This window comes from Emys orbicularis, chromosome 6, assembly GCF_028017835.1.
Source record: "Emys orbicularis isolate rEmyOrb1 chromosome 6, rEmyOrb1.hap1, whole genome shotgun sequence".
Lineage (NCBI taxonomy): Eukaryota > Metazoa > Chordata > Testudines > Emydidae > Emys > Emys orbicularis.
In genome coordinates this window covers 3,114,729-3,396,758 of record NC_088688.1, presented here as the reverse complement: position 1 = coordinate 3,396,758, position 282,030 = coordinate 3,114,729, and the positions used below count along the sequence as shown (strand labels likewise).

The window sequence follows — 282,030 nt, the reverse complement described above, 5'->3', positions numbered from 1 at the left end:
AACTTTTACGTGTAGACCAGACCTTAGGTTCCTCCAAATCTATTTGTTGGGGTTTGCAAGTCCCTGGAGTTTGCGGCCCTTTCTGTCTTTTCCCCTTCTGTAATTTAACGCGCGGTGCTCTCAGTGTAAATCCAGCCAGGAGTCACTCTGGCTTGTTGCCTGTGTAACTGTGAGAAGACATTGATCCATTTGGGGCAAATGTAAATGGCTTCACAAGGTGCAAGGCAATGGAGAATCAGACCCGCAGGTTTGCCTCAATGCCCAGCTAAACTGGCAAGTGTGTATATGCACCACTGCCCTCCACGGGATGGACTCAGAACTGCTCACCTATAAGTCATAGGCCCTATACTGCTAGTGTGATTCTCCTTTAGGTGGGGCTTGCACAGTTAACAATAGTAGCTCTTCTTTACATTCCTCCATTCCAGCCTGGCCAATTGTTTGCATTTCCTCCCCTGCTGCCACAACCCCATTGCATCATGGCATCGGTTCCCCTCCTCCCATGGCATGTAGCGCCTTCCTCCCCCTCGCTCACGCTGGCTCCAGCTCCCTCAACTGCTTTTGCAAAATGTGAGACAATCCCAAGCCAACTCCATCCCTATGAGCTAACGCTAGCTGTCTGATCATTGGCTGAGTTGCTTGTGATGTCACTGACTCACCTTCTAGCTGGTCTTAGCCATTTTGAAATTGACCTGTTGTGACGTTATTGACACGAACTGTGACCGTATAGACCATGGTTGCAACCGTGGTGATATAGTGGCACCAAATCTTGTACAGGGGAGGTCAAGTGAGGTGTCTATGAGGAGGTTATGATTTGCTGGTTATGATTATGCTGTCTATATTCATGTATCGTTTTTGTATTTAAAGTTACAAGGATTGGCTCTATACTGTCTGTATTTCAAACTTGTGCTCTGCTTCTGGGTGACAACCCAGACAAGTTGGTGTCAGATCTGCCTAGCCTGCTTGATGGCCCGTTAAGGACCATCAGCTATACAATTAACCCATTGAGAGAAGGCAGATACGCCTTGTAACTCAGCAAGGCAGGGACATGCCTATGGACAGAACTCTAAGGCTTTCAAGGCATGGCTGGGCAGCTTGTATTTGAGACAAAGGACACACAAGCCACATGGCAGAGGATATAAAAGGCCCTGGAAACCCCTCCATTTTGTCTTCAATCCTGCTTCTTACCTCTGGAGGGACTTTGCTACAACCAGAAGCTCTGAACAAAGGACTGATGACCCATCCCAGCTGGGGATGTTCCAGAGACTTGATTTGAACCTGCAGTTTATTCTTTCACTGCTACAAGCCTGAACCAAGAATTTTGCCATTACTGTAGGTAATTGATTCCATTTAACCAATTCTAGCTTTCATCTCTATCTTTTTCCTTTTATGACTAAACCTTTAGATTCTAAAGGGTTGGCAACAGCGTGATTTGTGGGTAAGATCTGATTTGTATATTGCCCTGGGTCTGGGGCTTGGCCTTTTGGGATCGGGAGAACCTTTTTTCTTTTACTGGGGTATTGGTTTTCATAACCATTTGTCCACATAACGAGTGGCACTGGTGGTGATACTAGGAAACTGGAGTGTCTAACGGAATTGCTTGTGTGACTTGTGGTTAGCCAGTAGGGTAAAACCGAAGACCTCTCTGTCTGGCTGGTTTGGTGCCTTAGGCCTGGTCTACACTACGAGTTTAGGTCGAATTTAGCAGCGTTAAACCGAATTAACCCTGCAACCGTCCACACAACGAAGCCATTTACTTCGACATAAAGGGCTCTTAAAATCGATTTCTGTACTCCTCCCCGACGAGGGGAGTAGCGCCGAAATCGACATTGCCGTTTCAAATTAGGGTTACTGTGGCCGCAATTCGACGGTATTGGCCTCCGGGAGCTATCTCACAGTGCACCATTGTGACCGCTCTGGACAGCAATCTGAACTCGGATGCACTGGCCAGGTAGACAGAAAATGCCCCGCGAACTTTTGAATTTCATTTCCTGTTTGCCCAGTGTGGAGAGCTCATCAGCACAGGTGACCATGCAGAGCTCATCAGCACAGGTAACCATGCAGTCCGAGAATCGAAAAAGAGCACCAGCATGGACCGTACGGGAGGTACTGGATCTGATCGCTATATGGGGAGAGGATTCCGTGCTAGCAGAACTACGTTCCAAAAGATGAAATGCCAAAACATTTGAAAAAATCTCCAAGGGCATGATGGAGAGAGGCCACAATAGGGACTCAGTACAGTGCCGCATGAAAGTTAAGGAGCTCAGACAAGCCTACCAGAAAACCAAAGAAGCAAACGGAAGGTCCGGGGCAGAGCCGCAGACATGCCGCTTCTACACTGAGCTGCATGCAATTCTAGGGGGGGCCGCCACCACTACCCCACCTCTGACCGTGGATTCCGAGGAGGGGGTACTCTCAGCCATGCCTGAGGATTCTGCGGACGGGGAAGATGAGGAGGAGGAGGAGGACGACGAGCTTGCAGAGAGCACACAGCACTCCATTCTCCCCAACAGCCAGGATCTTTTTCTCAGCCTGACTGAACTAGCCTCCCAACCCTCCCAAGGCATTATCCCAGACCAAAAAGCCATAGAAGGGACCTCTGGTGAGTTACCTTTGTAAATATAAAACATGGTTTAAAAGCAAGCGTTTTTTATTGATTAATTTGCCCTGAGGACTTGGGATGCATTCGCGGCCAGTACAGCTACTGGAAAAGTCTGTTAACGTGTCTGGGGATGGAGCGGAAATCCTCCAGGGATATCTCCATGAAGCTCTCCTGGAGGTACTCCAAAAGCCTTTCCACAAGGTTTCTGGGCAGTGCAGCCTTATTCTGTCCTCCATGGTAGGACACTTTACCATGCCATGCTAATAGCAAGTAATCTGGTATCATTGAATGACAAAGCCTGGCAGCGTATGGTCCCGGTGTTTGCTGGCATTCAAGCAACATCCGTTCTTTATCTCACTGTGTTATCCTCAGGAGAGTGATATCGCTCATGGTAACCTGGTTGAAATACGGGAATTTAATCAAGGGGACAGAGATGGCCATTCTTACTGGGCTGTTTGCCTGTGGCTGAAAAGAAATCCTTCCCTGCAGTTAGCCAAGCCGGGGGGGGGGGGGGGGAGGGGCATTGGCGCTGAGCTTTTTGCGTTTGGCTAGCAGGGATCTTCCCTGATACCAGCCAAGCGGTGGGGGGAGGGGTAAAGCGATCATCCCAGAGAATTGGATGGGGGGGGGGGTTAGTTTGGTTTCTGCTGCTGCACGTTAACAGGAAAACCACAGCATTCAACGGGCTTTGCTTGGTATGGGAAAGGAGGGCGCTGCTTTTAGGAAGGTTGCAGTAGCCGAAAGACAATGGCTTACCATGGCCGCATGCAAGCCGAATTCTGTTGCCCAGACCTGCGTCTGTGATCTCTAACACTAAAGCCGCAGGCACTCAATATTAAGATGCAAAATGCGACCTTGTACCGAAATGTGAATAGTGTTGTTCACCGTGAAAGAGTAAAAGCATTGTTCTGTAAAATGTATCTTTTTAAATACTTCTCTCCCTTTTTTCCCTCCTGCAGCTGCAAATTTTTCAAGCCTCCCTCATCCGTCCCGAAGGCTATCTCAGATAAGGCGGCGAAAAAAACGGATGTGAGACAAAATGTTCTCTGAAATCATGGAATCGACCCGCGATGAAAGAGCTCATCTGAATGAGTTGAAGGACTCGGTATCAAAGTACAGGAAAGATGCCAGTGAACGTGAGGACAGGAGGGACCAATGTGAGGACATGAGGGACCAACGTGAGGACAGAAGGGACCAACGTGAGGAGAGGAGAGATGCTCGAGATGAGAGGTGGTGGCAGGAAGATCAGAGGAGGCAGGATGCAACGCTGGGGCTGCTGCGTGAGCAAACGGACATGCTCCGGCGTCTGGTGGAGCTTCAGGAATGGCAGCAGGATCACAGAGTGCCGCTACAGCCCCTGTATAACCCCCCTCCCCCCTCACCATGTTCCACAGCATCCTCACCCAGACGTGTAAGAACGCGGGGGGGAGGCTCCGTGCACCCTGCCACTCCACCCCAGCGGACAGCCCAAGCAAAAGATTGTCATTCAACAAGTTTTGAAGTGGCCTTTTCCTTCCCTCCTCCCCTCCTCCCACACCCCAGCCGGGCTACCTTGTCAGTTCTCTCCCTATTTTTATAATCAATTAATAAAGAATACATGATTTTTAAATGATAGTGACTTTATTTCCTTTGAAAGCAAGCTATGATCAAAGGGGGGAGGGTGGGTTACTTACAGGGAATGAGTCAATCAAGGGGGCGGGTTTTCATCAAGGAGAAACAAACAGAAGTTTCACACTGTAGCCTGGCCAGTCATGAAACTGGTTTTCAAAGCTTCTCTGATGCGCAGCGCTTCCTGGTATGCTCTTCTAATCGCCCTGGTGTCTGGCTGCACGTAATCAGCGGCCAGGCGATTTGCCTCAACCTCCCACCCCGCCATAAACGTCTTCCCCTTACTCTCACAGAGATTGTGGAGCGCACAGCAAGCAGCAATAACAATGGGAATATTGGTTTGGCTGAGGTCTGAGCGAGTTGGTAAAGTGCACCAGCGCACTTTTAAACGTCCAAATGCACATTCTACCACCATTCTGCACTTGCTCAGCCTATAGTTGAACAGCTCCTGACTACTGTCCAGGCTGCCTGTGTATGGCTTCATGAGCTATGGCATTAAGGGGTAGGCTGGGTCCCCAAGGATAACTATAGGCATTTCAACATCCCCAACGGTTATTTTCTGGTCTGGGAAGTAAGTCCCTTGCTGCAGCCCTTTGAACAGAGTAGTGTTCCTGAAGATGCGAGCATCATGAACCCTTCCCGGCCAGCCCACGTTGATGTTGGTGAAACGTCCCTTGTGATCCACCAGTGCTTGCAGCACCATTGAAAAGTACCCCTTGCGGTTTATGTACTGGCTGCCCTGGTGCTCCGGTGCCAAGATAGGGATATGGGTTCCATCTATCGCCCCACCACAGTTAGGGAATTCCATTGCAGCAAAGCCATCTACTATGAACTGCACATTTCCCAGAGTCACTACCTTTGGTAGCAGCAGCTCAGCGATTGCTTTGGCTACTTGCATCACAGCAGCCCCCACAGTAGATTTGCCCACTCCAAATTGATTCCCGACTGACCGGTAGCTGTCTGGCGTTGCAAGCTTCCACAGGGCTATCGCCACTCGCTTCTCAACTGTGAGGGCTGCTCTCATCTTGGTATTCTGGTGCTTCGGGGCAGGGGAAAGCAAGTCACAACGTTCCATGAAAGTGCCCTTACACATGCCAAAATTTCGCAGCCACTGGGACTCGTCCCACACCTGCAACACTATGCGGTCCCACCAGTCTGTGCTTGTTTCCCGGGCCCAGAATTGGCGTTCCACGGCTATAACCTGCCCCATTAACAACATGATCTCCAAAGCGCCAGGGCCCGCGGTTTGAGAGAATTCTGTGTCCATGTTCTCATCACTCTCGTCGCCGCGCTGCCGTCGCCGCCTCCTCACCTGGTTTTGCAGGTTCTGGTTCAGCATAAACTGTACGATAACGCGCAAAGTGTTTACAATGTTCATGACTGCTGTCTTGAGCTGAGCGGGCTCCATGCTTGCCGTGGTATGGCGTCTGCACTGTTCACCCAGGAAAAAAGGCATGAAACAGTTGTCTGCTGCTGCTTTCACGGAGGGAGGGGGAGGATGTACCCAGAACCACCCGCGACAATGTTTTTGGCCCCATCAGGCATTGGGATCTCAACCCAGAGTTCCAATGGGCAGGGGAGACTGCGGGAACTATGGGATAGTTATGGGATAGCTACCCACAATGCAACGCTCTGGAATTCGATGCTAGCCTCGGTACATGGACGCACACCGCCGAATTAATGTGCTTAGTGTGGCTGCATGCACTCGACTTTATACAATCGGTTGCCCAAAATCGAATTCTGTAAATTCGGAGTAATCCCATAGTGTAGACATGCCCTTAGAAGTGGAGAAACCCCAGCCTTGGGCTGTAACTGCCCTGCTCTAAGCAATTTGTCCTGAATTGGCACTCTCAGAAGTGTCTCGCCAGAGGCAGCATTGTTACACCTGTGTAGCCAGCTGTCCGTCCCAGGGGCTCTATCGAGGTGCCCCGCTCTTGGATTGAACCGCTCAGATTGGCAGGTGGACAGATAATGCCCATCTGGTGTCGCAGCGCGATGCCATGGGCAGCCTGGGGTGGCCCAGGGACGTTACATTCAAGCCCTGGGTTTGTCAGAGTGGCCCTGTCAGTTTATGGCAAGATCTAAAGCATTTTTTCTCCTTCCATAACAAATCTCGAGTAAATGAAATGTTACCGCGCCACAGAGCAGTTTGCTGCAGGGCAGAGGGGCGTTTAACATCTGCTTTTCATTTGACATTGTTTTTCTTCTGTAAGCGCCTTTTGATGATATCTTTCATATATAAGATGGAGCAGCTCAGAGAGCTGAGAAATGGGAAACACACAGAAATCACATATGTGTACTCCCCCCACATACATGTAACACACTTTTCCATGTACTTGTACACACAGAAACACATACATAACACACACAAATTAATGCGTGCACAGACACACAATATGTATCCCCATCAACAAATGCTCATGCACACACTCATAATACACATCATCACACACGACTCACAAACGTGTGCAACCACAGAGGTCTCAGCTCTTCTCAGATACACAGTAGCATTCTACACCAACACACTTGTGAGCATTAGCATTTTGGTCCATTCCTGTAGAACACTGTTGTCGTTTTATTTCCATAATGAGAAATGATCATCTGGCACCATCACCTCCCATATGCTGAAAATCACAGGTAAATGAGAAACTAGTTTGTTCTTATCATTTAATGTCCTGTCTTCTTCAAAATATATACCCCAAAAAGTCACCTTTGCAATTGTACCCTTAATTTCTCGGTATCTTCCATGCACTGTGATATTTCAAGCTTTACCCACATTCACCAATCAAAAGCTCTCCGAAATTAGTTTCCTAGGTAATCATCACAAAAACACCATTTTAAACCAGCTGCAGGGAGCTGCAAGGAATAAAACAAATGAATGCACATTATCCCCTATATATCAGACACAGACAATTCATAATGCGCCCTCAGAAGGAGTTGGAGCCCTTACTAAAGAATAGTTGAGTAGCATTCTAGATCAATGCCCATGACACTGGTACAGCAGGGGTCCTGCCATGCATAGGGCACGTACTGTAGGTGCATTGCGTTTTTCCTGCTAGGGGATAAACTCAAGCAGGGATGAGCTGGGTGGCTTCACAGATGCAGAGAGGCTGTTGGAAGGAGACAGCTTTGCTCACTTTCATACCAGCTCTAGAAGGACAGGTGACGGCAGACAGAGATTGTACCAGGACAGGAGCGTCTCCACGTAAGCTGTAAGGAGGCAGGGCTCTGTCGAGCCACCCTCTTAGCAAGAGTTAGAGCCCTGCATAAAGATGCCAAGTGAGTGTTCCCAATTCATTACAGCGAGCACAGCTGGTCACCACCCCAGCCCCTCCCGGATATAAGAAAGGAGCGTAACCCTCTGGTCAGAGGGACCTAAGGGCAGAGATAGAGAGATTCTGCAGGGACCCCTGACAACAACCTGTCATGTTCAATGGCAAGGAACTGCAAAAAGCAGCACTTTCCTCCAGCACTGAACAAGGAACTTTATTAGAGCATAGAAAACAGCGAATCTCGCTCTGTTTCTGGCCAGAGTCTTCCCCAGCCCAGCTCCTGCTTGGCTTCCTGCTACATAAACAGCACACACACAGCCCGGCTTGGAGAGAACACTCAGACTTGGATTTACTATCACTGTACAGGAGCAGTGCCCAAGAACCCCAGTCCTGGAGCAGGATGGTGACCTGCATTGCACCGAGTGCTGTACAAAGACAGAGCCAAGAGCTTACACAAGATAACACATGAGACAACAGATGGCTAAAGAGAGAAAGAAGAACACAAGGAAGCAAGGAAACAATACTTCACACAACGCACAGTCTACCTGTGGAATTCGCTGCCTGCGGATGTTGTGAAGGACACAACTGGCCACTGTCGGCAGACAGGATACTGGGCTAAATGGACCTTTGGTCTTACCCAGTGTGGCCATTCTCATGACAGGCAGCAGGCCCAGCGCAAGAGCAGCCTAATCATTGTCAAGTGTTTTAGAGGCCTGGCAGCAAAGTGAGCGTTGCAAGGAGGGATCTGAAGATGGACCACGAGGTAGCGCTGTGGATGTTCACGAGGAGCCCATCCCAAGCAGGCGGGGCAGCCTGGGAGGAAACAGACAGGGGCTTGTTTGAAAATGTGGGCGATGGAGGCTGGCCTCATGAGGAGGTGGGAGCGGGTGTCTCGGCAGTGACTGAGACGCTTGGTGGGTGAGGACAGGCCAGGGAGGGCTTTGAGTGTGAAGACACGTACATTGTGTTTGATCTGGGGAGTGGGGGGGGGCAGTGGAGGGACGCAGAGAGGGGTGCTATGATGGGACTGATGAGCCAATAGGATGATCTAGGGAGCAGCACTTTGAATGGATGTAAGTGGGACAGGGCTGGGTTTGTCTTGACTGAAACCATTCCAGCCAGGCCTATGCCTGCTTTGTGCTAGCCCATGTGGGGCCCTAAGCATGGGGCGGTGGCAAGCAAATGGGTCCAAGGACCTGGTCCATGGCCTCCCTATGCCGTGGCCTGAAGACCTCTCCCCTCCTGGCTGAGCAGTTGGCAGGCCAGCCTGGGGTTAGCGGGGAAACAGCTTTCAGCACCATGGAAAGCAAAAGCCTCCTGCAGCCTGGACTCGCTCACTCATTCCCTCCCAGCTGGGATTTCCTCTAGTTTCATCAGCACTTGGATCCTGTGACGACGGGAACCCTGGAAAAAAAACCCAAGAGGGCTGGTGATGCGAGACGCCCATCTGATTTCACAGGCTTCGGGGGGAAGGGGCTGGGCTGGGGGCTGGCGGGGCCGAGGGGTCTTTTACTACCTGCCTGTTAGCTAGTGGCTAGTTATTAATGTGGCAGGTCGGGCAGCCCCTTATGGTACGTGGTGTATTTATGGGACACGCTGAGTTTCCAGGTACAGCGCGAGAGCTGGACAGCCTATTTTCTGCAGGATGCAGTGAGAAGAGCAATATTGTTTGTGTGATTGGGGCGGGGGGGGGGGGGGATTGCTGGGAGCTGTGGGCTAGGAAGGCAGAGGAGAGATCAGCGGACGGATGCTTTGCCCTGTCAGCAAAACCGCCTGTTCTCTCCCGGCACATTCTGGTAAATAACTCTTAGTGCTCCTGCCTATACATTGCCCAGGCCAAATGACAACCGGTGCTGGGGGGTAGAATCGGTGATGTGTATTGGAAGGGTGCGAGGATCTCTCGACGGCTGGGCCCGGCGCGTTGTAACTAGGGGTAATGGGAGCACACTGAGCAAAGGGGGATTTCGGCTGGATCTCCAGGGAAGCTTTGGGAAGATTTGTGCCAGTGCTGGGCAGCCTGCCAAGAGAGTCCTAGGTCCCAAGGTCGGAAGGGACCACTGCGATCATCTCGCCTGACTCCCTGCAGAAAAGACGTGGGTCTCTGCTGTGGCTGAGACGTTCACCCGAGCTCTCTGACGCCAGGCCAGAAGGAATCATAGAATCATAGAACTGGAAGGGACCTCGAGAGGTCATCTAGTCCAGTCCCCTGCACTCAGGGCAGGACTAAGTACTAAGACAGGTGTTTGTCTAACCTGCTCTTAAAAATCCCCAATGATGGAGATTCCACAACCTCCCTGGGCAATTGATTCCAGTGCTTAACCATCCTGACAGTTAGGAACTTTTTCCTAATGTCCAACCTAAATCTCCCTTGCTGCAATTTAAGCCCATTGTGTCTTGCCATCTCCTCAGAGGTTAAGAAGAACAATTTTTCTCCCTCCTCCTTGTAACAATCTTTTATTTACTTGAAACCTGTTACCAAGGCCGAGGCTGTTTCGAAGGTCCGTGTCTGTGTACGTGCCACCCGCTTTCCTCCCACCTCCGCTCAGGAGGCATCTGGCTCTAGTGAGGATCAGAGCACCTGGAGTATGAAATGTTGCATCCAGGCCTGACCTCATTTTGCCAGGCAGTGGGACTCCCTAGGCTGGCAGTACCAGGGAGGGAGGGCAAGGGGGGGCAGGAAGCTTTGCTGGGATGGTTCTGTAGCCAGGCCAATGATGCCCGGCTCGCTGGAGGGCACAGTGGGCCTGGGTGCAGACACGTTGCAGAAAGTGAACTCGCCGGGCCCCCAGGCAGCTCCTGCCGCTTCGTTCCAGCCCCCACCCCTTCCCTGGCGCACAGCCGGGCTGACCGCCGCTGAGCCGAGAAGAGGTCAGACAGAGCAGCACCTGATGGCGAGCCCTCTGCCCGGCGCGGGGAGCTGTTCTTCACTGTCCGAGCCCCTTTGCACGGCCCAGCGTGGCTCTGGGGGGCACTGCACCGACAACAGGCAGCTCGTACATTTCACTCCACAGGGATCCCACCCGATCCGCGTTCGTTGTAAGCAGGCATCAGTGCACCAGGCAGGGCTCAGCTAGCCGCGCCCTCCAGCGCAGGGCCAGCAACAGCCCCAGAGCTGCCTCCAGCCCCAGCCCCAGCCCCACGCAGCTGTCTCCCCTCGGAGCCACCTGCAGACACAACTCCTTAGGGACCTGCCCTGCTGCAGGGCTGGGCCAGGCCCACGGCTGACCCAGCTGGCCAGAGCTCCCATCCCCAGAACAAGAGTTGGGAGCGCTCCCCAAGACCCTCTCTGGCCCAGGAGAAGTCCTGGTAGAGAAACACTCATGCACCAAGTCCTGTCCCCCGTCAGTGAGTCCTGGCTGAGACAGGGTCTAGCTCCCCAACTCCCACCCGTCTTGCGTCCGATGGCACTGCCTTCCCAGGGCCTGTGCAAAGGGAAGCACCTTGCACCGCTGCACAAGGGAGGCTATCCCCGATCTCCACCAGTGGGCTTTTCCCCAAGCATACCTGGGTCCTAGGCACTGTCAGCCAATGCAGCACCCTCCGCTGGGCATAGAGGGAATAGCTCATCGCAGGGGAGGGTGTAAGCTCACTCCTGCTCCTACCAAAGCCAGGGGGAGTCCTGCTGTTGATTTGGGTGGGGCCAGGAGGGGGCGCTACCAGGCTGGCAGAGTTCACCTGAAGCACCCTGCCCCGTCACAGCAGAAGCTTGTTCTGCTGGCAAACAGTTGAGTGGGTCCTGCTGACACCAGGCTAGCTCATTAATCATCTGGAGAGAAGAGAGGTTGGACTAGATACCTCCTGAGGTCCCTTCCAACCCTGATAGTCTATTCTATGAGGTAGGAGTGGCTCTCTGGGGGACAGAGGATCTAGTGTGTGGGCTGAGCTGGCCAGAAGGAGGAGCCCTAAGGGCAGCCCAGCCTGAGGAGAAATCCTGAGCTGGATTTTGTGATGTATTATTGTCAATGGTGTCTCAGCGGAGCCAGGCAGGGGCTGATTGTGACTGCACAGTGTGTGGTCTGGATCTGAGAAAAGCACATGCTGAGAAAGAGCCTTTATTTGTTATTAATTACAATGATTACTGGGGGAAGGCATAATTCAACCCCACCTCGTTTTTGAAAGCCAGGTGTCTTGGACCTGGTTCGAAGCCCTTTACCTACCAGATGCCATAGTGATGGAGGGTTTGGAATTATGCACTGGGCACTTGTTTGAACCCAGCAGAGCTGCAGCTATCCTGGTCTGCGAGGGATGGATGCAGGCAGCTCCATCCACTGAGTGCGGAGTGCGGTTTGAAATGCCCTTGTGCCGGTTAATTTAGCATACAATTACTCCCATAATCACTGACATGTCTCTGGCAGTTTTCATCCCCAAGAGATCCCAAAGTCCTTTGCAATAGCAATGAGTCCAGTCCTGCTCCCATTGAAATCGGTGAGGTCAGAAGTGGGCACAAAATATGTCTAGCCCCATGGAAATGCACCCCCTCTGGGGTGAATGGTGTCAGCTAACTAAGGATACTCCTAGATGTAGGAAGAGCATAAGGGGACCTTTATTATCCATGCAGAATGGACAGGGGGTTAACTAATGTGACTTATTATGAGTTATATTCCAGTGTGCTAGGGGCTGTACACACACAAAATCAGAGATGGCTTAACCAGGCTTCCTATGTGATACTGGACAGAATGCACATGCACAAGGGGGCCAAATTCAGATTGCATGGACGTTGTCTAGCATTTGAGCTTTCAACTTTACATCTTTAGTGGCCTTTGAATGTCGTTTTTTGTACGTCATTTTCTATAGTCAAGGGACCTGCACACAAATCCGGGAGTCTGATTTCCAGGCGTGTCTCTCACTCCTGGGGTGACCTTGCCCATGTCATTTCCCCAGTCGGTGCCTGGGTTTCCCCATGTGTAAACTGGGGATAATGAACTTACACTATTAAAAAGTCTGCCTTTAAGACAGCAGTATCTGAGGCGCCACCGACCTTCCCCCGGAGGCCGTGGCTGGGTGGTATCTGAGGGCAGAGGCTGGTTAGTTGTTGTTTAATGGTGACCACTGTGCTTCATGGGGAGATGGGAGGGTTAATTAGCTAATGTCTGTATTGTACTTTGAAAGCCCAAAGCACCGTGCATTAAGCGCTGAGCACGGTTATTACCGGCTCCATTCTTTGTCGTGCTGAGCGTGGCAAACCCCACGCAGCGTCTGCGGGGTCGGCCCAGAAAGCGGGTCCTTCACTCAGTTGCCTGTCACTCAAGGCTCTCTTCCGCTTCTTCGCTGGCGGAACCGCAGGCTTGCTTGCCACTGGAGCTAATTGTACGAATGAGCCCACCCTCGCTGTCTGGGCAGGACCATCGCTGTCTCCGCTGTATAATTAGGACCTCAGCGAGACAGGCACCATTTATCTGGGTCGTGCGTATGTACTGCCTGACAGCTCACACAAAGGAGGCGCGTCTGGTGGCAGGACTCACTCTGACAAGTGACAGTCGCCTCTTGGAGTGCGCAGGTCCCTTCCCAGCTCGGGCCCTCCCTGCCTCTGGCAGGTGGGAATAGGGTGACCAGATGTACCGATTTTATAGGGACAGTCCCGATTTTTGGGTCTTTTTCTTATATAGGCTCCTATTACCCCCCACCCCCTGTCCCGGTTTCTCACCCTTGCTGTCTGGTCACCCTAGGTGGGAATGCTCTGGCTTTGCTATCTGCTGGTGCGCACCCAAGAGGTTAGCAAAGGGCAGCTGGCCTAGTCTGACGTGAGGCTCGCTAGCTGGGTCATAGCTGGTGTTTCGCATTCTGCGCTCCGTAGTCTTGTGGCCTCATTTTGCGTTTCTTTGGCCAAGCCAGTGATTCTACCCAGGAGTCCCGGACACTCGGTGACGCCCATCTGTCCTCCGCCGTATTCTGCGCTGCGTCCCAGCGTGGCCTGAACGTGACCCTCTGCCGGAGGTCTAGTGAAGACACTCCATCTTTCTTGCTGGGTGATCCACTGCTGTAAGCGCATCACTCAGTGGCCGGCTCCCTAGCAGCTTGGTCTGATGGACAGAGCAATGTGCGAGAAGCCAGAAACACGCGACATGAGCCAGGCCTCTGCCAATAGCTCGCTGTGCAAGTCAGCGCCCCTCGCAGCGCCCAGCCAGCTATCCCAGCACGTGAGCTATCCCCACGCCACGCACAGCGTTCCCCGAAAGCACAGGGCCACGCGGTGGGAGCTGATTGCCGTGGGAGTCGCAGATGAGTCCCATCACAGCGTGTCGAGAGGAGCAGCTTCCGTTCCAGCTGGCCAGCGGAGTGCAGAAAGTAGACCAGACAGGCCATTTGGCCAGTGACCGGTGCACTGTGGGCTAGCACTTGGAGGACTGCTTGAGTGGTTGGCCTAATCCCCATTCACACAGTCACCAGGAGGGTGCAGAGTTACTCAGTTAATTTCTACCTGTCCATAAACCCGCCGCCAGGGTTCTCTGTGCTAACCAGTCATAAAGCCGCTAGGGTGTGGAGACAAAGTGCTCTACGGACACTTGTAGGCTGTTAGCCAGGTCCATGAATGCCCCATTTCTCTAGTATGGTCACCCCTAGGGGCCTCCTAGATCATCCCTGCGCCTTTGCGTTGGGTCCAGACGAGAAGAGGCAGCAGTGCCCAGGGCCCTGGGATGATGTGCTCCCATCAGCTGCTCTGAGCTGTCTGTGCGTCCCCCACCGTCAGCCCCAGGCAGAGAGAGTGGCTGTAGTCTGACCTGGAGGCAAGGAGCGCATGGAGCGTGGTGGTTGGGAGGAAGGGATGCAGGCTCTCGGGGAGCAGAGGGGAGCAGAGTTCCCCCTGGCTGCTGAAAGCTGCATCTCCATGACTTGCGTGACCCCAGGGCTCTGCACTGCCTTGACAATGAGGGGTCCTTGCACCCTTAGTCTGGGGGGATATCAGCATCTGGCAAGCTCCTGTTTTGCCTGTGTTAGGTTGCATCCCACAGTATATATAGGTGAGGTCCTTGCCATTCACCCCCAACGTCAACACGGTGTGCAAACCTGTAGTGAGAAACAGTCGCGGCCACAAAGAGCTGCCAGACAGCCTCAATGCACAGGGCTGACAAAGGGTGGGAGGGGAAATAGAGGCACAGAGAGGGTAAGGGACTGGCCCAAGGTCAGTGGAAGAGCTGGTAGTCTCCTGAGCCCTACTCCACTGCTCTGCTCACTAGGCCACACTGCCTAAAACAACTCCATGAGCCTGCAGCAGTACTAAGCCGTTATCTCTGAGTGACCCAGCCGCTAGAGGGAGACATGACGCCCCTTTTGTCACTGAGTTATACCAGCACCCCTTGCAGCCAAAGAGACATGATACGCCAACCCACCCCACCCAACGACAAATATCAATTCACCCAGTGCCAGACTTCTGAGCTCTAGCCCGTGGGAGGACACGCCAGGACACCCGGCTTCTCTCTCCTATGGGCAGTGTCTCAATCCACGTCTCTGGGGGAGCCGGTTAGGCCAACAGGTAGCAATCCCAGTTCAGAGAGAGCCAGTTGAGCTGTAACCCAAGATCTTCGATCTAGCTGCTATTACTAGGAAAAGCCCCTGTTTTTTCGCTTACCCACATTGCAAATGTCTGGATTGCCTGGAGTTTTTCCCCAGCAGAGCTTAGAATCGCATAGACAAAAGAGCAACTTAGCCATTCGGTAAAAAGAAACAGATTTCCCTCTGCCTTTGATTTTGTTTTCCACTAGGATGGGGGGTGGGGGGAGAGAAGGGAAGGAGAGGAGGGGGAGGGGAGATCTGAAGACTGCAGGGCATGGGTGGAGGATTCTAGTAAAGCTGGTAAAAAAAAAAACATAACACGACAGTTTTCCATCCAAAAAATGCAGTTGGATCAAAATTAACCATTTTGTGGGAGCATTGTGATTTCAGCGACTAGTTCGCTGGGGAAAAAGTCAAACTGTCGTGTTTGGAGAGTGTCCTTTTGACTTTTATATGACATTAAAATCTTAATTTTAATACCATCTTACATCGTAGCCCCTTTTGGACCCAAGCGGCTAGCCACATTTCGGGGTCCTAGGGAAAGTTCGACTTGGGAGCAGAAATCAGTCCTGTGTCTGAATGCGGAAGGAACCAAGGCCAAAAGGAGCAGTTTGTGGGCTCACAGCCCCGGTCCTCACTAGCCAGCAGGCCCAAAAATTCTCACTGTGCTCCCTGGCTCCTGTTTGGCTTCCTTGCTTTTCTGCCTCTGCCTCTCACTCTGTTTTCGTCTGCTCTCCGTTTCTGTGTGTTCTCTCTCACACACCCACACACCTGTCACAATACCCAGCTGAACCTTGGTCTGCATGACACCAGTTTCTGGGCAGAGTCTCCTAGGTTTTGTTTTAGGAGTGGTCCCTTACAAGTATCTTAAATAGTCTTGCAATATTCACACATTGGTTTGAATGAGGTTTTATCTCAACTCACCACAAGGTTTCACCCAACTTAGGACAGTATTTATGTATATTTCCTAGTTAATATTACATATATATTATATTTAATATTTTAGGATAATATAAAAGTCAGAACAAAGTTAATTGAAGCGACACTATTGAAATGAAATGTTTGCTGGTCCTGAATCAATATTTTGGGGAATTTTTGTTTCATGGGAAATTTCAGCTTTTTGATCTGGATCAGGCCGGGGGGGGGGGGGTGTCAAAATGTCAGGATTTCCCACAGAACAGCTATTCCGGCTGCTGGCTACTGCTTGCCTCAAGCCTCTTGCCCAAAACTACAGCACGAGAGAAAAGTTTGGCCTGGTATTTCTTTGTCAATACACAGCTTTCTTGTTCTCCATGGCATGAGACACTGGACTTTCACTCCCTTCTGTGCTATCCCTTCCTCCACCACCACTAGAGGCAGAGCGATTTGGTTTCATCTCTGCTTGAGCCAGAGGCAAATGGCCCAAATAATTCCGAGGAAGCTAAATATATCCCCTTGTCCCCACAGAGGTCCCCAGACTGCCCAAGCAAGGATGGACTTGTGGATCAGAGCTCTCAGTTCTAATCTCACCTCTGCCACCAACTTGCCATGTGACCCCGCATAAGTCACTGTCGGTGCCTCAGTTTCCCTCGTGGGGCTAACAGTAGTGCCTTAGCCTCCCTGAAGAAGGCAGTTCTATTCTGTTCAGGTTCTTATACTGTGCCCATTGCCATGGTTTCTGAGTGTGCCGTAAGCAACATGACTATTGTCTGTGATGCCAGGTTCACTTTCTCTCCTGTGAGACTTTCAATTTCGTCTCATTTCATTTTATTTCATGTGTATTTCTTTAATGCTCTGCCAGACGCGTTAGCTGTGTCGCTGTGCCCGGTGTGCTGCACTGGGGGCTTACATCCCTACCCCTACAAGCTGAGGTCACAGCCCATCAGGCGGGTTCTCTGGTGCCCTGCCATCACACTCAGCCCTCGGAGACATTAAAGGGCAAGTCTACAATTAAAAAGCTGCAACGGTTCTAGCGCTTTAACGAAGATGCTCTGAGCTGACGGGGGAGAGCGTCTCCCATGGGGGTAGTTAATCCACCTCCCTGAGAGACGATCACTGTGTGGGTGGGAGAAGCTGTCCCGCCAACCCAGCGATGTCTACATGAGGGTTTGGGGCGGTATAACTACATGGTTCAGGGGGGTGGATTTTTCACGCCCCCGAGTGACATGGTGATACTGATATAAGTCTGTCCTGTAGACCAGCCCTACTAAACATCTGCTCCCCTCAGCGAGATCATCATCCCCTGTTCCATGTTGGAGAACGGTGACTCTGAGCAGCCCTGTATTCACACCCTCCACACCATTGTCATCATCTTTGTACAAAACCCGCCTTGCGAGGTATGATTTGAAAAGTAAGAACGCACTGATCATTGATATTCTTGTGCGCTGCATGTACGCAATGGGTCTGAAGAGCTAGGAGGCATATATGTTGGAATTATAACAAAAATGTGCCGGGGGGAGTCATTAAACACGTCCGCCCTAAACAAAGGAATATGGGTTTATCTCAATTGCCATATAAGCAGTAAACGGCCCCCTCCAGGGGCGGAGGAAACCTCACACTACCAAGTAGGGGAGAAGACAGCCTCATGTCCACACTCATCAGGCGAGAGAAGTGTGGCCTTGGTTTACATTTCAGAAGACTTCATTTCAAAGGTTCGCTGGCCTATAAGGACAGGGGGAGCTGAACCTCAAGTGATAAGCAACTGATCGGACACCATGTTACTATACGAGCAAAGTGTAGCGAGTGAGGTCTCTTCTGCAAGCTGATGACACCCTGGTGATTAATACCATTGGGAAATGACGATGATGATGGATACACACGAATATCGGGCTGTACAGTCTGGCCAGACAGGAGGGGATGTCTGAGATATCTACCTGAGAGACAAAGGGGGGGAGGGAGGGAATATATTTTTGGACCAACGTCTGTTGATGAGCGAGAGAAGCTTTTGAGTTTACACAGAGCTCTTCGCACCTGGGACAAGTGCTCAGAGCGCCACCGCTAAATACGAGGTCGAACGGATCGTCTAGCATAAGTAGCAGCACATCTTGTAAGGGACCATTGGAAGTGAAGGGGCCTGTGGTCACAGGACGAAAAGTGGGTTAGTGGGTTACAGATTGTTGTAACCAGCCGTAAATCCCGGGTCTTCATTAAGACCATGATTTCAGTGTCTAGCGAAGCTATGAATGTAAGGTGCCCGGCTCGTCCTTTGATCCTCCTGTGCTCTCCTCTCTGATCTGCGGATGATGGGATATTCCCCTCCTCGAATCCGGCACCTGTCTGTGCTGCCCGTCTCTGACTTTCCCTTAGGTGACTGAAGTCCAACGTGCGAACCTCAGCGCTTGCCAACAGTAGCGTGGTGCTGCCCCCGAGGTGGGAGCAGAGCCCAGCAGTGATCCCCGGTGACACTGGTTCTGCTCTCGGGTACGATCATGCAACTCCCGATCCCTCCGCTGGTGTAAAACCGCCAGTTCCATTGGAACCCATCGACACCAGCCGGGGATCTGAGCCATGCACTTCAGTGGAGTTACTCTGCATTCACTGGTATGACTGCCCTCAGTCTGGCCCTGATACTCCAGTAATAGTCCTAGGAGACTCTACAAGGTATTACTCTTGGGTTTGCCCCTTCAGCCTGGGGAATAGGAAGCACTGCTATTGGGTGAGCTGAAGGGGAAGGACACAAAGGAGCCGTGATCACCTTGCAAGGCGCTTTTAGAAACATTGGCTTTGACTGGGACTGAGGGAGCGCAGGAAAGGTTCCCCTGAGGAATCCAAGTTAATACAGAGGATGCTACTAAGAATAGGGGATTTCAACTATCCCCACAGTGACTGGGCACACGTCACCCCCGATGGGAGGCAAAGGTAACATTTCTAAACACCATCAATGACTGCTTCTTGGAGCAGCTAGTCCTGGAACCCACAAGGCGGAGGCAATTCTTGATGTAGTCCTAAACAGAGCTCAGGATCTGGTCTAGGAGGTGAATAGAGCTGAACTGTTCAGTAATAGTGACCATAACATAATTAAATTGAACATCTGTCTAGGGGGGGAAATATCAAAGCAACCCACCACCGTAGCATTTAACTTCAAAAAGGGGAACTACACAAAAATGAGGAAGCTCGTTAAATGGCAATGAAAACGAACAGTCACGAGAGTGAAATGCCTGCAAGCTGCATGGAAACTTTTTTAAAACGCCATAATAGAGGCTTGAATTAAATATATACCCCAAATTAAAAAATAATAGAAAGAGGACCAAAAAAATGCATCCATGACTAAACAACAGAGTCAAAGAGGCGGTTAGAGGCTAAAAGGCATCCTTTACAAAGTGGAAGTCAGATCGTACCGAGGAAGATAGAAAGGAGCATAAACTCTGGCAAGTCAAGTGTAGAAGTATAATTAGGCAGGACAAAAAAGAATTCAAAGAGCAACTAGCAAAAGACACACCCACTAACAGCACATATTTTTTAAGTGCATCAGAAGCAGGAAGCCTGCCAAACCATCAGTCGAGCCAGTGGATGGTTGAAGGGCTAAAGGAGCATTCAAGGAAGACAAGGCCATTGCGGAGAAGCTAAATGAATTTTTTTGCATTGTTTTCACTGCACAGGATGTGAGGAAATTTCCCACCCCTGAGCCATTCTTTTTTAGGTGACAAATCTGAGGAACTGTCCCAAATTGAGGTGTCAATAAAGAAGTTTTAGAACAAATTGATAAACAATAATAAGTCACCAAGACCTGATGATATTCACTCAAGGGTTCTGAAGGAACTCTTAATATGAAATTTCAGAACTACTAACTGTGGGTATGTAACCTCTTGCTTAAATCAGCCTCTCTACCAGACGACTTGCCGATAGCTAATGTAATACTGATTTTTCAAAAAGGCAATCCTGGCAATTACAGGCCAGTAAACCTAACTTCAGTCCCAGGCAAACTATAGTAAAGAACAGAATTATCAGACACAGAGATGAACACGATATGTTGGGGAAGAGTCAACACTGTTTTGTAAAGGGAAATCATGCCTCAGCAATCTATTAGAAGTCTTTGAGGGAGTGAACAAACACGTGGACAAGGGGGATCCGGTGGATATAGTGTATTTGGACTTTCAGAAATCCTTTGACAGGGTCCCTCACCAAAGGCTCTTAAGCAAAGTAAGCTGCCACAGGATAAGAGGGAAGGTCCCCTCATGGATTGGTAACTGGTTAAAAGACAGGAAACAAAAGGATAGGAACAAATGGTCAGTTTTCAGGATGGAGAGCAGCATATAGTGGTGTTCCCCAAGGATCTGTCCTAGGCCAAGTGCTGTTCAACACATTCATAAATGATCTGCAAAAGGGAGTAAACAGTGAGGTGGCAAATTACTCAAGATAGCTAAATCCAAAGCAGACTGCAAGGAGTTACACAAGGGTCTCACAAAACTGGGTGACTAGGCAACAAAATGGCAGATGAAATTCAATGTCAATAAATGCAAAGTAATGCATACTGGAAAACATAATCCCAACTATACATACAAAAATGATGGATCTAAATGAACTGTTACCACTCAAGAAAGAGATCTTGGAGTTATTGTGGAGAAAGTAAATAAGGAAGTGTTATTTACCCCTTCACATAACACAAGAACCAGAAATCACTCCGTGAAATTAATAGGCAGCAGGTTTAAACAAACATAAGGAAGTACTTCTTCCCACAATGCACTGCCAACATGTGGAATTCATTGCCAGGGGATGTTGTGAAGGCCAAAACTATAACTGGGTTCAAAAACGAACTGGATAAGTCCCTGTAGGACAGGTCCATCTATTAGCCAAGATGGTCAGGATGCAACACCATTCTCTGGATGTCCCTAAACCTTTAACTGCCAGAAGCTGGGACTGGACAATGGGAGATGGATCATTCGATAATTGCCCTGGTCTGTTCATTCCCTCGGAAGCATCTGACACCAGCCACTGTCAGAAGACAGAATATTGGGCTAGATGAACCATTGGACTGGCCCAATAAGGCCGTTCTTCTGTTCTTACTTTTCTCTGTGCTGCTCACAGGCCTGAAACAAATCCAAGCCTCATCTGAACAGCCTCCAAATTGCCTGGGGCTGCAGATGAGATCTGCCCTGTGCGGCCAGTCCTCTCTTTCGCAGGAATGCACGTGGTAGTTCTCCTACAGGCTCCACCTCCTGTTGTGTACCTGGGAGAGGAGTTTTGCTCATCTTCCCTTGGAGACTCCTGCAGTCTCAGAGCGTGGTGGATTCCCCTGTTCTGAGGCTCTTGAGACACGGGGCCTGGTTCAGAGGAACTTATTAGAAGGGAAACTGAATCTTGTTATACATCAAAGGAGCCTTCTCCTGTGCCCTCCTCCAATCCCAGGGCTTTCCCGACCTCCCCATTAACCTTGTCCCCAGTTTGGGTGGGAAAATGTTGGCATGGGGATGCGTCCTAAGACATGGCATGGAGCCGGCGACCTTCACACGCTCCACACAGCTCCGCTGGTGGTACCTCTGCTTGGATAGGAAGCAGAGCCAAACCCTTTCTCAAGGGATCATGGGAGAGAGCTGTCTCTCCACCGCTCTGGGGCCTAGCTGCAGAGGGCAGATTGTGCTGTAGAAGGGAAGAAGGATGAGGGGAAATTGGGGTGAGGAGGGTATCACAAAGGGCACTAGGGGAGAGGACTGCCAGGGGCTATGGGAAAGCGGAAACTTCCGATGAGAATGAGACATCTGCATCCAACTAGCCGCTCACCGAGAGGGGCGCACAAATCCTGTGTTGTTGTGAAAAGACGCCTCCCGTCCCAGTGGCCAGAGAGTCCCGGGAATGTTCTCGATTGACCTGACGTTCCCTTTGTGGTCTCATGGAAACCAGCTCTCGCTCGGCTCGGTGGGTGGGGGAGGGGGCCGGGCTCAGGGAGGTGAACTGCAGACAGAAAATCATCAGTTCGCCCCGTCCTCTGGGGCTCTGAAGTCAGACACTCCTTCAACCGCGTAATGTGAATCAACAGATCTCGGCTACTGCCGGCAACGCTTTAATCCACCATGTAATTATTTTAGCTTCACGGTAGCTATGGAGCAGGGAGAACACACCCCACAGACAGCTGAAGTCCTGGGAAGCATTACAGGGTATCGGCTGCTGTGTTCCTTTCCTTCCCAGGGGCCGGAGACCCACTGCAGGAGACGAGAGCACTGGTGCACTTCTGTCATTCCTATCCTCTGCCTCTGGCACATCATAGTCTAGTGTCCTGGGGGTCTCATCTACTTTGGTCTCGTTTGGGCTGTTGGGTTTAGTGTGTGGGTGCTGGGTGGTGGTGGTGGCCTGTGATAAACAAAAGATCAGACCAAGGGGTCCTTCTGGCCTTAAACTCTAGGACTCTATGCCTATAACTGTGGTCAGATCAGTCACCAGTGGAGCACGAGGTGGGTCCATGGAGTTATGGCTTGAGCACACGGTGCTGGCTCATTGCTGGACAGATGGAAGAGGGCGAGGAGATGCAGTGCAAAGGGAGACGGCAGCAGCATTGCCAGCCCCACGCCTGGAAAAATCATGTGACTGGTGTAAAAAATCATGAGATTTTTTCACAACAATGAATTTGGAGGTTTGGCTCATCTCTTGGTTTCTGTGCCTTTAGGAGTCACATTCTCAAGCTTTTCTCTGCAGCCACAAGGGCCAAAAAGGTACCTTTTTTAAGAATGAAAGCTGAAAGTCTCACACCATCACATGACTCCAGCAGCTGGAGCTTTAAGTAAAACACCAAATAGCCTGACACTCGCAATTTAATTCCAAGTGTTGGCCATACTGCCGTATGACTGACCTCCTGCAGAAAGGGCCAAATCCCCAGCATGCTGGAGAGGCTAAAAATACATCCGGATTTTCCAAATGTTACTCTCCTGTAGGACTGGGAGCAATTGGGATTGTTGTCACAAGGACCCTAGGGGAGGGAGGATGGGCAGAGAGGCAGGTCTGGGTGGTGGGAGATGGCTGAAGAGATGGGTCTGAAGGGTAGGTAGACATGTGGGTATAGGGCAGGGGTGTGCAAACTATGCCCCACAGGCCGGATACGGCCTGCCAGCCATTTTAATCCCGCCCTCAAGCTCCTGCTGGGGAGTGGGGTCTGGGGCTTGCCACGCTCCGGCGCTCCAGTCGGGGAGCAGGGTCAGGGGCCGCTCTGCCTGGCTACCGGAGCCATGGCATGTCCCCCCTCCAGCTCCTACGCGTAGGGGCAGCCAGGGGACTCCACTCCGCATGCTGCCCCCGCCCCAAGCACCGCCCCCACAGCTCCCATTGGTTGGGAACCACAGCCAATGGGCGCTGCAGGGGCACCGCCTGCGGACGGGGCAGTGTAAAAGCCGAAGGGGGGATATGCTGCTGCTTCCAGGAGCCACTAGAGGTAAGCACCACCCAAAGCCTGCACCCCTGCCCCATCCCCCCATGCCTCAACCCCCTGCCCCAGCCCTGATCCCCCTCCCACCCTCTGAACCCCGTGGTCCCAGCCCAGAGCATCCTCCTGCACCCCAAACTCCTCATCCCCAGCCCCACCCGAGAGCCCGCACCCCCCAGCTGGAGCCCTCACCCCTTCCACACACCCACACACCCTACCCCAGCCCTGAGCCCCCTCCCGCACCCTGAGCTCCTCATTTCTGGCCCCACCCCAGAGCCCGCACCCCCAGCCAGACCCCGCACTCCCTCCCATACCCCAACCCCAATTTCGTGAGCAATCATGGCCCTCCATACAATTTCTATACCCAGATGTCGCCCTCAGGCCAAAAAGTTTGCCCACCCCCGGTCTAGGGGAATGGGTGCTGAGGTAGATGGGGGCAGGGTGGAAAGGTGGATCTGGGGGATGGGCAGGAAGGTGGGGTTGGAGAGTCTGTATATTTCCTTCCCATCCTCTCTAGGAGCCTCCCCAGCCTTGTCAGACCTCAAAGCCAGACCAACCCTCTTCCCCAACCAACAGGAATGTGTTGGTTCTCAAGAGAGATAGTGTCACCTACTGGTTAGAGCACAAGACTGACACACAGGAGAGCTGGCTTCTCTTCCCAGTGCTGCCACTGACTCACCTGTGATCTGGAGCAAGTTACTTCCCTCACCCACCCCACCCCACACACACACACACACACTCCGTGCCTCAGTTTCCCCCTCTGTACAATGGGGGAAATCTCTCTCTTGGGGCACTTCCTGTGTGTCCCTAGTACTTAGAAGATTTCTGCAGTGGCAGATGACCGGCCAAGCAGCACTAAACCCATAAGAACGGAAGAGCAACGATAGTGGGTCAGACCAAAGGTCCATCTAGCCCAGTATTCTGGCTTCTGACAGTGGCCAGTGCCAGCGAATGAACAGAACAGGGAATCACCAAGTGATCCACTAAGACTAACCTCAGGGTCCCCAGCATCCTTCATCCCTAAGATAGAATCTCATTTGGCTCAATGCAGGGAGGGATAGCTCAGTGGTTTGAGCATTGGCCTGCTAAACCTAGGGTTGTGAGTTCAATCCTTGAGGGGGCCACTTAGGGATCTGGGGCAAAATCAGTACTTGGTCCTGCTAGTGAAGGCAGGGGGCTGGACTCCATGACCTTTTGGGGTCCCTTCCAGTTCTATGAGATAGGTATATCTCCATATATTAATGTTCCTTCCCCTGGCCTGCTCTCCCAAAGGGGCAGGATTTGGGGGGAAGTCCCCATTGATTTTGCCTGCAGCAACCACATCTGCTGCCATGCCTGTTGCCCAGGACACAGAGTCCCCTCCATGCCAACCTGCCTCCCTTTGCTGAGTTTGCTCAGACCGGGTAGATATGGTAAGTGCAGAAAGGAGGCGGCCCTATCGCGCTGAGCCGGGAGCAGAGAACCACACCGCTGGTGGCGGGGAGAAGCCCCAGGAGTTCCGTCTGAAGGGCTCGTAGATATGTAGATTCCAAGGCCACAAGGGACCATTGTGATCATCTCGTCTGACCTCCCGTATCCACAGAAATAGTTCCTAGGGCAGATCTGTTAGTAACACATCCAACCTCGATTTAAAACTTGCCAGGGATGGAGAATCCACCACGCCCCTGGGTAAATTGTACCAACGGTTAATTACTCTCACTGTTTAAAATGTGCTCCTAATTTCCAGTCTGCATTTGTCTGGCTTCAACTTCCAGCCATTGGACCATGTTAGACTTTCTCTGCTAGACAGTAGAGCTCATTATTAAACGTCTGTTCCCCATGTAGGTACTTCTGGACTGTGATCAGGTCACCCCGTAACCTTCTCTTTGTTATGCTAAATCAGCGGTTCTCAAGCTGTGGGTCGGGACCCCAAAGTGGGTCGCGACTCTGTTTTAATGGGGTCTCCAGGGCTGCAGTTAGACTTGCTGGGGCCCAGGGCCGAAGCCACTGCCTGGGGCCAAAGCCCGAGCCCGAAAGCTTCAACCCTGGGTGGCAGGGCTCAGATTACAGGCCCCCCGCCTGGAGGTGAAGCCCTTGGACTTTGGCTTTGCTCTCCCTCCCCCCACAGCAGTGTGGCTCAGGCTTTGGCCCTCCCCCCAGGGTGGCAGAGCTCAGGCGGGCTCAGGATTTGGTCCCCCTCCTGGGGTCGTGTAGTAATTTTTGTTGTCCAGAGGGGTCGCAGTGCAAGGAACTTTGAGAACCCCTGAGCTAAATAGATGAGCTCCTTGAGTCTATCATTATAAGGCAGGTTTCTAATCCTTTCCTCGTTCTCATGGCTATTGTCTCAGCCCTCTCTGATTTATCAACATCCTTCTTTAACAATGGGCAACAGAATGGGACCCAGGATTCCAGCAACGCTCGCACCAGTGCCAAACACAGCGGTAAAATAACCGCTCTGCTCCTACTCGAGATTCCCCTGTTGATGCGTCCCAGGATCGTGTTAGCCCTTTTGGCCATGGCGTCGCACTGGGAGCTCATATTCCGCTGATTATCCACCCCCCCCCCCCAAATCTTTTCCAGAGTCCCGGCTTCCCAGGGTAGAGTCCCCCATCCTGCAAGTAGGGCCGACATTCCTTGTTCCTAGATGCAGACATTTATATTTAGCAGTATTAAGACATATATTGTTTGCTTGCACCCAGTTTACCAAGCGATCTCTCTCACCAGCAGAAGCTGGGCTACCTCACCCACCTGGTCTCGCTAATATCCTGGGACCGACCCGACTACAACAACACTGCATACATTTTGAGACCTGTCAGTTAGCCAGCTTTTAATCCATTTAATGTGTGCCATGTTAATTTGATGTTAATGTTAATTTTATATCGTTCTAGTTTTTTAATCAAAATGTCATGCCGTGCGAAGTCAAAGTATATTATAGCAACACTATTACCTTATGAATCAAACTTGTAATCTCATCAAAGATGTCAAATTAGTCTGACAGGATCTATTTTCCATAAACCCCTGTTGATTGGCATTAATTATGTTATCATTCTTTATTAATCGAGTCCCATGTCAGCTGCTCCATTATCTTGCCCAGGATAAGTGTCAGACTGATGGGCCTATAATTATCCAGGTCATCCCATTTAACCTGTTTAAATATTGGTACAACATTCGCTTTCTTGCAGTCTTCTGGAACTTCCCCAGCATTCCAAGCATTATTGAAAATCAACATTAATGATCCAGCAAGCTCCTCGGCCAGCTCTTTTAAAACACTTTGGATGCAAGTTATCCAGATCTGCTGATTTTAAAATGTCTAACTTTAGTAGGATGTTTAACATCCTCCAGAGATCCTAGTGGAATGGAAAGAGTTTCATCATAGTATGCTGAGACTACATCATCTTTTCCCCCACATATGGAACAGAAATATTTATTGACCCAACCAATATACTTTAAAAACTCCTTATTTTCCTTAACTCTGCTGGCCATAGATTTCTCCTTGTGTCCCTTGGCTTCACTTATCAGTTTTCTACAATTCCTAGCTTCTGATTTATATTCATTACTATCAAATTATCCTTTCTTCCATCTGTTATATGCTTGTTTATTTTATTTATTTATTTATTATAGCTGCCCTCAGTTCCGCTCTAAACCAGGTCAGTTTTTTAACCAATATGACCTTCTTTCTTGATTGTGGCTTTTTCAGCATCTAGTGAAGTGCTCTTAAACAATTCCCACTTATCATTCATATTTATGTAACTAAATTCTTCCTCCCAGATGGTTTGGCTCATAATTGTTTTCAGTTTTGTGACACTAGCCCTTTTAAAGCAACAGATTAGATTGATAGATAGATAGATAGATCAATAGATAGATAGATAGAGGGGGTGTATGGAGGATAGATAGATAGATAGATAGATAGATAGATAGATAGATAGATAGATAGATAGATAGATAGATAGATAGATAGATGGGGTGTATGGGGATAGATAGATAGATAGATAGATAGATAGATAGATAGATAGATAGATAGAGGGGGTGGATGGGGATAGATAGATAGATAGATAGATAGAGGGGGTGTATGGAGGATAGATAGATAGATAGATAGATAGATAGATAGATAGATAGATAGATAGAGGGGGTGTATGGGGATAGATAGATAGAGAGATAGAGGGGGTGGATGGGGATAGATAGATAGATAGATAGATAGATAGATAGATAGATAGATAGATAGATAGATAGATAGAGGGGGTGTATGGAGGATAGATAGATAGATAGATAGATAGATAGATAGATAGATAGATAGATAGATAGATAGATAGATAGATAGATAGATAGAGGGGGTGTATGGAGGATAGATAGATAGATACATAGAACTGGTTTAGACCCCCATAAAGCACTGCCTCCAGTAAAGTCTTGTAAAGGACCATGTGAGTTATTATTTCTGGATACCTTGGCAGCGTGTTGCCATCTTGAATGTGCATCACCTTGTAACATACGACTGTCTCTGTGTGGAGGGGTGAGGTATCATGGCACACTCTAGTGGCCACAGCCCACAGTGGGGCAGCTAAGGGACCTACCCCCGTTGCCAACTCAGCTGCCTGTGCCGGAAGAGACCATGGAGAAGGTGGTGGGAACTGAGGTTTGTCAGTCTGTCCTTAGGCCTGGGTTTGGCGAGGAGCCTGGTCTGGTCTCTTCACACTCCCGCAGCTGTTCACACAGACCGAGAGGTCTGTGGGCAGGACATCCTGGGTGGCTGCCTCAGGTAGATTTGTTTTTTCTTTTGAACGTTTCAGCTAACACGGTTCTGCTGTTTCCAAGGCTCAGACCAGAGGAAAAGATGCTGGTTTGCCAGTGTTAAAAAAAAATTCTTCTGACCGTACCGCTAGGGCCTCCACACTTTGGAGCAGGGCCTGGAAATTGGCAGGGTGGGTCGCCCTAGTTGCAGGGAGATGCTTTTTTCTGTTCCCAGGAAAAAAACACCCACATTTGGCCAAGCTAGAAGCCTTTCAGAAATGTCAGGTTGCACGTGCTCAGTGGAGATGTGTTAGATTTTCGCAGCTAAAACCTCCAAAGATTCCCTTTCCACTGGGCATGCTCCATCCCCGCAGAGCGCCTAGCTCTGGCTGGACTGAGCATGCACCATCCCCTCTGAGCGACCGGGCATGCTACAGCCCAAGGTTGCAGGGGCTGAGCAGGGGCTCTCCAGTGCTCTCAGTGACGCACACACACCCGTGCTGCTACCCAGGCTGCATGGAGGAGGAAGCTGCCTGATTCAGATGCAGAGGGAACAAGAACTGGACTATGGTGGAGGGTTGGAGGTAGCAAAGGAGAAGGAGTCTGGGGAGGAGACTAGGAGCTGGGGAGGGAGACTGGGACCGGCTGGGCAAAGAGACTGGGCCTGGGAACCAGGGGAGACAGTTGCAGAGGGGACTGGGAACCATATGGGGGAAGACTGGGATCGGACCAGGGGGCTGAGGTGGGGAGAAAGTGGGGCAGGCTAGGTAGGAGGCTTCTGCGTCTTTTGCACAGGCAGTCTTAACTCTGGCCTTTCCTCACTTTTCAGCGCTTGGCTTTGCAACTTAGTAATGGAGTTTTAATGTGTTTTTTTCAGATGTCTTAATATTTATCTTAGTAACAATCCAGGATACCACCACCCACCCAGTCTGGGCCCAGAGACCTCCTGACTTTTTCAAGAAGTGCCCTGGATGTTTCGTGCTCCCTGTCCCAAAGACCAGGACCTCTCCAGGATGGAGCTGGCTTCAATCCTGACTCCGAAGGCAGAGAAACCCCGCAGCACAGTGCCCGTTAACCCAGGGTGATGCCACCCAAAAAAGCCACAAGCCAAGAAATGTACCAGCGAGGGGGAGACAGGGAAAGGGGAAGTCTGGCCGTGACCTGATCCAAACACCCCAGCCTTTGTTATCCCTGGAAAGAAAGGGGACCAATCAGCAGCAGGGTGAAGGACTGGGGTCCTGTGGGCAGCTGATCTCAGTGGGAGGCTGGGGGAGGCTGTGTCGTGCTTGGCGAGACCATAAATATTCAGAAGGGATGTACACGGCGAGGCTGTGGCGGGAACACGGCGGGCGCAGAGAGAACACATCTTATCTGTGACCGGCATGTTGGAAAGGCCTGGCTGCAGGATAATTCAGTGCTCCTGTCACGAAAAGTTCCATTAAATCAAAGGCAGCGAGAGCCAGAAAGAAGCTGGGAGATAAGGGCAAAAACAACAGTAAAACTGGAACAAAATGACAGCAATAAACTCCACGCCGGGAGGGACATTAAAACTGCAGCTTGGCAGAAGCCAACAGGCCTTCGCTGATTTCCTCTTTCTTTATTAAAACACTCCGGATACAGATTCGCTTTCTTTGCTCAATATTTATCGCGTCACCTGCTTCCAAATGGGATCTGCAGGCGCTTTGAAACATGGATTGAGAGGTTCATCTGTTTCACTGCAGCCCCGGGCCATGCTGGTTAAAATGCCAGCGTTTAACAGGAGCGGGAGTTATTGTGATTCTAACCAATGACGGGTCTGAGGTTCAAGGTTATGTTACAGCCCCAGGCCCCCCCAGAGAGCCCGGCTGTTGGGTCTGGGACTCGGCCTATTATTACCAAGTTAGCAGCCAGACTCAGAGCTATGTGTGCCCCCAGATGGGTTGTGGGTCTGGCCCAACTCCACCATCCCAAGAGCAAGAGAGGTTGGGGTGTAGAGGACAACTCAGCCTTGTAGCTGAGAGCACAAGAGACCCAAGCGCCAGCCGTGGTCCTGCCCACTCCCCGGGAGGGCTCGGGCAGGTTGTTTAGGCTATGCCTGCACTGGGATAAAAGGTGTGCGCTCAAAATGTGTCAGCGAACGTGTTCTAACCGGCGTGTAGGCAGGGCAAGCTGTATTTTAACACATGTTAGTGGCTGAGGTGAACTGTAGGCTCTGCCTTCCACCTCCCAGTGCCTCAGTTTCCTACCTGGGGATAATAATCCTTTCCTTCTCCCCGCTACCTCTGTGCCTGTCTTGTCTCTGTAGCGTGTGAGCTCCTCCGGGAACGGACAGTCTCTCACTACAGGTGTGAGAGAATGGGGAGAGCATATAAACAACCAGAGAGTCATCGAAATGGGAGGCTGGGAGGGACCTCAAGAGCTGTGCTGAGGCAGGACCAAATATACCGCGATCCCGGACAGGTGTGTGTCCAACCTGTTCTGCAAATCTCCAGTGGTGGGGATTCTGGAGCTTAACTCCCCTTAGTTAGAAAACATTTCCTGTTATCGAACCAAAATCTCCAGTGCTGCAGAGTAAGCCCATTGCTTCTTGTCCTGCCTTCGGTGGACACGGAGAACAATTGATCACTGTCCTCTTTAATTACAGTCCTCGACATATCTGAAGACTGTTATCAGGTCCCCCCTCAACTCTTCTTTTCTCAAGACTAAACGTGCCCAATTTATTCAACCTTTCCTCACAGGTCAGGTCTTCTAAACCTTTGATCATTTTTGTTGCTCTCCTCTGGCCTCTCTCCAATTTCACCACATCTTTCTTAAAGTGCGGTGCCCAGAACTGGACACAGCACTCCAGCTGGGGCCTCACCGGTGCCGAGCAGAGTGGGACAATTACCTTCCGGGTCTTACATACGACATTATTGTTAATACACCCCAGAATGAGATTAGCCTGTTTTGCAGCTGCATCACTGTGCTGGCTTATGTTCAATTTGTGATCAACTATAACCCTCAGATCCTTTTCAGCAGTACGACCCCCTGGCTGGTTATTCTAGCCCCTAGCTGTAGTTGGGGAGTTGGTTTTTCCTTCCTCAGTGAAGCACTTTGCACTTGTCTTTATTGAATTTCCTTTTGTTGCTTTCAGTCCAATTCTCCAATTTGTCAAGAGCCTTTTGAATTCTTATCCTGTCCTCCATGGTGTTTGCAAAAAGAACAGGAGTCCTTGTGGCACTTAGAGACTAACACATTTATTTGAGCATAAGCTTTCGTGGGCTACAGCCCACTTCATTGGATGCATAGAATGAAACATATAGTGAGGAGATATATATACATACAGAACATGAAAAGGGGGGGGTTCTCTGTATGTATATATATCTCCTCACTATATGTTTCATTCTATGCATCCAATGAAGTGGGCTGTAGCCCACGAAAGCTTATGCTCAAATAAATTTATTAGTCTCTAAGGTGCCACAAGGACTCCTCGTTCTTTTTGCGGATACAGACTAGCACAGCTGCTACTCTGAAACCTGTCATTATCCATGGTGTTTGCAACCCCTCCCAGCTCGGTGTCCGCAAATATTATAAACATACTCTTCTCTCCATTATCCAAGTCATTACTGAAAATATTGACTAGTACCGGACTCAGGACTGATGCCTGTGGGTCCTCACTTGATATGCCCTCACAATTTGACAGCAAATCATTGATAACTTTCATGATTTAGTTGGGGTTGGTCCTGCTTTGAGCAGGGGGTTGGACTAGATGACCTCCTGAGGTCTCTTCCAACCCTAATCTTCTATGATTCTATGAATACACTTTTGCAACCAGTTGTGCATCCACCTCAGAGTTATTTCCTCTAGATCACATTTCCCTAGTTTGCTTATGAGAATGTCATGTGGGACTGTGTGAAAAGCCTTACTAAAATCCACTAGGTCAGTAACCCTGTTAAAGAAGGAAATTATGTTGGTTTGGCATGATTTGTTCTTAACAAATCCGCGTTGGCTATTCCTTATAACCTTATTATGCTCTATGTACTTACAAATTGATTGTTTAATAATTTGTGCCAGTATCTTTCCAGGTATTGAAGTTACTCTGACTGATCTATAATTAACCAGGTCCTCTGTGTTTCCCTTTTTAAAGATAGGTTCTGTTTGCCCTTCTCCAGTGCTCTGAGATCTCACCCGTCCTCGAAGATCATTGCTAATGGTGCCCTATTCGTCAGGCCCTGCTGACTTGAATACATCTAACTTAACTAAATATTCTTTAAATTGTTCTTCCCTATTCTGGCTTGAGTTCCTTCCCTTAATATTAATTGCGTTAAGCATCTGCTCACAAGTAACCTTTTTCGTGAAGAGTGACGCAAAATAGGCATTGAACACCTCGGCCTTCTTGATGTCGTCCACCTTCCCTGCAAAGTAGAGGACCTACACTTTCCTTCAGCTTTCTCTTGCTCCTAATGTACTTACAGAATCTCTTCTCATTGCCTTTCCTGTCCCTTACGAGGTGTCACTCATTTTGTGCCTTTGCCTTTTTGATTGTTTTCCTACATGCTTGCGCTGGTCTTTTGTATTCATCTGTAGTAATTTGTCCATGTTGCCCCATGTAATAATACCACATCATTCTTATTACTCTCTACCTAGCGAGCCCACGGCTGCGGGAGCTGAGTGCCAATATGGTGTGTTACAGCCATAGGTCTATCAAGCCCTGTACACATATTATCATTTCCATTTACAGCTGGGGAAACTGAGACAGGGAGCGACTCACCCAAGGCCACAGAGAGAGTCAGTGTCAGCTGAGACTAGATCCCAGGCCTCCGTCGTGGATCAACTCACCCCTCCGCCAGGAAAGGGGGATGGGGCATTGGCAGAAGGTCGAGAAAGGAGGGTCTGCAAAGCATGGTAAGGGCAGCACGCTAGCCCTGAGGGGGAGCAAGGCAGGGAGCAGGTGAGGAGGAAAGGGTCGGGCAGGCTGTGTCCAGGGACGGGAAAGTGAGTTGAAGGGGAAAAGAGGGGGATGAAGCAAAAGAAGAAACTAACAGGTAAGAGAGGCTGATATCCAACCCTTTGGCAAAGCTGAGGGAGCTGCCCCCTTTCTTGGCAGGGGGCGGCAAGGGCCAGAACCTCTGTCTGATCTCGACGTCTTTGGCCCTAAAGCAACAGTTAGTTGTAGCTAGGGTGTAGCAGGGTGGTCACCCCGCTCATGCCCTGAAGGGCTTAAAACAGCCCTGGGAGAGGGCTGGGGCGGGGGAAAAGCCAGGCTGATTGGGGGAAAGCAGACACAGGTGGGGCCACGCCCCAATCAGGCCACGGCTGGCCCTATAAGAGGGCTGAGGGCCAGAGACTGGAAGACACTCTCTCTCTGGTTTCAGAGAGAGAAGGATCTGGCTGCCTGGGAGCTGAGGAGGGTACCTAGAGTGGAGCAGGGCTGGGGAAGGGCAGAGGGAGCTGGGGAGCTCCAGCCTAGCAAAACCCCAGGCTGCAGGCCTAGTTAAAGGCCTACAAATAGGTACTGGGGTCGCAGAGAGCAGCCCAAGGCTAGGCCGAGGCAGCAGGCCCTAACCCCCCCTTGCTGGTGATGAGTGGCTTACACTGCAGTCGGCCCCAGGGAGCGGGGCCTAGATGGTGACTGGCAGTAGCCACTGAGGCAAGGTGGGGATGGGGGTTGGGGGTTCCCCTGGGTGGAGAGACCCAGATTGTGGGTTACTGCTGGGGGCAGAACCCTGATGTAGTGGGGCACCAGGGTCCGGGAGGGACACAGGGGCAGTGGCGGGCGAGCCACCGGCCTGCAGAGGGCGCTCCGGGCTGGAAAGAGCTAATTCCCGAGACGATCAGCAGGAAGCGCCACGCTGGTGAGTCGTCGCCCCGCCACACAGGGTAAATGAGCTCAAGGGACAATGTTACTAGCCCTAAGGGGTTTAAACAATGTAGGTTGTATAATATAATTGGGATCCACCAGATGGTGCTGTTGCTGACTATGTTACAAATTCTCTTTATCTGAATGAATAGGAGTTAGATCTTGGAGAGATGCTTAAAGTCAGCTGTGGTACAGTTCATTTTAGATGCTCAGCAAATCACCAGTAAAGTCTCTTCCGCCAGAGCCTCTCTCCCTGAGTGAATCAGTTTTTTAGGAGCAACTGCTGCCTACGGGTTATACCAGTGCAGACAAACAAGACGTCCATTTCTTTATACTCACGCCTTGTGCCTGACTAACCTAATTGCCTTCTATGAGGAGATAACTGACTCCTTGGATGAGGGGAAAGCAGTGGATGTGTTATTCCTTGACTTTAGCAAAACTTTTGATACGGTCTCCCACAGTATTCTTGCCGCCAAGTTAAAGAAGTATGGGCTGGATGAATGGACTGTAAGGTGGATAGAAAGCTGGCTAGATCGTCGGGCTCAACGGGTAGTGATCAATGGCTCCATGTCTAGTTGGCAGCCGGTTTCAAGCGGAGTGCCCCAAGGGTCGGTCCTGGGGCCGGTTTTGTTTAATATCTTTATTAATGATCTGGAGGACGGTGTGGACTGCACTCTCAGCAAGTTTGCAGATGACACTAAACTGGGAGGCGTGGTAGATACGCTGGAGGGTAGGGATCAGATACGGAGGGACCTAGACAAATTGGAGGATTGGGCCAAAAGAAACCTGATGACGTTCAACAAGGACAAGTGCAGAGTCCTGCACTTAGGACGGAAGAATCCCATGCGCTGTTACAGACTAGGGACCGAATGGCTAGGCAGCAGTTCTGCAGAAAAGGACCTAGGGGTCACAGTGGATGAGAAGCTGGATATGAGTCAACAGTGTGCTCTTGTTGCCAAGAAGGCTAACGGCATTTTGGGCTGTATAAGTAGGAGCATTGCCAGCAGATCGAGGGACGTGATCGTTCCCCTTTATGCGACATTGGTGAGGCCTCATCTGGAGTACTGTGTCCAGTTTTGGGCCCCACACTACAAGAAGGATGTGGAAATATTGGAAAGAGTCCAGCGGAGGGCAACAAAAATGATTAGGGGTCTGGAGCACATGACTTATGAGGAGAGGCTGAGGGAACTGGGATTGTTTAGTCTCCAGAAGAGAAGAATGAGGGGGGATTTGATAGCTGCTTTCAACTACCTGAAGGGGGGTTCCAAAGAGGATGGAGCTCAGCTGTTCTCAATGGTGGCAGTTGACAGAACAAGGAGCAATGGTCTCAAGTTGCAGTGGGGGAGGTCTAGGTTGGATATTAGGAAACACTATTTCACTAGGAGGGTGGTGAAGCACTGGAATGCTTTACCTAGGGAGGTGGTGGAATCTCCTTCCTTGGAGGTTTTTAAGGCCCGGCTTGACAAAGCCCTGGCTGGGATGATTTAGTTGGGAATTGGTCCTGCTTTGAGCAGGGGGTTGGACTAGATGACCTCCTGAGGTCCCTTCCAACCCTGATATTCTATGATTCTTGAGTGCACTTAGTCCTGGCAGCATTTCGCTTCATTCTACAGATAGGGAAACTGAGGTACAGAAATGGGAAATGGCTTGGCCAAACTCACATACCCCATCAGTGACAGAGCCAGGCTTAGAACCCATGAAACTACCATCTCTTGGCCCACTCCATTATAATCCACAAAGAGCATACTACATGCTCTCCCTTTATTAAGGGGACTCAGGGCCACAGCAATATAAAGAAATGCACTAAAAATATTCTATAACCATTCCAAGCTTCCCAGACATTACTTCCCCTACATAAAGGAACAGGCTGGGTTTTATAGTGGCTTTGATGTAGAAATATACTGTGAAAAGGGTGCAAGATATGGAGATGAATCATATATACGAGACCTTTAACAAGAAACCGCATAAACTTTAAAACCTCCACCTCCTTTTTACCGTAACGCATTCTCTAATAAACGTGAAAACTCTGATCCGCAGAACAGAGCCAGCTCTGTACATGCAAAAAAAACCTAGGCACAAGCCACCCTGTACCCAGTTGGTCTGGTGCCTCAGGCTAGGAGTGTGTCTGGCTGTGCCTGGCTGGTGTTTGGCTGGGAAACGTCCCCGGAACGCTGATGAAGGCTCATTCTCCCCCAGCTGGTGTCTTGTCACTTACAATGGTTGTAAAATGCCACCCTGGGTACGAGCAATGCGCTCTGCGCAGGTGGGATTTCACATCCCATTTTGAACAGGTGCAAACAGGGGGTAGCTCAGGGGTTTAAGCATTGGCCTCCTAAACCCAGGGTTGTGAGCTCAATCCTTGAGGAGACCATTTAGGGATTTGGGGAAAAAATCTGTTTGGGGATTGGTCCTGCTTTGAGCAGGGGGTGGGACTAGATACCTTCTGAGGTCTCTTCCAACCCTGATATTCTATGAAATGAGGGCCAGCTCCGGCTTTCTTGCCACCGCAAAGGGGAAAGAAAGAAACGGGGGAAAAAGCCGCGATCGGCAGCAGTTCAACCGCGCCGCTTCATTCCTCGGCGGCAATTCGGCAGCGGGTCCGAGAGGGACTGAGGGACCCGCCGCCGAAGACCCGGATGTGCCGCCCCTTCCCATTGGCCGCCCCAAGCACCTGCTTCGTTTGCTGGTGCCTGGAGCCGGCCCTGCCTGGGGAGCGGCAGGAAGTCAGGAAGCGGCACCGCTCCCTCTGAGTCCATCTATGGAGGCAATGCCCCAGCAGGGGGCTGAGGGGTGCTACAAAGGGCTGGTGCGTGGCCCATGTGAACCTGATTGCAGGACTGGGGCCACGGATGTGCTGCCTCCAGCAGGAGGCATTCTAAGGATTGCTTTCGCCCACATGTCTGGGTCCCAGCCCCCTCTGGAGCGCCTCCTGTGGGACAGCCCCGGACCCAGCCCCCCGTGGAGGAATGGAGGGCTCTTTCTTGCAAATGAAGCGCTCTTAACCAGCTAGCAATAAAGTGACTCCTCCAACCCTCCTCCAGTTCCTGCCCCTCTGACTCGCACTTCCATGCCCAACCCCAGCGCTGCCCCCACAGGCTCTCCCTGTGGCCTGGCTGGGGGGGGAGGGGGATGAACCCAGCCCCCTCTGGATGCTGATGCTGCCACATCAGCATTTCGGCCTCGCACTTGGCGTTCTAGCCGTGGATGCTCCATGCCCTACGTCGCGGGGCTCTGTCGCTCACTGGTCCGTCTGTGGCACGCCCTCCTCTGAGCCTGATGCATGGATGGTGCCAGTCTGTGGCAGCCCCAGCTGCAGAGCCGGGAGCCCACAGCCAGCCCCGCTCCCTGCATGCAGCCCCCGGCCCTGCTCCTCACTGCTGCTGGACACACCGAGAGCCACGGCTGCGGAGCGGCCCCTTTCCTGCTGATTGCTGGCGACCACGCCACAGCCCGGCTGCTGGTTCGGGCCACGCAGTCGTGAGCCGCCGGAGTGGCTGCTGCAATTCTGTGCCATGCCACTGACGCCTCGGCCCTGGCTCCCCAGGCCCGGTTCAAGGCTTTGGTCTTGGCTTCCGAGCCCTCCATAGCCTGGCCCTGGGCGGCATGACCGTGAGTTCACATGGCTGCTGCCTTCCACCCGCCAGGCAGGTGTGCACAGGAGACGGAGCTCGCTGGGAAGCTGCCCGGGGCCCCTGCCCTCCGAAGAGATGAGAATGAGCGTGAACCTCGATGGCTCCGGAGCCCAACGCTTGGACCCAGCCACGCCACCGAGAAAAGCAGCAAACGCCCTGCAGGATGGAGGGGAGAGGGATAAAGAGGCCAGATCCTCAGCTGGTGTAAATCGGCATAGCTCCAAGTTCCAGCCCTGCAGGGTTATATCCACAATGTACAATTGTGGCAGGCACGCCAATCCCAGGCGAGGGGCTCGGCCCGAGGACCGAGACAGCCCTGAGAAAGCAAACTCCCTTTAGGGCCAACTCCCTTCAGATGCAACCCGCAGGCTGTGTTAATGGCGCAAGAAAACAAACAGATGAAAATTAGACTCTGTCGCTAACCTCCCCGCCCGCAAATGTCTTCTAATCTCACTGCCCCCTGGTGTGCTAATAGCTCGGCGCGGAGGCCTATGTGCTGACCCAGCAATGCAATCCACCGCCAAAGCACCACACCCCTCCTAAAAGCTCCCCGGGTTATTAACGCACCGTGGCGAGAGCAAACACATCGATGAGATTTTAATGGGTTTTTAATGTGTCGGCGCCACGGCTGAGTGCAGCCACTAGGAACCATCTCCCTCGCCCTTCCGCCAGATTCCCCTTCCCTCTGTCTCCTCCCGTCCCCCCAACCTTCCTTCCCCGTTAAAACGATTCCATGGCAACTTTCCCGACTAGAAGAGCAGGTTGGACAGACACCTGTCAGGGACGGTCTAGATAATACTTAGTCCTGCCTTGAGTGCGGGGGACTGGACTAGACGACCTCGCGAGGTCCCTTCCAGTTCTATGATTCTATAACAATAGGGCCTCACCTTTCCATTGTGCCATTCAGCCCAAAGCCTTGTAGGTCATTAACATTTCACTAGGGTGACCAGATGTCCCGATTTTATAGAGACAGTCCCGATATTTGGGGCTTTTTTTATATGGGCTCCTATTACCTCCCACCCCTGTCCCGATTTTTCACACTTGCTGTCTGCTCACCCTACATTTCACCCACCACTCAAATGCAGCCAGCTCTGGGATGGGACATGGCAGCTTCTTAACAGAGTCCAGCAACGCTGCCTGCAAATAGTCTCTAGTCGAGGTGCCCTGGGTAATTTTAGCTGCACAGAATGCAATTAGCAAAGCCAGGACCCTAACGATGCACAGCATGGGGATCTTAAAGCAGGGTCTCAGCTCTGAAATGCCGCGTATGCTGGATGAGACCCCCTAAGCACGGCCCTTGGCGCAGGCACAGATTTCACCCATTGAGTAGAATCTTACTCACGCAACGTGAGCGCTGGATTTCCGCGGGGCTACTCGCCCGAGTCCGACGCTGCAGCAGAGCAAGAGGCGCAGAATCAGGCCGCTGGCTTGCGAAGCACTTTGTAAATTAGTGGCAAGTTCCAGCATCCCCTGCACCGGCTCAGCTGCGCTGGCAAGTCCATTGGTGGGAGAGATGCAGCCAGGGGTCCGTGCTTTCCGGGGTCTGAGCCTCTGGCTCCTGGACCCAAGGCCTTGGTAGCCTACACAAGGATATAACTGGCCTCCTTACTCCCCTGCAAGGGCCCAGAGGTCAAGTCACAAGCTCTCGCTCTGTGCCTCAGTTTCCCCATCAGTAAATAAACCTTCCCTATCAATGCTCGGTGGGGCAGGGGGTGCTCAGATACTGCAATGCCTGGGCCTGCAGGAACACCTAGAGGGAAGGGTGGGTTTTGCCCCCTTCATACCCTGGCAGGCTGTCCCTGCATCCCCCCGGAGCCGTCGCCCAGCCAGCTCTAATTAGCTCTTTGCATCCCTCCCGGAAATCGCTTTCCCAAATACAACGGCACTTTAACTACTGAACTTTAACAGGGATCCGGGGGCTTTATAGTGAGCCCATGACAGGTCCGAGGGGTCGAACTGCATCAGCCACTCAGTTCCCCAGGTGGCCGGCTCTGCTGGACATTTCGCTGATCAAAATACGAACCGGTGAAAAGACAAAATCCACCCTCGGCTGCTGCTGTCAAGAGGGGAAGTTCCTCCCGCTCACTCCCTTATTTAGTCTTTTCGTGCAGCGACTGGAAGAACTTGCCAAAGAAGAGGAGGGTTTTTACACACGGGGGGCCGCAGAGGAGGTGGAAGTAACGGACACCTGCTGTTTCATAGGTTACTCTGGTGGTCAGGGCCTGGGACTAGGAGCCAGGACTCCTGGGTTCTGATCCCCACTCCTGCCATCAACTTCCTGTGTGGTCTTGAGCAAGTCACTTAACCTCTCCCTGAAGTAGTTTACAACTAATAAACGCTGGGCTCTCACCAGCTGGTGCCGTGTCATTATGTATCTTACACTGGCCCCAACAGGGATACGTGCCAAAGGGAATGCATGTGTGCATGGCTGTGTACTTGGATGTTTACTAACTTGGATGACAGCAAGCTGGGAGGGGTTGCAAGCACTTGGAGGACAGGATCAGAATCCAAAAGGACCTTGACAAGTTGGAGAATTGGTCTGAAATCAAGATGACATTCAGTAAAGACAAGTGCAAAGTACTTCATTTAGGAAGGAAAAATCAAACACACAACTACAGATAGGGGGACTAACTGGCTAGGTCGTCGGACTGCTGAGAAAGAGTCGACAATGTGCTGCACTGGCGAAAAAGGCTGATCTCATTCTGGGGTGTGTTGCTGGAGTGGCGTGTGTAAGACACGGGCAATAATTGTCCTGCTCTGCTCAGCCCTGGTGAGGCTGCAGCTGGAGGCCTGGCTCCAGTTCTGGGTGCCGCACTTCCCGAATGACGCGCACAAAATGAAGAGGCCAGAGAAGAGCAACAAAGACGATCAAAGGTTTAGAAAACCTGACTGTGAGAAAAAGCTCAACCAGCCGCCGTCCGGTATCAGCGAGCTCACGCTCCAGCGGAGCCCAGCAGTGCAGCGTTCCAGCCCTGACTCCGTCTGGATGCCACGCGGCCCAGCCCTGGGGCTGACAGTCACAGCCATGGGGCCTATCAGGACGTGCTCAGCCAGGAAGAAAAAGCCTTTGGCTTAGATTTCCAAAGCTGCCTGAAGGGACCTGGATTCACAATCCCCAACACGAACCAGACGCCCTCTCTCCCCGGCCCCTCCGAACCTGCCCCACGGTGGGGGACAAGGGAGCACTTGGTGAAATTCAAAGGCAGCACATTTCTGTAAAGGGAAACCTACGTACTACTCACCTGTGGGGCTGGCTGCCACCGGACGCCCCAGGGGCAAAGAGGAGAGGGGTGAGAACATTGCTGGGACCTAGGAGAGCACCTGCAACGACAGGGTAACCTCATGAGCCCCAGCTGGGCTTGGGAGGAACGGGACAGAAGTGCACTAAGGTTTGAAACCCTCCTCGGAAGCGTCTGCCAAAGGACGCTGCCCGAGGTGGGACTCCCAGCCACCGTTCCAGAGGACATGCTTCCATGCCGATGATGCTCGTTACAAAAATAATGTGTTAATCACATTTGTGACTGAACTCCTTGGGGGAGAATTGTATGTCTCCTGCTGTGTGGTTTTACCCGCATTCTGCCATATATTTCATGTTATGGCAGCCTCGGATGACAACCCAGCACATGTTGTTTGATTTAAGGACACTTTCACTGCAGATTTGACAAAACACAAAGAAGGTACCGATGTGAGATTTCTAAAGATAGCTACAGCACTCGACCCAAGGTTTAAGACTCTGAAGTGCCTTCCAAAATCTGAGAGGGACAAGGTGTGGAGCATGCTTTCAGAAGTCTTAAAAGAGCAAAACTCCGATGCAGAAACTACAGAACCTGAACCACCAAAAAGGAAAATCAACCCTCTCCGGATGGCATCTGAGTAAGATGATGAAAATGAACATGCATCGGTCCACACTACTTTGGATCATTATAGAGCAGAATCAGTCATCAGCATGGACGCATGTCCTCTGGAATGGTGGCCGAAGGGACATACAAATGTTTAGCATATGTGGCACATAAATACCTTGCAACGCCGGCTACAACAGTGCCATGTGAATGTCTGGTCTCACTTTCAGGTGACATTGTAAACAAGAAGCAGGCAGCATTATCTCCTGCAAATGTAAACAAACTTGTTTGGCTGAGTGATTGGCTGACTGATAGCTCAGTGGTTTGAGCATTGGCTTACTAAACCCAGGGTTATGAGCTCAATCCTTGAGGGGACCACTTAGGGATCTGGGGCAAAAAAATCAGTACTTGGTCCTGCTAGTGAAGGCAGGGGGCTGGACTCAATGACCTTTTGGGATCCCTTCCAGCTCTATGAGATAGGTATATCTCCATATATAAGTAGGACTGAGTGGACTTGTAGGCTCTAAAGTTTTACATTGGTTTTTTTTTGAGTGCAGTTATGTCAAAAAATGCTACATTTGTAAGTTGCATTTTCATGATAAAGAGATTGCACGACGGTACTGTACTTGTATGAGGTGAATTGAAAAATACTAGTTCTTTTGTTTATCTTTTTTACAGTGCAAATATTTGTAATCAAAAATAAATATAAAGTGAGCACTGTACACTCTGTATTCTGTGTTGTCATTGAAATCAATATATTTGAAAATGTAGAAAACACCCAAAATAGTTAAATAAATGGTATTCTAGTCTTGTTTAACAGTGCGATTAAAACAGCGATTAATTTGTTTAATCGTTTGGCAGCCCTCTGGCTTCAACTCTGCACCTCTGGCTTCAACAAAGCCGCCAGGGGAAACTGCTGGGACTAGGAGCTCGCCGAGCCTGGGACGCAGGCACCCACCCAGTGCAGGCTGCTTGGCCGGATGCAGAGGTGGGCTGGCTGCATGGGGAAGCACTGGGCCTGCTGCTCCCCTCACCTCTCCTTGGGTGGGGTGGGGCGCAAAGCTCCTAGCCCACTGCTTTGTCTCGGGGCTGAGCCTGCCACGCCGCACCCTTCCTCCAGCAGGGCCGTCTTATTTCTGAACCATTGCCCGCTGCAGCCGGGACCCACAAACCCTAGTCTGAGTGTCCAGGCCTGCCGTTGGACTGTGGTCTATCTAAGGGACTTATCTGGCTCCATCACCCCAGTGCCACACAGCCCTTAATGCATTTATCCCCACAAGGCAGGGCTGTTAGCCCCATGAGACACATGGAGAAACTGAGGCACGGTGTGGTTAAGTGACTTGCCCAAGGTCAGATGGGGCATCTGTGGCAGAGAAGGGAATTGAACCTGGGTCTCTCAAATCCTAGGTGAGCCCTCAGCCATCCTCCCTCTCCTGAGCTGTCTGTGCAGCCAGCGCCCCCTAGGAGGCGCCGTGTGTACTGCGGCCATGATTCTGACAGACTCAGCTCCCCATGCCTGGTGCTCCAGCTGCACAGGGGCCAGCCAGCCTTTCCCCAATGGGTACGGGAGCTGTTCGGTGGGGACACGGGGGATTCCCCTCCTGTTTAAAGGTGACCACCAGCCAGCCCAGCCGAGGCCAGACCTGCTGAGATGCCCCTCACTCTGATGCCAGGCGGGGGCAGCTCTAGGGCACTACTCCCGCAGGAGGCAGCCGGGCACAGCTCTATGCTCACAGCTCTACGCTCGCCCAACAGATCACGGGGCTAATTCTGCTTCCTTGCTCTGCTGATTGGGTGACTTCAATAGCAGTGCCCGACCTGAGCCCCAAACGGCTCGAATGCCCCGTGGACGGGGGCCTGCACTGGCCCCACAGCATCTGAGCCATTTCACCAGCAGCCCCTTTGCCATGGCCTAGAGACCCTTTTTAACATATTCTCTCAGCCCCCTGGTCTCTAAATTGTCAGGCACGGTCTGTCTCCTTAGATCTCATCCTAAATCACAATGCAACAAACAGGATGTTCATTAGGCCCGGTTTAATTAAGCAATATGGATCCTGCCTCGATATTTACAATCCCACTTGCTCTGATTTATTAGGGAAAGTGTCTCGTTTTTAAATACAGCGACTGTAAAGTTTAATACTGCTTGACTTATTGCAGGTTTCATGTACAGCTCTGGGCTGATGCAATCCAGGCTGGGCACGGAGCCGGTGGCCCAGTAAATCAAAGCTAACTATGCATGCCGAAAAAGATGACAAGCTTCGTTACATCCGGACAATTATTCCGACCTGGATTTACACACTCATGCAAATGCGTCAGCCCTTCCCTTGACGCTGCGCGTGCAGGAGAGAGAAAGAATTTGAGGCTGGGTTGTAATAAACCCACTTGTTGCAAACAACAGATACAATTACAGCTGAACTCACCCGCTCAACTGGGGAGCCGGGAGCTGAACCCTGGTTCTCTAAGCTCCAAAGTGACAAGCCGCTGCCACTGGAGCTAAAGGAGAGCGCTCCTGGCCGGCACTAGTAGTAAGGCTTTTATCCTGAGAGCTATAAAACAAAGCAGCAGAGCGAGAACATTGAACAGCCCCATGTCAAAAGGAAACAGCAGCTAGGCTTAGCATGTGTGTGTCACAGCCAACCTGAGGGAGCCAACACCCCACAGACCCACCCAGGACTCCTGCTCAACAGCCTGCTGTCCACTGAGGCAAAGCAGAGGGTGACTGCAGGGCCAGGCAGCCGCTGTCCTGCACTCTGTTCTGGTCGGGTTCTCATGCCAGGCAAGGTGCCTGAGCGCTCAGAGAGGGAGAATTAGCAACTGTGCTTGTCCTCGGTAACACATCCTGGGATCTTTAACTCCCCGTGGCCAGAGCCACCAGAGAGACGAGAAGGCAGCTCCTTTGAAGGGCAAGGGGGCCCTGATCCAGCCACCTGGAGCAGGGCAAGGTGAGAAATGGGGCACTAGGAGGCACATCATGCTGAGCAGAGATGAGGTCCACCTAGCAAGGAAGGGGAAGAGGATCTTCGGATAGAGACTGGCTAACCTAGGTTCGACAGGGGCAGGAGACAAAAGCCCACAGGTGAGTCCAAACCATGGAGACCTGGGTGAAGGGTCGGAACCTGGGGGGAACATGGTTCCATCACAGCAGGGACAAAGGAGAGACCAGAGGGAATAGAGAGAGAAATCTAACGAACATCTTAGATCTCGGTACACTAATGCGAGAAGTATGGGAATACACAGGAAGAAGTCAAAATACTAGTGAATAATCTCAATTACAACATAACTGGCATCACAGTATTGGTACAGAAGGGTACAGCTTGCTCAGGAAGGACAGGCGGGGAAAAAAGGGAGGAGGTGTTGCCTTGTATCTCGAAGATGTCTACACCTGCACTGGGGTTGAGGTGGAAGGGGGAGGCAGACCTGCTGAAGGTCTCTGGGTAAGGATAAAAGGGGTAAAACAAAGGTGATGTCATAGTAGGTGTCTACTCTCGACCACCTAACAAGGAAGAAGAAGTGGATGAGGCTTTTTTAAAACAACTAACAAGATCGTCCAAAGCACAGAACTGGGAGGTGATGGGGCACGTCAACTACCCGGACTTCTGTTGGGAAAATAACACAGCAGGGCACAGATTATCCAGCCAGCTCTTCGAATGCATTGGAGACAACTTCTTGTTGCAGAAGGTGGAGAAAGTGGCTAGGGGAGAGGCTATTATAGATTTGATCCTGACAAAGAGGGAGGAACTGGTTGAGAATTTGAAGGCAGAAAGCAGCTTGGGTGAAAGTGATCAGGAAATGATCAAGTTCATGATTCTAAGGAATGACAGGAGGGGAAACAGCAGAATAAAGACAATGATTTCAAGAAGGCGGACCTTAAACTCTGAGAATTGATAGGTAAGATCCTGTGGGAAGCAAGTCTAAGGGAAAAAGAATTCAGGAGAGCTGGCAATTTTTTATAGAGACATTATTAAGCATGTAAGAGCAAATTATCCCACTGCATAGGAAAGACAGGAAGAGACCACACCTGGCCTAACCAGAAGATCTTCAGTGACCAGAAACTCAAAAAAGAATCATACAAAAAGTGGAAACTAGGTCAAATTACGAAGGCTAAATATAAAAAAACCAACACAAGCAGGTAGGGACAAAAGTGGAAAGGCCAAAGCACAAAATGAGATTAAACTAGCTAGGCACATAAAGGATAACAGGAAAACATTCTACAAATACTTTAGAAGCAACAGACAGATCAAGGACAGGGCAGGCCCATTACTCAGTGAGGAGGGAAAGACAATAACAGAAAATGCAGCAATGGCCGAAGTGTTAAATGTCTTTTTTGTTTCCGTTTTCACCAAAAAGGTTAGCAATGATCAGATGACCAACATAGTGAACATCAGTGTACTTGGGGTAAAATCTGTGGCTAAAAGAGGGAAAGAACACGTTAAGAATTACTTGGAGAAATTAAAAGAACGAGAAGTACTTGTGGCACCTTAGAGACTAACAAATTTATTTGGGCATAAGCTTTCATGGGCTAAAACCAAGTCAGCAGGGCCTGATGAAATACATCCTAGAATACTTAAGGAACTGGCTGAAGAGATCTCTGAGCCATTAGCGACTATCTTTGAGAACTCCTGGAGGACAGGTGAGACCCCAGAGGACTGGGAAAGGGAAATATAATACCTATCTATAAAAAGGAGACTAAGGATAATCCAGGGAATTAAAGACCAGTCAGCTTAACTTCGGTAACTGGAAAGATAATGCAGCAAATAATAACACAATCGGTTTGTAAGCACCTAGAAGATAAGGTGATAAGTAACAGTCAACATGGATTTGTCAAGAAAAAATCATGTCAAAGCAACCTAATATCCTTCTTTGACAGTGTAACAAGCCTTGTGGATAGGGGGGAAGTAATAGATGTGATATATCTCCACTTTAGTAAGGCCATGTCTACACTACTACTTATGTTGACAAAATTTATGTCGCCCAGGGGTGTGAAGAAACACACCCGAGCGACATACGTTTCACCAGCATAAGTGGTAGTGTGCACAGCACTACGTCGGCAGGAGAGCTTCATAAACAAACTAGAGCAATACATCCTAGACAAGCCTACCTTAAGGAGGGGGCACAACTAGTTGGAAAACCGTAGTCAGAGAGTAGTTATCAATGGTTCACAGTCAAGATGGGAGGGCATACCGAGTGGGGTCCCGCAGGCTCCAGGTCTCTTCAATAACTTCATGAATGATTTGGATAACAGCATAGAGAGTACACTTAGAAAGTCTGCAGATGATACCAAGCTGGGAGGGGTTGCAAGTGCTTTGGAGGATAGGATTAAAATTCAAAATGATCTTGACAAACTGGAGAAATGGTCTGAAGTAAATAGGATGAAATTTAATAAGGACAAATGCAAAGTACTCCACTTAGGAAGGAACAATCAGTTGCACACGTACAAAGTGGGAACTGACTGCCTAGGAAGGAGTACTGCGGAAAGGGATCTGGGGGTCATAGTGGATCACAAGCTAAATATGAGTCAACAGTGTAACGCTGTTGCAAAAAAAGCAAACATCATTCTGGGATGTGTTGTAAGCAAGGAGGAGTGTTGTAAGCAAGACACAAGGGGTAATTCTTCCGTTCTACTCCGTGCTGATAAGGCCACAACTGGAGTCTTGTGTCCAGTTCTAGGGTCCACATTTCAGGAAGGATGTGGACAAATTGGACAAAGTCCAGAGAAGAGCAACAAAAAATGATGAAAGGTCTAGAAAACAGGAGCTATGAGGGAAGATTGAAGAAATTGGATTTGTTTGGTCTGGAGAAGAGAAGACTGAGAGGGGACATGGGAATATAATTACATAAAAGGTTGTTATAAAGAGGAGGGTGATAAATTGTTCTCCTTAACCACTGAGGACAGAACAAGAAGCAATGGGCTTAAATTGCAGCAAGGGCGGGTTAGGTCGGACATTAGGAAAAGCTTCCTGTCAGGGTAGTTAAGCACTGGAATAAACTGCCCAAGGAGGCTGTGGAATTTCCGACATTGAAGATTGTTAAGAGCAGGTTAGACAAACACCTGCCAGGGACTGTCTAGTTCAGGGGTGGCCAACCTGAGCCTGAGAAGGAGCCAGAATTTACCAATGTACATTGCCAAAGAGCCACAGTAATACGTCAGCAGCCCCCATCAGTTCCCCCACCCTGCTCCCAGCGCCTCCCACCGACCAGCAGCTTCACCGATCAGCGCCTCCCGCTCCCTTCCTGTGCTTCCCAATCAGCTGTTTTGTGGCGTACAGGAGGCTCTGAGGGGAAGAGGAGAGGAGCGAGGGCATGGCAGGCTCAGGGGAGGGGGCGGGAAGGGATGGAGTGGGGGCAGGGCCTGTGGCAGAGCCAGGGGTTGAGCAGTGAGCACCCCCCGGCACATTGGAAAGTTGGCGCCTGTAGCTCCAACCCCGGAGTCGGTGCCTATACAAGGAGCTGCATATTAACTTCTGAAGAGCCGCATGTGGCTCCGGAGCCCCTTGTTGGCCACCCTGGTCTAAATAATACTGAGTCCTGCCTCAATGCAAGAGGCTACACTGGGTGACCTATCGAGTCCTGTCCAGTCCTACATTTCTATGGATCTATCTCTGGGCCTGCAGGTGCAACCCATAAAGCCACTGCCTTGTCTTCCATCCGATTCCTTCTCAGCAGCGACCTCTGCGGAGACGCCTCCCAGAGCAGCCTGCGTGTAAGGGCCAAGCGGCAGAGCCCCGGGGCAGGCAGGAGTGGTGCATGTATGTACAGAACTGATTCATCCCTCTACAGCTGGCTCATCGTCACAGGCCTCGTTTGCGCACCGAGCTCCTGGCAGACACAGCCCCCCCTGGAGTCCATAAGGGTCCAGCAACACAAGGTGCAGTGCAGGATTGGGCCCTTCAGTTGGGAGCGCTTCAGGGCAGGGACCACCTCTGCTTCTGGGTCTGCAGCACCCAACAGAACGGGGCCCTGATCCTGCCGGGGGCATCAAGGCTTTGTGTTCTACAAACAATAGTCAATGCTGTCATCCCTCGAGCCATAGCCCATGTCAGGGCCTAGCCGGTCAGTTCCCCACAGGAATGTGGGTCTAACTGCTTTATGTGCACTGCATCCCCCAGTCCTGGAACAGAGGTGGGCACCAACAGCACACAGACAACCCCCTCATCCAGCATTCTCAACCCAAACACTCGTCCCCAGTTCCCACAGAACTCTGCCCTAAGACGTGACAATCGTCTGAGAGACGAAAGCAGAGCAAACTCCCTTGCTGTTTGCAACAGCTCCCCCATGTAAGAGACTACATCCCAACTCAACAATGCAGCATTTCCTCCTGCTAGGGAAAGGAGCTTGTAATAAGACTCTGTAACGGTGCCACCTGGTGATGCCTGCTGTAAAAAGAGCACACTCATTATCATGCAATAGTGTACACGCTGACAGCGAATAATTGTTTTACAGTGAATAATCTAAACCCTGAAGGCAACACATGCAAAAATGGGTTAGGACTTCAAGCTAGGGGGAGGTTTTCCAAGGGCTGTGCTGGATTCACCATCAGTAGCTACTTAGAAATCAAGATTGGATGTTTTTCTAGAAGATCTGCTCGAGTTCAAACAGGAATCGTTGTGGGGAAGCTCTGTGGCCTGGACTATGCAGGAGGCCAGGCTAGATGATCACCATGGCCCCTTCTGGCTTTAGAATCTATGCACAGCTCAGCGTGAAAACATTAGGAAATGCCATGACAGGGGTGTGCCCCTGCAACCTTAACTCTGCCCCACTGGGCACTTGCATCACAAAATGATAAGAACATAAGAACGCCATATAGGGTCAGACCGATGGTCCATCTAGCCCAGTGTCCTGTCTTCCAACAGTGGCCAATGCCAGGTGCCCCAGAGGGAATGAACAGAACAGGAAATCATCAAGTGATCCATCCCCTGTCGCCCATTCCCAGCCTCTGGCAGTCAGAGGCTAGGGACACTCAGAGCGTGGGGTTGTATCTCTGACTGTCTTGGTGAATAGCTATTGATGGACCTAAACTCCAGGAACTTACCTAGGTGTTTTGTTTTTTTAACCCTTGATCTTCCATTACATGCTGTTACTCAAATACCATACACAGATTTTTTCAAACACCTATAGATAAACCCATCGCATTTTGTAAGTAACCTTGAGAAAGAGACTGAGACTGGAAATTTTCAGCCCAAAAGAGGAAGGTTTCAGCAGATCTCGAAACAGAACCTGTCAAAAAACAAAAAATCAAATTATTTTCATTTTAAAATGAAATTCAAAGTTTTGAAATGTTTTTTGTTGTTGTTCTGGTTTGGATTTGGTTTGTTTGTCTTCAAGTGTCCAAATAAGCTGTTTTTCATTTTATCACCATTTTATTTTTTAAAATATTTTTATTAAATTAGAAGCATTCTGGAAAGGATTATGGGCATTTGTCTTTTACCAAAAATCTGATTTCCAAAAAATGAAACATTTCGATAACTATTTATTTTTAAAACGTTTTAAAAAGCACTAGGTTTTTAATGAAAAAAAAAACATTTTTGATATTTGTTGATATATTTTTGTGAAAAATTTGGTTTAAAAAAAAAAGCCCATTTTTCTAGTAACAAACTTCCCCTTCGATAAATGCCGACCGGCTCTAGCTATGCATGACTGGAAGCGTGACTGGAAAGGGGCTGAGAATGGAAAACATTACAGAACCTTAACTCTAGCAGGCTCTGCTGCTGTGGCTGTAATGACAGGGGCCATCAGCTGAGCCGTCCTGATCTCTGAGATGCGCAAAGCCCCCTGAACATGCCAAATGCCAACACCCTCTTGCAACAAAAAGCAGGCGCTGGTCACAGAGGGGACCCTGGGGCCTGGGATTCATTCAGGCCGAGAGCAATGCTGAGCTGCCAAAACAGCTGGCTCTTCCCGGTTATCAGCGAAGCCAGCGCCGAAGCCCCGTGGCTCACATCAGCAGCTGATGTTCCCCTCAGACATGCAGCCCAGCGCCGCCACGTTAAGATGTCGCCCCTTCCTCATCTCTGCACGAGAAACACCAGCATCCCAGCCAGGGGCCACTGTCCAGCTCCCCAGCTATTGATGGTGAATTAGCAGCTGGGGGCTCCTTTGGGGAGCCTGCTAGTGGGTCAAGTATCAGAGGGGTAGCCGTGTTAGTCTGAATCTGTAAAAAGCAACAGAGGGTCCTGTGGCACCTTTAAGACTAACAGAAGTATTGGGAGCATAAACATCTGAAGAAGTGAGGTTCTTGCATCTGAAGAAGTGAGGTTCTTACCCACGCAAGCTTATGCTCCCAATACTTCTGTTAGTCTTAAAGGTGCCACAGGACCCTCTGTTGCTAGTGGGTCGTTTACCCCATTCCTGAGGGGAATGCCTGGCCCCAGGGCCTGGAGCGCGACCCGCTGCCCTGCCTCATCCAGGCTCGGGGGGAAGATCTGGCAGGGGCACTGAGGTGCTGTGGCGAGCGAGGCCGGTGAATCAGGAGGTGGCTGGTGAACCAGGGCTCCGTCAGGCTTACAGACGGGATCCCAGGCCCTGGCGCTCAGATACCACGGTGCAGAGGGTAGGGACGTAAAACAGTAACCGGTTCGCCGGTAAGCGTTAGTCTTACCATTAACCCAGCTTAACCGTTAACCCCCAGCCCCAGCCCCGCCAGCCAGCCGACCCCAGCCCCGCGGGCTGCGCCAGCCGACCTCAGCCGCAGCCCTGCACCTGCTGGTCGGGGCAGCCCCAGCCCCTCTCCCTTTAATCGGTTATCCGGTTAAATGATACAATACTTTTAAATGATATTTACAGCCCTCGCTCAGGCCCGCGGTAGCACCCCGATAGCTGGGTGGTACCAGGGCTTGGGACACCAGTGCGATGGAAGCAGCACCCGGCCACACGCGGATGGGCTGGGCGAGCGGGCGGAAGGGAGCCGGAGCCGGGGCCGGGGGAGGATAGAGGAGAGGTGGAGGCTGCACACCCAGGAACTCCCAGGTGTGGCTTTTCCTGCTTCACTCCCGTCAGCACACAGGGCAGGGGGGCCAGGTGCTGGGGAGGAGAGATTCCACAGCCCTGAGGACTGCCAGGCTGGGGCGGGGAGCGTGGCCTGGGAAAAGGGCGTGGGGACGACCTGCCCCTGCCTCTGGCTGATCGGCTGGGCCCTGGGCTGGGCCGCTCTGTGCCAGGGGGCTGGAGCGCTCCTAAGTGCAGGCTCCATCCCGGCCCCGGAGCAGAGGGAATTCTGGCCACGGGTCAGATCTAAAGGGGGCCAGGTGACCCCAGGGGTGCCCCGCCAGGCAGCCGCTGAGCGTTACGGCCGGCCCCGGAGCAGTGATACGAACGAGGCGCTGATGAACACGGCCAGCGTGCGCAGGCGGAGCGGCTGATGGGCTCATCCCTTCTGCCGGGGAGAGAAACCAGCCTGCGGGGAGGTGCCCTGGGCCTGGGCCAACCCACGGGCTTGTTTCTCGTCCTCAGGGCGCAGGAGAACAGCAGGATTCGCCTGGCAGCCCCAAGGAGCAGCCCTCTCCAAACCCTGCCCCCGCCCGCAGAGCAGAGGGGGTTCCTTGTACAGCACCAATCACGGCTAGAGCCCCCCAGGACCAACACAGTGGGGGTGGCTGTGGGTCAGCATCACGGGGGGGGGGGGAGCCCAGAACTGGACTGGCATCGGCTCAGCTGGAGGGGGAAGCCCAGGGCTGGACTAGCTGGAGAGCTATGGGTCAGAGTGAGGGGCATCGGCAGAGCTGGGTGGGGGAGCCCGGGGCTGGGATAACGAGGGGGCTGCGGGGCAGAATTGAGAGGTGTTGGCAGAGCTGCCTGGGGGAAGCTGGCCCAAGCCTTGCTCAGCCTGTCTGGCTCCCTGAGGCCCTCCCTTTGAGGAGCGCTGCAGTTGGTCACCAGCTTTAAAGAGACTCAGAAGATTCCCCAGAACTCAGGGCCACAGGGCAGGGCGGGTTTCACTGCCGGAGCAGCTCGGGAACACGGGCGGACTCGCGCGGCGAAGGAGATTCCAGGTCACGCTGCTAAGGTCCCAAAACGGCCTGAAGCCGGCGCCCAGCACTAGCCCCTTCCAGGGAGCATCTCGCAGCATCTTCCACCGCCGCGAGGGCAGAGCTGGGAGAGCTCAGGCCTGGGGAAGAGGAGCTGGAGGCAGAGAAGGAGTCTGGCTCTGCAAGGCAGGGAGCACCCACCGTTCCCACACCGGCAGACCAGGGAGGGTGTCACCTCCCGAGAGAAATCGGCGGCTGGCTAAATCTCCGGCAGAGGCAGCAGACGAGGCCTGATTCTCCCGCAGGCGATGAGGAGCCAGCTCTGGGTTCCAAGCCTGCGGGCAGGAGACGGGCTCCGTGTATTAATGCACGTCTCCCTTTTGAGCTGGGAAGGGGGCAATTTCCACAACTCTGAAATCTCATCCACCGCGCCCGCGTATCAAGCAGTCGGGCAGGACATTTCGGAGAGTTTAACCACCCCGCCTGCACCAAGGCCGATCTTTCGCCAGGCCCTCTCCGCGCACGTTGCAGCCGTGACACATGGACCTGGGGACGTGCAGGGGGGGAAAACAGCACCCACAAATCAGTTATTGGTAGGTAGCAAATTACTCCTGGCAGGGAGAACATTTACCCGCTTGGAGGCTCCGTCCAGCCCCCACGAGACCAATTACATACCTGACAATAACACAGGTCTCATTAGAGTTGCAGGAAGTTTCTCTTGTGATAATTACAGAACTCACGAGAAAAAGCCATGGCACCACCTTCCACCGGCGGCTGTCACAGCCCTGGGCGGCCCGAAGGAGCCGGACTCACCGCGTTATTGCCATCACAGCTGGCGTCCGAAGTGCCAGAGCCCACGGGGATCCCGACTCTGCACCAGGTGCAAGACACCCCCCTTCCCCAGCCCCTTCTGGGATAAGCCGGCCCCAGGGGGATTCTCCTCCAACCCTATTAGAGGCTGGGTCATGCCCTGAGATAGGAACATTCAGCTCCATTGCAAACGCTATTGGGATTTGTGTTTGTTTTTAAATCCTCAGGGTCCTCGCTCCAGCCATGTAAACGCCTCCTCAGCCCTCGGCCGCAGTGATAGCTAGTGGCAGTGAGTCCCACAAGCTACCCCTGCATTGTGCTGCTTTGCAGTTCATTGGCCAGCCCCTGCTCCGGCTGCTCTGGGGTCGAGCCGGGCCTCCCGTCTCTCTCCCAGGCCTTACTTTGTATCCCTGTCCCATCCTCTCTTACTTACCCCCTCTCTAAAGTACCTGATCCCAGGCTGTCCAGGCTCCCTTCATCCTGAAGCCTCCCCAGGCCCTTAATCATTCTCATCCCCTGCCTGTGACCCTATGAGCTGGGGTGCCCAGACTGGCACAGCTTCTCAGCGGAGGCCGCCCCATTGATTTCTAGAACGACACAGCTGCATTTCCGTACCAATCTTCACCCCCCCCCCCCCCGCACTCAAACATCTTTGCATTCTTGACCACGCTAAGCAAATTAGGCCACCCAGAACGATGCATCGGACTTTTCCAAGGTCACGCGGTGAGTCAGCAGCAGAGCTGGGGACACAATGCAAGGGCCGGGACTCCTGGGAGTGAACACAGACCGTCTTTCTTCCCTGGAGTGTCTCATCCCGAGGGAGCTGCTCCTGCCACACACAGCAGGGCAGCTCAGGGGCCTTAGCAGCACGCCCATTCATTGGGGCTGGGCCTTGAGAAATAAACGTGCCGATTTCGATGCAGGAAGAGAAATAAAAGTGCCATTGCAGCAGGAACAAGCTGACTTCCAATGACACACGGTGAACAGCACTCAGCCCCGCCAGGGCCGGGCACGGCCGCCGGCCCAGCCGTTCCAGGCAGGGACTGAAGAAAAATGTTGTAGCCAAGCAGAGTGGAAGGAGACCTGGGGCTCAGCCGAGCGGGTGTAGTGGGAGTGGAGGGTGGGCCAGATGTGGGAGCCAACAAGCATCTCTCCCCTCTGGAAGACGTCCCTTCTGTAGTGTAGCACCGGGGCACGGGCCGTACAGTGCCCCCTACCACGCCTGGGGTATCAGCAGTGCATGGCTGGGGCGGGGGGGTCAGCATAGCGCCTCCTATCAGCGCTGGGGCATCAGCAGTACAGTGCCCTTAGCAGTGCTGGGGAGACTGTCAGCGCAGCGCTCCAGAGTGCGTGGGATCATCAGTGCAGCACCCCCTAGCGCCGCGGGGGGGAAGGTCAGCGCACCCCTCCATAGTGTGCAGGATCGTCAGCACAGCACCCCCTACTGCCACTGGAGGGGAAGGTCAGCGCAGCACCCCCTAGCGCCGCTGGAGGAGAAGGTCAGCGCAGCGCCCCCTAGTGCTGCTGGAGGGGAAGGAGATTAGCACAGTGCCCCCTAGCGCCCCCGGGGGGGGGGGGATAGAAGGGGTGGCGAGCGTCAGTGCAGCACACAAACGCTGCCAGCAGCAGCAGGACAGAGAACGTGACAGGTCGCGAGGAGGTGGCTCCTGGAACTCCTGGAGGGGCTGGTACCTGCTGCATCCTCACCCACAGCCGCCATGGTGCTGGGGAGGGCGTCACCCCCATGGCATCGTCTCCACCCCGCCCCCACTTCTTCAAAGGCTGCAGCTGGCCCCCAGGCCCGGTGACAGTTCAGGGAAGGGACAGAGGCTGGTCCGGCGTTCAGCGTGCAGGCCTCAGGGAAGGAGACTAGGGTTTACACCTCACTCACCCTGGGACACGGGTCAGTCACTGCAGACATTCTGTGCCTCAGTATACCCATCTGCAAAATAGGGATCGGCTCGCTGGAAGGGTGGGGGATGGGGAAGGTTTAACGCATGGATGGCGCTGGAGGGAGACCCATCGGCAGCAGTAATGGGGGGGGCATGATCTGAGCAGCAGGGGCCGCCGATACACCCAGCCGGGCTGAGCCTTGGCCATGTGGGCTCAGCCAGACAGGCCCTGCAGGATTCCCTGACTGCACCTCCCACGAGGGGCTGGGTCCTGGAAGCAGTGCCGGGGACGCAGCGCGAGAGCAATCAAACTAGAGCGCTCTTCGGACACCCCAGAGGGAGACGGCTCCGGGGGGCGCCGCGCCTGCTGGCTGCCTTCCCCCAAGCGGAGAGACAAGTACAGACCGCACCCCGCAGGCCCAGACGCTCCGGGCCAGAGCCTCGGCTGGCATAGATCCACGGAGACCTCTGGGGAGTTGCAGCGGCTGAAATCTGGCCCCACAGCTCCAAACCAGCATGAGGCAGCATTGCTTCGGTTTTCGGTTTTATTGAAGCGAGTGAAAAGCCAAGCGTCCACAGGCGGCACCGCGGAGAGCAGCCACAGGCCATGGCACACGACAGCAGGTGGGCGGCAGGGGCAAAGGGTGGGAGTGAGGGGCCAAACCCCATCATACATGAGGCTCTCTGAGCCCAGCAGTGGGGCAGGTGCTGGCACTGGGATTGGCATGTGTGGGACTGGAACTGTGGGCATCAAAGGCTTAAAAAAGCTACAGAGAATTTGTTCCTCTGCAGCAGTCACAGGGACTCACAGGGCCAGGGACTCTGGACCGCTCCCCGCCACTCCCCTGCCTCCCACAAGCCAGAACCGGGCCCCTTGCTGACGCCCATGGAAGCCAGGAGCCCACGGGGGTTACTGGGTGACACACGTCACTCCCTGACCACCTCCGGAGCACCCTTTCAATGTATGCCACAGCCCCCCCCGCCTCCCCCCGCTGCTGACACAGGCAGCTGACACTGGCTCTCCACCCGCTGCAGCCCGGGAGCTCCCATGGGGTGACAGCCCCCAGAGACCCAGCTCTGAGGCTGTGGGGAGCTCACCCAGCCAGTCGCCCACCCCAGGAGCCAGGGCCCTGGGCTCCAAAATGCTGCCTCCAGCGAGTGCACGGGGGATGGGACGGGAAGGGAAGCCAGTGGGACCTGTACTAGTTGCTACTCTACAGGGGGCAGACTCGGATGCCGTCTGAGACCGGCAGGACTTTCCAAGTGGCTCACAAGTGACACGAGTTTGCCGGTCTCAGCCTCGCCCTGAGTGCTGACTATTGCCCCCAAAGCGGCCTGTCCAAGAGACTCCACCGTGCTGTGCCCACCAGCCCCCCAGCTGCAGAGGAGAGCCCCCCAGCTCAATTCCCACTGGTCAGCAAAACAAAGGAACGGAGTCCCGCATGCGGCCGGTGGCCCCTCTGCAATGTGCCAGCTCCCCTCCTCGGCCGACGCCGCTCGTCACGCCGCCTCCCGCGGCCTCACCCTGTAATGCTCCTCGGACAGAGTCCTCAGGCGCTCGGCGGCCTGCGGGGAAAGAGAGAGCATGGGTGAGACTCTGCACAGAGCGCCAGGGCACCAGAGCCAGCACCGAGACCCCAGGCGGCCGATTCCTGCAGTTCAGGAGCGTGGCCTCTTGGGGGCACCAAACCCCTACGCCACAGCCCAACCTTCAGGGGGGTGAACTCCCAGCCTGCAGCCCTGCCCCCGCCCCCGGGAGCCCGGCCTAGGCCACTCCCAACAGAGCCCGCTCCTGAGATCACCCCACCCTGGGTGCCCAGCCCAGCCCCATGGAGCCTGCTCCTGAGAACACCCCACCCCCGGTGCCCAGCCCAGCCCATTCCCACGGAGCCCGCTCCTGAGAACACCCCGCCCCCGGTGCCCAGCCCAGCCCATTGCCCACGGAGCCCGCTCCTGAGAACACCCCGCCCCCGGTGCCCAGCCCATTGCCCACGGAGCCCGTTCCTGAGATCACCCCGCCCCCGGTGCCCAGCCCAGCCCATTGCCCACGGAGCCCGCTCCTGAGATCACCCCACCCCCAGTGCCCGGCCCAGCCCATTGCCCACGGAGCCCGCTCCTGAGATCACCCTGCCCCCGGTGCCCAGCCCAGCCCCACGGAGCCCGCTCCTGAGAACACCCCCGCCCCCGGTGCCCAGCCCAGCCCATTGCCCACGGAGCCCGCTCCTGAGAACACCCCGCCCCCGGTGCCCAGCCCATTGCCCACGGAGCCCGCTCCTGAGAACACCCCGCCCCCGGTGCCCAGCCCAGCCCATTGCCCACGGAGCCCGTTCCTGAGATCACCCCGCCCCCGGTGCCCAGCCCAGCCCATTGCCCACGGAGCCCGCTCCTGAGATCACCCCACCCCCAGTGCCCGGCCCAGCCCATTGCCCACAGAGCCCGCTCCTGAGATCACCCTGCCCCCGGTGCCCAGCCCAGCCCCACGGAGCCCGCTCCTGAGAACACCCCGCCCCCGGTGCCCAGCCCAGCCCATTGCCCACGGAGCCCGCTCCTGAGAACACCCCGCCCCCGGTGCCCAGCCCAGCCCATTGCCCACGGAGCCCGCTCCTGAGAACACCCCACCCCCAGTGCCCAGCCCAGCCCATTCCCACGGAGCCCGCTCCTGAGAACACCCCGCCCCCGGTGCCCAGCCCAGCCCCACAGAGCCCGCTCCTGAGATCACCCTGCCCCCGGTGCCCAGCCCAGCCCCACAGAGCCCGCTCCTGAGAACACCCCGCCCCCGGTGCCCAGCCCAGCCCATTGCCCACGGAGCCCGCTCCTGAGAACACCCCGCCCCCGGTGCCCAGCCCAGCCCATTGCCCACGGAGCCCGCTCCTGAGAACACCCCACCCCCGGTGCCCAGCCCAGCCCCACGGAGCCCGCTCCTGAGAACACCCCGCCCCCGGTGCCCAGCCCAGCCCATTGCCCACGGAGCCCGATCCTGAGATCACCCCGCCCCCGGTGCCCAGCCCAGCCCATTGCCCACGGAGCCCGCTCCTGAGATCACCCCACCCCCAGTGCCCGGCCCAGCCCATTGCCCACGGAGCCCGCTCCTGAGATCACCCTGCCCCCGGTGCCCAGCCCAGCCCCACGGAGCCCGCTCCTGAGAACACCCCGCCCCCGGTGCCCAGCCCAGCCCATTGCCCACGGAGCCCGCTCCTGAGATCACCCCACCCCCGGTGCCCAGCCCAGCCCATTCCCACGGAGCCCGCTCCTGAGAACACCCCGCCCCCGGTGCCCAGCCCAGCCCCACAGAGCCCGCTCCTGAGATCACCCCACCCCCAGTGCCCGGCCCAGCCCATTGCCCACGGAGCCCGCTCCTGAGATCACCCTGCCCCCGGTGCCCAGCCCAGCCCCACGGAGCCCGCTCCTGAGATCACCCCGCCCCCAGTGCCCAGCCCAGCCCATTGCCCACGGAGCCCGCTCCTGAGATCACCCTTCCCCCGGTGCCCAGCCCAGCCCCACAGAGCCCGCTCCTGAGATCACCCCGCACCCGATGCCCAGCCCAGCCCCACGGAGCCCGCTCCTGAGATCACCTCACCCCCGGTGCCCAGCCCAGCCCCACGGAGCCCGCTCCTGAGATCACCCTGCCCCCGGTGCCCAGCCCAGCCCCACGGAGCCCGCTCCTGAGATCACCCTGCCCCCGGTGCCCAGCCCAGCCCCACGGAGCCCGCTCCTGAGAACACCCCGCCCCCGGTGCCCAGCCCAGCCCATTGCCCACGGAGCCCGCTCCTGAGAACACCCCGCCCCCGGTGCCCAGCCCAGCCCATTGCCCACGGAGCCCGTTCCTGAGATCACCCCGCCCCCGGTGCCCAGCCCAGCCCATTGCCCACGGAGCCCGCTCCTGAGATCACCCCACCCCCAGTGCCCGGCCCAGCCCATTGCCCACAGAGCCCGCTCCTGAGATCACCCTGCCCCCGGTGCCCAGCCCAGCCCCACGGAGCCCGCTCCTGAGAACACCCCGCCCCCGGTGCCCAGCCCAGCCCATTGCCCATGGAGCCCGCTCCTGAGATCACCCCACCCCCAGTGCCCAGCCCAGCCCATTCCCACGGAGCCCGCTCCTGAGAACACCCCGCCCCCGGTGCCCAGCCCAGCCCCACAGAGCCCGCTCCTGAGATCACCCCACCCCCGGTGCCCAGCCCAGCCCCACGGAGCCCGCTCCTGAGAACACCCCGCCCCCGGTGCCCAGCCCAGCCCATTGCCCACGGAGCCCGTTCCTGAGATCACCCCGCCCCCGGTGCCCAGCCCAGCCCATTGCCCACGGAGCCCGCTCCTGAGATCACCCCGCCCCCAGTGCCCGGCCCAGCCCATTGCCCACGGAGCCCGCTCCTGAGATCACCCTGCCCCCGGTGCCCAGCCCAGCCCCACGGAGCCCGCTCCTGAGAACACCCCGCCCCCGGTGCCCAGCCCAGCCCATTGCCCACGGAGCCCGCTCCTGAGATCACCCCACCCCCGGTGCCCAGCCCAGCCCATTCCCACGGAGCCCGCTCCTGAGAACACCCCGCCCCCGGTGCCCAGCCCAGCCCCACAGAGCCCGCTCCTGAGATCACCCCACCCCCAGTGCCCGGCCCAGCCCATTGCCCACGGAGCCCGCTCCTGAGATCACCCTGCCCCCGGTGCCCAGCCCAGCCCCACGGAGCCCGCTCCTGAGATCACCCCGCCCCCAGTGCCCAGCCCAGCCCATTGCCCACGGAGCCCGCTCCTGAGATCACCCTTCCCCCGGTGCCCAGCCCAGCCCCACAGAGCCCGCTCCTGAGATCACCCCGCACCCGATGCCCAGCCCAGCCCCACGGAGCCCGCTCCTGAGATCACCTCACCCCCGGTGCCCAGCCCAGCCCCACGGAGCCCGCTCCTGAGATCACCCTGCCCCCGGTGCCCAGCCCAGCCCCACGGAGCCCGCTCCTGAGATCACCCTGCCCCCGGTGCCCAGCCCAGCCCCACGGAGCCCGCTCCTGAGAACACCCCACCCCCGGTGCCCAGCCCAGCCCATTGCCCACGGAGCCCGCTCCTGACAACACCCCGCCCCCAGTGCCCAGCCCATCCCATTGCCCACGGAGCCCGCTCCTGAGATCACCCCACCCCCGGTGCCCAGCGCAGCCCAGCCCCACGGACCCTGCTCCTGAGAACACCCCGCCCCCGGTGCCCAGCGCAGCCCAGCCCCACGGATCCCGCCCCCGGTGCCCAGCCCCATGGAGCCCGCTCCTGAGAACACCCCGCCCCCGGTGCCCAGCCCCATGGAGCCTGCTCCTGAGAACACCCCGCCCCCAATCCAGGGCTCCTGCGCTCACCTGCTCTGGCGTCAGGTCCCGCTGAGCCTGCGCCAGCATCTCGTAGCCCACCATGAACTTGCGGACAGCGGCCGAGCGGAGGAGAGGCGGGTAGTAGTGGGCGTGAAGCTGCCAGTGCCCACAGTCTGCTCCCAAGTGAGGCCCCGTGGGGGCGCCTGCCAGATACAAGCCCACCAATGATTCCAGGTACCGGTCACAGGACAGACTCCGCTCACGTGGCCTCCAAGCGGGCACCATGACCGGCTGGGGTTGGATTTGAACCGACAACCCCACATGCCAGTCCCCTGAGCCACCCGGTGCCCCGACTTGCCCCGCACTCACCTCCCCATGCCCCCCCAGCCACGTACCATGCCAGTCCCCTGAGCCACCTGGTGCCCTGACTCGCCCCGCACTCGCCTCCCCGTGCCTCCCCAGCCACGTACCATGCCAGCCCATCGAGTAGGGGAAGGAAACCTCAAAGAGGTTGTCGTACTTGGTGAGGAGCCTTTTCATGATGGAGGCCAGACCTGCAACACAAGAACAGCGAGTGGTCAGTCACCAGCCCTAACTCAACCCGCTCCCAAGCCCTCGGCCCACCTGGGGGCACAGATAACAGGAGGGTCCTTGGCGCGGACGGAGGGAAAAGCACAAAAACTCTTCCCTGGATCGCAGCTGGGCTTGCTCTCCAGAGCTCACGTTCCAAGCCAGAGCTCACATCAGTCCAACCCCTCAGCCTGGGCGCCCACCCCAGGGCAGGGTCAGTTTGGGTCGCAGCTCTGAAGGCAGCTACTATGGAAACAAGAACTAGGGGCCTTGCCCTTATGGATCACAGTGGGTGTTGACTCTGGAACCTAATGACAACGCAAACACCAATGCCATTAACTACTTCACTGCGGGTCAGAGCTTGCAAGGGAGAAGAGGGATTGTGTCACTGATTGGTTGGATACAGAGGGCGCCTCATTCTGGCACTGCTTGAGAAGGGAACGCTGCTCATCCTCCCTTCCCACCCACCAACCTAACCCCTGGTTCAAACTGCTCCAGCGCCTCTGGGGTGGAGGCCACACCACCCCCCTACTCTGCACAGCCACTCCTTCCCAAGTGCCTCTGGGACAGGGGAAGCTGCCCTGAGGTTAACCCCTTGTTCACCGGGGGCCAGGCAGTGCCCCTGCCCCAGCCCAGGGTTTGCCCAGATTCCAAGGCCAGATTGTGCTCATCTAGTCTGCCCTCCTGTGGAACACAAGCCTGGAACTGCCCCATAGTAATCCCTAGAGCAGATATTTTGGAAAAATACCCAGTTTCAATTTTAAAATGGTCAGTGATGGAGACTACCACAACCCTGGGTAAATTGTTCCAGTGGTTAATTGCGCTCACTCTTAAAAATGCATGCCTTGATTTCCAGTCTGAATTTGTCTGGCTTCAGCTTCCAGCCATTGGATCGTGTTCAACCTGCCTCTGCTGGACTGAAGAGCCCATTGTTAAATATTTGCTCCCCATGTAGGTACCTAGAGACTATAATCAAGTCACCCCATAACCTTCTCCGTGAGTCTCTCACTGTAAGGCCGGTTTTCCAATCCTGTAATCTTTCTCATGGCTCTTCTCTGAACCCTCTGCAATTTATCACCATCCTTCTTGGATTGTGGGCTCCAGACCTGGGCACAGGATTCCCGCAGCGGTGGCACCAGTGCCAAATACAGATGTAAAATTACTTCTCTGTTCCTACCTGAGATTCCCATTCATGCCTCCCGGGATCGTGTTAGCTCGTTTGGCCACAGCATCGCGCTGGGAGCTCATAGTCACCTGATTATCCACCATCAACCCCCAATCTTTTTTAGCATCACTGCTTCCTGGGATAGAGTCCCATATCCTGTAAGCACGGCCGACATTCTTTGTTCCCCGGTGGATTCATTTCTATTTAGCCATATTAAAACGGAAGCATATTGTTTGCTCGATCCAGATGGCTCTGTACCAGCGACCTGCGCGCTTCGTTATTCACCTCTCCCCCAGTCTGACACACGTCTGCAAACTTCCCAGAGCCACGGGACCTGGCACACTGAGCCACCTGCCCTCAGCACAGCATCGGCCCCCCCACCTCCGGGTCTAGTGGGCTGAACATCGGCGTCCTACCTGCCTGCCCTACGTTCTATTCCTCACGGTCAGCGAGTTGGGACATACACCAAGCACCAGCCCAAGCCTGGCTCTGGAAGCTTCCCGTGAGTGTCATGGCACCACGCAGGGACAAGCATGGGGCACTCAGCCGCCCAGCAGCCCCACATCCTGAGCCCGGCTCCGCACAGAGCACCTGGGGAACTGAGTAACAAAGAGCTGCCCTCTGATCCCTCGTGGTGGGCACACTGCCGGAGCTGCTCTGCCACGCTCCAGAACCCCCACTTCTGATTTCATGCCTTGCAAGAGAAGGAAATGAGAACGGGGGCGGGGGTGAGAGCAGCTGGGGGGAGGGGCCAAAGGACATTCTACCCCCGCTCCAGGCTCCTCCCCATGGTGCATGGAGCAGGGGTGGGTGCATGTGGCAGTCGGCCCCAGAGCAGAGCATGCAGTGGGGGCGGAGGGGGGGCATTTCCGCCCGGGGCCAGGACGGGGCAGCCACTTACTGTCTCTCTCGCCATCGCTGAGCTCCTGGAGGCAGCAGACGTGACGGCGGGGCAGGAGCAGGGTCTGGAAAGGCCACACGGCCCAATAGGGGACCACCACCAGCCAGTCCGCGTTCTCCACCACCAGCCGCTCCTGCGGGGCACAGCGCACTGTGCTGAGGGGCTGCAAAGCTAGTACCACCAGCCCTGCCCAGGCACAGTGAAGCCAGGGGCACCGGGGGCAGGACCCAGGGGCGCTCTCAGGCCTCTGCCCCGTGAGATAGGGCAGATCTCCCTTGCTGGCAGCAGTGGCAGGCGCTTTGAGCTCCCTGCGCACCCCGCTGCAAGAGGGGCTCACACACACACCGAGCTCTCTGAGCCCCACCACAGGGGGAAGCTAATCTTAGGAGAAGGGGCCTTGCTTAAAAGGAGTCCAGACCTGGTCCCAGCAGGATCTGGAGCTGCTCCCCTCCCCGCTGCCTCTTGGGTGAGCCATGACCACCCCCAAACGGAGCCAACGCCCCCGCCCGCAGGCCGCTACCTTCCTCTGGGCCTCCAGCCGGGCGTACTCCAGCAGCAAGGGCACGCCGCGCTCCTGGAGGTGCTGCCGCTGCGTCCGGTCCTCCAGCCGGGCTTCGTTGGGGAGGAAGTTACTGGCCCAGACCTGGCGGGGGGGGGGGGGGAAGAGTCGGTGAAGGGGAGCAGCTGAGGCACAGCGTGAAGCAATGGGGTGGCTCTGCAGGGTGCAGTGGGGCTCCACGCAGCGGGCGCCAGTGGGGACAGCAGAGACCCCCAGCTGTGGTGCCAGAGCGCCACCTGCCTGCAAGAACAGGGCTGAGCACCTGGTGCCCTGCTACTTCCCTACTCCCTCCCCGTGCCCGGCAGAGTCCCCGCCCTGCCTCTCATGGGCCGACAGGCAGGGACGGGCGCGTCTCAGCAGGGAACCGAGCCCAGCTCTTCCCCCACCACCCAGCTGCCCCATCTCCAGGGCCCAGCCCCTCCCTGGCCTCACGGCCACCGAGGGGGCCAGTCAGCGCGTGCCCTGATGGTGGGTTCTGCAAGGTGGAGACCCACCAACCCCTGCCATAGCCATCGGGTGGGACTGACAACATCCCCATGGCACAGCTGGGGGTGGGGGAAACAGCTGGGTGGTCTCAGAACAGCCCCTCCCCCAGGGCTTCAATCCATCTAGTTTAGATGCCTCCAGTGATGACGCTCCCGCCCAGCAGGCAGGACAGGGACCATTCCTCAGCCTGACCCCGCTCACCGCAGGGATGTTTTCCTGTGAACAGCCTCAACTTCCTCCCTCTAAATCTCAGCCGGTCCCTCTGCGCTGCCCCCTAGGATCCCCCAGAAACTAGAGTCAGATGATGGGGCCACAGCGACCGCTGGGATCTGTTCAGTCCTCCTGCATAACCCGGGCCGGAGAGCCCCGCCCAGAGATCCCCACGTCCAGCCCAACAGCATGTGATGAGCTGGAGTGGAAATCTGAGAGGGAGACCCCAACTCTCCATTGGAAGCACCCCCCCCCCCCCCCGTCTGTAGAGCCACTGGCCCCATGGCTCATCACCCACTCCTCGAGACTGGTGCCTTGTTTGGCCTCAGCTTCCAGCCCCTGGAACTTGTTCTGCCTTTGACTCAGATAAAAGAGGCTCTCCCGCGTAGGCACTCGCAGCCCACGAGCCAGCCAGCCCGTATCCTTCCCTTCGATAAGATTGAGCTCTGCAGGTGTCTGTCTGGCACCTTTCCGTGACCGTGACAGGCCCCACACTCTGCCATTCCTGGAGGTCTGTGTGACTGATGCTCCCCGAGCTGTCACGCGGCCAAGCCTGGCACATTCCCTCTGCTCGTCTCCTCCCGACCCCCTTGATCAATGGCTCTTCCCTGGCCTCCCTCCAGCTCATCACCAGGTAAGAAGAAGCCAAGCCCTGAACAAACTCCGCAGCCCCAGCCCTACCCTGAGGCCCTCCTCACACAGTGCCCCTCTCAGCGTTTCACCTGAGTCACTGGACTCAGCCCATCTGACGACGGGAGATCTGAGAGCCGGGGCCAGCCCCTCGGGACTGGGTGGCTCCTGCACCAGAGACAGAAAAGCTGCCCCCATTCCGTGACCCTTTCTACACGGGGTGCCTGTTGCCGTAGCCTCCAGGGGTGCCCGACACCCACCTGTGCTGAACTGCGGCCGGCCAGAGCTGCAGGGAGCATCTCAGCAGCCCGGCATGAACCCTGCTTGGGGGCTGTAACCAGGGAGATTTCTATGCGCACAGAGGGGCTCGAGGTGGGATCTTTAGATGCCATTTGCCAGGCAGGGCTGCAGTGGACACCTCACCAGCAACAGGGCCCCAAGGCATCCTGCCCATGGAGGACTGAGGGTACCAGGAGCAGATGACAGCAGACCCTACAGTGGTTAAGGTGTTTCCCTGGGCACTCTCCCCCCTCTAGGGAGCTGGCATCACCACTCCTCATGGGGGGACTCCACTGGCTCCCTGGGCAGGTGCAAATGGCACATCCCTCACCCCCGGTGGAGCTCCAGAAGTCTCTCCCCACACAGCTAGCGTGGGGCTGGGTTCCCAGTCCACAGGGAGGGCCGAGGCAGAAGGTGCTAGCAGTGGGCCCCCAGGGAGGTGTGGGGGGCAGGGAAGCCCACTCTGCCCCTGCAATAGCCGGCAGGGCTACACTAAGGGCTGATGCTAGCCAGAGCCGGAGGGACAGCTTTGGAAGCTAAAGGGTCTCTCGCTCCCAGCTGTATCCTAAGGGCAGAGGCGTCAGCAGCTCTCTGGGAGCGCCAGGCAGGATTGCTTCACATGCTCCCAAGTGGACGGTACAATCCCCCCCTCAAACCGCTCTAGATTCGGCAGCGGCCTCCCAGCACCCTGTGGTGGCACAAGGTTAGGAGAGGGATGGATTGGGGAGGTGGCTCAGAGAAAGAGCCTGGAATGGCCAGGAGAAGCAGCCATTTGCAGGTTTATGCTGCCACCTGATGGTGAAATTGTGATCTACAGCCACAGGGGGCAGCTCCCGTATTAACAAGGGAAGGTTGAGACTAAACAGCCAAAAATATATAACGAGCATCATGGTGCTGTGTAAATGCATCTGTAATGTTTCCCAGACTAGAAAAGGCTGGGGTCCGGGGGAGGAGGGAAGGGAAGGGAGTTGCTCTCAATGAGAAAAGTATTTTTTGAAGATGGACAGCAAAGAGGTTTCAGATTTTTACAAGGTATCTGGTTTCCCCTCAGTTTGCTTTCAACCAGCAATCGTGCGCACTTCCAGGGTTTCGTCATTGTAGGGTCCCTCGCAGTGGCTATGAAGTTCTATTAACTCCTTTCTAGTTACTGCTACAGCTGCGCCCCCTCCCCCCACCAAACAAAACAAAACAGGAAGAATCGGGAGTGTTTTGTGGGAGGGGAACACAACACGTGGCCCACAAACAAGGCCAGATCTTCAGCTGGCATGAAGAGGCACGCCCCTTTGAAGTCAAGGTAGGTAAGTCAAGATCTACACCGGGTAGGGATCAACCCACAAAAAGTTACCTGGGCATCCAGACAGTTTAGGAGGAGCAAATGGGAAGGTGCATTTATGGGCCACCCAATCTTAGTGGACCCCCATTGGGTCAGGGTTAAACAGCTCCAATATCGGAAGGAACAGAGAGGATTGTACTTGTGAGATTAGGGCAGTCCCTCGGCTGGGCAGTCAGTGCCCGGGACCAAGGAGGTTGAGGGAATCCCGAGTTCGGTTCACTTTGCACTGGTGACACTGGCCCTTTTCTTTTCGCCCTGCCCTGGATTTGGACAGGGAGACGGCACTGGTCAGTTTCACTTGGCAGCTAGTCAGTTTCACCGCCCCCAGGCTGCACTGAACTAGCTCGGTGCTGTCACCTCTGGCTCTCAGCGGGAGCGAGAGGCTGAACCAAAACCTGGTCAGGAAAGTGACCGTGCAAAACGGCACCACCTGACACAATGCTCAGCCCATCGCCCCAGGCAGGTCCCTGGGCAGAGGCGCTTGCAATCAGGTCAAACCTCTACCAGCCCAATTGCAGGATCGGGGCCCTAGACGATGGACTAGATGCCAAGTGAGAACAGACCCGACACAAGGAAATGGGAAGCATTGGGGAGGAGGCAGACATGGGTTAGGAATCAGACTCCGTGGCTAGACCTGCGTTGCTGTCTGGGCAGCTCAGATGTCGGAGGGAGAAGTTTTAAACACTCATTTGATGAAGGAGACGCTACAAGAGTGATCTGAACATTGCAAAGCTGGGGGCTCTGCCCGCAGGGCTCACAAGAGTCGCTTTTCAGAGAAGATCACGGGAGGAGCAGGAGGGTGCTGGGACGCCCCTTCCCCTCCCCATAACACAACCCACCCATGGCACAGTCCCCAGGGCGCGAGCAGCCGGCTCCCTTACCTGGCAGTGAGGGTGAGGGTTGGAGCAGCCCATCATGGCCCCTTTGTTCTCAAATATCTGCAGAGAGAAGGGAAAAGAAGCTCTCGGGACTATTCTAACGTCAGCTGGCGGCAGCTGCTGGCAAGGAAGCACAGCCTAGCAGTTGGAGCACTGCCCTGAGAATCTGGACTCCATGGTTCTATTCCCTCCTCTGCCACTGAACGGCCTTTGCAAGTCACTCAGCCGCTCGGTGCCTCAGTTTCCCTATCAACCACTTGGGGGGTGATACTGACTGGCCTCTGGGCGGAGCGGTTCAACGCACAGATGTAGCGAGATTCTGAGACCCCGGGGGGATAGGGAGGGAGGCCGGCCAAGCTCAGTGGGGGCACTGCAGAATCCCTTTGCAGCTCTAGGGCAGACTCTTCCACCCGGGCAGAGGAAGGTTCTCTCTCCTTAGACCCTGGAAGTGCACATGGCCAATGGAGAGGGGAGCCCTGAGTGCGTCTCTGAGCCAAAGGCAGTGGTCTCGCAGCACGGGGAAAGCCTCAGGCTGTGAGCGAGGGGGCGCAGGGACCCGGGCACCAGTGAATCAGTGAGGACCCGGAGGAAGGCGGGTCTGGCTTTCTAAACAATTAGGCACAACGGCCAGACGGCAGCACCACTCTGGCTGGGATACAAAGCTGGTGATGTCGCAAACACTTTGCCCAGCGCAGACCATCGGGGGCAGGTGGGGAACGGCAGGGGCAGGAGAGGGTCACAACACGCCCGCTACCATTTTGCACTTCTAGAGGCTCTCAGCAGCACCTGGCGCTGCACCAGCATTAATGGATTTGGCCTCACAACCACGCCCTGGCAAGGTGGGGGTTATTCTCCCAATTTTACAGGTCTGGAAACTGAGGCACAGAGCCGTCACACAGGTGAGCCAATGGACTAGAACCCAGGAATCCTGGCTCCCAAGTGCTCTGCGCTCACTGCTAGAGCCCACGTAACGGCAACAGCGCCCCCTGGCTACGCAGAGCCTCACCCCAAGTCATTCAGAAACTAACTCCCTGCCACAGGTGGAGAGCACTGAATGTCACTCAGAGACACACATATCCGGGCACATCACAGCCTGCAGCATGGTGTGAGGAGCTGCCAGCCGTCTGATCCCGCCACGCCTGTGTGCACGTGCCTGGAGCCTGCGCTCCCCTCACCCACCCCTAGAGGGTGCAATGCATCTATGGGGGGGGTGGCCTGCCGCTGCCCACGGTGCACCCCTACAGGGCCTTTGCCCACCACTGCACTGGGGGTGTGGGTGTGAGGCACTGACCTGTACCCAGGGATAAGAAGCACCCAGCTCCACCGTGAGCTCCGCCCACTTGTCAATCACTGCCCGGATCTCTGCCAGCGACATGAGCGGCAGTGTCAGGTCAGACCAAGGATGGAAGCACATGACCTTGCTGCGAGATGGGAGGGAGGGAGAGACGGCTGTGAGTGCATGAGCCCTGGGGGTGGGGGGGAAGGTGTCTCCCCCTCACTACCACCACCCCCCAGCTTCCCAGACCCTCCCAGGAGGGCTGCAGGGCATTGACCTTTGCAGTGCCAGCAACCCAGTCCCACAACAAGCGGTCACTGCAGCTGGCACTCAGCCCCCTGCCCCACCCCAGGCAGACTCAGCAGAGAGGCCGTGGTCTGAACAGACCACGGAGACTGAGCTCCCCAACCATCGCCACCCGGGATGGCCCCAACACTGCCCAGCACGAAGACAGGTCTCCAGCCCCTTTCACAGCGCCCCCAAGTTCCTACGCACCCAGAACAGCGGGTCTGACCCCAAGCGATGGAGACGCTGGGTTGTTTGCCAGCGTTTCTATGGGGCCCCTGTCTTCAGCAACCATGAATGCGCTCAGCCTCGCAAGCCCACGTCCCCCCGCACCCTGGGAGCGGCGGGTAGGGCAGTGGCACTGCCCCTATTTAACAGGGCCCAGAGAGGGCAGGTGACTTGCTCAGGGTCACCAGCAGGTCGGTGGCAGAGCCAGGGCTAGAACCTGGGAGCCAGAAAGGGGCTGCAGGGTGAAGGAAACAGCTTCCAAATGCCCCGCAGTGTTAACCCCCCGGGGACGGCGCCGCCGTGTGCTTCTCCTGCCAGGACCCAGCTGGAGGCGACAGGGGACAGGAGACGTGCTCGGGAGGGGAACCAAAGCCAAAGGCAAGAAAAGCGTCCATACAGAACGCCCCCCTCCGCAAGTGTCCCAAGGACGCGTGCCGTGTGCCACCCCTTCCAATCCGAAGCCGGGAACCAGGCAGGTTGGGGGCCGGGGCCAGCTAGAAACCCTACCGAGCTGCAGGGCCCCAGAGCAGCCGCAGGGATAACACTGCTCCCTCATTCTGCTCGAGCACCGCATCTGACATTAGATCCCTAAGTGATGAATGGCCCCAGCCGAGGCCTCTAGGCTTCATTTACCAAACTCCTCGGGCAGATGCAGCTCGGAACAAGGGGTGGTTGCAGGCATCTGGAGAAGGAGAGAGAGGAATGAGCCAGAGATGGGAACAGCGAGGGGAAGGGATGAGCAGCACCAGCCCTACACTAGCGCAGCGCCAGCATTACCTGCCCAGCTCCGCTGACGCCCCTCAGTCCCGACCCGCAGCCTCTCCTGCTACGCCAGCTCAGAACTCCCCCTGCACACGTAGCCCCACCGCTGCCCCTCGGTCCCAACCACAGCTCCAGCCCCAGGCCCCGACTGAGACAACACACACAATCACACCAGCAACGAGCCCCGCAGGGGGCGTTCCCGGGTTCCGGGGCTGGCTGCAGGGGCCGGGCTCTCGGGGCAGGTGAGCACTGCAGGGGGTGGTACTGGATTCCGGGGCTGGCCGCAGGGGCCGGGCTCTCGGGGCAGGTGAGCACCACAGGGGGTGGTACCGGATTTCGGGGCTGGCCGCAGGGGCCGGGCTCTCGGGGCAGGTGAGCACTGCAGGGGGTGGTACCGGGTTCCAGGGCTGGCCGCAGGGGCCGGGCTCTCGGGGCAGGTGAGCACCACAGGGGGTGGTACCGGATTTCGGGGCTGGCTGCAGGGGCCGGGCTCTCGGGGCAGGTGAGCCCTGCAGGGGTCATTACCAGGTTCCGGGGCATCCGGCTGCAGTGCTGGGAAGTCATTGTCGAAGACAAATGTGCTCGTGTACTGCGGATTCGCCTTTACCAAGAGAACGAGAGGCAGGTTATAAGGACAGGGGCCCCAGGGCTCATGAAAGAAGGCAGCCAGGAGCCCCCAAGTCCGCACGCCACCGGAGCTGTGAATATCCTAACCCACAACCCTGGCACACCCACAGCTCATAGGCATGGAGCCCCTTCCTGCCATGGCCCACTGTCCATCAGAGCCATGCGTGGGGGGAGGGGGAAGAGAAGGGTGCCCAGAATGCACTGCAGCGAGGCACGCCCCTCCAGAGGGGATTGTTCCTGCTGCATCAGGGGACTCCCTCCTTTGCTCCCCATAGGCGCTTGGGGGCAGGGAGAGGGATCCCATGGAAGTCGGGGGTGGGGGGGGAGGGACTGCACCCTTCCCTCTGCACACGGGACCTGTTTCCCCCACCCCCTCAGTGAATCCAGGAGCAGGGGAGCTGAGCTCAGGACTGGGCCTGGCGCTTGGGCTTTCCTGTCTCCCCGGCGCCGCTCACTGCGGCCCAGAGGCCCCCAGAGATGAGCACGGAGGGTCCCGGGCCAGCAAGGGGCAACTAGAGAAAGAGGTGCCCGCTAGACCCTCTGACCAACCCCTGGGAGGCCTTGCAGGGCTCCACAGAGGGCATGGTGGGCTAGGACCACACCCACCCACACCCACACACAGCAATCTATGGGCCCCACACCACCCAAGCCCTGCTGGCCTTGACAAGGGGCTCCCAGCAGGGGCCTGAGGGCAGCGCTCTCCACAGGAATCCCTGGCTCTCGGGAGATGGTGGCGTGGGGAGGAGGAGAGATGACCAGCCACAAACCACTGGGAAATGCAGAGAGCTGGAGGGGATGGGTAAACTGGGCACCAGCCTTCCCCAGATTGGTGCCGCCAGCCCATTTCCAGGGCTTCGGCTGAGCAACGGGGCTTCCCTTGGGAAGGAAAGGCTCCATGTCCCAGCTCCATCCCCCCGAGCCACCTGGCCCAGGACGTGCCAGTCTCCACAGGTGGGGATTTACGCACACCGAGATTCCAACACGCTTGACGGGGATTCGTCAGCAGCCTAACGAGCTCTCTTCTGGGGGTCAGACACCGCAACGGCGACGCTACTGCACATCGACACTCACGGCTCTCCCACTGAGAAGATGCCAGGTGTGGAGTCTAGTAGGTCAGGGCTGGGAGCCAGGACTCCTGGGTTCTATTCCCAGCCTTGGGAGCAGAGTGGGGTTTAGTGGGTTACAGCGGGGCAGGGGCTAGGAGCCAGGACTCCTGGGTTCTATTCCAGGCTCTGCCACAGATTTTCTGCATGACCCAGGACGAGTCACTCCCACTCTCTGCCCCCAGCTGTTAACCCGGCTAGCGATACCCTTCTCCCGCACACAGGCACAGCTCCATTCATTGGTGTTCACTTCCTGGGAGGTCCCCAAGGGCCCTGACCCTCCGGGCGCAGTACCTCCCCATTGGCTCGTGCTGCTCCAGGGCACAGCGGGTTGGACAGGTCACAGCGAGGGACATCCTCTTGCGGGGGTTTCTCCACCTGCCCCTGCCAGGGACGCCTCATCCGGTGGGCGGACACCAGCACCCAGTCATCCCGCAGGGGGTTGTAGCGGACATGCTGGTGCTCTGGGGAGAGGAAGGGAACAGAGACGTGACTGCGGCGGAACCTGCTGGGCTGGGAAATGCTCTTCTAAGGGGCCAACGCCTCCACTCAGAAACACCTGCAGCTAAAGTAACTGATCCGAATACGTCTGTGCTGATCATCCCCACGGCCCAGACACCGCTCCAACCTGCACAGGCAGACGGGGAGGGTGTCTAGGTAACACCTGCCAGAGAAGCAAAGCAGCCTGCTACCTCCAGCTGCTGAGAAGAGGGAATGCACTGGGATTTGTGACCCCGGGCCCTGCTCTGGGACTCCATCTTTCACAGCCCCTGGCTAGTAGACGTCAGATCAGTCCAAAGCCACCACAGCCCCACCCACGACTACCCCACCCTCATTCTCCTGAAAAGCGGGTGGGGGCAAAAGCTGGGTGCTCACGGGTTTGTTTCCAGATCTTGCTCCCAGCACGGCTGCTGCTCAGAGCTCTCTCCAGCAGCCCTGGGCAGGATGTAATTCCTGGCATCACCACGGCCCACAGGGCTCTGAACTGTTTTATTACCAGTAGGGACCTACCAAATTCACCGCCATGAAAAACGCGTGAAAGCTGGTCTTTTGTAGGCTTTTACCCTATACTATACAGATTGCACAGGGGAGACCAGCATTTCTCAAATTGGGGGCCCTGACCCAAATGAGAGTTGCAGGGGGGGGGTCACAAGGTTATTTTAGGGGGGTTGCGGTATTGCCACCCTTACTTCTGCGCTGACTTCAGAGCTGGGCGGCTGGAGAGCGACGGCTGTTGGTTGGGCGCACAGCTCTGAAGCAGCAGAAGTAAAGGGGACAATACCAAACCATGAGTCATTACAAAACCTAATTTCCCCCTACTGTTACTCACACCTTCTTGTCAATAGTCGAAATGGGCCACCCTCATTACCACTACAAAAGTGATTTTTCCTCCCTTGGTGTTCTACTGTTCATTGAATTGTCTCATTAGACTGATCCCCCCACCTGGTAAGGCAACTCCCATCTTTTCATGTGCTGTGTATATATACACACCTGCTCCTGTATTGTCCACGCCATGCATCTGATGAAATGGGTTCTAGCCCACGAAAGCTTATGTCCAAATACATTTGTTAGTCTCTAAGGTGCCACAAGGACTCCTCGTTGTTTTTGCTGATACAGATTAACACGGCTACCACTCTGAAACCTAGTACCATACCTGCCATCCTTAGCTGCTGCCTTCAGAGCTGGGCTCCCAGCCAGCAGCCACTGCTCTCCAGCTGCCCAGCTCAGAAGGCAGAGCCGCTGCCAGCAGCAGCTCAGAAGTAAGGGTAGCAGTACCGCAACCCCCCCACAATAACCTTGTGGGCCCCCTGCCCCACAACTTCTTTTTGGGTCAAGACCCCTACAATTACAACACCGTGAAATTTCAGATTTAAATAGCTGAAATCTTGAAATTATGTTTAAAAACTTATGACCGTGAAATGGACCATGAATAGGGTAGGGCCCTAATTGTCGCCAGCAATTTCCTTCCAAGCCTAGCCATGTTTGGCTCTAAAAGCCCCAGCTTCCGGAATCAGGTGAGAATATGAGACCCTCAGCTTTCATTTAAGAAAAACGAGAACATAAGAACGGCCGTACCGGGTCAGACCAAAGGTCCATCCAGCCCAGTATCCTGTCTACCGACAGTGGCCAATGCCAGGTGCCCCAGAGGGAGTGGACCAACAGGTAATGATCAAGTGATCTCTCTCCTACCATCCATCTCCATCCTCTGACAAACAGAGGCTAGGGACACCATTCCTTTCCCATCCTGGCTAAGGTTTCAGTCCTCCCAGCTGCGGAGAAAAGCTGGCTATGTGACACCGCCCCAGCTCAAAATCCAGAAAGAACCTACAATTTATTATTTTTACTATCTCATGATTTTAGGGGCCTGATTCATGAAGGTCTGGGGCTAGCGATGCAGCGAACAATTGCAGTGGAAATAGCCAGAGCCTGGCTAATTTCACTCTACTGCTGCAGACAGTGGGGTGCCTGAGGGATATGGCTGGTCCACCGAGGGTCCCATGTGAGGAGGAAGAGGGAGGTCTCTTGACAAGCCCTGAAGCAGTCTGCCCCTTTGGAGGGGCCTCACTCCTGTTAGTCCCACAGCCCCTCCGCTCCACACAAAGGACCTCATGTTTTAATGGGGGAATAAAATCCTTCCCCATTGCTGTTCAGTGAGCTATGTTGGAAAAACAGACCGGGCGGCAGGGCGGGGCTGGGTATTGTGGGGCAATGGGCTGGGGGTGCCAGGAGGCATCGCTGGGGAGATGGGCTGGGGGTGTCATCATTGGGGGGCATGTTGGTGCTGGGGGAGTGAAGGGGAATGGGTTGGGGGCAGGTACTTGGGGGATGGGGCCCCAGGCACTAGGGGGGCAATGTGTGGGTGGGCCGGGGGGCCAGGCACTGGGGGGGCGGACACTGGGGGAAGGAGCAATGGGGGCGGGGCACTGGGGGAGCACGAGGGGTGCAATAGGGGACCAGGCACTAAGGGGGGGAGCACCGGGGGCGATGGGGGAACAGGCAGTAGGGGGAGGGGCACGGGGGGGGGCGAGCCGAGCTCCCTCCTACCGCTGGGCTGGAAGGACCCGACCGCCGGCCCCGTCCCGCCGGGCCCCGAACTCTCGGACTCCGAAGGCGCCTCCATCCCGCCCGCCACCGGCCACCGCTTCCCCGTCACGTGACTCTCCAGCCCCGTCACGTGACCGCGCAGTTAAAGGACGGCTCCAGAAAGGGGACACCCTCCCTCCCGGACATGCGGCGAGCGAGCCCCGCCCCTTCTATGGGCCTGTTACCGCCCCCCCAGCCTGTCACTCCGGGACAGCGCCCGCTCGGCCCCGCCCCCACCTGTCACTGCGGGACAGCGCCCGCTCGGCCCCGCTCCCACCTGTCACTGCGGGACAGCGCCCGCTCGGCCCCGCCCCCACCTGCCCTCTCGGCCCCGCCCCCACCTGTCACTCCGGGACAGCGCCCGCTCGGCCCCGCCCCCACCTGTCACTGCGGGACAGCGCCCGCTCGGCCCCGCCCCCACCTGCCCTCTCGGCCCCGCCCCCACCTGTCACTCCGGGACGGCGCCTGCTCGGCCCCGCCCCATTCTGTAGCGCTGCGAGCTGCGATTGGCTGGCTCGCTGAGCGCCGACCGCTCCCATTGGCCGGCGCGGAGCGGGCGGTCCCATCCCCCGGCCAGGCTCGGCGCGCGCCGCGGCGCCCCGCGTAGAGGCGGTTTGTGGTGCGGGGCGGCCGGGCGGGATGTGGGCGCTGGGGCCGCGCGCGCTGCGGGCCGGGCTGGCGCTGCTGGCCCTGGCGCTGCTGGCCCAGGGGCTGCGGAGCTGGGTCGCCTCCCGCCCCTTCGAGTTCCGGCCCGAGGAGATCGCGGAGCTCGGCCGGCACCACGCGGGTGAGTCCGGGCGGCGGGGCCCTGCCCGGGGCGGGACCTGGGCAACAGCCTGTCCCGGGGGACGGGGCGGGCTCGGGGGGATGTGTGGTTCTGAGGGGATGAGACCCATGGGACGGGGGAGTAACATGGGGGGGCTCGGGGATGGGGGATACAAGGGGGACCCATGGGGCGAGGGGCTGGGGGGTAACACGATGGGGGCTCCGGGGGGGATGTGTGGTTCTGAGGGGATGGGACCCATGGGATGTGGGAGTAACATGGGGGGGCTCGGGGATGGGGGATGTAAGGGGGACCCATGGGGCGAGGGGCTGGGGGGTAACGCGATGGGGGCTCCGGGGGGGATTTTTGGTTCTGAGGGGATGGGACCCATGGGATGTGGGGGTAATGCGAGGGGGGCCCTAGGGGGATGTGTGGTTCTGAGGGGATGGGACCCATGGGACGGGGGAGTAACATGGGGGGCACGGGGATGGGGGATACAAGGGGGACCTGTGGGGTAACATAAGAGGGGGACTCATGGGGGGTGGCCTGGCTGGCAGAGCCAAGTGTGAGTTGTTGGTCAAGCCCAGGGCAGGCCACTGGGTCCTTGCCAGCTCTTGGGGCGCAGCTGCACCAATTCGTAACAGGTGCCCACGTGCCTGGTGGGTGTGACGCTGGGACCCAGCCCATCAGGAGGTAGGAGGCTGCCTGCCTGGGGGACGTGGCCATCTCTAATGTCTTCTTCCCTGAATGAAGCCAGGCTCCCCATTCTAAGCTCAGTGTCTTGTGTTGATGGGAGCCAGGGATGTGGCGGGGCCGTGGACCTCCTGCGCGGGGCTGACTTTGCCTGGGTTTGTTGGTGCTGCAGGCTTGGACCATGAGCAGGCCTTCTCCAAGATCATCGTGGAGCTGCGGAAGAAGCACCCAGGCCACATCCTGCCGGACGAGGACCTGCAGTGGGTGTTTGTCAACGCGGGCGGGTGGATGGGCTCCATGTGCCTGCTCCACGCCTCGCTCACCGAGTACGTGTTGCTCTTCGGGACGGCCATCGACACTGGGGGGCACTCGGGTAAGCAGGGCTCGGCTACATTCAAGCAGAGAGGCTCGGGTTGAGGGGTTGCTATTGGGTAGCCAGTGCTTGGAGCGCACTTTGATCTCCAACTCGAGCGTCTTGCACCCCAACCTCTAGTGCTGCAGGCACGACCCTAGCTCTGCAGTCTCTGGGCTCATGCTCGCTGAGGATGGAGGCAGAACCTTTCCCCCAGGGCTCAGCCTGTAGAGGGCTGGAAAATCTCATCCCACCTTGTAAGCCGCGGGGTGGGAGGGAGATTCAGACTTCATAGTCCTTTGCTTTCCAGGGCAGAGGCTGAGCCACTTTCGCAATGTGTGCAGATCACACATGCTTCCAGCCCCCAGGAACTGGGCTGTGGGTCAGGGACTCCATTGTTCCCTGCATTCAGGTCCTGAGCTCATAGCTTTACCTTCAGTCGGAGAACTGTCCCAGATTTAGAAGCAACCCTCTTCCCTCCACTCCCGTTGCCCCCACTAGGCATGAAAGCCACCTGTTTGGAAGGGGTTAAAAGAACTGACCTAAATGTGTACTTGGTCCAAACACCCTGCACAGTCCTTATAGGGCGGTACACCTAGGGAGCCATTGGGGATCTTGGCCTCAGTGCAGTGATGTGGGGGAAGGGGGACTTGTCCTGTGTTTCTCTGCCTTTTAACACCTTTTACACTAAAACAAACAACCGTGGTGTTTCCTCAACTGTGTTGCCCAAACACAGCTCAGCACCCTTGCCCTCTGGCCTGCCTGGCCAGAGGAATCCCAGAGAGATCCCCACGCTCCAGAGCCAAGGCAGGATTGTTCCCTGCAGTGCATCCCCTTGAGCTTTTTCTAGTCTAATAAGTGACTGAAGCAAACGGCTTCATCCCATTCCTTTTAGACCTTTGTCCTACCCCTGATAACTCTGCTCCCTCCATGGGACTCTTCCCCATCAGGCCCTTGTACATGCCTGTGGTACCTTCTCTTCTCTCCACTGCCCCCTGCCAGCTGTGGTTGGGCTGAGCTGAAAAAAATTAGCACTTCCAATCATCCCTCTTATGTCCGTAGCTCCCCAGCATGGTCTGTCTGATAAGAGGAGTGTCTCTGCCTTGTGATCCCTCTTCGTTGCATCTTCAGTGGGGTGGCTGGGCATCCAGGATCCCCCAGCCCAGGAATGCTGTGTAAACACACTTGCAGAAAGAAACCATGTTGAGGCCCAAAAAGGGAGCCTGTCTTGTGTCTGATTTCTCTTCTCCCCATGGGTAGTTGACTCCAGCACATGTTGTTAGCTGCTGAGCAGTGAAGCCAAGACTAGTGAGAAAAGCCCAGGCCCCAGAGACCACTGGCCCAGGATGTCTGACTGCCTGTCCCTCAGATGGTCCATGCTGGGGGTGTGCTGATCAGCAGAGCCCTCCTGCCTCCAAGAGCCAAAATGAGGGGGAACGCAGCTGGATCCCCAGAGAATGGAGGAGGCAGAAGCAACTCGAGACCCTTTCCCTTTAGCCTGCAGCCAGCATCTCAAGGTTGCCTTCGAGCTCCTGTTCCCTTTGATTCCCTGTGGCAAACGATCATAGAGAGGAAAGTGGCAGCATGCGGTTGGGTGGGCTCCTGTCCTTGGCAGAGCCCCTGGGGACACAACAAGCAGCCAGATCCAAGCTGTGGGTGGAAGGGATTTGTTCCATGAGCTTTTGGAGACCTGGATATTAAGGCCCCACCTTCCCCCATAACAGTGCTGAGATTTCACGCTGTGTGCCTCTCTTGCAGGTCGGTACTGGGCTGACATCTCTGACACCATCATCTCGGGGACCTTCAGGCAGTGGAAGGAGGGGATGACCAGAAGTGAAATCTATTACCCAGGTGCTGTTACCCAGGGTTCTTTCAATCCAAAGCTCTTGGTAACCTTATTCTGGGCAAGGTGGTGTCAGGAAATAAATCGGTGGGGACATGGCCATCCGACCGATAGGTGGCTGGCACAAACAGGACAATACAAGAGTGTTCATACTTTAAGACTAAGTAAAGTATAGCTTTAGCACTTGCACACGTCTGCAACAGGTTGGTAAAACACCCCAAAAAATTTCAGATGCATATTTACCCAGGGTCTTGAGGCGGTGTCAAGCTGATAACTGCAACCATCCAGTGGCCAGCCGGATGTCTGCAGGGAAGCTTGAGAGGTGTCCAGGCATTGAAGTGTCCATTGAGCTCAGATTTCTTCCTCTTTTTATATCCAACTTGTTAACATTACATAGCTTGTTCATTAACAAAACTGTTGAGCAGAAGCCAAGATCAGGGTGGAGATTTCCACCCTGTCAGGTGGACAATTTTCCATCAGTCAAGCAGGAAAACTTTCCATCAGTTAACTAGCTGTATAGCAATAGTTAACTACTGCCAGACTTTCCATCTTGCAAAATGGCATGCTTCGGAAAAGCAGCTCAAGTGAGGAGGGCAGAGGGTCATGTTTACTCCTTTGAGGTCACTCACTCTACCCTCCCCTCCTGGTCTGTTAGTTGTGCTAGGGTTTCAGAAAGGCCTCCTTTTAGCTGCTTTCAGCAATAAGTGTAGCAATTGGTATTCCAGCTGCTCGCAGTGGTTTACACATGTTACTGGGCTCTGGGCTATCAAAAATCTGCTCCTACAGTCCATGTGGCACTGTCAGCGCCAGCCCCACCCACTCGCATTTGAAGGTCTCCCCTGGGTGGCTGCCTTTGCAGGGCTGGTTGCCGTGGGCTTTTCATGTAGTGATTTGAATGGATAAGGCTAGAGCTTTGTTAGCCCCACAGGATAGAGGGAAACGTATAGGGCACAGCAGATTAGCCTGTAGAACACCACACCTCTAGTTCTCATGGAGGCCACGAGTAGAGCAGGATTGAAGGAAAGCGTACACGCTGTTGGGTAACGAGCACATCTCCATCAGGTGGGATTAAAAAAAACATGGGGAGGGTTATAAAGCCGCCTGGTTCAGAGCAGGAGCCAGCCACTGAGTGTCAGGAGAAAACTGCCCCTTTGGGAAGGCTGTTCCTTGATTCTACACCAGGGGGCATCCTTGCAACCTTCCTTGGAAGCAGCTGGTACTGGGGGAACAGGCTTCTGGATTAGCTCCCCCTCCGGCAGTTCTCCAGCAGGGCGCTGAGCACCCCCCTTGTCCCGGGCTAGGAGTGGAGGTTCATCAGGCCCACAAAGAGCTCTGTGTGCTGTCTCTGGAGACATACTGGGAGCAGCATGTTGGAACCAGTATTTTTCAGAATAACGGCCAGTGCTCTGTCTGTCTATCTGCCTGCAGGGGACACCATAGTGCACCAATCCGGAGAGGCCACGGCTGTCCAGTGGAGCGCCGGCACCTGGATGGTGGAGTACGGCCGTGGCTTCATCCCCTCCACGCTCACGTTCGCCTTGGCCGACACCATCTTCAGCACTCAGGACTTCGGCACCCTCTTCTGCACCCTCCGGGTTTATGCCAAAGCCTTGCTCCTGGAAGCAGGTGCCTACTTCAGCCATCTGGCCCAGTGAGACCACCCTCCCCACACACCAGCACGGCCTCACAGGAAGGGCGCCCTTTTCCCATCCCCCACCATCATGCAGATTGTACCAGAAAGGCAATGGGCAAGAGCACCTCTGCCCCTTTCCCCACGCAGGTGTGCCAGGTAGGCTGACCGTTAGCTGTGTCATCCGCCTGCCGCAGCGAGCACTCAGCCGGGGGAGAAACAGGCAATAACACATAATGGATAAACCTAGATCACTATTTTTTTAATATCCAAATGTTCCTCTATATTTCTGTAACGAGACTGCAGCGACTGTTGAGCTGCCACCCACGTCTGTGTGTGTCCTTGCCTTCTGTCTGCAGCTGTCTCTCGTGCTCTCTCAAAATGGCAAATGAAATTTAATATGGATAAATGTAAAGTAATGCACATTGGAAAAAATAACCCCAACTATACATACAATATGATGGGTGCTAATTTAGCTACAGCTAATCAGGAAAGCGATCTTGGAGTCATCGTGGATAGTTCTCTAAAGACGTCCACGCAGTGTGCAGCGGCAGTCAAAAAAGCAAACAGGATGTTAGGAATCATTCAAAAAGGGATAGAGAATAAGACGGAGAATATCTTATTGCCCTTATATAAATCCATGGTACGCCCACATCTTGAATACTGCGTACAGATGTGGTCTCATCTCAAAAAAGATATACTGGCATTAGAAAAGGCTCAGAGAAGGGCAACTAAAATGATTAGGGATTTGGAACGGGTCCCATATGAGGAGAGTTTAAAGAGGCTAGGACTTTTCAGCTTGGAAAAGAGGAGACTAAGGGGGGATATGATAGAGGTATATAAAATCATGAATGGTGTGGAGAAAGTGAAGAAGGAAAAGTTAACCTGTGGAACTCCTTGCCTGAGGAGGTTCTGAAGGCTAGGACTATAAGAGGGTTTAAAAGAGAACTAGATAAATTCATGGAGGTTAAGTCCATTAATGGCTATTAGCCAGGATGGGTAAGGAATGGTGTCCCTAGCCTCTGTCAGAAGGTGGAGATGGATGGCAGGAGAGAGATCACTTGATCATTACCTGTTAGGTTCACTCCCTCTGGGACACCTGGCATTGGTCACTGTCGGTGGACAGGATACTGGGCTGGATGGACCTTTGGTCTGACCCAGTGTGGCCATTCTTATGTTCTTATGTTCTCTGAAAACCGGGGGCCTGTGAAAAACCAATTGTGGGGGTGTGTGTGACATGGATCATCCTGTGCATACACACTCTGGACATGAGAGAAACCATGCCCAGCACATGTCTGCATAGCACAGGGCCAATTCACTTGTCCCCAGCTGAACCTAGAGTAACTGCAGTGGAGTAAATGGGGGTCAGCTGGTGTGAATCTGGTGTCTAGCCTTGGAAGTGACATACAGCAGGGTGGGTCTAACTTCCAAACGGACAGATGCACTCTGTATAGATTACATAAGATACCGGTGTGTATCCTGTAATCTGTACCTAGTCTTCTATTTACTGTTTCTAATATAGAATCTGTCTGATTTAGAGTTTGCTCCAATACCCAGTGTCACTAGATGGCGTGTTCCGTTAGACGCTAGCATCAAGTACCATCTGCAGTAACATGCTGTGCTACTTGTTGAAAGGCCTGTGGTTTGTGCGTGTGTGAGAGATGTGCCCATGCAGTCTGTGTCACCCTGCCCTTGTGTCATGTTTTGTGTGTACAATCTGCCTCCTTTGCAAGGCTCTGATGAGGGGAGATGAGGGAAGAAGTCCAGAGGCTGGGGCAGGGGCCCTTTCCCTGGTGCACATTCTCCAGAGGCCTTGTTATTGTTTGTTCCCGTGATGGGGAGAGCCACCATCCATCGCCTTAACAGACAGCCTTATTGCGGTGGCCTCCTGGGCTATGCACGTGTCTGTACCTCCTGGTGCTGGTGCCTCAGCTGCTGGGCACTCTGTGCCCCTAAAGGGCTCTGTGTGGGCTGAGCCCCAGGGCTGGGGAGCACATGGTAGAGCTCAAGTGGAGCCAGCCTGCCCTGTGGACTGTCTCTTATAACCGACCTCTGATGGTTATGGGGTTTGCCCCCATAGCTGTTCCCCAGTCTGAGATACCTCATTCCTCTGTCCCGCGTGGCCCTGGCTCTCTCCCTAGTTAACGTACTGACATTTGAGAAGTGGACGTTACTGAAGACTGTGGGGCAGGAAAGCAGCTGTTCCAAACCTGTGGGCTACTTTCCCCATAGGGCCTCACAGCTGTTACTCCTGGGGGAATTCTGCGCCACTGCGCGCATGGAGAAACATGTCCCCCTGCAGACTTTTTGCTCTCCCGCGGAAAAATGGCTTCTGTGGGGAAGCAAAGAGAAGCTGCACCAGCGCTCGCTCACCACTCCCTGGCAGTGCAGGCCTTCTAGTCCGCCCAGAGGAAGAGGTAAGTCACTGCAGGGGGGAAGGGAAAGAGGGAGGGTCTGGTGATGCCTTAGCTGCCCAGGGACATAGGTGGGGGGGGGGGGAGGAGGAGGAGGAGGAAGGACGGAGACAGAGTTTCTCTCTCTCCCTTCCCTGGACGGAGCAGCTGGGGCTGGGTCAGATCAAGGCCCAGACACCTCCCCTAGCTGCAGGAAGCTTAGATCGGCAAGGGCTTTGGCGGGGGGGGGGCGGGACTGAGTGCAGGGGGTGAGGCTCAGCGGGGTGGGAGTCCCAGATGCAGTGGGGGGGGTGAGGCTCAGCGGGGGGGTTGAGTGCGGGGGCTCCAGATGTATGGCGGTTGAGTGGAACTCCTTGTATAGTGACCCCTCCACCCACTTCCTGGCCCCATCCCTTCTCAGCCACAGTGGGAGGGGTCACTGTACGGTGAGCTGCTCCCCCATCCGCCCAACCTCCATGCATCTGGATCTCCCCCGTCAAACCTCACCCCCAACACACACCCATACCTGGAGTCCCCCCGTATCTGGAGCCCACATACCCCGAGGACCCCCCCCACTGAGTGCCCCACACCCAAACCCCCATCTTCTTAAGCCTCACCCCCTACATCAGGTGCACCCCCACCCCACCAAACCCCACTCCCCTGCACCCCGATGCCCCACTGAGTCCCACCCCAGACACTCGCCCCCTGCTGAGCCCTAACCACCTTCACCTGGCCTCCCCTGCAGAGTTCCATTGACCCGGCACCCAAAAACCCCAAATGAGCTCCCGCACATTCAGATCCCCTCCCTAAACCAAGCTGCCCACACCAAGATTGCACCATACCCAACCTTGGTATTCTTGAAGGAATTTTGCACCAAAAATTAAAAATTCTGTGCCTACAAATTTTAAAATTCTGCAAAATGCTGCACATTTTATTTGTCAAAATAACACAATATAATCACACCATTTTCAATTATTTTAGTAATTTATTTCCAAATATTTGTCAGCAAATAATTGAAAATGGTGTGATTATATTGTGTTATTTTGAGAAATGAAATATGCAGAATTTTAAATTATTGTGTGCAGAATTTTTTGGCACAGAATTCCCTCAGGAGTATTTTACAAATCTTTGGTCTCTTACTACAAAGGGGAAACTACAGGTCCCAGCATGCAATGCAAGCAATCTAAGATGCCGTGTTATATGCTGGGGCCTGCAGATTGCCTAGGGATGGGCTACCTGCCTGGCTACATCTGAAACGGCTTCCCCCCCGTTAAATTGTCCAGGGGCCAAATGCTGGTCACTTGCTTTTGGCAGCCAAGTTTACAGCCTCGTAATGTCAAACGAGCATCACCACGAGAGCCAGCCGGCTCCAGAGCATACGTCTCGTTCCTGGTCCTTGGACAGTCATCGCAGCTCGGTACGTGTACGGCCTGGAATCGGTCACTCTTATCAGTGTCAAGAATAAACATGCTCATCTGGCTTAATTTTGTTATTTATTTTGTTTTGAGAGAGAGAGAGAGAATAGATGGCCCATGCAGACCTTTCCTGCATGCTTCGGGGACGGTGGGAGGGAGAGATTGTTTTGTTGGTGGTCAGTAATGAATCCAAGGCTTGTTTCGTTTCTGCCAGAGATGCTGAATTGATCCTAAATAAGGCTATGATTTTGTCATGGAGGTAGTGGAGGCCCCAAAGCTCCAGGTCGCTGTGGGGGCCCACCGCCGCAGGCAGCATCAGGTACCCTGCAGCTCCCAGCTGCCACAGGTGGCAGGGGATATCCCGCAGCTCCAAGTCATGGGTGGTGGGGGCCCCTGGAGCTCCCAGCCAGCCCCTGCAGCTGCCCAGAGGCTTCCCATTTTGTCATGGATATTTTTAGTAAAAGTCAGGGACAGGTCATGGGCTTCTGTGAATTTTTCTTTATTGCCGGTGACCTGTCTCTGACTTTTACTAAGCCTTAATCCTAAATCAGGGGTCGGCAACCTTTCAGAAGTGGTGTGCCGAGTCTTCATTTATTCACTCTAATTTAAGGTTTCGCGTGCCAGTAATACATTTTAACATTTTTAGAAGGTCTCTTTCTATAGGTCTATAATATATAACTAAACGATTGTTGTATGTAAAGTAAATAAGGTTTTTAAAATGTTTAAGAAGCTTCATTTAAAATTAAATTAAACGCAGAGCCCCCCGGACCGGTGGCCAGAACCCGGGCAGTGTGAGTACCGCCTTTGGCACCCGTGCCATATGTTGCCTACCCCTGTCCTAAATGATCAACTCCAGGCTACAAAGGGGGAGGGGCAGCCAACACCTCGTAATGTGCAGCCCTGCTCTCTAGGAGTAGCCAGGGGCCTGTCTCCTGAGGGAACTGCCACAAAGGCATGGTCTACACAGGAAGGTTTTAGCAGCATAGCTATCGCTGGGAGGAGTGTGTGTGTGGGGGGGAAATGATCCTTTCAAGACATTAGCGTCACTCAGCTGTGAATGAGTCTGCTTGTGGTGCATAAGGGAAGACAAACCAGTGACACCTTCCACGTGCTCCTCTGTGTACGGTCAAAGCACCCAGTGCCAGCCTTCCCCTCCCAAGGACTCCCTCCCTCATTGGCCTGCCAGTAATGGGCTCCAGCGGTCCATGAGCCCCTTCCCCGGCTCTCCAGACGCATCTGGAACTTTCCGTGTCTCTTTGAGAGTTTAAACTCCTTGAGGCAGGGACCGGCTCTAGAGCTGGGCCCTGTAGAGCACTGGGCCCCGCTCTGGATCAGTGACTGGATGCTGGTGCTTTCTCGTTCCTTCTCAAGAGCCCAGTCACTGAGTTCCCAAGGAGACTTTTGCTGCTCTTTTAACATCCAGGCCGCCCCTTCCTGCTGGCCCCTCGCTGCATTAGGTGGGGAGATTCTGCAGCCAGAGCCCTGTTGCCGTGTGAATCCAGGAGAGAAGCCGGCTCTGGCCATAGCTAGGTCCTCTCAGGCAGGCGTAATGGGAGTTAACGTGGCCGGTAAAGTCAACAGTGGGGGCTGAGGTGCACAGGGAGGAGCTGTTTTTCTGTGTCCACTTTTCCCTCTCTGCTCTCACATGGCTTTATCTGCACCCCCCACACCTGCATTTTTCACCTATATACAGATCCTAGCACCAGCTGGGGACAGGAGCCCTCCCACATCCAGACTGTCCCTCACACCTCCAGTGGGTCATTTCTGGGCCACGGGTGACCCCTGTTCCCTTTGGTCAGGAAGCCTCAATTACTCGGGTCAGAGTTAACCCCCACTGCTCTCCGGGGAGCTGAAGGGAGGTGGCCTGTTCCCTCGGAAAGGGGTTTTCCAGACAGTTGAAATAAGGGGCCATATCCTCATGGAGCTGTGAAGATTTACACCCTCTGAGGAGCTGAGCCAAGGGCTTTCATGTCACCTTTGATTTCCCAATCCCGAGACAACAGCGATTCCCCCAGGCAACGGCGAGAGCTGGATCGTTCAGCCCTCCGACAGGGAAAACTCACAATGCTTTTTTTCCAGTAGATTTGTTATCATTACTAATTTACATAGAGACTGAATTAATAGAGCTCGTTATCCTCCTCCATTGTAGCCGTGTTCTGCCACCCCCAGTTCTCTTCCTGAATGCCAGCCTTGCTAACCTGGGCACTACCGAAACACGCCGGCCAGTAACTCCTCCACGGGCAGGGGGCTCGCCGAGCCGCAGCTGCTCTCCACGGAGGTCTATTTTGATGCTTGTAGGCGTTGATGCAGGGGGCTGACGTTTCCCAGCGGGCACGAGATTTAGAGCGAACTTTTTGACGCCCAGCCTGTGGGCCTAAATATCGCTTTCCTCACGGACACTGCCTGGGTGGGAAGTAGCTTTTTGTGAAGGGGGACAGGCTGTCTTCACGGCTCCCTCTCCCGCAGAGGTGACTCTTACTCAGCTGAACAAATCTATTGAAACGCCCTCAGGGAAAGAAAAAGCCTGCACTGGAACCCTTCTCTAGGACCTACACAAAAACACATCATTGTGGCCAAGCCCCCCACAATTGGCTTGAAATGGGGGGAGGATCATCTGCGTTGGGCTCCACTCGTTCTCCGGGCCGGCAGGGTGGGTTGCCCTGATCTTTTTGCCATATTCTGCGTGGGGCGGACTGTGTCGCAAGGCAGGCGGGGATGTGTCCTGGGGCTGTCACTGCTCTGAGCCTGCTTCTACCTCACGACAGCGTGGGGTCCTTGAACACTCCACAGGGCTTTGCTGCAGAGCCGGCCATGCTGTTGCTGGAGCCTGATCTTCGAAAAGGGAGCTGCCAGGCTGTTTGTGGGCACAGCAGTTAGGGATGGGAGCAGCCCCTGTCCTACGTCTAGGGCCCTACCAAATTCTTGGCCATGAAAAACGCATCACAGACAGTGAATTCTGGTCTTTTGTGGGCTTTTACCCTATATTATACAGTTTTCGGGGGGGAGACCAGCATTTCTCAAACTGGGGGTCCTGGCCCAAAAGGGAATTGCAGGTGGGTCATGGTATTGCCACCCTTACTTCTGTGCTGCCTTCACAGCTGTGTTGACTGGGCACCCAGTTCTGAAGGCAGCACTCTCCCAGCAACAGTGCAAAAGTAAGGGTGGCCATACCATTCCATAGCACCCTTACTTCTATGCTGCTGCCTTCAGAGCTGGGCGGCTGGAGAGTAACGGCTGCTCACTGAGGGCCCCGCTGTGCAGGCAGCAGCGCAGAAGTAAGGGTGTCACTCCAGGCCAGTGCCCGCTCCAGCCCTCCCCCTGGTCTGTTACTCCAGGTCAGTGCCCACTCTGCACCTCCCCCCATCTGTCACTCCAGGCCAGTGCCTGCTCTGCCCCTCCCCCCCGTCTGTCACTCCAGGCCAGTGCCCACTCAGCCCCTCCCCCATCTGGCACTCCAGGCCAGTGCCTGCTCAGCCCCTCCCCTGGTCTGGCACTCCAGGCCAGTGCCCGCTCCGCCCCTCCCCCTGGTCTGTCACTCCAGGCCAGTGCCCGCTCAGCCCCTCCGCCTGGTCGGTCACTCCAGGCCAGTTCCGGCTCTGCCCCGCCCCCTGTCTGTCACTCCAGGCCAGTGCCCGCTCCTCCCCTCCCCCTGGTCTGTCACTCCAGGCCAGTTCCGGCTCTGCCCCGCCCCCTGTCTGTCACTCCAGGCCAGTGCCCGCTCTGCACCTCCACCCGTCTGTCACTCCAGGCCAGTGCCCGCTCAGCCCCTCCCCCTGGTCTGTCACTCCAGGCCAGTGCCCGCTCAGCCCCTCCCCCCATCTGTCACTCCAGGCCACTGCCTGCTCAGCCCCTCCCCCTGGTCTGTCACTCCAGGCCAGTGCCCGCTCAGCCCCTCCCCCCGTCTGGCACTCCAGGCCAGTGCCCGCTCAGCCCCTCCCCCTGGTCTGTCACTCCAGGCCAGTGCCAGCTCAGCCCCTCCCCCTGGTCTGTCACTCCAGGCCAGTGTCCGCTCAGCCCCTCCCCCCGTCTATCACTCCAGGCTAGTGCCCGCTCAGCCCCTCCGCCTGGTCGGCCCCGCCCCCTGTCTGTCACTCCAGGCCAGTGCTGGCTCGGCCCCGCCCTCTGTCTGTCACTCCAGGCCAACTCCCGCATGGCCCCGCCCCATTCTGTAGCGCTGCGGGCTGCGATTTGCTGGCTCGCTGAGCGCCGACCGCTCCCATTGGCCGGCGCGGACCGGGCGGTCCCACCCCCCGGCCAGGCTCGGCGCGCGCCGCGGCGCCCTGCGGAGCGGCGGGTTGTGGTGCGGGGCGGGCGGGATGTGGGCGCTGGGGCCGCGCGCGCTGCGGGCCGGGCTGGCGCTGCTGGGCCTGGCGCTGCTGGCCCAGGGGCTGCGGAGCTGGGTCGCCTCCCGCCCCTTCGAGTTCCGGCCCGAGGAGATCGCGGAGCTCGGCCGGCTCCAGGCGGGTGAGTCCGGGCACAGCCACCGCCTGGGGCGGACGCGGGACGTGGGTTTCCTGGGCGGTGGGGCCCACGGGGCAGGGACTTGGGGAGTCTGGGGGGGACCCATGGGGCAGGAGCTCGGGTGCGGGGAATGGGGGGACCCATGGGGCGGGAGCTCGGGTGCGGGGAATGGGGGGACCCATGGGGCAGGCGGGTGGGGAGTCTGGGGGGGGACCCATGGGGCAGGAGCTCAGGTGCGGGGAATGGGGGGACCCATGGGGCAGGGACTTGGGGAGTCTGGGGGGGACCCATGGGGCAGGGACTTGGGGAGTCTGGGGGGGACCCATGGGGCAGGAGGGCGGGGAGTCGGGGGGGGACCCATGGGGCAGGAGCTTGGGTGCGGGCGATGGGGGGACCCATGGGGCAGGATCTTGGGTGCGGGCGATGGGGGGACCCATGGGGCAGGATCTTGGGTGCGGGCGATGGGGGGACCCATGGGGCAGGCACTTGGAGGGTCTCAGGGGACCCATGGAGCAGGAGCTGGGGGGGGGAAGTAGCAGAGAATAGCTGGGGTGGAGGGGGGGCATGTTAGATCCTGTCTCTAATGTCTGATTCCCTGAATGAAGCCGTGGTCCCATTCTGGGTTCGGTGGCTTGCAGGGCTTTGGAGCTGTGCTCCAGCTCTAGGCAAAAACCTGCAGCTCCACTGCTCCGGAGCTGCTCCACGCTCCAGCTCCGGGCTCCGCTCCAAAGCCCTGGTGGCTTGTATTGGTGGGAGCCAGGGAGGTGGCAGGTTTATGGGCAGGCCTGTGGGCGTCCTGCGCGGTGCTGACTTTGCCTGGGTTTGTTGGTGCTGCAGGCTTGGACCATGAGCAGGCCTTCTCCAAGATCATCGTGGAGCTGCGGAAGAAGCACCCAGGCCACATCCTGCCGGACGAGGACCTGCAGTGGGTGTTTGTCAACGCGGGCGGGTGGATGGGCTCCATGTGCCTGCTCCACGCCTCGCTCACTGAGTACGTGTTGCTCTTCGGGACGGCCGTCGACACCGGGGGGCACTCGGGTAAGCAGGGCTCAGCTACATTCAAGCAGAGAGGCTCGGGTTGGGGGGGGGCTGCTGCCTTTGATTTCCTGTGGTAAACCATCGGGGGACAGCAGGTGTCTGGGGCAGGGGAGCTGCAAGTCCCAGCCAGGTAGCGCCGAGATGCACTTTGATCCTTCGCCAGAGCAGAAGCAGAGGCTGGACACATCAATGTGGTCAGCAGCACTATCCCTCCACCTTGTACTGCCCATTAGCTGTTGCTAGTCTTGATGGTCTGGGGACCATGAGTCAGTCTGGCCGCACCTGCTCAAGCTAGTGCCCACGGAGGTATGCTGTTGTGTGTGCACAGCTCTGTACCTTAACAATGACATGCTAGTTAATTGAGAGGGGAGGAGATGCCACTAGCCAAATGCAGAGAGCTGGAAGGTCTTGGAGAACCAGGAGAGCAGAAGTATCAGGAACTTTATTCCCTGGAGCTAAGAGCTAGTCTCTCCGGATGTCGCTTTCTGTCTGTGCAGTCCTGGCCCTGTCTCCCACTGGGCATTGCAAGCAGTGGAGAGAAGCAGCCAAGGATAAGACAAGGAGGTGGTTATCCTTGTGCTTGTGTGTCCTGTCCAGATGGCTGTATTTACTATAGGTCCCTCCGAGGTGGGCTCAGGGTTTTATGACCATTTAATAGTCCCGTGAGTGGTCTTTGGTAGCTGCCCGTGTTTAAGCCCCTGTGTCCTGTTGACGGACTCGGGTCACAGCAGCCTCTCCCAAAAGGCAGAGAGGGCAACAAACCAGGGTAACTGGCTAGCAGGATTAAAAGGGGCTAAATCCTCCACTGTATGATGTATCAGTACAACAGAAGCATCTTCTCTCCCGGGGGTGGTGGTAATGTCTAGCTCTGGTCACGCACTCTCCATCCACACACTTTACAAGGAGGGGAGGGTCCATGTTGCTCTGCCCAATGTACAGATGGGGAAACAAGCACAGAGAGGGGCAGCTAGCAGGTCCATGGCAGAGGTGAGAATGGACCCCAGGTCTCCCGAGTACCAGCCCAGTGCCTGGTCCCTTAGGCCAGTACATCTCTCAGTGGGTGGTTCCAGGAGCAGGCTTGGTGTAGCGCCTGCCGGTGTAGTTTCATACACATTAATAGTCAGCAGCCACAAACCAGCTTCACCTGCTCAGCAAGTAGAAGCGTTTCCCTGTGGGTGCAGCTTGTTTTCCCCCCCATGTTAGCGTGAGAACAGGGAGGTGGGATGGGGGAGCGGGAGGCCTTAATATCCAGGTCTCCAAGACCTTGTGCAACAATCCCTTCCACCCACAGCTTGGATCTGGCTGCTTGTTGTGTCCCCATGGGCCCTGCCAAGGACAGGAGCCTGCCCACCCGTGTGCTGCCACTTCCCGCTCCCCTCTCCATGCTGCCCCCTATGCGTAGAACTTCCCAGTGCCTTGCCCACAAGAGTGGCTGGGTCGGGGGTGGAGGGTTGCCAAATCGCTGCTTGTGGAAGCCGAGCCAAGCCTGCCTTCTCCTCTTCTAGCCTCAGCACCACAGGGCGTACAAGCACGGGTGGCCTTGGCTGCACCATCCACAAACCCTTGCAGAGTCTGGCGATGTGGGTTAACCAATGTGATTCAGCCCCAAGCCATGGGGAGTCTTTCCATTGACTTCAAAGGGCGCTGAACCAGGCCCGCAAAATTGTGGGCAGGCATCTTGTCTCAGAGTAGCCCAGCAAAACCTGTACTGCTCCCCTCGAGGCTTCTAGCCCAAACAGGTCCCGAGCAACAGGACTTCAAAGTGACAATGTTGGGGTTCCCATCTCGCTTGGCTTTTCCCCTGGGTTTCAGAGGGGTTTACGCAGCTGGCCTCTCAGCAGCAGCTGCAGCCAGAAACCCAGCACACTGTTTTTTACAGCCCAGCCTCCCAGCTTCCAAACAGCGAGTGGTGGGTCTCCCCTCTGGTGGCTAGCGAGGGCTTGGCTGCCAAGCTCTGAAATTGAGGGTGGAGCTCCAGCGGTGAGAAATGCCTGGTGTGGGAATGATGTGGCTTGAGATCTCTGGGCTGCCAGGGATAGGAGCACCCCAACTCCACTGAGAACCAGCAAGCTGGGATGTGTTGCAAGGTCCTGGACTTGGCCCAGGGCCCTGTCAGGGCTCTTTGACATTGGTCCAAGACTGAAACTAGCAACTCCAGGCACTTGGAATAGCGTAAACCACCACTCCCTACCCATATGAGTGTTGAAGCCTGCTGATGTTTTAGGTTTGTTCTGTGACAGCTGAGCCAACGCACAGCGCAGCCCTCGGGGCTCGTCGGGCACTAGCAGTGGGCTGTGTTGCCCCATTGCTCGAATTTCACGTGTGTGCCTCTCTCGCAGGTCGGTACTGGGCTGACATTGACTACGCCATCATCTCAGGGACCTTCAGGCAGTGGAAGGAGGGGACGACCAGAAGTGAAATCTATTACCCAGGTGCGTGTGGCACTGTCGGCGTCAGCCCCACACACTCGCGCTCGGAGGCCTCCCCTGGGTGGCTGCCTTTGCAGGGCTGGTTGCCTTGGGCTTTTCACGTAGCGATTTGAACAGGTAACACTAGAGCCTCGTTAGCTCTAGCCCCGGGACACAGGGAAACATACAGGGGACAGCAGATTAGCCTGCAGAACACCACACCTCTAGATCTCATGGAGGCCAAGAGGCGAGCAGGATTCAAGGAAAGCGTACACGCTGACAGGTAACGAGCACATCTCCACTCCCAGCAGGTGATTAAAAGAAAATGGAGAGGGTTATAAAGCCCCCTGGTTCAGAGCAGGAGCTGTGTGTCAGGAGGAAACTGCCCCTGTGGGAAGGCTGTTCCATTATTTTCCACTAGGGGACATCCTTGCATCTTCCTTGGAAGCAGCTGGTACTGGGCACTGTCAGGGACAGCCTTCTGGATTAGCTGCCCTGCTCTTGGACTGGCAGTGAGCGCCTCCCATGCCCCTTGTCCTGGGCTGCTCACTGGAGGGCGCTCAGCACCCTGCAGGATCAGGCCCACAAAGAGCTCTGTGTGCTGTCTCTGGAGACCTACTGGGAGAGGCGCTCTGGGACCGATGTTGTTCTGGCATTCAAAATAACGGCCAGTGCTCTGTTTGTCTGCCTGCCTGCAGGGGACACCATAGTGCAGAAATCCGGAGAGGCCACGGCTGTCCAGTGGAGCGCCGGCACCTGGATGGTGGAGTACGGCCGTGGCTTCATCCCCCCCTCGCTCGTGTTTGTGTTGGCCGACACCATCTTCAGCACTCAGGACGTTGTCACTTTCTTCTGCACCCTCCGGGTTTGTGCCAAAGCCTTGCTCCTGGAAGCCGGTACCTACTTCAGCCAGCTGGCCCAGTGAGACCACCCTCCGCAAGCACCAACACAACCTCAAAGGAAGGGATTCCCCTTTCCCATCCCCCACCACCTCCTGCAGATTGTACCAGAAAGGCAGTGGGCAAGAGCACCTCTGTCCCCATGTGCAGGCGTGCCAGGTAGGCTGAACGTTCGCCGTATCCACCTGCCGCAGCGAGCACTCAGCTGGAGGAGAAACAGGCAATAACGGATAATGGATAAACCTAGATCACTATTTTTTTAATATCCAAATGTTCCTCTACATTTCTGTAACTAGACTGCAGCGATTGAGCTGCCACGCGTGTGTGTGTGTGTGTGTCCCCGTGCCCTCGGTCGGCAGCAGGCAACGCTAGCCTGCGTGTGCGTGAGAGAGACCCGTGGCTCTGCAGCCAGCTGCCCTCTGTTGCCTTTTGTTGCTGTTTCTCGTGTTCTCTGAAAGTCGGGGGCCTATGAAAAACCAATCGGGGGGAGGGGGATGTGCGATATGGATTGTTGTGTGCATACACACTCTGCACATGATCGAAACCATTCCCAGCAGGGGTATACCTAGCATAGGACCAACTGCTGAGCTCACGCGTCCCCAGATGAACCTGGAGTAACTGTAGTGGAGTAAGTGGGGTTCAGCTAGTTACTGAAGACTGTGGGGCAGGAAAGCAGCTGTTCCAAACCTGTGGGCTGCTTTCCCCGTAGGGCCTCACAGCTGATACTCCTGGGGAAATTTTGTGCCACTGCGTGTGCGCAGAAACATGTCCCCCCGCAGCTTCTCTTTGCTTTGCCGCAGAAAAATGGTTTTTGTGGGGAAGCAAAAAGAAGCTGCACCAGCGCTCACTCCCCACTAGCGTGGGTGCATGTGTTCAGGCACCCAGAGCAGCCGGGAGAGAGGTAAGTCACCGTGGGGCAAGGGCAAGGGGCAGTCTGGGGATTCCCTGGCCACCCAGGGACATTAGTCCTGTCTGGGGGGGATGGGAGGGAGGAGGAAAAATCAAACTGAAAGCAGCCTTTTAAGCTTTTTTTAGCAGTGTGCTCATGCACAGAGAAGAGGATTGGATGACCAAAAGTCAATCATGCTCTCTGTCGGAAAATTTAAAAACAAAAAAAAGAGGGAGCCCCGCCCCCGGAAAGCCCCCAAACAAGCAGCAAGCAAAATATAGACACAATAGCGTAATAGAACAATTACACAAAGAAAGAAGCCAAAATGTGCTTACTGTAAGCGGGCTTGGCAACTGGAGGTGAGGCTTTGTGGGAGCTGGGCAGATGGGGAGCAGCTCCCTATACAGGGACCCCTCCCCCCACTTACTGGCCCCATCGCTCCTCAGCCACGGGGAGAGGGGTCACTATAGGGGGAGCTCCTCTCTCTGTCTGCCCAACACCCTGTGTATCTGGACCCCCTGCCAAGCCTTACCCACGCTGCACCTGGAAACCCCTCCTGCATCAGGAGCCCACCCACTCCCCCAGAGCCTCACCCCCTGCATCAGGAGCTCCGCACAGCTAGACCTCCACCCCACTGATCTCAACCAGCTGCATCCTGACCCACACATTCCCCCAGCACCCAGGTTCCCCTCTCCTGCTGAGCCCTAACCACCTGGAGAGTGCTATTCCCCCTGCACCCAGAACCCCACAGTGACTTGCTGTGTATCCAGATCCTTCCCCCCCCCCGCACCGAGCTGTCCGCACCGAGATTGCACCACACAGAACCTTGGTGGGGAAATTCTGCACCAAAAAAATTCTGCATATTTTAGTTGTCAAAATAACTACTGCTGGGGGAATTGCGCACCACTGTGCCTGCGCAGAGCCATCCCCTGGCAGAGTCTCTCTGCTTCCTGCAAACACATGGTTTCTGTGGGGAAGCAAAAAGCAGCTGCACCAGCGCTCACTCACCCCTCCCCAGCAATGTAGGCGCCTCTGTTCGGGTAGCCGGGGGAGAGGTAAGTCACCCTGGGAGAGGTGGTCTGGGGATGTCCTGGCTGCCTAGGGCCGTTAGTCCTGGGTGGGCAGGGGAGAGGAGGACCATGACAACAGAATCAGAGCTCCCCCTTCCTCTCCCCTGCACGAAGCAACCAGAGCTGGGTCAGAAACCCCGCAGCTGCAGGAAGCTCTGCACCGTGGGGGGAGGAGGTGTCTGGGTGCAGGGGGTGAGGCTCAGTGCTTTGGGAGTTCCAGGTGCAGGGGGGGTGAGGCTCGGGGGGGTGTTTGAGTGCAGGGGGGTCCAGACATAGGTGCTGACTTTTATCTGCCCTCGATCTGCCTCTTTCTGCCCCACTCCATCCCATCCCCAAGGCCCCCACCCACCCAGCTCTCACTGCACTCCCTGAGCCACCAATCAGTGGTGTGGTGGCGCTGCCAATCTAGTGGGTGCTGAGCACCCACTGTAACTTTTCTGTGGGTGCTCCACAGAATCAGTGCCTATGCATCTGGATACATAAGTGTTGGGAGGACATGGGGAGCAGCTCCCCGGACAGTGACCTCCTCCCCCCACTTCCTGACCCCATTGCTCCTCAGCCACAGGGGAAGGGGTCACTGTACGGCAAGCTGCTCCCCCTGTCCGCCCAATTCCTGTGCACCTGGACACCTTCCCCCACCGAACCTCACCCTCCCTGCTCCCAGAAACCCCCCACCAAGCTGAGCTTCATCCCCTCCATCAGGAGCCCCCTGATACCCAAATCCACACACCCCTGAGCTTCAGCCCCTGCATCGGCAGCCCCCCCCACCCCACTGACCCCAAAAAGCTGCACCCTGACCCCAACCCCACCAAGCCCCACTTCCCTAGCATCCAGTCCCCGCTGAGCCCCCCCACACTCCCCCACTGAGCTCTAACCACCTTCACCTGGACTCGCCTGCAGAGTCCCATTCCCCCTGCACTCAGAACCCCCCAATGAGCCCCTGTGCATCCAGATCCTCGCCAGGCCTCCCACCGAGCTGTCCACACCCAGATTGTACCCCACAGAACCCTGGTGCTCTTGAGAGAATTCTGCACCAAAAATAAAAAATTCTGTGCCTACAAATGTTAAAATTCTGCATATTTTATTTGTGAAAATAACACAGTAACAGTATAATCACACCAATACTTGCTGACAAGTATTTTGAAATAAATTATCAAAACAATTGAAAATGGTGTGATTATATTGTGTTATTTTGACAAATAAAATATGCAGAGTTTTGCAGAATTTTTAATTTTTTGGCGCAGAATTCCCTCAGGAGTATTCTACAAACCTTTGGTCTCTTACTACCAAGGGGTGGCCCCTGGAAACTACAGGTCCCAGCATGCAATGCAAGCAATCTAAGAGGCCGTGTTATATGCTGGGGCCTGCAGGTTGCCTAGGGATGGGCTACCTGCCTGGCTACATCTGAAATGGCTTCCCCCCGTTAAATTGTCCAGGGGCCAAATGCTGGTCACTTGCTTTTGGCAGCCAAGTTTACAGCCTCGTAATGTCAAACGAGCATCGCCACGAGAGCCAGCCGGCTCCAGAGCATGCGTCTCGTTCCTGGTCCTTGGACAGTCATCGCAGCTCGGTACGTGTACGGCCTGGAATCGGTCACTCTTATCAGTGTCAAGAATAAACACGCTCATCTGGCTTAATTTTGTTATTTATTTTGTTTTGAGAGAGAGCGAGCGAGAATAGATGGCCAGTGCAGACCTTTCCTGCATGCTTCGGGGACGGTGGGAGCGAGAGATTGTTTTGTTGGTGGTCAGTAATGAAAGCTGTGCTGTGAATCCAAGGCTTGTAACATTTCTGCCAGAGAAGCCAAATTGATCCCAAATGATCAACTCCAGACTGCAAAGAGAGTGGGTGGAGCTAACGCCTCCTAATATGCAGCCCTGCTCGCTAGGAGTAGCCAGGGGCCTGTCTCCTGAGGGAACCCAGGTCTACACGGGAAGGTTTTAGCAGCATAGCTATCGCTGGGAGGCGTGGGGGGGATCACCCCTTCAAGCTGCTACTGTTACTCAGCACAAGCCAAGACTGACCCCTGACACCTTCCACGCTGTCATTGGGGTATGGTCAAAGCACCCAGTGCCAGCCTTCCCCTCCCAAGGACTCCCTCCCTCATTGGCCTGCCACTAATAGGCTCCAGTGGTCCGTGAGCCCCTTCCCCGGCTCGGCAGATGCATCTGGAACTTTCCGTGTCTCTTTGAGAGTTTAAACTCCTTGAGGCAGGGACCGGCTCTAGAGCTGGGCCCTGTAGAGCTCTGGGCCCCGCTCTGGATCAGTGACTGGATGCTGGTGCTTTCTCGTTCCTTCTCAAGAGCCCAGTCACTGAGTTCCCAAGGAGACTTTTGCTGCTCTTCTAACATCCAGGCCGCCCCTTCCTGCTGGCCCCTCGCTGCATTAGGTGGGGAGATTCTGCAGCCAGAGCCCTGTTGCCGTGTGAATCCAGGAGAGAAGCCTGCTCTGGCCATAGCTAGGTCCTCTCAGGCAGGCGTAATGGGAGTTAACGTGGCCGGTAAAGTCAACAGTGGGGGCTGAGGTGCACAGGGAGGAGCTGTTTTTCTGTGTCCACTTTTCCCTCTCTGCTCTCACACGGCTTTATCTGCACCCCCCACACCTGCATTTTTCACCTATATACAGATCCTAGCACCAGCTGGGGACAGGAGCCCTCCCACATCCAGACTGTCCCTCACACCTCCAGTGGGTCATTTCTGGGCCACGGGTGACCCCTGTTCCCTTTGGTCAGGAAGCCTCAATTACTCGGGTCAGAGTTAACCCCCACTGCTCTCCGGGGAGCTGACGGGAGGTGGCCTGTTCCCTCGGAAAGGGGTTTTCCAGACAGTTGAAATAAGGGGCCATATCCTCATGGAGCTGTGAAGATTTACACCCTCTGAGGAGCTGAGCCAAGGGCTTTCATGTCACCTTTGATTTCCCAATCCCGAGACAACAGCGATTCCCCCAGGCAACGGCGAGAGCTGGATCGTTCAGCCCTCCGACAGGGAAAACTCACAATGCTTTTTTTCCAGTAGATTTGTTATCATTACTAATTTACATAGAGACTGAATTAATAGAGCTCGTTCTCCTCCTCCATTGTAGCCGTGTTCTGCCACCCACAGTTCTCTTCCTGAATGCCAGCCTTGCTAACCTGGGCACTACCGAAACACGCCGGCCAGTAACTCCTCCACGGGCAGGGGGCTCGCCGAGCCGCAGCTGCTCTCCACAGAGGTCTATTTTGATGCTTGTAGGCGTTGATGCAGGGGGCTGACGTTTCCCAGCGGGCACGAGATTTAGAGCGAACTTTTTGACGCCCAGCCTGTGGGGCTAAATATCCCTTTCCTCACGGACGCTGCCTGGGTGGGAAGTAGCTTTTTGTGAAGGGGGACAGGCTGTCTTCACGGCTCCCTCTCCCGCAGAGGTGACTCTTACTCAGCTGAACAAATCTATTGAAATGCCCTCAGGGAAAGAAAAAGCCTGCACTGGAACCCTTCTCTAGGACCTATACAAAAACATGTAATCGCCCTGCCCCATATTGGCTTGAAGAGTGGGGAGAGTCATCTGTGTTGGACTCCACTGCTTGTTCCCCAGGCCAGTGGGGAGGGTCGCCCCGATCTTTTTGCCATTTGCCTTGTGGGACAGACCGTGTCACAAGGCAGGCGGGGAGGTGTCCTGGGCCTGTCCCTGATCTGGGACCCCTGCTACATCCAGTGCATGCTTCCTTTCCCTCAGCCCAGACGGGGCGCTTCCCGTGTGGGCCGTCTGGCCCATTGCAATGCCTCTTCGGGCAGGACGATGGTTATGGGCCCCATCCTGGAAGTCACAGCAACAAGTCGTGCTGTTTGGTGCAAGGAGCCCAGCTGCACTGTCAGGATCCGTGCGGGAGCTAGGGCCGCAGAAGCGGACGTTAGGAACCTGGCGTCAGGTGCGACGTAGGCTCCGTAGACAAGGATCAGAGCCATCAAACCGGCTCGTCCTGCCGCCTGGAGCCAGGGCAGCGCGTCACCCCGAAGGGAGGGGAACTAGTGATGCTGGTGGAGCCAGCGAGGAGCAGTCAGAGTGAGAGGCAGCTTAGCCTTCTCCTATCGGTCACATCCCCCTGTGCCTGGCAGGGGAGAGAGCGAGGGTGCCTCTCCTCCCCACCCCCCACTGCCCCCTTCTGGATTGTATGGGGGGTGCCAATAGGGTCCAAAAAAGAGACCTGTGCTACAGAGATGCTGGCAGGGAGGGGGGACTTCAGCAGGGGGATGTGAGAGGGGAGAACAGTCCCATGGGAGCGAGGTGCATTGACTCACCTCCTCTGCATTAGCCCGTCTGGATCTGGCTGAAGGCTGGGGAATAAGGACAGGAGTCCTGGCGCGGCATCCGGTGGGGAACCAGGCTGCTCTTATGTGGCACAGTTGATTACAGCAGAAGGACACAGCCTCAAAGATATCCCACCATGGGGGTATCGCTAGGGTCCTCTCCAGGATTTCAACCTATGGTGAAATCCCAACCCAGCAGGATCCCGCCCCCTGCCCAGCCTCTGCGCTGATCCCCCGGCCTGGCCAAGATCCCGCCCCCTGCCCAGCGTCTGCGCTGATCCCCCGGCCTGGCCAGGATCCCGCCCCCTGCCCAGCGTCTGCGCTGATCCCCCGGCCTGGCCAGGATCCCGCCCCCTGCCCAGTGTCTGCGCTGATCCCCCGGCCTGACCGGGATCCCACTCCCTTACCTTTCCGATCCCCAATTCTCTTTGCCCACGTGACAGTACAGCCAAGGCAGCAAGCCAGGGGGTGATTTTTACCCAGCAAATCTCTCCCCGGATGTGAGCAGCCTGTCCCAGGGTCCCAGCTGTGGAGGAGATGACAGGAGGCAGTGCCCAGGGCAGGGCGGCCCTGGCAGTTTTGTGGTGGAGGGATGGGAGGGTCTGGAGGAATTTGGGGCTCAGCGGACCTGGGCCAAAGGGTCAGACCCTGTTCTCTGTGGCCCAGAGCAGTGCTCTCGGTTATGCCCACGTACTCTTACTCGCCGGGCTAGGGCCTGGGCAGAACTGCCTGGCAGGGCCGCCGTTCTGTCACTTGGCACATCGGCCCCATGGCACCATTTTCCTGCTTGCCCCTGGTCGATGGACAATGTGGGAGCCCATCCTAGGCAAGCTCCACAGGTGGCAAGCCTGGGGTGGGGGTGGGGGTGAAGGAAATCTGGAGGAAGTGAGTCTGCCCAGCCCAGGGTCCTTGTGCTGATCGAGGGGCTGCAGGGAGCAGAGACTGCCCTGCCCGGGCAGTGGAGAAAATTCTCCAGCGGCAGAACCAGCTGGGGGGACGCATGTGCTGAGAAGCTCCGTGGTGAGCATGGGGACGGGGCTTGGAGAGAGGCGCTGGGACACTGGGGAGAGGCAGCCAGGGGTCTGTGCAGTCAGGCCTGGGCTGCTCATTAAGGGGGCCCTTGGACCAGACTGCAGAGGAGAGGGACAGCCAGGGCCCCCCCGCTCACCCACCCAGGAAAGTGGAGTAAAAGCCCCCCGGTGCCAGGGGGTGAGGGTTAGTGAGTCCAGAGTTGGACTGAAGGCCCACCATGAGGTCTGAGGACTATTACGTGTTGGGCCCCGGAAGACGTGGGCTGTGGGTGACCTGCCCGGGGGGTCGAGTCACAAGAAGACCAGGGCTCGGCAGACCATTGTTTATAGCTAACGGATCTGGAGCAAACCCCGATCTCCAGCAGGAGCTGCAGCAGGATCGGGCCCAGACTCGGACCTTGCTGTCTGTGCACCTGACCAGCAGGTGGCAGCGTCGCCATTCCCTGAGCCCACGTCCACGTTAACCTTCCAGCGGGTCCCGGTTCCCTCTGTAGGAGCTGGGCACAGAGCCCAGCGCTGGGCACGCGTGATGGTTCTGAATTGCGCGGCCGGGACCCCCGAGGCTCTGTCCAGGCCGCCAGGGGCTCTGGAAGTGGGTCGGAAATCAGAGTCAGCAGAGCGGAGGCTGCCCGCGTTGGCCTATCAAGTTGTCCTTTTGCCATGTGGCTGGGACGTCACCCCTCCATCCTCGTCGCCCCTCCATCCTCCACCCCTCCATCCTCCATCCTTGTCACCCCTCCATCCTCCATCCTAATCACCCCTCCATCCTCCCAGCCTCCAGTGTGGCAGGAGGACCCGGGATGCCCTGCTGGTGCTGCTCTGTGCCCGTGCCCGACGGGAGATACGCCCAGCTGTGTTTGGCACACCCAGCTCCAGGCATTGTTCCGGTCTCAGCTGGAAGCCCGCCAGAGCAGAGCTTCGGGCACGAACCCACCTCCAAGGGCAACCACTGCCCCCAATTCCCAGGGAGGGCGGGGGATCCTTCACCTGCAGCTCCGGGGAAGCAGTGTCTCAACCAGGCTGTTGGGGCTGGGCTTGGCAGGCTCCGCCCCCCAGCCCTGGACCCTGCACCTCTGCCCCCTGTCTGGCTGATTTCCCCCACATTCAGGCTGAGGCTGGCCTCCTCTTCCTCCAGAATGGTGCTTGGATCCACCTTTGCTTTCTGCCCAAGCCACTCTCCAGGCCCAGACCCCCTCTCATCTCCCGAACACCCGCCTTGTCCCACGCTGACGGGCTTCATCTCTCTGGCGAGGAGTTTGCACCCCATCACCCCCCGGCCTTGACTTCATTCCCCAGCTCGTCTTCCAGAGGCCCATGTGCAGGAATCTACAGCTTCTCGAGCTAATGAGCCTCTGTAGATGGGGCCCAGAGGAGGACACGGCACATGCTGACCAGTGGGTTCCACTAACTTCTCTTCCCCCCGTCTCCTTGCCCTTCACAGCTCCGGCTCTTCTCACATGAGCCCCAGAGGTGCCAACCTCAACCGCCTGCTTGTCCGTTTCTCCTCCCACCATCACACAGCCCCTCTGCCACGACACCAACGGGAGCTGAGCTGTAGCTAATTAAGGTGTCGTTAATGATGTAATATCCTTAGACTTCTGTAAGACATTTGACTTGGTACCACATGACATTTTGATTAAAAAAAACTAGAAAGATAGAAAATCAACATGACATACGTTAAATGAGTTAAAAGCTGGCTAACTGTTAGCTCCCAAGATGTAAATGGGGAATCCACATCAAACGGGTGTGTGTCTAGTGAGGTCCCACAGGGCTCGGTTCTTGGCCCTACGCTATTGGACACTTTTATTAATGACCTGGATGTAAACATAAAATCATCACTGATAAAGTTTGCAGATACCAAACTTACTGATACTGAGCAATTTGGATCACTGGGTAAACTGGGTGCAAACAAGCAATATGTGTTTTAATACTGCTAAATGTAAGTATATGCATCTAAGAGCAAAGATTGTAGGCCACACTTACAGGATGGGGGATTCTATCCTGGGAAGCCGGGACTCTGAAAATAATTTGGGGGGGTGGATAAACAGCTGACCATTGTAACCTCAGAATTTGAGGTTACTGCAGCGAGCTATTGTGTGTGTCCAGTCATTGCTAGCTGAAAGTCAAATGCCACATAGCTAGAAATAATGTTACGCTCTGAGAGGCAAGGCCAAACAGCTGCATGTTTGCAGTTCTGCTCATTAAAATTTAAAAATGGAACAAAAAATTAATGTACCATAAAAATAAAAAAAATGTTTAAACAATCAACCTTGGTTAAATGGCACTAGCATATAATTTTTATTGTTATAATTAAAAATACTAACAATTCTTTAATAATAAATAATCAATAGTTTGCTAAAACTGAAAAAATTGGTGACCCATTAGGAGTCACTATAAGCTACGTGCTTTGTTGAAGTTAGCTATAAAAAATTAAGCCAAAAATATACTTTGAAGCAGTTCAAGGAAGCTTTTCGTTGGACAAGGAGCTGGCACCTAAGCTCCCCAGTAGCTGGGTGGAAGGAGGGCCCCCTGGAAGGCTGGTTGCTGATTCCTCAATACTATTTCAAACTTTGGGTATATATAAATGTTTGGAATTCTCTCAACCTACTGCGACAGCATATATGTGTGTGTGTGTGCTTAAGACCTAATAAAAAGTAGTTTTAGGTAAAAGCACTCTTGTTTGTACCAATCATGTCTCAGTTGAAGGAGCTGTGTCCCCATTGATTTATTCCTGACTGCAGAAAAAGAAACAGTTCAGTTACCACTGCTTTGGGTTCTGAAAACCCTGGGTAACGCCACGAGCTCCCAGTGTGATGCTGTGGCCAAAAGGTCTATGCAATGCTGGGATGCATCAACAGGGAAATCTCGATTTTATCTCTGTACCTGGCACTGATGCGACCACTGCTGGAATCCTGTGTCCAGTTCTGGTGCCCACAATTCCAGAAGGATGTTGATAAGTTGGAGAGAGGTCAGAGAAGAGCCATGAGAACGACTAGAGAATTGCAACGCACACCTTGCAGTGATAGACTCAAGGATCTCAATCGATTAACAAAGAGAAGGTCAACGGGTGACTTAATTACAGCGTGTAAGTATCTACATGGGGAATAAATATTTAATCATGTGTAAGCAGGGTCAGGATGAGCTCTACCCTGACATCTGGTGGTGAATTATGGCGAGGGTGGAAAATAACTTCAGGGGCTGAACTTGTTTGCATAGGCACACCCACCCCACCTAGCATGAGCCCACAGCAGCCCAAAATGGTCACTTTGGCTGCTGTGGGATCCCCAGTTTCTCTGTTATTGGGGCAGAAGGAATAAAGTGTTGTCACCCTGATTATGTGAATCAAGGACAATGAAACTGTTTTATGACAGAGGGTCTCACCATCACCTAAGTAGCACTCACTAAACAAGGTACATGTGTTCCAAAACCCAATGAGTTGAGAGAGGTTGGTGGTAGGTATCTGTACCTGGTGGTGTGGGCTCCTTTGTGAGCCTGAAACACCAATTTCTCCTTCTCTCTCCACTGTTGAATGTCAGAGCTAACTTTGATTCTATTAGGAGTCTAGTTACAGGTTGCTGAGCTGAATTCACATTGGGCCAATGGTGCACCAACATTGGGGCTCCCCTACTACTAGCTGAAATCACAAAAGAGCTGAGATCACTGAGAGCTGTGTTAACTAGTGGGGGAGCCTGAAGCTATATTGCTAAGTGGCTGGCAGAGCAGTTTGCGGGGACGGCTGGAGGAGCCGCTAGCAGAGTGGAGCCTTGCGGGGATGGTTGGAGTGGCCCGTGGAGCAGAGCTGTTTGCGGGGATGGCTGGAGCAGCTCATGGGTCAGGGAGCGGAGCGGAGCAGAGCAGCTGGTAGAGCAGAGCAGTTTGTGGGACGGCAGGAGCGGCTCACGGGACGGCTGGTGGAAGTGGACTGGCTTGTGGTGAAGGCCGCGACGGAACCCCATGGAGAGGCGGCTGGTCAGCCCTGGATCACGTAAGGTGCCCCTTAACACCCTGCACGCCCCTCCTTTGAACTCTGGGGCTGCACTGACCAGGGACAGAGACTTTGGGGGTTGTTGGACTTTTGGGACTTTGGTGATTCTTGGGTTGCTGGACCCAAGAGACTTTGGGGGTGTTGGACTTTGGGTGGTTTTTGGGTTGCTGGTTTCAAGAACCAACGGGAAAGGACACGGCCCAATTTGCTGGGGTGGGTCTTTGCTCAGGGTTTGGTCTATGAACTCTAGTTGTGGTGTTTTCCCAATTTAACGCCATGTCGTTTACCTCATGTTATTAAACATTTTCTGCTACCCCGAGGCTCTGTGCTTGCGAGAGGGGAAGTATTGCCTCTTCGAGGTGCCCAGGGGTGTGTGTAAGATTTTCCCAGGTCACTGGGTGGGGGCTCGAGCTGGTTTTGTGTTACACTGTTGGGAGGGGACCCCTATGTACTGAACCCGGCCCTTGCTGCTATCAACTCGGCCTGGCAGAAGGGTTATGCATGGGCTTTTCAGTCCAGCAGAGGAAGGTCTAACACGATCCAATGGCTGGAAGTTGAAGTGAGACAAATTCAGGCTGGAAATATGGCACATTGTTAACAGTGAGAGCCATTAACCATTGGAACAATGTACCGAGCGTTGTGGTGGATTCTCCATCACTGCCAAGTTTTAACTCAAGATGGGATGTTTTTCTAAAAGCTCTGCTCTGGGAATTCTTTGGGAGCAGGGCTCTGGCCCGTGTTCTACGGGGGTCAGACTAGATGATCACAATGGTCCCTCCTGGTCTCGGAATCAATGGAGCTGAAATATGCCAGGCCCCATACGGGGATTGCCCCCCTCTCCCATCCTTCATCGCAGATTGCTGGGGTGACGACTGCCCTGTTGGGGAGGGGCGCTGGGGAAGGGAAGGACATGTACCCCCGTTTTACCGAAGGCAAGCAGCAGGCCTGCTGGGGGTGAGAGTGGCCGGGAGGTTGTGATTGCACCTCCCTGCTGGGGGTTACCCCACTGATGGTACCCTCTCCTCCCGGCACTTTGCCAGGACGGAAGTGGACTGAGCTTCTCTCACGTAGTCATGGCCCCGTTTTCCTGAGCTGGATGATGCCACTGGTGTCACAGCAGCCACGGCACCACGACACGAGCGTTACGGCACCTCCGCACGGCTGGGATCTCGCTAGGATCTGGCAGAGATCCCATGGGCTGCACAGCCCTTCAACAACTCCTGCTGGCTGCTCAGGCCAAGAGAGTCCCATGGGACTCTGTTCCCAGGGGAATTAGGACCGCTTCAACCTCCACTCTGGCAACGTGCAGTGTGTTTCTATCCCTCCCCAATGGCCCAGCGAGGGTACATTACACGCCATGTAGCCAGAGACATCGCACAGCGTGTGGGGTTGCTACCACAAGCTCTATTTTGTGTGTGTATGTTGAGTGTAATAATGTATCTGTGTATAATGATTGTGTGTGTGTGCGGGGAAGATTGTACACACATCGATGTTACACATATACAATCTACACACACATACTCACTCTATGTCTGCACAACGATTGTATACACACAGCTTTTGGCATGTGTACAGTCATTGTGCGGATGTAGAATGTGTGTGTGTGTGTGTGTGTGTGTGCCTCACAAACTCGTCTCACTCTGCGATAACTACCCTCCCGTGCGCTCTGCGGTGTTGGGCGTTTGGCATAAGATGCTGTCGAGGAATATGAGTAATTTTTAATTTGTGTCTGCAGGAAGGCCGCTGAAGTCAGCAGCTCATATCAATACAGCTCCACTTACAGCGAAGGGCGGCGTAATGAAAATCCAATGGCATGCTGGTGGGAGTAAATAACTATGCCATTAAAATGAGAAAATCAAAGCCCCGGACAGGTCTTTTCTCTTGCCCATTGATTTCTTTTATTACGGAAATATTGCTGCTAAATAACATTAGTGTGAACAATCTGGACAGTGTTTTCCGTAGATGGCGGGTCAATGGCTCGATCACGGGGAGGGGGATCCCATTCGCGGCTGTCTGGGGGGGGGCCAAGACATCAGCGCAAGAGCAAGGGCCATTCCTTTGGTACCCTCCATTGTTCAGCAGACAAAGCCGCGTGGTTGGCTGGGTGGGAATGTGCTACACCGGCAGAGATGGCGCCATCAGATCATAGCCTGACCTCCTGTCCTACCCCGGCCCTCCAACTTCACCTGGTCCCCCCCCCCCTTAGGAAGCCCAGGGCCTTGCACCTCTCCAGGGTCCGCCCAGAAAAGGTTATGTGAGCACTAGGACGCTGGTCACTCATTCGGCCTCAAGCCCATTTTACAGATGGGGGGAACAGCGGCTGGAAGGGGCAGTGGCTTTGCCCAAAGTCACGCACTGAAGCAGTGACAGAGCCGAGCATGGAATCCAGGAGTCCGGGCTCCTCGTTCACACCTTTCCCTCTTGGAAACCCACACGCAGAACGGCACTGGGGGCTGTCCTGGTGGCGCTCGCATTACAGAGCCGCTCGCCAGCAGGACAGGCACAGACACGACCGGCAAGGGGACACAGGAAGCCAAGCTCAGACGAAGTGTATGGCTGGGTCAGACCCTCCGGAGGGGTCTGCCTCTCTTTACCGCCGCCTACAGAGCTCGGTACGCCGATAGAGTCTCGCCGAATTCAGCTGGGGAGGTTTGTGACCGTTGTTTCTATTTTACATGTAGGAGGGAAACTGAGGCACAGAGCGGAGCAGGGGGAGAGAGTGACTTGCCCAATCATGCAGCAGCTCAAGTGGCTGAGCCAGAAACTGACCCCACCTCTCCTTGCTCTAGTGCCGGGCTTCACCCAGAAGACCTCTGTTCCCTCTCCCCAGAGGTGCCTAGCCACCAGATGGGAGGCCCAAGCATGTTGGATCAGCCGCTACTGTGCGGCCTGCCCCAGTGTCCCAGACTAAAGAGAGAGGAAGTACTGAGGGCTGCCAGGGCTCCGTGCAGCCCCCCGATCCTGCTCTGTGCCCTGAGAGCGCGTCCCGGCGCCATCCGTCCTCTGCCTCGCTGTCCTTGCTAGCCAGCCCCCGCGAGCATCAGGGCATCAGCCAGAGCCCCCAACTCGTGGTAAACGGGGGACAGTACGGGCGGGAGTGGGAAGGGGTTAGCTGTTATCCTGCGGGGGGGAGGGTGTCTCTGTTCAGTGGCACCAGTGTCTCCCCACAGCACCGAGCAACTCACACCAGTGCCCCGGGGAAGCGCTGGATGTCCTGACCACCGTGGCTCGCAGATCCCTCCCTTGGCTGCTCCTGCCCCTTTTTCTTTCGCTTGTTGTCCTGGCAGGGGCTGCAGGCTGTTCCCCTTCCCCTCCTGACTGCTTACGAGGCAGCTCTGTGGCGGTTGTGCCCAGGTGCCACGTTCTCCTGCCACGGGCATTTCTCTGGGGGTGACGCCGTCTTCCCGGCCTGGAGGTCGCTGGCCGAACCCCCTCGTCCTAAGCGTGGCCGCGTAGTGACTAATCACAGTGCATTCCTCCCGCGGCACCTGCGCAGTCCACGCATGCCAGGCCCAGGCACTGCCCCTCTGGCCGCCCACAGCCGTCCACTGTTCCTTCGATTGCCCCCTGGTTGATTCCTCTCTCTCTGGTTTTCAGTGCTGCTTTTCCCCAGGCCACTGTTTATTCAGGACCTGGGGTTCAGAGGGGCACGAGGGGCTGCGGGTTCCCTGCCTGATTGGAGCCAGGCTGCGGGTTGATTACACCTACTACATGTTGGCAGGCCACGTGGACGCCTTTCAGCTGGCCTGGTGTGTTAGCTGTATTTAGACGGGGCTGGTGACGGGTACGTGAGTGAGCCGTGTCGTGCCTGTGTGGTGGCTTGTAGATATTTATCCCTTTGTGTGCAGGATCGTAACAGCATCACCGGCATTGTTTCTCTTTCCTGGGACTCACGTTCACACCTTTCTTCCTTGGTCATTCGAGGAGGGAGCCCCTCGCCTTCCCACAACAGAACCCGTCCCAGCAGCCCTCTGTCACTGGGTGCTGGGGCCTCCCAGCACCCAGCACCCAATAAATGAGGACAGGTGATTAACTCAGGACAGGCCTGGGGATGGAAGGGAGAGGAGACGACAGGCTCTTGGGGTACTCGCTGGGGAAGGGAGCTCAGCTCTTCAGCTCGGGGCTGGGAATGCCAGGCAGGACAGAAACTGGGGAAGTTGCAGCTGGCTGGACGAAGCAGTGGCTGGAAACGAAGATGCAGTCTGAGCGGAGGACTCTGGACTCGAGGAGCTGGAGTGGCAGCCAGAGGCTGGAGCAGAGAGAGGGGAGAAACTATATTTTTGAGTTTATCTGGACTCAAAGTAGACCCCAGAGAGGGACTTTTGTCTCATACCTTTTGGACTGTGTGGAGTAATACAAGGAGTGCTGAAGAAGGTAAACTGAGGCAGGGTGCTTGCAGGATCACCCTCAGGCCATGAGGGAGTATGTGGGAGGTGGGTGACTCTGTTACACCATGTAACGAATATTACCTTGATAGGAATAAGAAATACTTGGATCTATCTGCACTCGAGTGAAATAAAGTTTCAACCCAAATAGATTCAACGTCTGTTGTGTACATGTGTTACTGTGAGCTGGCTGAAACCTTGGCATGGGTTGGAGTCAAAATCTTGTTCCAGCAGAGGCGTGAATAATCCTCCATTTAAGATAATGATAAGAGACAGTTAAGGGGCCACACCTAAAACAAGGCCAAAGAGAACATAAGAATGTCTATCTCGGGTCAGACCAAAGGTCCGTTTAGCCCAGTATCCTGTCTTCTGACAGTGGCCGGTGCCAGATGCTTCCGAGGGAATGAACAGAACAGGGCAATTAGCGAGTGATCCATCCCCTGTCGTCCACTCACAGCACCTGGGCTTAGGGACACCCAGAGCATGGGGTCGCTTCCCTGACCATCCTGGCTAATAGCCATTGATGGACCCATCCTCCATGAACTTATCTAATTATTTTTTGAACCCTGTTCTAGTTTTGACCTTCACAACATCCCCTGGCAAGAAGTTCCACAGGTTGACTGTGCATTGTGTGAAGAAATACTTCCTTTTGTTTGTTTTAAACCTGCCGCCTCTTCATTTCATTGGGTGACCCCTGGTTCTTGTGTTATGAGAAGGAATAAATAACACTTCCCTATTCACTTTCTCCCCACCAGTCATGATTTTATAGACCTCTATCATATCCCCCCTTAGTCGTCTCTTTTCCAAGCTGAAAAGTCCCAGTCTTTTTAATCTCTCCTCATACAGAAGCTGTTCCATGCCCCTAATCATTTTTGCTGTCCTTCTCTGCACCTTTTCCATTTCTAATCTATCTATTTTTGAGATGTGGTGACCAGAACTGCACACTGTATTCAAGATGTGGGCGTACCATGGATTTATAGAGAGGCAACATGATATTTTCTGTCTTCTTATCTATCCCTTTCTTAATGATGCCCAACATTCTGTTCGCTTTTTTGACGGCCGCTGCACATTGAGCGGATGTTTTCAGAGAACTATCCACAGTGACTCCAAGATCTTTCTTGAGTGGTAACAGCTAATTTAGATCCCATCATTTTATATTCCAACCGGAGCATGCCCAGGGCCCCCGACTGTGACTAGCCACTTGGCTCAAATGGGACAGCAGTGTCACAGCTACCAAAAGTCTGCCGCTGAGCCCAGGGCAGCAACTGGACCCGTCCTGTACCTCCCCACGACTCCAGCTCTTTGCCTTGGAAGCTAAGCAGGGTTAGGGATAGGGAAGGTCAGTAGCCGGATGGGATGAGGGGTGGCTGCTATGGGAGATGGTGAATCAATCAGTAGGTGAGGCTGCAGCATCATGAACATGCTGCCATCCAGTTGAGCCATGAAACCAATGTCCTGACTACTCATCTGGTGTCCCCGGCAGAGAACAGCCAGGCTAACACCAGTGTGCGGTAGGGATACAATCTGCTTCCTCCAGTGCCCCTGGAGTTTCTATTGCATGTGACTAAGCTAATGAATTTCGCATTGTCCCCAAGTGTTAATCACCTGACAGCACCTGTCGCAGAACAGAACCTTGGGGCCCCCATCCTTACCCTTCTTCCACGGTGAAAACTCATCGCTTCGTGATCATGGCTCTGTTTCTTAAACCACAGCCTGATCCACTGCAGAACTTTACCTCTGCCCCCCAGGAATACCGTACTTAGCCTTCAATAGCCTCTTGCGCGGGACTCTATTGAGGTTTTCAAAAGTCCAAATCACTGTTATCGACCAGTTTTCCTTTAGCCGGTAATTTGCTGATTGCCGCAGAGTCCAGCTCATCACAGAAATATGAGCCGGCGGCGAGACGAGGACACGGAGCAGGCCCTGAGCCAGCCCTAGGCCCAATGTGCATGAGCTATGTGAGTGCTTGATCCAAACCCATGACAAGGACAAATTCATGACACTCCCCATCAAAACATATTCTCTCTGCACCTCTCTCTGTCTTGCTGTCTTTCTCTGCACAGGCAGCTATTGATTTGCCTACAGGATCTATCTATCTAAAGGGTCCATCTATCTACAGAGTCTTTCCGTGGTATCTATATATCTCGTGTATCTCTCAATCTCCTCCGTCTACAGTATCTGTATATCTCCAGTGTCTATCTATCTCATTGCAGTATCTATCTACTGATTTACCTACAGCATCTATCAACATATGGCATTTATCTGTGATATTTATCTCCAGGATCTCTGCTCAGTCTGCAACCTGTAGCTTCTTAGGCCTGGGCTGAACTTTAACATTCTCTCGACCTCGCTACGTCGGTCAGGGCTGTGAACACCCTGAGTGCCGTAGTTAAGTCGACCTAACCCCTGGTGTAGCTGCAGCTAGGTCACCAGAAGAGTCCTGCGGGAGCTCTCCCGTCTGGGGTGGGGTCAGGAAACATCGTGACGAAGCCACCTTTGCTCTAGAGGGGTCCAGGTAAATGGATCTGATACGAGATGGTGTCTGGGCACTGCTGGGTTAAAATATTTGTACAAAACCTAAGTGGAAATGTTCCCTTGATTTCCTGGGGGGATGTAACATGAAGCTCCTTGGGTCATGCACTATTCTAGGGGTGGCCAAACGTACTGCCCCTCCGAGCCGCCTGCTGGGACTCAGGGCTTCAGAGTAACAGCTGAAACCCCAAGACACCCCCTCCCTGCTGGGCAGAAGCCAGAGGCAACACATGGGGGGGGGTCATGTGGGAGCACATGCCCCCCTCCTGATTTTTGCCAGGGTTTGCTGGCCCCGTTCAGTCACATGGTGCAGCCAGGCCCCCTCCCTGTATGGCAGCGACTGAAGCCAGCAAGCTGGGAGCTGCAGCCACATGGGGCAGTGGAAAACAGCTGGGAGCTGCAGGGAGGGGCCTCTGAGGGTTAGAGGGGGGCATGCCTGTGAGGGGCGTGACTTGAGCTGTTGTGGGGGGAACCTTTAAATTGTGCCCCCCCAGCAGGCACTGGTCATCTCTGGCAGAAGCCCTGTGCCCAGGGCCGGTTCTAGTGGTTTTGCCGCCCCATTCTACGGCGGCAATTCGGCGGCAGGTCCTTCGCTCCGAGAGGGAGTGACGGCCCCGCCGCCGAACGTGCCGGAGGCTCTGGGAGGCTCAGTCTGATGGAGGCAGATCTGAATTTCCCAGCTCAGCTTCGACGCTAGTTAAACTTCCTTCCAATCACTGGCCCAAAGTCCCTTTGGTGAGCTGCCCCGTGGCCCCGAGTCATCCTCCGTCTGGGTCTCTGCCATGCCCTCACGCTGCTTCTCCACACCAGGGCTTCCTCGCCAGGAAAGCGCTTGGCTTGGGCCCTGCCTGACTCCAGCCTTTAGCAAGGATGTTCCAGGCCGATCCCCGTCCTGTCAGTAGGTGTCACTATGAGACCCCGTCCTTTCTGCTGCTCCGTGGAATTGGTGCCGGCTCTGATGGGAGCCCCTCTGCCCTTGACGGGTTTATAGTGGAGGTAAACAGCTGGGATAGAGTGACGGGGGGACGTGATCTCTGGGCCACACTCCGCACTGACATGCGCAGGCTGCGCCCCCTTGGATTTCTCTAGGCAGAGCCGGTTGTTTCGGGGGTCCCCTTTGGGACGTGCTGAGCCTGGTTTGCAGAGATGCGGCGGAGCGGCCTGGAGGCTCTTTGGGGCAGGGATTGTCCGTTCTGTGTTTGCCCCATGGGGTCCTGGGCTTGACTGCAATGCCCAGGCGCTGCTGCAATACGAATAAGACCGAGTAGTAACTGGCCCCGCTTTGGCCCTTGGCAGTGTTTGAACCCAACACCTCCAGTGCTAAATGCATGAGCCGCTGCTGCCAGAGCTAAGGGAATAATCCAGTTAGCCAGCAGCGCTCACCGGCTCTCATCCTCTTACGAGCACCAGCCCTAGGAGGGCGAGAGCACCTGCTATGCCTTTCACTGAGCGTCTTGCCTCGGGGAAGCCTGCGAGAACTGACCACAGCAGCTCCTTGGCCTGGGAAACACACTCAGGAAGAGGATCGCAGAGGAATCCCAGATGCTGAAGGAGTCCAAAAGCACCTGCTCTCCCCTGCCCAAACGTGACCCGCCCCCTGCGCCTCACTACAGGGACACACTTTCTCCCGGCCTTCGCCCGGCGCCCTGCATTCTCCCAGTGCTCCCAGCCTGCAGATTGCTGAACAGAACTGGCTGGTATTTTATCCACTAGGAGTTTCAGGTTGGTTGGGGTTTGGTTTTGTTTTACAGAAGAAATGGCTTTTTGACCAAAACCAACCATTTCATTTTGGTCAGAAATATTCCTTTTTGGATGAAAAATGAAAAGGTGTGTTTTGTTTTGAAATTTTTCAGGGTCTCCCCCCCCCCCCTTCTCATTTTTAAAAAACTTTTAAGAAATCTTTTCCAGTGGAAGAGAAAGAAGCCGGGAGTATTTTAAAAGTTGGGGGCGGGGGGAGGGAACACTTCTTATTTTTTTATTTGAAATGAAAATTGTGGTTTCGTTTCAAATTTTTTCCCGGAAAAAAACCCTGCCCACGTTTTGTCTGAGACAGCAATGTTCGTCTCTTTCTCAGTTGTTTGCAGACATTGCATTGTCCGGGGCTGGGTCTCAGTGGTGCAGGAGAGGCGGACGGGCTGAATGTGGCATCTCTCGCTAGGCCTCAGGGCTGCAGGTGTTAGGGCCACATCTGGAGCGGACAGCCGGTGGTCGGTGGCAGGTCAGTGGTGTGATTTGCAGGTCCGGAGAGGGTGTAGGGTTTACGATTATCCTTTTCCTACACTCACCCTGCATTGTCGGGAAGAGCCCAAAGATATAGGAGACACCAGAGAACCTGCATGGCAAGGGACAGGGAGACTGGTTCCTCCCTCCCTCCAAACTCCCTAAGTGTCCTAGGCCCTATACTGCTCTGCAGGATACAAACCCCGCCCAATCTCCCACTTTTCCCCACTGACAGACACACACACGTGTGCACCCCAGCATTCATACACACTGACACTTGCACACACTCCCACTTAGTCGCATGCAACACAGCTACATGCATGCACAGAGAAATCTCGTTAGACAGTAGGTCTTCATCAGGGCAGGTCTTCTGCCATCAGCATAAGAGCTCTGCAACCCCCCAGGCACACACTGGGGGAGGGGGTCACTTCTGCCTTTCTGAGTGTCTGGAGTCACTCGGCTTCAGCCCTGCGACCCTATCACAGGGCATCTGAGGCATGTGTTAATGACCCCGCCGTACACGCCCTGTCATGTGTGATTGCGGAGCTCAACTCCTGGGCAGGTTCTTTACAGGGATGGGTTGGAAACAACAGAGGCCTTTGGGTGGTACATTCCTATGGCAAAATATATGTGACCGGGTCTATCCTGTGCCATACGCACAGTCGCTAATGGTGTGATCGCTAGGTGTTTTTAGCCGACACAGGTCCCTGCACAGGACCTGTTCAGTATTTTGTTTTCTCCTTGGGCTTCGGTGTGTGGCCCCCAGGCCTTGTTTTCTGCCCATTGTTCAAGCCCTGCCCTGAAGACAGAATTATTGTTTGCTCTGGTGTGTCTGAGTGCTTCATAAACATTCATTGTTTCGTTTTCACTACACCCTGGGAGGGGAGGCGGCATTAGCCCCACTTTACTCAGGGGAAAGTGAGGCACAGTGAGATTAAGGTCAAAGGTGTCCACCAATTCGGGGTGCCCCGCTGGAGACACCTGGGCCCTGAGTCCTCCGATTGTTTAGCATCCTCGAGCACTTCAGATGTTCTCAGCTCCCGTTGACTTCAGCTGCAGCTGCCAATGCTCGGGAATTCTGCAGATGACCCGGGGTGTCGTGTCGCAGCCCAGAACATGAGACTCACACAATTAGTGACCTGTGAAAAGTTTTCTATAAGTGACTTCTCCAGCATCCCACAGTAAGGCTGCGGCAGAGGCGGGGAGAGAATCTGGTTCTTCGGGGCAGCGTTCAGCTGCCTTAACCACAAAACTGACCTTTCTCTTCCTGCTGTCCCCTGCTGTGTTCAGCACGGGTCTTCCAATGTCTGCAGCAAACTAGGCAGGGGTCCTACAGCTCCCTCACTAACAACGCTGATTCCTCCCCAGAGCACAGTCCGAGCACGGTCCATCCTGGGCACTGAACGAGGCAGGGCCCTGTGCGGGAAACTGGTGTGCGATCACGGCATAATGCACACGCACAAGGGGACTGCATGAAGTTCACATGGGCCCATCAGTCTGGGGGGAAGGAAGAAGCAGACCGTACGAGGGGCAGGGGGTCTGGGAAAGACCTCAGGCGGGACGTGAGCCTTTTATCAGGCCAGGGCAGGTGGACAGTGGTTGCATTATTGCTTTGTTTGAGTCTCTGATCTCTCCGAGGGGAGGACGGCTCCGAGCCCAGGAATCCTCAGTCTGAAGGAAGAGCAGGGATGGCAGAAGAGGCAAGAGTGACAAAAGGGGGCAGAGCCAGAGGTGTTTTGAGTGACGACGTGGGCGGTAACAAATGGGGGGGAGGGGTGATCAGCCCAGGAGAGTGTTTGGAGGTACCCTGAGGGGAGGGGAAACTGAGGCTGGGAACCTACAGGGCACCTTCCTGCCACAAGAGGGCACTGGAAGAGGCCTGGCTTATTACACCCACCTGCACTGACTTCAGTGTTGGGCCCCACAAGAAGAGTGTACCAAGTAATCAAAAATCAGCATAGCTCCCCCCCATCCCCGGCTCTTTCTGTCACCCCCGCTCCCTGAGCCCTGCACGAGTTTGAGGGTGTGCCGGGAGAGTGTCGCCTAGTGATCAGAGCAAGGTGCGGGTGGACTCCTGGGTTCTGTTCCCAACTCTGCTGCTAACTTTCCGTGTGACCTGGGGGGGGACGTATTCCTGGATTATTTCATCACCAGACATAATCTTTAATTCCTGGAGACTCCAGGACAATCCTGGAGGGTTGGCAGCCCCTAGCGTGACCCTGTCCAAGTCAGTCAGCTCCTCTGTAAGACTAGAATAGCGATATTGAGCTGCCTCACAGGGGTGTCTGCCACGCCCATTGCAGCCCTTCATTGGAAGGCCCTGGAGCAACTGGAAGTCTTTCAATAGACGTCCATACGCTGCTCTCCAGTGTATGGAATCCGAACGGCTGTTAACTGAGATCCTTCTTTAGCTCAGGTACCAGAAAGGCATCGTGAGCTCTCCCAGCGAGAGGGTCTGAGTTCTGTCACTGCCCCCATACAAAGTTGCAAGGGGAGCGTGGGGGGGATGAGTAGCTGAGTGACAACCACCACGCCCCATGTCACTAACGATCTGCGAGCGTACGAATGAGACCGTTATTTTTAGGCGCCTCTTGGTGGTTCTTATAAATCTAAAGAAATAACAAATATGATTAATAACTGAATGGGTGAGACATGAATCACGTGTGCTTTTCCTTTGCCCTTCCCGGCCCTGGTGTGTTCCTCACCTCTCCAGGAGACAGACTCGAGAGCTGTGCGTACAAAGGTACAAGACACGGGCGTAAGGCATACGGCTCTGTTTGTAAGGTGGGTGACTCCTGGACAAGTCTGGCCAGGGCTGGCTGAGGAAGAAGGGGTGGGACTGGGGGCTCTTCTATTACCGGATCAGCTGGGCCCCGGCCACGTGACCGGACAAACAAACAGAGGGGCCTGGGGGGCACCATGTCCATTTATCATGAAGCTCTGAAATAGGAAACCACCACTGAGGAACTCAGGCAGTACCAACAGCACAGAACAAAAGCCGCTCTGGAAATTCATACTACTTTGCCATCGCTGACTGTTTTAAAATCCAGGTGGGATGTTTGTGTAAACGCTCTGCTCCAGGAATTACTGTGGGGCAGTTCCCTGGCCTGGGCTCTACAGGAGGTCAGACTAGATGATCACAATGGTCCTGTCTCACCTTGGAATCTATGTATTATATGCCTGACCATCCCTACATGCTCTTGAACGCATATGGCCCATATAAAAAACACGGCAGACTCTAATCACCTGTAGCTATTTAAGATCTTCCTAGAGTTTCATACTGAGCATTAGCACTAAGGGCTAACAATGAATGACACAGGCAGAAAGACGTGTGTGAGAGAGAGAGAGAGACTGCCCTCTGTTGGCTGGAAGCAGATCTGCTCAATTGTGTGTCATAGGCCCTATGCTGCTAGCACTAATGGTGAGTTTCCTTCAGCCTGAGTGGTAGGAATGATGTTGGAGTGGGAGGGGCTAGGTTCTAACCCCACTGTTGGTGTGACGGTCTAAGTTGCAGCAGAGTGACACTAATGCAGTTCCTAGGTAGGGTGACCAGATGTCCCGATTTTATAGGGACAATCCCAATATTTGGGGCTTTGTTTTATATGGGCTCCTATTACCCCCCACCCACTGTCCTGATTTTTCACGCTTGCTGTCTGGTCACCCTATTCCTAGGTAGCCATAGATTTGTTACAGTTCTGCTAGCCCCGTTCATCTGCTGAGCTTGTGGTGTGGACAAAGGCAGCTCCACCGAGCGCTCTGGGGCAGGCGCTGATAGCTGTTTTACAGGTGAGAAACTGAGGCCCAGAGAAGCTAAGGTTGCTATTTTTAAAAGTGGCCACTCATTTTAAATGCCGGACTCAGACTCCTCAGGCCTGATTTTCAGAGATGCTGAGCGCCCAGAATCTAAGGCCCATCACCTCTGCCAACTGGTCCTTAGGTGTCTGCGTACCAGACACTGAGTCAGTGACAGAGCCAGGAATAGAACCCAGGAGGCCTGACACCCCATCCTAGTGCACGGTCAGTAAAAAGCAGCACACCCCAGCACACCCCAGAAACGGGGTGGCCTACAGCTGGTTTATCTCCTGTCCACAGAGAAACAGTTGCACAGGAACTGAAGATTCGCTTCTGATAGTTCACCATCTGCATGATATTAGAGTCAGCCAAGATCTTTGCCAGGGCCCCAAAGAAGCAGAGGGGAGGGGGGCTGAAAAACCCCATTCACCTGTGAAGATCGGGGCTCAGATTCAGTGCCCACCCCACAGTGATGTTGCTTCAATGCAATCCATGCTGGATACTTGTCATTGTCACCAAACTGCTGTGCAGTTATCCTGGTGCATAATGCTTCCGGACAAGCCCAGGAACAGCGGGGGTTGCTGCTGGTCTGGACGAAGGTGCGTCAAGAGACCTGTAGGGGTGTCCCAGGACTGGGCTAGCAGGGATGAGGTTGGTCAGGAGGGCAGAGGTGGATTAGCAGAGCTGGGCTGGACTCCCAGGATTGGGACCGCAGAGTGGGCTGCGAGTGGGCAGCGTAGGCAGCGGTGCAGGGGGAAGCTCGGACAGCACCTGCCTGCAGCCTGCCTTGCTTAGACAACACCATCAGACTCACAGTTTCAAGATCGCTCATAGATTTAAAAGACCCTCCCAGCCTGACCCGTGCAGACACTTAAGGAGACTGACTTCTGCAATCTCCTGGTGACCTGAAATGTTACAGCAGTGATGGGCAGCATGCATGATGCACAGTGCTCCTTAGTCTGTGCAGAAAGTCATGAAATCTTGGGGAGGGGGGGGGGCAGCCCCCCCCCCCATACAGCGCCTATCTGACTACCCGTGTGCAAAGCAGATTCTGTAGTTTCAGTCCATCTCTTTGGACTCCTGCCCTGATTCTAGTGCCATCAACTTGTGAAGCATGTTTCTCCCCGTGGTATGAAGCTTTGGTTCATGCTCGCCTAGCCCTGCCCAGGCCTCAAGCAGTTATGAGACTCATTATCTGTCCCAGAATGGGACAAAGCAGATCCGAGATCCACAACGGTCACAGGGCAGTAGTGGCCCGTGGGCTTCAATCAGATTCTCAGAACAGAGCAGGGCCCATTCCTTAAAGATAATTCTCTTACTGTTCTATAGTGTGCTTCAGACAAAACATATACCATCCATATGGGACTGACCCCATCCACCACTGAAATGCAGGTGCCTCTGGGGTGGTGCATAACAGCTATTTACCAGCGCACACCAAGGAGAAGAAATGAAAACGACATCCCAGTGAAACGGCAGGGGAGTTGGGGAGGTAGAATCTACGGGACGGGGGATTGTTTAGTGGTGCACACATGGGCCCTACCAGTCAGGAGTGCGCAGCCCTGTTCATACTTCTAGTGCCACTAACTCACTGTGAACCTGAGCAAGTCGCTCCGTCTCTCGCTGGCCTAGCTTTCCCCCTCTGTGAAACACGGATGACAAGCCTTTCCTGCCTGGCCTGGGGCTGTGGGGATTCTGGGGGTAACGTTTGTAAAACACCCAGCAACCCCCTGAGGAGAGGTGTTGTATGAGTACAAACTATTCCTATCATAGCAGCCCAAACAGCCGAGGGCTGGGGGGAATCACTGTATGGAGAAAGTGCCAGGGGAGGATATTCAACGGCCACAATTGGACAGAATCTTGGTTTTATGTCTCATCCACAAGACGAATGGAAGAAGTAACCACTCCTTCCCAGGCCACCACAATGGCTCAGGTTGTGTTAGAGGGAGGGGAAATGGCAGATTGACATTTGGAGATTAAAAAGTTTGCCTTGTTAAGGAAGGAAGGAAGAATAGATAGATAGATAGATAGATAGATAGATAGATAGATAGATAGATAGATAGATAGATAGATAGATAGATAGATGGGTTAGGATATGGGGGGGGTCTGGGAATGGATGGATAGATAGAAGGGATGGATGGATAAATAGAAGAGGTATATTGGGTAGGTGACTAGATAGAGGGGCTGTGGGAATGGATGGAAGGGATAGATGGGGATGGACAGATGGATGGATAAATGGAAGGGGTATTGGGAAGGCGAATAGACAGATAGAGGGGCTGTGGGAATGGATGGATGGATGGATAAATAGAAGGTGTATGGGGAAGGCGAATAGACAGATAGAGGGGCTGTGGGAATGGATGGATGGATAGAAGGGATGGATGGGGAGCGATGTATAGCGAGAAAGTGGGGTGTGCTGGGATAAAGAAGGAGAGAGATCGATTTGGGCCCTGAGCTTTGCAGATGGGGTATCGCTCTGCCATTCCCACGCTCTAAGCCCGCTGCCTTATGAATGGTTCTAGCTGAATTAGATGCACTTAAAACCATCAGTGTGTTGAAGCTATTCCTCATCCCTGAGGTCTGCTCACATGATGACCTGGCCATTTTGGGAATTCAGGGGTGGAAAAATAACCTCCTGAAAGAGTGATCAGTCAGGGGATGTAAGGCACTACCGTAACCAGCTGTCCCTATGTCCAAGGAAAGCTGCCTCTGAGAGAGAGATTTTATAGAGACCACCTGCTCACCCTGGTCTCTCTTCCTGTTTCTGGTATTTATCTCAGATGTAAACACCCCAAAGGAGGTTGGATAATATCGTGTCTCCTCATCCTCCCCTGCCTGCACTTAATGTCTCTTCTGCAGCTGATTGTGTAATATTCCAGCGGTAGGGAAGAGAGTGTGGACCAGTGGTTAGAGCAGCAGGCTAGGGTCCAGGAATTCTGGTTCTAGGTTTCCATGAGTCCCCTCCTGCTGCTGTTCTTATTTGATTTCAGTAGGCTTGTCTGATAGGGCCATGTCCAGCCTTGGGTGAGTCACTTCACCTTGGTGCCTCAGTTTATCCGTTTGTAACTCTGGGGGAATAACACTGACTGTTCCTGCTTCCCTGGAGTGTTGTGGGGCTCTGTTGATGAATGCTAACAAAGCACCCGAGCTCTTCAGTTGAAAGGCGCTATAAAAGCAAAAGGGTGGGCCCGATCCTGCACAGATTTACACCGATCTGTGGCACTTAAAGTTATCCATATGCATATTGCAGGATCAGGGGCTGTGTTATTTGCTTTGGTCTCTTGCACCTGAGAGCTCCATGCAGATGATCAAAGGCAACAAGATTCCCCCCCCCCCATCTATTTATTTTGTGTGTGTGCATTAAAATATGCCGCAAACATAGAAAGAAGAGGAAATGAAGCTGCAAGGATTGTGTCCAGGTGAGGGGTCCTTTCTCGTCTGTGAATTTCTATAACCTGGGTGCTCAGCCCTGCAGCTCTTACTCCGGTGAGGCCTGCAGGATTGGGCCCTACCAGCCCTGGTTCTGAAAGGTGCCCCTCCCCTCTCAGGATCAGAACCTAGACTTTCTTGCTCACGGCTAACATGCCCCTGGCTTCGGGATAAATGTGGAGATTAGATGCTGTGGTGATGAATGCACTCTAATTGCAGATAGGGCGCTAGCTGGGTAGAATTTTTCTAATCTGTGTAAGAGAAGTAAATTAACAAGAATTTAAGAAGTGTGTGTGTGTGTGTGTGTGTGTGAGAGAGAGAGAGAGAGAGAGAGAGATTCCTTCCAGGAAAAAACCCTCAAAACATCCTGCAATCCTATGCACAGCAAACAATGGCCTTTAGGCCCAGGTTAAGGACGAAGTTGCCGCAGTAACTGTGAATTTCCTGGCTTTGTGGGTTTGAGGCAGCTGGTCTTTCTGGGTGTGGGTTTGGTGTGATTTGACACAGTTCTATATCTGGCACAGGAGATGTATATTCCTCCCCAGCCCCCGGCTCTTATGTTAACTTTTCAACCTGCTGCCCCTCACACTTACACATTGCTAATCACTTACGGCTGGAGCTCGCTGAGGAGATGAAGTGCATCTGATTTAAAAGCACTGGGGGCCTTTCTGCTGGCAGTGCACACGGCATATGTGCAGATGTCAGGAGGACTTATCTCAAGGCGTTGTGTAAATTGCAGTGATTTCCCCGGCTGACAGGGAAACACGGGGCTGGTAGATGAAGATATCAAGCCTTGGTAGTAACATTTCTCCTGTTGAATGCGCCTGTCACCGAGGATCCTTTTAAATAAACCACACGCACGCATGCGCGCGCACACACACACAGAATGTTCACACCTTTGTGTCAGGTATGGCAGAAATGCAGTTTTCAGGCACCTTGTATGGTGATGCCACTGAGTCCAGTCTATGGATTGTCCATGACTGGCCAGCCCTTGAAAGACAGCAGATACCCAGAGAGGGAGTTTCTGATCACACACACACACATACACAGAGTCAGTACACTCCTTGTAAATGCACCGGCGTGAACCCTGTTACAAACACACAGCACTAGGCTGAAAATGCACAGGTGTGATTGCACCCACATGTCAGAGCCCTAGGTTAGAAATGCACTGATTTGAGCCCCTCTCCGCAGATTGGAAAGATCTCCCCCTCACACACAGAGCAATGCCCAGAAGTAGGTTAGAAATGCACTGATCACTGTGCAGTATTTATCCTCCTGTGTGATCTCCCTGCTGGGGAAGTATTACAGCATTTTCCCCCTTTGGCTGTCAGCAAACCCTGCCCTCTCTATTTATCATTCCCCTGACGTGTTGTTAGCAAATGGGGAGCAGAGAGGGCTGATCTCTCGGTGGAAGGGGTCACGCCGCCTCTGCCTGCCACTTGTTGCAAAAAAAAAAAAAAAAAAAAGGGGGAAAAAGCCCCACCCCAACCCCCTCATTGCTTCAACAAGCTGCAGAATAAAAGAAATATTTGTAACAATCTTCTCCATGCTGGGACCGGGGCCCAGCGCACCAGAGGAATAAAAATACAGCCACAGATCCGATTGTTTTTTAAATATATATTTATCCAACCCCCCACCACCACCACCACCAGCAGCTCCCCTGGGCAGCCAGTCAGTGGGAGAGAAGGAAGCATGGTGGAAAACACGAAATCTGCTTTGGTAAGCAATTTTTAAAAAAGAAACTTGTATGTTTTCTAATGCCTTTAAGAGAAATTACCTTCGGCTCGCGGGCGGCGGCGGGGGGGGGGGGGGGGGTTAATGGGGTTGCAGCTGTTGTTTGGTTTCTTTGAGTTGTTGTTGGGTTTTTGGCTTGGTGGGGGGTGGAAGGGGACTCGGGGGCGGGGGTGGAAACGGCATCAAGTCAAACGTCCCGCAACTTCCCAGCCAGCGCCCCCCCGCCGAGTTTGATATTTAATAACGAGCCGAGCGAGGGGGCTCTACCGGGGCTCGCACGTGGATTGCACCAGGGGGTGGGTCTGGCCGGAACGGGGATTCTCCCAGACCTCCTGCACTGGAGCCGGGGGGCTTGTGGGGACCCCCCACGCCCCAATCCCGCCCCCCGTCTAAATTCTCCCTGCTCTGAAGCTCCCTTTCCTGCGTCCGTCTCCCCCTCCCCTTCCTCCCTGGCCCATCCGCGGGGGGGGGGTTCGGGGAATCTCCCCGCTGGAGCCCGGCTCCGGGCTGCAAACTTTCCGCTGGGGCAGAGGAGCCGCTTCCCGGGGCAGGGGGTTGGGCTGGGGGGGCCCGGCGCTGGAGCAGAGCCGGGCAGCGGCCAAAGTTGAGCGAGACGCGCCCCCGCGTCCCGAGTTAGTCCGGGTGGGAGCGAGGGGACGACGCGCTCTGGGACTTCTCCCTGCCCGGCTCTGCGCCCTCCGGCCTCCCCCGAGCCCTCCTGCCCCCTCTCCGCCCCGCTCCCTTCTCCCCCGTCCGCCTCCTCCGTCCTGGGCTTCCTCCCCTCTGCCTCAGCCGCTCCCCGCGCCCTTCTCTGCCCCCTCTTCCTCCTTCCTCCCCCTCTTCCTCCTCATCCCCCTCTTCCTCCTTCCCTCCTTCGCCCTCATCCCCCTCTTCCCCCTTCCCCTTCCCCCCTCCCCTTCCCCCCTCCCTCGCACCCCCTCTTCTCTCGGCCGGACACTCACCCCCACCCCCCACTCTCCTTGTGTCTCCCCCGCAGGCTGCCTTCTCCTCCCCGGGGTCGCTGCCCCTGCTGGTGCCGGGCGCCGGCGGCGGCTCCCCGGGGCGCGGCGCTGCCCTGCCGGGCCCGGGCGGCGGGGGGCACCGGCTGGAGGCGGTGATGGAGAATCTGCAGCGGCAGCAGGCGGCGCGGCTGGCCCGGGTGGAGGAGAAGCTGCGGCGGGGGCAGGCGGAGCCCGGCCCGGGGCAGCTGCGCTCCGCGGTGGGGAGCCGCATCCAGCAGCAGGCGCTGGCCCTCCAGCAGTACCAGGCGGCGGTGCGCTGCGGGCTGGCCCCTCGCGGCCGCCTGGGGGGGTCCCCGCCGGGCCCCGGCGCCCAGGAGCACGGCGAGGAGGAGGACCTGGAGGAAGAGGCGGGGGCGGCCCGGTACCCGCCGCGCTCCCCCAGCGCCCCGCAGCAGCGCCCGGAGCCCGCCCGCTCGCTCTCCCCGCCGCGCCAGCCGCCGCCCCAGCACCACGAGTGGACCTACGAGGAGCAGTTCAAGCAGGTAAGAGCCAGCGCCCCCAGGTTCCCCCGGGCCAGCCCCGCCGCTCCCCAGAGAGCCACCCCGACAGCTGTCCCGTATCAAGGCCCTGGGCCTCACCCTCCAGTATCCTGACCCCGAGAGCTGCCCCCATATTTCCCTCCTGCCCCGGGGTCCCCCATCCCGACAGGTATTCCACTAGTAACTCCATGGCCTCATCTCCCAGTATCCACCACTCCAATAGCTATCCTCACCCTGCCCCATAACTATCCACCCAATGGGGATCCCACCAGTAACCCCCAGCCTCATCCCATCCCAGTATCCCCACGCCAATAGCTATCCACATATCTCCCAGCCTGCCTCGATGCCCTCACCCTGTCCCAGTACTCCCCACCCCTCCCAATACCCTCTGGCCCAATAGCTTTCCACATATCCCCCAGTCTGCCCCAGTACTCACCCGCCCCAAGAACTGCCCCAGTATCGACTGTGAGATCCCCCCTCCTGCTCCCACATCCCCCACCCCCAGGAATGATCCTGCTAGCCACAGCAATATCCTTCACCGGCCATGAGATCCCTATCCCAATATCCACCCCATTCTGCCTCCAGAGCACTCCTGTCTCCCCCAGATCCACCCTGAGAACTGCCCCGGGTCTCCACTGCAATGTCCTTCACCAATCACTACCCCAACTCCACCCGAATACCCACTCCAGTAACCATCCCAACAGCCATCCCACCCCCTGGTGATACCCCTCCACCATGTCCATAGACCTTCTGCTCCAAATAGGCACTGCAGCCTGCCCCAGTGCCTGCCCCAGCAGCCACTCCTGCCCTGCCCCAAGCTCCCCTCCAGCCTGCCCCCGGAGTAACATCGCTTCTCCCACTTACGCCACCACTTCCACCACCACTGAGCGTTTCCTGCTCCCTGCAGTTGGCCCCCATTGATGCCAGTTGGAGCACAAGCTATGGGGGCAAACTGCACTGTGCAGAGGGAAGTCTCTCTAACGTGACCCACACGGGGGTCTTTTCTCATCTGGGGAGGGCTCTGGGATGGCTGGGAAAGCTTCCTTACACTGACTTGAACGGAGAGGGCGGGACCAGGAAATTCAGTGACTTGCTTGGTGGTGGAAGGCGAATCTAGGGTAATACGCTGGCTAAACTGTCTGCTCCCTGCCTCGAAATCTGCAGGGACTTCCCCGTGGGTTTCCCTGTTGCTCTGTCTCTGTTGCTGTGGTTTGCATGATCGTCTGATTACAACATGCTGTTTTACCTTGCACTTTGGAGACCTTGATGTGACGCTTCCAACCCCGGAAACGCGGACAAAATGCCTACTGTTTTAGCAAGTGCAGGGCTAGGTACCCATAAGTCGTTCCTCCCCAAGGAGTCCTTCCTCTCCAGAGTAAGTGTTTGCAGGGTCAGAGGTCTCCTCTGCGCTGTTCTCAAATCTCTCCAGTCCCAAACTGCCTTCTGTTTATCCCGCCAGTAAAACTGCACACGCTCTCTTGAGTTAGGAAGGTCCTGTTCCCGGTTAATTGTCGCTAGGCCTATTGTTCTCAAGGCCCGGCTAGCCCAGTGATAGCGGGAACTGGTTAATACAGCACACGGCCTCGTCTCGTTAACTTCTGGAGGAATATAGGGACTTGTGCCTCAAAGGACATTTCTGTAAGTGGATGTTCTGTTACCCTCGCCTTGGGGCCAAACCCGCAGCTCTTCTGAGTGCTCCCATTTCTGGGAAGATCCTGAGCCTGCGGCCAGTGCCGGATTTAGGGGCAGGTGACCTGTGGGGGCCAGGCTCAGGGGGCGCCAGGCTCGGGGTGCTGTTTGTTACTAGCATCTTATATGAGAGGGATAAATCACGCATACAAATCATGCATCAAAGTGGTGACATGGGCTACGAATGCAATTCAAAATAAAGTATTCAAACGTTTAACCCCTGGAGGGAGGGGGCGCCGAAGATGCTCCTCACCCAGGGCGCTGTTTGGTCGAGGGCCAGCCCCGTGCGGGTAATCCGGACTGCGGTTGATTTCAGAGGATTACGTACCTGAGTGGTGGCTGCAGATTCGGGGCCTGGGCGCGAGGAGAGATGAGGGCAGGGTCAAGGCCTGCTCCTGCTCCCCCGGGGAGCTGGCCAAAAGGAACTTCCACCCTTCCCTAGAGGTCGATTTCCCAACATGTTTGCTGTTCACCTGCAGAAAAGAGCGAGGAAACGCACCCTCTGGAAACAGGAAATGGAGTCAGGGCCGGAGCTGACCTTATTTATCTAGCAGGCAGGGAGCTGAGCTGTGTGTTTGAGATGCTGGGGCAGATAAGGAGATGGAGGGGGCAGATAAGGGAGCGTGGCTGCTAGACAGACCCTGGCGGATGGCAACTGACAGCCGGGGCGGGGGAGGTGAGGGGACTAGCGATGCCCGCTGTACTTGGCTCTTCAGATTTGCTCCTGGCCAGGAGTTCTCTGCAGCGCGCTCTGAGGGACGGACACGGTTGTAGCTAGACAGCTTTCAGCGAGCCGAGAGGCAGCGTCTGGAGTGTTTAGAGAAAGGAGCTCAGCGGGAAGCAGCTGAACTGGGCACCGGCCCGGCTTCCAGGCGCTGTGTGTGGGGAAACAGAGCTGTCCCTCTCCCGCCGGAAGGGGGCGGACCAGGAGGTGATGGAGGGGTTTCTAGTTACGCTGCGGGCAGGGTAGCGCTGGGGCGTTGGGCAGGGGGTTCTCCATTGAACCTGGCCCCCTTTGTCTCGGACATGGAAAGGATGGCGTTTCCAGCTCGCCAATGCGCGTGTTGGCTCTCTGCGCTGAGTGGGCAGCGGTTTTGTGGTCGGAGGTAGCGACGCCCGCCGGCTGCTCACCCTGCTTCTGGTCGGGTCTCTGGGTTGCTCAGGGCCTGGTGGAAGCTGTGCAAGGGGCAGGACTCAAGTGGCAAATACTGAATAAGGAGGAACTCGCTCCCACGCCTCGCCTTACGGGGGCGTGTGTAATGGGGGGGCCCCGGCCAGGAATCCCGGGAACACTTTGGATCCATGTTTTAGTTTATATGTGTGTGATGTTGGCGTGATCTCGAGCTGTTTCCTACACTCATTCACCGATTCCAAAGCCAGACGGGACCCCACGATCATCTAGCCCAACTCCCCTATGATGCAGGCCAGAGACCTGCCCCTAAATAAACTAGAACCGAGCTCTTTAAAAAAGAAATACCCGAGACACCCCAGCCTGCTTTCCCTGAGCTCGGTAAAACCCTCTGTCCGGGGCAGCCCGTGGAAACCTTCAGCTGCGCTTTGCATTGTGGCCCCTCCGGCCTTGAGCCAAGCTTTGGGGGCGAGGGGAAGGGGGCCAGGAGAGCACCAGGACCCCGAATCTGACGGCAGCGGGAATGTTATGAACACGAGAAGCGGGGGGCAGGGTCTATCCTTGGGTTCTGTTGTCGAGATGGTAAATTAAACTACTTAGTGTTTGTGAAGGAGGGTTCTGTTAAATGTCCCGACCCGGGGAGCCCTGGAGAGGTGAGGGGTCTGGAATGCTGATCCGATGCGCACCAGGGATGGTGGGTTTGGGGAGATCTGTGATGCAGTCGCACGTTTGGGGGTGGGGGGGGGGGGGAGTGTGTCTGTGGACCATGGTTACAAATCCAAGCATCATTGCCAAGGCAGTAAGGATCGGCTTAGCAGAGCCGCGGGAACGGTGCTCCTCTGACCTTTCTGTTTGAGAATTGCGCAATCGTTCGCTCGTTCGCCGGCGTTTCAAACACAGGAACTGGCCAAACTAGAACTAGATTGTCTCCGCATGTACCTGTCATGCGTCAGGTATGCGAGCAGGCGGTGTTCCCCATCTGCCCGTGCCCAGGCACCATGTGCACTCGGCCTTGGGTCTATTTCTGGATCCGGGCTCGTATTTCTAGAGAGGGGCCCAGAGAATGGCTTGGGTGGGCGTGCTGCGTAGAGTGAAGTGCACTGCTTGTATGTGCGGGGTACGTTACACACACAACGAGGCTGCCTGGCCGGGTCAGAGGGGTCCGCGCGAGAGGTGTGACATGGCTCCGTGGAGAAAGCACTCAGGGAAATCCTCCCTGAATCCTAATGCTCAGGCACTTCCCCCTCCAGGAATGTCTGAACACACATGCAGCACAGAAACGGGGCCAGAGGGGCTTGATTTCAACAGAATCTAGAATAAATGCCTGTCTAGATAGATAGAAAAGGAAATTAAATTGGATTAAATTAAATTAAATTAAACTTTATTGGCTGGCAAATAAAATCCTTCCCTGCATGAAAGAGTTTTTTTCTTTCTTTCTTTCTGATACATTTTCTTCTGTATTCTTAAGATCAGATGAGAAATGGGAGCCGCGTTGGATATTTCTGACGCACCCCGACTCTCTCTGTCCTGTCTGCCCAGCACAACGCTCTGTAAAATTGGCATCAGATCTAGTAAGTGCATTTTCCCAGACAAGGAAAGCCTTGCTCCCGGAATTGCCCCTCACGTATTGCCTTTAAAGATAGGAATCCAACATTCTCAGCAGAAGGTTTGATGCCAAAAGTGGCTGCAGTGTTGGGTCGCTCCGTGAACAGGGCTTCAAGCTGCAGCGTGACGTGGCAGGCGAGGGTTAATCTGAAAGCTGTGGCTAGATGGTGGGGGAATTTAGTTGAGGGAACCCCTGTAGAGCCAGACAGAATTGTGTCTCTCCTGTCCCCCCAACACACGCACTAGTACCTGGGCGTTCACGGGAACAAATGCCGTGCTTTGGGAACCTCCGATGAAAGCGGCGTTTCTCGGGTGGTTTGGGCTGCTCTGAAAACACTGTGGCATTGGGTTTGCAGGGTTAGTTTTTGCTGGATGTTTGAACCAAAATGTGGTCTCCTGTCTTCTGGATATGCCCATGCTCGGATGATCTTAGATAAGAGCCCTAATGCTGCTGCAGGTGGTGAGGATGTCACATCCTCTGAGGATCACCCACAGCGTGGGGACCAGAATGCGCTCTCCATCCTTCTGAGTTTATAAAGGGTCCCTTTCTTTTTCCTGTGGGCATGGGAGAGAAATTCCTCTTGGCATCTCTCCCGCCCCTTCCCTTTCCCTCAACGGCCTTAGTCAGGCAGCCCGGGTGTGAGCCACCCTCTTTGCAGGAGGTTGGGCGCTCTTCAAGGGAGGAAGATCCTCTTCTCGGCTCTGTGCTGTGGAGGTCTGAGTGTGCTTCCTCTGACGGGATGGTCCTGAGCTCCAGCATCCTCCCAGCTAGCAGCACGGCCTGCCAGTATTTCCTGTGCCTCCCCGCTGGGCCGGCCTGTCTCTTGCAGTCCGGGAGAATCGGCTGGGTGTGGAGGCTCTGCAGGAGCTGGGCTCTGAGTGGAGACGTTCCCGGTCCCTCGGCTTTTGACTTTCGTGACTTGTAGCAAAAATGACCCCGAGCGAGGCCAGTTCAGCTGGGTGGAAGCTCCCTTCACTGCTTGTTAAACTTCTGGGCCTTGCCTGACTCAGTGTCCCTCAGTGGGAGGCTGCTGCAAATGGTTGTGGTGATGCCTGGTGCCCCGCACAGCTGGTTCGTGCCCTGGAGGATTAACACCACCGCTGCTGCCATGGAGAAGTGTCTCAGGCCAGGGGGTCTACACGAGATCTGCTGGGCGTGGGCCACTGAGGGGTCAGGGCATAGGAATCATTCCTTTGGCATCCAGAACAGAACTCCTGTGTGCAGGAAAGAGGCCCGATGGCCATCCTGCCTTCCTTACTCCGCTTTAGGGAAAGTCACTGATTGGTGCAGGTAAAGCAGAGTCCTGAACTCAGGCCTTGGCAGGTACATAAAGGAGGGACTCAGGAAAGTGTTAATGAACGTTTAGAAACAAACCGACTCCCCCTGACCTTCCAGGGCCGAGAGGGGAGGGCTGGATCCGTGGCCCCTGCAGCCTGTGATGCCTCTGCTGAGACTCCCAAGGGGCTTGTCAGTTGCGTTGGTGGTTTTGAGGCTGTCAGCGCCTGTTCGCCAGGTACCGACTGAAACCAACAAGCTCATCGCAATCAAGCCGCCAAATTGTCAAGCCACTGCCTGGGCTGGATTTGAAGTGGCAACCTCAAGGGGAAAGCTGTAGGCTGCGTGTTCGAGTGCATAAGGAACGGGATGAGGAATAATATGGCAAATATTCTAATGCCTTTGTCTAAACCCAGGTGCAGCCCCGTCTGGATATAACGTGAAGCAACAGGTACCTCGTCTCCAAACGAATTGGGCAGAATGCGAGGGGGCTTGGAGAAGAATGACGAGACTGGTCATGGGCCTGCCAATACTCTCTTCTGAAGAGAGCTGGAGCAGATTGGGGTTGTTACCTTAGAAAGGAGATGAATAAGTGGGGACAGGATGAATATCTGTGACATACTGGGCGCCCCCATTCTCCCTGTCCCACACAAGAACAAGGGGATGTTCAATGAAATGAAAAGGGGGGGAATTCAGAACTGTTAAAAGGAAATACTTCGATAGGCAAGGTGTAATTAGCCTGTGGAACTCTCTGCCACCAGATGCTATTGAGGCCAAGAACTTCAAGACGATTCAGAAAGGGAGTGGACACTTCCCCGGATAACCCGGATAGCCGCAGTTATATTAGTTCATGCTAAAGGTTCTAGAAGGAATATGAAATCTCCTGCGTCATTCCAGTCTTGAGTTATTAGGATGAGACCTCCATGAGGTTTCATTGCACTTTCCTCTGAAGTAGCGGGTTCTGGCTCTGTCTGAGACCGGATACTGGACTCCCCGATGTAGCTGTTCCTGTTTTCTAGCTGTCATTCTTATTACGATGGTATCAAAGCTCCCTCACAAACGTTAATCATTTATCCCCCACGCCTCTGGGAGGCAGGGCAGTGCTGTTCTCCCCATTGTAGCCATGGGGAACTGGAGCCCAGGGAGGGTAAGTGACTGGTCTAAGGGCACAGAGGGGGTCTGTGTCAGAGAAAGGGGTGATCTAGTGCCCCAACCCCTGGCCTAACCTTCCTTTCTGTGCTGGTCACTTGCTGAGCTCCTCACAGGTCTGCGCCGTCCACTCTTCTGTTTCCTCCCTATCCCCAAAGGAGTTGTTAAGTGCTGGTAAAATAGCTGACTGTTCCTTGCTGTGTTAGGGCTAATGTCACCCATGAATCACCAGCCCTTTAATAACAGAGGAGAGAAAGGGGGCAGGATGTTGGGGGGGGGGGGGGGGGGGAAGGGAACAAGGTAAGCTGGCTAGTTTGACTGATCAAATAGCCCATGGACCACTTACGCTGCCCCAGACTGGCGTGGCGAGAGTGTGTTTGTACAGTGCCTAGCACACGAGGGTTCTGGTTCATGGCCGGGGTTTCTAGGTGTGATGATTGTGTGTATAATAAATCAACAAAAAAATCCTACAAGGAAATCAAATCTAACAGCTGTTACCAGAGTAACTTAATTCCCCTCCCAGGACCTGCCTTCTCTCGGGGCAGGACGCCTGGGTTGTGCTCACAGCTCGGCCGCTGATTTTCTATGTGACCAAGAGCAAATTGCCAACCCCCACGTTTTTGGGCACTCAGCAGGAGAGGCTAGGACCTGAGTCTCAGGTGTGCTGAGTATCTGCAGAGCTAATTGACTTCAGTTAATAAGCGAAGAAGATAAGAGACGACTGCAGCAGCGCGTAAAGGCATTGCTACTTTAGTGTCGGCAGCAGAGCTCAGGGCTGTGGGGTTGGCGGGTCGGGGTTTGAACCCTTCTCTAGCAAATCAACAGCATTTTGCTTTCCCTGGGTTGATTCTGATGGCAAAGCTCTTTCTGGGCTCTCGTGTTGGTGCTGATGCTGGAATGAAGTGTGATCATGTCAATGTTTAGGTAGTGGAGCTTTTTCTTGGTGCCAGACACTAGATCTTCGCACAATTCACAGTCAACCTGTGGAACTCCTTGCCAGGGGAGGCTGTGAAGGCCAAAAGTATAACTGGGTTAAAAAAAAAGAATTAGTTAAGTTCCTGGTGGATAGGTCTATCCATGGCTATTAGCCCAGATGATCAGGGACACATCCCCATGCTCTGGGTGTCCCTAGATCTCTGACTACCAGAACCTGGGACTGGACGACTGGGGATGGATCACTCAAAATTGCCCTGTTCTGTTCATTCTCTCTGAAGAATCTGGCACTGGCCACTGTCAGAGCCAGGATACGAGGCTAGATGGACCATTGGTCTGACCCAGTGTGATCGTTCTGATCTCCCTGGGGGCAATGCCATGTGGGTCTTGTCCTCTGTTTTTTCCCTACCGGTGCACAAAAATAGTCACTCTTGTAAAGAGTCTCTTGGAGGTGGCGGACTGTATCTTTGGGACTCGGTGATCAAAGTAGCTCATTTGCATGCGAATGCTGCCCCGTCCCATGACCGGGCATACCGGTTTTCAAACTGCTCTGATTCTGTATGGATTGTAAGTGGGTTACAGAATTCGGCTTTGAACAGAAACCACGTTGCACCGTCCCTGCAGCGCGTCTGCCCCTGCCCCAGAACAAAGAAAGATGTTGTTGTGATTACTCACTTTCTGTCCAAAACTGTTGGGTCGTGTCGCTGCGTCCCATTAAATGGCGGCCTCCAGAGGTGGCTGCATTTCAGTGGTGGGCTACGCACATTGATATCCATTAAAGAATGGCCCTGAGCTAGGATACTAGATCCGGACTGGAACTCTGAAGATCAGATCTGGATCTGAATCCGGATCCAAACTCTGCGGTGGTCTCTCACTCTCCCGTGGGAGTCACACGGGTGAGGGTGGCAAGATTGGGCCCATTAAAATTTGGAAAGCAGGTTGACCAGAGCATGAGGGTCTCTGGGTTTGAGGTGCTGTATCGGAGTCGTTCAAGCCCTCTCAGGGGTCTTCCCCCTGGATTTTGTGCCGGTGTTTCTGCTTGGTGGAGACACCAATCGCCCAAATAAACGTCTGATGCAGGAGGTCTTAGGGTGGATGGAGCTTTAATAGAATGTCCTTTTTCTTGTTAAAATCCTGTGATTTCCTCCCATGCAGGGAAACTGGGTGAGGCGGGTAAAGGTGTATCTCGGGGCACTGATGGCCCCAGAAACTGCTTGGGCTTCCCTCCTGTCTTTGGTGGTGGTGGAGCTGTTAGCTGACCCCTTCTTGTGTATGGTTTTACAGACCATTGGCTCTTGTCCCTCCTCCTGATTGTCGCCATCCTTTGGATAATACCAGCACTTTGCACTTTCATAATACTGCCCATCCACTGGTCTGACACAGGGCTTTCCAGCAACCCCACCTTTGAGAGCAGTAAGTGATGTGGAATTGGCAGACAAAGGGGACTCATCTTAAATTTGCCCCCACATTTACATTTGATTTGCATTTTTTTAAAAAGCAGAGACATTTAAAAAAAAATCCCCCTGAATGAAATCACTGCCTTTTAAGTGAAGCAGGATTCCCCTGGGGGGTTTGAAACCCAAACATTACAACACTGAGAACCAGAAAGTGAAACTGAGTGTAAACAGAAGTGAAACTGACACGTTGATGTCACTGTCCCTAAGAGAAAGGCAAACAGGAAACTGAAGGGAGGGGTGTTGGATTTCCAGAGTTGTCTTTTTCTCTTTACACGACAAACATGATATGAAGGAGCCATGTGGGTCTGGTGGGCTCTAAGAACTGTGTTTACTAGCTGTATACCGTACGCACGGCCTAGATACAGTGGTGGAACCGAGAACCCAGGGAGCGCCATTAGAGGAGCCATTTAAATACCCAGTTCCTATCCACAACAAAAATTCCTGCATGTGTTCTAATCTAAGGCACCGTTTGTGATGTAGGTAAAGACACATATATGCTTTTCACATTTATGGTGTTGCTCTGACTTGCCCTAGGACTGGTCATGCAATGAATCAGTGGCAGAGGGGCCCCCGTCTCAGATCTGACAACCATTCAATGTGTTAACCATTAGACCATGCTTCCCATGGGGGGTGGGTGGGTGCTGTCAAGATTTATTGCTAGAGTGGCAGCATTAGTCACTTACTTTGATTATGCCACTTATTTTGTTTGTGTTCCGTCCTTTTCGCAGTCTCTCTGCTTTATTGACTCTGAAATCCAGAGGTGACTCTCTTATCGAAGCAATGATATAATGGGTACAAGCTGAATATAAAGGTCATTTTATAGCCAGCCACTATTTGAAATGCATAACAATGTTTGCTGTTGCAAAATTCGTTTGAGGCTCCCACAGCCCCTTACAAACAACCCCAGACAAGTTTAAGTAAAATACAGGGAATATTGGTGATAGCAATCCAATTAAAACATTAGAGTATCATGATTATTAAAAAAAAAAAAAGCCCTGAAATGAAAAAATTTATGAAGGTTCCACAAACAGCCTCCAGTCTGATCCCTGTTCACCATCTGTGTGTCTTATTGTGCGATATTTGCATTGGATGGTAAACAATATTACAAATGTGCTAGGTATTCCAATGTGTGTGTGTGTGTATAGGGCCCCACCAAATTCTTGGCCATGAAAAACATGGCATGGACCGTGGAATCTGGTCTTTTGTGGGCTTTTACCCTATCCTATACAGATTTCACGGGGGAGACCAGCGTTTCTCAAACTGGGGGTCCTGATCTGAAAGAGAGTTGCAGGAGGGTCGCAAGGTTATTTTAGGGGGTTGCAGTATTGCCACCCTTACTTCTGTGCTGCCTTCAGAGCGGGGCAGCCAGAGAGCGGCGGCTGCTGGCCAAGGGCCCAGCTGTACAGGCAGGAGTGCAGAAGTCAGGGTGGCGATACCAGACCAGGCCAGCCTTACTTCTGCGCTGCTGCTGGTGGTGACTCTGCCTTCAGAGCTGGGCTCCCAGCCAGCAGCCGCTGCTCTCCAGCTGCCCAGCTCTGGAGGCAGGGCCGCCGCCAGCAGCTGCGCAGAAGAAAGGGTAGCAGTACCATGACCCCCCCCCCCAATAACCTTGAGACCCTCCCCCAACTTCTTTTTGGGTCAGGATCCCTACAACAAAATTTCAGTTTTAAATAGCTGAAATCATGAAATTTACAGTTTTAAAAATCCTGTGACCAGGAAATTGACCAAAATGGACCGTGAATTTGGTAGGGCCCTATATGTCATCTATTTATACTGCTGGAAGGATACGTTGGCGACTTGTAGGGCAATGTCAGCTCTGAAATGGTTGTTTCTGGGCTGCGTGTACAGCAGATTAAGGGATGAGATGTTGGGAGTTTTGCTGTTTGTGGGTAGTTGAACTGGAGGAAGGTCAGTGGAAGAGTTGGTTCCCTTTATGTGATGGGGTGTATGAGAGTTGATGTTGTTGCCAGCATAAACTGAAACCAAAATCCTGTCACTCTAGTCCTGAGATAATTCCCGTTGCTCTGGTTCTTTGTAGCTTTATTTACAGTTTGAGTCAAGGGTGGTTCATATTGGAAGTGAAGATGAGTCATTATGGCTTCGGTACATTCTGGCTGAGTGTACAGGGTTGCTGGTGAATAGTTAAAGGATCATTGTAGAAAACAGGGTCAGAGTTAAGGTTGTTTAGAAGTTCATTATATGAACTCCATGATTTGGGGGTGGGGGGAAATTTTACCGTTGCCTTCGCTTTGGATTTCCAGCCTTTCACGCTTCTTTTTGGAGTAACCACAACATGCTTTTAATGTCATTGTTAGCTGTTTCATTCTCTGAACAAAGTTTTTGGTCCAGGAATTTCCTTAGTTTTAGGAAGTATTTTTAAAAATACAATGAGACAAGAAAACAGAGTTTTATTTGCCTTTTAAATTAGCGCAATTGTATTTTGCTCTAATTCTAGCAGTGCTGCAGAGACAGCTCGCGGTGTTGAATAAAACACAGATCAGTGCAACATTCTGGTCAAATAAGCCACAGGTGGAGTTCATCACCGCCTGGGACTCCCAGGAGTTTGGCTGACAAAGTTTACAAACCCTGCATTGGAGCCTGTAAACTTCCTGAACCAACATGAGCTGGCTGAGGTGACTGGCTAACAGTCTCATGCCTGGGGCCCTAGATCTTTGAAGTTTATAGAGGCTATGGAGAAATCAAAGTCATAAGCTCATAACATATAATTCATCTGCCCTGATTAGGAATAACTGCGAGCTCCTCAGCCCTGAGCTGGAATCAAAGGTGAATTTCTTGTTGAGATTGACGTTACAGACGAGCACAAAGAGCTTTCTGGAAGCGAGCTGCAGCTCTTCCACAAAGGGCAGGGTCTTGGCTCTTTCACAAGAAAGGTGTACACAGGTCAGGTTTCAAGCAGAAGAGACTTTTGGAGGAAGCTGCGGGTGGGAGGAAACACCTGAGAATCGGGCTTGCAGAGGAGCAGCTTTGGATTTTAGTCTTGCACTCCCCAAAGGCAGCGACCTGCCAGTGGGATCCCGGCCAAGTGCTCAGACGCGAGTCTCGGGGAAATGGGGGAAAGGCAGGGGAAAGGGTGGCGCTGGGGGTGGTCGGAATATCTGGATCGCCCTGTAATTTGCTTCGTAGGGAGATGCTGCTGCTGGCTTTAAGTAGGGATTTGTAATGGAGTGGCTTTGGTTTTGGTGGGCAGGGGAAGGGCTGTCTGACAGTGACCCCCACACACACCTGACCATGCTTCCCCCTTCCCACCGGCCAGTTAAGGCCCTGCTTTGTGCTAGAACATGTTCAGACCAAGCCCGGAGGAGGGAGAGGGGAGTTCTGGCTGCCCTGCAATCTTTGCCCTGGATTTAGTGCCGCAGCTCTCGCCTCTGCAGAGTGTGTGGTCTGCACATTCCACCCAGCTGCCGCCACCGCCGCCTTCAGATCCAGAGGGGACCCTCCAGGAGAAGCTCCAGGATCGATCACCTGCCTGCTCCTGGTTACACCCCTTCGCCCCCTGCAGGTGTGCACACCCACGCACCGGAGCTCCTGCACCTTCGCGCTTGCCCACCCTTGGGCCTGCACTCCAACGCCTGGGCATGCTCATGCACCCCTCTCCAATGCCTGGGCATGCCCAATGACCCCTGAGAGGTTGGGGACAGGATCCAGGCTGCAAGGGCTCCTCTAGGCATTGGCCTGTTGAACTTTTCCCAGTGCCAGCTGGGACTCTCGCACCAGAAAGCTGCCTGGCGCAGGTCTGCAGGGCTCAGGTGCACGCGTGTCCCCTGCCCAGGCAGCATCTGGAGAGGAAGGACGGGGCAGTGGCTAGTGTACCAGCAGGGGTTCAGTTCCCCGCTCTGCCATAGACTTCCTGTGTGACCTTGGGAAAGTCCCTTTGCCTTCCCATGCGTCCGCTCCCTGTCTGTGCAATGGGGTTCGTAGCACGGCCCTGCCTCACTGGGGTCTTGTGAGGATAAATACAGGAATGACTGTGCAGGGCTCAGAGAGGAGCCGTCTGGGTGCCCAAGACAGCCAGTACCTTGGCGTCTCCCAGGGGTTTATGGGACAGCTACAGAGCTGGCAGAGAAGGGCGTGTGAGGTCACCCCGGCGTCCTCCATGGGGTCAGAGGGAGGCTGCCACTTGGACAGCACACAGCTGGCCGGGTGTGTGGGGCATGCAGTGTATGCCTTGCACCCACAGGCTGCGTGCCACTGGTCACAAGATCCACTGGGATCCTTCTCGGGTCTTCTGACCCCCTGTAGAGTGCAGGCCAAAGGACGACCCTGAGGAAATTCCTGCTTCCAGGCCAGTAGCGGTGTCTGAACTGCAGTCTGTCCTCTAGAAAACAGCCAAACTTGGGTTAAAAATTGCTGGTGATGGAGAATCCACCGCACCCCTCGGTCAGTTGTTCCAGTGGCTAACAACCCTCCCTATTAAAAACATTTCCAGTCTGAATGTGTCTAGGTTCAGTTTCCAGCCACTGAGTCTTGTTCTATCTTTGTCTGCTAGATTGGAGAGCCCTCTATGATCCAGTTTCTGTTCCCCATGTCGGTACTTGTAGACTGGTACTTTTAACCTTCTCTTTGTCAAGCTAAATAGATTCAGCTCTGTGAGTCTCTCACTCTAAGGCAGGTTTTCCAGTCCTTTGATCATTCTCATGGCTCGTCTCTGACCCCTCTCCAATGTATCAACATCCTTCTGGAATATTGGGCACCAGACCTGGGCACAGGATCCCAGCAGCAGTCGCACCAATGCTAAATATGGAGGTAAAATAAACTCTCTGCTCCTACTCGAGATTCCCCTGCTGATGCATCCAAGTATCGGGTTAACTCTTTTGGCTACAGCGTCGCTCTGGTAGCTCATGGTCAGCTGATTGATTCTCCACCATGACCCCTCGCTCTCCTGCCGACATAGCGCTGTCCACACTAGCACTGGGGTCAGTGTAACTTACGTTGCTCAGGGGAGTGGCTTATTCACACTCCTGAGTGACATAAGTGATATTGACATAACCTGTAGTGTAGACAAGCCCCAATTGTCCTTAACTCTGCTGGCCATAGCTTCCTCCTTGTGTCCCTTGGCTTCCCTTATCAATTTTTCAGTTAGTAGCTTCGAATTTATATTCAGTGCTATCAGCTTCCCCCTTTGTCCATTTGTTGTGTGTGTGTGTGTGTGTGTGTGTGTATATATGTTTTATGGCTGGCTTCACTTTCCCTCTAAGCCTGGTTATTTTTTTTTAAGCTGCACCAGCTTCATCCCAGCAGCTGCCTTACTAAAGAACAGGGAGAAAGGGAGACCCGTCTGGGGCAGGTCAGGGCGAAGGCTGGTGCTTCCAGTGCAAAGAGCCCCGGGTGTGGCTGACCCCGGAGACTCCTCCCCCCATCCTATATTGCACCTTCAATCCAGGTGCATCAGTCAACAACTGGAGGCCTCTTGGTACATAATTAAAGGGTCTCTGGTTGCATTCCAGCTCTGGGGGAGGGGGAACGGGCTGGGAGGGGTGGGGGGGGTCACTGTTGTTTCCTCCCATGGCTGCCTGGCGATTTCTCAATCTAAGCTGGAAAATCTCCTTGCCAGGCCCCGCTGGGAGGGTTATTCCCCTCTGCGGAGGAGGAAGCTGGGTGGGGGCCACCTGTCATGGAGCATGGCTGTGGGGGGGAGGGGGAAGGGCTGCCCAGGGCTGAGGCTGGGAGCAGAGATCAGGTCTGGGGAGTGAAAGGTCAGTGCATTAATCCACTGGCCAGGCCAGCCCTGGGGGCTGCTAAGCAGCTTTTAAGGGCAGCTCCTACGCCCAGCCGCTTTGTGCAGCGTTGTCTGGTGTCCGGCCAAGAATGTGCCGGCAGCCTGCGGGCGATCAGCGCGGCTCCGGTAAACAAACAGAGCCCCGGCCCTGGGGGGGCGTGGGTGTGTGTCTTGGTAGGTGCACACACATGCGTGTGTACATGCATGTGTGTTTCTGGGGGGGGGCGGTGTGTGTCCGTGTGCGGGGTGCATGCGTGTATGTGCCTTTGTGCACACATGTGGGTGCAGCTGCGTGGGGGGGGGGGGTGCACGACTCAGGGATGGGAATCAGCAGCAATGACACCTCCCGTGGGATTTTGGGAGCCTCTGACTCCCACCCAGCGCCTGCCCCCTGCCGCACAGCGCCCCCTACTGCCACGCCGAGGCACTGAGCGCCCCTCGCTGCTCAGCCCCGCGAGCCCATCCAGCTGCAGATACAACCCTGCGTCTGTGCTGCTGTAACTAAATCCGGGGGAGCCAGAGAGCAGCACGGGGGGGGGGGGGGGGGAGCAGCGGGCATGAAGGTGAAGGAGGAAGTGTAAGAAGCAATCAAGGGTGTGAAGAACAGAGGCCTGTGTGGGAGTGAAGCTCCGGCGGCGTGGAGGAGTCGGGCCGGAGGGCTGGGGGAAGTGAAAGTTAGGGATAAACTCATCCGGGGGCTGGGGGGAGGGAAGCAATTTCCCGACACCGGGGCGAGGTTTCTGAGATGAGCTCTCTGTCTGCCTGGCTTGCTCTCGAAGAGCAGGCGGGGACGATTTCCCAGGGGAGCTGCCGGCGGAAATTGGGATCAAGCCAGCTCGGGTGAGCAGGGACATAGCGCATCCGATGAGTGACAGGGTGACTGCGGTGGGGGGGGAACTGAGCTCCCGATCGAAGGCCCAGTGCTTAGAACAGGGGGCTGGCAACCAGGACGCCCGGGGTGCCATCTGACCACTATCCGGGGGCCCACGTGGAATGGGCTGATGGGCTCCATCTGGGTCCAGCCCCCAGAGCAGCCGGCAGCCCTTGCACCAATGGGCCCTCTCGTTGGCAGTGGCAAGCTGGGATCTGCTCTGGGTTCTCCTCCTCGCTCTTCGGGGCCTTCCCGCATCGGCAGGGAGCCAGCCGCGGGGCAGAGCCCGGCCCGCGTGACCCTGATGCTGCTCTGGGTCTTTCCGGTAACAATTCAGCCCCTTCGTTGGCAGCCTCAGGCCAGGGGCTTCCTTTCTCCTCCCCCAACATCTGATCCTCTTGGCGCTTGCTTGGTCGGGGCAATAAATGCCTGCCCAGAATGGGTGGGGCAGGGGGCAAGTTTTCAGCCCTGACCTCTGCCCTCCTGCGTGGGAGGTGTGTGCTCGGAGCTAGCAGGTCCTGTCATCCTGTGCTGTCAATGGCACTCTCCATGCCCCGTTGGCCATTCAACGTGGGATGCTGAGGACTGTGTTGGAATTGCAGGTGATCGCTTTGTGTGTGTATGGTGTGTGTGTGTGGGGGGGGGTTCCTTGTCCTGCTTGGGGGGCTAACAGGGAAGCATGTGAACAAAGTCAGTCTGGAAAGAACCAACCTAGAACAAGGGGGGGTGAGTTAGGCCAAATGGCACAAGGGAGCAGCCTGCTTTGTCTCTCTCTGATTTGGGTAGTTTTGGGGTTAGGGCTCTGGATTCTAAGAAATAAAGTCAGGCTAGGTTGCAGCCTTCCAGCAAGAGGATTCAAGGCTTTTGATTTAATTTCTCCATGTGTGTGCTTTGAACACAGCAGGCAGGAGGACTTGGGAGGCTGGGCTGGGTGGGGGCACCCGCTGGTGGGGTGGGGAAAGCGGCGGAGGAGGAAGTAGTTTGCAGCTGGTGTCTGGGCCATGGGAATGGGCTGCGCACTGGGGAGCGAGGGCTCCTGGGCTTGGAGAAGACCATTAAGGGCCGTTGAAAAGGTTCTGAGACTAACATGAGGTGCAGCGTTGTGGGTGAGCCAGGCCGAAGCAAGACCTTGGTCCCAGGAGCAGCTGTGCTCAGCCTGTGGCAGGAGCAAAGCCGTGCTGGGGCAACTGATACCCTGAAAATCTGGGCCGCCCCCGCCTCCTCTATCCCCTTGGCCTGTCCCCCCAGCTGCTGCCAGGTCAGTGGCTGTCACTGGAGTCTTTTGCAAGGGGGGGCAGTTTCCTTACCCTTCCCCCCTCCCCCCCCCCCCCCCCCCGCAACCTCCCTCAGGCAGGGCCTGGGCTAATCCAGTAATTGGCTTAATAATGAAAGGCCAAGCCCCGTATAGAATCAGCAGGCCGGGCTGGGCAGGTCCTTGGGGCCAGCGCACAGGCAGCCTGCGGATCCCTGTCATAAAACCCACTGCCCCGGGGCCCTGAGCGTCACCCCCTTCATGGCAGTAATTGGTGTGTGTGTGTGTGTGTGTGTGTGTGTGTGTGTGTGTGTGTGTGTGTGTGTGTCAGTCAGCCAGCCAGCCAGCCAGCCATCCGCGCCAGGCCAGTGGGGAAATGCCACTCCCACCCCTTCCTCCAAAGGGTCGTGGCGGCGAAGGATCGAACAGCACAAAGGAGATGCCTGCCTGTTTGATAGAGAGATCGAGTGTGAGGCCAGAAGTGACCATCCTCCCCTCTAGTCTGACCTCCTCGGTAGCCCGGGGCCGAGACCGTCACCCGGCTGCTCCTGCTCTGAACCCAGGAACGAAGCATCTCTTCCACGCTGGGTTTGAAGCCACCGAGAGATGGAGACTCCGCTGCATCCCTTGGGCGTTTGTTCCAGAGCTCGATCACCCTCTGTGCTGCATTTCTCACTCATATGGGTCTGGCTTCAGCGTCTAGCGGCGGCTCTCGTCCTGCCTTTCTCCGCTAGCCGGGAGAGCCCGTTAGCGCCTGGCCTTTGCTCCCCGGGACGGTTCTCACACAGTGCGACTGAGTCACCTCTCCCGCTCCTCCCTGATGAGCAAAACGGCGGGAGCCCCTTACATCCGGCGCACGCAGGCATTTCCTCCAGCCCTTGGATGATTGGGGTGGCTCTTCTCTGCACCCTCTGCAGACCTGCCACGTGGGGGGTGGTGATTCCTAGGCCCAGGGAAGGATAAATCCAATCCGCGGGGGCAGCTCCCGGCTGTGGAGCTTGCCATGCTGTGTGTGTACCGCATGGTTGGCCACCTACAACCTTCCCTGGTTGCAGCCAAGCTGCAACTGAGCCATCCGTCCTGTCCCCTCATCCCAGCCTCCTGCTCGTGTTTGCATTTTCTAACAGACCCAACCCGGAGAACCCCACCTGGGCCCGTTACTCTCGGGTGTCCAAAGGGTGTCAAGGAAAAACCAGCACCCTGGTGAAACAACTGGGCATTTGGTTGCTTCTCGCTCCTAGGGCATGGTTCCATTTGTCTGTGCATCCCATCGATCTCCCTCCACCCCAGCCAGCCAGCTGCCTTGCCTAGGTGAGCTGGGGTTCCCCCTCTTTGCTCTTGTTCACTTGATAGCAAAAGAGGGGCCTTGGAAACCAACCCCCCCCTCCTGGATTCATACAGAATCAGAGCGGGCAGCTGGGACAAGCCCCAAGGCCTGTGCTGGGAAATCCCCGGCCACCTGAGGGCGGGCTGGACAGGGAGCCCGGCAAAGGCAGGCCTAAGTGAGCAATTCCTGCCCCCCTTATATTGCACAGCAGCCAGGAAGGGGGGACACCGCCTGGCCTGTTCAGAGGGGAGCCCTCACCCCCGGTAATAACCTGCTCGCAGGGCAGAAGGCTGCCCCAAGGTAGCTGGCAGTGCTGTGCGGGGGAGCCTGGGGCACATTCCCATTCTCCCTGGTCAGTGTGTGCTGGCCCGTATCAGTGCAAGTCCTTGGCATACACCTGCTCTCCGTCCCTATATCTTATTGCCCTTGTATAAATCCGTGGTACGCCCACAGCTTGAATACTGCGTACAGATGTGGTCTCCTCATCTCAAAAAAGATATATTGGCATTAGAAAAGGTTCTGAGAAGGGCAAGTAAAATGATTAGGAGCTTGGAACAGGTCCCATATGAGGAGAGATTAAAGAGGCTAGGACTTTTCAGCTTGGAAAAGAGGAGACGAAGGGGGGATATGATAGAGGTCTATAAAATCATGAGTGGTGTGGAGAAAGTGAAGAAGGAAAAGTTATTTACTTGTTCCCATAATATAAGAGCTAGGGGCCACCAAATGAAATTAATGGGCAGCAGGTTTAAAATAAATATAAGGAAGTTCTTCTTCACACAGTGCACAGACAACTTGTGGAACTCCTTGCCTGAGGAGGTTGTGAAGGCGAGGACTATAACAGCGTTTAAAAGAGAACTGGATAAATTCATGGAGGTTAAGTCCATTAATGGCTGTTAGCCAGGATGGGTAAGGAATGGTGTCCCTAGCCTCTGTTTGTCAGAGGGTGGAGATGGACGGCAGGAGAGAGATCACTTGAGGATTACCTGTTAGGTTCACTCCCTCTGGGGCACCTGGCATTGGCCACTGTTGGAAGACAGGATAATGGGCTGGATGGACCCTTGGTCTGACCCAGTACGGCCGTTCTTATGCACGGGACGACTGCAGTGGGTGCACAGCCCCTCCCGGTATCTGGGGAGGAAGGAATCGCTCCGTACACAGCTCTACCAGTGCCTCCAATCCAGACCTGCAGCCCTTATGCAATCCCATCCCCGGACTCCCTCCATCCTCCAGCTCTGCTGGTGCCCCTCAGTCTCAACCCACAGGCCCCTGCTGCCCCAGCCCTGGGTTCTACCCCTTCCTGCCCCACAGCCCTGCCGGTGCCCCTCAGTCTCGACCCGCAGTCCCTTGCTGTCCCCAGGTCCAGCTTCCCCCAGCTCTGCCGGAGCACTGAAGTCCCAACCTGCAGCAGATAACCGATTCATGGATTCCCAGGCCAGAAGGGACCACTGTGATCGTCTAGTCTGACCCCCGTAGTGCACAGCCAGAGACCTGTCCCCAGATCATTCCTAGAGCCGATCGATGGCGCACCCAGAAATCCAGAGACCCACATCCATTTCTGGGGGTATGCACTTCGTGCTTGTCCAGGCGATTGCAAGCAGAGTCGGGGCTAGGCAGGGGCGGCTCTATGTTTTTTGCCGCCACAAGCACGGCAGTCAGGCGGCCTTCGGTGGCACGCCTGCGGGCAGTCCGCCGGTCACGCGGATTCGGCTACGTTTCTGCAGGTGATCTGCCGGTCCCGCGCCTTCAGCGTACCTGCCGCCGAATTGCCACCAAAGCCGCGGGACCGGTGGACCTCCCACAGGCGTGCCACCGAAGGCAGGCTGATGCCGCCCTCACGGCGACCGGCACGCTGCCCCCCATGGCTTGCCGCCCCAGGCACGCGCTTGCTGCGCTGGTGCCTGGAGCTGCCCCTGGGGCTAGGGGGCCCTGACACCTCACCTGCCTTTTGTCTTTCTGGTGCCGTTTCGCAAAGATCATGTCCCCTTTACTAGGGTTGGTGGGTTTGTTTTCCTTAAGAAACCCAACCCCCCCCCCAATCCAGAGCTCCGGAGCAGCCTCACGATAACGGACTAGAGTGGGCAGCCCCATGCACGGGAACGATCCTAACAAGCCAATGTGCTGCCCAGCGTTCACCAGCAACCCTACAATAACAAGCCAGCATTTGTGCACTGGGAGCATGTGGGTGTAGGGGGGAGTTGTCCTTAAAGTAACAGATTCCAGTTCCAGGGCTGTAAAGATCTATAAATAGGGCTCTACCAAATTCACAGCCGTGAAAAACGCGTCACAGACTGTGAAATCTGGTCTCCCTCTATGAAATCTGGATTTCTGTGGGGTATACAGATTTCGGGGGAGAGACCAGCGTTTCTCAAACTGGGGGTCCTGACCCAAAAGGGATTTGCTGGGGAGTTGCAAAGTTGTTTTAGGGGGTCACGGTATTGCCACCCTTACTTCTACCGTACCATGCCACCCTTCTGCACTGCTGCCTTCAGAGCGGGGCGGCTGGAGAGTGGCGGCTGCTGGCCGAGGGCCCAGCTGTGCAGGCAGGAGTGCAGAAGTCAGGGTGGCGATACCAGACCAGGCTAGCCTGACTTCTGCGCTGCTGTTGGCAGCGGCTCTGCCTTCAGAACTGGGCTCCCAGCCAGCAGCCGCCGCTCTCCAGCTGCCCAGCTCTGAAGGCAGGGCCGCTGTGAGCAGCAGCGCAGAAATAAGGGTAGCAGTACCGCAACCCCCCCCCCCCCCACACACACACACAGTATCCTTGCAACCCCCTACCGCCAACTCCTTTTTGGGTCAGGACCCCTACACTGACAACACGGTGACATTTCAGATTTAAATGGCTGAAATCATGAAATTTACGCTTTTTAAAATCCTGTGACTGTGAAATTGACCCAAATGGACGGTGAATGTGGTAGGGCCCTAGCTATAAAGGAACTGCAGGTAGCTAATGAGGGATCACTCGAGAGCTGCCCTGGATCAGGGCAGTCCCCTTTTCTGCCTACCTGGGCAGAACTGGCTTTCCCCAGCATCGGGGCTTGGTTGCTCCCGCCCCCAGTATCCCCGTCTAAGCGCAGCTGCTGGCTGGGGGAGCTGCTGGGATTGGGGGGGTGGGGAGCGGTGGTCTGACAGATGTTGGGTTTGCAGAGAAGGGAAATCTTAGCCGGCTCCTGTCAGCAAAGCGGCAATGTCCACCTTGGATTTATGGCCGAAAGGGCACCGGGCAGGCTCGGCTGGGCCCCGGGGGGGGCGGGGTCCCTGCGCTCTCAGCTCTGCTGCGCCACTTAACTCTTGTGTGGTGTCACCTTAAGTGCCTGTTAACACAGGCTGAATTGCAGTGTAAACCTTGTTAGCCCCACGTGGCCTGCCTGGTCAATCAACTCCATGTTCCCGGGGCAGCTGCCTGGGAGCCAGGATGATGTGCGGGCCAACTGGCTTGGGGGGGGCTTGCCCCAGGGATGGAATGGGCCCGATGTGGCGTGTGCTTTGCTTTAATTGTATTTACTCGCAGCTATTCATTATTAGTAATAGTTACTCAGCACAGCACCTCTCTCCCCAGGGCATCCCCCAGCGCTTTACAGCCCATACCCAGGCCTCATTTCGTGCATCACCAAAATGCAGCCAACTCTGGGGTGCAACACGGTGGCTCTTTAACCACGCACAGCAACACAACTTGACAGGTGGGCAGTGCAGAGGAATTCTGTATCTGGTTAAGGCCGCAGAGGTAGATGGTATGTGATGACCCAGGATACTGTTGGGCCAGCACACCAGAATTACCCACAAACCCTTGGGGGAAATGCCACAAAAGACGCCGTGAAGGGAGCAATGCGGTTGGCTTTCCGTGATATAAGAACGCTGCTTAACGCTGCTCTAGCTCTCGGCACCTCCCACACAGGACGTAACACGTCCTCCGAACCCCTCAGGGAAGTCGGCAAGTGCATCTTATCCCCGTGCTCCAGGGAGATGGGTCTGAGCATCAGGGGGGCCTGTATCTGGACACTAGCGGCTTTCCAGTAGGAGTCGTGGGGTGAAGATGGAGCTTGATAAGTTTATGAAGCGGATTTATGGCGGGGCTGGCCTGGGATGGCCGGGGACTGACATGCTTTTTTACCCAAAGGAAATCTTCATCTTTTTTGAACTTCGTGGGGTTTTTGACCAAAAAATTCTAAATGAAATTCTTTGAATTTTTTAGAAAAATGTTTCATTTTGGTGGTGGGGGGAACATCACTATTTCCATTCTCCAAACCCCCGCCCCCATCTTTTCCAGAAGGAGAAAAAGGAGAGAGCCCCCAGGGAAACAAAACCTTTGTAAAAAGTTATTTATTTAAAAAAAAATTGTTTAGAAATTTTTCATCGATGTTAAAAATTCACGGGAAATTTCAAACAAGATTTCCTTTGGGGGTTTTGATTTGGTTTTGCAAAATATACTTTTTCCCCAGCCAGTTCCAATTGACAGTTGCATCAGACAGCACACGTACATTTAGGAGGGATCTAAACAGGTCAGGAGGCAAGTTCCTCTCTGGATAAGTTCTCCCATAACTGCCACCGTCCTCAGAAGCAGCTGGTGCCGGCCACTGACAGAGACAGGCTGGGGCTAGATAGACCCTGGTTCTGATCCCTTTGATGTGCCTGGAACCCCACAGCAAGGGATTGAAACGGGGGGGTTCCTGGCTCCCAGCACTGTGCTCTGTCCTCTGTGTTTTCCTCCGTCTGTGTCAAATTGTCTCTTTCTTTAAAGGCTTCAAAGCAGCCCTACGACACCAAACCAGCGCGTACAACCCCGCACTCGTGACTAAGCCCGCAGGAACAAACCAGGGTCTGGGTCTGAACAGGGAAAGGCTGCAATGTTATTCACAGCTCTGCCGCTGCACCCCAATCCTGACCCGCAGCCCCCCTGCTACTCCAGCGGTGGGGAGGGGAAGCCAGGGCTCGCCCCCGCTGTGGCAGGCTCCCCGGGGAGAGCCCTGGCAGCGGAGGAGGAGGGAGACGTGCAGTTTGGGGTCTCCAGTGTCAGTTGCTGGTGTGTGGGGCTGGGAGAGGCAGTGGGGTGGGCTTGGGGGGTGAATCCCAGGTGCTTTGTTTGCTGTAGTGTCTGTAGGGGAAAGTATGCGGGGAACTCCCAGTGGAAGGCGGGGGAGGGGAGCCCAAGCCCAGCCATTGTTAGGGGCCCCAACCGGCCTATTTGCTCTATAAATACTCCAGCAGCTTCTCATTCAATTAAAAGCAGGAAGGGGGAGGAGGAGGCGACTTAACGCTTTCCCTGCTGGACAGGGTCGGGAAACGGTGGATGGGAGCCTTGGTGGAGAACCCCAAGGGCGTGTGGGAGGCAGCTGCCAGCCAGCCACAGAGCTGGGCCTTGGGCTTCCCCAGGTGGGTCTGTCCCCCCGTTCCAGGCCTCAGAGCCTTGGGGAGGGGACAGGGCCCTGCGCCCTTGGGAACAGGGGGATGATGGAGGGGGACACAGCCCTGGTGCCGGGGGCCAGTGGGATCTCTCTGAACAGCTCCGCCAAGTGGGATTGGCACAGTCTGAGTCTGGGTAGGACGCCCCCAATGGGCTGCCGGGAGGTGCACGGCTGGGTGTCCCTCTGGGATACATCACCCGCTGCTCAGTGCCGTATGGGGGGTGGGGGGATGATCCCCCTGCCAGTGGCCTGTTGGCAAACAGACAGCCAAGGGACAGGCAAGCCACGTGGAAACAACACTATCAGTGCCCCAGGCTCATCCTGGGCCGCCCCCCACCCAGCTCCTCTCAGCTGGCTCCATTCCGAGCCAGTAAAGGGACGTGATACCAGACAGGGCACCCAGTGCCTCGCAGGCTGGATCTCCGCCAGCGAAATGCCCTGCCCCGCCTGGGGAATCAGCGGGGGACTGGTCTCATCCCACCAGCAAGCTGCCCAGTTGGGTGCACACCCTGACGCCCGTCACATACACGATTCAGAGATATTAAGGCCAGACGAGACCATTGTGACCATCAAGTCCGACCCTCTGTAGAGCACAGGCCAGCGACCTGCCCTGAAATAATCCCTGGAGCCGAGTGTTTAGACAAACATCCCATCTTGAGTTAAAAACGGTCAGTGACGGAGAATCCACCAGGACCCTTGGTACGTTGTTCCCGTGGCTTATTCTCCTCACTTCAGATTTACACCTTAATTCCCTCTGAATTTGTCTCGCTTCAACTTCCAGCCCTTGGATGGGGTTAGACCTTCCTCTGCTGGACAGAAGATCCCGTAATTAAATCTTTGTTCCCCCTGTAGGTACATATGGACTGTGATCGGGTCACCCCGTCACCTTCTCTTTGTTAAGCTCAATCGACTGGACTCTGAGTCTATCACTCTAAGGCAGGTTTTCTAAGTCTTTAATCATTCTCCTGGCTCTTCTCTGAACCCTCTGCAATTTACCAACATCCTGCTTGAACTGTGGGCACCAGAACAGGACACAGGATTCCAGCAGTGGTCGCACCAGTGCCAAAGACAGGGTAAAATAACCTCTCGGCTCCTACTCGAGATTCCCCTGTTGATGGATCCCAGGATCGCATTAGCCCTTTAGGCCATGGGCAGCACGCTGGGAGCTCACGTTCTACTGGTTGTTTACCAGGACCCCTAAGTCCTTTTCAGAGCCTCTGCTTCCCAGGATAGAGTCCCCAGCCTGTCACTTTGTTCCCAGATTTATGGCCGTACATTTGGCCATATTGAAACGCATCTTGTTGGCTTGTGCCCAGTTTACAAAGCCATCCAGATGGCTCTTTCAGTGACCTGTCCTCTTCATTATGTTCCTCTCCCCCACCCTTTGTGTCACCTGCAGAGATTGCCCGAGAGGAGGTTTCCTCCAGGTCATTGATAAAAATGTTAAATAGCGTAGGGCCAAGAATCGATCCCTGGAGATGCGGGATGAGCCAGGGAGAGGGGAAGGCCGTCAGATGGCCTGCCGTGGAGATGATGTGCGTGGCTCACTCCCCTGTGATCTGCAGAGGGCTGAGCATGCCGGGGCTCTGATCCCAGATCTGCTGGCAACGTCTGTAGACACCCAGGTTCTGCTAAGCCAGCAGTTCTCAACCTTCTGCCCAGCGCAACCCGATGTTTCAAACGAGGAAAGTTTTGGGACCCTCCCCCTTCCCACCTCACCATAAAAAGGGGCCGGAAGTGGAGCCCCCCTCGGAACAGCTCATGCCCCTCCTCGAATGGGAACCCATATTCTAAACACTCAGCCCCAAGCACCCGAGCTGCTGTACCCTGCTAGTCTCTGCTCCCTTCTGCATCGCCTGCTCTCTGAAAGCCCGAGAGAGCATTGTCCGGTGATCAGAGCACAGGACTCCTGGGTCCCATTCCTGGCTTGCCTACTGACTGTGCCATCTTCTGCCAGCGAGCTTCCCCCTGGGGGTACCAGGGGCCACAGGCCCGCAAAGGGTGGGTTGGGGGGGGCTGAGGAAGGCTCCCAGATTCCCTCTCCGCTCCTGCGCTCTGCCAGCACAGCAGCAATGCAATGAAACGCATCGGGGCTTGCGGCTTCCCACTGGCCACCTGCCTAGTGCTCGGCCAACGGCAGCTGTGAAGGGAGCATGGAACCCGGCCAGCAAGGCTGAGCTAGTCAGCACGCCGGCCTGCGCCCAGCTGGGCCCGTGCCAATCCCATTATTCGTTCATTTCATCTCACTCTTAACACTATTACCCAGCCCTGAGCTGCCCACCTCATGTGCTGATTCCACCTCTCGGGGAGGGCAGGCACCTCCGCCTCCATCCTGCCGGCCTCCCGCAGAGACGCCAGCGCTGAATGCAGCCAGCCCAGCCGCCGGAGATGCCGGAGCGGTTCCCGATCCTCAGAGCCCTGCCATCCCATCCCCTCTTGTAAACCAAGCAGGGAGCAAAGCTTGAGGGCGCTGTGTGGGTGACCCAGGGCCATGTCTGGGTCACAACTATCCCAGCTAAGTTGTGAGCGGTGTGGAGGATTTCACGCTGGCTGTTCTTTGCTCCAGTTCAGCGCCGGCCCGGATTCTCCCGCCCTGTGACGGGGCTGCTCCGGGGCTGGACGTATTGTCCTCCAGCTGAGCGCGAAGTGAGGTCCCAGCCACCTGTGGTCATCAAAGCACCCGGGGCAGTTTTTCCTAAGAACAGAGGTTTTACTTCTGGTCTCCTGGCTGCATTCCAGCTCGGACAGCTGCATTTTTATGTAAACTCCCGCCGCCCTTCCAGCTGAATACAGTGACTGTTCGCTGTCACTGTGCTGCTACCCGCCACCCCAGAGGTGACCGCTTTTCACTGGTGGCTGAAGACAGGACCCCCAGCCTTCCTTGCCACGGGTGCGATGAGGTTAAATTAGCAACTACTGTTTGTAAAGTGCTTTGAGAGCCTGGGACGGGAAGCCACAGAGAAACGCCAAAGGGACGGCTATTAATTCCTGCTGGTGCAGAGGAGTCCGGCCTCCGCAGATCTGGACCCTGATGTAATACAGTAGAAGCTTTTTTAATGCTCCTGTTGCAGCATTAGCCTAGGGCACCAGCAGTTCCCCTTTGCATGGGACCCTCCAGGATCTTCTCCTGCAGGAGGAAGATTAGGGAGTGAGGCAATGAACTGGTGGTTAGCTGGGCTGATGATGGGGATCGGGGGCAGGACCAGCCAGGGAGGTGGATGGGGATGGGGATGGGGAAGAACACTGGCTGGAGAGCTGGGGGGAGGCAGAACATAAGTGACAATTGCTCCCAGCCTTATCAGTGACAGGAAGTTAACGCAGTAAAAATGTTAGAACATAAGAATGACCCTACTGGTTCAGACCAAGGGTCCATCTAGGCCACTATCCTGTCTTCCGACAGTGGCCAATGCCAGGTGCCCCAGAGGGAATGAACAGAACAGGGAATCATCAAGTGATCCATCCCCTGTCGCCCATTCCCAGCCTCTGGCAAATAGAGGCTAGGGACACCATTCCTGCCCATCCTGGCTAATAGCCATTGATGGAACAATCCTCCATGAATATATCTAGTTCTTTTTTGAACCCTGTTATGGTCTTGGCCTTCACAACATCCTCTGGGAAGGAGTTCCACAGGTTGACTGTGTGTTGTGTGACGAAATACTTCCATTTGTTTGTTTTAAACCTGCTGCCTACTAATTTCATTTGGTGACCCCTAGTTCTTGTGTTATGAGAAGTAGTAAACAACTCTTCCTTATCTACTTTCTCTACACCAGTCATGATTTTGTAGACCTCAATCATATCTCCCCATCTCTTTTCCAAGCTGAAAAGTCCCAGTCTTATTAATCTCTCCTCATTGGGAAGCCGTTCCATACCCATAATCATTTTTGTTGCCCCTTTCTGAACCTTTTCCAATTCCAATATATCTTTTTAGAGATGGGGCGACCACATCTGCATGCAGTATTCAAGATGTGGGCGTACCATGGATTTATATAGAGGCAACATGATATTTTCTGTCCTATTATCTCTTCCTTTCTTAATGATTCCCAACATTCTGTTCGCTTTTTTGACTGCCACTGCACAGTGAGTGGATGTTTTCAGAGAACTATCCACAATGACTCTAAGATCTTTCTTGAGTGGTAACAGCTAATTTAGACCCCATCATTTTATATATATAGAGTTGAGATTATATTTTCCAATGTGCATTACTTTGCATTTATCGACGTTGAATTTCATCTGCCATTTTGTTGCCCAATCACCCAGTTTTGTGAGATCCCTTTGTAGCTCTTAGTTAAGTCCCAAGCGGACTGCAATCTTGAGTAATTTTGTATCATCTGCAAATTTTGCCACCTCACTGTTTACCCCTTTTTCCAGATCATTGATGAATATGTTGAACAAGACTGGGCCCAGTATAGACCCCTGGGGGACACCACTATTTACCTGTCTCCATTCTGAAAACTGACCATTTATTCCTACCCTTTGTTTCCTATCTTTTAACCAGTTACTGATCCATGAGAGAACCTTCCCTCTTATCCCATGACAGCTTCCTTTGCTTAAGAGCCTTTGGTGAGGGACCTTGTCAAAGGCTTTCTGAAAATCTAAGTACACTATATCCATTGGATCCCCCTTGTTCACATGCTTGTTGACCTCCTCAAAGAATTCTAGTAGATTGGTGAGACATGATTTCCCTTTACAAAAACCTGTTGACTCTTTCCCAACAAGTTATGTTCATCTATGTGTCTGACAATTCTCTTCTTTACTATAGTTTCAACCAGTTTGCCCGGTACTGAAGTCAGGCTTACTGGCTTGTAATTGCCAGGATCGCCTCTGGAGCCCTTTTTAAAAATTGGCGTCATATTAGCTGCGGGGGGGCTACTCTGGTGGGGGGGTGGGGGCGGGCGTGGTTCGCTGCCGTGGGGGGACGGGGTTAGCTGGGTGGGGGCGTGGCGCAAGGTGGAAGTTTCGCCTAGGGTGCGAAACTTCCTTGCACCGGCCCTGAGAGTGGCCGAACTGGGAATAGGAGACAAGTCTGGGCCCCAGCACAGTGCTTTAGCCGCTAGGCCAAACGCCACGGTTTGGACAGCTGCTTCTGCGGCACCCTCGTGCCCCCACCAGGCTGACGGGCCAGAGGCAGGGCGCTGTCTCTCTCGCCGTCTGGCTCCGTCCTGAATCAGCGCCGGGCTCCCGGCGTCCGCGGTGGGGGCTGAATGCGAGGCCCCACCTGGCGGCCTCGCGGCTGACAGGTGGTGCCGGGGTCAGGGCAGGGTGCCGGATCAGCCCATCTGCTCTCTCATGCTCAGCAGCTTCAGCAGGGCAGATCAAACCCCAGGATTAGTTCATTTCTCTCGGCCCCTCTCCCTCTCTGACGGAGATTAGAGCAGAAACAGATGTTCCCGCCCATCTCTTCTGAGAGGTGCTGCCATTCTTCCTAGCATGTGAGATACTCCCTGTGTGGGGAGTGGGGCCTAGTGGTCAGAGCAGGGAGCCGGGAGTCAGGACTCTAGGAGGGGAATGTGGTCTAGAGGCCAGAGAAGGGGCTGTCCCGTCAGGATTCCTGGGCGCCATTCCTGGCTCTGGGAGGGGGAGTAGCCTGGAGATCAGACATGGGGCTGTTGTGTCAGGACTCCTGGGTTCTCTTTCGGAGGGGAGTGGGGGTTAGAGGGAGGGGGAGACCTGATAGTAAAGGCTCCTGGTTCTGATCGTGGTGGCCTTTGGCATGGTCTTTAATCTCTCTGTTGCAGTTTGCCCGCCCGAGACAGGGGGCTGCGTGTCTGGGAGTGCGGTGAGCGCCGTGGATGGCTGGGCCATAGAAATGAATGAACAGCGTTAGTACTAATTACTAGCACCGCACACCCGGAGAGCTGCGCTGGCGGGTTTCACCAGGGAGCCGCCAGGGGAAGGGGCCTGTTTGGTGTTGAAGCTGTAGGTAGGGCTGAAATCTCACGAGGGGATTGCAGGACACCTGGGAGCCCGGTCGGGACTCGCGCGCTCTCCCTGACCCAGCCCCTAACCCCAGGCCCGGAGGCCAGGCCTGCTCTGAACAGGGAGAAGAAGGAGCCAAAGGATCTGGGTTCTCTGACTCTCCGGCTACGAGTGAGGGCCAAGGCGTCTGATGTTGCCAGAGACGGGACCCAGTGGGACGTCTAGTTTGGGAAACAGTGTGCGTCAGTGTGCACCGGGAACGACGGCCGTCACCGAGCCATTGCAGAGTAACCCACTGCTCCCCGCGAGCGCCCCGGCCACGGCTCCACACGGTCACCCGCACAGCGGATGGGCCGGAGGAGCTGAAGCCCACGCACGTCGAACTAGCAGCGAGGGTCATTCGCCGCTGGAACGACTCACTCGGGGACCCGTCGCGTGGCGTCTTGACATCCAGATGGCGTGTGTCTTGCTAAAACATCTGCTATAGCTAGGCCACAAGCCACTGGGCTGGAAGGAGGAAGCCCTGGGCGGGGTCTCTGGCCCATCCAGGCCAGACGAGATGATCTCCTGACCTGGTGGGTTTAGCCTCTATGAATCTGCGGCTGATCTCCATCCATGCCCCAGGAGGAGATGGCCAGCCGCCACCGGGCATGCTGTCTGTCGGTGCACCCCAGCCGCAGAGCGAACTGGCTGGACTCACGGAGACCCCGAATGTATCACCCCAACTTGCTCCAGGATCTTCCCTGCGAGAGGGAGCTCAGAGGAGGTGCGGTGGCTGGGGAGATTGTCCGCGTCAGGAAGGGGCTACTGGGCAAGAATCTAACAACGGCTTCTTTAAAAAAGGCCAGTTGGCAGGTCCATCCGGGCAGCAGCCCGGGGTCTCTGCCTCCACTAACCCCCAGGCGTGGGGCAGTAAGGGAGAGGCCGCGCCCTCCAGCTCCGGCTCTGCAGGCTCCGGGATGAGCAATACCGGCTGGAACTCAAGCCGAGAAATCGGCACAGGGGCTTTGACCCGGATCCGGGCGATTTCCGTCTCTTCCCAGTGAGAAACGCTCCGTTCTGTGGGCCCCCGTCTCCACCTGGGACAGTGCCAGCCCTGGGGCGCTGAGAACCTGTAGGGACTCTGCCGGATGGACTAGGCAGGGGAGCCAATACATGGATACCTGGGTGGCTGGAGGGACCAGCTGACAGCCGGTGCATGGATTCCCCAGCCGCGAGGGCCTGGGGCACGGCTTCGGGGGGGGGGGGGCTCTCCTGAGCCCTGCACGGAGATCGACCCGCCTTGCTGCACGGGAGGGAGATGGGGACACATCTGTCTGGTGTGTTTGGTCTGTAACCTGTTTGGTTACAGCTGTTGCCTTTGATAGCAAGAATCCTTGTCGGTCTGATGGCCGACAGAAAGGGCAGGGGAGAGGGTGTGGGCCCCGTGCATATAGACAGGGGAGGGGCAGGGGGGCCATCTGGTTCTAAGCCAGCCCAATGTTCGGGGGGGTTCAGGGCCGGGGTTCTCGTTAGAGACAGGTCGGCACAGCGGGGACCTGGGGCCCGTATCAGACATGTAGACTGGGACGAAGTGGGCAGAGATGGGTCTGGCCTGGCGGGGGAGGAGAGGTTGGCATTCAGGGCCGTGGGGTGGGGGCGTGACTGTGAGCGATGGGCATGCGCCCAGAGGGTACTTGGCACCCGGAAGGCGATGAAAGGGGCTGCAAATTGACTATAAGGTCCAACCTAAGGAAGCCAAGATCCGTGGTGAGGGGGCCAGTTCTGTGCACTGACCCCCTGTTCTAGCAGCACCCCGGACAGCTCCCCTGCGTGCTGAACCGGGTAGGGGTCCTGGCATGGCCCCAGGGCTGAGCGCGGGAGCCGGGCAGGGGAAGGGCATCTCTGGAGTGATGGGGGAAGGAGACAGTGTCCCAGGGGCTGCCCAGCAGAACTTCCCTGGCTGGTCCGTGCTGGGGAGGGGGCAGCGTAGGGCGAGCAGCCTGGGGACGGTGCGGAGACGCTCCTGGCTCAGCCTGGCCCGGGGGGGCAGCTCCTGTTGCATGTGTTGGGCTCTTCCACCCCTCAGAGCAGGGGAAGTGCCCCGGCCCTTGGGGGGTGTCAGACTGTGACTGGGATAACGGGGATCCTGGTGGCTGGAGAACGCACAGCTGCACTAGCTCCAGCCCACCTTTCTGCTCGGCCCTTCCTGGGCACGGGGAGAGCCCGCAGCCCCTGCTGGAGGATTGCCTTGCAGTGTGGGCATGAGGCCAGGTCCCTCCCCACCCCAGAAAGAAGCTGGCAGCTTCATCAGTTTCCTCGAAGGATTCCCACCACCCAACCCTTGGGACAGTCGGGGAGACAGGATGGACCCCAGCGGGGCCCCAGGGACGACGGGAGAGATGGGACGGACCCCGGCGGGGCCCTGGGGATGATGGGGGAGACAGGATGGACCCCTGCGGGGCCCCAGGGACGATGGGGGAGACGGGACGGACCCCAGGGGGGCCCCAGAGACGACGAGAGAGATGGGACGGACCCCGGCGGGACCCCAGGAACGACGAGAGAGACGGGACGGACCCCAGGGGGACCCTGGGGACGATAGGAGAGATGGGACGGACCCCGGCGGGGCCCTGGGGACAATGGAGGAGACAGGATGGACCCCAGCGGGGCCCCGGGGACGATGGGGGAGATGGGACAGACCCCAGCGGGGCCCCTGGGGACGATGGGGGAGATGGGACGGACCCCGGCGGGGACCCTGGGGACGACGGGAGAGATGGGACGGACCCCAGGGGGACCCTGGAGACGACGGGAGAGATGGAATGGACCCTGGTGGGGAAACAGGACAGATCCTTTCAGGGCTGCAGAGTAGTAGGAGGGATGGCAGCTGTGGTTCTGGAGCGTGAGGTCAATGAGGGAATGGGACAGGAGGCAGCAGGTTTCCATCCAGCCCCCTGGCAGGCCTGAAGGAGGCCCCAAAACTTGGCTGCATCCCAGCAGCTGGTTCTCCCACCCCCACCCTTGCCAAGTGCGGGGCCGGCGGAGCAGGGCTGGGCACACCGGGAAGTGCCGGCATCACAGTTGGTTGGTGTGGTGTGCGCCTGCGGTGGCGGGAACCAGCTGACCCCCGAGGGTCCCAGCCCCTGGCACAGCAGGAGACGCCCTCCCTCCTGGGGCCTGGCAAGGCTGTGCCCAAGGCTCGGTGCCCATCGCCTGCCCACTGCCCCCATGATTGGTTCCCGGCTCCCTGTCCCTCTGGCTATGTCTGCACTGAAGCCGGCTCCCCGGAGGGTTACCGGGGCAGCAGAAAAGGAGAATGCTGGGCGGTGCTGGGAGGCGGGTCAAAGCGGCTGAGGCAGGGAAGGACAGTGGGGAGCTGGGACCCCGGAGAGCTGGCTTCAATGTCCTGCTCTGCTACAGACTGCCTGGGTGACCTCGGGCAAGTCCCTGCACCAAGCCCGGCCTGTTGAAGGGGAGATAATCCTTCCTTTCTGCCGCCCCGTCTGCCTCATCCCCGGGCAGGGACCATTTCTCACTAGGTGTCTGTACAGCGCCTGGCCCAGTGGGGCCGTGATCTCTGTCGGGGCTCCTCGGCGGTACCGTGCCATGCCGAACACTGATCGCTAGACATGCCAGCTTTCATTGGGGTAGGGTCCGCGGGAGCTGGCAGAGCAGGTGGCTAAAGGTGCTGGATCAATGCAGTTTATCACCTGCCTCTTTCAAGTCACTGTTCAGGGCCTCAGCCACCCAGCCACCTAAACCCCTACAAACAAGTGATGCTCCCTCTGCAGGGGACAGGGGCTAGGCACGGCAGTACTGCAGCCACAAGTGAGAGGCAAGCCCCTCCCAAACTGCTGGGATCTGACCCTTCTCCCGCTGCCCCATGCCGTGTGTCCCGGCCGCGTGTGTGACCCAACACGGCTGTAGCAGCGCTTGGAAGAGCTGATTTCTTTATCACGCTTGTGTTACTCATTTCTCACGAGCCCACTGCACGCGGCTCCGGGGGAAGTGAGAGATGCTGCTGCTAACGGGGGCCCCAAGGCCCAGATCAGGGCCCCGTCATGCCAGGCACTGCCCAGACCCAGCGAGAGACAGTCCCTGCCCCAGCTGAGATCAGGGCCCCGTCGTTCCAGGTGCTGCCCAGACACACAGCAAGAGACAGGCCCTGCCCCAGCTGAGATCAGACCCCCGTTGTGCCGGGCGCTGCCCAGACACATAGCCAGAGACAGGCCCTGCCCCAGCTGAGATCAGGGCCCCGTTGTGGCAGGCGCTGCCCAGACCCAGCGAGAGACAGTCCCTGCCCCAGCTGAGATCAGGGCCCCGTCGTGCCAGGTGCTGCCCAGACACACAGCAAGAGACAGGCCCTGCCCCAGCTGAGATCAGACCCCCGTTGTGCCGGGCGCTGCCCAGACACACGGCCAGAGACAGGCCCTGCCCCAGCTGAGATCAGGGCCCCGTTGTGCCAGGCGCTGCACAGACACATGGCGAGAGACAGGCCCTGCCCCAGCTGAGATCAGGGCCCCATCATGCCAGGCGCTGCCCAGACACACAGTAAGAGATAGGCCCTGCCCCAGCTGAGATCAGGGCCCCGTTGTGGCAGGCGCTGCCCAGACCCAGCGAGAGACAGGCCCTGCCCCAGCTGAGATCAGGGCCCCGTTGTGCCAGGCGCTGCACAGACACATGGCGAGAGACAGGCCCTGCCCCAGCTGAGATCAGGCCCCCGTTGTGCCAGGGGCTGCACAGACACATGGCGAGAGACAGGCCCTGCCCCAGCTGAGATCAGGGCCCCGTTGTGCCAGGCGCTGCCCAGACCCAGCGAGAGACAGTCCCTGCCCCAGCTGAGATCAGGGCCCCGTTGTGCCCGGCGCTGCCCAGACACACGGCCAGAGACAGGCCCTGCCCCAGCTGAGATCAGGCTGCACAGACACAGTCCCTGCCCTGAAGAGCTTACAACTTAACCCGGCAAAGGGGAAACCGAGGGCCAGAGAGGGGAAAGGACTGGCCCTAGGTCACAAGGCTTAACCAGGACAAGAACCCAGCTCTCCTGAGACCCCGCCCGTCTGCCCTACCCATTGGACCACGCTGCCTGCGGCTACTTAAAAACACTAGGTACACAGTCTCCCTATAAAGCGTCTGGCTTTGGGGCGTCAAGCAGCCTCTCCCCAGCCCCTCGTCTGTTGGGCAGCGTCTTAGACTGAGTTTGTGCCAGTCTGTGTGTGGACAGCGCCCGCACTGTGCTGCTGTTGAGATTCAGATAATGACGACAGCGGGGCCGCTCGGGGTGACCTTGCATAGCTGCTCCCTGCATCGTGGCATCAAGCCCACCCGGTCCGGTGTCACAGGACCCCCGAGGACGAAGCAAACGCCGGGTCCCCGTTGGGAAGCTGGGAAGCTGCAGTGGTTGGAACTGCAGGTCGTGGTTTGTCCGGCTGTGATCCGGTCACTGGGCCGGGACGGCTAGTGCCCTGGGCCCGGCTGGGTCTGGGGAGGGAGAGAAGGCGGCTTGTTCCTTTCAAACGCTGCGGCAGCTGTGTGGAACCGCTGCGCTGTGTGGCGCACAGGGGTAAGTCCCCCGGGAGACGGGGCAGTGCGCAGAGGGTAAGTGCGGCGGTCAAAGGTGCCAGCTCAAGGCAATTTATCACCGGCTGTTTTCAACGGGGAACTCGCTGGGCTGCGCGCTTCAGACATGAATGAGTTAATTCTCCCAGCACCTCCCGGAGGCCGCCAGGACTGTCCCCACTGCCCAGCGGGGCCCGGGGCAGGGATGGCAGATCAGCGGGGCCAGCCGGTCCTGTGCGCTGGGCTCTTCGGAGCCGGGAGCCCGTAGCCTGGGGCGAGTTCAGGTTCAGTGTGTGCTGGTGTATTTCAGCGGCTCTCTCCATCCCACCCCCAGCCCGTCTCTAGGTTATAGTTTATGTCCCCAGGCAATTACCCGCCGTGCCTGCCCGTTTCCTGCCCCAGCCGCTGAGCGCTCGGGCTGCCTTTCATTTTAATACGGGATGTCATGGTCGCCCTCCGAATGGACATTGATTCATTGGGGCTGATTCGGGCCGGGGCCGGTAACGGAAGGGAGGAGCGGCTGGTGTTAGTCTGTCCCCACCCCACACTTTATGACTCAGCCGATGAGCTGGAGAGCGGGGGCTGGTGCGGGTGGGGGAGGGGCAGGGCTGTCCAGCCCCTGCTCACAGAGAACCAGGGTTTGTGTGCGGGGGCGGAGGGGGGTTGATTCACATCAGCAATGCCAGAGGTGTGCGCTTGGGTCACTGGGGGATCGTGCCCCAGCCCCTCTTTGCCTTTCATTTCGTACTCGTTTGTAAAGTGAGGAGGTAAGTAAGAATGTGCACAACTCACAGGGCAACGCACACACACACACATGGCGGCACAAGTCCGTGCACGCGCACCACTGTGCACTCCGCGGCACGCACAAACGCACACCCAGACGAGCACAAACCCAAGCACGAAACGTACACACATGCACACAGCTGGGCACGCACAAGCAGGCATGCACACAAACACGCAAGTGCACACAAGCAGGCGACCGCCCAGAGGGACGTGTGCACAAGCAGGAACACACACAGATGCACAGGCTCACACACAGATGCACACGCTCACAAACAGGTGCACGGACACTCACACAGATGCACACGCTCACACACACATGCACACGCTCACACACAGATGCACGGACACTCACATAGATGCACAGGCACATACATGTCTGATATGACTCGCGTAGGGCCTGAGATTCGGCAAGAGCCACTGGAGGCCGATGTGCCGGGAAGCATGGCCAGTCCCCCCACCCTTGCCCCACCCTTCTCCTGCTATGCAGCCCAGCTCCCACGCTTGCTCCACCACACCTGCTCTGATGCCCGCAGCGGTCCAGGCGGTGTGCTTCAATACCCAGCCCTCCTGCCCCATAGCTTCAGCAGGACGACCTGGCCATGGCCTTCATGAAGAGGTCAAAGGTCCCAGACCCCTTCCCTCCCTCCATTGAGTGATGCACAAGTGTCACACCCTGGATCAGACAGGAAATGCAGCAGCCTGTTCATCTGGTGTATTGAGGGCGCGATGGCCTGGGCTGTCCATGCAGCCCCCAGCACAATAGGGCCTTGATCTCGGCTGGGGACTCCTGGTGCCCCTTGAACACCAATAATTAATCACAGCCACATGTGAGCGGGTAACGCAGCGCCGCTCGCCTCGCTGGTCTGCAGAGAGGGGGGGTTGGATCTGTCCATGTTTTCCAAGCCCTGGGTTCAGGGCACGTGGGGGAGTGAGCCGGCAGTGCAGATCCTGGCTTTCCAGGCTGTTGGCACTGGGCAAAGCACAGCTGATGTCAGGTCTCTGTTCGCACGGACGAGCAGGCTGGAATTGCCTTCGGTTTGAACACCTTTTATTTAAGCTGATTTACAAACTTGGCTTGGGCACGTTTTCAGGACAGCGCATTTATCGATTCGCAAACTAAATCCAAATCATTGGGGAGCGAGGGGAAGTCACCGGTTTAGTGCCGCTGCTGCTGGGATGGGGAATCTTGCCGCTCCCTCAAGCTAAGCGGGGCTGGATTAGGTCAGGGCTTAGATGGGAGACATCCAAGAAATCCTGCCGTGGGGTGGGTAACGGTACTGGGGAATTAGGTGGATCAACTCCCGCCATGGGAGAACCCCTAAGGTGCTGGGAGCTGGGGCATGACTCAGTAGGGAGCGCTCTCTCTTCCCCGCTGTGGGGCTGGAAGGGCAGTGGTTCTCGGAGGAGAAGTGAAAGAGGCTCGGTGACTCAGAGAACGGCCTTGTGTCTCTCTAACTTCCCCTGCACAGTGCCCTTTGGGGCCGGGGTGAATTGCCGTGTGCCGCGGGGTAGCTTTGCCGGGTGTGGTGGAAGGAGATGGCTAGTGACAGTTAGCGGGTTCCATTCCATGTGCCTTGCACACGCTGCTTGGGCCTCTCCGCCTTCCCGCAAAGGGGAAAAAGGCCACTTTTTTTGCAGCTCCCGAATCCTTGGGGTTGTATGTAGGACACAAGTGCATCGAGCTTGTTGGACTCAGCCTAGAATCTTGTCATCCCCTGGTACAGTTCGGCACGATGCGCTGTCTCTGCCTGGGAGATGCGCAGGGCGTGAATAGCAGGGGCCTGGGGAGCTGTGTGGGGCAGATTGGGGGAGCTGCCAAGCAGGGATGGAGGGGCCTGCTGGGCCCTGCCTGCGCTTTGCCTGACTTTACCCAAGCTTGTTACCCTGCCGCTCGCAAAGGCAGAATTTCCCTCATTGTTAAGAAATGCCAATAACATCTGTGCTTATCTAAACAGCCCCGGCTCCTGGACTCCCAGGCTGGGGAGATTAACTAGAGGAAGGAACCGTGTGCATAAAGCCAGCTCGCAGCGCTATGCGGGCATTGGGCAGCTATTGTTAAGGGCCCTTTCGGATCTCGCCATTTCCCCCAGCCCCTTGGCCAGCCGGCCCCAGGGGGATGAGCCCGTCTCACAGGTGCGTTCCCAGCTGAGCCCAGGTGGGTGATGCTGTGGGAGGAGCAGTGCCCCCTTCCTTTCCTTGTTTTGTTTGAGCCTGGCTTTCATGTGTGTTTTCCTGTTTATCTAAGGGGCTGGCCCCTTCCGCACCCAAATTGCTGGCGATCCCGGGAGGATTAAGGAGCTCTGAGCTGCTGAAAAGGCTCCTTTTCGTCCCTCGGCGGGCGGCAAAGCAGCAGCCAAATCCCGTTTCCCTCCGTAATGCCAAGATGACAGCAAGAGACTCTGCGCTTCCCGTGCCAAATGGTTGCGGCACCGTGCGGCGGCTCAGCAGCAGCTGCACCCCACCCCAGAGGTGGATGCATCATGGCAGTGCTCCCTGTGCACGCCAAGCTCCTGGCCATGGACAATGCTATGTAAATGCCGGATTGCTACCAGAGCTGCCCTCCCAGGGGTGGGTCCGCAGCTGGCCAAAGCCCCTGCCCATGCCTTGGCTCGCAGCAGGTGAACTGCACGTGGGGGATGACCCGCAGGGCGCTGTGTGGGGCCCCGAGCCTGGGGGGTTGCCTTGGAGCACCAGGGCATAGGGGAGAGGGAGCAGGGGGTGGGGAATCAGCACAGACCAGGCCTGTCAAGCTTGGAGAAGCCAGCGGGTCAAAGAGGTTAACCTGAACAAATCCCCTCATTGACTTCCTGTCGGCTTCAGCCATGAACTAATAGCAGGAGGCTGTGGGTGGGGGTGGCGGAGCGGGGCTGAGAAGGAAGGGGAGGAGGGGAGGGCTGAGAGGGACCCCCCACTGAGCAGCCCTTGCCAGGGATCCTTCCTGGGATGCAGGGACGGAGCCGTGGGGTGGGGGATGGGGAGACCCAGCGGCTGCACTAGGAGGGGCCTGGACACTGCCCCCCAGTTCTGCCCCCAGTCACCAGCTAAGGGCCTGATCCCTGCGCCCCCGGGGTCAGCGGAACGCCTCGCGTTGATTTCAGGGCCCAACCCCCACTGGCTCCTCTGGATTTACATCGGAGGAACCGAGGGCAGAATCTGGGCCGTATGGTTTGAATTCAGCGTCTCCTCCTGGGTTTATGGAAAAGGGAGAGGATTTCAACCCCTTCCCATTTACCGCCACCATCCATGCCCTCCCCAAGGGTTTGCATTTCCTTTGGTGCGTTGGTTTCTAGTCACTGTCAGGGCCTGTGTGCCTTAGCTTGGGGAGATGGGAGATGGACAGGAAGGGGCAGGAGGTTTAGAACGGGGCTAGGACAACTGCCTTCTGGGAACCACAACAGACCTGACCTCGGTGATGGCCAGATTTGGGAGCATCCTGTGACGGGAATTTAGGAATTGCCAGGCCCCATCAGCCCAGGGGTTCATCCTGCCTTTGGTGGCCAGCACCAGCTCGTTCGGAGGAAGGGACAAGATATGCCCCCCCCCCAAAAAAATAACTCTTCCATAGGGAAGTTTCTGCTTGTCCCCCTTCAGGAAAGGGGTTCATTCCCTGAAGTAGGAGGAGGTCAGGTCACTTCCAAAGCTCTGAGTTATTTTTCATCCTTATGATTTTGACTCTGGATAGTCTTGTTATCCGTATCCTTTTCTGGATCCTGCTGAGCTCTTGGCATCAGCAATATCTTGTGGCAGTGAGTTCCTCTGGCTATTTGTGCCTTGTGGGGGAAAAAATAATTCCTTCCATCTGTTTTAAATTTGCTTCATTCCCAGCTTATGCTTCCTTTCCATTGAGCATCCCCTGGTCCCTGCGCTGTGAAGCTGGCTGAAGAGCATCACCCCGTCTCCTTTTTCTTGCCCATTCGCTACTTTCCATCCCTCTGTCCTGCCCCCTCTTTCTCACCTCCTCTCAAAAGTAACAGATCCCAGTCTTTCCAGGCTCTCTCCATCCAGGAGCATTCCTATGCCTTTAATCAGATGACACAAAAATTGAGGGAGGGGTAAATATTGAAGAGGATAGGTCACTGATTCAGAGATCTCTGGATCACTGGGTAAACTGGGTGCAAGCAAACAATATGTTTGATACAGTTAAAATTGGAAACGTACCCATTTAGGAACCAAGGATGCAGGCCACACTTACAGGATGGGGGACTCTGTCCTGGGAAGCCGGGACTCTGGGGGTTGTCGTGGATAATCAGCTGAACATGAGCTCCCAGAGCAACGCTGTGGCCAAAGGGGTTAATGGGATCCTTGGATGCCTAAACAGGCAAATCTCAAGTAGGAGCAGAGCGGTTGTTTCCCTCTGTGTCTGGCATTGGTGCGACCGCTGCTGGGATCCTGTGGAACACCAGGTCTGGTCCCACAATTCCAGAAGGATGTTGATAAATTGCAGAGGGTTCAGAGAAGAGCCACAAGAATGATGACAGGATTGGAAAACCGGCCTTACCGTGAGAGACTCAAGCAGCTCAATCTATTTAGCTTCACAAAGAGAATGTTAAGGGCTGACTTGATCCCAGTCTATAAGAAGGGAAATAAAGTGCCCATCTATAAGAAGGGAAATAAAAACAACCCAGGAAACTACAGACCAGTTAGTTTAACTTCTGTGCCAGGGAAGATAATGGAGCAAGTAATTAAGGAAATCATCTGCAAACACTTGGAAGGGGGTAAGGTGATAGGGAACAGCCAGCATGGATTTGTAAAGAACAAATCATGTCAAACCAATCTGATAGCTTTCTTTGATAGGATAACGAGCCTTGTGGATAAGGGTGAAGCTGTGGATGTGGTATACCTAGTTTTAGTAAGGCATTTGATACGGTCTCGCATGATATTCTTATCGATAAACTAGGCAAATACAATTTAGATGGGGCTACTATAAGGTGGGTGCATAACTGGCTGGATAACCGTACTCAGAGAGTTGTTATTAATGGTTCCCAATCCTGCTGGAAAGGCATAACGAGTGGGGTACTGCAGGGGTCTGTTTTGGGACCGGCTCTGTTCAATATCTTCATCAACGACTTAGATATTGGCATAGAAAGTACGCTTATTAAGTTTGCGGATGATACCAAACTGGGAGGGATTGCAACTGCTTTGGAGGACAGGGTCATAATTCAAAATGATCTGGACAAATTGGAGAAATGGTCTGAGTTAAACAGGATGAAGTTTAACAAAGACAAATGCAAAGTGCTCCACTTAGGAAGAAAAAATCAGTTTCACACATACAGAATGGGAAGAGACTGTCTAGGAAGGAGTACGGCAGAAAGGGATCTAGGGGTTATAGTGGACCACAAGCTAAATATGAGTCAACAGTGTGATGCTGTTGCAAAAAAAGCAAACTTGATTCTGGGATGTATTAACAGGTGTGTTGTGAGCAAGACACGAGAAGTCATTCTTCCGCTCTACTCTGCTCTGGTTAGGCCTCAGCTGGAGTACTGTGTCCAGTTCTGGGCACCGCATTTCAAAAAAGATGTGGAGAAATTGGAAAGGGTCCAGAGAAGAGCAACAAGAATGATTAAAGGTCTTGAGAACATGACCTATGAAGGAAGGCTGAAAGAATTGGGTTTGTTTAGTTTGGAAAAGAGAAGACTGAGAGGGGACATGATAGCAGTTTTCAGGTATTTAAAAGGGTGTCATAAGGAGGAGGGAGAAAACTTGTTCACCTTAGCCTCTAAGGATAGAACAAGAAGCAATGGGTTTAAACTGCAGCAAGGGAGGTCTAGGTTGGACATTAGGAAAAAGTTCCTAACTGTCAGGGTGGTTAAACACTGGAATAAATTGCCTAGGGAGGTTGTGGAATCTCCGTCTCTGGAGATATTTAAGAGTAGGTTAGATAAATGTCTATCAGGGATGGTCTAGACAGTATTTGGTCCTGCCATGCGGGCAGGGGACTGGACTCGATGACCTCTCGAGGTCCCTTCCAGTCCTAGAATCTATGAATCTATGAATAAGCACCTATATGGGGAACAGTAAAGGGCTCTTCAATCTAGCAGAGGGAGGTCTAATATGATCCAGTGGCTGGATATTGAAGCTGGACAAATTCAGACTGGAAATAAGGTGTAAATTTTTAACCATGAGAGTAATTAACCAGTGGAACAATCTACTGAGGTTCAAGGTGGATTCTCCATCCCTGGCGATTTTTAAATCAACATTGGATGTTTTTCTGAAAGCTCTGCTCCAGGAGTTATTGGGGGGGGGGGGGGCAGGTCTCTGCCCTGTGTGTTACCAAGAGGTCAGACTAGATGGTCACAATCATAGAATCATAGAATCATAGACTATCAGGGTTGGAAGGGACCTCAGGAGGTATCTAGTCCAACTCCCTGCTCAAAACAGGACCAAATCCCAACTAAATCATCCCAGCCAGGGATTTGTCAAGCCAGCCCTTAAAAACCTCTAAGGATGGAGATTCCACCACCTCCCTAGGGAACCCATTCCAGTGCTTCACCACCCTCCTAGTGAAAAAGTTTTTCCTAATATCCAACCTAGACCTCCCCCACTGCAACTTGAGACCATTGCTCCTTGTTCTGTCATCTGCTACCACTGAGAACAGTCTAGATCCATCCTCTTTGGAACCCCTTTCAGATTAACCCCCTGCTCAAAGCAGGACCAACCCCAACTAAATCACCCCTTCTGGCCTTGCAATCTATGACTCATTCTCAGCCCCTGTCTCTGAACCCCCTCGAATTCTACTATATCCTGTGACGAGATGGGGTGACCGGACTAGTTCACAGCATCCCCATTAAACCACTGCCACGTTCCACCCCAGAGCTGGGCGAAGGGAGTCTGCTGAGTGCTTTGTGCTGCCGGGGGCTAGAGAAACGCCAGCGATGACGCTGACAGCTTTGCTTGGGGACGGGGATCGCTCGTAGCGGGCAGGGGCAGCGGGCGGAGGTTCCTGGCTGACAGACAAATGCCGTTAGTAAAAGTCTGCTGGGAATTTCTGTCACTCGTCCAAAGCGCATTAGCAGCTGACGGGGCTTAAGCTGATGACATGGGAGGGAAAATTGGGCTTCTAGGGGCAGACGAGAGAGGATTTGGGTCAGCGCCCGCTGGGCTGGGGTGGAGAGGTCAGAGGATGCCGGCTGCCGGGAAGTCTGCGGCTTCCAATAGCCAGCGTGTCAGACCAGCGGCGGCGTGACACACAGGGACCGGGACTAAACTCACGCCTGGGTTTGGAGACCAGCCGGCCCGGTTCGGAGCCTTCCAGCAGCCGCTCTGGGATTCCAGTTTCCATCCTTCCCCAGCAAAGGCAGAACTGTGGGGCTGTGCGGGGCTGCGAGGGCAAAGCGGTGCATGGGCCTGCAGATCCTTCGGCAGGGAGCTGCTGCTGGGTTGGGGACGGGAGAAGGAAGGAGTGAGGGGGGAGGGAGCAGTATGTGTGTGGGGGGACTTTTGAAGCGGGAAGAGGGGCCGAATGCTGATGAAGGAGGGAAGAGTGGAGAATGGGAAGAGTGGGGGATGGTGGAAGGACCCCGCAGTGTAAGTGTTGGGGGGAGGGGGCCTTGCAGCTGAGGCATTACCCTGGGACGCAGGAGACCTGGATTCCCTTCCTTCCTCTGCCACAGGCTGCTTGTCTGACCCTGGGCAAGTCATTGAATCAGTCCGTGCCTCAGTTTCCCTGTCTGCCCGGCCTCACAGGGCGGTGGAGAGGGTAAATTCCTCAGTGAGGAGGGTTGAGGGAGAGGCCTGGAAAAGCCAGTAGGGGAAATAACAAGCAGAAGGCTGGTGGATTTACCAGCCTCAGCTCCAGCAGCCTGAGCTGCGAAGCCAAGTGGAAGGCTGAGAGCAGCGTAGGGGGTGAGTGGGGGAAGGGCACAGGGCCAAGGGGCAGAGCAAACAGGCCCTCACCTTTCCCAAAGCTGGGTTAATGTTTGAAACGCAGCCCGAGCAGGACAGTCTGGGGCTGGGGTTTAATGACCTGCCGGATCAGCCGCATTATCAGCGCGTATTAAACCTGCTGCCCTATAAAATGATGTTAAATATTAAGCATGGCTGAAAGGTTGTGTTTGGATGGGGAGAGGGAGGGGGAGGAGGAAAGGTCACCCTGGCTGGGAAACTGCAAAGGGCTGCTGGGGAGGGGAGCTGCCATGTGGGGCTGCTTGTCCGTAGGGGGCTGGCAGCGCGCTCCCCTCTGGAGCAGGTCCCGGACCCCCAGACGGAGCTCAGGGTCTGGCTCCCTGTCCAGGGAGATGTTCCGGATCGTGGGGCGCTGGAGGCAGAGTGGGGCTGGCCGGCTCCTCCGGTACCGCGGAGCCTCAGCCTGCAGGCTGGCTCCTGCCTTTGGCAAAAGGCATCGGATCCCACTGCAGAAAGCTGGCAATGAAACACTCCCGGAGCCGCCAGCCGGGGAGGAGGGCGGGTTGCCTCAGCAAAGCTCTAACCGGGGGGGGGGGGGGGGGGGGGGAAGGGGGTGTCCCTAAAACCACGAAGCGCCAGATTCAGGGGGGGTGGGCGCTGGCCTGTTGAGAGCAGGCTGCCAGGGGCCCACCCGAGGTAGGCTGGCACCCAGGCGGGTAGCAGTGCCCTTCAGAGAGGGGCATGTGGACTTGCAAGCAGCTCCTTCATTTAATTCAGCCAGCGCTAATAAAAAGCAACTCCTTAACCATTAACTTATTAACGGCTGGATCAGGCCCCGCGGCCATTCCCCAGCCAGTGAGGCGAGCTGGGCTCTGACACTTGGCAGGTTTATGCAAAGCCAGCACGCAAGGTCACAGGATACATCCGCCCCGGCCTGCGCTTAGCGCTGGCTCCGGCTGGCAGGTGCCCCGTGAGAGGGATGGCGCCGCAAACCAAAGCCCTCTGCTTATCCCTGGGCAGCAGCCACCTGACACACTCCCAATGGGCCTCAGTCCAGCCCTCAGGGCCAAAGCTTGGCCTCCGTGGCCCATTCGGGGCTTGGCCTCTCGGCCGATGGGGCCAGCTAGCGCCAGCTGGAGCAGTGGTCCTTGGGGTGAGGATCCTTGCCCAGTGGGAATTGGCTGAGACCCACCAGCTCCTGTCGAATCCCCCCAGCGGCTGCATGGAGCCCGCAGTCTGTGCTCTCTGGCTGTCAGGAGGGGGCCTGCCCCCCATTGCACAGGGCAGGAGTCCTGCAGGCCCACTGCGCTCAGACCAGTGGCTCCTCCGAGTGGGGCAGGACCAGGATAGGAGTCGTTGCTTCTGGATGTCGCCTTGTGTCAGGAGAGCCACTCACAGCTGGTGGGAGCCAGTGGCCTGGGGCTCGTACCCCACCCCTCAGGGAAGGGATAATATACCCCAGTGGTTGGGACACAGGCTGGGCCCCAGGAGACCTGCGTTCAATCCCCTGTCCTGCTGTGTGACCCTGGGCAAGCCCCTTCCCCTCCTGCCCTTTGTCTGTTCTGACTGGGAGCTCCTCAGTGAGATCGTCTCTTCCTCTGTATTCGTACAGCGCCCCGCCCTGGATCTCGGTCGGGACTTCTCCTTGCCCCTCTTTCAGAACTGATCAGTTAGCCTGCGGAACTCCCTGCCAAGACTGGGGAGGCTGAGAACTCAGGAAGATTCAAAGAGGCCTTGGGACATCTGAACCCTCTGGGCTATCAGAAATACCCCGAGTTAGAAGAGTTCATGGCAAAGGACCAGCGGCAGGGGTGTTACACCTCCGGCTTCAGGGCGTCAGCTGATCTCTAACTATCGGAGACCAGGGTGAGGGCTGCATGGGGGCAGATGGGCCCACAGCTGCTCCTGCCGGGTTCTCACACCTTCCCCTGAAGCGTCAGGTGTTGGCCACTGCCCAGGACAAGACACTGGGCTAGGCGACTCCAGTCTGATCCTGCCTGGCAGTAACTGTGTGGGTGCCCTGCAGCTGATGGGCCCCCTTAGTGCCAGTTGCCTCGCTGTCCCTCTCCACCTGCCCCTGAATCCCCCTGCCAATGTCTGTGGCCATTATTATCCCGCTGTCCTGTTCTCTTCCCTCCCAAGCAGACAGGGAAACTGAGTCCTGGGGGAGCCGGGGACCCTGACTCTGCACAAAGTGCTGTCCCCTCTCAGCCCCAGGAATCTCTGGGGTGATTTGTAACAGCAGCAGAGAAAAACCTTGCCCCTTAGAAGCGTGATCGTTGTTATCACTGCGTGTCTTACGGTACCATCCAAAGCACCCCGCCGAGATCAGGGTCCCATTGTGCTGGGAGCTGCACAGACACCTGGTGAGAGACACTCCCTGCATGGGCCGTGCGTGAGCACCCATTTGGGGAGGCTAGCCCCTGGCCCCATCCCTTCTGCCTGAGGCCCTCCCCTCTCCCCCGCCAGAGCCCCAAGGGGGGCTGCCGCTCCCCCCCCTCCCCAAGGCTTCCCCAGCCCCAGAGCGCAAGGCAGGTGCCCCCAGAGCCCGGAGTTCTGGGCCGCAGCACCCCCAGCCCCGGGCGGGCGGCCCGAGCACCAGCCCCAGCTGCCCCAAGTCCTGGGCCGCAGGCCGGCCCACCCTAGCCCCAGCCCGAGCCACGGGGGAAGAGCGGGAAGCAGGAGGGGGCCTCAGGGCAAAGCGTGGGTGGGGCCACGCCTGGCTATTTTGGGAGGCTCAGTCCCCCCAGCCTGTGATACCTGCTGCCCGTGGCTCCCTGCCCTGATGAGCTTAGACGGACAAGACAAAGGGGTGAACAGGCAAGAGACCCAATGGTCTCCCTGTAATCATAACATCCAGCTGCCCCAAGCACTGGGGCTAGACGTTCCTGCTGTCTGTAGCCCCTCTCCCCATGGGCGGGGAGCTTGTATAGCATTGCTGGGGGTGTTAGCATAGCTGGCTTACAGGCAGGAGGCAGAGGCCCAGAGAGATGAAGAGGTTTGCCCAAGCCCAGAGCCAGGAAGTGAACCCCAGATTCCTGAGTCCAAGCTCAGGGCCTCAACCATCAGCCCAGACCACCTTCCAGTGCCGGGAAGATGCTCTACCGAATAAAATCGCAGTGTCCTCTTATGCAGCCAGTGAGCAGATTAAATAATTAGCAGTACCCAAAATCAATGTGGTGCATCTTTAATGGATTACCAGTGAAAAGATGAAAAAATTAGCACTATTCAAAATCAATGCAGCCCTTATTAAGTGGATTAAAAACTGGCCTCCAAACAGAACAGTCGATGGGGAGCTAGCAGTGAATGGGGTGTTTTTAGTGGAGTCCCAGAGGGGCTGATTCTTGACTTCACGATAGTCAATATTTTGATCAATGGTCTGAACGAAAATATCACATAATTGTTGTTAAAGTTTGCAGATGACACCGAGATTGGTGGCTGGGTGGTAAATACCGAGGACGGGGCTCTGATAGAGAGCCAGCTGGATCACTTAGTCAGCTGGGCACAATCAAACAATCTGCCTTTGTAATACAGCCAGTGCAAGGTCATACCTCTCCGGACAAAGAATGGGGTCATACTTAGAAGATGGGGGACTCTCCCTGGGAACGCAGCACTGGAATAGGACTTCGGCGTCATGGGGAAACCAACTGAGTTCCCAGCTCGATGCTGTGGCGAAAAGGGTGTACGCGGGAATGCTGACTAGAAGGGATGCAGCGATCCCTGCACATAGCGCTGGTGAGACCGCTGCTGCAATATCATACCCAGTTCTGGGGCGTAGACTCGTAGCACAGGAAGGGACCTCGAGAGGCCTCTAGTCCAGACCCCCGCACTCAAGGCAGGACTAAGTATTATCTAGCCCAGGGGTCGGCAACCTTTCAGAAGTGGGGTGCCGAGACTTCATTTGTTCACTCTAATTTCAGGTTTCGTGTGGTGCCAGTAATACATTTTAATGTTTTTAGAAGGTCTCTTTTTATAAGTCTATAATATATGACTAAACTATTGTTGTATGTAAAGTAAATAAGGTTTTTAAAATGTTTAAGAAGCTTCATTTAAAATTAAATTAAAATGCAGAGCCCCCCGGACCGGTGGCCAGGACCCGGGCAGTGTGAGTGCCACTGAAAATCAGCTTGCGTGCCGCCTTCAGCACGTGTGCCATTGGTTGCCTATCCCTGATCTAGCCCATCCCTGACAGGTGTTTGTCCAGCCTGCTCTTAAAAACCTCCAGCGATGGAGAATCCACAACCTCCCTAGGCAATTTATTCCAGTGCTTAACCACCCTGACAGTTAGGAAGTTTTTCCTAATGTCCAACCTAAACCGCCCTTGCTGCAATTTAAGCCCATTGCTTCTTGTCCTAGCCTCAGAGGTAAAGGGGAACAATTTATCTCCCTCCTCCTTGTAACAACCTTTTATGTACTTGAAAACTGGTATCATGGCCCCTCTCAGTCTTCTCTTCTCCAGACTAAACAAACCCAATTGTTTCAGTCTTCCCTCGGAGGTCATGTTTTCCAGACTTTAATCATTTGTGTTGCTCTCGTCCATGCTACAGAAAGGATGTTAACAAATGGAGAGGGCACAGAGAGGAGTTACAGGAATGATTTGAGGTCTGGAAAACCTGTAAGAGCTCGATCTATTTAGCTTACTGAGGAGAAGGCTAAGGGGTGACATGATCATGGTCTGGGAGCTGGTAACAAGGGGCTCTTCAAACGTGCGGACAAGATCCTGGGGCTCAAGACTGAAGCCAGAACAGTTCAAATTGGAAACAAGACACGAATTTGTAACCGTGAGCAGGATTAACCACAGACCAGCTTCTCAGTGGACAGGGTGCCTCTTTCGAAAAGCTCCGTTCCTGCTCCACCACAAGCCGATGGGCCCAGTCATCTTCATGTGTACTTCCCTGCACTGCAGGAGTGGCTGGGGGAGATTGGCCGGGCTAATGGCGAGGTTGGATGAGGTGATCACAAAGTGGTGAAAGTGGAGGGCAGAGAAGTAGATGGCTAGAGGAGAGAGGAGCCCCTGGGGGCTGTCAGAAGCTTCCTGGTCAGCTCAGTTTGCTGATGTCAGAAGGGAAGGGTTGGGGGTTGGTCTACAACAACTATTTCAGTGACCGTCATGGTTGGGGCCGTCTAAATCCCACCTACACAACTTAGCTGCCAGTCAGCCAGGGATGTGGCCTGGATACTTGCTCAGTATTGTGAAGGGGATCTGCAAAGGGAACAATACAACTCCTCCTTGTCCTGTTACCTCGGGCTCTCCTGCAGCTGCTATCTACCCCAGAGTCCTGCTTGGGTCACATGACCTCACCGGATGTCTCACAGGTCTGGGGCCAGGCCTCCAGAGGCATGCTCCTCTTTTGCTTTTTTTTGGCTGGGGAAAGACGATTGGACTTTTTTCCCCCTCCTACTTTGTTATTTCCATAGGGAATCCAGGTCTGATCTGTGCTGTTTTCCTGGAAGACTGGGAAACACATGGGATTGTGACACCCCACCTACCAAGGGAGTGAGGCCTGAACTCCTGAGAGGGATGGGGTAATAGGGAAAATGCTTGTGGGGGGAGGAAAGCGCCTGTGGTGGCAGATCAAATACATCTTCCCCATCAGTCAACACCTGAGCAAGCTCCCCTCCAGTTCTCCAGTCCTCCAAAGAGACCTCCAGCTGAAACAGGGAAGGCCACATTTGTAAGGGGGGGGAAGAAACGTAAAGAAACAACCCAACCATCTTTTACTTCAATTTCACTCATTGTAAAGAAGCAGAAAGGGCGACTCCTACCCCAATATTCTTCCCCAGGGCGGGACAACTAAGAGCCTGCGCCGTGTTATCAAACTCAGAGTGTGTAAGGGGGGACGCTGGTCCAATTAAGCTGCAGTCAAAAATATTTTGGGGGCTTGTGCTTGAGTTGTGCTGAGACGTGTCCGGAGATCGTAGAGCTTAGAGCTTATGGCCAGGTCCCCATCTCCGGTGTCAATGCACAACTTTTCCCCCCAGGGTGTTTGTTCCACCGAGCCTTGTACGATTTAAACTAATAGCGAGTTCTTAGACCACTCCCCACCCAGCCCCCTAGTCCTGTGTGATCACTGGTCTGTGTTTGTACAGCGCCTAGCACAGACCCGTTGTGCAAGCTGGGGAAAGACAGGGCCAGACGGGGAAGTGACTTGCCCCAGGCCAGTGGCCAAGCTGGGAAGAGAAGCCAGGGCTCCTGCTCCATTCCACGGGCCCGTATCTTGTCCTCTAACAGAGCTCTCGCCTTGAGGAAATTGTTCCCGTCCCGATACCTAGCCAATAATGCGTCCTCGCTCGGTAGCACCGGGTTACTCCTGGTTGGAATAACAGCCCCTGTATGGCGTTTCCCATTTCCACATCGCCCTCCGTCTGCTGAGCCAAATTCAGCCTAGCGTAACTCTGTCCTGTCTGCAGGGTGTCCCCCGCTCTGAGTGCAGCCTGTTAGCTATTCCTCGCCCCAGCCCTGGGGGGGGGGGACCTACCCCTGGGGTTCTCCTTACTGAGCTCTGGGGTCATCCCCCCAAATCCAGCCCTGCCCCAGCCTCTTGATCCTTCCTGACGCCTGCCCGAGGACAGAGCCCCCTCCCGTCAGGAGCTCCCCTATGGCCCGAGACGAAGGAAAACCACGTGTAATAACAACATGAAGATGCTGATTCAAATCCAGGATGTTGCAAGCAATGGCTGTCACCTCCCCTGCCCATCCTTGCCCCTACATGGGTCTGCCCTGTCCCGTGATTAGAGACCATCTGTGCATCTTATCACTCAGCCTTTGACTGACAATTCCCCTGGGCAATCTGCACTCCTCAGGGACTCTTTCCCTCGCCGGAGAAACCAGCAAGGACAGGACCAAGGACTCGGGTCCTGTACCGGGATGTAAAAATGCCCAGTGCAAAGGTCCCAGCCACTTCGCTGACCGGGCCCCTGCTCAGCAAGGTACTCGATCATGTGCCCTTGTAATCGTAACCTACCTCCTGGGGTGTGTCCCGGTGTCACCTTGCCAGGGTGTCACGGGACCTTCCAGGTGTTTGGCCAACCTGTTTCCTGCCCCCGCAGCTGCCGTCAGCTGTGGGAGCTGATCTTGGAGAGGTGAGGGAAGGGGGCCACAGGGGAATATGATGGGGAGGGGGAGGGGTGAAGAGAGCCATCACTTCAGTAAATTAAAGGAACTAAAGTCAATATTTTTAAAAAGAATAATTAGGAGAGGGGGAAGAAAAGCAGGAGGGTTTGTTACCGCCCCTTTAATAAAACACGCTGGACCTGTGACCTTTAACCCTGCATGATAAGCACCCATTATCCCCTTAAGTAATAAAAACGTCTCCATGGCAATGGGCCGGGGGAGGCGGGGTCCCTTTGGCTACGGACCATGGCCTGAAGAATCACAGATGTGTTTGTGGGAGAGCCGCACTGGTGTCTCGCTGCCCTGAGCCATCAGCCTGGGGAACTGCCCGCCGCAGGGCCTGAGACGTGGTGCTGGGGGCTCTGCCCATCAGTAACCACAAGGCTGCCCTAGACACTCCAACCTGCAGGCTCGGCAGGCTGGTGTCTCTTCAGAGACTTGCTCAGGGCCTGATCCTGCCAGATGCTGACCGTCCTTGGCTTCCACCGACCTCTGGCAGCTCTGAATCGGGCCCGCGGGGCTCTGGTACGGTCCCATGGGTGACTCGTGCCTGTGCTGTGCTGCGGTACCTCGGCTCAGGCAGGTGGGGTGGCGGGGGGAGCACTGGATCCGATGGCACGGGATGGTTAATTAAGATTTCTTTCTGCCTAATTGTGGTGAGTTTTTCCCCTGCCGAGCTGCTGGCGAGGCAGAGGAGAGCCGGGAACTGGTGGGAGTATTGATTCCACGGCTTGACAGGTTAATACTTCTGTTTATAAAGGAATATAGCCACATCGATGGCATTAAATGAGTTACTAATTATATCAATACAAACACGATTAAAAAGGGTCCCGCTCATAGGTCGCTCCCAGCCAAAGACAACAGTGTCCTTGCACAATTGGCCAGGTGCAAGGTGCGCGTGTCCGTGTGTACACGCATGTGTGCGTGTGAATGTGTGGACAGGCACACGTGTGTGGGCATGCATGGATGTGTGCGGGTCCATGGACGTGTTCCCCTAATGTCCTACGCCAACCCACGTTGGGGCCAGGAAGCCATGCAGCTCCGGAGGGGGCGTGGCGCTCGGTGCTCCAGGCGGGTAGCTGCTAACCACTCTGGAGTGCGGCTCAGTTTAGGGGCCCCCTCTGCGAAGGGAAATCAAGGCATGACAGACCATGTCGACCGGCATCGCTGGCAGAGCGGGGGGCAGGGGGAAGGTACGCGGTGAGAGTGACGATCTCAGCAGGTGCATTTTGGACGCGTGAAGGCAGTCACAGGGAGGAGGAGGCTGCGGTAACCCAGACGGGAGATGGTGAGGGTCTGTAGGAGGATTTATATAACTAGACACTTTGGGCCTGACCTGCAGCCTGTCTGCCTCGTGGGGTGCTTCCCTCTGCTCTCCCAGGCTAATTCGGGTCCGGGCGGGATGGTTCCCCTGGGCCGGGAGATCTCCCAGCACAAGCTGTGGCAGTAGTGCTGCTGATCCAGGAGCTGCCTGTCAAATCAGACCAGATCTGGAACTCAGGTCCCAGCCATTGGTGGTCCCAAATGCGCATATTTTCACACTGGGGTTTGGGAGGGCTCATATTGCAGCAGCGCAGGCCAGGCGGGTGAGCTTGTGTCCCATGGTGTCCAAGGGCCTATGGATCCTTTGCAGTTGTGGCCATTCCCGCCTCTGGACCCTCAGGCTTCGCTCTCTGAACCTTCGATCCTCAACGTCCCATGGCAGGTGTCGCAAGAGCCCGGCTCTGAACCCAGGTGTCTTGTCCAAATTCCAGGTCCGCTGAGCCCATCCTCCCGCCCTTTGTTCCTCCTGTAGTGTCAGTCGGGTATGGAATTCCTCGCCGCCTCCTGCCCCAAACTGGGGCATGATGTTGCTGTGTGCTGTTAAAAAGCTGCCCCGTTCCAGCCCAGCCATGGCTGCATTTCTGTAGTGGGTGACGGAACTCTGTACGTCCCATACATCTCCACATGGCTGCACCGCGGCCGAAACGGGCTAGAGACGAGCAGGGGATTCTTATTCTTATTATTTATTAACAGAATGAAATTACAAGGCAGTTTCCCCTCGTGCCGCAGGGCATAAGCTGAGCGGCAGCTGGCGTGAGAGCGAAATTCCCCCCATGGGATTGCCCTGCACTATTAGGTGAACGCCGGGGCTGTTCACCCCATCCTTTGAAGCACGTGGCACGGACAGGGGCAGGACTAGATGGAGCATCACTGGGATCCAGAGCTGCAGGGGAATAGCCTGCCAGCCTCACAGTCAGTATAGCAGGGAGACGTAGCCTAGACTGGTGTGGTCCTGTACAGTGGGGTACAGGGCACTGGTCTAGCTGGAGCACTGCCCTGGATGGGCCAGTGGTCTGCTCCGGTACAGCGGCTCCTACGCCCGTGTTCTTGTTTGCTCCGATGTCTTGGTGGCAAACCTTACCTCTTGTGCTTGTCCTCTAGGAGGGGCAACACAAGCGTGTGATGATGCTGCAGTGCTACCTCACGCCATTTCTGTGCAATGCAGCCATGCAATGCACGCCATTTCTGTTCATGCAATTCCGTGCAGTGCTACCTCACGCCATTTCCGTGCAATGAAGCAATGCAATGCACGCCATTTCTGTTCATGCAATTCCGTGCAGTGCTACCTCACGTCATTTCCGTTCATGCAATTCCGTGCAGTGCTACCTCACGCCATTTCTGTGCAATGCAGCCATGCAATGCACGCCATTTCCGTTCATGCAATTCCGTGCAGTGCTACCTCACACCATTTCCGTGCAATGCACGCCATTTCCGTTCAAGCAATTCCGTGCAGTGCTACCTCATGCCATTTCCGTGCAATGCACGCCATTTCCGTTCATGCAATTCCGTGCAGTGCTACCTCACGCCATTTCTGTGCAATGCAGCCATGCAATGCACGCCATTTCCATTCATGCAATTCCGTGCAGTGCTACCTCACGCCATTTCCGTGCAATGAAGCAATGCAATGCACGCCATTTCTGTTCATGCAATTCCGTGCAGTGCTACCTCACGTCATTTCCGTTCATGCAATTCCGTGCAGTGCTACCTCACACCATTTCCGTGCAATGCACGCCATTTCCGTTCAAGCAATTCCGTGCAGTGCTACCTCATGCCATTTCCATGCAATGCACGCCATTTCCGTTCATGCAATTCCGTGCAGTGCTACCTCACACCATTTCCGTGCAGCGGCATCATGTGCCAACATGCCTGTCCAACGCGCAGGCGGCATTATGTTGTGATGCCTCATCGCTGCACCATGGGACCCAAACAAACTCCTGCCTCTTTACTAGCCTTGCAGGGGCACTCAGGGAACGGCCCCCATGCTGACGGGAACTCATCCGTTCCCTCCCAGCGCTGTCTGTACCTGGGGGGAGTTCCTGGGTGTGCAGCGCTGGCGCTCATGCTGGCCTGTGTATTCTCTCCAAGATTCTACGTCTGGGAAGGACGGATCTAACCTTCTGGTCTGACCTCGGGCATGGCACTGGGCAGAGATCCTCACCCAGGGAGTCCTGCAGAGAAGCAAACACTTCCTCCCTTCTGCGTGACGCCAGCAGTAGTTTGTGGTTGAACCAGGGCATATCCTCTAGAAGAAGATCATAAGAACGGCCAGACTGGGTCAGACCAAAGGTCCACCTTGCCCAGCTTCCTGTCTTCCGACAGTGGCCAATGCCAGGTGCCCCAGAGGGAATGAACAGAACAGGGAATCATCAAGTGATCCATCCCCTGTCGCCCATTCCCAGCTTCTGGCAAACAGAGGCTAGGGACACCATCCCTGCCCATCCTGGCTAATAGCCATTGATGGACCTATACTCCATGAACTTATCTAGTCCTTTTTTGAACCCTGTTATAGTCTTGGCCTTCACAACATCCTCTGGCAAAGAGTTCCACAGGTTAACAATGTGTTGTGTGAAGAAATACTTCCTTTTGTTTGTTTTAAACCTGCTGCCTATTAATTTCATTTGGTGTCCTCTAGTTCTTGTGCTATGAGAAGGAGCAAATAACACTTCCTTATTCACTTTCTCTACACCAGTCATGATTTTATAGACCTCAGTCATATTCCCCCTTAGTTGTCTCTTTTCCAAGCCGAACAGTCCCCGTCTGATTAATCTCCATTCTCGATTTAAAGACGCCACGGACGGAATGGAGTCGCCACCACATCCCTGGGGGAGCCATTTCAACCGCTGCCAACGTGCAGCTCATTTCCAGTTTGAATTGTTCTATTGCCCAGCTGTTGGGTCTCATTCTGCCTTCATCTGCTAGATTCAAGAGCCCCTGGTCTCCTGAGACGGCAGATTGGGCTTATCTGCAAGGAATGCACAGTCCTGTCTTGTCTCGCTCAGACGCAGGGAGTGGAAATGGTTAACCCGACACACGGCGGTACATCTGCTTGGGGGAACATGTGAGGTAGCCCCTGTCAGCGATGGGCCCCTTCACCTTCCCCTGTTAAAGAGAGAAATGAAATTATCAAAGGCTTGGAGTCCGCTGATCAATGTGTTTTCAGAACACCTAAAAACCTTCAGCCCGCAGCTCTCCCTGTTATTTCACTCACCCATTGCCTCTGCTTAAAAGCTGACCTTTGCTCCTTGTTTGATGTAACATGTTTATGCATCTCAGGGCGCCCACAGATAAAAGGTTAGAGGTTAATAAATGGTGGAAAAATAGATACCAAAGCTTTGAGGTCACACCTGTTTCTGTTGCTTTAGGTTCCATGCTGCAAACATCCAGCCGGATTGTAATTGTATTGTAGCAGGGAGCATTCCTGCGTTTATATGGGGATAATTGAGAGGCACCGCCTTGGGGGCACAGGGAGAGGCATCCAGATGCCTCCGCCAGATAGCAGATGCCCTCTCCAGCTCTCACACATACACACATGTTCACCAGCACACACGCACGCGTGCACCCCCCCCACTGTTAACGTCCCCCCCGTCCCCCCCCCGCAGTTGCCAACGATCGCCCCGCCAGCACGCTCCCACTCAGGCATTCCCAAGCACCCTCACTCAGCTGGTCACCAACAAATGGCACCAGGGCAAAGCCGACCGGCACACGCTCCGGAGCTTATCAGCACACACGCCTCACCAGTACACACACGTGTGTCCATACCGCCAGCACCCCACACACTCACAGGTGCAGCACGTTCCTGCCAGGCAGCCTGACCCATATCCCACACGTCCGTGCGCTCGTCAACATGCACGGCGCCAGCAAACGGACACCCCAATCGCACGTGGACCAACACTCTCACACTTCACCAAGGCACAGTTTCCGCACGCTCCGGCAACGGCCAGCACACATACGTGCCACCGGCCAGATACATGCAGCTCCACACTCCCTTTGCACTTATTAATTGTGTGCACTGTGGTCACATCTGGGAGCCCCAGTCACGGAGCAGGACCCCATTGCGCTAGGCGCTGTACGCACAGAACAAATAGTCTCTGCACCAAAGAGCTACAATCTAAGTATAAAACAAAAGACAACAGGTGGCTACAGAGAGCCCGTCTCTGCCACCTCTCTCCTTTCTCCCAGGGTCAGGCACAGCTTTGCAGGAACGTGGCAGGCCTGTCTTCTGTCAGCTCTGGTAAAGTGACGAAATCTCGTCCTTTCTCGTCATCACACTGGATGCGGGAGTAGAAGTGTCTCTCTGCGACAGTCTTCTCCTCTGTCGCTTCGCCTGCACGGTCTCTGGGTCTGCCCCTGGCTTTCGCGCTGCCAGACTCCACCCCTACGGCGCTCGCGGTCACTGCTGGGTGCTTGGCGATTGCTCACCTTTGTTCTGCACGTTTTGCTGGAGCCGGGCACTGTGCTGTCAGGGAGCAGTTACAGTCTGGCTGGGTTTGGGCTGCTCCTTCCATTGACGTGTCTGTTGGCGGCTGGGGTCTCTGACATACCGTTGGCTTTGAATGTTCTTTTGGTGGGTTTAGATTTGTATGAAAACGAAACCAGGCCCATATAGGCTCTCACATGACCTGAGAATCCATCCCCCATCACATCCCAAGTGCACCGCCGACCAGGTCAGCACAACCCACCAGCAGCAAGCCAGGCGGTGCGAAAGCCCCCGTACGCTGCAGGAGAATGGACTGCATTCGGTTACAGAATAGTGTTAGCAGCAGTTGCATTGCAGGGCCTGAGCTCGCTAATCATTTCTTGGTGGCAGAGGAGGCCCATGGAGTTTATACCCGAGAGGCGTCTATGGCCAGTGAGAAGCTCCTTGGGGCATTTATAACGAGGATGTCTAATTATGATAACAACACCCCAGGATGTCGAATTCAGGCCATCTTCAGTTTCTGTGCATCTCAAATCAAAATGTAGGGCCCAATTCGCCCCACCAGACTCCAGTCCCAGTGGAATCACACTGCTGTCGAGGTGGAGCAGGGTGGGGGAGGGGGAAGCAAGCTCTGTTTGGGTGATTTTCCAGACAGATCGCGATTTTTAACTTTTCCAGGTTGGCCTGCACAGTTCAGGCATTGCAGCGGCTTTCTAGGAGTCAGTTCCTATGGACACCATATTGCCTAGGGGACAGTGCGACCAAGGCAGCAACAGCACAGAGCAGACGTTTCAACTGAGGCCTGGGCTGTGCACTGGTTTCACTGGTCAGTGTGATCTGAAACCACTTTAGTTAAACCGGTGCAAACCCTCATGTGGACTCATATCACTTGTATTGGTGTAGCTGGCATTGGTCCATTCGCAAGGGCAAGCCAGACCTACTGGACAGCTGTGGCCATTCTCTGAGTGGATCCATGCAGGCAGGGCCGCCTCCAGGCACCAGCCCAGCAAGCAGGTGCTTGGGGCGGCCGAGGGAAAGGGGCGGCACGTTGGGCTGTTCGGTGGCAATTCGGTGGCGGGTCCCTCTGGGAGGGAAGCACGTGCCGCCAAATTCCCGCCAAAGAAGAAAGCGGCGCGGTGGAGCTGCCGCCGGAGTGCCGCCGATCGCAATTGCATGGGGCGGCAAAAACCCTGGAGCCGGTCCTGCCTGCAGGACTTTGTATGGTGTTAACGAGCTGACCTTTTAACCCAACGTCACTGAAATTGCCGCAAATGTTGTGTGTAGCAGGGGTCTGGGTCAGACAGAGGGGGTCTCCCGCTTCAGGACTGGCCCACATCGAAGGGATTCGTACCTGGATTTAATGGTAGCCTACGATTTCCCACCCGTCCCATTTTGGAGCAATGTACGGTTTCTAGGATGCCAGGTTAAGACCAGAGCTTTTGTAAAGTCTATGGAGCAGGCACATCTCTGTCCCGCTTCCGCCTGCACTAAGGAGTACAGATGTGCCGGGTGGCTGGTTTATCGGGGGATCCCTGGGTGAGTTCTTGGATTCCATTGCTGCTGGTCAGGTGTCCCATTAATTCTTCTGGAATTCACCCCAGGCAGCAGCCTGCGCGCATTCCCGCATGCACCCCACTCGCTTCAGCTACTTGGGCCTCACCCCAGTGAGTGTCACCCTTAGGGAGGATGCTGCAGAATAGCTAGATGGTATTACAGCTCAGAGGGATCCAGGAGTTATTGGGAGTGAGGGCATCTCCATGTGTGCATCTTGGGATCATTCATCCCGGATTAGAGGGGTAGGTTAAATCATTGGAGAAGGGGCTTCCTGGATGTAGTCAGTGCTGTCTTTCCAGGCACCGTTGAGTTTGAGATTTCATATCTGGGGTTCCTTGGGTTCTGCCCGGCTATGGGTGTGTGTGTGTGTTAGTTTTTAATGGCGTTTTCTAGCTTAATTGTTTTTAAAATGACTTTGTTTTGTTCTCGCCTGATTGTTGGCTTGGATTCCTTTGTATGTTTTGGAAATCCATTCCGGATTGCTGAGTTTTGTTTCTTTTCAATGGGTTTAAATTCTTCCCAGCTTTGCCAGGAGGAATTGGTGTCTATAGCGGCTTCGATTTGCGCTAATTTTTCCTCCGTGTGCTCTGACTTTTACTGCTGGCGCATTGATCTGTGGCTGCGCCGTTTGTCATGCTCAGTGGAGCAGAGGCTAGCAGCAAGTGGGCCTCGCAGTTTGAAACTGGCGAGATCCCTCACTTTGATTCTTAGTTTAAGGGAACCTGTATCGAGCCATTTGTCTTCTCCTCTCCTCCTTTCAGAGCCGCACTCCTTTCTTGCTGGCCGTGTGGGTCGGGACTGCGTTGCTCTGCAAAGTCTCTTGCAGCGACGTTATTGCCTTTGGCCTTAGTGTCTGGTCAGGAAAGTGTCCGTTAGGTTTTCGGTGACGAGGGTTTTCCCAGTTCTCTTCTGTTTGCCTTTGAACTCATATCCCCAGATCTATTGCTTGGCTGATCTCCAGGGGCAGTTCCATGGGCTTTGTTCTGAGGCAGGGCCAGCGCCCGTTGGCTGCGCTCCCACCCGGATGGCCAGGGTTCGACTAGGAGCCGAAGTCTAGGTCCATTATGACATAGTTGCTCTGATGCCTTTTGCTGAGCCACGGGGAAATCTGCCTAGGACGTCTCCTCTTCCTCTATCGACCAAGGCCTTTGACACCTCCAGAGTGCGCATGCACACATTGACAGCACACACCCGCGTACACGTCAAACCTAGCGCTCCTCTCCGGGCCTGACGGGCATGGGAATGAACCCCACAGCACCTGGCTGCAGCCGGTAAGTATTAGAATCCTCCTTATCTTGCAGAAGGGTACACTGAGGCACGGAGGGCCCCGGCCATTTCCAGGTGCAACTCCAGTGAAATCACCTGGGATGAATTTGCCCCGTGATGTGACATGACCAATTTATACCCAGCGAGTCAGTGGCAGAGCCTGGAAACCCCCGCACCCCCCCTCCCCACAGACATCTCCTGACTCCTGGTGTTGCACTGTCTCCATTACACGGTGCTCCTTGTCTGGAACCCAGAGAAAGAGAGAGGCGGGTGCGTGCACGGACTCCCAGGTTCACTAACCCACACGCACACTGAGCAGTGAACTCACTGACCCCTTCCCCCACCCCCACCCCGGCGCACACGCCTGCTTCCCTCATGCGGGGCCCTAGGAAATATCCCAGAGCCCTGGCCGGGAGAGCAGCTGCAGCAGCCAAGACACACTAATCTGTGAAGCTGGCCAAGGGGAAGTGGTTTGGGCAGCGGCTCCCCGTGGGCCTCCCCTGTTGGCTGACCTGCCTGGTGAATATCATTTACTGCGGCTGAGCCAGCAACCTCAGCAGTGCCACGGGGGCTGCTGCACGGACCGGTGGCCCTGCTGACGCCCCCTCCAGCCATCGAGGGGGCTTGTGTCTTTAGTTCCTCTCTTCTCCCCGCAACTCAGGACAGGCTGTGCTTATCGGCTTGTCAACAGCCCATCTCCTGGGTCAGGTCCTGCTCCCAGCACATCTCGGACCGTTAGCAAGTGTCCAGCCCCAACCCCAGAGGGCTGTTAACTCTCCTTGGGGATTAAGTGGCTCTGTCTATAACCAGGTCGCAGGCCTGGCCTGGCTCCCTTTGCCATTCATGCCAACAGCAGCGAGATCAGGCCCAGACCTAGCCTGAAAGGAAACTTTGGCCATTCTGTTCTCTCCCCTTGCTCCCGGGCCAGCCGGCCGGCGGTAAGCGCCATGCTGCCAGCAGGCTGTGTGCGGAGGCTCCTGGGCAGTGCCAGGGCCACATTGCAGGGCCCTGGGAAACCTCTCGGGCAAGGGAAGAGCTGCTGGGTGTGGGAAGGTGACCAGGACAGACCGGCCTGAGCAGCGCACAACATGGGGCGGGGCAGGGAGTGACGGGTCAGCACGACTCGCTTCCAGATAAAGGGCCTGATCCGGAGCAGGGCTGAGCACCACCCGTCCCACTGTGCAGTCAGTGGAGGTGCCTGGGGGTCGGGGCCCCTATTGTTCTCCAGGGGCACTTGGTTTTGTTCAGTGATTGGTACATATCACCCCGCCCTCGTTTAACGCTCCAGCAGCTGGTCAGCCAGGGTCACCGCCGTTCGCCGACTGAGGATCTTCCCCTAGCCAAGGAGGAGGCCGGCTGAGTCTCATCCCAGCCGAGGCAGGACCAGTTTCTCTTTGCTGATTTCACCCTGTTGCTCCTAGTTCTCCCCACCTCAGTGAATTCCCTGCCCACCCTGCCAAAGATCCAGAGGCTGCCTACGCCTCTCCTTGTGGTTTGGCCAGGCTGCAGCAGAGCCCTGCGGCTTGGGATGTTCAGGAGTAGTCTGGAGCGTGCCCTGGGCTCGGGGAACTCTGCTAGCCTTCCCGAGAAGCTGGTTCCTCCAGACCCCTGGTCGTTCCTGCTGCTCTTCTCTGAACTCCCTCCCATCTCCCCACGCCCGGCTGGTCGAGGTGTGCCCAGAACTGAACGTGCTAGCCCAGTGCTAGTGCACTATTGCCCTTGCACTGGGACCGTATCGGCCCCCGGCTCTGGGAAGACACGTCTCTGCCTCCGACTGGCCGGTTGGTTGTTCTGGGGCATTGCGGGATCAGACGTAGTTTGCTCTCCCCGCTCCCTATCGGGCCTCTGCAGCAATCGCGGCTTCCCAGACTTCCCCCTCCCAGCGAGGACTCTGCATTTCCCATTGTTCTCCCCCACATGGATTTGCTGTAGTGTTCGAAAATGACTCCCATGTGGGTATTTTCTGGCCATGTTTCTAATCACTCTGGGTCCCTTGATGTTCTTTCTCTGCTCTCCCTGCTGTTGGCAATTCCTCTTCGCCTCACGTCAGCTGTGAACATCATTAATGTGCCACTCACCCCTCTTCCGGAGCATTAACGACCATCCTTCATCCCAATCCTGCACTGCTCCTCCAAACACCTCCTGCACTTCAGCAGCTTGCTGGTTGTCCTTGCCGGTGTTAAGGCCCTGCAGGTATTCTTCTCCCACGTAGCAGAATCCAGGCCCACGACAATTTTAGTTTTGCAAACATTAAGTATTTGGTGAGATACAGAATCAAATATGCTACAGAAATCCCGGTACATTCCAGCTCACTCATTTCCTTCATCCCCCACTTTTGTAACTGTATATACATAAAAGAGCAAATGATTTTTCCCTGGAATATTTTTCTTCCTTTATAAACTCATGCTGCTTATTGTCCACCATTCAATTATCCTCAAGATATTTACAATTCTTTCCCTGCTAATATTTCCTCCAGTGTTTCACTAGGGCCTGATGTCAGAATTATTCAGCAGTAATTATCAGGATCACTCTTTCTTCTTTTTTTGAAAATCTGCAGCACATTTACTTCAGTCTGGTCCTTCCCACTGCCTCAGTGCCCCTTGGCTTTTAAAAAATAATTGTGAATGGTTTGGTAAAGCCATAAGCTCATTCCCTTGGCATGTTGGGATGTATGTTATCCCGATTCACTGAACTGTGTATGTTCCAATTCTGCAATGATCCCTGTACCCGATCTTCATTAATATCTATTTTTGCAAGATCTTCATTGATTCTCTGCTGTCCATATGCCACTTCTTTATTTCTCTTGTTAAAGACAGACTTTTCAAACAGCAGCTCAAATCTCACCCACTTTAGAGTCAGCATCTGTAGATACATTTCTGTGGAGATACAGGAAGTAGCTGAACAGAATGATTGCACTGGATTGGAAAGAGCAATGCGTGATGTCACAGGGAATGCCTGTCAGATTCCTAGGAGTTACTAGGGGGATTTCTGAGCTGTTATTGGCTGGTATCCTTCTCTTATGTAATGTCATAATGTTCATTCATTAAGCACGTATAGAGGTGCTTTTCACCAATAGATCACAAAGCACTTTAAAAAGGCTGGTATATTACAGGTGGGGAAACTGAGGCACAATAATTTGGCCTCTTTGCTGAGGATGACAAGGACACCAATTACAGTCAATGATGATACAGAGAGCTAGGGCACTAGGGACGGGACTGAGAACCCCATTTCACAGAAGCCACCAAACAGCTGTCAGACAGGTTCAGAGCGGGACATCCCCCAACAGAATACCAGCCCCCTGAGCCATCCAAGCCCAGCCATGGGGCTTTATTTAATTGCCACGTTCGATGCGGAGAACTCACCTGTGGTGGGGAGGCAGCCTGCTATTCGGACCAGCCTTGCTCAGCTATTCAGAAGCATTCTTCCCCACATTCTTCCCCAGCGCTCCTGCAGAACCAGTTAGCGAGGGGGCTGCGGACGGGGGCTGCCCAAGGGTGGCACAGCCGGAGCGACCGGCGCTTGGTTAGCCAGAGGTGATCCGCGAGACCGGCTGACGCGCTGGGCTAACTTCACCCGGGGGCGGGGAATGGCAGAGAGGCCGGTGCAACCCACGTCATGTCAGGCTGAGAACCCGGCCAGGCCACGTGCCAAGCTGGGGGCATCTGCTGGAGGGCCAGAGAATTTTACAACCCCCGCGCCAGAAACACGCGTGATCCGAGGGGGGGTAGCAGAGCTGGGGGGAAGGGGCCGCCCCACGTCACTCCGCTCAGTGCAACACTGGCGGGGAAAGGAAGCTCCCTGGCCCAGCAGCTGGGTGGTGATCACAAGGTCACCCCTGCTACTGGGGCAGGAGTTTAACTGCAAGCTGCTCAGCAGTGGCCTCTGCTGGCAGAGTTGGGAATAGCAATAGGTACCTAAGGTACCTTTAAGGCCCCCCTTGCCATGGTATCTGGGCACTGCGCAATCAGTAACGTATCTACCCCAGCCGAACCCCTGGGAGACAGAGCACGGCTGTTATCTCCATTCTTCGGATGGGGGAACTGAGCCCAATCTTATTACTCTCTCCTCATACGGAGCCGTTCCAAACCCCTCGTCATTTTTGTTCCCCTTTTCTGAACCTTTTCCAATTCCAATATAGCTTTCTTGAGATGGGGCGACCAGATCTGCACACAGTATTCAAGATGGGGGCGTACCATGGATTTATACAGAGGCAATATGATATTTTCTGTCTTTTTATCTATCCCTTTCCTAATGATGCCCAACATTCTGTTCGCTTTTTTGACTGCCGCTGCACGAGTGGATGATTTCAGAGAACTATCCACACTGACTCCAAGATCTTTCTTGAGTGGTAACAGCTCATTTAGACCCCATCATTTTATATGTAGAGTTGGGATTATGTTTTCCAATGTGCATTACTTTGCATTTATCAATGTTGAATTTCATCTGCCATTTTGTTGGCCAGCCACCCAGTTTTATGAGATCCCTTTGTAGCTCTTTGCAGTCTGCTTGGGACTTAACTATCTTGAGTAGTTTTGTATCATCTGCAAATGTTGCCACCTCACTGTTTATCCCTTTTCTGAGATCATTTATGAATATGTTGAATAGGACTGGGCCCAGTACAGACCCCTGGGGGACACCACTATTTATCTCTCTCCATTCTGAAAACTGATCGTTTATTCCTACCCTTTGTTTCCTGCCTTTTAACCAGTTACCGATCCATGAGAGAACCTTCCCTCTTATCCCATGACAGTTTACTTTGATTTTGGTGAGGGACCTTGTCAAAGGCTTTCTGAAAATCTAAGTACACTATAGCCACTGGATCCCCCTTGTCCACATGTTTGTTGATCCCATCAAAGAATTCTAGTAGATTGGTGAGGCATGATTTCCCTTTACAAAAACCCGTTGACTCTTCCCCAACAAGTTATGTTCATCTCTGTGTCTGACAATTCTGTTATTTACTATAGTTTCAACCAGTTTGCCCAATACTGAAGTCAGGCTTACCGGCCTGTACTTTCCAGCATCGCCTCTGGAGCCCTTTTTAAAAATTGGCGTCACATTAGCTATCCTCCAGTCATCTGGTACAGAAGCTGATTTAAATGATCGGTTACAGACGACAGTTAATAGTCGTTAATGGCGCGTTCCTATTATATGTTAACGAAGCCCCAGCTACCTTCCCGGTTGCCACGGTGCTGCATACCGTGGTCATGCAGAACTTCACGGGCACAGCAGGGGATGAAGTCAGAGCCTCCTGCCCCAGTCCCTGCCACCGCTTCTTTAGCAGTGAGAAGTAGGGGGCCTAGGACACAGAGCTCAGCAGTTCCGATTCTGTGCACTAGAGGGCAGTGGCACACATACCTGCTTCTCTCACAGGAAGGGGCAGAAGCACATTGCAAGCAAGAGTGGCCAAGGCAGTGAGCATTTACTGGCTTTGCCCAGCTGTAATCGCTGGCACGCGTCCACCTTGGGATCAGTGGCTGAAAAGGGCCGTGCTGTTCGAGGGCAGGGACTTGTGGGAGGGTTGGAAGAGCCTTCAGCTGCAGCTTAGCCCGGTGTGCGGGTGGGGCTAACTGCCCTTTTTTTGGCAAAGGCTGGAGAGTGGCAGCGGCTGTCCCTGCAAGAAGTGGGCAGAGGCTGGCTGCTCAGGGGAAAGCTTCGGCTGACATGGTAATGCCTTGGGAGGGAAAGGCAATGCAAGGGGGGCACAGGAGGGGCTATGCCATGGCCGCATCACAGCTGCGGGGGGCTGGGAGCATGGTCTGGTTAGTACTCAGAGGGGAGACCGAGGTGGGGGAGTGGCAGCCAGCAACCCCTCCCCTGCCTCTGCAGACGTGATCTCCCTGGGGCTGCAGTCCCCCAGCCCTTCAGCTCCGGGCTCGCCCCGCGGGGCACCTGGGCGAGCGGCTGGCTCTGACGGCTGTCCCTGTGGGGGCTTTCCCGGGCAGAGGAACTCCAGAGGCACAGTCCCCTTTAACCTCCCTGCTTTCTCCTCCATCTCCCTGCCCCCTCCCCCAATGCAAATATTTGTCCTGATGAAGGTTAACAGACTGACAGATCTAAAGTCCGCTGTTTATCCACAGGCCAGCGCCCAGGCACGGAGCTAGTGAGGGGCCCCAGCTCCCCGCTCCATGGCTGCCCGGCCCTCCTCGGGCTCGCCCCTGGGCCTGCCATGCACAAGGGGAAGAGGTAACTATTGCTGAGTGCCTGCTGGCTGCTGCGCCTGCTGATCCTCGCCACGGGGATCGGGGATCATGTCTGCTCCTCCTGGGCCCAGCCCCAGAGCCGCCAGGCAGCCTGGGCTTATGACAATCTCCTACTGGCTCCAAGAGGAGAATGACCTCAATAAGGGCTTCGTCTTCACAGCTGCTCAACCAGCAGCTGAAGCCCCATCACTAGCGGAGGCACTGGGTGTGGCAGGGACCCTGCCTGGGTCTCAGAGCAGTGACAGGATCTGGTGGCGTAGGGATACCTGTCTGGGTCTCAGAGCAGTGATGGGGCTAGTGGCGTAGGGATACCTGTCTGGGTCTCAGAGCAGTGATGGGGCTAGTGGCGTAGGGATACCTGTCTGGGTCTCAGAGTAGTGATGGGGCTGGCAGCGTAGGGATACCTGTCTGGGTCTCAGAGCAGTGATGGGGCTGGCGGCGTAGGGATACCTGTCTGGGTCTCAGAGCAGTGATGGGGCTGGCGGCGTAGGGATACCTGTCTGGGTCTCAGAGCAGTGATGGGGCTAGTGGCGTAGGGATACCTGTCTGGGTCTCAGAGTAGTGATGGGGCTGGCAGCGTAGGGATACCTGTCTGGGTCTCAGAGCAGTGATGGGGCTGGCGGCGTAGGGATACCTGTCTGGGTCTCAGAGCAGAGATGGGGCTGGCGGCGTAGGGATACCCCATCTGGGTCTCAGAGCAGTGATGGGGCTGGCGGCGTAGGGATACCTGTCTGGGTCTCAGAGCAGTGACAGGGTCTGGTGGCGTAGGGATACCTGTCTGGGTCTCAGAGCAGTGATGGGGCTGGCGGCGTAGGGATACCCCATCTGGGTCTCAGAGCAGTGATGGGGCTAGTGGTGTAGGGATACCTGTCTGGGTCTCAGAGCAGAGATGGGGCTGGCGGCGTAGGGATACCTGTCTGGGTTTCAGAGCAGAGATGGGGCTGGCGGCGTAGGGATACCCCGTCTGGGTCTCAGAGCAGAGATGGGGCTGGCGGCGTAGGGATACCTGTCTGGGTTTCAGAGCAGAGATGGGGCTGGCGGTGTAGCCCCACCCCGGGGGCTCCAGCTGCCTCTGGTTTGCTCCTGTTCGGAGAGTTTCCTTGCAGGCTCTGCAGCCCCCACTTGCACCCCTGCATCTGCCCCTGAGCTGGGGGTCATTTCCTGCCGCTCCAGGGGCTCCCGTGGACAAGGCCCCCTGCACCGCATGGAGCATGGAGATAAACCCGAGATCAGAGCAGCTGGGCTCACCAACGTACACCCCCCCACACACACACACACACACACCCCTCCATACGGATACACAGGCCCAGTCATACAGACGTGCACACTCTCACACACGCCAACACACACCGACACATCCAGACATGCACACGCATGTACAGTACACCCGTGCATAGTACACACCTTCAGATATGCACGGCCCCTCCCTGTCACCGGGTGGCTGGCCCCCTCTAGGGAGCGAGGGACCAGTGTACTCGGAGGAGAAGGAGCCCAGCCTGGCCCACCTGTAGCTAACAGCCCAGTGGCTGCTTGGCAGCTGATTGACTCCTGAGCACGTGGCCCGGCTCCCAGAGCTCGGCTGGAGAACGGCCCAAAGAGGGTGAGCCTAGGAAAGGCGCCTCCAGCGAAGGCAGCAGCAGTAGCTGTCGCAGGAGGTTGCCGATGCTGATGCCCCTCGCTCGCTGAGCGCCCCACGCCTAGGAGGAAAGGGCTGAGGGGGGAAAGGGGGACGGCTGGGGAGACGTTAGCTGAGACCTGCAGCTGGCTGGCGTCATGGCCGCGTCCCAGGAGCAGAGCTGTGCTATCCTGAGAACAAGGAGGGTAAAACTGATCTGGATTATTACCCAGCCCGGGGGAGGCTGTGGGACTCCGGACCTTGGGAGAGGCGCCGGTGGGAATTAATGCAGCGCAAGGGTGGACGTGAGGGGCGGGAGAGTTAATAACTAAGCCCCCCTAGGGGGACTCTCGATTTAAGTACTCTGGTGTGGGAGTAAATCATCGCAAGAGAGCGAGTCCCGGGGCAGTGGGCTGGCAGGGCCATGCTGTGCGGCAGGGGTGTGTATAGCCGGGCTCTGCCCTCACGCCCACCTATGCCCAGACCCTCACCCATGTGCACAGCCGCGCCCTCGCCCAGACACATTCTCCTCACTCAAGACGTTGACATCTAGGCAAGACAGAGCGCCAGCGAACGGAGCAGGTGGAGTCGCCCTGCCCCGCCCCAGGGTGACGGACTGGGTAGCACCTAGATACCCCAGCGAGGAAGGCGCTAGATGTGACCTCACTGGCCAGGCTCCATTTAGAGGAGCACCTGAGTGTACCTCCCATGGCCAGGCCGGTCGGTGACCCCAGCATAGGGACTGGGGGTGGGGGCTAAACCTTGGAGCCTCCTGCTGGCCCCTGGCAGCCTCAAGAGGAGGCTCCGGTTCTGAGCCCGGTACCGTCGGATCCCTGGGCCTGGGCCCAGACTCCAGGCCCCAGCTCTGTGGCTGGCGTGCTGACTCTGCACTCTTCAGCAGGATTGGCTGGGTAAATACTGAACTCTAACGTTTAATGGGTGACTTTTTTACAAAGAAATTAAATGGAAAAGAATCCCACATGCAAAGTAAAATCTGCTCTGCTAGGCAGTCTGCCCCGGGCCCTTCACCCGGCGCGCCCCTCACCCGCTGACTCCTGGGCTCTCGCTAACAGAGGGATGGGTTCATTTCTAGCCTCCCAGGGATTCTGCTCCCCTCCTTCTCTGCCAGTCATCTCTGGAGGGTCAGCGTTGGGAGCATCTCTCCAGTTTACACCTTAGTGTACGAATAGCAGCTTGGGTGGGTGCACTAGTGACTGGAGAAGCAGTTTTGGTGACAAGGTTCCTGGGCTCTGCCACTGACTCACTGCAAGGCCTGCAGGCTCTTTGCCACCCCGTGCCTCAGTTTCCTCACCTGGAATAGGGGTTGTGCTGAGAGTTAAGGAATAAAAGATTCTTGGATGGAAGCTGCTCTAGTACCTGTTGTTTGTGATTTGGAACTTTCATCCCAAATGCTTCCCAAAGTCTGTGTGCGCACGACAGGAATCTCTTCACGCACCACTGAAATGCATCCACTTCTGAGGTGGAGCACAGCAGCTGCTTAACAGCTGACAGCAACACTGCGCAACAGCTCTGGCCAAAAAGTAGAGCAGAATCATGCCTCTTATTGGAAACTGCTGGGGGATTTTCTTTCTACCTCTGCTCCAGGAGGTGGTACTTCCAGCAGTGTAGTAGTGACTCACAGGCAAGAGCGCCCCCTACTGAATCATAACGTTTCCCTTGGTGGTTTTCCATTCAAGCCTTGCTTTGCTTGGGAGGTATAACGGGACCACACTCCAAAGAGCTGCTTTGATTGTTGCCCCCTCTGTTCTTTTCCTTTCAGTCTGAGTAAATGATTTCACATCAAGCCCCTTTAGACTCATAGTTAGACTGTGGAACTCCATGCCACAGGAAGTCATTGAGACCAAGAATTTAGCAAGACACAAAGAGGGACTGTACTCGTATGGATAACTAGATTGTCCAGAGTTATAACTGCGAAGGCAGGGATGGGAAAGCTCCTGCTTCAGGGCTTCAGTTGGTCTCTATTAGCAGGTTATGCCACGTCTTACACCTTCCTCTGATCCAGTGTCAGAGACGGGACACTGGGCTAGTTGGACGCTGAGTCTGAGCCATCCTGGCAGTTCCTATGTCCCATGACCCCAAAGCCAGGACACCGCTCTTCTGCAGTTACCGGAAGAGTCACTGAAACCGGTGCCCCGTAGGTCTGGCCCCCTGGGCTGGTACCCTTAGAGCTGCGGTTGGCTTAGGGCATGGACAAAGTCTGGACCTGGGTTCAGATGTGAGTTCTCAGCTCCGCTTCACCCCTGGAATCCAAGAGGGGCTGGCTCCCGTGCAGATCTCGACGCCCCGAGCAGAGTGCGAGGAGCTGGGGCACTGCCTGATCTCCTAGCGGCAGGATGGTTGGAGCTGGGGTTTGGGATCCAGGCCCCTGTGGATTGGTTGTGCCCCCGGAGCTGCGGGGCAGGGGCTGCGTCCTGGACCGTAGGGAACCGTCCACCCTGGGACGTCGATGAGTGAGGGAGCTGCTCTTTGCCTCCTGCCTTAGTTTCCCTGCTCTTCCCTGGGTGGTCTAGTGGCAGGGGGGTGAGCCAGGTGAGAGTGCCCTCCCCCAGGCCTGCGTGGCTGGCCCCTCACAGATACTCTCCTTGCAGGGTTTGCCCATCCCGAGTCAGAAATTAGGGACGGGTGGGGGCAAGGGAAGAGGAGCTGCATGCTCAGGAAGGGGTTCAGCTCTCTGGCCTGGGCTCTTCCTCCATCATTCCCGCTAATCTCTCCGCACCTCCGGGGCTGCGGGGTGATGGTGGGGTTTGCCCTGGAGCTCCCTGCTGTGCAATTCCCTGGACCCCGCAAAGAGTCCTCTTCCTCCACAGCGTCCGCGGGCCGGAAGGGATGGCTTTCTCCCACAGCCCCGTGGCCCAGCCCCTCGCCCCGCAGCGCGGTGACCCTGCAATCACCTGGCAGGTGACCCTGCAGCTCTTATCAGCTCCTGCCGCCTGGGTCTTCCCCATTATGTAACTGAGCGTAACCAAGGTGCCTTTTCCCAGGGAAACAAAGTCAACAGCAGAGCCGGGCGCACGCCCCCGCCCTGGAGAGCAAACAGCCTGAGCCCGAGCCACTCTCGCCCTGGGATATCGCTCGCTGGGGGAGATCCCGTTTGTAGCAGGGCCAGTCGGAAGGAGCCAGGCCTACTGGGGCCCGGGCGCTTCTCGGACCGCTGGCGTCCCAGGACTGGTGGATGCGTCCTGGGCCGATGAGTGAGCCGCGTCCCTATGGGGCTGTCTGTCGGCGTGTCTGCTCCCCCAGAGGAGAGAGCCTGTCCCTTTGGGGTCACCTGGCCATACACAATGAGCTCACCTGGTCACGGTGCATCCCCCTGCTGTGACAGCTGCATCCCGTGCCACGACTGTGGCGCCCCCGTGGGGTGGAGGTTGGATCCTCATGTGGCAGTGGCCCTGCTCTCCCTCCGGGGCGGCTGCAGCGTTGCATGAGGGTGGGCGACTTCCCCACAATGTGACGGGGTGTCCAAGGTCACGACGGTAGCACCCCCCCTTGGTGACAGCGGCCTCCCCACTCTGGGGCGGCTGTGTCCTCCTGCCGGGGATAGCTGTGCCCCTGTGCTGGGTCCATCTTCCTGTCATGATATTGCACTACAATGTGCTGTGGGTGCGTCATCTCCTGTTGTGACATCACATCCACCAATAAGAACGGCCACGCTGGGTCAGGCCAGTCGTCCGTCTGGCCCAGGGTCCTGTCTGCCAACAGTGGGCAATGCCAGGTACCCCAGAGGGAGTGAACAGAACAGGGCAATTTTAACTGATCCGTCCCCAGTCATCCAGTCCCAGCATCTGGCAGTCAGAGACTTAGGGACACCCGGAGCAGGAGTTGTGTCCCTACCCATCCTGGCTAATAGCCACTGATGGACCTGTCCTCCGGGAACTTCTCTCATTCTCTTTTGAACCCAGTTATACTTTTGGCCTTCACAACATCCCCTGGCAGTGAGTTCCACAGGTTGGCTGTGTGTTGTGTGAAGAAATACTTCCTGCTGCCTATTTCATTTGATGACTCTTACTTCTCGTGTTACGAGAAGGAGTAAATAACACTTCCTTATTCACTTTCTCCACACCAATCATGATTTTATAGACCGCTATCATATCCCCCCTTACTCGTCTCTTTTCCCAGCTGAACAGTGCCAGTCTTTTTAATCTCTCCTCCTATGGAAGCTGTTCCATACCTCCAGTCGTTCTTGTTGCCTTTCGCTGCAGCTGTTCCAGTTCTAATCTATCTTTTTTGAGATGGGGCGACCAGAGGACACGGCATCCTCTCACAGTGGGTGACGTGCTGTTGTGTGACCTGGCATTGACATGCCGGGCTCTGCCACTGGCCTGTTGGGTGACCTTGAGGAACTCCTTCCCTGCTCTGTGCCTCAGTTCTCCCATCTGTAAAATGGGGAAAATGAGTCGGACCTGCTTTGTGGGGTGCTCTGAGATCTAGGAACGATGAGCACTAGATGAGAGCTCGGGAGGATGATGGTGGTGGTGGTTATAGACCTGTAACGCCATCATGTCCCCAGCACTGAAATAAACATCAGGTTCTTTAACTACCCAGCCTGAGCGTCTGGTACGGACCCATGAGAGCCAGATTTCAGTCCTGGCTCGATGGGTGCCCTGCCACTGCCCTGTGGGTGCTACAAGAGGAGGGAGTCTCATTGCTCGATCCCAAGCCATGCTAAGAGCCAGCCGATTCCATGCTGTGTTGGGAGCGGATCACCCAGAGTGTTGCTCAAATCATTGATCAGTTTTCTGGGTGGTGGGAAAGCAGGTGGGTCTTCAAGCCAGTTGTCCTGTCTAGCCAGGTTCTTATAGAGACCAATCACCGTGGTATCTGGGCGTCTCCCAGAATCCCAAAGCCCGCCACCCCCATCGGTCTCTGAGGGTCTCTAGCACAGTTGTGGGTCACAGTGTGGGTGGGAGCGAGGGGGTGCAGCCCTCGGGTGCAGCGTCGGGTCCCAGCGGGAGATCACTCGGAGCGGAGCGTCTGAGTCAGCCGGCGGGAAAGCTGCCAGTTCAGTGGTTAGCTGGATTTTAGCCATGGTTTAATGATGTGACAAATCCACCGCAGGAGAAGCCAAACAAACCACAGTGGGGCTGGAAGGGAGCCAAGGGCTGGAGGCAGGAGCTCGGCTTGAAGTATTTGAAAGCCAGGGGGAGGAATGCCTAGTGGTTAGTGCACTGCTGCGTGGGGAGCCGGCGTCATTCCTGGCTGTGGTGCTGCACTGGCGTCTCTCTGCCTAGCACAGGGGCACCCCCAGGATCTGACCCATGCATTCCCCATCCTCTGCCACTCACAGTCCCAGCACGGGGATTGTGCCCCACATGTGACAGGCTATGATGTCGGAGCCACAGGGTGATTGGGGTTTGAGCACGGGCCGCTGGCAGCGGAGAATCTTCGCGAGCAGTGCAGGGCCTGTGACACGCAGCTGGACAAGCAGTGGTGTGCGTACTCGCTAGCATACAGGCCAGTGGCTGGCTGGCTTTTGGAGGAGTGTGGACACGGTGCACCACTCGCACTGAAGTACCCAGAGACGGAAAGGACCCATCTAACCTGTGCCTCTTGGCCGGGCCAGGAGGGGTCCCTATGGCACATTGATCAGCATTTTGACCAATCCAGTTGCCAATGTCCTGCCCCATCTCACAACGCCCGCCGTCTTGGGGTGCCAGTCAGCTGAGACCCTAAGCAAGGGACCCCCCACCCGCCCACCCCATCCCTGCCTGCCCAAGACCTCAGGGCCAGGCGGTGGGTAGGCAGGGTTGCCTGCTATGCCCGAGCTGTCCTACTCCGCAGCAGGAGCGCTCCCAGGAAAAGCAGCAGGTGAGCGTATTTCTCTGCCTCCCGGATTGACTGCTGCCTTTCCCCTTCCTCTCCAGCCCATCAGCCTCCGCCCCCCAGCAGAGTCTGCCAGCTGGGTGGGAGAGGAGGGGGGACCCCAGCAGCCCCTAGGGCAGTGGGGAGATGTGGCACCAGCAGAAGGAGGGAAGGGGGTGAAGTGTTCCCCGGTTAGCGGCTGCCTGCAATGCCTGTAACCCCAGCATTGCGCCTCTGGGCTAGTGCATGAGACTCTGAATGTGGAACTGACCAGAGCAGCAGATGCTGCTGATAGGTCTGGTATCCGAGCCCAACGGGGGGAGGGGGGGAATGAAGAAGCAGCATCAGTGGTGAGAAGGGAATGAGACATTCCGGCTTCCACCCACCTGAGGCACTGCCGGCAGCACGAGGCAGGAGGCAGGCGGTGCTTGAAGTGTTGAAAGCTCTGAGGAGTGGAGTCCTGTCCCCACTCCTCTGGCCCCAGGGCAGAACTGATCAGCTGCAGGTTTCATTGCAACCAGTTGTTTTTGTTCATGGATCACAGAAGCTCTGAGCACGAGCAAACAGGGCAGCTGCCTGTATTGCCACTTTCAGCAGAGAGAGGCGTGCAAAGGTGCGTGTAAAGCAGCCGTGGCCTTTGAACGCCTGGCCAGGTGCCAAGACCACCTTTGCCTTAGCCCAGAAAACATCCCCCAGAGGGGCAGTGCTGGGCAAAGTCTGGGCAGAGGGGACTGACCGTGTGTCCCAAACCTTTTACTTTCCAGTGTTACAAGGCCATCGGCATGGTGTGTGGCACTGGTGACTTGATCCCAGTCTACAAGTACCGACATGGAGCTCAAATACTTAATAATGGGCTCTTCGGTCTAGCAGAGGAAGGTCAAATCCTAGTGAGGTAAATAGAAAGGAGCATAAACGCTGCCAAATTAAGTGTAAAAATGTAATAAAAAAAGCCAAAAGGGAGTTTGAAGAACAACTAGCCAAAAACTCAAAAGGTAATAAAATGTTTTGTAAGTACATCAGAAGCAGGAAGCCTGCTAAACAACCAGTGGGGCCCCTGGACGATCGAGATCCAAAAGCAGTGCTTAAAGACGATAAAGTCATTGCGGAGAAACTTAATGAATTCTTTGCTTCAGTCTTCACGGCTGAGGATGTTAGGGAGATTCCCAAACCTGAGCCGGCTTTTGTAGGTGACAAACCTGAGGAACTGTCACAGATTGAAGTGTCACTAGAGAAGGTTTCGGAATTAATTGATAAACTTAACATTAACAAGTCACCGGGACCAGATGGCATTCACCCAAGAGTTCTGAAAGAACTCAAATGTGAAATTGTGGAACTATTAACTATGGTTTGTAACCCGTCCTTTAAATCGGCTTCGGTACCCAATGACTGGAAGTTAGCTAATGTAACGCCAATATTTAAAAAGGGCTCTAGAGGTGATCCCGGCAATTACAGACCGGTAAGTCTAACATCAGTACCGGGCAAATTAGTCGAAACAATCGTAAAGAATAAAATTGTCCGACACATAGAAGAACATAAATTGTTGGGCAAAAGTCAACATGGTTTCTGTAAAGGGAAATCATGTCTTACTAATCTATTAGAGTTCTTTGAAGGCGTCAACAAACATGTGGACAGGGGGGATCCAGTGGACATAGTGTACTTAGATTTCCAGAAAGCTTTTGACAAGGTCCCTCACCAAAGGCTCTTACGTAAATTAAGTTGTCATGGGATAAGAGGGAAGATCCTTTCATGGATTGAGAACTGGTTAAAAGACAGGGAACAAAGGGTAGGAATAAATGGTAAATTTTCCGAATGGAGAGGGGTAACTAGTGGTGTTCCCCCAGGGTCAGTCCTCGGACCAATCCTATTCAACTTATTCATAAATGATCTGGAGAAAGGGGTAAACAGTGAGGTGGCAAAGTTTGCAGATGATACTAAACTGCTCAAGATAGTTAAGACCAAAGCAGACTAAGAACTTCAAAAAGATCTCACAAAACTAAGTGACTGGGCAACAAAATGGCAAATGAAATTTAATGTGGATAAATGTAAAGTAATGCACATTGGAAAAAAATAACCCCAACTATACATACAATATGATGGGGGCTAATTTAGCTACAACTAATCAGGAAAGAGATCTTGGAGTCATCGTGGATAGTTCTCTGAAGACGTCCACGCAGTGTGCAGGGGCAGTCAAAAAAGCAAACAGGGTGTTAGGAATCATTAGAAAAGGGATAGAGAATAAGACAGAGAATATCTTATTGCCCTTATATAAATCTATGGTATGCCCATAACTTGAATATGGTGTACAAATGTGGTCTCCTCATCTCAAAAAAGATATACTGGCATTAGAAAAGGTTCAGAGAAGGGCAACTAAAACGATTAGGGGTTTGGAACAGGTTACATATGAGGAGAAATTAAAGAGGCTAGGACTTTTCAGCTTGGAAAAGAGGAGACCAAGGGGGGATATGATAGAGGTATATAAAATCATGAGTGATGTGGAGAAAGTGAATAAGGAAAAGTTATTTACTTATTGCCTTAATATAAGAACTAGGGTCCACCGAATGAAATTAATGGGCAGCAGGTTTAAACAAATAAAAGGAAGTTCTTCACACAGTGCACAGTCAACCTGTGGAACTCCTTGCCTGAGGAGGTTGTGAAGGCTAGGACTATAACAGCGTTTAAAAGAGAACTGGATAAATTCATGGTGGTTAAGTCCATTAATGGCTATTAGCCAGGATGGGTAAGGAATGGTGTCCCTAGCCTCCGTTTGTCAGAGGGTGGAGATGGATGGCAGGAGAGAGATCACTTGATCATTACCTGTTAGGTTCACTCCCTCTGGGACACCTGGCATTGGCTGCTGTCGGTAGACAGGATACTGGGCTGGATGGACCTTTGGTCTGACCCAGTATGACAATTCTTATGTTCTTATTTCTAACACGATCCAATAGCTGTCAATTGAAGCTAGATAAATTCAGATTGGAAATAAGGGGTAAATTTTTAATTGGGAGGTTAATTGTTCCGATGGTTAATTTACCAAAGGGCACGCTGGATTCTCCATCACTGACAATTTTTAACTCAAGACTGGCTGTTTCTCTTAAGGATCCGCTCTGGGAATTATTTTGGGGGTGTTCTCTGGCCCCTCTGGTCTGGCCAGGAGCTCAGACGAGATGATCACAATGGTCCCTTCTGGCCTTGGAATCTGTGACTCTATGAAAAGGTCTAATGGCAGCACTGCAAGTTCCATCCTCACGGTCACCTGTCAACCGTGGTCATCTGTGGGGAATTTTAGTGCCTGAGCCGTTCTTTTTAGGTGACAAATTTGAGGAACTGTCCCAGATTGAGGTGTCATTAGAGGAAGTTTTGGAACAAATTGACAAACTAAACTGATGGTATTCACCCAGGAGTTCTGAAGAAATCCAAATATGAAATTGCAAAACTACTAACAGTAGTCTGTAACCTATCGCTTAAATCAGCTTCTGTACCAAATGACTGGAGGATAGCTAATGTGACACCAATTTTCTAAAAAGGCTCCAGAAATGATCCCGGCAATTACAGGCCGGTAAGCCTGACTTCAGTACTGGGCAAATTGGTTGAAACTATAGTAAAGAACAGAATTGTCAGACACAGAGATGAACATAATTTGCTGTGGAAGAGTCAACACGGCTTTTGTAAAGGGAAATCATGTCTCACCAATCTACTAGAATTCTGTGAGAGGGTCAACAAGCATGTGAACAAGGGGGATCCAGTGGATATAGTGTATTTAGATTTTCAGAAAGCCTTTGACAAGGTCCCTCACCAAAGGCTCTTAAGCAAAGTAAGCTGTCATGGGATAAGAGGGAAGGTTCTCTCATGGATTGGTAACTGGTTAAAAGATAGGAAACAAGGGTAGGAATAAATGGTCAGTTTTCAGAACGGAGAGAGGTAAATAGTGGTGTCCTCCAGGGGTCTGTACTGGGGCCAGTTCTATTCAACATATTCATCAATGATCTGGAGAAAGGGGTAAACAGTGAGGTGGCAGAGTTTGCAGATGACACAAAACTACTCAAGATAGTTAAGTCCAAAGCAGACTGCGAAGAGCTACAAAGGGATCTCACAAAACTAGGTGACTGGGCAACAAAATGGCAGATGAAATTCAATGTTGATAAATGCAAAGTAGCGCACATTGGAAACATAATCCCAACTCTACATCTAAAATGATGGGGTCTAAATTAGCTGTTATCACTCAAGAAAGAGATCTTGGAGTCATTGTGGATAGTTCTCTGAAAACATCCACTCAATGTGCAGCGGCAGTCAAAAAAGCGAACAGAATGATAGGAACCATTAGGAAAGGGATCGATAATAAGACAGAAAATATCCTAATGCCTCTATAGAAATCCATAGTACACCCACACCTCGAATCTGGTCGCCCCATCTCAAAAAAGATATATTAGAATTGGAAAAGGTACAGAGAAGAGCAACAAAAATGATTAGGGGTATGGAACGGCTTCCGTATGAGGAGAGATTAAAGAGATTGGGGCTGGAATTTTTCATCTTGGAAAAGAGACGACTAAGGGGGGATATGATTGAGGTCTGTAAAATCAAGACTGGTGTGGAGAAAGTGAATAAGGAAGTGTTATTTACTCCTTCTCATAACACAAGAACCAGGGGATACCCAATGAAATTATTGGGCAGCAGGTTTAAAACAAAAGGAAATATTTTTTCATACAACGCACAGTCAACCTGTGGAACTCATTGCCAGAGGATGTTGTGAAGGCCAAAAGTATAACTGGTTTGAAGAAAGAATTAGATAAATTAATGGAGGATTGGTCTATCAACAGCTATTAGCCAAGTTGGTCAAGAGATGCAACCACATGTTCTGGATGTTCCTGTGCGTCTGACTACCAGAAGCTGGGAATGGGCGACAGGGGATGGATCACTTGATGATTTCCTGTTCTGTTCATTCCCTCTGGGGCACCTGGCATTGGCCACTGTCGGCAGACAGATACTGGGCTAGACGGATCATTGGTTTGACCCAGTCTGGCCGCTTGTATGTTCTTAGTGCAGACAAGAGCTGTTATGTGGCCTCCTGTGAGATATACCTATCTCCTAGAACTGGAAGGGACCCCAAAAGGTCATTGAGTCCAGCCCCCTGCCTTCACTAGCAGGACCAAGTACTGATTTTGCCCCAGATCCTTAAGTGGCCCCCTCAAGGATTGAACTCACAACCCTGGGTTTAGCAGGCCAATGCTCAAACCACTGAGCTATCCCTCCCCCCATCCTGCACTACCTCATGATGGGAGGCAGCAGCCAATGAAAAAGCCCCGTAACAAGCCCCCAGCTGCCTGGGACTTCCCGGGGTCACTGAGCTGTGCCTGCCCCAGAAATTCACACAGCAGGAATAGAGATCAGCTCCGCCTGCCCCAAGTGCACTGGTCTCCGCTATCCCTTGTGCCAAAGGTGAGTGAATCGTCCCTAGCTGTGAGCAATATAGGGCCTGTGACCCACAGCTGTGCAGTTCTCATCCTGTCCCATAGGGGGCAATGGTAGCATCTGCACCAGCCAGCTTCTTGCAGCCCCACGCCTGAAAGTCCGAATGAAAGCTGCCCACGGGCAGGGGAGCAGGGATCGTCGTAGGATGGTTCTTGCTGAAGTCTGTCAGGTCTATGTTAGAGAGAGGTGACAGTTCACATCATCGAATCAAATTCTCTCTCCCTGAGATACGTACAGCGCCCCCTGCAGGATCTGAGCACCTCACAACCCCCCTATGCGGCCAGGTAGCACTGTTCTCCCCACGGGGCACTGGGGCCAGGCTCTCACCCGTGTGCACTGAAATCAGTGGGGTTAGGAGCCTAAAGACCTTTGAGGGTCTTGGTCTCAGTGACTGGCCCAGGGTCACACAGGAAGTCAGCGGCAGAGCTGAGATTTCAACCTGCATCTCTGGAGTCCTAGGTTAGCGCCCCAACCCCGGGTGTGTCCCTCCCTGTACGGCTAACGACCAGCTCCCCTGTGCTGTGGCACTAACGCCAGTGACGGGTGGGGACTGACGACTCCCCTTTGCTTTTCACAGCTGATGCCTCCTCACCCCTCCCCTTTTCTGTACTTTGCATCTCTCGGGTCAGACAAGCAGACAGGCTCGGTCCCCCCAGGGCCGCCCGGGGGGGGGGCAAGTGGGGCAATTTACCCCAGGCCCCGGGCCCCACAGGGGCCCCCACGAGAATATAGTATTCTATAGTATTGCAACTTTTTTTATGGAAGGGGCCCCCGAAATTGCTTTGCCCCAGGCCCCCTGAATCCTTCAGGTGGCCCTGGGTCCCCCGTGTGGTTTTCCTGGGTCAGTTTCAGTTGGCGCTGCTGGTGGGACTGGGCAGAGACGGGGCATTGGGCTGGATGGAGCCCAGCCTGGCATTCCCTTTGCTCCCACTTCTCCTGGAGGTGGGACGGAAATAGGCCAGGCCGGGTGCCTGTGACTGCACGAAGCGAAGCTGCACCTCTTGGTGGTGTGACCTGCCCCCGCCCTGGCACTGTGCCGCCCCGAGAACCCCCCAGACCCTAGCTGCTCATCTCAGGCTGGAGCCTGCCCTCCACGTATGCCCTGGACTTCCGGGGCGCGGGATCCTCAGCCAAAGGGGAGGTTTGGGATCCTTCCCCCACTCTGCAAAGCCCGGCCAAGTTTCCAGCCTGTGTTTCCTAGGGACCCCGGAAAGCTCCCCGCTTGGCTGAGAGCGCGAGGGGCTGAGAGGGAGCAGCTAATTGGAGCTGAGCCGAGGGCTGCCTGGCACATCTCCAGCTGGCTCCGTGCCCGCTCCCCAGGGCCGCGTGGAGCGGCGGCTGCGCTCGGCTGCCTCGACAGCGGAGCTAACGAGCTGTGTTTAGTTAACCAGGGGGGTGCGTGGGAATCTCAGCGCTGAGCGCTCCGGGACGGGATTCACCTGCAATTATTGGAGCCCAGGGAGCTAACCCGCTTGCCTGGTGGCGGGGAAAGGGCAGGCAGCAGGGAAAGGGCAGGGAGGCAGGGCCTGACCGGAGGCGGCTTAGCAGCAGCAACGTCAGAGCTCCTGGGGCTTTCCCTTCCCCAGCTTGGGAGCGTCACCGAGAGGAGACGCCAGGGGTCAGAGGTGCCTGGCGCAGGTGCCTGGCACTGGCTGAGGGTCCCCCTGTCCCCTGGACGATTGCTCCTCTCTCTGCCCCTTGTCCAAGGCGGGTGAGCAATGGCTCCAGTGTGGGGGTCCCGGGGTGAGAAGGAGCCACACAATCCTCCCCGGGGCTGGGGGTCCCCCTTCCCAGCTCGCTCTGTGCCAGAGCATCCTCCATGTCCCAGGAACGCAGGGTCTGCGCTGGAGGACGTTGGCTCAGCCCTGGAGACTTTGATGGTGCAGTGAAAGAGGGCCTGGCACTGGGCATGGGGGCGGGGGGGCAGCACCCAGGGAACAGCTGGGAATGAGCAGGGCCTGGGACTTGGGGGCTGGGCATCTGCAGATCTCCCCAGCTGAGGTGCCCCGGGGGCTGTGCCCTGAAGGGCTCCCTGCATGTGACACCCCCCAGCATCAGGTGCCGTCGCTTGTTGGGGTCCTTGGCTCTCAGGAGCACTGGCTGTTCCGCTCATTACTCCAGGGAGCCCTCCTGCACCTCCTTCCAGGGGGGGGGCCACACCAGCAGCCCGCCCCCTGCGCGGCTGTGGGGAGGGCCTTTGTCTCCCGGAGCCGGGATAACAGGGCTCGATATGGTTTGGAGCCAGCAAACAGGAGTCTTGCGAGGGGTTCTGAGTGGGAACGTGGGAGCAGATACACCTAACCCCCCCACACCCCAAATAACCCTGCAAGAGTAAAGCTAATGCGGGCAGACATCCAGCAGCAGAGCAGGGGGTGTCCAGGTTATTGCACTCAATGCAGCCTGTGGGATTACCTGCCTTGTGGGCAGGTGGCGTAGGTGTGCACTCGGTGCAAGCAACTCACGACCCTCAGAGACCGTGTCCAGGCTTTGGAGAGCAGAGTGGCTGAGCTGCAGGGGCTGAGGGAGACAGAGAGGTGCAGAGAGGAGACTTTCTGGGGCACAGCAGAGTTGTCCCACCCCCACACCCCCACTTGACAGCCTCTGTGCGGTTGTGGAGGAGGAAAATCTCAGGGAAGGAGAAGCCAAGCTGGAGCAAAGGGAAACGATCCCATAGTTGGGACCCTCCTTCCAGACGATGTTGTGGTAACCTCTCGCCCTGAGGCCACCCCTCCGGAAGAGCCAGGTAATAGTAACGAGGGAGTGGAGGGATCATTAGAAATACAGGTAGCTGGGTTTGCGATGACCGGGAGAACCGCATGGTGACTTGCCTGCCTGGTGCAAAGGTTGCGGATCTCTCAAGACATCTAGACAGGCTCATGTGCAGTGTTGGGGAGGAGCCAGTGGTCGTGGTACATGTAGGTACCATGTAGGACATAGGGAAGGATAGGAGAGAGGTTCTGGAGGCCACATTTAGGCTGCTAGGTAAGAGATTGAAGTCCAGGTCCTCCATGATAGCATTCTCTGAAATGCTTCCAGTCCCATGTGCAGGGCGAGTTAGACAGGCAGAACTGCAGGGTCTCAATGCGTGGATGAGACGATGGTGTAGGGAGGAAGGGTTTAGATTTATTAGGAACTGGGGAAACTTTTGGGAAAGGGGGAGCCTATCCAGGAAGGATGGGCTCCACCTAAACCAAAACAGAACCAGATTACTGGCATGTCAAATTAAAAAGGTCGTAGAGGAGTTTTTAAACTAAGGGCTGGGGAAAGCCGACAGGCCCGGAGAAACACATTCTCTGTCTCCTGGTAAGGAGGAGAGGATAGAAGTTGATAACGTATTGGCAGGAACTAAGAAAAACAGTCAATTGAAGAGAGCCCCATTCAAGTACATCACATGAAGGCAGACAACTAAATATTGACAGATGTTATAAGTGCTTGTATACAAATGCAAAAGTCTAAATACTTAGATGGGTGAACTTGAGCGCCTGGTATTAAATGATGATATTGATATAACAGGCATCACAGAAACGTGATAATCAATGGGACCCGATAATACCAGAGTATAAAATCGATAGAAATGACAGAGTCGGTCACGCTGGCGGGCGAGTGGCACTAGATGTGAAAGAAAGCAGAGTCAAATAGAGTAAAAATCTGAAATGAAGAAAACTACCACAGAATCTCGGTGGATAGAAATTCCATCCTGGAATAATAAGAATAGAGCAGTAGGAATATACTACCGATCACCTGACCAGCCTCACCTGTTGTCCCACAAACTTACACAGGATCGTTTTAGGGGTCAAGACAAAGATGCCACATTTATTATTAATCTGTAACTATTAGCAAATACCTTAATGCTTATACACACACACTCACACACACACACACACCCCAAAATGTTCTGCAGCTGCTGGATAGTTACCGGTCCTGATTGTAGTTTGAGTTCGCAGCTTGGGATCGGAGCTCGTGGCAGCTAACTGGCCAGGAAGGCTGAGCCCGAGGAGGAGCCGGGTCTCTGTCGGGCACCGATGCTCCTTGATGTTGATAGCAGAACGTTACCCAAAGTCTCTCCTCTCACCCTTCCTTTTTTATAGGCTTTTAGTTTGGATCCAAAGTCTCTAGGTCTTGCTGTGTCACTCCGCCTCTGGGTTTGGTGCTTGATCACCCGTCAATTGCAGGCGTGACTGTCAGCCTGGGACCTGGCTTTGATTTTCCTTCTGTTGTTTTTTTCTTTTTAGGGTGGATGCTTCTTGCTTGAGTTAGGGCTGTTGTCTAGTTCTTCAGCCGTTGGTATTTGAACTTTATCTCATCAGGAAAGGCTGGTGCTGGAGGTTGATTCTATCACCCATACATACCTCATTCACACATCTCAGCTAGACTAATAAAATTACAGTCTGGCTTGCAAAAATGGAGGCCACAGCACAAGCCTTCTACAAAATGGAGTTAGCATTTTAAAATGGGTTTTGAATTACAATATTGCACAGAAGTTACAATGTTACAATGTAGGCAAAATGGCAAGTGTAATGAAAGTTACAATGTAGGCAAAATGGCAAGTGTAATGAAATGGTGAACAGAAGTTACAATGGTACAGTGAATAACTAAAAACAATTTCATTCACATTGGTTCTACACACCCCAACAGTGACTGTGAAATGCTCAGGGAGATTAGAGAGGCTCGAAAAATAGAAAACACCGTAATAATGGGGGATTTCAACAATCCCCACAGTGACTGGGTACATGTCACCTCAGGACGGGAGGGGCCAGAGTACAGAACAGAATTATCAGACACAGAGATGAATACAGTACATGGGGGAAGAGACAACATGGCTTCTTTAATGGGAAATCAAGCCTCACCAATCTGTTAGAATTCTTTGAGGGGTCAACAAGCTGGGGACAAGGGTGATCCAGGAGATATAGTGTCTCTTGGACTTTCAGAAAGCCTTGGACAAAGGCTCTTAAGCAAAGTAAGCAGTCATGGGCTAAGAGGGAAGGTCCTCTCCTGGATCAGTAACTGGTTAAAAGGCAGGAAACAAAGGGTAGGAAGAAATGGTCAGTTTTCACAGTGACAAAGGGTAGATGGTGGGGGGGTCCCCCAAGGATCTGTACTGGGCCAAGTGCTGTTCAACCTATTGTAGTTCTGTGTGAGTTCATTTGCGTTTGCAGTGATTGTCTCATTTCACCCACAGAGTTGCTATTGGGACATTTCACGCACTGGATGAGGTACCCCATGTGTTGTGATAGGTGTGTGTAGGAGCCATGGATCTCGAAAGGTGTGTTGTGGGGGGTGTTGATCATTGTAGCAATGGAGCTACGGCTGCAGGTTTTGCATCTGTTGTTCGGGCAGGGTCTGGTGCTGCTTTGAATTGGTGTGAGCTGGTCTGTGGGGAGCCTGCTTCTGATGATGAGTTTGGAGAGGGTGGGAGGTTGCTTGAAAGCCGGAGGAGGGGGGTTAGGAAACATTTCTTTCAGGATTGGGTCCCCATCGAGTGTGGGCTGTCGTTGTTTTATGATACCCCGTATGGGGTCCAGTGCGGGGTGGGAGGTGACAGCTCGGGGTGTGCGGGAAGGGGGGGGGTTATTTCTGTGTTGAAGTAGGTATTTGGGTGGCCTGTTCCATGACGTGATCTACTTCTCTGATGGAGCGTCCTTGTTCGGCAAAGGCAGTTTTGAGTGTGTTAAGGTGTGTATCCCGGACTTTCTCCTCGGAGCACATTCTGCGGTATCTGAGCACCTGGCCGTAGAGAACAGATTTCTTGGTGTGTCTGGGGCGGTTACTGGATCTGTGGAGGTAGGTGTGGTGATCTGTGGGTTTCTGGTATACCGTTGTCTATAGGGTTCCATTGTTGAAGCCGATCGTGTGGTCCAGGCAGGGCCAGCTCTAACTTATTTGCCGCCCCAGGCAAAAAAGAAGAGCGCCGCCCCCCCCCCCCCGCGAGCGCTGCACTGCGCTGCCGTACCCCCCCCAGCGCCGCCAAAATCCCCGCCCCCCCCCGAGCACCACGCCACCTGAAGCCCCGCCCCCTCCAAGCCCCGCCCCGCCCCCCCTCCGAGCGCCATGCCGCGCCAGTCCCCACCCCTCCTCCGAGTGCCGCGCCAGCCCCCGCCCCTGCCCCCTCCCCTCCGAGCACCAAGCCCCCGCCCCTCCTCCGAGCGCTGCGCCAGCCCCCGCCCCCCTCCGAGCGCCGTGCCAGCCCTCCCACCGAGTGCCACGCCGCCCGAAGCCCCGCCCCCTCCGAGCGCCGTGCCGCCCGAAGCCCCGCCCCCCTGAGCGCCGCGCGCAGAAACCAAAAAAAACCCCTCCAGCGCTGCCCCAACGAACCAATAAATAAATAAATAAAAACCCGAGCGCCGCCCCGCCCCAAGGTGCCGCCCCAAGCACGTGCTTGGTCGGCTGGTGCCTGGAGCCGGCCCTGGGTCCAGGAAGTTGATGCTGGTGTGGGCGTGTTCCAGAGTTTGATAGATGGGTGATGGTGGTTGAAGTCGTGGTAGAAATCTCGGAGGGAGTATCATCGCTGTATCTCAGGAATAGCATTGGTTTCCTGGTGCATTTGTCCAGCAATTCTTCCTCAAGGTGCCTATGGAGAGGTTGGCACACTGGGGAGCCCTCCTGGTGCCCACTGCAGTTCCCATGGCTTGGACAGAGGGTTGGCTGTGGAATGTGAGATTGTCACGGGTGAGGGTGAAATGGATGAGTCTGGCGATGTGTTTGGGGGGAGAGCTGGGCCTGTCCAGTGTCTTGTAAATATTTGAAGCAGGCAGCGATGCCATCATGGAGAGGGATGTTGGTGTATCCGTGGTGGCCAGGACGCTGTTCTGGGGGAGGTTGTTAATATTGTGGAGTTTGTGGAACCATTAGGAGAGGGATAGGTAATAAGACAGCAAATATCATCTTGCCTCTATATAAATCCATGGTCTGCCCACACCTGGAATACGGCCTCAGTTCCAGTCACTCCATCCCAAATCAGATTAGAACTGGAAAAGGTGCAGAAAAGGGCAACAAAATGGATTAGGGGTACGGAACCGCTTCCATACGGGGGGGGGGGGGGATTCAAACGACTGGGACTGTTTAGCTGGGAAAAGAGACGACTAAGGGGGGATATGACAGAGGTCTATAAAATCATGACTGGTGTGGAGCAAGTGAATATGGAAGTGTTATTTACCCCGTCGCATAATATAAGAACCAGGGATCATCCAATGAAATTAACAGGCAGCAGGTTTAAAACAAACAAAAGGAAGTATTTCTTCACACAAAGCACAGTCAACCTGTGGAACTCCTTGCCAGAGGATGTTGTGAAGGGCAAAACTATAACTCAGTTCAAAAAAGAACTAGAGAAGTTCATGGAGGATAGATCCATCAATGGCTATTAGCCAAGATGGTCAGGGATGCAACCTCATGTCCTGGGTGTCCCTAGCTTCTGACTGCCAGAAGCTGGGACAAGATGACAGGGGATGGAGCACTCGAGAATTGTCCTGTTCTGTTCATTCCTTCTGAAGCATCTGGCTCCGGCCACTGTCGGTGGACAGGATACTGGGCTGGATGGACCTTTGGTCTGACCCAGTGTGGCCGTTGTGATGTTCTAAAGGTCAGTGGGAGCTGGTCCATCTTTCCAGCTCTCCCCATGCAGGTGAAGGAGGGGACGGGAGATGGATGCCGGATGGGGGGGCTGAACACTGCTCACCAGCCGCTGGGCCCCCAGGCTGCAGCCAGCACTTCGCTCCCCCATTCTGCTCGTGGACAGGGTCATCGGTGCCTGCTGGGGACAGTCCCGGGTCGGGGGATCAGCGACAGCTCCCCGGGCGGAAAGGGCCATGACAGGCCAGGAGACCCTCCTGGCCCTGGGGCTGGTTACAGCTGGGCCCCCAGCACTGTCCCCAGGGGCCCCCCCTGCAGGTGCTTCCTGGGGCCCGTTCGCAGCCCGAGCCCCACAGGAGCTTGTGCCACAGGGGGGCGCTCTCCTCAGCCGGGAGGGATCGCTGCTGCACAGACAGGGGTCAGTCCTCGCTTGGTGCAACAACTGGAAGGAGCCCAGACGCTGCAGTGATGGGTGCGTGAAAAGAACCTACAGAGAAGAGAACCGAGCAAAGGAACTTTGTTCGTGAATCTCGAGAGATCAGCCGTGCAACACGACCGCGGGTCACGCCCGGGCACGTGGCTGTGGGGCAAACACACCCCAAGCACATACTGAGCCCCGGGCCTGGAAGTACACCCCAGACACGCACAACCTCCCACCCAGAGAGACACCAGGCAAACTCCCACAGCCACCCCCGTGTCCCAGAGATGTGCCAGCCCCTCTGTGGGGCGATCGGCGCAGGCAGCTGGGAGTCTAAGGGGACCGCAGCCAGATTTGGGGCACGGAGTCTCTTGCCCGGGGCTGTTTGGCTGGGGGGAGCCAGCACTTTGAATATACAGGAGGCTCCTGACCAGCCTCGCCCACATCCAATGGGGGCTGCAGAGGTGAGGCCAGAACCCAGATCCCCCCACCACGTCAGTTACAGGGGACTCTTCTGGGAGGAGGGGGCCTATGACACACAGTGGAGCAGCTCCGATGCTGTCCAGCAGAGGGCAGTGGTGTCTCTCACACACACGTGCTACCCAGTCCATTCCAGCGTCCCCTGCAGGACGCGTGTGTTTGCACTAGGACTTGCTCGGTTCCTGCGGTGCTGACCTGCCGTCTCTCTCTCCCGCCTGCAGCTCTACGAACTGGACGACAACCCCAAGCGGAAGGAGTTTCTGGACGACCTCTTTGGCTTCATGCAGAAGAGAGGTAAGGGAAGGCCGCGGTTTTGGGGGTCCCCGGCCGGGAGCCCGGCTGCAGAGAGGCGTTACGGGGGGTGGGGGGGGGGGCTCGTGACTCACACTCACACTGGGCGGTAGCTTCAGTCCAGTTCTCCGGACCCACCCTCAGCCACTGCCCCGCTCGGTCTAATCGACGGCATGGGGCTGGCGGGAAGACGACCCTTCATGCTCTGGGGGGTGGAGGGGTGCAGGGCCTGTGGGGAGAAAAGGAAGCAGTGGACAAGTCCCCATGGAAGTCTGGACAGACAGGTGCCCCCTGGGGTCGCTCTGGAGCTGAGATCCATTGCTGGCTCTGTTGGCTGGGGCCGGCTCTGGGGCTGCGGTGGGGACGTTACGGGGCCAGATTCATGTTGCTGGTTCTGGCTGCAGGCTCTCGGATCTGGGTTGGAGGCGTCCGCAGGATGCGGGTCCGTTTGCTGGCTCTGCTCTGAGGTTCTGGGGGGCAGGAGGAGCTGCTGCATTCCTGGGGGGGAGGGGGGCTCGCCTGTGGTGTCGGAGCTGGGAGGGCCACGGGGACCTCGATCCCTTGGCTGGTTCCACTCTCGCGCCTGTGCTGGATAGAATGGTGTCTGGCACAGAGGGGTTCTCGCCAGGGGCTATGAGGGGGCAAAGTTAGGGTTTCCTGGACTATGATCGACTGGGGTGCTCTACAGGTCAGGGTTAAGGGGCACCAGCAGAGCTGTGAGGGGAGCCCAGGGCTGGGCTAGCAGGGGGCTGCGGATCGGGAGTGAGGGGCACCAGCGGAGCTGGGGGGCTGCGGGTCGGCAGTGAGGGGCACCAGCAGAGCTGGGGGGCTGCAGGTCGGCAGTGAGGGGCACCCGCGGAGCTGGGGGGGCTGCGGGTCAGCAGTGAGGGGCACCGGCGGAGCTGGGGGGGCTGCGGGTCGGCAGAGTGGGGCACCGGCGGAGCTGGGGGGCTGCGGGTCGGGAGTGAGGGGCATCAGCGGAGCTGGGGGACTGCGGGTTGGCAGAGTGGGGCACCGGCGGAGCTGGGGGGGCTGCGGGTCGGCAGAGTGGGGCACCGGCGGAGCTGGGGGGCTGCAGGTCGGCAGAGTGGGGCACCGGCGGAGCTGGGGGGCTGCAGGTCCGGAGTGAGGGGCACCGGCGGAGCATGGGGAAGGAGCTGTGCGGAGTGGCCGCGAAGGGCTGGCGCGGGCTGGGGCGCTCGGCTGCGCCGTATTCACAGTCCTCGGCGGGTTCTGTTATCGGCACCGGGCGGGATGGATCGGAAGCCCCAGCAATTGAGGTGATTCGATAAATGCTTTAACCTTTGACCCCCCCTCCCCCCAGCCAGCCCTGGAACAATTAAAAGGTTCCCCAGCGCTCGGGGGGGAGGAGGGGGGGGAGGCTTGGCCTGTATTAATTCGAGCCCTTTGCTGGCGGCTGGATTAATGAACACGCCGCTCGATGCGGCAGAGCCCCAGGCAGAGGTTAATGTCGTGCTAATTAAGGGGCTGGCCGGTAGAAGGGGCTGCCTGGCTGCTAGTGAGACCTCCGGGGCCGGGGGGGGGGGCTCCATGCCAGGCTCTCGGTGGCTCTAAAGGGGGGCCCCAAATACCCCTCGCCTTGTATCGCTCCGTGCTGGGGAGGGTGCTCTGACCCCCCCACACGCTGCCTGGCCCAGCCGGCCCCTCACTGGCCTCCCTCACGGCCCAGTCCGAGGTTGGGCTCTGCCCGGTGGCCAGTGCGGGGCCGGGTTAGCGCGACTGGTCTGTGGCTGGTGTGGGGCAGGAAATGGCCTCTGGGCTGAGACCCGGCCAGCTTGGGTCACGTAGTGGCCATGGCCAGGGTGAGCCTGGGAGCGCCGCCGCCCCCTGCTGGAGAGAATGGGAACTGCGTGGCTGCCTCTTCAGCCGCTGGCAGCCCGGGGCGATTCCCCGCAGGGCGGCGTTTGGGGTGGGAGTGTCGGCTGCAGTGCCAGGCATGTGGGGCACAGGCAGGCGGGGGGGTGCAGGAAGGGGACTGGCTATTTCCGCCCCTTGGCCAGTCCCCCTGTGGCTGTGATGAACCCCTCGCTCGCCCCCTGCCCCCAGCTGCACAGGTACTGCCTGGCAAAGGCCCGAGGTCAGGACGTGCCACCCCCTCCCGCTGGGCCTGCCTGTTCCCATCCCCTCCGGTCAGGTCCTGTCCAGCAGCTGCTCTCCCCAGGGCTCGGCGGCCGCCGTCACTAGAAACCAGCCCCTCCTCGCCTGCCCCCCAAGTCCTGGTGCTGGCTCCTACTGCTGACCCCCCCCCCCCCCGCCCCGTGAGCGTGCCGAGGGCGCTGGTGCCGGGGACGTGGGGCACATCTGGGGGATGGGGCTGACGGTGGGGTCACGGCATGGGGCCGAACAGAGGCTGGGGAGCTTGGGGGGCAGACGGGGGGCAGGGAGCCGCGTGGGCCCTGCCTCCAAGCCCTGGGTGCCCAGGAGAGGCAGCGCAGGAGACAAGATTCATGAGCTGCTGCGTGGGGCTCATTATCTCTCTCTCCAGAGCTAATTAACTCCATCTCCATTTGGCCCGGCTGAGATACGGGCGCTAATTAACCGCAGGCCTCTCTTTGTGCACAGCTGATTGGGGCTTTTGTGCAGCTCCTGAAATGGAGCCAGGGATCGAATCCCGCGGGGGCTGCTCCTGGGGGCCGGCCCGGTCGATGGCTATAAATCCACAGCGGGGAGCAGCTCCTGAGCGAGCCGGCCCCGCGCCCGGGGATGGTGATAGCATTGATCCCGGCACAGGCACAGATAACTCTCCTGCCGCGCTCCGTGCGTCCCCCCCGGCCGGCATTCATTTGTCTGCCCATCCGGACACAATCGCTAATCTCTGCCAACCATCTCCGTCTCCATTAGAGCGCCCGAGTAATGAGGGCACATTAGCCTGAGTGGGCATCTCCCGCCGGGAAGGGCTGGGCGGCCCTAGCCCCCGCCGCCCCCAGGCAGCCCCTTGGAGAACTGAGTCAGGGACCCGAGCCCCAGTCGCACCAGAAATGTCGTTCTGCGCTCCTTGTCCTAACATGCCACACGGCGTTGCTGTGCACCGTTCAGCAGCAGCCGCGTTCCACCCCAGAGCTGGCTGCACGTCAGCCTCCAGGGAGGCCGTCAGCAAAAGGTTCCCGTATCGCCTGGGGTGAAAGACGCCGGAGCAACAATTTGATGGTTGTTCTCCAGTGATTTCCCGTAGGCTCCAGAGCCCCGTCGGAAGGGAGGGGCTGCGCCGGGTGGTCCCTGCAGGCTGGAATATCGTCTGGTCGCTGATTAGGCTGCCAGGGGGCTGGAATGGAGCCAGAGAATATTTCAAGCAGCCCGGCCCCCCGGCCCCCCCATGATAACACCCCAGCGAGTGCGGCCCAGTCCCCCCCCCGATAACACCCCAGTGTGTGCGCCCCCCCCGATAACACCCCAGCATGTGCGGCCCAGTCCCCCCTCCCGATAACACCGCAGCATGTAAGGAATTGGACTTGGTTGTCGCGCTTGTAAGGAGGTGCTAAGGCCAGGGATTTCTGGAATGGCACAGAACGGCGTTAGCTGGCCCCGTTAGCAAGGCTGGGGGCATGAGGGCACCGTGCCCCTCTGGGGATGCCGCTCAGCAATCCCAGCCCCCGGCAGTGTCCATCTGGCCCCCCCCCCAGCCCCAGCCCAGCACAGGGTGCAGGCTCGGAAGAACCAGGAGCAAAGCGAGTCCCTGCTCAGGCCCCCCCAGCAAACCTGCGAGTCCAGAGCGAGGATACGCCTTGGGGTTTGCCGGCGAGCTCTGCCTGGGACGCCCCTCCGCAGCGGAGCCCCCATTGCACAGCTCTGCCTGGGACGCCCCCCCGCAGCGGAGCCCCCATTGCACAGCTCCTGTTGCCCTCCAGGGCTGCGTCTACTGCAGCTGGCCAGGAGGCACCGAAATTGGCGGCCGCCTGGGTACGTCCGCCAGCTGCTGCTGAGCAGGGCCGGTGCAAGGAAGTTTCGCGCCCATCTTGCGCCCCCCACCCAGCTAACCCCGCCCCCCGCCCCCCTGCGGCAGCTAACCCAGCCCCTCCACCTGGGGAGCCCGCCACCCCCCCCGCCCGGGGAGCCCCCCCCCCCCAGCAGCTACCCCACCCTCCGCGGCAGCTAACCCCGCCTCAGTTCACCTCGGCTCCGCCTCCTCCGCCGCTCTAATTCTCCTCCCCTCGCAGGCTTGCGGCGCCGATTGGAGGAGACTTAGAGCGGGGCTGTGTGCTCAGCAGAGGAGAGGTGATCTGGGGCAGGGAGCAGTTCCCCTGTGCGGCCCCCCCCCCCCCATTACTGCAGGCAGCCCTCCCCCACCCCAGCTCACCTCAGCAGGCTTTTAGGCGCCCCCAACCACTAGGCGCCCTAGGCAGCCACCTAGTTTGCTGCACCGGCCCTGCTGCCGAGACGTACCCTGGGTGGGACTCATCAAACCGCGTAGGGCACCAGTGCCTTGGCACTGACTCCGTGGGGTATGGCTGTATTTATAGGGCCCTATCCACAGTCGCTGCTGCGCAGACAGTGAGCGTCCATCCCCGCGGAGACCCAGGCCCCGCTGCGCACGGCGCTGCACAGAGCCAGTCCCTGCCTCCCAGCTTTCGCCCACGTGTTCTTCTTTATGAACATTAGAGTCCTGTTCATCCTGCTTGGGCATTCACCCACGAAAGCTTATGCTCCAATACTTCTGTTAGTCTTAAAGGTGCCACAGGACTCTCTGTTACTGTTCATCCTGATGCACCGAGACTGCCTGGCGTGCAGAATGGGATTTACAGCCCTGATGGACAAAGGGTGGGAGGGGAGATAGGACTGGCCCAGCCCGTGAGCAGTGGAGCTGGGAACAGAACCCAGGCATCCTGGCTCCCAGTCCGGTGCCCTACTCCCTGAGCCACGCTACCCCTAATGGGGGAGAGGCGGAGGCACTGGGAATGTTTTCTGTCTGTGTTACGCACACACGGAAAGCCCCCCAGCCTTTTCCCGGGGAGCCCATAAACAAACCGGTGGTGTTTATGTAGGACCTACCCCCAGCATGTCCGGCTGCCTGTGCCGTGCGGGGTGTCAGCTCCTGGGAATGGCTCACCCGGAGCAGCAGCCGAGCAGGGGGACGCGCTGGGGGGGTGGCAAGCAGGGGAAAAGGCCCCACTCCATCGGCTGGGGGAGGAAATGCGATTTCCTGGCCCTGGGATGGTCTTGCCCACAATGGGGGGCAAAGGTAAATGATCCGAGCCAGAGGGCTGGGTCGTGGGGCTTGGCTGTGGGTGCCAGCCCGGGGGTGGGGCGGGGGGCAGGAGTTTTACCAGGCTCGGTTATTTATTTCCTTCCTTTCTACCAACAATATTTGCCCAGGCAGGGCAGGGCTGTGAAACCGGTTCTTCCTGTTCCCCTGCGGACCCCTGGCCAGCCCCTGGGGTGGGGAGCAGGGCCTGCTGGCTGCCTGGGGCTGGGTGGGGAGGGCACAGACCCCCTCTGCAGTGGAGTGGGGTTGTGTACACTGTGTATGTTGTGCACACGTGGTGGTAGTTGTGAGTGTGGTTGTGGAGGCATAGGAGTGTGTGCACATGTACGGGATTGTGTGTGTGTATATGTGTGTGTGGTGCGGGGGGAGGGGTGTGCACCTACCCAGCGACTGCCCAGGTCCCGCCCTGGGGAGCAGGGGGGAGCTAACTCCGTTCTTGGTAAATGCCATCAGGGGTGGCGGGGTTGCTGATGCCCCACGTGTCCCCCACGTGGCACCAGGGTCGACTCCCAGCCCCGGGGGAAGGGGCGGGCGTGTTACACGGCGCCCCCTGCTGGTGGTGATGGGCAGAGGAGCCTCTTGGGGATGATCTGGGTGCCCGGCCCTTCCCCCCACCTGCCCACGGGGCAGCTGGGACACCTGGCACTGCACCCCCGGCCCCTCCTCCTCTGATTGACCCCAGCCCTGCGGAGCAGGAGAGGAGCCTGGCCTGGGCTGGGAGGCAGGGATGGCCCCTGGCGCTGCTCCGGCCCTGTGAACCTCTTCACACTCGCTGCGGGAGTGACTCCGGAGCAGCTCCGTGTGGGTGGGGGAGAACTGAGGCGGGTGTGAGAGCAGGAGGGCGGATTCCCTCTGCCTCCAGCGTCCAGGAGACCCTGAGCGGGCCCGGTGCCCACGTCCCCGCGGGAGGGTGCAGTATTGGCGACGGCTCAGAGAAGAGCTCCAGGAGCGATCCGGGCTGGATAACCGGCCCCCCAGCGAGAGCCGCAACCCTAACCCTAACCCAGGTCCCCCAATCCCCCCACTTTATCTCCAAGCCAATCCCCACCCCTTACCCTCTGCCCCCCCCCGGGGGGGGCATCTCAGCTTGCTGCTCCTCCCTCCAGTTGCCGGTGGGGGGGTTCCCCGGCTGTTCGTATCTGGACGGAGCAGTGGGCTCAGCTCTGAGCCCCCCGCCGATTGGCCCCCTGCGGTGGGGGCACTGGCTCTGGCTCACGCCAGGCCGGCAAGCCGTACAAATGGGGGAAGGCTATGGGGCAGGTGGAGAACTGCTGCACTAGCAGGCAGAGGCTGAACGAGAACCAGCGTCTGCCTGGAAAGCGAATCTAGAACGTTCCGACTGGAAATACGGTGCAAATGAGTAACGAAGAGGGAATCGGCCATTGGAAGAACTCGCCGGGGCCCAGCCGGGGTCTCCATCCCGTGGGGAATGTCCATTGCAGTGTAGACGCTAGGACCGGGGCTGGACTCACTTCGGCCCGAGCCCGCACGTCTCCACGGCAGTGTTCGAGCCCCACCGCCCTGCCCCCGTCGCTCAGTGCAGTGTGGACGTGCCAGGCGGATTTAACCCCAGTCTGGTTGTGTCTCCCGAAAACGTCGGCTGTACGGAGCCAGGAGCTGTTGGGCCAGTGGCGTGAGTGACGGGGTCGCGTCTCTGGCCAGCGCGATGCGGCTCAGGCTAGCTGAGCAGAAGGGCCCCTGTTGGCTCAGATCCCCCCCGGGCTGTCGCTGCCTGACGTCACACTCCCAGCTGGGCACGTCGAGGCTTGGGGAAAACGGGGCCACTAGCTTTGGGTGCCTGACTCAGCAGCTCCAGGGGTCTCCGCTTGGGCTCCCCGATGGAGGCCCCCAAAATTAGTGAGGCTTTTGCAGGCATGCACGGTGCCCCCCACTTTGCACAGGTGTAAGTGACCGAGCAGGGAAACATCAACCCCCCCCCCATGGGCACCTCCCCCCCAGTCCTCTGCGTAGCACAATCTGACGGGGGCAGCACCTTCCCAGCTGCCACGCAGGGTCACCGCGGCACATGGCATCCGTCCGATCCCGGCTGACAGCGAGCATCTGTCCAGGAAGCCTGTCGATCGCAGTCGGGTCTCAAATGTAGCCCCTCGGAGGCTGTTCCCGGGGCTGGTTTGTGGGGCTGGCGGGGCTGGAGCTGCGGTCGTTAGCTGGTGTTCCAGGCTCGCTGGGTCCTGCGGCTCTGTCTGATGGGACACGACTCGTGGCCTCTGGCCCTTTGTGCCCATTCGGGATCCCCTGGTGCTTTCCCCAGCTCGCCCTGGCCTCCTGCGCCCGTTCCTGCCCAGCAGTGGCATTCTGCCCTGGATTCCCCTCCCCTTCCTGCTTGCAGCCTGGCTTCAGGTGCCCCCACAAACCCTGCCCTCGGGTGTTTTCTCCCATTCGGGAGTCAGCCAGGGCTCTCAGCTCCGTGCCGCTCCCCACCGGGACCCCAGCTGCCCCCTGGCTTCTTGCCTCCCGGGAGCAGGGGGGAAGGCACCAGCGGGTAGATCTGCGCCTGGAGTCCGGTCAGCTGCTGTGCTCCTGGCGGGGAGCAGGGAGCCGGGACCATGCAGGGCTCCCAGCGGGGGGCCTGGGCAGTAGCCGAAGCCAGGACCTGCGTGGCAGCCCAGCTTGGAGTGGAGACCCGGCAGCAGCCCGGCTGGGGAGCCAGGAGCCGGCTTTCGTGTCAATCTCATGGCTCTAGCAGTCCAGTTGGAATTTGTGCAGCTTCAGCTTCCAGCCAGGGATCATGTTATGAATATGTTTCCCGGCTAGACTGAAGAGCCAATTATCAAACTTCTGTTCCCCATGTAGGTACATACAGACTGTGATCGGGTCACCCCGTAACCTTCTCTTTGCTAAGCTTCAGTGACCGAGCTCCTTCCGTCTCTCACTCGGACATGCTGTCTGGTCCTTAAGGCATCCTCATGGCTCTTCTCTGAACTTTGTCCAGTTTCTCAACGTCCTCCTGGAATTGTGGGCCCCAGAACTGGACCCAGGATCCCAGCCGCGGTCGCACCAGTGCCAGATACAGAGGGAAAATCACCTCCCTGCTCCTACTGGAGATTCCCCTGTTGATACATCCCAGCATCGCATGAGCCCTTCTGGCCACTGTGTTGCTCTGGAAGCTCATGTTCAGCTGATTGTCCACCATGATCCCCAAGTCTTCTTCCCAGTCCTTGCTTCCCAGGATAGCGTCCCCATTCCTGTGACTATGCCAATGCTCTGGTCCTAGATGTAAGAACTTACCTTTGGCTGTATTAAAATGCATATTGGTTGCTTGCCCCCATCTTACCAAGCCAACCAGACGGCTCTGTATCAATGACTTGCCCTCTTCCTTACTGACCACTCCCCCAACCTTTGTGTCATCTGCATATTTTATCAGTGACGATTTTATGTTTTCTTCCAGGTCACTGATAAAAATGTTAACTAGCAAAGGGCCAAGACCTGATCCCAGCAGAATCAGACCCACTCAATGAGGGTTCGCCATTTACAATTACATTTTGAGACCTATCAGTTAGCCAGTTTTTAATCCATTTAGTGTGTGCCATGTTAACTTTGTATTGTGCTAGTTTTTTAATCAAAATGTCATATGGTACCAAGTCAAATGCTTTACAGGAAACAAAGTACATTAATTAACACTATTACCTCTATCAACCAAACTTGTAATCTCATCCAAAAAATTATATCAAGTTAGTTTGACACAATCTATGTCTATAAAAACCTATGTTGATTGGTATTCGTTATAATACTCGCCTATAATTCTTCATTAATTGAGTTGTTTCTTTTAAAACCTGTAGATGCCCAGACCTGCTGATTTAAAAATGTCTAACTTTACTAGCTGCTATTTAACATCCTCCTGAAACACTGTTGGGATAAAAAGTATTTCATCATCTTCACCTTCATCATATGAATATATCATCTGGCTTTTCCCCAAATAGAGAACAGAACTACTTATTGGACACTTCTGCCTTTTCTGCATTATTATTGAGCAGTCTACCATTTCCAGCTAATAATGGATCAATACCATTACTAGGATTGTTTTTGTTCCTACTACACTTAAAAAAACACCTTCTTATTGTCCGTAACTCCGGGGGCCATAGCAGTCGCTTTGTATCCTTTTGCTTCCCTTATCAATTTTCTACAATTCCTAGCTTCTAATTTATATTCATTCCTATTAACGTCCCCTTTTTTCCATTTGTCTTATATGTACAGCTGCTTTCATTTCAGCTCTAAGTTGGAGTTTTGTTTTTGTTTTTAACTAATGCAGCCATCTTTCTTGATTGTGGTTTTGGGGCATCCGGTAAAATGTTCTTAAACAACTTCCAATTATCATTCACATGTTTCTGTTTAAATTCCTTCTCCCTGCTGATTGGCTCATAATTGTTTTCAGCATCGTGAAATTGACCCTTTCAAGGCACCAAGTATATATACATCACTGGTCTGGACTTTGTTCTATTTGCACATAACAAATGCAATCAAGTCATGATCATTTGCACCTAAGCGACCAGTAATTTTTAGTTCTGTGATCACTTCCTCTTTATCTGTCTAGACGAGACCTGCTATAGAATTCCCCTGTTGGATGCAGCACTTTGTGAATCAGAGAATTGTCGTCTATAATTTATAGAGTTCCGAGGACACTTTAGTACTGGCAGCCTGAGACCTCCCGCGTACGTTACTCAGATTGAACTCTCCCGTGATAACGCAGCTTGAACGCAGGTGACGTGTCTCCTGTATGTGCATCAGCGGGTCGGATGCTCCTGGACTCTGCTTTATTGGGCTCTCTCCTCTTGCCAGCCCCCTCCTTGCCCTCCACCGCCTGGCCTCCCCTCAGACGGGGGGCTCGTTAGCCCTTTAACATGGACAGTTTGTCTCTGGGTTTGTGCTTTTCGCCACATGAGCCCGTTCCAGATGCGGGGGATCAGCGGCATGGGACGGGTGGCACTTTGCTTCTGGTAAAGGGGTGGAGCAGGCTGCATGGTGGGGGAAAAGGTTAGGCCCGTTTCCAAAGCCGACTGGAAAGGAAGCGTAGCCTCTTGGCCCATGTCTACACGATAGTCAGTGGGGCTGGAACCAATGGCCGGGCTGGCTGTAGCCCTGCTGTGTGCTTACGTTGCATGAGTGATACCGACTCAGGCCTGGCCCGCAGCTGCTGGGGGCGTCCCTGAGGCAGACGGGTGTTTCTGGGAATGGTGTTCCATGACTTGGAAGGAGTGCACTTCCCTTTGAGTCACACAAGCTGCTGCCTGGGTGTGGGTGCTGGGCTCCTGACATGCAGAACAGACCCCTGCCTTCCTTAGGAACGGCCAGACTGGGTCTGACCAAAGGTCCATCCAGCCCAGTATCCTGTCTGCCGACAGTGGCCAATGCCAGGTGCCCCAGAGGGAATGAACAGAACAGGGAATCATCACGTGATCCATCCCCTGTCGCCCATTCCCAGCTTCTGCAAACAGAGACTAGGGACACCATCCCTGCCCATCCTGGCTAATAGCCATTGATGGACCTATCCTCCATGGATTTATCTAGTTCCCTTTTGAACCCCGTTATAGTCTTGGCCTTCACAACATCCTCTGGCAAGGAGTTCCAGAGGCTGACAGTGCATTGCATGAAAAAATACTTTCTTGTGTTTGTTTTAAACCTGCTGCCTATTAATTTCATTTGGTGACCCCTTCTTGTATTATGAGAAGGAGTAAATAACACATCCTTATTTAGTTTCTCTCTACCACTCACGATTTTATAGACTTCTATCATATCCCCCCTTAGTCGCCTCTTTTCCAAGCTGAAAAGTCCCAGTCTTATTAATCTCTCCTCATACGGAAGCCGTTCCATACTCCTCATCATTTTTGTTGCCCTTTTCTGACCCTTTTCCAATTCTAATATATCTTTTTTGAGATGGGGCGACCACATCTGCACACAGTATTCAAGATGGGGGCGTACCATGGATTTATATAGAGGCAATATGATATTTTCTGTCTTTTTATCTATCCCTTTCCTAATGATGCCCAACATTCTGTTCGCTTTTTTGACTGCCGCTGCACATTGAGCCGATGTTTTCAGAGAACTCTCCGCACTGACTCCAAGATCTTTCTTGAGTGGTAACAGCTCATTTAGACCCCATCATTTTATATGTAGAGTTGGGATTATGTTTTCCGATGTGCATTACTTTGCATTTATCAACTTTGAATTTCATCTGCTCTTTTGTTGCCCAGTCACCCAGTTTTGTGAGATCCCTTTGTAACTCTTCGCAGTCTGCCTGGGACTATCTTGAGTAGTTTTGTATCATCTGCAAATTTTGCCACCTCACTGTTAACCCCTTTTTCCAGATCATTGATGAATATGTTGAACAGGACTGGGCCCAGTACAGACCCCTGGGGGACACCACTATTTACCTTATTTAAAACCCCGGGTGCTTTTCCCAGGAGTTAACCTCAGCGTCTAATCCCAGTTCTAACTCTGGAGGTTGCCAGTTTGTGCCACCCTAATTTGCCCCTGTGCTTCAGTTCTTCACTGTCCCCCAGAAACTGCTGCAGTTATTGAGACAATGGCTGAGCATGTGTGTCATGTTGCTGTGTGCTGTCAGAGCTGCTGTGCTCCACCCCAGAGGGGACTGCATCTCACGTGTATGTTTGTGACGTGCTTTGGGGTGTGAGGTTGGCAGAGATGGTTGTTAAAGCAATGGAAACAGCATGTGGGAGGGGCTTCCCCAACCGAGCACGAACACCCGTAAGCACGCAGGGGCCAAGGAGGGGGGGGCAGTTTGAAGATTATAATGGAATCCACTCCAGAAAGGGTTAAATAAAAACCAGAGATGTCAGACCAGCCATCTCCCCTCCCATCCAGCCGATCCTGCTGGGGACCAGCTTAGTGCTCTCGGGGTTGGGGCTGGAGGCTGGTTTTGCCTGGTGCATTGACCCCTGGGCATGGCCAGCTGGGTTCCACGCTGCAGGGGGCCACTGTTTGCAAGAAATGGCTTCACCCCCTTGCCTGACAGCTCCCCGACTTTATGGGGCGTCCTTCTGTGCCTTGATCCATTCTGGGTCCCTCCCAACCCCCGCCACCCCAGAGACACACCCACCCCCTGCGTCGCTCTGCATCCCGGATGCTCTCCCCTCCAGTTAGCTCTCCCGCCCGGCCTGCTGCAGAGGCAATCTGGGCCACGGAGCTCTGCACCTCATTAGCCAGGGGAGGTCAGGGACCCCAGAGGTGCCCTCTGACCCCGAGCATCATTAATCAGCCGCTGCCAAGCGCCGCACGCTGCTCACGGAGGGCAGCAGGGAGCTTCAGTCCAGTCTTCCCTGGCAACGTCATGCGGGGGGGCAGTGGAGCATATTTCACCCCATAGGGTGGGACGTACCTGTGACCCACATACACAGGCACACGCGTGTGCACTTCCCTGCCGTGCTCACACACACACGCACTGTGTACACACATCCCCAGGCTCTCTGCTGCCGCCCTCACACATAGCACTAGTGGCCACAGCTGCCACCTGGACGGCCCCGGCAAGCATACACGGGCACGCATGCTTCCCCCACTTGCACACTTACCCTGGCACTTTGGCGTGCATGGATGCGCACTCAGGGAAGTGCCCGGGCACACGCATTCACACCCAGACACCTCAGGCGCTGTGGGGCGTTTCCGGTCCCCGTGGGTGTGCCTGGCGCAGCATCCCAATAAAGCCCCACTCTCTGCCCCATGCCGAGGGGCTGGGATCGCACAGACTGGCCCTTTGTGCCCAAGGGGGATCGTGGGTTAAAGCCAGATCAGATTTTGAGAGGTGTTTGCAGTCGGGAAAGAGACCAGTGCCTCAAGTCACCTTGTGAGGGGCGGGGCATGCATGGGGGACAGACAGGTGGATGGGACAGGTGGAGACTGGATGAGGTGTAGGGGGGGATGGATGGGGGGATGGGACGTGCATGGGGACGTGCGTGGGGACGGACGGGTGGAGACTGGAGGGGGCGTGCAGGAGGATGGACAGGCAGAGGGGGTGTGCGGGGGATGGACGGGGGAAGACTGGAGGGGACGTGCAGGAGGATGGACAGGCGGAGGGGGCGTGCGTGGGGATGGACAGGCGGAGGGGGTGTGTGGGGGACGGACAGGTGGAGACTGGAGGGGGCATGCGTGGGGATGGACAGGCGGAGGAGGTGTGCGTGGGGACGGACGGGTGGAGACTGGAGGGGGCGTGCGTGAGGATGGACAGGCAGAGGGGGTGTGCTGGGGACGGACAGGTGGAGACTGGAGGGGGCATGTAGGAGGATGGACAGGCGGAGGGGGCGTGCGTGGGGATGGACAGGCGGAGGGGGTGTGTGGGGGACGGACAGGTGGAGACTGGAGGGGGCATGTAGGAGGATGGACAGGCGGAGGAGGTGTGCGTGGGGACGGACGGGTGAAGACTGGAGGGGGCATGCGTGAGGATGGACAGGCAGAGGGGGTGTGCTGGGGACGGACAGGTGGAGACTGGAGGGGGCGTGCAGGAGGATGGACAGGCGGAGGGGGCGTGCGTGGGGATGGACAGGCGGAGGGGGTGTGCGGGGGACTGACAGGTGGAGACTGGAGGGGGCGTGCAGGAGGATGGACAGGCAGAGGGAGCGTGCGTGGGGATGGACAGGTGGAGGGGGTGTGCATGGGGACGGACGGGTGGAGACTGGAGGGGGCGTGCAGGAGGATGGACAGGCGGAGGGAGCGTGTGTGGGGATGGACAGGCGGAGGGGGTGTGCGTGGGGACGGACGGGTGGAAACTGAAGGGGGCATGCGTGAGAATGGACAGGCGGAGGGAGCGTGTGGGGGACGGACGGTAGACGGGTGCGTGGGAACAGGCGGGTGGGTGCTTATTGGTTCTGAACGCGGCTCTGTAGCGCCCAGACGTGCTCCCAGCTACCCAGCAGGGATGGGATCTGTGGAGAACTGTCTCTTTCCCTTCCCCTTCCCTCCTCGCCCCGGGGGGGACAGGCAGATCTGCTGGGCTTTGCGGCCTCCAATGGCGCAGTGAAGTGTGCAGGGGACTATGTGGCCCAAAGCCACGAAATGCGTCTCCATCCCCTCCAGTGCCTGGGGCGGGACCCGCCGCCCCCTGCAGCCTGGGGGGGCGGTTGGCACACGGGGTTGCCCAGTCAGCTGTGCTTCCCTGTATTACACGCCGGCTCCTTCCCAGCTGCCAAGGAGTCAGTGGGGCTACGACTGCCTGCCCCGTGCCGGTCCCCCTCGGGGCGACCGTGGTGCTGACCCCCCCACGGAGGAGCTGGGGTGAGACGGGGCTGGGGAAAGGCCAGCGGCAGCCCAAGCCCCCTGCCTCGCGAGCGCCTCGCCCGGTGGGACGCGGCGGATTGATGTGGCCGCCGTCAGCCGTAATGAAATGTAACGTGTGTTCTGCTCGCTGCCTGTCTAAGCAATTAAGCCCCTTTCAGTTGTCAGCGGGACGGACCAAATTAGCCGAGGTGAAAAATGGGACATCACCGCGGAGTTACTGCAGCACCCGGCGCGTGGCGCTCAGAGGGCCTGGTGCCCACAGGTGCACCCTCCGCTGGCACTGCGCCCTCCCCACAGGGCGATCCACCCACCCATGACTGCCCCGCCCGCACATCCATCCGGCCTCCTCACCCCCATGACAATCCCCCTGGCCCAGGCTGCCCCCTTCCCGCATGATGATCCCCGCTGGCCCTGCCGCGACCCCAGGCTGGCCCTGCTCTATGGCTAACCAGAGGTGCAATGACTCCGTCCGTGCTAGCGTAGTTACACAGGTGGGCCTGAAATCCCAAAGTGGCCTGGATCCATGCAGCCGCCTCTGGAGCGGAGCGCGGCCCACGGTCACCCGTCCAGGAGAAGAGGAACAAGCCATGCCAGCAAAGGCTGAGGGGAGGACTCCAGAGAGGCGGCACATCTCGCCCTGCTGCGAATGTGGCCAGGACACCGGGGAGAACAGCTTTGCTCCGGATCAGTGGGCACAGCTGGGCAGGGTCTGGCTTCACGTCCCGTCTAAAGGGGGGTGCCCCCAGCTGCCAAGTAAGGGCACTGCTGAGCTCAGGCCTGAGGCGTATCCCCTAATGACCCCTCCTGGCAACGCGGCGTCCCATGCGCCACGCCGGGCACAGGTGCGGTACCGGCTCAGAGGGAGGGGCCTGAGTGGCTGTGTCTCCCCACGGAGCACCCCCTCTCGGGGCCTGAAAGTGAGCCCAAGCCAGGCCCGGGCCCCCACTGCGGGGCTAGGGGGGGCTCTGCCAATGAATGCCCCACCCGGCAAGGGGCGTCCGTGTCCCAGGACAGGCAGCCCCCCCGGCGCCTGTTCCCGCCGCCCCCTTGTCCGTGGCGTGTCCCCGAGCGAGCGGCGCGAGGCTGCAGCCGAGGCGAGCGCGGGGCCCTGCCGATAATGCTTCGCCGTAAATCAATCCCCAGCTAATTGGAGCCCCACAATGGCTGCGCCTCCTGAATGGGCTTTTGTGGAGCTCTCTGGCAAACGAGCCAGCGCCATTACTCTTCGGGGGGGCCGGAGACAGGTGCCTTTGTCCCGGGGCCGGGGCAGCGGCCGCCTCGGCGGGGGGGCCCCGAGATTAATGAAAAGCCATTTTCATTAGCGGGGGGGGAGGGGGAGATGAGAAATGAAAAGTCCCAGCGCTGTCGGGGGGGGGGTGGAGGAAAGGGACCATCAATGGTCGCAAACAGGCCGTGTTTGCTTTAGTGCTCTTTGAGGCAGGACCCCAGGAGCTCGGCCCCCCGAGATCGGAGGATGCGAGGGGCTGGGGCTGGCGAAAGTGCTTGGGGTGGGGGGCTGGGTGAAAAGCCCTTGTGTGTGTGTGTGGGGGGGGTGATCTCAGATAGGAACTCCCCCCCTCCTTCCCCACGGGGATCGTGCCTGCATCCTGCTCTCCTCGATTGCTCCCCACGAATCCAGTGCTGGGCAGCGGGGCAGGTGGGGGGACCGTGGCTGAGGGGAGTTCTGCCTTGGCCCCTCTGCTGAGACGGCTGGGGGGGGACTGGGGAACTGGACCAAGACCCACCAAACCCACTTCCCAGGTGCCGTTCCCACAGGCGAGGGGCAGAAATGGCCAAGAGAGCGCTTGGCCTCAGGGAGACAGGAGTGCAGGGAGCCCGGCCTGCCGTGGGGGGAGCCGGCCTGCAAGCCCCCCCCGACTCCGCGGCCTGCCATGGGGAGAGCCGGCCAGGGAGCCCCCCCCGTGCCTGCCGTGGGGGGAGACAGCCAGGGAGCCAGGCCTGCCGTGCAGAAAGCCCACCCACCCCACCTGCCTGCCTTGGGAGAGCCGGCCTGGGAGCCCAGCCTGCTGTGGGGAGAGACATGGGGCCAAAGGGGGGAGCTGGGATCCGGTGCCGTGGGGCAGAGGGGAGGAGCTGGGATCCGGTGCCGTGGGACAAAGGAGGGGAGCTGGGATCCGGTGCCGTGGGGCAGAGGGGAGGAGCTGGGATCCGGTGGCATGGGGCAGAGGACAGGAGCTGGGATCCGGTGCCGTGGGGCAGAGGGGAGGAGCTGGGATACGGTGCCGTGGGGCAGAGGAGGGGAGCTGGGATCCAGTGCCGTGGGGCAGAGGGGAGGAGCTGGGATCCGGTGCTGTGGGGCAGAGGAGGGGAGCTGGGATCCGGTGCCGTGGGGCAGAGGGGAGGAGCTGGGATCCCGTGCCGTGGGGCAGAGGAGGGGAGCTGGGATCCGGTGCCGTGGGGCAGAGGAGAGGAGCTGGGATCCGGTGCCGTGGGACAGAGGAGGGGAGCTGGGATCCGGTGCCGTGGGGCAGAGGGGAGGAGCTGGGATCCGGTGCCGTGGGACAGAGGAGGGGAGCTGGGATCCGGTGCCGTGGGGCAGAGGAGGGGAGCTGGAATCCGGTTCCGTGGGGCAGAGGGGAGGAGCTGGGATCTGGTGCCGTGGGGCAGAGGGGAGGAGCTGGGATCCGGTGGCATGGGGCAGAGGAGAGGAGCTGGGATCCGGTGCCGTGGGACAGAGGAGGGGAGCTGGGATCCGGTGCCGTGGGGCAGAGGAGGGGAGCTGGGATCCGGTGCCGTGGGGCAGAGGGGAGGAGCTGTGATTCTGTGCCGTGGGGCAGAGGAGGGGAGCTGGGATCCGGTGCCGTGGGGCAGAGGGGAGGAGCTGGGATCCGGTGGCATGGGGCAGAGGAGAGGAGCTGGGATCCGGTGCCGTGGGGCAGAGGAGGGGAGCTGGGATCCGGTTCCGTGGGGCAGAGGGGAGGAGCTGTGATTCTGTGCCGTGGGGCAGAGGAGGGGAGCTGGGATCCGGTGCCGTGGGGCAGAGGGGAGGAGCTGGGATCCGGTGGCATGGGGCAGAGGAGAGGAGCTGGGATCCGGTGCCGTGGGGCAGAGGAGGGGAGCTGGGATCCGGTTCCGTGGGGCAGAGGGGAGGAGCTGTGATTCTGTGCCGTGGGGCAGAGGAGGGGAGCTGGGAGGCGGAGCTGGGGAGGATCTGTGATATCTGCGGGGTGGAAGGGAAGAGGCTGGAGAGGCTGTCAGGTCAGGGGTCGGGGTGTAAGATCAGGCAGGGGGTCTCAGCCTGCCGTGGACTCATGCCACGCGCTGCTGGGTAACCCGGTGTAAAGCCCCCCAAGTCTCTGTCACACTAAGGGGCTCAAGCGGGCAGAGCAGGCCCCGGGCAGCTGTGCCCTGGCCAAAGGCTCTGCGCCAGCCCTGCTCCCAGCCCCTGCTGCATGGGGCACATGGGGGTGGCACCGGGGCGCACCGCACTGGGCTGTGCCCGGCTGTCCCGGACGCTAACGGCTGGGCAGGCCCCGGCGCTGGGGCAGCACAAGGAAGGGGGCTTGCCGCCCCCATGGACGGGGGAGCTGAGCAGCGCGGCTGCAGCACGGAGAAAATTGCTTGCAGGGCGAGACGGGGAGAACGAACAAAAGCCGCTTGCCATCACCCAGACACCAGAGTTCGATGGTGGCAGTAAAGGAAGAAAGGGAGCTCATTTTTCAGGCGTAGGAGAAGAAGCCAAGCCAATATCGGGGCCATAAATTAGGGCTGCGGGAAAGCTGCCGTGAGTGACGGTTTCGTTTGAGGTGGCGAGCGCGCCTGTGACATCTCGGCGAGCGGAATGGATGGCTTTTCGATCCGCGCCGCGGCCCGCCCCGAAGAAAGGAAGGGAATAAATCTGGGACCCTTCTCCCCGAGCGGCAGCCGGCGCCGTGACACAGAGCGGCCGGCGCGGAGTTTGCAAAGTGTGGAAGCCGGGGGGGCGTCGCTGCGGGCATCTGCTTCCCCAGTCCCCCTGGCTGTGCTGGTCTCATTGGTCCCGCTCCGACTGGGCCCATGCAGGGCCTGGCTCTCCTGCTCTGGCAGGACTTACCCTCTGCCCCCCCGTGACAGGCCCTGGGGAGGAGTGCATGTGTCAGGGATAGCAGGGAACCTGCAGCAACACAGCAAGGGTCAGATACCATCGTCAGTGCCCTACGGCTCCTCCCTGCCAGAGGTCAAAGAGGTGGGAACCGCTGGTCCATGGTCTGTTGGCCTTGAGCCTATGCTCCATGGCGCAGCCCTCTGGCCATCTGTAGGAAAGCGTTTGCAGAGTGTCCCACTGGCCGTCAACAGGCGGAAACAGTGAGACATGATGCCACATGGCTGGGGAAAGGGGTGTTTTCGGGGCTCTGATAAGAACATGGGGGAGGGGGGTTTCTTTCCTAACAATGACATCTGGAGGTGGTATCTACTGGAAAGCAGCAAGAACGCTCATGGGGGAGAGAGGGACTTTTACAAACAACATCAAGTCAGCCTGTGGAACTCACTGCCTCATGATATTATGGAGACAAACAGTAAGATTCAGTAAGGGAATTAGATGTCTCTTTAATAAGAGCCACCTCTGCAGTTAGGTTAGTAAGGAAATAATTACTAGAGTGAATAAAGCTACAGGGGCCAGGAATCTTCATGTCCCAGGGCACAGCTAGATCCCCGGTAACTGAGGTCAGGAAGGAATTTCCTCAGCTGCCACAGGCGCTTTACAGAGATTTCCCATGTTCTGCTGAAGCATCTGGCGCTAGCCCCTGTTAGAGGCAGACTGTCAAACCCATCGACCCCTCTAGGACACGTAGGGCACAGCCTCCGTGAGGTGTGTGTGTGGGTGACCTCTGCCTCTCAGCTGCTGTTCTCTCCCCGTGCTGCGGTCCAGCCGGAGCGTGCCAATCCAGGGGCCAGGCAGGGAGGGCTGTGATCCTGGGGAGGGGGGACACTCATGACCAAGGTGATATTTGCCACCGTCCAGGCCCTCAGGGGAGTTTAGCCCCACGTGGATTCCTGGGTCTTGCTCCAGCTTTTAGGCCGACCCTGGGTTCGTGGCCCAGCCGAGTTGGGGGGACTCGGGGCACTGATGCAGACCGGGGCACACTCCTTAGCTCTGGAGCTTTCTGATCATGGGAGCACAACCAAGCCCCCACCTCCCTCCCCAGCCCGGCAGCCGATCCCAGCTGACCGCGACCATGGGGGGAGGGATAGCTCAGTGGTTTGAGCATCGGCCTGCTAAACCCAGGGTTATGAGTTCAAGCCTTGAGGGGGCCATTTAGGGAACTGGGGTAAAAATCTGTCTGGGGATTGGTCCTGCTCTGAGCAGGGGGTTGGACTAGATGACCTACTGAGGTCCCTTCCAACCCTGATATTCTATGATTCTATGGGGGATCAAGAGTTAGGTGCAGCAGGGACCAGGAGCGCCACACCTGGGGGGTGGAGGGAGATCTCACCTCCCTCTGCAGTGACCCTGCTGACCACTCGCTCCCCAGCCCAGGGGGAGAGAGAAGCTCCCAGTTCTCCTGGGGGGGAAAATCCAGAACATGCTGGGGGACTTCTGGGGGGGGTAGAAAGAGGAGAACCCCAGGGACCCCTCCCCCAGACTCCTAGGAGATGGGGATTTCGGTCAGTCCCTTCCCCCAGCCAGGGGCTCCCCCCATCCCTCAGGTGCATTATTTTCAGGAGCTCATGCCAGCCACCCGCCTGCTGCGGTCTGGGGAGGGTGGGCAAAGGCCCAGGTGATGGCAGGGTCCGTGGGGCTCTGGTTCGGTTCCCCCTGCCCGCCCCATCAGAGCAGCTGTAATTCTCGCTGCCTATTGAAGGCTCCGGCCATAAATCCAGGCAGCCCCATAAAGCTGGGAAGGCAAAGCCCAGGTTAATGAGGGCGGGTCAGGCCCCAGAGCCCCTGACCCGGGGGGAGGCCCTCAAGGGAGCCCTCCAGCCGGGAGCTGGTCTGGGCAAGCGGGAGCGGCTGCTCTGAAAGCCTGGGGCGTCCCCTTGGACGGAGGAAAGAGAGGGGCAGGGGGCCCTGTGTTCCCTGCTGCGGGGGTGGAGAGCAGGCAGCGGGGAGAGTAAATCCCACCTGTGCCATGCCGTGGGGCTAGGGCTGGTGTGGGGCTGCAGGGGGCTCCGGGGGGGCCGCGGAGGACAGTAATTAGCCCTGGGTGCTGCAGGAGGAGCTGTCGATGCAGCAGGGTTATTGGAATTGATTTCAATTTAGAAGCGGAGAGAGGCCTGGCAGGGAGCAGCCGCTCTGCCCCAGAGCCACACGCCACATTAGCACCAGCGGGCGTCTCCTGCCGGGGGCTAGAACCGGGCACTGGGAGCCGGGGCGCCTGGGGTCTCGGCCTGTCGTGGGGAGGGTGTGTGGCTGAGTGGTTAGAGCAGGGCACTAACGGTACGTCCACACGGCAGCGTAAACGGGGGCTCCCAGCCATGCTACCATGGCCATTCTGCACTGCACAGGTCTCATCTTGAGCTGCGTCCACACTGCAAAGTGACAGGGCTTGGACTGTCCCAGTGGGCGGGACTCAGGCTTTGACCCTCCCCCTGGCAGGGCCCGAGGACACACTGATCTGTGTGTGGACGGAAGGGGGGCTTGACTCAGCCCTGCGTCAGAGCCCGGCGTGGTGAGCTGTGTAGCCGCCCTCGGCGTCAGGAGGAGACTGAGGTTTTGAACCCCACCCTCGCGATCCTTTGTTTGCTCCCACGCCCGCGCCACTCTGCAGCTGTGACCTGCCATCCCGCGCGGCCAGCTGCTGACTCGTATCCAGCCCTGGCATTACTGAGTGTCACCGCTGAGACCAGGGGCAGCTGGGCTGGCTTAGTCCAGGGCTGCCTGGGGTCCCAGCTGGTGCCTAGGGACACCCGAAGCCTCCGCTGCCCGTAGCCACAATGCCGGTTGCTTTCCAAGGGCCTGGTCCCTCCCCCATAGCCTCCCGTGGCGCTTGACTCAGTCCTCAAGGCGGGCAGAGGGAGCCCGGCTGTGTGGGACCTGGAGGGCACTTGGCAAAGAGCCCTCGCGAGTCACGCCGTGACGCCCGTGGCAGGGATCCGCCAGCAGCTTCTAGCCTGCCGTGAATCGTTGCTGGAGTCCCGCTCCTGGGTCAGATCCAGGAATCTCTTACTAGCCATGTGGCAGGGCCTGAGCTCTTCATCTTTGGTCTGTCTGGGCCAAGCAGAAGCCCTGGATCAAACCCGTCCGGATCGGGAGAATGATCTGATGCAGCTCTGGTTCCAGAACCAAGCTTTGCTGCTCGGCCCCGGAGCCCGGAGCGGCTCTGGGTAAGGAGGGACACCCCCCAATGGGACATAATGCAGCTCTTCTTCTAGCCCGGGGGTCCCGCTAGCACCTGCTCCCCCCGCCCCCCGCGAGCGAAGCCTGAGTCCCCAGGAGCCGCCCCGGTGGAATTGTAGCCTCCGCAGCTGTGTGCTTTGAGGCCGCCCCATTTACCATGTGACTCGAGTCGTGGCTAACACAAAGTCACCTTGCGCTGACTTAACGCCTTCGAGTTCTCCACACCTCGTGTGTGCACCGTCGCCCTCTACAGGTCAGAGCCGGAACTGCTCCACTGCGTCTCAGAGACCCTGCACACGGCCGAGAACTGGAGCACGAGGAGGTGAGCGCTGTCGCTGCCGTCGCTGCCGTCGCTGTGGGATTCGGCGTGGCCCTGGCGTGCTGCGCAGAGCCACCTGCCAAGCTCTGTGTGCCCGCAGGCCTGAGGCAGCATTGAACCGGATGGCGGCTGCAATCTGCACCGGAGCTGCCAAACTGGAGGAGGCTTTCGGGCTCCGGCCAAGTTTCCCGCCCTCGGCCTCGTGCCGTTCTCATGCCCTGCGCTGGGGGCTGTTGCTGGGACGTGGGGTTGCTGGAAGCTCCAGCAGCCGAGCAAAGTCACTTTTTTTCATCTGGGCCTTTTTAGGGTTTGCTCCCGTGACTTCACTCCTGACTCTTTGGTGACATTTCAGGTTCGTCCCCTTGGGCACCCTGCCTGAGCCAGCAGCCGTGCAATTACCGTACAGGCTGCCCTCCCAGGGCAGGGGGCTGGGAACGAGCGAACGCCTTCTGCCTCGTTGTGGGGGGCACCCTACGGGGACTTCGCTTCTAAAGCTTTTCACCTCTGGGGGGCGCTGATTCCTGTCCGGCCCGGGGAGCAGAGCCAGGGTGTGATGAGCTGATCTCAGCCCCGTTCCTAGCTCCGTGTGCATCCGTGTTACAGAACCAGCCGGCCCAGCGAGCACTAATGCGCCCTCAAGCCGGCAGAGCCACCAGGGACTCACTGCCCCCCAGACAGGGTCTTGCTGGGGGCGAGGGGGGGGAGCTTCCCCTAGTTCTGCCCAGCTCCTCCCACCAGCGTGAAACTGACTGCGCCCGCGGGCTCTTTTGGGGAAGCAGCCAAGCCGGGCGGCGATGGTGTATGTCGGACAGCCCCCCTTTCTCTCTCTCTCTTTTGCATTCCCTCTCTCTGCCTGGCACACACGTGAACACACACCCCCTCGTGCTCTCCAGTGCAAACGCGTTCTCTCTTTCACTCGCCCCCTTTCTCTCTCTCTCTGTGTCTCTGTCTCTTGAAGGGACTCCAGTGAACCGAATCCCCATCATGGCCAAGCAGGTGCTGGACCTGTACACGCTGTACCGGCTGGTGACCGAGAAGGGCGGCCTGGTCGAAGTGATCAACAAGAAGATCTGGCGGGAGATCACCAAAGGCCTCAACCTCCCCACGTCCATCACTAGCGCGGCGTTCACACTCCGCACGCAGTGAGCTGCCGCCACCTTGCACGGGGGCGGGAGAGAGTTGGGCTGGGGGGTGCCAAGGGGGCAGGGTCCGGAAGGTGGGTAAGGGGATGTTAAGGGAAGGAGTGAGCCAGATTGGGAGGAGCAGGCTTTGGAGAGGGGGTCCCACCCCTCTCTGGTGGTAGCTGGATCACTCCCGTGCTCAGACCCATTCCCAGTGCCAGCCCAGTGGCTCCTGCTCCCCGCAGGAGGTTTGACCGGGTGCAGTAGTGATGATGGTGTGGTCGTTATGACGGATAATGGCCTGCGTGTGCACGATGTTGCCCTTTGGTGGCTGTCCCACAGGGACGCTGAAGGCCCTTCCTCTGCCCACCGCGGGGACTCTCCCTTAGCTCAGGTAGTAGAGGCCGCCGGTTTTGGATCCGAAGGACCAGGGGTGGCTCAGAGAACATCAAGACTGCCAAGGGAATCGCTCAAAAGTCAGTAAACGCCAGGGTTAAGGTTGCCCACCTAACCTTAACTCTGCCCCTTGTGGATTTGCACGAGTTTGTGCAGCACCTAGCACTGTGGGGCCTTGATGCTGAATGGACTGCCTAGGCAACAGTGCAACCCAGTCATTAATGGTAACGCCAGACAGGCCTTGCCATAGGCGCCGACTTCCCTTTTAGCCAGGGGTTGCTCGACCGCCCTCCGCCCCAGGCCCCGCCCCTACTCTACCCCTTCCCCCAAGCCCCAGCCCCCACCCCCACTCCACGCCTTCCCCCAAGCCCCTGCCTCGCCTCCTCCCCCGAGTGCACCCTGTTCCCGCTCCTCCCCCTCCCTCCCGCAGCTCCCTGCATGCCGCGACGCTGTGGGTGGGAGGCGCTGGGAGGGAGGGGGAGGAGTTGCTCAGAGGGGTCGCCGGCAGGTGAGAGGCGCTGGCGGGGTGGGGTGGGGTGGGGGCGGAGGGGGCAGCTTAGCTGCCAATGGGTGCTCAGCACCTGCTACTTTTTCTGTGGGCGCCTATGGGCCTTGCGTAGCTGAGCACAGGGTGTGTGGGGCTGGGAGCCATTGTCCTTGGATGGGAGCGTTGCTGTGAACCACGTGGGGTCATTAACCAGTCCGGGGTCCTGTCTCAGCCGGCGGGGGGAGGGGTGGAATATGCCACCAATCACAGCCAGGGGCTCATCCCCCTCTGTGTCCCCCTCGCCCCCACCCCGTTCCAGATACATGAAATACCTGTACCCCTACGAATGTGAGAAACGAGCCCTCAGCTCCCCCGGCGAGCTCCAGGCCGCCATCGACAGCAACCGGCGAGAGGGGCGCAGGCAGAGCTTTGGCACGGCGCTTTTCAGCTACTCCCCCGTGGGCACCCCGGCCATGCTGGGCTCCCCGAAGATCCCCGTGCCGGCCCTCGCCATCTCCACGCACAGCTGCAGCCAGATGAGCCAGGTGCACGCCATTAAGAAAGGTGGGTGGGGCAGGGCGTGGAAGCCCCACAGCGACGGGGAGATGGGGGACGGGGCCGCCTTCTGTGGGACGGGATCGGGCCTGTTCGCAGCATCCTGCCAGCAGCTAGTGGGGGGTCTCCTCTGGCCCCGGGGGGAGGCAATGCGGGGTTCTGGCCCTCGTGCTGCACACAAGCTGGTTAGTGGGTGGATCGGGGGGATCCAGCCGCGGGAGCTGCCCCAGGAAGGAACTTGGCCCATCACAGCTGTACAGCACTCGCTGCTGGACACCCCAGAGCATGGGGACCCGAGGGGGAGCCGCGTGGAGGAGGTTGGAAGAGGCCAAGGTGCCCCCCTTCGGCTGCAGCCGCAGGCAATTCTTGGGGCGGGATACACCCAGCTGGTCCCAATGGATGACCCCGGGCAGCTTCCTGGAGGCAGGCGATGTGCCCTGCTCCGTAGCCAAGCCCCTGGCGAGCCCCCAGAGAGGGGAAATGCCTTCCCGGCGCCGCCGCTAGGAGTCCCCGGGCACGTGAGCGTCACCGTGTGTAGGCAGCGCCGCTGTGTCCCTGCGCTGGGGGGATCCTCAGCTGCTTGGAGGAAGTGTCCAGACTGAGGGGCTGCTTTGACTCCCGCCCTGATGAGCTTCCCCATGGCAGGGCTTTGGTCTGGCGGGCAGCAGAGGCTGGGAGAGGCCAGGAGCTCCGAGAGCTGCTCTGCTCCTCGTCACGCGGCCGGGCCCGGGAGCTGCTCTCTCCACTCCCGGAGTCTCTCCAGACCCAGCGCCGCAGGGCCACCCTGCACTAGCCCCAGGGGAGGGGGCCCAGCCCACCCCACCCCCTGGCCCTGGGACCCGGCTGCCAGCCCCTGAGCCCCTTCCCCCGCCTTGTGGTTCCAGAAGACGGCATCCTGTCGGCAGCGGTGCCCAGCCGGATCGCCATCCCCGTCAGCCTGGCGGGGCACCGCATAGCCGCGGCCCAGGCCCAGGCCGCCGCACTGGAGCAGCTGCGGGAGAAGCTGGAGACGGGGGAGCCGCCCGAGAAGAAGATGGTGCTAATGGCGGAGGAGCAGCAGCGGCTGATGCAACACGCCCTGCAGCAGAACCTGCTGGCCATGGCCTCACAGTTCCCCATGAACATCGAGATCAGCAACCGAGGTCCGTGCGGGGGGGCAGGGGCAGGGGCGGGACGGACGGGGGGCAGGGGCAGGGGTGGGGGCGGGATGGACTGGGGGGCAGGGGCGGGGGCGGGATGGACGGGGGGGCAGGGGCAGGGGTGGGGGCGGGATGGACCGAGAGGCTGGGGCAGGGGCAGGGGTGGGATGGATGGGGGGGCGGGGGCGGGATGGACAGAGGGGCAGGGGCAGCGGCGGGGGTGGGATGGACGGGATGGACGGGGGGCAGGGGCAGGATGGACGGGGGGGCAGGGGCAGGGGTTGGGGCGGGATGGATGGATGGAGGGGGAGGGGCAGGGGCTGGGGCGGGATGGACGGGGGGCAGGGGCAAGGGCAGGGGCGGGATGGATGGAGGGGGAGGGGCGGGGACAGGATGGACAGGGGGCAGGGGCAGGGGCGGGATGGACAGGGGGCAGGGGCAGGGGCGGGGGCGGGGGCGGGATGGATGGAGGGGGAGGGGCAGTACCAGGCATCATAGCCTCACTGGCTGGCATGTTGTCACTGCCTGTACAGCTGCACCGTCATGGGCTGTGACGTGTCCCTGAGTTTGAAGCTAAGCAGGATCGGGGCTGCTCACTGTGTGGAGGGGGGACCCAGGCTGTGCGGGCGAGTCAGTATTGACCCAGCAGCCCTGCATGGTGTTTAGGGACAGCGGGTTTGTTAGCCTGGAGTCCCAGCAGGATCCCTCTGGGAGAGATGCTCTTCCTGGAGTATGCCGCTCTGCGGGGGGGGCATGCAGCGGGGGGAGAGAGGGCTGGATCTCCTGGAGCTCGAAGGGGGGAGTGTAGTGGAGACCGGCTGAGCGGACGCAGTCCAGCCCTTCCCTGCATGGGACAGATTCAGTCAGAGCCGCTCAGCCGTGGGATGTCTGACCCTGCGCTCGGCTCTCCGCTCTCCCGGCCATCCGGGTGGGAAACAAGCCGGGTTTTCATGGGGCTCATGTTGTGTAACGTCGCTGCAGGCACCAGCCACAGCACAACTGCTGGCACGCCCCTCCCCCCCCATCCCAGGGGCTAATGAGAACCTGCGAACACGCCGGTCTAGAGCAGAGGGACGGGGCGGGGGCCACCCCATGTTCCTGGCTTTGTGATCCGGCATCATGGCGGTGGGCACAATCCAACCCCCCGATGGATTCGCGAGAGGGGAACGTCTGATCTAGAATGAGAGGGATACATGTGGGTGGATAGACAGAGAGGTACAGTATGTATGTTGTATCAAGGGGTATGGGCGATGTAGAGACAGCAAGCTAGATAGGGGTTATGAACAGAGACAGAGAGACAAGGTGCGGGAGGTGATATCTTTTATTGGACCAACTTCTGTTGGTGAAACAGACAAACTTTTGAGCTACATAGAGCTCTTCTTCGGGTCTGGGAAAGGTAGACAGACAGACAGAGGGGTACTTTTAGCTGGATGGATGAGGGTACGTATAGATGAGGAGGTAAGGAGGACCCACCAGTGAATGGCTAGGGAGGGAGGCAGAGGGGTACCTATAGCTGGATGGATGGATCTAAGGGGGCATGTGGGGATGGATGCATAGATGGATTGGGGCATGTGGGGATGGATGGATGGGGGCATGTGGGGATGGATGGATGGATCTAAGGGGGCATGTGGGGATGGATGGATGGATGGATGGGGGCATGTGGGGATGGATGGTTGGATGGATGGATGGATGGGGGCATGTGGGGATGGATGGATGAATGGATGGATGGATGTGGGGATGGACTGATGGGTGGAGGGGTGGACTGATGGACGGAGGGATGGATGAATCAGGGTACGTATAGATGAGGAGGTAGGGAGGACATACCAATGAATGGCTAGGGATGTAGGCAGAGGGGTACCTATAGCTGGATGGACGGGCAGATAGATGGGTACGTATCGATGGACAGCGAGAGGAGTACGTATGAAAAGTGGAGAGGTAGAGATGGATGGATAGGGGGCGGGCTGTGATGACCAGATCTTGCGTCCCACTGGCGCTGCTCATGGGATGTCACTTTTGGGGGAGCCTGTCAAACCCTATCGCTGTTGCCTGGTGACACCAGGACGTTATCGTGCGAGGCGGCACCACGTGACTTTGTGCCCAAGGCCATGACGAGACTCTCCCTTCCAACAGACGCGGCAGCCACGGGGAGTGATGGGAATTGCTCCTCCAGCCAGGCCCTGCGAGATCCCACCCTCTGCCCCACCGAAACCGGGGAGGAAAACATCCCAGTTGCTAACCCGGAGAGGCAACGGGGTTAGCCAGCTGGCTGGAGCGGGTGGGGGGCCCATCCCACTAGCTGTGTTTCCCAGGCAGGCCTGTCTCGTTTCTGTTTCTCTTAATGCTCATATCGGTCTTTCCTTTCCCCCAGATGACAGACAGGAGACCGCATTGAACCTGTCCACCAGCGGCATTAGCAGCATCAACATGTCAATAGAAATAAATGGAGTTGTCTACACAGGTAAATAGAAGGGCTGCTCGGCCCATGTAATTGCGGCCAGGAAATCCAATAAGTTATAGCCACTGCCCGGCCGGCGAGTCTTTCCTTCAATCTGATGTCTTTACTGTAAAATCCATTGTAATGAAGTGGCAGGGCCGATGCCGGGCAGGCGGGGGCGGGGAGGCAGAGCTGCAGATTGCCCTGGTGAGCCGCAGTCGATTCGGTGGTGGAGGGCGCTAGGCGGGCGGAGTGGGGAGCAGCCCTGGAGGCCTGGGCTTTAATTACTGCAGGATCCGTTGGCCATAGCGTGGGGGTGGGGACTCACTGCACAGCCAGGGGGACTGGCACGGACAGATGGACGGACTTATGCTGCAGCCAAGGCGGTGAACGGCGGCTCCCCTGCGCGTGCCCGCTGGAGAACTCACCTTCCAGAGCCAGGAATGGAACCGAGATCCCTGAATCTCAACGGTCCACAAACGTCCATCCATGAAAGCGGCTGGCAAAGTGTCTCTCATGGCAGTGGGCTGGCAGAAGGGCTACGCACCCCAGACATCACCGGCACCCCAAGGGGCACCAGCCGCTCTGCACAGGGGTGTATTTCACTGTTAGATCCCCGGCCTTTAATCTAAACCACATCCAGCGTGTCCAGACACTGCAGCAATGGGTGCCATACAAGTGCTGGTACAAACGCTTTTGCTGAGGGTCATAGTGTTATTTACCCCTTCACATAACACAAGACCCAGGGGTCAGCCAATGAAATGAATAGGCAGCATGGTTAAAACAAACAAAAGGAAGTATTTCTTCACACAATGCACAGTCAACCTGTGGAACTCCTTGCCAGAGGATGCTGTGAAGGCCAAAAGTATAACTGGGTTCTAAAAGGAACTAGATAAGTTCATGGAGGACAGGTCCAGCAATGGCTATTGGCCAGGATGGGCAGGGCTGCAACCCCATGCTCTGGGTGTCCCTAGCCTCTGACTGCCAGAAGCTGGGAGTGGACGACAGGGGATGGATCACTCCTTAAATTGCCCTGCTCTGTTCATTCCCTGTGAAGCACCTGGCCCCGGCCACTGGCGGCAGACAGGATCCAGGGCTGGATGGACCATTGGTCTGACCCAGGATGGCCGTTCTCATGTTCTCATGCGTGGCTGGGAGCAGAGATGCAGGCGGGGACAGATCTGTGCCACGAGCCGAGGGTGCGGAGTTCAACGGGGAGCCGGAATGCTCCAGAGTCTCCCACCCTGTTCCGGCTCGTGCCCTGCAATGGATCAAGGCTCCGTCTCTGAGCAGAGCAGTGACAGCCCCTGGGCTGAGAGCCCCTCTGGGAGTGGCTGGGAAGGTTTCATACAACCTGGGGCCTGTCCCTTTAAGTGTGCATTCCCGCTTTGGCTAAGTGGGTCACCCCACTGCCCCCTGGAGATGCCTCCTAGCCATGCTGAGCTGCCCCAATTAAAATAGAAAGCTGGATTTGTCAGCAGTTAAATATTTAACTATCCGGAAAGGTCAGGGCCGATAAGAGCCCAGTTTCTGTACCATCCTTCGGCTGCCTTGAGGAGCCTGCTGGCCTGACACCCCAGCTGTCCCCCACGGCGCCTCGCCTCCAGGCCGGGCCCAGGCACCAGGCACTAGGGAGAAATCAGAGCCAGAGGCCGGGCAGGAGAAAGCTCTACAGCCAGAGACGGGAGGTGGAGCTCTCGCGCCAGGCAGGGAGAAGTCGCATGAGCAAAGGGACAGTTCAGGAGAAGGGTCCTGGCTTCATGACAATCCCTCCCTGCCTAGATCCCGGTTCTCCCGAAAGCCTGCCACACTCGACATGGGCTGCGGGCCCCCGGGCCGAGCTCCTTGCAGCTCACACGTGCCTCTGACGCTGGCCGGCAGCTGCCCCCAGCTCCTCTCCTCCGGGCGCTGATGCCAGCGGTGGCTGCCGGCGAGGTGGCAGGGTGGGTTTTCCCCACACATGCACGCTGGCACCAACGCGCTGCTGCGAGCACAGGAGCTTCCGCCTGCCCTGGTGCCACCCCGGCCCCCAGCTGCTCCTGTCCAATCCGGCTGAGCCTGTCACAGGCCTGTGGCCTCAAATCCCGAGGAGCCGGGGGGGGGCTAGCCAGGGAGCCCCCAGCCCCTGGCCAGCACAGGAGAGGCCCTGACAGGGTGTTCCCAGGGCCAGTCTGCAGATGTCCCAGGGCCCCCTCCGGCCCCCTGCCCCCCACATGGCTCTGTCTCCTCTGGGCGGCTGTGATCCTTAGGCACGTCGCAGGCCTGGCATCATCTGCTCGCAGCGTCTGGGTTCCCGAGCCCGGCTACGACGGGCGGAGTGAGAGGCTGTAGCGGGCACCTGCCAGGAGTCCAGGGCTCTCCCTGGCGTCGCCGGCGCCTGGGCCAGCTGGGGCACGGCTCTGCTTTTCCCTGGCCTGTGATGGGATCGTGTGGGCCCTGCTCAGCTGCCCAGCTGGGCCAAGCGGGGAGTCGGTGGAGTGGCACCAGCGAGGGCTTTGCCCATAGGAGCGGCCTGGGTGCCAGGAGACCTGGGTTCTATCCCCAGCGCTGCCACTGCCTAGTTAGATGACCCTGGTCCAGTCCCCTCCCTTCTCTGGGCCTGGCACCCCTGCCACCCTTCCTGGTGTGGGGGTGGCCAGCTGGGCCGGGCAGGGACTGGCCCTGGCCCTGTGTCTGTGCAGCACCTGCCACAGCGGGGCCTTGAGCTCTGCTGGGACCCGAGGGCGACAGTCATTGATAATAACCCTAAACGAAGGCAGCAGTTCCCACAGCGCCTCTGGCCTGGCTGCTGCCTTGTCCCTGTGCCCACTGGCTCCCACACAGACCCCCTCCCGTCCCGCACGGCTGGGGCTAGCCCTGCGCTCCAGGCGGGAAACCAGGGCTTGTGGGCAGGCTCACAGAGCGGCCACCCGCTGCAGGCCTTGGACTCCCGGCCAGTGGGCAGCAGGAGTGAGCCGTGCCCCGTGGTGTCAGGCTGGGTGCCCGATCCCCATGCCGTGGGCTCTGCGGTGCCCTCGGGGGCGTGCTGGGTCACCCTGTGTCTCTCTGCTCCCACAGGTGTCCTGTTCGCCCGCAGACCCCTCGTCCCGGGGGCACCCGGCAGCAACAGCAGCAGGAGCTCCCACGGCCAGGCGAGCCCGGTGCCCGCGCAGAACCAGCGGCTCTCGGCCTCCTCACGCAGTCACACTCCCGCCAGCGCCTCGCCGTGAGGGAGGGAGAGACGCCGAGGGCCCCGCGCTGCCACCCCGCCAGCCCCCTCAGTAATAAAGCAACTTGGAGTCAAAGTCCAGGGGAGCGCCCGCGACATGCCGTCTGCAGGGTGTCCCCCACCTCTGGCTCAGCAAGACCCCTTCTGCCCTGGCCGCCTGGGACGCAGCAATCAGCTGGGGCGGGGGGGCTCTGGCCGGGCTGCTGTGGGGTGAGGGGCTGTGGCCGGGCCGGGCTGCCCTGGCCCGTGGGGCTCTGGCCGGGCTGCTGTGGGGTGTGGGGCTCTGGCCGGGCTCACTGTGGGTGTGGAGCTCTGGCCGGGCTGCCCTGGCCCGTGGGGCTCGGGCTGGGAGCGCTGAGTACTTTGGCTTTCACTGCACACACTTGGACTTGACCTTAGCAGTAAAGTGTCGGAGGTGGGGGGAAATGTGGCTACTCATGTGTCCGGGCCGAGCCACTGAGCGGGGCAGCGGGATCTGCATGCACACCGCCCTGACACACTCATGTGTTATACCCCACGCACGCGCACACCCCTCTTGCACACTCACACACGATCCTGTCTCCCTGCTCATCCTTGGCAAACGACATGTATTGTCGCTGGAGACGCTCCCAGCCAGGGCGGCCCCGAGGCCAGGCCAGAGAGCAGGACAAGGGGGAGCGGGTGGCAGGGGGCGGGGGAGGGGAATGTGTGGGGCTGGGGCTGGCGCACTGGCCACAACGCTCCTTATGGACTCAGCCAACCCTGGGCACACAATCCTTTCCGGCCCTGGGGGAGGGGGGGTCTGTTTGGGTGCCAGTTGGGGACAGCAGCCCCTCACAGTGGTGTCTGGGTTCCAATGCCAGGCAGCTCCTAGCTCTGCTGCTGGGCGCTCTTTGCCCCTCCTCTCGCAAGTCGCCTTCAGCTTCGTTACTGAATTCCCTCCCCGTGGTGTCGGGGGGCCACAGCTGCCGGCCTGCGCTGCGCTGTCCCCTCTGCCCCATGCTCCCCTCCTCCACCCACAAGGCCCCCAAAGGTGGGGGGAGCAGGGCACTTAGATAAGCTGAACCGTGAGGTGTAAGGGGTTAAAGTGGCTACCTCAAAGCACCCACCTGAGCCAGGAAGCCCCAGCCCCAAGGCGCCCGGCTCTGCCCGCTGAGCTGTGGGCACGTGGGTCTCAGCAGCTGCTGGTGAGCTCGGCACAGATCCCGCCAAGCCCCCTGGTGCCAAACCTCACCAGACTCCTGCCCACCTGCCCCGGGGCTCGCAGGGCAGGATCCGTGCCCCCTCCAGCCACGGGCAGAGGCGGGGTAAGGCTTGGAGGGAAATGGGGTTTTGCCGCTGAAATTGTGATATTAAAAAAGCAGGACATTTCCCCTCCCCCAATCTGTAACCCACCCTCCTCCCCCATCGCCTGCAGAGCCCCACCCCGCCCCCCACGGCCTGGCCTCAGCACTGCAGGGCGGGGGCTGCACTGAACATGGGAGGCACCTGCGGGGGGAGGGGGGAGCACCTGGTCTCTGGGATGGGGGGGGAGCAGAAGAGATGGCCCCAGTGTGTTGGGGTGGGGGGATCTCAGGTGGGGGGGATGCAGCCAGGTGTTGGGGAGATGGCGGGGGTGGGGCAGAGGGAGGCAGGGGGTGGAGCAGGAGGAGAGCTGGACCCACTGAAGGTGGGGACGGGAGGATTGGGGGGGGAGGGCAGCTGTGGGGCTCCATCGATGCACAGGTGACTGCACCTCCGGGCTGCACAGATGTGGCAGCATGCGGCCCGGCTGGCTTTCCCCTCCCCCCATCGGGACAAAGGGGCGGTACGCTCTCCTCCTGGGCCCCCAGCACCTGGTGCAAAGGGGCTGGCGGGGAGCTATCTGAAGCAGGTCGGTTGGTTGGGGGGGATTGGGGGCAGGGCAGAGGAGCTAGGGCTAGTGGGAGGGGCAGAATGTGTTGAGAAGGGGCGGAGTCTAGGGGAGGGTGGGGCATAGGTGGTGGGCGGAGTCTAGAGCATGCAGTGCAGGAGGGGGCCAGTCTAGGGGAGGTCAGCCTTGGTGAGCAGATAGCCCAGTTTGTCCCACTGTTGTCACCATCATGGCACTGAGATCCAGCCCCCCCCCGATGCCAGCTGTGGGTTTGCCGCCCCATCTACTCCCTCCCCCCACCTGGCTGCAAAGACCCCCCTAAATACCTCACTGTGCAGAGATGCAAAGAGAGAAGCAGCCAGGCGGGGCGCACACGGCGCTACCTCGTCTACCCCTGCAGGGCCCTTGCCCGCGCGACTCCAGAGCCCTTTGGGGAGCCCGGCGGGATGCCGCCTCCCTTCCCTCCCTCCACTCGCTGCCTCGCCCAGGGCTGGGAGGGGCGTTTGCGCGCGTGTAAATTGCTATGGTACTAAAGAAGGGAACAAGCAGATCTAACCTCACGTCTACCTCATTGTGCGCCAGGATGTGCCAACCGCCAGGCTGGCGGAGGGTGCTGGGGGTGGGGTGGGGGGACACCGAGAGTCTGGCTTGAGTAGTCTTTGCAAGCTCAGTGCTTTCTACTGCAGGGCGAGGCCAGGAGAGCCGTGCCCAGCTGAGGGCCACGGAGCCGTCGGCAGCCTCAGAGCCGCGGCCCGCGGGCACGGGCGCTTCCTGGTTTGAATCCCCTTTTCATCTTCCCAAACGATAATAATCCTGCAACTGACCAAAGACGCCCTCTTCCCCGAAGACGATTCTCCTCCTGTGCTCCCCGGGGCTCCCGTCAGAGCTGCCTCCCCTCCCAGTGGCACCGCGGGAAGGAACGGATGTGTCATGCCACGGCTCCCAGCTTGCCGGCGCCAGGGCGGGCCTGGCAACAGCTGGGCTGAGCCTCCCTGCCAGCTTTGCGTCTGGCCCATCCTGCTGTGATGTGGTGGGCACTGCATCCGCGCCCGGCGTCGCTGGAAGAGATGGACAGTCACGGTGCCGTTCCACCGGCCCTGGAGGACGGGGAACCGGACTGAGCCAGGGTGTGGGTGGCTGGGGCTGGGGTTGACTTTCAAAGCTCTTGTACCAAAGATCCAGTGCCTCAGGCACTTGGCTTTCACTTTGTAGGGCCGGTAGCACCCGGAGAAGGGGAAAGGAAGCAGAGAATGATCTTACTTCTGTCTATTTGTCTGTCTGTCTGTCTGCTCTCGGCTAGGAGCTCTTCCTTTGCTGTGCTAGGCTGCTAGGGTTAGAGGCTGTGCCGCTTTCGCTCGCTGTGTGTGAAGCTTTCCGAGGTTTCTTGATTTTCCTCCGTTCAGTTTCTTCTCTCGTAGGGTTCGGAGTTGATCCAGTGCACTCAGTGGGAGCTGGATTGTGGTGCTCAGGGGAATCAAATAAACAGTAACCAAAAAAGGACAAAAGAGACATTTTCCTTCGGCTGCTCTGAGTTCCAGCACGTTCGGACAATAAAAATGCTGCTTTTCACTGAGCTCTCAGCTGCCCGTCTTGTGTCTGGCGTTCCCGGACCCACAGTGCCACCTGCCCTTGGGCCGGGATTCTCTGGGCATGGTCTGGGCACCGTAGCATCAGGTCAGGAGCAGGTCTCCCAAGGGTGCCTCCTTGCCGGGGGCAAAGTGGTGGTGAGGAGGGGGCTAAGCCCACACCGCTCAGGGTGCTGGGACGGGGACCCTTTCTGTTCCCTTTTCTCTCCAGAGATCTGGGTTTAAGGCCAGCCCGGGTCGAGCGTGCTGACGGGTCTGTTGGTCTCTCAGGCCCGAGCACAAACCGGGCCACATGGCAAGAACCAGCCCATGTTCAGCAGTGCCTCGGACCTGGCAGGACGGCGCCAGGAGGGGAGTTATTGAGAGGCGTTGGCAGAAGGGTGGTGGGAGCCCAGGCCAGGGACAGCAGGGCACCTGCTGCAGGGCGTTAGCAGGGACCCTTGGTCCAGGAGGGCGTGGCCATATGAACATTTCACAAGGCATGGATGCCATCCCCCCCCGCATCCATCGCATGCTGTTCCCATCAGCGGGGACTGCACCTGGGACTTTCCAGGCCTCTGTCATTGGAGCCAATGGAGAGCACGTCCCTGTGTGCAGCAGTGGTAGGTTGGTAGAGTCCCTGGGGCCAACCGCCGGAGCGGGACAGGAAGACAAGCACAAGGCTAGCAAATCACACCCATTCAGGGCGCAGCAGGGGTGGGGAGGCACACCCCTTAGGCAGCGCTGCGTCCCCTGGAGGGCGGGCCCTGGGGGGCCCAGTCCCGAGGATAAAGCCCAGCTTGGCTGGATTCCCTTTGGCCGCGCTGTGATTGCATCTGTGCAGCGAGCTGGCTGTTATCAGCCAACACACGCCTCCTGCGGATGGATTGGCAAATCCATACCGGGCGCAGCCAGATAATCGGCTCAATAGCTCAGGCCAGGCCGCGGTCCCCAGGGGTCCCTCCGAGGGGCCCGGGGCGAGGAGGGGCCGTACACCGCACAGTCTGCAGCTCTGCCCGGTTAACAGTCACAGGCCCCCAGGGCTGTGATCCCCTCGCATGCGGGCAGGAGACACACCCCAGAGCTATGGGCCAGGAAGCTGGCAACTCAGTAGGTGGCGCATTGACCTCTGACAGCCCAATGCTCCAGCCCAGTACCAGTGCCAACCCGCCAACAAGCCAGGAAAGGAAAGGCCCGGCGGATCATACCCACCCCCAGTGCTGCCCCTCTGGGGTCTCAAAGCACTTTACAGCCCAGTAGGCCTCACAACCTCCTCCCAAGCAGGCAGCGACTTCCACGCTCCCGGGGTGCCCCCGCCCCGAGCCTTCCCACACCCCTACGTGGCCACGTCCCCAGCCGAGCAGGGGGGGCACTGCAAACCCTGGGAGATTCGCTCCCTTAGCTTCACGCCCAGCCCAGCACGGACAGAAAGCGTCCTCCAGCTTCCCCCTCTCCAAAGGGCTTTTTCCAGCAGGCGCCCTGGCTGGGACAGGGCAGGAAGCCGTCCCAGTGACAGATCTGCAGGGGCGTTCCTCACTGCAGCCCCAGCGCAGCGGGCATTGAGCCGGGGACCCCGGAGCGAAAACCACAAGCAGCTACAGCTCGGGCTGAGCCAGACTCACAGCCTCTGTGGACTGGACACATCACCCCCCTCACCCGTGGGTTACCCCTGCCCCACCCACAGCCGGCCCACACCTCCTGCTGCCCAGCCCTAACGGGAGCCTTGAGTCACGTGGGCCCCACGGCTTTCACCTGCTCTGCTCCAGGCTCAGGCCTCTGGTCAGGATGGAGGAGGGCTGAGCCCAGGGCCCGTGGACAGGGGAGGCTGGACTTGGAGCTGAGACGACACCGACTCTCAGGGGATCTCTCCACCTGCCTGGTGACTTGGAGCCCCCAGGGGTGCCGAGCTGCTCCCTTTCAGGGGGGTTCCTGGCAAGCTGCCGACGGGGCTGCGTCCCTCGAGTACCCCACTGATGGCCTCAGGATGGTGCCAGGCCAGGCTGCGGGCCGCTGTCTGCTGCCCACATCCAGTCTTATGGACCTAGGAGGTTGAGATTAACCAAGACCGACCCTCAGGCATTACGAACGGCTGGGGCGACTACATGGTAATATTGCCTGGGGGGAGCCCCGCGAGCCCGACAGCTGTTTCCAGCCTGCCTAGGCGACGCGGGGCGTGTGAGCGTTAAAGGCAAAGGCCCTGTTGTGCTGGGACTGCGTCAGCACCCGTGGGACACGGCCGCTCGCTGGAATCAGCTCGTGCAGCGTGTGTGTGAGGGGGGCTGTGTTAGGCCAGGCTTTGGGGCCAATACTAGGGCTGATCCTGGCCAGGCCGGGGGCAAGAGCACAGCATAGGGGTGTGGCGGGACCTGGGCAGGAGCGGTGCAGGGAAACGTGCAGCCGCTGTTCTCTGGCCTCCCTACGGGTGAGGTCCATGGGTCAGACGAGACGTGCTGCCCAGGCTGATGCCTCCCAAATGGGAGCAGGGCCCGGTCCAGGGTTTTCCGGCGCGGAACCTGCTTTGGGATCCTGTTGAGGGTTACTCGGGGCCGAGGGATGGGGGCAGCACGGCAGGGAAATCTCCCCGGTGCAAAGCACTAGTGGGAGAAGGGGCAGTCTGGGTGAGGCGTGTAGCGCTCCATGCGGTGAGTACTAGGGAGGGTCTGGGCCCTGGGTCATGGAGCGGCTCAGACTAGTCTGATGTCCTGGCCTTGACATCATCAAATGGCGTCTGAGCCCCCACCAGCTGGCTCTGCCCCCCCACTCACGCAGAGCCGGGGTGCCCCCTGCAGATGGGGACCGGGAGCCGGGGCCCAGTGCCACCGAGGGGTGCCTCTGGGGGCAGGGAAGGCCCGGAGAGCTCAGCAGCACCAGGACATGGAGAACGATACCAGGCCTGTGCCAGCAAACATGAGCCCTCGTTTCTGCCTGAATCCTTCCCCGGAGCAGCACCGGAGAGGCCTTGGTCCTGCAGGCCACATCTCCTGGTGGCTTTTCCACACTGCTAGGCAACGAGCGTAACACTAGGCCATGCCTGATGTGCGCCTGCCTTTCCATACACGGCGCGCCTGCTGCTTGGGGTGTTGCAGCCCAAGCTGGGCCACAGAGGATAACAGCCTGCAGCTGCTACCGGGTAGGGGAGTTGCTCCTGTAACTCAAATAGCAGAAGCTCTTGTTTTTAATGGGGAATGTCCCTGGTTCAATCCCCCCCTGAAGCTGTGTGGGTTCACAGGCCAGGAGGAACTATTGTGGTCCTCTAGATAGACCTGTATAACCCAGGGCAGGGAACCCCCCTGGGACCCCAGTAGTAGCTATAACGTGCACACACAATTTCCACAGGCGAGCACAATGTGTATATCTCCTTCTGTAACATGCAGCAACAAAATGGCCACTGTCTCTGTGTGCAGCTAGAGTAGCTAGAGTCCTGAGATGTTTAAAGGGGCGGGGCCCAGGAAACACTGCACATCTGCTCAGGTTCTGCCCCAAACCACAGCCCCCTTCTTCTGGCTAGAGGTGCAGGCAATGGGGACTACAGCTCCCAGCATGCCACACTCCACCTTGAGATGAGGGGCATCCTGGGACTTGTAGTCTCTGAAGGCCTGTGACAGAGGCAGCAGGACTGCTGTGTGGACAGGAGGCGCTGCTGGCTTGAGAGGAAGAAGATGACTTAATTAGAGGCTGAGCGGTTGGGTTAATTAGGCCTAGGTTTGTGGGACATACAGGCCTGTTTCCTCACCAGGATTTGCAGCTTGTTGGGCTCTTGGGCTCGCTTGACGTGGGGACAAAGCCGACCGCATTTCCCGCTGTCAGCGCCGGACGGAGGCGGCCCCTGCTGGCTGCTGCCCCGTTCATTTGACGCCTCGCTGATGGGGAGGCGGGCAGGAGACACAGGTCAATATGACGCCAATAACCAGAGCTGGGCAGGAGGGGGCAGAAAGCAAAGTGGCCATTTGTTACGGAGGCCGCATCAGGCAGGGGAGTTATGGCCCGTAAATATCCGCCCTGCTTTGATTTTGTGTTGGAAGCCCTGATGGATTTCCCCCCAAATAACGATGGACGAGAGGATTGTTTCCAAAGCCAGCGCAGTCCCGCAGGCTGGGATCTCGGACAGCGCCGGCCGTGCCTGGAATCCAGGGAGGGCTGGGCACGGGGTGCTGCTCTCCTCTCCAGGGCACGGTGGGGTTGATGGGGCAAAGCGTCCGGCTCTTCCATGACCAGGGCAGGGCAGGTGAGGGGGAGTCATGTCTGGGCTGGTGAATGTTCATGGTGGCGTCCAGCCCCGAGCTGTGGGGCGCTCTCCTCCTCGCCCTATCCTGGGCATGGCAACGTCGCCCACCCCACCTTGGGCACTGAGGGTGTCTCAGCTCCTGCCCAGCCCTTAGCTGCTGCTAGTTAACCCAGCAATTATAGTGCCCCTGAATCTCCTTTTTTTTTTTTAATTAATGGAGCTATCCCATCTCCTAGAACTGGAAGGGACCTTGAAAGGTCATCGAGTCCAGCCCCCTGCCTTCACTAGCAGGACCAAGTACTGATTTTGCCCCAGATCCCTTGGTGGCCCCCTCAAAGATTGAACTCACAACCCTGGGTTTAGCAGGCCGATGCTCAAACCACTGAGCTATCCCTCCCCCTAAATAAGAGTCGTCGTCATCATCATCATCATCATCATCATCATCTCTGCAGCACCTTACGTCCCACAATCTTAAATCTGAATGCAAGGGTTGCTTTGCCCAGCCCAGATATGCAGCCACCTCTGGGGTGGCAGAGGGCAGCTCTGTAACAGGGCACAGCAACGGCACATCCCAGCTTAAGAGGGCGTGGAGAATAAAGTCTCCTAGGTGAAATCACAGGGGATTTCGGGAGACAGAGCGTAACGAGCCATACTGCAATTTAACTAGGGTGAACACAAAATGTTCTTTAATGACCATGAAGGGTCAGGCTCTGTTCTAGGGTCAGGGCCGGCTCCAGGCACCAGGCAACCAAGCTGGTGCTTGGGGCGGCACCTGGAGGGGGGCGGCGCGGCGCTCTGGCCGCCGGGGGGAGAGCCGAGCCCCAGCCGGGGCTCGCCGCCCTCTCGCCGCCCTGCCCCCGGCGCTCTGGCCGCCGGGGGGAGAGCCGAGCCCCCGCCGGGGCTCGCCGCCCTGCCCCCGCCGGGGCTCGCCGCCCTGCCCCCGGCGCTCTGGCCGCCGGGGGGTGGGGGAGAGAGCCGAGCCCCCGCCGGGGCTCGCCGCCCTCCTCCCAGGGCTCCGGCCGCCCTCCCCTCCGGCGCCCTCCCCCAGGCCGCCGGGGGGAGGCTCGCCACCCTCGCCCCGGGGCTCCGGCCGCCCTCCCCCCGGCGGGAGAGCGGAGCCCCCGCCGGGGCTCGCCGCCCCCCCCCCCCGCGGGGGGGGGGGGGCGGAGGCTTTTTTGCCTGGGGCGGCAAAAAAGCCAGAGCCGGCCCTGTCTAGGGTTCATGGTCAGGGAAGTAGCGTGGTCTAGTGGCTAGCATCCTGGATTGGGACTCAGGAGACCTACATTCAAATCTTGGCCCTGGGACTGACGCCCTGCATGATGTCTGTGCTTCTCTTTTCACCCCTTGTCTGTAGGCTCCTCGGTACAGGAACCGTCTCTCGCTAGGGTTGGGCATTTGACCGGTGCAAAAAGAATCAGTCCATTCACTCGGCAATGAATGTCAAAAATGGTTCAGTATTTTGAAGCACCAACTTGTTAGAACAGTAACAAACCAGAGCCCGGCTTTCTGCGCTCCACTGAGTTACAAAACCCAGGTGCTTCGCCAAGTGGTTTGAACTTTGAGAAATGGGAAACAATGAATTGACGTTCTAAAAAATGCCAGAATACTGGCACCGTGATGCCATCAGAGAAAGGCTGGCAGGCAGACAGGTCGGCAGGCAGGCAGGCTGCTGCCTGTATCGGGGAATTCTTGCTGGCAGAGTTGACAATACTTGACGGTGGTTAGACAATAGGCGGTCAGTTGACCAGCATGCCAGATCCAGTCTGTGCATCACCCAGCACCAAGGGGCCTGCTCTCAGGTATCCTCCAGCCCTGCTGTCATGCAAAGAGCAATCAGACCGGGTAGCGCAGTGCCCGCTGGCGGTGGCATTTGGCTCACTGCTGCCCCAGTGGGAAGGTGCCGTAATGAATAACCCACCCAGCTCCCTGCAGCAAGGGGCACTCTCCCACGGCAGTCAGGCCAGGCGGGTCTCCCAGCCGAGTTCTGACCCTGCCCAGCGTGCTCACGCTGACGGGACCACAGCCTGGGCTCTCTAGAAGGGGTTTCTCTCAGGCGCAGCTGGAGGGGCTGGGTTTTCCCAGCTCCTGTGCGTGAAGCAATGTGCGTGTGGATCTGTGCACGGGCGGCAGGGCCTGGAGTTCCCGAGTGGGGACGATCGTCAGGCTCACAGCTGCCCGGCAGTGCTGGGGTGGTGTTTAGTTACGGCCTGTAGCTCCCCCGCTGACCTCTGACAGGGCACCCGGCTCCTGCCCCGGCCTTCCCCTCCGTTGTCCCTGGGGTGGGCGTTGGAGGCAGCTGCGTTTCTGCCAGTGCCCAGGAGCTCCCGTGGCGCAGTACTGTTAACACTGGGGCCCAGTGCTTTCCGCAAGACCTGAGCCCGCTGGGCACTGAGCGGTGCTAGGTTCTAGCCCTGCTGCCAGCCCGAGCCAGGCTGGGCTTACTGCAGGAGAATCCGTCCTCTCGCAGGACCTCAAAGCCCTTCGCTGGGGGAACTGAGGCACGGACGGGGGGTGGCAGCGGTGAGGGGGAATTGCCTTGGGCCCCGGTGCTCCCCACAAGCCATTTCCCCTGGGACTTACCCTAACATCCAGACCCCTGAGCCGCCTCGGGGAGGGGGGAGCCTGTCCCATGTGGAAAAGCTTGCTGCCCACCCTTCCCAGAGCAAGCAGGGGGCTCAGGCCTGCAGGGGGAATAAACCCACCAGCTGATTCCTGACCATGTTGACTCCCAAGTAAGAGACACTGCCCATGGGCCCTGCCCGGTGCCGCAGAGTGAAGGGGTCATTTCAGCTTTGTTCCCAGCACCCTGGTATTAGCCCCCCGCGGGCCAGGGCTGTGAGGGCACTGGAGTCTGACTGGCTTGAGGGAAGTGGCCCATTGTGGCTTCCTGCGCCAGCGCTACCCAACCTACGTTGCGTTGGGCTATCATCCGCAGGCAGGCGATGCATTATAGAGGGATGGCAGTGCCTGGCCAGCCAGAACTCAGCTGTGTGTCATAGTCCCCGTACCAGCAGCTAGGAGAGAGTCTCCCTTAGCTCCAGTGGCCAGGGATGGTGCTCTCGGAGCCGGGGACCGTCAGTTCTGTCCTGGCTGTCTCTGAGAACGTCCAAGCGGCCTCAGCAGGGCCATCTGCACGGTAGCTGGGAGGCGTAACTCCCAGCTCAGCCAGACGTCCTGGGGAGAGGTCTGCTGGAGCTAGTGCCTGAAATTAGCAGGGTGGCCCTGGCAGCGGGCTGGACTAGCTACCTGACCCCCGGGGTGCGCACTTGAGCAGAGCGAGTGCGTGTCCGTCCAGCTGGGCGGGAATTATGCCCCCAGGGAGGTGCCATGTGGGTGCCAGGAGATGAGGGGGGAGAGATGATCTCTCTCATTGGACCGACTTCCGCTGGGGGAAGAGAAGAGCTCTGCGTGGCTCGAAAGCGCGTCTCTCTCACCCACCGAAGTTGGTGCAACACCAGAGATCACCCCCCCACACCTTGTCCCTCTGACCCCCGGGGACAGACAGGCCACAGGCGCCTGGCGATCAGACCCACCCCCGGCAGGTCTTTGTCAAGTAGGATCTCGCTGGCTCTGGGTCCTGCCCTGTGGCTCGCTGGTGCAGAGACTCCTGCTGCAGGCTGAGCCATCCAAGCCCTCTGCTCTAGGAGTCTCCCCAGGCCAGGGTGGGCCAGGCCAGGCCGGTTCCTCGTTTGGAAATCCTGCGGGCACGGCCCTTGCTGTGACAGCTGGCCCCAGGCTCGCCCAGGAGCCTACAGCACATTAGAGGTCAGCCTGCAGTGCCAGGGGGCTACCAAAAGGCGGGGCAGCTTTGGGAGCCTCCCGTCCCCCGGGGCAAGGAGCCAATAGCCCTCTCTAGGGCTGGGGAGCGTGTCTGCTTCGGAGCAGCACACCTGGGCCATGCGGACGGGGAAAGGAAGGGCCGTGTCAGTGAACAGGCCAGAGCAGGCCTGGCCGGGAGCCTGGGGGATGGCCCAGCTGGGGCTGAGTTCTCTCCTCTGGGCCTGGGCCGGAAAACACTCCCCCCAACCAGCACTCGTTCGTCCCCGGGGGAAACGCCATCGGGCAGCAGCACATTAAAGGGGTTTCCGTCCCCAAAGCAAAGGCCCCGGCACGGCCCCCTGTGGGATGGCAAGGGGCTGCCGGCAGACTCCTGGGGTGTACCCTGCAAAAGGGGGGCACAGGGACATGCAGGCACAGGCTGACAGACAGATGTGCATGCACACCCGCACATGCACACGCAAACACACACACACGCACGTGTGAGTTCACACTGGAGTACACACGCTCCTCAGTCGGATGAGCGACCCAAGCGCATTTCAAAGCAGCTTGAGGCAATGGTGAAGGGATGCTGCCACCTGCAGGCCATGGTGAGTATTACCTCGCCACTAACCAGTTGAGTGGGATGTTGGGGAGACCCGGCGAGAGGGCGCGCCTCGCACTAGTTGTGTAAATGCTCACGAGGGACAGTCACAATCACATCATTAAAAGGGGAGGCCCAGCTTAGCAAAACTGACCTCCCCATGGGCAACTCCAGCAGGAACCATCCCTCTACTGAGGATCAGTCCACGAGAGGCCCGGCAAACCCTAAGGCTACCTCGGAGGCCGGGAACTGGTGCATAGCTCTGTATACGATTTCTACAGGCTCGAGTAATCGTAGCTTTAACTGTACCTTTAATAACACTTGTAAAACGGAGCAGCTGTGTACGGTGAATGTCTGGGTGGTCACTGCCCCTGGGCCTTGGGCCCCGAGAGACTCGAAACTGAAGCAAGGAGCAGAGGTGACTTTCACTGGTACGCTGGAAACTGTAGAGCCGACCCCACGGCGGTGCAATACCGCTTTACTAAATTCACCTTCACTGCCATAAAAGGCGACCCCTAGTTCCTGAAGCCCTGGTTGCAGCCCACCCACCCGGACCCTCTGGGGAATACACTATAGTAGTGCACGGGATCACATCTCCTTCCCGCACCGGGCTGCGGCGACTGCCCCTCGCTGGCTGTTAGCAGCTACTGCTCTGGCTCGCATGCCAGGCCGGGGCTGGTGGTGCCTGAGGAGCAGGGCCCAGTGCCCACTGCTAGCTGGCGTCTGGCCATGCGCCCATGGGGCGTGCTCTGTGTCTGTCCCACGGCAGGTTTTGCACCTCAGTCCCTTTCCGGAGATGCTGCCGGCTTGGGAAACTGATTCCAAAGCTGGCAGGGAAAACCACCCTCCAGGGTGTCTCCCTGCCTTGGGCGCATGCATCCGAGCACATCCCCGGGGACGAACGAGCGCTGGTTGGGGGGAGTGTTTTCCTATCACCGCGGCCGCTCAGAGAACTCGCTGGGTCGGAATAATGATTGGCAGCTCTTCCACAAAGGGATGGGGATCTCAAAGCATTCCCCAGCACCCCTGCGAAGGGGGAGGGGCTCTGTCTCAGCTGCCCAGGGGGCACAGCACCCACCACTGGCGTGGAACACGGCATCACTACAGCCCCACACGCAGAACCCCGTAGGGCACTGAAACTGCCATGGCTGAGGGTGTCTGAGCAGCCTGGCACAGCGGCCCCTAGCACCAGTTGACGGTGCTGCGTCACCAGTACCACGCCTTGGGGCGCCTGGGTTTGGGGAGGTGGCCTGTCCCTGCACACTGCCCCCTCAGTGCCCCCTCCTGCTATGGCCCTGACCCCTCTAGCAGCCTGCCTGTCTTGTTCTGTAGTACTGCCCCACTCCAGCCCCAGGGCAGGGGCTGCGTTGCTGGCACGGCCCATTCCCCCTCCCCCCCCCAAGTCCCGAGTTTGTGCTTCAAAACGTCTTGTGTGGCCCTGCAGCGCCAGCCAGCGCCTGCCCTGCCAGAGCCCCGGGGCTGCCACATGCCGCCCGGGCATCAATCGCCACGCCAGATTGGGCTGTTTCCTCTCCCACGTTATCTGCTGAGAAACGGTGCGAAGGCAGCTCTGGGGGGTATCGACTGGCAGGGAACGGAGGGGGAGTTGGGAGCCCGGCACCAACAGCTCAGCCTGCTCCTGATTCACCCACGGACGGGCACCTCTGGCCCGCCCCTCTCCCTGCGCCAGCCCCCTTACCTCTGCCCCCGGGAGGGGCCACCTGGGTGGGGGGGGCTGGAGACGTCACTCAGCTCCCTCTTCTCTGCGCTAGGCGGAGTCCAGCTCCCCTCCAGCCAGCGGGCAGGGCGCTCTGGGGCACTCCCAGAGGGGCAGCGTCTGTGCCCAGCTGGGAAGTGGTGGAGAAAGTGGGCTCAATGGGGCGGGATATCCACCGCCAGCCCCACAACCAGCGGCTTCCCTCCAGCTCCCCACCCCCAGCCACCGATCTTAGGGTTTCCCCTGCTGCCCATCACTGTGGCATTTGGGCAATTCCCATAGCACTTCCTGGTGCAGTCTGTGGCTGTTCCCTGGTTGGGGTGAGAACTCTGCTGGGGGGTGAAATGGAGGGGGGGGGATTTCGTTTTTGTCGGTCAGTTTGTGTTAGGTTGCTTGCTTTGAGCATTTTTTAATGTGGTGGGGGGGTTCCCTGGGGGTTGGGTTTATTGGGTGGGTGGGTGGGGTGCTGATGTCGGAGTTCGGTGTAGGAGGGGTGTTGGGGTTTGGGGTGTGGTTAGGTGTTCGGCTGCATGCGTGTGTGTTCTCTTTGTGTTCTCCCTGCGTGCTGCCCCAGCCCTGCGCAGACAGACGGCACAACTGACCTAGAGTGAACCGCCCAATGACCACAAGATCCGTCAAGGGACGAAGGCACCAGGCCAGGTTTATTGTTGACAAAGCACAGTACTAGTATCCCGCAGACCCTACCGGACCACTAATACATATATGTCTGTGACAATGGACCAGCTCAGTGAACGGCGGGACTTTCCGTTCCCCGCTCGGCTGGACAAAGACACTCCCTTTGACATACATCTTTATACCATGATACAAACAAGTTAGTACTGCCCCTCTGACATAGCTAGTCACTGCCCCCTGACGTGGGTAGTTATCACCCATCTCCTTGTACATGTTGGTTCGATTAAAACATCTCTATTATGGACTGTCATCCTGACCTTATCTTTTAGGGGGGGGTCAGTGTGTTCCTGTTCTCCTTGGGGAATGGTTTTGTACCATCCTCGATACTGGGATGTTCTGGTACCACTTGATATCGGGATGTGTTTGCGTGAGCACTCTGTGCCTAGCACTTCTTAGGAACGTGTGTTTCTGCAACATCAGCCCTGTTCTTGCCCGATTCTGTGAGCAGGGCCTGCCTCTTGCTCACAGTTTATCTATGTTTAATATCAGTAAAAGCTTTGACCACTACTTTAGCCCAGGCCTCAGTCCTCATACCAGGCCTCTGATACAAGGGCGTATGTCTCAGGCTCTCTTCCTACTATATGGGGGTGGACAGGGGTTGGGGTTTGAAGGTGGAAGGGGATGTCAGAAGAAGGGGTTGGGGTTGGGATCTGGGGATGTCGAGGTCTGGGTGTGGATGGGGGTGTCAGAGTTGGGGTTTGGGGGTGTCAGGGTCTAGGGTGGAAGGGGGTGTCAGGGTTGGGGTCTGGGGGTGTCGGAGTCTGGGGAGGGATGGGGGTGTTGGGGTTTGGGGATCTGGGGGTGGACAGGGTGTCAGGGTTGGGGTGGACAGGGGTGTCAGAGTTGGGGGCTGGGGGTGTTGGGGTTGGGGATGTTGGGGTCTGGGAGCAGACGGGGGGTGTCGGTGTCAGGGTCTGGGAGAGTTGGGGTCTGGGGGTAGACGGGGGTGTCAGGGCTGGGGTCTGGGGGTGGACAGGGTGTCAGGGTTGGGTGGACAGGGGTGTCAGAGTTGGGGGCTGGGGGTGGAAGGGGGTGTCGGGGTTGGGGATGTTGGGGTTTGGGAGCAGACGGGGGGTGTCGGTGTCAGGGTCTGGGAGAGTTGGGGTCTGGGGGTGGACAGGGTGTCAGGGTTGGGGTAGACGGGGGTGTCAAGGTTGGGGTCTGGGGGTGGACAGGGTGTCAGGGTTGGGGTAGACGGGGGTGTCAAGGTTGGGGTCTGGGGGTGGACAGGGTGTCAGGGTTGGGGTGGACAGGGGTGTCAAGGCTGGGGTCTGGGGTAGACAGGGTGTCAGAGTTGGGGTCTGGGGGTGTGTGACGTTATTAATATAACCTGTGACCGTATAGATCATTGGTTCAACCACTGTTATATATTTGCAGCAAATATTGTACTAAGGTTGTCATGTGAGGCGTCTATGGAAAGGTTCTGGTTTGCTGATTATGATTATACTATCTGTACGGGTGTATCATTTTTGTAGCTGAAGTTATGAATATTGGCTCTGTACTGGTATCTCAATGTGTTTTGATTCTAAGTAGCCTCAGTGAAGCATTTGGTCAGCTTCTTAAGAAAAGAATTTGCAAATTAAGTGCCCAATCAAGAAACACTTAACTGACAATGGACCTGGGAGACTCCAATCCACATAAGAAGCCTTCCTGGGAACATTCAAGGTAGCATGTGAGTAATGGCTGCCACCTGTAAAGAACTGAGTCATGCATGGACATGTGACTTGCCCATGTGACTCCAAACTCCATTTTGCTGTAATTTTCCACAGTGAGGACAAAGAGGTGTTCTTACACCTGGAAAAGACTATAAAAGGCAGCTGCCTCATCTCCATCTGGTCTTCAATCCTGCTTCTTACCTCTGGAGGGACTTTGCTACAAATGGAAGCGCTACACAAAGGACTGAGGACCCATCCAAGCTAGGGATGTTACAGAGACTTGATTTGAACCTGCAGTTTATTCTATCGCTGCTACAAGCCTGAACCAAGAACTTTGCCATTACTGTATGTAATTGATCCCATTTAACCAATTCTAGCTCTCATCTCTATCTTTTTCCTTTTATGAATAAACCTTTAGATTTTAGATTCTAAAGGGTTGGCAACAGCGTGATTTGTGGGTAAGATCTGACTTGTATATTGACCTGGGTCTGGGGCTTGGTCCTTTGGGATCAAGAGAACCTTTTTTCTTTTACTGGGGTATTGGTTTTCATAACCATTCATCTCATCCCCATAAGAAGTGGTGTTGGTGGTGCTACTAGGAAACTGCAGTGTCTACGGGAATTGCTTGTGTGACTTGTGGTTAGCCAGTGGGGTAAAACCGAAGTCCTCTCTGTCTGGCTGGTTTGGTGCCTTGGTGTGCAAAGGATCCCCAGCCTTGGGCTGTAACTGCCCTGCTCTGAGCAATTTGTCCTGAATTGGTACTCTCAGTTGTGTCCTGCCAGAACCAGCATTGTTACAGGGTGTCAGGGTTGGGATGGATGGGGGTGTCAGGGCTGGGATCTTGGGTGGGGGGTGGGTGGGCGGGAGTGTCAGAGTTGGGGTCTGGAGGTGGACGGGGTGTCAGGGTTGGGATCTGGGGGTGGACGGGGTGTCAAAGTTGGGGTGGACGGGGTGTCAGGGCTGCGGTCTGGGGGTGCGAGGGGGTGTCAGGGTTGAGGTCTGGGGGTGTCGATGTTGGGAGTGTCATTCTCCTGGTGGAAAGGCCCGTTGGAAGAGGAAGGTTTTGAGGCATTTCCCCTCCTATTCTCTCGCTTTGCAAGTCACTGCTGGGGAATCCCAGTCCAAACAGCTGGCACCGGGTGCCCCCGGCTCCCTCCCTCCCTTGTACCTCAGAGCTGAGATGGCAAAACCCTTCCCCTCCAGCCGGGTCACGCGGGGCGCTTTCGGACACTGCTGAATTGAAGGCTCACGACGCCCTGTGGGCTGGGTCCCTGTCAGATGGGGGGAAACTGAGGCACCGAGGGGCATGGAGTCCCCTCCGTTTACACCCAGAGTTCGTGCACAGCTGGACAGAGGAGCTAGATCTTGAGCTGCCCAGCTGTGGGCTTGAGCCTGCAGCCCCCTGGGTCCCTGACGAAGGCGGGTGGAAGAGTCCGGCCAGCAGACAAAGCCCACAGCAGAGCCAGGAGCCAGCAGCGGTTGGGGCGCCGGCTGCAGACACCTCCGCCACCTCCCCAGCCTTCGATCGGTGGCTAATTTGATGCACCGTTGAAGTCAATGAAAACCTCAGGAGCCCAGCAGTTTCTATTTAAAACTAATAACCTGGCTCGCGCCCTTTATCCCCAGTGCAGAGTGTGGCCTGGGTAATTAGCAAAGGGAAGGGGGCTGTGTTTCGGGTGTGTGTGTGTGGGGGGGAGTAAAATCCCCTTAAGTAGGAGCCAGGATAAAAGGTGGCTGGGCGAGGCCAGGGGCAGTGACTGGGGGAAGCGCTGCCCAGCACCGCGCAGTCTCCGGTGCCCCTGGGGGGTCAGAGCAGAGCTGTCCCTGGACACTGACTGGCGAGGATGGCCAGGGCCACGCTGCAAGGGACTCTGGGGTGGGTGCCCAGACTGGGGGGGCAGCCGCGTCCCCTTGCCTCCTCTGTAGCCAGTTGTGTTCAATGGCTCAGCACCTCCCTGCAGACCTGTTCCAGGCCCCAGGCGGGGGCAGGGCTCGGGGGCAGGCACCAGTCCTGGCAAGAAGAAAATCCAAAGCCAGCCCTGGTGTAAGTCTGCCGAGTTGGGGGCGCTCTCCTCTCTGGTGGGTGCTGGCCTCTGCCCGGGTGCTGAAGGCTGAGTGGGCCCAGCAAGGCTCCCCAGGGGCACCGGCTGCCCAGAGCGTACTAACCCCCGGGTCATAGCTCGGCCCACAGGTCACAATCCCCCTTCCACAGAAGGGGAAACTAAGGCACAGAGCAGGGACGGGGCCGGCCCCAACGCCTGCACTGAGTCCGTGGCCGAGCTGGGACTAGAACCCAGAACTCCAGGCTGCTAGTTCCCCCCAGCTCCAAGTACTAGACCCCGGGGCAGCGGTGGAAGGCTGGAGCATGCAAGGACCTGGGAAATCAATGGTGTGCAGCGCCCAGACGCTGCTGCCAATCACATGTGCCAGCCTTGCCCACAGGTGCCCAGGTGTTGCCCCGGACAGGCCTGGGCTCTGGGGGTTGGACCGGGCACAGCGTGGCAGGAGTGTGTAGTGAGCCAGGGTGGCTCTGTGCCAGCCCCCTGAGAACTGGCTTCTAACCCGTGCATGGGTCACAGGGGAGACTGAGTTTGGACGCATCAGTATTAGTGATGTTCTGAGGCAGCACTGGGCCCCCCCCCCCAAAGGGGTCTGGATCTGGGGTCCTTAGCCACTGTAGCCATTGCTCCTGCTCAGCGGGGCTAGCAGGGGCTGCCGGGAGGAGGGAGGGGCCCTGGGCAGAGCTGGGGGAGCGCACACCGTGGGGAGGCCCAGGGCTGGATGCGCAGAGGCTGTGGGGTGCACTGACAGCCGTGCAAAGGGAAAGTAGCATGCTTGGGGGGCAGTGCAGCCTAGCGGATGGAGCACTGGGCTGGGACTCAGGAGACCAGGATTCTGTTCCCAGTTTACTGCTGGAAGCCCTTAGCCTAGTCACGTCTCTCCGTGCCTCAGTTTCCCCTGCTCTAAAATGGGGATAACGAAGCAACCTCCCTTGGCCAGTGCGCTGCAATCTCCGGATGACGTATTGTCATGTGTGTAGAGTGTTGGTGGGTGTGGGTATGGGATGCCAGGGGCGACGTGAATACAGGTTGGGGGGCTGGCTGTGTGTGCACAGGGGGTGGGTGCAGAGTGCACATGCCCAGGGGTCGGTGTGTGTCTCTGGGGGCAGCGTCCCCGGGGCTGCGGCAGCTCCTGCCAGGAGCTGCCCTGTGCAGCGCGGGCGGGTAGGTCAATAGCTGACAAGTGACTGGAACTTGGTGCCCGTGCGGCTGCTGGGGGCTCTTTGCAGCCCCCTCCCCCAGGGCAGGCGGAGCGGCCAGGCAGCGCAGCCTCGGAAAGGCTCCCCGGGGAGCAGGGCTAACCGAGCCTAACAAGCCGGCGTGTCTGGCGTGCGGCCGAGGATGGGGAGATTGATCCGGCGGATAATTGGGGTCTCACCTCAGCCTGTCACCGCCAATCAGTTCCCAGCATGGTTAATCAAGTGGCGAGCGCCTCCGGTGGGGCCCGGGTGCGTCATGTGGCCCCGGGGCTGGCCTCAGCCTCCAGCACGTTCATTAGGCGACTCAGGGCCGGGGCACGAGGAGCTGCCCCCCTGGGGGGGGGGCGTAGGGTGGGGGGAGCCGGCTGCTGTCTCCTGAGTAACCAGACATCAATCAATGCTGGGCTCTTACCTCCTGCTGGCACCGTAATTGGCGGGGGGGAGCTAGTCGAGTGGGAGCCAGGATGGTGCTGAGGTTTAGGATGGGCGCTGGTGGGGGCTGGGGGGTTCTCTCTGCCCCCAGAGCAGGACAGCTCCACGACCCCTTCAGGCCCTTCCCTCCCCGCAGAGCCCACTGCAGACTGGCTGGCCCTGAGGGTCGGGCCAGGAGCCAGACCCAGCAAGCAGGACGGGGGGGTGCCCCGAGGTCCTGCCGTGTTTTTTGGTTGAGTTTTGGACTCCTCCCCATGCATGTGATCAGCCCGGTCAGCCCAGGGCTCCAGCTCAGTGCCTGGCACCGGTCACTTCATAGGAAGGTCCAGGAAGCCCCTCCGCCCCCCCCTCCAGTCCCTGTGGCCCCTCCAGAGCTCCTGGTTATCTGTGATCCCGCTGCTTGTCACTCTGGATAGAATGTTTTCTGAACCCTGCGCAGCTCTCGGACTCTGTATCATGTGGCAGAGAGTCCCACAGGCCAGCTGGGCCTGGTACGAAAGAGTAAAAACTTGGATCACTTTTCAATTTGCCCCCTTCCACCTTTGCTGACCTGTCCTCTTGTCCCTGTGCCAGGAGAGCAGAGAAGCGCCCGACCCCTCCCCCCTTCTCCAGCCCACTCTCTGGCTTCACTCAGAAAGCCCCTCGCGTGAGGACCGTGCAGGCTTTGTGCAAAACTGCCTCCACGCACAACTGGAACAAACTCTGGCTTTGGATTTCACTGCAAGTATAACCCCTGCCTGTGGGGGGTGCTGCGCAGGTTCCTACCCGAATGTCAGCAAAACCCCTTGGGGACCCGCCTGGCTCCGGGGCAGGCTGAAGATACCGCTGTGGGGAGAGGCAGGAAGGGGGCGGTATGATCGGGGCGGTGCACTGGGCTGGGAGTCAGGAGAACTGGGTTTGAGACCTGTCTGCCGGTGACCTTGGGCAAGTCACTCTCCCTCTCTGTGCCTCATCTGCCTCTCCCTGACCCCTCCTCCCCCACAGTGTATTTCGACTGAGCCCTTGGGGGCAGGGACATCATGGTAGGTGGGGGCAGCGCCTGGCATGCCAGGCCTCAGTCCCCAGTGGGGCCTTTCCAATTTAGCAGGTATGGGGTAGTCACGCCCAGAGGCCAGGCAGGCCGGGATCCGGTGTGATCTGTGCTGCACATCCCACAGCAGGGGCAATGGAGTCTTCCTAAAAGGGGGTGGGCCATGAGGCCCTGCCCCCTCCATGGCCCCACCCCTGCCCCCCTCTTGCCCCTGAGGCCAGAAGCTGGTCTGGGGAGCCCAGGCCCCTCCAACTGCCATGGGGGGGCAAGAATAGCCCCCAGCCTGTGTCCCCGCTTAGGGCAGGTGGAGGGGCCACAGCTTCCCATGCGATTCTTACCCCAACCCGGCTCCGCCTTCCAGCCTGGCTGGGGGTGGAGCCTCGGGGGTGAAGAGCCGCTCAGGCAGCTGTGGTGAAGGGGGGCACAAGGCTAGGGGGACCAGATGTCCCTATAAAATAGGGACAGTCCCGATATTTGGGGCTTTTTTCTATATGGGCTCCTATTACCCCCCACCCCCACCCCCACCCCGTCCCGATTTTTCACACTTGCTGTCTGGTCACCCTACACGAGGCAGGGGCTGCTCTCAGGCCCGGCCACCTTGGGCAAGTGAAGAGTTCATAGCTGCTGGGCTCCCTGGGCCACTCTTACCCGGGCCAGGCCTGGAGAGGTTTGCTGCTTGTTACAAGAAAGCTTGTGAGAGACAGCAATTACAGGCAGGTTAGCCTGACTTCAGTACCGGGCAAACTAGTTGAAACTATAGTAAAGAAGAGAATTGTCAGACACATAGATGTACATAATTTGCTGTGGAAGAGTCAACATGGTTTTTGTAAAGGGAAATCATGCCTCACCAATCTACTAGAATTCTTTGAGGAGGTCAACAAGCATGTGGACAAGGGGGATCCAGTGGATATAGTGTACTTAGATTTTCAGAAAGCCTTTGACAAGGTCCCTCACCAAAGCCTCTTAAGCAAAGTAAGCTGTCATGGGCTAAGAGGGAAGGTCCTTTCATGGATCGGTAACTGGTTAAAAGACAGGAAACAAAGGATAGGAATAAATGGTCAGTTTTGAGAATGGAGAGAGGTAAAGAGTGGTGTCCCCCAGGGGTCTGTACTGGGACCTGTGCTGTTCAACATATTCATCAATGATCTGGAAAAAGGGGTAAACAGTGAGGTGGCAAAATTTACAGATGATACAAAGCTACTCAAGATAGTTAAGACCCAGGCAGACTGTGAAGAGCAATTTGAGCATTGGCTTGCTAAACCCAGGGTTGTAAATTCAATCCTTGAGGGGGCCATTTAGGGATCTGGGGCAAAATCAGTACTTGGTCCTGCTAGTGAAGGCAGGGAGCTGGACTCAATGACCTTTCAAGGTCCCTTCCAGTTCTATGAGATAGGTATATCTCCATATATTAAAATGGCAGATGAAATTCAATGTTGATTAATGCACATTGGAAACATAATCCCAGCTATACATATAAAATGATGGGGTCTAAATGAGCTGTTACCACTCAAGAAAGAGATTTTGGAGTCAGTGCGGATAGTTCTCTGAAAACATCCACTCAATGTGCAGCGGCAGTCAAAAAAGCGAACAGAATGTTGGGAATCATTAAGAAAGGAAGAGATAATAGGATGGAAAATATCATGTTGCCTCTATATAAATCCATGGTACACCCCCATCTTGAATATTGTGTGCAGATGTGGTCGCCCCATCTCAAAAAAGATATATTGGAATTGGAAAAGGTTCAGAAAAGGGCAACAAAAATGATTAGGGGTATGGAACGGCTGCCATATTAGGCAAGATTAATAAAACTGGGACTTTTCAGCTTGGAAAAGAGATGACTAAGGGGGGATATGATTGAGGTCTATAAAATCATGACTGGTGTGGAGAAAATAAATAAGGAAGTGTTATTTACTCCTTCTCATAACACAAGAACTAGGGGTCACCCAATGAAATGAATAGGCAGCAGGTTTAAAACAAAAGGAAGTATTTCTTCACACAACGCACAGTGAACCTGTGGAACTCTTTGCCAGAGGATGTTGTTGTCACGGACTCACAGATCGTGCCCACTCTTGGCCCCGTGCGGTCCATGGGGGGTGCCCCTTTCAGTGCGACAGCCCTTCTCTGGGGTCCACTCTCTCGGGGTCAGGCCCCTCCACCTCCTGGAGCCGCACCTCTCTGAGCCTTAGCACGTTTGTCTCTGCCGTGGGCCCCCTCAGGGAGCCCACTCGCTCTGGACCCCCCAGGCCTCCACCCCCCGAAGGGGTTGATGCAACCCTGTTCTCTAGACCGGAGTGACTCTCAGCCACAGGGCCGGCTCCAGGCACCAGCCGACCAAGCACGTGCTTGGGGCGGCACCTTGGGGCGGGGCGGCGCTCGGGTTTTTATTTATTTATTTATTGGTTCGTCGGGGCAGCGCTGGAGGGGTTTTTTTTTGTTTCCGCGCGCGGCGCTCAGGGGGGCGGGGCTTCGGGCGGCACGGTGCTCGGAGGGGGCGGGGCTTCAGGCGGCGCTGGGGGGGCGGGGGCTGACGCGGCACGGCGCTTGGAGGGGGCGGGGGCTTGGCGCGGCGCTGGGGGGGCAGGGGCTGGCGCGGCACAGCGCTCGGAGGGGGGCGGGGGCTTGGCGCTCGGCGGGGAGGGGGGGCGGGGGCTGGCGCGGCATGGCGCTCGGAGGGGGCGGGGGCTTGGCGCTCGGAGGGGGGTGGGGGCTGGCGCGGCACGGCATGGCGCTCGGAGGGGGTGCGGGGGCTTCGGGAGGCACAGTGCTTGGAGGGGGCGGGGCTTCGGGCGGCGTGGTGCTCGGGGGGGGCGGGGATTTCGGCGGCGCTGGGGGGGGTACGGCAGCGCAGTGTAGCGCTCGCGGGGCGGGGGGCGGCGCTCTTCTTTTTTGCCTGGGGCGGCAAATAAGTTAGAGCCGGCCCTGCTCAGCCAGCATAAAACAGGAGGGTTTATTGAGAGTTGAACACAGCACAGGAAACTCTCAGGGCCTCAGGCCTGGCCTCCCTCAGCCCAGCACATCCCAGTCTCCCTGCATCCAGGTGGGCTCTGCCTGCTCCCCCTCTCCAGCCCCGAGCCCCCCTGCTTCCCAGCTGGGCATCTGAGATCCCTGGCCCCAAGCCCCACCTCTGTCCATTGTCTTCTCTCCAGGGAAACAGGGTCGTAAACCGGGGCCTCCTCTCCTCGCTTCTGTCCTCTGGCTGGAACCGGCTGGTTAGGTCACTGGGTCCTCACTCTGCAGCCCATTGTCTGCCCACTGGCCAGAACCGGCTGCAACTCCTGAGCTGGGTCTCCGGGTCGGGGTCTCAGGTCACCGGTCGCTGGAGTATCCATCCTCCAGGCCATTGGCTGGGGTCCCCAGTTCCCTCTCCGGTTCTCTGTAACAACAAACTCCCTCTCCCCTCACCTCGTTAAACCAGTAACACCCAGGGAAACTGAGTCCCACCCCCTCCGCATGCAAACCATTGAAACCCCACCGAAAACAAGAAAATCCCCCACTTCGTCACAGTTGTGAAGGCCAAGACTATAACAGGGTTCAAAAAAGAACTAGATAAGTTCATGGAGGATAGGTCTATCAATGGCTATTAGCCAGGATGGGCAGGAATGGTGTCCCTAGCCTCGGTTTGCTGGAAGTTGGGAATGGGCGACAAGGGATGGATCACTTGATGATTCCCTGTTCTGTTCATTCCCTCTGGGGCACCTGGCATTGGCCACTGTCGGCAGACAGGACACTGGGCTAGATGGACCTTTGGGCTGACCCAGTCTGGCCGTTCTTATGACAACCCGGGCTGGAGAGTTAAGGGGGGACAGCAGTACCCCAGGTCCAGGTTGCACCCCGGGTCCCATCCCAGTGACGATGCTGCCCCACCTTTGGAGAAGGGTGCAGTGGAGGGGGCTCAGAATCGCTGATGCCCCCAGGCCCTGGGCGTCGCACACACGCTGCGGATGTGGTGAGACCCCCCCAGGCCTGCTAGGGGTTACTGCCCTCGCCGTCTGCATGTGTCCCCAGCACCGCAAGAGCTCCCCGTCCGGCAGGGGCAGAGTGTCCCAGCCCCAGAGCTCTCCCCAGTGGGTCAGTTTGGGCCACGGTTGTGCCAGGCTGGTCCCATGGCTGAAGTTTGCTGAGTCCCTGGGCATGGACACCAGTAAGTGAGGTGGCCATTTTGCCCCGCACAGATCTCCCTCCCCCCTGGAATGGGAATGGGGCTCAAATCCACCCCCACCCCCCCATTTGATATCTGTAGTACTGCAGAGATGCTGGACCAGGGGGGCCAAGGGGCCAGGGCCTTTCCACTTAGGGCACCAGCAAAGCAGGGGGCACCAAAAAAAATGAATTTTTTTTTTTTTAAATTGATTTTTGATATTTCAAAATAAGCATCAAAGTAGTCATCATGCCCTGTTGACTTGAACATGAATCTCTGTGGAGAAGTACGGCAGTTCCACTGTTATATGCGCGCAAAGTTTAATGAAAAAGGAAAAATGAAATTCAGTCACATTGATCTTCATGACACAATATTGAAAGACGGAATACAATGTGTATTTCCAACTGTAGAGATCGCACGACGTATTTTTCTAACATTGATGATTACTAACTGCTCCGCAGAACGCTCTTTTTCTCAGCTGAAAAGAATAAAAAACCCTCAGAGAACAACAATGTGTCAGGACAGACTTGATTCACTTTCCCTATTGTGTATGAAAGCGGACATGCATAGTCGAGTCAGCTTCGATGAACGTATCCAGAATTTTGCAATCAGAAAATCTAGAAAGAAGCTATTTTAATTTCAGCATACATGTAAGTTTTGTGTCATTTTGAAAAATAAAATTTTATTTTACGGTATAGTATTGTTTTTATTTTGAATTACATATGGGGAGGCACCATAATCTTTTCAGTGCTTAGGGCCTCTAAAGGTCTTAACCCAGCCCTGAGTCCAGGGCTGGGCTAGCAGGGGGCTGCGGGTCGGGAATGAGGAGCACTGGCAGAGTTGGGAGGGCAGGGGGGAGCCCAGGACTGGCCTAGCAGGGGGCTGCAGGTCGGGAGTGAGGGGCACTGGCAGAGCTGGGGGGTAGGGGGAGTCCAGGACTGGCCTAGCAGGGGGCTGTGGGTCGGGAATGACAGGCACTGGCAGAGCTGGGGAGGGCAGGGGGGAGTCCAGAACTGGGCTAGCAGGGGGCTGTGGGTCGGGAATGAGGAGAACTGGCAGAGTTGGTGGGGGCAAGTCCAGGGCTGGGTGAGCAGGGGGCTGTGGGTCGGGAGTGAGGAGAACTGGCAGAGTTGGTGGGGGCAAGTCCAGGACTGGCCTAGCAGGGGGCTGTGGGTCGGGAATGACGGGCACTGGCAGAGCTGGGGGGAGCAGGGGGGAGTCCAGGACTGGGCTAGCAGGGGGCTGTGGGTCGGGAGTGAGGAGAACTGGCAGAGTTGGGGTGGGGGGTCAGTGATCGCATCACAGGGGTCCCCCTTCCCCGCTCGTCACTGCGCTGCAGGGCAGGCTGTGGTGACCGGGGCGTCTGCTCACCAGCCAGGCCAGGCTCTGGACTCCCCTTCAGATCATCGTCACCCTGACAAACCCCCAGGGACATGGCCGCCTGGCGGGTCGATCTGTGGGACGGTGGGTGAGAGGGTCTGGCTGGATAGTCACTTTATGGCCATCTGTGCGGCACCTGTCTCCCCTCCAGGGTGTCCCCTCCTGCCCGGACGCAGCGCTGCCGGGGGCTTTGACTCCCACCCCTCTGGCGGCTTCTCTGGTTCCGCGGTGGCCAAGTCACACAACAGGTCAGTCCCTTCCGGGGTGCAGCTCTAAACCGAACGGTTCTCCCCCCCCCCCCCCGGGCTCCTCTTCAGCTCCTCTGCCTTGGCAGAGGACTGACCCCCCCCGGCCTTTCCCACGTCTGCTGGCCTTCCACCCCTCCTGGGCTTCTGCCTCGTTCCCTGGTCCCCGGGGCTCCTCTCTCCTCTGGGGCCCCACCACAGGGATTACCCCTGCTCCCGCAGCCAGACCCAACCTCCCAGCCCTTCCCAGGGAGCTGTCCCGAGCCCCCTCCCCCCAAGCTCCCAGCTCTATGTGGGTAGTGCTCTTCCTGCTTCCCCACCGCAGCGGGGGCCATTGCGCCCCCCTGGGGGACACAAATTAACCCCAGCACTGCCAGCTCACCCGTGAGGCTCCGGAGCTGCTGCTAAGTCAGGGGCATGGCTGAGCCCAGCTCACCTCAAAGGGGCAGCCAGCACGTGCCACCGTCGCTGGCAGTGCCACCGGAGCTTCTGACGCCCACGTGATCGCTGGCCATGTGGCAGGGTCCCTCAGAACGCCCACCTCGGCACTCATTGGTCTGCCAGGCCAATAACACGCCCATGCCAAGAAAGCCCCTGAAACTCAACCAGGGCTGATGGAGGCGAGTGCTGGACTTGGCTTTGAATCTCCGTCCTGGGGCCATGGCAGTGGCCAGCCTGGACTAGACCCGGGGCCCAGCCGGCCCAGTGTCCCAGCTCTGACAAGGGCAGCACCAACACAAATCCTGCAGCAGCAGTGGCCGTGGGTCATCTGCCCCTACCCTGCCTTCAGACAGAGCCACGCCAGGGCCTTCCGCAGGGTCGCAGCTTCCGCAGACGAACAAAAGGGGTTTGCACGGCACGTGGCTCTAAACGGAACTGCACCTGCTCAGAGAATTTCCCAAACCCCTTGTCCCGGGCCCGGGGTGACTTTGGCCCAGCCAACCTGGTGTTTCCAATGGAGAGTTGCTAGCGGCTCTGCGGGGGGAGGTGACATTGCTGGAGGGAGCGTTATCTAGTGGTCAGAGCAGGGCACCCCGGCTCAGGACTCCTGGGTTCTAGTCCGGACACTGGCTCACGGTGTGAGCACAGGGGCGAGTGTGCACGTGTGTGCATGGGCACGGGCATGGGGGGGGAGGGGGCAGTGCTGGCAGACCTACTGGGGTTTGAGTGGCCATCACCACCTGGTGGCTGCAGCCTCCAGCTGCTACAAGCGGTTGTAATTCTCCAGCAGCTGGTGATTCCCCTTCAGCCCCACAGGCCCGTGGCCTTATCACTCCCCCCACATGGGCAGTGGAGCTGGCCACCACGGCTCGTGCTGTTTATGGCTGTAGGTCTCTTACAGACCCCTGACCTGTTCCAGCTCTTGGCCGTCTGTCTGTAGCTACCACACCACGCTGGACCCTGCGGGCTCCCTCCCGTGCGGCTGGGAAGCCCAAGCAGAGTACCACCAGGTGACCATGGCAACCAGCACCTGCTGTTTCTCTGCTTTAGCTAATTTCACAGGCGGCCTCACTTCATTCCTCTGAAGCCGGCCCTGACCCCTGCCCCAAGCCCCGTGGCACGGCAGCCTCCAGGTGACCTCTGACCTCCCCCTGAGATTGCTGTCGTGGTGACGTGATTGCTTCGGAGGGCAGATGAACATGGCCAGGTTTCATCAGAGCTGTGGGAAGATGGAGCCCAGTTGGGTAACAGGAGCGCTAATCACTGGTTAGTATTGATCCTGGGCAGCATGTACCGCACAGGGACTGGTTATGTTTTAACCTGAGCTTCGATTGCTCCAACAGCAACCACAGACGAGGAGGGGAAAGTAAGTGTGCAGAGGTGGGAGTGGGACTGCCCAGGCCAGTAGGAAATCCGCCCTCGCATTGCAGATCTCAGAGGGACAGTTTCCCCTTTGCACTCAAGCAGTTAGCTAGCATTGGGGGTCTTGCGAGCTGTTTGTGCTAGGAGGAGAAATTGATGCGGGAGTCAAGTGTTGGATGCAACCCTGTTTATTTACAGAGAATGTACAGAGTCCTGTTCTCCTGAACGCTGCAGGAATCAAACAGCAGGAGACAGTGTCTTCGCTCACAGGTCTAAGCCCCTTTATAGCCAGTGCTCTGCCCAAAAGCTGTTTCTCATGGCCGTGCTCAGTGCTTGTTCAGACTGTCGCTGGCTTTCTGCTCCGTCTGTCTGTCTCCGTGGTGTTTCTCCTGTTCCTCGCCTTCACCCACACAAGCACCCCGCTCTGCTGAAACAATACCCACCCACGCCTCTCTCCCACCTAGTGCAGATGCCAAGTGGTCTCACACGTGTCTTTGTTTTGGGCAGCGACCCGGGCCTGTCAGGGGTGCAGGCTGTGATTTCATGGACGTCTTTAACTGTTCCTAACAGCCGTCCTACATGAAGGATGGTGCTTCCACCCGCCAGCTTCAGTGACCCACAACAGGACAGTGGCCAGACTGGCAGTAAGGTGTATATTTGAATAAGGGGTACATTTTTAATGGTGAGCGTCATTAACCGGTGGGACAACGTACCCAGAGCCGTGGTGGATTCTCCATCATTGGCCATTTTAAAATCAAGATGGGAAGTTTTTCCAAAACATCTTCTCTAGCAATTACTGTGGGGTGTGCTATGCAGGAGGTCAGACTATGATTGCAATGGTCCCTCCTGGCCTTAGGATCTGTGACGTTATAAGCTCCGGATACTGCCCAGTAGGGGGCGTTGCTGCACAGATGCAACAGCCGGTGCACTGCGATGTTTAGTTTATGTTGCATCCTTTTATTGCGACAGGCCCACCCTGCTTGGCCTGGGTCTGAGCTGCCCATGCCCGAGGCTGCACCCTGCTGCTGTGGAGATGAACCCCCCTTTTACCCAGACTTTTGCTTTCTGCGGGGGGTGCACAGTTTGCACTGAGCACAGGACGCAGGTGGTATTTCATGGACTTGCATTCACTGAGACGAATTGAGAATTTTCTGTAGTAGTTTTCTGTAGCCTATGTGTGCCTCAGTTTCCCCCTATACTTTGCATGGCTACCCAGGGGATGGGGGGGGGGGAGGGTTAAGTTTGTTCTCAGAGGAAGACAGGAGACAGAGGTGTGTGAGTGTCACCTCACTGTCTGGGTGGAGTGAATAGAGTGATTAAAGAATTGGCTGAAATCGACCCAGATCAACAAAGGATCCAGAGAGATAACGCCAGCTCCAGTGACTCCTGGATCGACACTCTCAGCAGGGAAGCAGAGCCGAGACCCCAGCTCGAGAACAAAGGGCTGGGAAGGTGGGCAGTGAGGGATAAGTCCAGACTCTCTCACCTGGGAACTGACTAAGGAAGGAGGTCGGCGAGAGAGACCGAGAGCTGGAACATGGAGTCACTGCAGCATGGCTGGGCGCTGGGCTGACCACAATGGACGATGCTTTAACCTTCATCTCTCTGTGCTAACCTAAGGCCTTCCCAGGCTGTGTCCAGCTGACTAATAAACCCGACTGTCACTGCAAATACTGGCTGGGTGCATTAGTCCCCGCAGAGTGCGCAAGTCTCTGCCAGGGGTCTGTCTCCGTGGGACGCGCTGGGCAGAGCTCACGGGGGGCAGTAGGAGGGCTGGAGCCCCGAGGCCCAGTGGCTTACCTTGGAGGCAGAGAGAGACCCCGCGGGGGACTGGCACACTACCTCCCAGAGACTGTTGCAAAGCTGGGGGCGTAGCACCGATCCTGTGGCTGCGTGACTGACACCCACATCGACACGTGTCTGTCTGAAGGGTGGGCTGCGCGGCTCCCCAGCTCAGCCCTCGGGGGAGACCCAGGCCGGGATAGCAGGGGGCTGCAGGTCAGGACTGAGCAGCATCAGCAGAGCTGCAGGCAGGAGCAAGACACCACCTGTGCTATCGCCGCTCCGGCCGCATGCAGCCGAATGCTCCCCCTGGCTCCAGGCTGAATTCATGCCGCAGTAACTCCCCTGCTGGGATCTCTGCTCAGGCCTGCCTGCTGCACGGGCTAATGGGGGCAGGGTCCTGCATCCCCTGGCATTGCCCCTACAGCCACCGCATCTCCAGCCCAGTGCCGGGCTCCGGCCACCTGCCGCCAGCAGGCGGGTATTGAACCGGAACCTGAGCAGAGCCAAGGAGCATGTGGCTAAGCCAGTTCAGAGGGGGCAGGGACCTGATCCCCCTGGGCAGGGCACTGCGGGGTACAGTGCCGCCACGCAGACTCGGGCGTTCACATGCTGCTCGCCCCCGGGTCCGGAACAGGCAGAGGGATTTAGCCCCGTGTGCCCAGTCACTGCGGGGGAGGCGCAGGACAGCCACGGTGCTGTGCCATCCGGCAGGGCTCCAGGGGCCACTGCTCCCCGGCTCAGCCCTGCCCTGGCAGCTCCCCGTGTCTGAGCCCACTCCCCCAGCCACGCCCTCGGCTAGCCCCAATTCCCTTTCAGTTTCACCCTTAAGAAACCCAGCCCAGTGGGGGCTGTGCCCCACTCTGTGCCCCCAGTGAGAGCCCAGGGAAGGGGGTGTCCATGGGGGGCAAGATCTGGCCTGTGCAGCTTATGGGGGGGCAAGAGAATAACAAGCCCCCCCCCCATCCTTCTGTCCCTCCCAGCAGCAGCCCCCACCTCTGCAGGCTGAGCAGCGCGTGCTGATTAGACACAGATTAAGTGCCATTGATTTCCTTTGCTCATTAACTCTTCCACTTGAGGCTGCGGAGGTCCCAAGCCCCATCCCCTCGCTAATCCCAGGAGCCAGGCTGCCAGCAACTCTTTTCTTCTGTGCCGTCGATATCGTGCTGACACTCAGTCTCCCCCGCGCCGGCTCGGCGGGGAGAAATCGATGCTGGAAAGCTGCACTGCGGCTCCTTGGGCCAGGGGCCCATTGGCCGGATAGTAGCCTCTGACTGCCGCGGGGGTGTGGGATTGGGGATGCCAGGAGGCAGGGCTGGGGATGCCAGTCGGTGGGATTGGGGGTGCCAGGAGGGTGGGCGGGGCTGGGAATGGTGGCAGGGTGGGTGTGGCGCTCTGTGCCTCAAAGCAGCACCCTGGAACCCCCATAGTCACCAATGTCACATGGTTGGGGTCGGTTTCATATAAAGCGCGCCAAGTAAGGTATCCTATGGAAAGTCCTAACCTGCTGAAACCCACTGTTCTGCCCAAACGTGCGTATCGCTAGTGGGTATGAAGTCATGAGCTTGCGCTGTAGGGTTGTTCCGGAAATGTTTGCGAGGGGCATACAAAGGATCCCTGCTTGGGGGGCTGCTGACAGCCCATTAATCAGCTGTGTGACTCAACGATGCAAGCAGCTCACAGGGGCTGTTTGTTCACTGGGACTCAGCAAAGCCCCCCAGGACATGCCTGGGCTAGTGTCTGCCGGGCACATGGGCCAAGGGTATAAAACAAGGAACAATTGCAGCACAAGGGGGCCTTTCTCCTCCCACCACCTGCACTGGAAACAACCAAGAAGACGAAGATCCTCGGAGGAGACTGGACCAGGCTTCAGGGGGGAAGTCTGTGCATTAAGGACTGTAACATCCAGGGGGTGAGAACATTGCTTGATCTAAATAGTGCCTAGTGTAATTTCTTTGGTAACCATCTCTGTCCGACTCCTTTTAGGCCTCCCACTTAGAATCACTTACAATCTTTCTGTAGTGAATAAATCTGTTTTATATTTGACCTAAAACAGGGTGTTTTGCTTGAAGTGCCTGGAAAACCTCGGCTCAGTTTACAAAGGCTGGTGCGTGTCCTCTCCACATCGAGGGAGGGGTGGACTGGGTAATAAACTTACACGGGTCAGGCTTCTGACCAGGGCAGGACGGTACAGCTCTGGGGTTGTAGGCTAGGAAGCTGGGGGGAACTGGGTAATGCCTCTCTCTGGGTGATTCAGGAGTGGCTCTGGGAGCATTCATGCAATCGAGCTGGGTGGGGGGCTCCACCTGCTGTTGTGCTGAGTGATAACAGCTCCCTGAGGGGCTTGCTGCTTGTCACTAGCAAAGCATTGTGAGAGACAGCCCAGGCTGGAGAGTTAGGGGGCACGGCGGTACCCCAGTTCCAGGTTGTACAACAGGGATCCCGTCACAGGGGAGCAGTGAGCAGGGTGAAATGCACAGCTTGTTGCTGTGCTGAGTGAGATTTGCACTTCATACACGGGTGTAGAGATTTGAAGTGTGGTGGCTGATAGCAGTCAGAGCGGTTACCGGTTGGTTATTTTCTGTTTGCTTATTTGGGGCAAGGGAAGCAGGAACGGAAAGGCCTAAAGACGAGTGAAAGCAGTGAAGCAATTTTCGTTCATGTTGAAGAATCTTGGTCGTCACTTTATCAGTCTTCAGGGCAATTGCGACGCCTGCAACGGCCCTCCATTCTCCTTCTGTCCGGTGAAGCTCATGGCTTGAGATGGTCACGTCCTGGCAGAAATCCGAGCTCCAAGAGCCGCTCAGGCAGGCTCAGTGCCCAGTCAGGGCTCGCTGCTCACCGCGGCGGCAGGGCTGGGCCAGCGGCACTACCAGGAACACACTCTTCTGCAGGCAGAACTTGCCTCTGACTCTGCCATAGCCAGCCAGGACGGGTGAAGAGAAAGAACAACACTGGGGTGGGGGCTTGCAGATGGGTATCAGACTGTGGCCTGGGGGGGCGAGAGGTGGGTGGGAGTGGGCCCTGCAGATGGCTTCAGTGGGGAAGGGAGTTTGGAGCATGAGCCCTGCCTCAGCTGGGGCAACTGGAGGGAGGAGCTGCCCCAGGGGTCGGGGAGGGTGGGCAGATGCCTGTCTAAGGGGAGAAGGTTGGGGAGCCATTAGCTTTGACTTTGGGCTTGAAGAGTTATTGTGAACTTCAGAGCCCAGGAAGCATCCAACCACTTCTGTCCCCCGCGGGGGAGGGAGGATCTCAGAGATGGGTCATCTACCTCTGGGCCCCCCTTCTGCCTCCCATGGTGTGCAGGCAGCTCCCAAGCTTCCCCTCTCCCTCCCTGCTCTTATGGGCTGGCCCCCTTCTAGTCTCATTCTCTTCTCATTAGGCCAGAGAGAGAGAGAGAATGACTAGAGCCGGGTGATTAGGGCATCCACCAGGAAGGTGGGAGACCCAGAGGCCAGTCCCCTGTGACCAGGGACCTCGTAATGCCAACTGGAAGAAGAAAGAGGGGTTGCACAGGGTTTTACAGGGATCCCCTGGGTCAGATATGTGTGTGTTAGTTCACCAAAGGGTGGCTACCAAGCGCCAGTAGCCCACTGGTCATGATAATCACCGTGAAATGTGTGTAAGGACAGTATTTAGGATGTTGTAATTTACATGTGGCTACAACATGTTTGTATGCGTACAAAGTCACAGAAACTGTACGAGCATTCTTGAAAATCAGGCTGTTCATGTGAGGCATTCAATATTTAAATCTACAATTCCGTACATTAGCACAGTCACGAATGAGAAAATGAAAGGGAGAGTTGCAACTTGATTTTTTTTAAACTGAGTGCATTTTAAACATTCCATTTCTGATAGAAACAACGAGGAGTCCGGTGGCACCTTAAAGACTAACAGATTTATCTGGGCATAAGCTTTCGTGGGTAAAAACCCCACTTCTTCAGATGCAGTCTTTAAGGTGCCACCGAACTCCTCGTTGTTTTTGTGGATACAGACTAACACGGCTACCCCCTGATCCTTGGTACCATTTCTGATAGAGCACCTTGTGACAAGGTAAAGGCAGGGCAGTCTGGGAAGGGTTCCTGGTCCTGGCTGCTCAAAGAGGAGGCTATGAAAAGGAAGGAGAAGCTGGGTCAAAAGAGAACTCCAGGGGAAGGGTGCATCCTCTGAGGATTGTTCCCCGGGGTTTTTCAGTTGATTTCCTTTTTGTTTTGTGGATAATAGAACGAGCCCCGAGGAAAGGTCTTTAAACGTTTATTTCCCTTCCTTAGCCGGTGAAGTAGAGTGCAGTAGATTTACTTATTCATCCAGTTCTTGCTTCACTTTCACAGTAAAGAATGGAAAAAAGCTCTGCAGAGAAGTCCAAGACTGTTGCCAACAGCCTCTCGAGAGAAGGAAACTGATACTGACACGGGTGATAATTCAAGGGGGTGGGAGGTCGACAAAGTCAGGATTCCAGACAAATAGGTATAGAAGGGGTTGGGGGGGGGGGGGTTCCGGAGTGCTATTAGTGAAATAACACCATGCATATGAATACAATTCAGTTGGGGAGGTCGTAGCGAAAACTAGAAGTGAATACAACGATCACCAGCTTTGGGACCCACGAAACCCACATTTTGTGGGCTAATCCCAGTATAGAGCCTGGTTCTGCAGCCTTTAGTCAAAGGGACTGTGATGTTGCTGCTAAAGCTGGGTGACTGTCCCCTGTCTAATGACTAAAAATTGGCTGGGCGGACCAGCAGCGTGCCTCTGGGACATGTGAGAGTGGGTGCGGGTACCTTTTCTGCATCTTTTGTTGCAGATGTTTCCTCTGTAACCTAAAGTTCTGGCGGTTCCTCCTTGCCCAGTTAAATAATGGAAATGGTGGGTAATTTACCCCCTTCTTTCTCTCAATAGGCACTTACAGGGCTGGTCTACACTAACCCCCCCACTTCGGACTAAGGTACGCAAATTCAGCTACGTTAATAACGTAGCTGAATTCGAAGTACCTTAGTCCGACGTTACCGCGGTCCAGACGCGGCAGGAAGGCTCCCCCGTCGATGCTGCGTACTCCGCTCGCCGAGCTGGAGTACCAGCGTCGAAGACGAGCACTTCCGGGATCGATCCGGGGCACTTCCGGGATCGATCCGGGATCGATTTATCGCGTCTTAACCAGACGCGATAAATCGAACTCAGAAAATCGATTGCTTACATCCGGACCCGGATGTAAGTGAAGACGTACCCACAGTCAGAGACAATCTGTGATGGGGTGGACTAGGCCCCGAGGCCCCCTGCTGGAGGCTTTGTGGCCCTGCCATACCCGACCCCAGAAAAGAGCAGTAGAGAGGGTCCTCCAAGCTCCCTGGAGCGGCTGTATGAGAAGCAGCCAATCAGGACCCAGCAAGCTAGTATAAAGAGAGCTGCTGTGCCAGTGCCACTTCAGTTCCTTGCTGGTGCTGTAGGTGGCTGGCTGGCTGAGCCCTGGACAGGGTGGTGGTGTTGCTGGGAGCCAGAGAGAAGGAGCCCTGAACTGGTTGTTAGGACTCTATTTGGACAAAGCCCTGAGATAAGGATGAAGACAGCGCAGGTCTGTGGGGAAGTGGCCCAGGGAATTAGAGCAGCAGTGGAACTTAAATGAATGGACATAGCAGACAGCTTCTCTCTACAGGGTCCCTGGGCTGGGACCCAGAGTAGTGGGCAGGCCTGGGTCCCCTCCTCAACCCCATTAGCCATTGGGGGGAAGTGGCCTGGACATTGAGGCACCCCAGAGCGGGACCTGAAGCAGAGTGGCCCAGCTAGAGAGCTGTAGAAAGAAGCCCCAAGAGGGATTATGGTTGGCAAGCTGGCTGTTTTTTAAAAACCTGTCAAGAAAGGCAAGAGTTGCATTGTACATTTCCACACTGAGGGCCCAATGCTTAGCAGAGCTGAGTAGTTGTGAATCCAGTTGACTTCTCGGCACCTAGTACCTAGGGTTACCATATTTCCACAATCAAAAAAGAGGACACGGGGGGAAGCCCTGCCCTTGCCCTGCCCCCATGTCATGGAGTCCCCGGGCGATGCTCTGGAACTGCTCCCTACAAAGCCAGTCAGGACTCTGGGGAGCCTCCTCTCCCTCGGAGCAGACCGTCTTCAGGGCAAGAAGCTCACACGGCTTCACCTCCTGGGTCTCTCCTGGGAGCATTCAGCATATGCCCCTCTGTGCGCTTCCCACAACAAGTCTGCCCAGGTGGGGTCCTGGGGAAGCCAAAGGGTTCTGCACCCCCCACTTTGCAGTCAGAGATGACTCTCAGCCAGCCAGTAAAACAGAGGTTTATTAGATGACAGGAACATGGTCTAAAACAGAGCTTGTAGGTACAGCGGCTAACAGGACCCCTTGGCCGGGTCCATTATGGGGGTCAGAGAGCCAGACACCCACGTCTGCCCTCACTCCTAGTCCCCAGGTAGCTCCAAACTCCAACCTCCGTCCAGCCCCTCCTTCTCTGGGCTTTTTCTCTTTCCCAGGCCAGGAGGTCACCTGATCCCTTTGTCTCCAACACCTTCAGTTGGCACCTTTGCAGAGGAGGGGCCCAGGCCATCAGTTGCTAGGAGACCGTGTCGGGCATTTATGTACCCTGGCCCTTTGCTCTGCAGCAACCATACACCGTTATCCCACCACCTAGATACTTAAGAACTGCATAGGGAAAACTGAGGAAAACATTAAGAACAGTCCCACTTTGTCACACCCCATCCACTCCCTCCCACTTCCCACCCCCTTACTGCCCCCCTCAGAACCCCAACCCCCCTACTTCTTGTCCCCTGACTGCCCTGACCCTTATCCACTCGCATGGGTGGCAGGGTTGTAGAAATTTTGGTGGTGCCCAGAACTGCCCCCCCACCTGCCTAAAGCTCTGGGAGGGGGGTTGGGTGGGGGGAGGAGGTCTGGGGTGCAGGTCCTGGGCTGGGGATTAGGGTGCAGGAGGGATGCAGGGTGCAGGCTCTGGGATGGAGTTTGGGTGCTGTGTGCAGGCTCCGGGCTGGGGCAGGGGGTAGGTGTGCAGGAGGGGGTGAAGGGTGCAGGCTCTGGGATGGAGTTTGAGGGTGGGAGGCGGTGCAAAGGGAGGGGTGCAGGCTTTGGAAGGGAGTTTGAGGGCAGGAGGGGGTGTGGGGAGGGGGTTTGGGAGGGAGTTTGGGGATAGGAGGGGATGCAGGGGTGAGGGCTGTGGGTCTGAGGATGAGGGGTTCATGATGCAGGAGGGGGCTCAGGGATGGAGCAGAGGATTAGGGTGTAGGGGGATGAGGGCTGGGGATGAGGGGCTCATGATGCAGGAGGGGGCTTGGGGCTGGGGCAGAGGATTAGGGTGCAGGGGGATGAGGGCTGGGGTTGGGGATGAGGGGTTTGGGGCGTTGGAGTGGCTCAGGGCTAGGGTGGAAGGGCAGGGTAAGGGCAGCCTGTCTTCCCATTAGTGGATGGGGGATGCTAGGACCCGGGGGCAGCAGACAGCAGTTGCTGCTGCCTCTGGCAGTACAAGCAGGCAAGGGAGAGGCAGGCAGGGATGGAGGGACGCGCGGCAGGGGGGTGGCAGGTGGAGGCCGGGGACCCATCCAACACTCCCGGGGGGGGGCAGTCAGGTAGCGGGGGACTCCCCTTACCATTCTGGCTCCACGTGTTTGCAAAACACGCTGCCCGGTGGGTCGGTTTGGGTGTTACACAGGGCTGCAGACAGAGGGATGGGGGAGCAGGGGAGGGCTCTGGCTGCTGGAGGCCAATGGGCCAATCAGCAGCCGCACTCTGCATGGGAGGGAAGCGAGGGAGAAAAAAACCCCGGACATTTTAACCTTGTTACCAATTCCTCCCGGATGGCTATTTAGAGACGCAAAAGCCGGACATGTCCGGGGAAATACGGACAGATAGTAACCCTACTAGTACCAAGGTGCTGGGGATTCCCAGGTAATGGCCTGGGGGGGATACACTGACATTGTTTCACATAAACAAAATTACTCACCTGCTTAAGTTCTTTGCAGGCCTGAGACCTCCCTGGGCAAGTTTGTGGCGCTGGTTGCTCTGATGGTTTTGATTCCACTGGCTAATACTTTTCCACTGAATTATGGGTTCCTTTCATTCCTCCTCGTATGGCTGCAGCAGCTACTAGAGAAGCCGGCTATACTGTAATCTTCCACCTTTACGGCTGCTTCTTCAGATGCCTAGGCTCTTCAGTGAAGGAGGAGCCAGCACTGAGTGACCAGCAAATGCTCTCCAGACAGCAAGCACTGTTCTCTAGGCTGTGAGCAGTCTGTACAGCCCAGTGTGAGAATAGACAGTCTAGTCTCAAGGCATTTTGTTGGTCACCTCTACTCATCACTAACTGCCGAAAGAGAATGAGAGGCGAGCAGATGGAAGAGGAGACCCAGAAAACAAATTTTAGCTCCCAGCAGCACTTAGACTCCACCTGACTGGTTGGTGTTAAATAGAAATGGTGCATGGATGCTGGGACAGGTTGCCTGTCTAATGACCTGTTTCTTTAACAGGTTGGCAATTGAGACCAACACCTGTAGTAAGAAGAGGGCCTGAAACATAAGCTCTTGTATCAGAGGCCTGGGCTAAAGTAGTGGTCAAAGCTTTACTAAAATAAAGCAAAATCAGGCTGTGAGCTAGAGGCTGGGCCTGCTCACACAGTCTGGCAAGAACAGGGCTGATATTGGAGACACACATTCCTAAGCAGTTCTAGGCAAAAGAACACACACAAACACATTCCAGGAAGATGGTACCAGAACACCTCAATATCGACACATTTCCCAAAGATAACAGGAACACACTGACACATCTTAAAGATAAGGTCAGTATGACAGCATGATAGAGATGTTTTTATGGAACCAACATGTACAAGGTAATAGGTGGCTCCTAGATATTTCAGAGGGTGGCACCTAAATACGTCAGAGGGGCAATACTGACACCATCCCACCCCCCCACTTAAAGATAAGGTCGGACAACCGTGTGATGGATAGAGATGTTCTGATTGAACCAACATGTGGAAGGTGGTAACTAACCACATCAGAGGAGCAGTAACTAGCTACCTCAGAGAGGCAAGACACAATTTGTTTGTATCAGTGTATAAAGAGGGGTCTGAGTGTCCTGTGTAAGAAAAGCAGCAGCACCAAGGAGAGCACTCAGCCACACAGCTGGAAGCAGAGGGAGAAAAATGCTGTAAATTTCACCTACCCCTATTAGCATAACAAAAGTGGTGACAGTATCCTGTTTAGACATGCATAAAAACATAGTTACTTATAGATTTAAGGCTTTTAATAAGTGGTATTTAATGATAGTTTAAGAACAGGTTTAGCTAGAAATCCAAAATGGCAGCCACAATGCTTTCTACAGGTCTGTCTCATCTTACGCTGGGGTTACGTTCTGCAGTCAGCGCCTAAAGCGAAAATCGCGTATAGTCAAAATTACATTGAGTGCAATGGGGGGCGGAATCGCCCGCACTACAGAAACAGTATTTAAATTGTTGTTTTTCTTTTTTGTTTGTGTTTGTTTTTTTTGCCGACCATGTAAAGCTGAAATCGCACATGTTAAATGCGCCTAAGATGCGACAGACCTGTACCTTAGAAAATCAAAATGGTGGTCTCAGGCTAAATTGACCAATAGCAGAGTGGTAGACTGGGGTGAAGTTCACTGAGGTGAGATAATGTTCACTCCAAATACCTGAGGGGCAGGGGGGGGTCAGTCACGTAGAAGGCAGATTCTCAAACAGATCCCGCATGCTAAACAGGTAGAACTGATTAG

The 282,030-nt window shown here is 56.4% G+C and overlaps 4 protein-coding genes across 4 annotated transcripts; 3 read left to right on the top strand and 1 right to left on the bottom strand.

The window, feature by feature from the left end:
• Positions 1-56,452: 56,452 nt before the first annotated feature.
• Positions 56,453-74,641, bottom strand: GALT (galactose-1-phosphate uridylyltransferase). Its single transcript, XM_065406747.1, has 11 exons — positions 74,566-74,641; positions 71,815-71,984; positions 70,316-70,391; positions 69,662-69,710; positions 68,531-68,660; positions 67,243-67,299; positions 63,385-63,507; positions 62,865-62,997; positions 60,699-60,782; positions 60,277-60,431; positions 56,453-56,518 (listed from the first exon to the last, which is right to left on the bottom strand). Exons 1-11 carry the CDS (start codon positions 74,639-74,641, stop codon positions 56,453-56,455), a joined length of 1,119 nt encoding a protein of 372 aa, XP_065262819.1.
• Positions 74,642-75,243: 602 nt separating this feature from the next.
• Positions 75,244-80,437, top strand: LOC135880381 (sigma non-opioid intracellular receptor 1-like). Its single transcript, XM_065406656.1, has 4 exons — positions 75,244-75,391; positions 76,233-76,433; positions 78,171-78,263; positions 79,684-80,437. The coding sequence occupies exons 1-4, from the start codon at positions 75,244-75,246 to the stop codon at positions 79,908-79,910; spliced, it is 669 nt and encodes a 222-aa protein (XP_065262728.1). The 3' UTR covers positions 79,911-80,437.
• A 7,572-nt stretch (positions 80,438-88,009) lies between these two features.
• On the top strand, positions 88,010-94,588 carry LOC135880112 (sigma non-opioid intracellular receptor 1-like). The gene is made up of 4 exons (XM_065406239.1): positions 88,010-88,157; positions 88,992-89,192; positions 91,532-91,624; positions 92,299-94,588. The coding sequence occupies exons 1-4, from the start codon at positions 88,010-88,012 to the stop codon at positions 92,523-92,525; spliced, it is 669 nt and encodes a 222-aa protein (XP_065262311.1). The 3' UTR covers positions 92,526-94,588.
• Positions 94,589-121,801: 27,213 nt separating this feature from the next.
• Positions 121,802-242,174, top strand: ARID3C (AT-rich interaction domain 3C). The gene is made up of 8 exons (XM_065406798.1): positions 121,802-121,828; positions 122,841-123,347; positions 210,702-210,774; positions 233,792-233,975; positions 235,157-235,401; positions 236,277-236,534; positions 238,900-238,989; positions 242,023-242,174. The coding sequence occupies exons 1-8, from the start codon at positions 121,802-121,804 to the stop codon at positions 242,172-242,174; spliced, it is 1,536 nt and encodes a 511-aa protein (XP_065262870.1).
• The last annotated feature ends 39,856 nt before the right edge of the window (positions 242,175-282,030 follow it).

What these genes read in the sequence shown, in the direction of transcription:
- GALT (XM_065406747.1), bottom strand. Translation starts at nt 74,641, where the DNA reads ATGGAGGCGCCTTCGGAGTCCGAGAGTTCGGGGCCCGGCGGGACGGGG. An exon ending in GGCTGGAGGCCCAGAGGAAG is followed by an intron (nt 62,998 to 63,384) that starts GTAGCGGCCTGC and finishes TGTGCCCCGCAG; the next exon opens with GAGCGGCTGGTGGTGGAGAA. An exon ending in GGGACCTGACGCCAGAGCAG is followed by an intron (nt 56,519 to 60,276) that starts GTGAGCGCAGGA and finishes CTTTCCCCGCAG; the next exon opens with GCCGCCGAGCGCCTGAGGAC.
- LOC135880381 (XM_065406656.1), top strand. Translation starts at nt 75,244, where the DNA reads ATGTGGGCGCTGGGGCCGCGCGCGCTGCGGGCCGGGCTGGCGCTGCTG. An exon ending in GCTCGGCCGGCACCACGCGG is followed by an intron (nt 75,392 to 76,232) that starts GTGAGTCCGGGC and finishes TTGGTGCTGCAG; the next exon opens with GCTTGGACCATGAGCAGGCC. An exon ending in CGACACTGGGGGGCACTCGG is followed by an intron (nt 76,434 to 78,170) that starts GTAAGCAGGGCT and finishes CCTCTCTTGCAG; the next exon opens with GTCGGTACTGGGCTGACATC.
- LOC135880112 (XM_065406239.1), top strand. Translation starts at nt 88,010, where the DNA reads ATGTGGGCGCTGGGGCCGCGCGCGCTGCGGGCCGGGCTGGCGCTGCTG. An exon ending in GCTCGGCCGGCTCCAGGCGG is followed by an intron (nt 88,158 to 88,991) that starts GTGAGTCCGGGC and finishes TTGGTGCTGCAG; the next exon opens with GCTTGGACCATGAGCAGGCC. An exon ending in AAGTGAAATCTATTACCCAG is followed by an intron (nt 91,625 to 92,298) that starts GTGCGTGTGGCA and finishes GCCTGCCTGCAG; the next exon opens with GGGACACCATAGTGCAGAAA.
- ARID3C (XM_065406798.1), top strand. Translation starts at nt 121,802, where the DNA reads ATGGTGGAAAACACGAAATCTGCTTTG. An exon ending in TGGCTTCATGCAGAAGAGAG is followed by an intron (nt 210,775 to 233,791) that starts GTAAGGGAAGGC and finishes TGTCTCTTGAAG; the next exon opens with GGACTCCAGTGAACCGAATC. An exon ending in GGTGCACGCCATTAAGAAAG is followed by an intron (nt 235,402 to 236,276) that starts GTGGGTGGGGCA and finishes TTGTGGTTCCAG; the next exon opens with AAGACGGCATCCTGTCGGCA.